Here is a 280,785-nt window from a genome sequence, read left to right on the forward strand (position 1 = left end):
CAGACGCAACATTTCGTTCCACTGAATGTCCACACACGTAGTGGAATAAAAAAGCTTGACTTGAGATATCAGATGGTTTGAAAAGATGTATGGCAATTATTATTAGTAGTACTACTACTTGCAAGGAATACTGGCAGGAATTTTACTGAACAACAATATGGTAAAAATGATGATATTGAAAGTATAACTGATCCCCGTTTTGCATTTTGTATATTTAAAAATGTCATTTATTCTCATAAAAACAAAACTAAAATTTTCACAGTCACTATTGGAGTCTTGTTTGGTGCTTAAGAAGCATTTATTATTATAACTGTAATATTACAGTATTTCAGGAATCAAGATTTGCTGTTAGGATTTTATAACATTACAAATGTATTTGGTGTCACTTAAAACAAGCAACAATGAGGCATTTTGTACATTTTAAAATAAAAAATAGGGCATTTCCTAAACATGTATAGCTTGATTTGTTTATAATGGTTATATAAAAAAATGATCTAGAGAAAATTTAAAACTTGGTACTTTTCTTTTGTAAAACATTTAATACACTCAATTATTCATTAAGCACATTAATATTATATATTATTATATAATATTATTTAATATATAAACATTTTTGAGTCCCAATAGCATGAGACGCAAAACGCACTCATCCAATAAAGAAGCTACTAAAAAAAATAGTTAGGATGCTGCATTTTTTAGAAATGAAAATTGTGACATAAGCAGATTTATACTACAGTAGTGTAGTGACTGACCTCTGTATTTTAAAAGCATTGGTCAATCATTAACATGTACTGTGTGAAACATTTTCAACAGCAATACGAGCAGCACATCTGGGTAAAAATCAATCAATTTATAGTTTAGACACATTGCATTGCATTGCAACAACACGTGTCATTCTGCAAAGCCATGCAGAGCCAGTAACACAAGAGAACCCATGGAAATGTGAAACCAGTTGCTGCGATCATATGGAATTACACCTCTTTTAAATATTTAATTCACACTTGAGTCCTAAAGGGCAATGATATACATTATGAAATAAGTATCTTGCTGCCATACGCCCGTCTTCACATAGGCAGACTTTATTATTGGACATACTTCATCTAAAATACATTTTATTAAAGTACTACAATATTTGTTACTAGCTTTATTGTAGCCAATGATAGACCATGGCAATATGCTACTAGTCAGACAAATATAATCATCAGACAAATACAAAAGTCGTTTGGAAGTCGAGGTTTTAAAACTGCCAAAAATTTCTGCTATTAAGGTATGTGTAAGATTTTTTTGTTTGTTTGTTTTTAATTTTTATTTTCTTTAGAATCTCCGGCAAAAAAGTTATCCAAAGATGTTATAAATTGTAAATAAATTTGTAGTTTTGGACCAAATGAAGACCGCAGAAGTCAGTGATTCATTTGAATTATTTAGCCTGACATGTTTACTGTTCCAAAATATTTGAATATTTCTCAAAATAAAATATATTGTGTTCAAAGGGGGAACGTTTTTGTTTATTTATAACATTTAAAAATATTTTTTTAGAGCAGTGATTACACTGTGAAACTGTGATATTTTTATCTAAGGTTATCATACTATCAGAATCTTATACCGACCCATGCCTAGTAGAATGTGGCATGTTTATGTTTAGACTGAGGTAAAGCTGGTTTTTTTATTCAAACATTCGTTCAGTGACATCCTGTGACATGCTCCCTATGCCATGTAAAAATACCATGGTATTTTGAATATTCGGTCTGAAATAACACGCAAGTATGACTTCACAACAACATTATCACTACATATTTGACTGTAAACATGGTTGTACTTTGATAGTTATTGGCTAAAAGTTGATTTAATATTCACACATTCTGACTTTCTCCTTAATAATATAATTTCAGAAAAGTATTGTTTACAATTTGTAAATAGGGATATCATATAAGCAGTCAATGGCTATCAAAGTACAACAATGTTCACAGTCAAATAAATAGTGATAATGCTGTTTTGAAGTCATACTTGCATACTTGTTATTTCAGACAGAATATTCAAAATACCATGGTAAACAATACACATGTCACGACTTTTTTAGCTTTTTATTGTCAAAACAAATCTAACTAATCAACAAAACTAGTTACGTTGGCTAACGTTGCCCATCTAGACACCATTCTTTATTAGAATATACTAAGATTTTTATTTCACAACATAACTTTACGTCAAAGAATCACGGGATGTGTCTCAAAACCTAACACGTCCCCTAAATAGGCGTCAATGCCACCCAAATATACTGCAATCGGAATGCACCAAAAAATCCCTGCTGGTTTGTAAATCTCTGACGCCCAAACATGCTGTCTGTGTAGGCATCTCACCAAGTTTTGAGACATAGGCATTTCGAGCTACGAGCTAACTCGCTAGCTGCATCGATTAAAGCATTTGTTGTAGACAGCATTGTCATTTGGCACTCATCTAAACCCCTCTAAAATGTTTACTCGGGTAATAATGTCAGTGTAGTGCAGTGACACTCACTCGCTGATGAAGAGGTCTTTCACAGGTCCATTCCTCTCCTTCGCTCAATCCTACTGCCCGTTACTCGCTGGTGAGGAGACACGGCATCGCAGAGCCTGACTGAGTCTGTTGCCGCCTGCTGGAGGGCTTTTAGAATGGCACCACACATGTACAACAGTAATACAGTCGATAAGGATAGGTGTGGGCTGTGGCTTATTACATTTCATTTGTTACACTTTGAAATTTCGGAAGGTGTAGTAAAGTCTGGATGTCAACTTTCCCCCAAAATCTGGTCAGATGTTACAAAATACATAATTCTTAAAATAATGTTTTTTTAAAAATATTACACAGATATTATCCAAGTGGGAAATATAAATTAATAATAAGTGTAACGACATGATTGACATTTATTTGTTGTTTAAGTTATAGGTCAAAGGTCATGTGAGTGTAATTGATAGATAGATAGATAGATAGATAGATAGATAGATAGATAGATAGATAGATAGATAGATAGATAGATAGATAGATAGATAGATAGATAGATAGATAGATATACAGCTTAAAGTGACATGTAAATCCAGGTTAATTAGGTTAACTAGGCAGGTCAGGGTAATTAGTCAAGTTATTGTATAACGATGGTTTGTTCTGTAGACCATTGAAAAAAAAATTGCTTATAGGAGATAATTAGTGACCTTAAAATTATTTTAAAAATATATATATTTATTTAAAACTGCTTTTATTACTGCCAAAATAAAACAATTAAGACTTTATCCAGAAGAAAAAAATATTATCAGAAATACTGTGAACATTTATTTACTCTGTTAAACATCATAGATGATAACACAGAGAAAACCGCAGTTTAGCGCCCCCTGTCATGTTCGAAACGGCTAACGTCATTGCACATTTTAGCCAGTTCGAACACCATTATCAACCTAGGTACACTAGAGGGCGCCTCTTCATCTACGTATCTACAGGTAGATGGCATCAATTTATTTCTTATAGGTGGGAAATAAAAAATTAATAATATGTGTAACGACATGATTGACATTTATTTGTTGTTTAGGTTATAGGTCAAAGGTCATGTGTGTGTGATAGATAGATAGATAGATAGATAAATAGATAGATAGATAGATAGATAGATAGATAGATAGATAGATAGATAGATAGATAGATAGATAGATAGATAGATAGATAGATAGATAGATAGATATACAGCTTAAAGTGACATGTAAATTCTTCACCAGGTTAATTAGGTTAACTAGGCAGGTCAGGGTAGTCAAGTTATTGTATAACGATGGTTTGTTCTGTAGACCATTGAAAAAATATATATTGCTTATAGGAGATAATTAGTGACCCTAAAATTATTAAAATATATATATATTTATTTAAAACTACTTTTATTACTGCCAAAATAAAACAAATAAGACTTTTCTAGAAGAAAAAAATATTATCAGACATACTGTGAACATTCATTTACTCCGTTAAACATCATAGATAATAACACAGAGAAAACCGCAGTTTAGCGCCCCCTGTCATGTTCGAAACGGCTAACGTCATTGCACATTTTAGCCAGTTCGAACACAGACCATTATCACCCTAGGTACACTAGAGCGCCTTTTCATCTACGTATCTACAGATAGAGGACATCAATTTATTTCTTATAGGTGGGAAATAAATTAATAATATGTGTAACGACATGATTGACATTTATTTGTTGTTTAGGTTATAGGTCAAAGGTCGTGTGTGTGTGATAGATAGATAGATAGATAGATAGATAGATAGATAGATAGATAGATAGATAGATAGATAGATAGATAGATAGATAGATAGATAGATAGATAGATAGATAGATAGATAGATAGATAGATAGATAGATAGATAGATAGATAGATAGATAGATATACAGCTTAAAGTGACATGTAAATTCTTCACCAGGTTAATTAGGTTAACTAGGCAGGTCAGGGTAGTCAAGTTATTGTATAACGATGGTTTGTTCTGTAGACCATTGAAAAAATATATATTGCTTATAGGAGATATTTAGTGACCTTAAAATTATTTTTAAAAATATATATTTATTTAAAACTGCTTTTATTACTGCCAAAATAAAACAAATAAGACTTTATCCAGAAGAAAAAAATTATCAGACATACTGTGAACATTCATTTACTCTGTTAAACATCATAGATAATAACACAGAGAAAACCGCAGTTTAGCGCCCCCTGTCATGTTTGAAACGGCTAACGTCATTGCACATTTTAGCCAGTTCGAACACAGACCATTATCACCCTAGGTACACTAGAGGGCGCCTCTTCATCTACGTATCTACAGGTAGATGGCATCAATTTATTTCTTATAGGTACGCAATGATTTTATTTGTAAGTTTAAGGAAGGATTTTCACCCTTGTTTTTGTAAAATGGAACCGGAAACAATTCTTCATTTATTTTTCAGTTGCAGTTACACAAAATTGCTTTGGTCCCAAGTTTTCTACTTTTTGAAGTGTTTAATAAATTTATCAATATGATAAAATGGTTTTATTGGTGGATTGTAACTCTGGATTATTGGAAATGGACAAAATAACAAAAATTCTTATTTTATTTGGAAAGTACCACATACACAAGACAAAATGTGCTGACTGTACCAAAGTGTAAACTATTCTTCACTGATTTAAAGATTTTTTATGATTCCCTCAATTCTATACAGAGTAATACCAAAGCTAGTGAGACATCCCATCTGCTGGAAAAAAAACTTAATGTATATGATTACCCGTAATTTTTGTTGTTAATTCCCTTGTATGCATATAATTCTGTACTCTACTCTCCTCGTACTTCATTCATTTTCTTGTCGGCTTAGTCCCTTTATTAATCCGGGATCGCCACAGCGGAATGCACCGCCAACTTAGCAAGTTTTTTACGCCGCGGATGCCCTTCCAGCTGCAACCCATCTCTGGGAAACATCCACACACACATTCACACACACACTCATACACTACAGACAATTTAGCCTACCCAATTCACCAGTACCACATGTCTTTGGACTGTGGGGGAAACCGGAGCACCCAGTAGAACGTGCAAACTTGCAAACTCCACACAGAAACGCCAACTGAGCAGAGGCTCAAACCAGAGACCCAGCGACCATCTTGCTGTGAGGCGACAGCACTACCTACTGCGCCACTGCCTCACCCAACACTCAGTTAATCACTTAATTATATCATTAACTTCATCAGTCTGTCTGTGTTTTTGAATCTGTTTCTCTCATTGGAAAAAAAAAACTATTTGAGGGTGCAAAGCTGATGAAAATTCAACTAAGAAAGTTTTAGCCGTTGATTAAATGTTAAGTCAATGAAGGTCTGCTATCTGGGGTTTAGTCTCAACCACAGGTAGCAAAGCTTATAGGTCAGATTTTTTTTGTCATGTGAGAGGTTTGTACATGTTAAGAGAGTAGCACATTAATTGTGCAATAAATTTGTTGATATTCACCAGCCCAGTGTCTACAGCAGTGCCCAAACCGCCTGGAGGGCTGGTGTCCTGCATAGTTTTGCTCCAACTTCCTTCGACACACTTGCCTGGAAGTTTTTAGGACAGGGGTGTCAAACTCAATTCCTGGAGGGCCGAAGCCCTGCACAGTTTAGTTCCATCCCTGCTCCAACACACTTACAAGTAGGTTTCAAACAAGCCTGAAGGACTGAATTAGTTTGATCAGGTGTGTTTAATTAGGGTTGGAACTAAACTGTGCAGAGCTGCGGCCCTTTTGGAACTGAGTTTGACACCTGTGTTTTAGGATACCTAGAACAGGCGTGTCCAAACTTGATCCAGGAGGGCCGGTGTCCTGGAGGGTTTAGCTCCAACCATAATTAAACACACCTGAACCAGCTAATCAAGCTCTTACTAGATATACTAGAAACTTCCTGGCAGGTGTGTTGGAGCTAATTTCAGCAGGACACCGGCCCTCTAGGACCGACTTTGGACAGCCCTGTAGAAAGAGCTTGATTAGCTGATTCAGGTGTGTCTAATTGGGATTGAAACTAAACTCTGCAGGACACCGGCCGCGGCCCTCCAAGACTAACTTGGGCAACCCTGGTCCACAAGTAACCATCAGTAGTGTCAAATGGTGACCTTCCTGTTTTATTTCTCTCACATCAACCAAGGCTTTTCCTTTCTCCATTTCCAGTCTCCATCCCTCAGAATTTCAGATCAGTGAATTAGGATATCCCGGTCATCTTTCTCTTCGCTGTTCTGAGGTGACATACTGTAGGAATAAATAAAAAAAGGAACACATAATAAAATTGATTTCATTTTTGAGCAACACCTCCATAATCTGCGGAGATGTGCAGTGCTCTTAATGTACTTTTTGATCTTAATCACACATCATAAATGCATAAAACAACACTTCATCAAAAATGTAATATACAATTAGACACCACCTTTTTTGAGTTCACTACATATTGTATAACTGCAGCTTAATATTTATGCTGTCCTTCCTATTCTCAGTACCATAACTTGTTCTGATTTTGACTGTAATGATGTAATATGAACCTTTTGTCATAATAAAATTATTATAAAACGACAAATCAATTAAATTTGTCAGTGTTTTGACAATGCATGGATGAAGTGGCATCCAGAAACTTTTAAGATATTTTCTCACTCGTCAAAGTCATACTATTTTATGAGCCTTCACATAGTTTGAGCTCTATAGGCTATATTAAGGATTTAGATTTGCTTTTAGTATAGAAAAATGTTAGACTTATAATTAAAATATAGTTAGATGTTCTTCCAGCACTTTCAGCATTAGCTACTTTGAGACATGTATATAGTAACTACCAAAAATTGGGCTTGACAAAAAAAACACCACGAGAAGCACTACCGTGACCATCCACCAGGGGGAGCTAGATGAATGGCAAATCGACATCAACTCTCATCAATTACGTTAAAAAACCTGTTGATAGGGGATTGAAAATTAGTGTAAAACATGGTCACGTTTCATGTTGCTTTAAATTTTAAATATATGAAAACTATCTATGACCATTCCACTTTTGATCATGAGAATACCCTCAAATATGATCTCTGAGGTTTATTTTACAACAAGTAGACATATTAAGTATAACACGTTTCATTTTAGTAGAAAAATTGTGCATCTCTGCAATATGTAAAATATTCACATATTGCAGAATTAAAGACTCACAACAGAGAGAAGCCTAAATGAAAAGTAAACGGTTCAGAGTATTTTCCATTTTCCATTCATGCTTGCCTCTCTTCCTCCCACTACACGAACAGGAAATTTGACACAAACATGAAGGAAGTCTGGAGCCACAAGAGCTGTAAAACCTGGTGCATTCATTAAGCTCCTCATTGTCTTACGGGGTGTTTGAATACCTTAAGAAACCAAGATGTTTCCATGTTATTTTTAGCTTTGGAGCTCTGCAGTGATTGACATATTTCAGTAGGCCAAACCCTGCTTCTTTCCATAAACAGTCAATCGAATTCTTCCATTGGATATTTGTAGGTACCGTAACCGTAACGACTGTGTGACAGACGACGACTTGATTTATAAGTTTCATTCTTTGTCGAAATAAACACAATTGTTTTGTTTTTTTCCCGTTACTGATAGCGAACCCCTTGGTGAACACGAAATAGTAGGCTAATCTACACTAGCTACATGACTACACTACACTACGTTTTGAATATATGAAAAGGACTTCTACTAAATATTAGCAAAGTGTTTTTGTACCATTTCCCAGAGATGGGTTGCGGCTCGAAGGGTATCCGCTGCGTAAAAACTTACTTGCTGGATAAGTTGGCGGTTCATTCCGCTGTGGCAACCCAGGATAAATAAAGGGACTAAGCCGACAAGAAAATTTTTGCCTCAGTTTCCTGTTCTTGGCTGCCAGGAGTGGCACCTGCTGTGGTCTTCTGCTGCTGTAGCCCATCCGTCTTAAGGTTGGATGTGTTGTGCGTTCTGAGATGCTGCATACCTTGGTTGTAATGAGTGGTTACTTGGGTCACTGTTGCCTTTCTATCTGCTGGAACCAGTCTGGCCATTCTCCTCTGTCATCAACAAGGCATTTGCACCCACAGAATTGCCGCTCACTGGATATTTTCTCTTTTTCAGACCATTCTCTGTAAAGCCTAGAGATGGTTGTGCATGAAAATCCCAGTAGATCAGCAGTTTCTGAAATACTCAGAGCCCAGGTGCCACCAACAACCATGCCACATTCAAAGTCCCTTAAATCACCTTTCTTCCTCATTCTGATGCTCGGTTTGATCTGCAGCAGATCGTCTTGACCATGTCTACATGCCTAAATGCATTAAGTTTGATTGTGCCATGTGATTGGCTGATTAGTAATTTTAAATTGGAAATTACTTAATTCTATTTTTTTTCTTTATGTAATCACACTTTAGAAACACTTTGATTTCCCCCCTTTCATTAGAGAGGGAAAAACCCACCCATTAGTGACTATTTCTCCCTCATTAGCATAGACAGTCCTTAGTGAAAGCAGTCTGCCATTAGAGCTTTAAGCAGACACATAGGCATGCATAGCTCCACCCTCTTTTGAAAAGATCTCATTTGAATTTAAAGCAACAGTCACCAAAACAGCACAATTTGAATCAAAGTCCAAAATGGGCAGATTTAAAGAGTGTTATTAAAATTATTTTTGTGGTATTTTGAGCTGAAACTTCACATACACAAAATTTTTATTGTTTACGTCATTTTACATCTTCTAAAAAGGGGCATTATAGGTCCCCTCTAACAAATGTCACAACACAAAATAGACCTTTATAACCAAAGATGAAATGTACAGTATATTTGATGAGAGCAAAGAGGTTTAGAAAGAAACACTGACACGACTTTACTGTCCTCTGATGTTTAATTGTCAGAATTTGGAGGAACTGGATTTCACAACAAACATCTTTGACTCTTCTGTCGGTCTCACTGAAATGTTCACTCATGCAAACACTCTTTTCTGCACGTAAAACACTTGCCACACCACAACACTGATAAACTCAGCAATAAATAAATAGATCAATTCAATATTTTCCTTTCATTTTCATGTTGATATGTTTTGCTTGCAGATCAAGACAGTCCAGCAGACACTGATCCCTGTACGCTTTTAGCTGCCTCATGATATTTAATGATATCTTTAACTCAATAGCATGATGGTATCTTTTGTAAAATGTTGCTATTTTGGGACTAGTTGTTTAACTCAACACTGAGTACATTTAACAAGATATTATTCCTGTAACCATCAACTGAATCTTTCCTTTCATAACAACATGAATACAATAGAATGACTTGTGGAGAAACACAAGAAAATCACAATGACATTATCAGGGAAATGATTTAGCCATCATGTAATACAGTGTTTCTTAACCACGTTGCTGGAGGACCACCAGCACTGCTTATTTTGGATGTCTCCAATGTCTGTTACACCCATTACAGGTCTTTCAGTCTCTGCTAATGAGCTGATGATCCGAATTAGATCTTTTGTTAAGAAGACATGGAAAATGTGCAACATTTTATCAACATCAACACTGATGTAATATGACCATATAGGCTAGTCTTGCTAACAGTTATAGATGAATCCAGTTTTTTTAGTTTGCTGTGAAACTTTCATGTAAATTCATGGATATTTGTTATAGCCAATCAGATTTTTTAATTTGACCTCACATTGCTCTGAAACATCTGTATATTTATATTTATCTATATAAGGCTTTTTTTGTGTGTGTAATATTAATATTGATTCTAAATAATTTGTTAAACTTTTCATTCTCAATTTTATGGTAGCTCGTTTCTCTCAGAATAATAAAAACTCAACTCACAATTCAGACTTTATAATACAATTATTATTAGTTCATATGATACAAATTGCAAGTTATAATTTGTAATTAATATGTTATATATTTTTTATAATTCTGATGTTTACTAACAACTGAAAAGCATGAAAGCTTTTTCCAATTCATTTTTCTGACGGAAAAATATTCAGAATTAAGATATAAACTCTGAACTGCAGGATATAACTTAGATTTACATTTGCAAGATGTCGACAAGGGTATTTTTAAAATAAATGTATTTTATATAAAGAGTTTTTTTTCCCCACATTTGTTTGAAGGGCACCAATGGTGAAAATCATCTTTTTTTAAGCTGTTTGGACAGAGCAGTGTGTATGTATAGTGTGTCCACTGTCATACTGGAGGGACAAACACAACAAGTCTCTTTTTTTAAATTTCCTGACCTTAAAATATGACCCAAATCACAGGGATTTTGAGGCTCACCGCAATGTGATGTAAGAGTGCGGTTTTCCCCGCCCACCAAAAAACGGCATTTGTGTGAGACTCATCCTTTCAGAAAGGCTTGAATAAACTCCACCACAAATACATGAAATAAACTTACTTGGTATTTCTGACTAATGAGCTGTATTGTAGTGTCTGTCTCTGTCACTGACTGCTGTTTATCTGATGCTTATGCAGCAGAAGCAGACATGCACATGGGAGTGGTGGGTGGGGAAAAGCCACTCATTTGCATTTAAAGCCACAGGCTAAAAAAACAGCTACACTGTACTCAGACACTAAAATTAGCATATTATAAATGATCTGAAGGGTATTTTAAGGTGAAACTATACATTCTGGGACACCAAAGGCTTACCTTACATCTTGTAAAAGAGGTCAAATAGGTGCCCTTTAAAAAAATCTGTGTGGACAAAGACAATAAGGATAAAATCGAAGTATTTAAAGTAGGTCACTATGAGGACACGCTTTTTTTTTTTTTACACACTGCTTGATTTTCACCCATCTGACATTATGTAACATCAATTATAGTTAATACGCTGCTTTGAGGGACTGTTACGTCAAGTGGGGCCATAAATCTAGAAAAAAGGCTCACAGAACACAACATATCTCAAATAAGCACTCTGGAAAAAGGTGCATTTAGAGGTCAGGGGTCACATTTTACAAACACTTCACCAGACAGCACTGCTTCTGCAGAGGACAGAGCGAGATGGGATCCATGCAGGAAAGGGAATTGGTCAGATTTCAGATGGTTAGTAGCTCTCATTCGTCAAATCGACCCTCTAGGATGCTCTCGAAGGAAAACGGGACAAACTTGAAGCCCTGTCCTGTGTAGAATTTGTTCTGGAACTCCACCCTGAATGACAGGAAAGGCAGGACAAAGGACCCAATGTCAGAGCAGAACATTTCATATCAAAAACAGCTGTGCATTCCTGTTGACGGCATTGTACTTGAATATTTATTCACACACAGTGTGTTACGCTCATTTCCTGAAAAGCAGAAGTGTGGTGAAGCGAAAGAGTGAGAATCGGGTTGGGCTGTCTGGATATATGAGGAATGCAACCCAGGCTCACTACTGATATGTACCCCAGTATACATTTCTGGACAGCGTAAAATACGTTCCAGGCAGTACGTTTTTGTGCATTTTTTGTTTTCACGAATCCACCAGAGGCCGCTGTGTACACTTTTTCAAATGCCTGCTGTTCTCACGTAAACTGATGTCAACTGACCCATGCTCCTCCTTCCCTAAACCCAACCCATAGTGTTTTCAAAAGCACTGACTGACCTGATCACCCACTTCCCATAACCCAACCGACAGTGTTTTCCAAAGCAATCCAGAAAATGAAAAGCACTCGCTGCAGTTCTTACCTTGTTTTCCGACTTACCACATTCTCACCCTGTTAATTAACCCTTTTTTTTTTCTTTTTTTTTTTGCTGTCTGGAACCATTCCTAGACGAACTCAAACCTTAGTTGCACGGTCAACTCTGCTCTAGGTCACAAGTCCACTAAAGTACGCTATGAGCCACCAGACAAACTGGTAACAGCGGAAAAGCCATCCACATGGCGGTAAGTGGTCAGCTAGTAAGCACAAAAAGGAACGGCGTCACACTGCCCCGTAGAGGAGGGTGGGTCGGCCGGCCGGCCAATCGATCGTTCAGTCATTCAGTCAGTCGAACAGACGGTCGCTCGACAGCGGCCTCTATCAGATTTTTACGCGAGAACAGTGCGGGTGCGAACGGATTTGCCAAAACAAGAACTGCACAAATACCTAACTCCCGGGACATATTTCGCGGTCTCCAGAAACGTCCGCGGGGCTACGTTTCCAGAATGAGCCTGGGTTGCATACGTAGCTTTGGCTACATAATTCCTGATCTCCAGAAATGTTTTTAGGGCTATATTTTCAGAATGAGCCTGTGTTGATGTTATGCAGTAATTCATTTATGGGTCAACTACTTCTTTAACCACTCAAACTCTAGTCTTAACATTTTATTCAGTTATTTTTTTATGTTTAATAGTTTATCATTGAACGATACTACAATGTTTGCCTAAAAATTGTAGGATGTGGTACAGCCCTACTAGCAAATATTCCACCAGCTGCCACTGTGATAAACACAACGGCTAAATTCCCTCAGTATCAGTTTTAAATACCGGAAAAATTATAAGTTACACATTAAAAAACAGACTGTAAAACAAAAACATAAGAGCTCTATTGATGTCCTTAGAATGGTCAGTGCAAAAAACATATACATTTATATACAAACAAGAATGCTGTATATGCTAACAGTTAAAAAGATAATAAGGTAATACTCTGCTTGTAAATAAATATAGTGTATCCCGTTCAACATATTTTACTGTATGTTAAAGGTTTAATTCAGAAACTTTCATACATTTAAGCTAAGTAAGTTAAACAGTTAAGGTATTTCCCTAAATCTGCCTTTCAGTTTCTCCAGGTTTACCCCAAAACATTATGTTGCAAGGAGCTCTAATCACACATTCCGTCACTATCAACAGACCTCAGATAAGAGTGTTTGGATTTGCAGTTGAAAGAGCATATTTCTAAACTGAAGGGTGAGGTTTTGAGCAAGGTAATGGTCAGATACAAACGTTTGGAATCAATCAGAAAGCGGCGAGTGAGTGATTATATGACATGGAATTGTTTAAAAACGAATTTTAAAAATATATGATAAAAAGTAAATGATGTTCCGTTTAAGCCTTCGACCCAGAAGCTTTCAATAAATGAAGGGAAAAGGGAAAAAAAGAGAAATTAACACAAAGAGGGAACATTTATTCCAGATGTACAGCTTGCTTTTGAGTTTAAAAATACATAAGATATGGAAATATTTAAGAGAGGAGGAATGTCTCGCTGCTGTGGTACATATTTGAGTCATGAGAGAAAAGACTCTTTCTGCTTTCCGCACACGGAACAAATAAAAACAACCTAATTTACCTCCAACCTATCTGTGTGTGCGGCATACGTGGAAAGCATTCGGAATGAGTCAGGCTGGGAATGACATTGAAATGCTAGAATTAGCGCCTCTTCCTCAAAGTCTTGTTCTTGCTGTGACTTTAGCATGCAGTAGCTGTGTTTCAGTTTATGACCTCTCCTGGCAATGAATGAATATATGAATTAAATAACAAGTAGTTGTCATAAGCTATTGGTTGGATTAGAAAGGAGAACTTGAAAGCATTTAAAGTTTCATGTTAAATATTCAACATAAATTGTAAAAAGCTGATGATGATCAATATGTGAGAGTTCACATGTAATGCTTTTTCACTGAACTGTGTGTTAACATGGTGTTTTGTACAGTATTTGTGCATATACCACCTTTTTTCTATAAATATTTACCTCAACTTTTGAGAAATACTGAACCAGTGAGATCCAGTAAGTTATTGCATGATAGAATGTGACTTCAAGTAAAACATCAAACTTATAACTACCATGTCAAAATGTAATATTTGTAATGTGTAGAGTCATGTAGTGCTACTTTTATTGTGCTATAGAGTATAGTGCATAATTATACATTTACCGTATATGATTATTTTGGACATTTTTGCCTATAGGACAGTAGGAAAAGAGAGAGGAGGACATGTTTGGGAAAGGTCCAAGAGGCGGGATTCGAACTCAGGACACCCAAAGCGATGTTATGCTATATCTCGTGGCACTAACTGCTGGGCTATCAGTTACTAGTTTCTTTTTCTGCAACATCCTGACATAAACAACAGCATAAACTACAGTGACAATGATCACCTCAGGTTCTAATTATGTCAACACAGGCTCATTGTACCCCTGTATACCTTTCTGGAGATCACGAAATATATTCCAAGAGGTACGTTTTTATGCAACTTTTTCCCCCCGAAAATCCACCAGAGGACACTGTGTACACTTTTTCAGATCTCAAATTTCTCTCAAAAGTGCCATTAGAGCATGCTATTGCGTAAAACCACCAGTCTGACTGACTGACCCAACCATTAGTGTTTTTAAATACCATCCAGAAAAAGAAAAATCTCTTGCAGCCCCTTTTTACCACATTTTCAGATTTTACCATGTTCTCTCCCTTTTATTTACTAGATTATTTATTTTTTGCCTTTTCTCTTTGTTTTACCTACTTACTGGAGCCGTTCTTCACCAGACTCGAACCCCATCATCGCAGTTAACTCCTCCCTACTTCTCAAGTTCACTGACATGCGCGGCGAACTACTGGGCAAACTAGTAACAGCGGGAAAAGTCGTCCAATCGGAGGTGAGCGGAAAGAAACAGAAGCTATTGGTGGCATCATACTGTCCCATAGCGTTTTAAAGATTAAATGCAGCCATACATAGCTCTGGCTACATAATTTGCATTCTCCAGAGATGTATATGGGGGTATGCTTTCACAATGAGCCTGTGTTGAATTATATGCTTTAATCAGTGTTAAATGCTACCAGTGTGAGTTTGAATACCATTTTATGTGACATTTATTGCGATACTAAAAGCAGCAACAGATAGTTTACCTCAAAAAACAAAACAAAACTTGCAAACATGAAGTTTGAAAATGAAATTTGGAACTGTGACCCACTCCAAATGTACTTTTAATAATGTTAAATAGGTTAAATATGCATTAATTTGATTGTAAACCTTACAATTTCGTTGGAGTGCATTATTCTGCAATGGCTCTGGTATTTAAATGTTTCTGTCGTGTTGCAACTGGTGCGAACAGACAAATAAGCTGCTGCAATGTTTACATTAGTAATATTTATATTGTTTGCAAATTGAAACCACCTTATGTGTATTTTTATACCTCTGATCTGTGTCTCATTTCAGAGGATGCTACCATCCTCTGGAGTTCACATTTTCAGCAACATACATTGAAGCAGCCTTCACGGCTGAAATTAAATACGCCGTTTCCACCAAGACAACACAGAGTGCTGAAATATAATTGGATGAAGGGGGAGTGGGCAGGGTTTTGGAGATCCAAACAAAGACATACATTCCACACGGAATGCACATTTTCAAAGGAGAATAACCGACTTTAGCATTGTTATTCGTTCGTTCGTTCATTAATTTATTCATGCATTCATTTTCTTTTCAGCTTAGTCCCTTTATTAATCTTCGGTCGCCACAGCAGAATGAACCGCCAGCATTGTTTTTCAGACAAACAAATATGGGTAACACTTTACAATAACAATAACAAAACATCACTTTATTATGATCTAATAATGAGTTAATGCTCGTGCTAACCAAGAACTAACTTTAACGCCTACCTTAATTACGTCTTAGTAATGTTTGTTTGTTAATCATTGTATAAATTACCACATTAGTTTATGCTTAATTTAACCATCATGAACTCACAATAATGTATAATTAATGTATAATTATGTCATGACTACTTGTAGGGGCACTTCATCATTAACCCATTCCTAACTACTCATGAACTCGTTATGGACACCACCCTAGTAGCAAAGAATTTTGGCCCAGATTTGGCAAAAAGCTGGCACAGCAGGCATTCATCCGCCACTGGCATACAGCATGTGGGCCAAACATGGCCCGGGTTTGGCAGAGGTGGCACCGTTTTGAAGGCGGCACACAAGATTTGGGCCAGATGAAAAACGTAGTATTTAAAAATTTGATAATTGGGCCATTTGAGTTTGGCCAGTCTTGACCCACATTTAAAATACACTAAAATCATTTTTGAGTAAAGAAAAAAAATTCTACCAATCAGGTCACTTTGAGAAAAAGCGTGTCCATAGTGTGCCTAAAGCGCATCACTCCATGGGTTTATCAATTTCATTGCAATCGTGACACACCAACCTATCTGGCCCAGTTATGAGTTATTAACTTGGCTGAGACTTGGCCCAGATATGGTCTGTGTTTGGCCCTTGTCTGGAAGCCAGATTTGGTCCAGTCATGTACTGTAATTCACTGCGGCATGTGGGCCAAGCAAAACCTGATTGTGTGGGCCAGAGCTGGGCCAGAGAAATTTTACTATGTGGGCAGTCAAGTGCGTTAACAATAAAAGTGCACTAACAATAGAAAAGTGTTCAGTGAACATCAACATAAACAGTTTAAACACAGGAGTTCATGAGTAGTTAAGGATGAGTTAATGGTGATGTGCCCCTCCAAGTAAAGTCATGACAAATATACATTAACAGCTCATTATGTTGGTTACATTAGGTTAAATTTAAATGTTAATTAATACATTAATTGACAGCATGTACTAACAAGTAATTAAGGTATCTGTTATTCACACATGAACTCATGTGACTCATATTGCAGATAAAGTCAATTCATGATTAGCACATGCATTAATCATGTTTAGTTGACATATTAATACATCATTATTCATGTACTGCTATTGTAAAGTGTTACCTAAATATGTTACCTCATCATTTTCCTAAATATCTGGAAACATATTAGGGTTTTTATGCCTTTGAAAGAGTCAACTTACATATAACAGCTTTACATGTTGAGCAAGCAAGCTCAATGGCTGCAGAATTGAATTAGCAAATAAGCTTTTATCGTGTGGTGTTTGATTGAAATTAGAGTAAAGGTTTCATAAAATCAGTGAAAGTGTTGCAGATAAATTGGTACGATTTGAAAATAGTTGATTTTGAGGTACGGTCACACTAAATCATAGCTTTCCAGGTGTGTTTGTGTCTTACCAATGCAAGCGCAGAGCATGCAAGAAGGCAGACAATCCCTCCATGATGAGTAAGATGCACACTGTTAGCGTTGCAAAGGCAGAGAAAATGATAGACAAGCCAAAGAATCCCCCACCACTTCTAGAGGACAGTCCAAGACGCATCACCATTCCCCAAAGCACCTCAGACAACTCTGATAGAGACAAAAAATCCAGTTACATTTCAATAAGCCAGTGGATGTGCTGTTGATATATGTGTGTTTTTGTGACATATAACGACACAATTTAGTATAACAACATGGGCAATGCATACTGTAGATATTACAAGGTGAAGGTGATATATGCGGACATATCCCCAGTTTTTTAAAAGGTTTATAAATCATACAGAATGATTTTACCAGAGAGTAAGGATGCACATAGTTTTCTGTGAGTGGCAGGGTGATAGAAAATACAGCTTGTACAGTATCAAAACAATAGAAACCTTCAATGTAAAAAAATACACTTGGAACTGACTTTAAAAAAAACGACAATTTTTTTTTCGCTGTAACAAATTACAGGATTTTTAAAGTATTGTAAGTACAATTGAATTCAGATCCAAAATATTTACATTCAACATACACTCACCGGCCACTTTATTAGGTACACCTCACTAGTACCAGGTTGGACCCCCTTTTGCCTTCAGAACTGTTTTAATCGTTCGTGGTATAAATTCAACAAGCTACTGAATATATTCCTCAGAGATTTTGGTCCATACTGACATGATAGCGTCACGCAGTTGCTGCAGATTTGTCAGCTGCACATTTGTTATGTGAATCTCCTGTTTCACCACATCCCAAAGGTGCTCTATTGGATTGAGATCTGGTAACTGTAGAGAACATTGAGTCCAGTGAACTCATTGTACTGTTCAATAAACCAGTCTGAGATGATTTGCGCTTTATGACATGGTGTGTTATCCTGCTGGAAGTAGCCATCAGAAGATGCGTACACTGTGGCCATATGGGATGGACATGGTCAGCAACAATACTCAGGTAGGCTGTGGAGTTGACACGATGCTCAATTGGTACAAATGGGCCCACAGTGTGCGAAGAAAATATCCTGCACATAATTACAACAGCAGCCTGAACTGTTGATACAGCAAGGATAGATCCATGCTTTCATGTTGTTGACGCCAATCTCTGAACCTAATATCCAAATGTCAAGGAAGAAATCGAGACTTATCAAACCAGGAAACATTGTTCCAATCTTCTATTGTCCAATTTTGTTGAACCTGTGCGATTGTAGCCTCACTGACCTGTTCTTAGCTGACAATAGTGGCACCCAGTGTGGTCTCCTGCTGCTGTAGCCTCAAGGTTGGATATGTTCAGAGATGCTCTTCTGCAGACCTCAGTTGTAACGAGTGCTTATTTGAGTTACTGTTGCTTTTCCATCAGCTCAAACTAGTCTGGCCATTCTCCTTTGACCTCTGGCATCAACAAGCCATTCGCACCTACAGAACTGCCACTCACTGGATATTTTTTTCTTTTTTGGAACATTCTCTGTAAACCCTAGAGACGGTTGTGCGTGAAAATCCCAGTAGATCAGCAGTTTCTGAAATACTCAGACCTTCCTGTCTGACACCAACAACCATGCCACATTTAAAGTCACTAAAATCACTTTTCTTCCCCATTCTGATGCTCGTTTCGAACTGCAGCACATCGTCTTGACCATGTCTACATGCCTAAAGGCATTCAACTGCTGGCTGATTAGAAATGTGCGTTAACAGAACAGTTGGACAGATGTACCTAATAAAGTGGCCTGTGAGTGCACAACGTAAATTTTTAATATGGAAATATTTTTTTACTCTTAGACCAATGTAGAATTTGTATTAAAATGGACTTGGCTGATCCTGAAAAATGTCATTTAATATTAATCAAAACATTCACTCTTGCCCAGGGGAAACCAAATTTACATTTACACTGAATGAACAACACAGTAGTTTTACTTTATTTAGTGTATGGAATGTCTCCACAATTCACAAAAACAAGCATGTATATGTGTGTGTGCGCACTTACGAGCGTGAGCCAAACTAAGGGCCCAGAGTCGCAGGTATGAGGCCGTGTTGGAGATGCAGCCCAGGCAATACTCTATAGTGTGAATGGCCTGATGAACAGCCATGTCTCCAAAGTTAAACTGCAGAAAAAAAAGGAAAGGGTAATGAATGTAGGATCCCGAAGTCAAAAGCACGGGGAGAGCATGTAAACTCCACACAGAAACGACAACTGGCCTGTTAAGCATGTAAACTCCACACAGAAACGATAACTGGCCTGTTAAGGTTTTGAACCAGTGATGTTCTTGCTGTGAGGCAGCAGTGCTAACCACTGTGCCACCATGCCGCTCTGTAAAGGGAAAGGTGGAAGAGTAGGGTGGAAGGGGGGATTCTTCAAGGCGAAGATAACTAAAGTACGAAACTCTGGTTATTTTTTAGAGTTAAAAACCATCTGATTGGTGAATCATGCATTAGTTAATGATCAATCATAAGCTCATGCTTCTCTCGAAATTAGTTTATAAATAAACTTCACTAAGTTAATTGGTTTTGGCAAATTTAAGTGGCCAACAATTAAGTTAAAATAACTTAAGAATTGTGTTGTTTCAGCTCATTTTAAATAAGTAGTTCAAACAAACAGAGTCTCCCAGTGTTTGTGGGGGTTTCTTCCAGGTGCTCTGGTCCAAAGACATGCCCTGTAGGCGAATTGGGTAAGCTAAATTATCCGTAGTGCATGTGTGTATGTCCTGGTCCGCTAGGTTGAAGGTTTAGTGTTAAGCTAACGACCCACCTCGTAAAAAATAACATATTACGAAACACCAACATGGTGCGCTAAATATCAACTTTGATAAAAACAGCCTTGGGAGTAAGTTTAAACAAGCAGCAAAATAATAATAATAATAATAATAATAATAATAATAATAATTATTATTATTATTATTATTTATTCAGGGGTCGCCACAGCAGAATAAACTGCCAACTTATTCAGCTTTTAACGCAGTGTATGCGTTGGGAATAATAATAATAATAATTTTTTGAGTGTATGCTCATTTGGAGCTCTAACATTAATTCTACATTGCATAATTCAAAAGATTGACACAAATTACTTGCATATTTAACCTTCGGATTATTTGCTTGAATTGTTACAAATGTTTAGTGATGTAAAAGCAAACATTATATGACCATTCATACTAAGGTAACTCACAAAAACTGCAGACAGAGTGAAATATTATTGTAAAGTACTAATATTTGATGTATAAATTATATATATATATATATATATATATATATATATATATATATATATATATATATATATATATATATATATATATTATACTGTACATAATTTATTTACAATATATAGGGAACATTTACATCAGTTGAGTTTCCTCTGAAAAGCACAGGACGTAATCTTCCCACTTGTAAAGTCTTGTAAAGTTATGTTTGGCAGGGGCTGGCTTCCCTTTTCCACTTTTGTTTCTTTCGTTGAGAGTGCTGAATGGCTCAATAGCCATCATGGAAAACTTGGCGCATTACTCTTATTGTTCTACCGCAGAAGTGTGTTAGAGGATATCAAAAGGCCAAGGCTACAGAGTGACTCAGAGTGCATAGTTTACATTCATGAGCGTTAATTCAGTAGCATGATGTGAAATGATATTTTTGTAACAGTAGAATTAATGACCTCACTTGCACAGTGAACTACTCACAACACATTGTGTGATGTGTTAAATGCTATCTTCATTCATTCATTCATTCATTCATTTTCCTTCGGCTTAGTCTTTTATTTATCAGGGGTTGCCACAGCAGAATGAATTGCCAACTATTCTGGCATATGTTTTAAGCAGCGGATGCCCTTCCAAAAACTTCGGCTTAGTCCCTTATTTATCAAGGGTTGACACAGCGGATTGAATGGCCAACTAATCTGGCATATGTTTTATGCAACGGATGCCCTTCCAATTGCTACACCGTAGTGGGAAACACCCATACATTCACACTCACACTCACACATACACTGCGGCCAATTTTGCTTACCCCATTCACCTATACTAAATGTCTTTGAACTGTGGGGGAAACCGGAGCACCCGGAGGAAACCCACATAAACACGGGCAGAACATGCAAACTTCATACAGAAATGCCAACTGGCTCAGCCTGGACTCGAACCAGTGACCTTCTTGCTGTGACGCAACAGTGCTAACAACTGAGCCACTGTGCTCCCACTAAATGCTATCTTTTCTATGTCAATTTAAGTTTTAGTCCTAACCATCCATCGCAGCTGAAACAAGATCAATAAGTGCTATCACAATGATAACCTCAGGTACTGATTATGTGCTTTCGTTTCCGAAGTGAGTTTTAAGTGAGAGTAACAGCTTTACTGAAAGGGCCAGCAGTTTATGTTCATTTATTACTGGTAGAATTAGATTTTATTATTATTATGAACATATTTGAAAACTATTAGAAGCTGTTAATTTGAATAAATCGTAACTTGTGCCTAAATAAAACATTTATAATAAATCATTTTCACTCATAAATGATATGTGAGAAAGATCGTGTGTTAACAAAAGTTAAAATACAGAAAAAGTTCTTACCGGTTCTTCCTCTGAATGCTTGAAAAGTGAAGAGCAGAGTTTTAGATAGACAATTCAAATACAATTAGAAATTCACAGCAAGATATATTATCAATAATAAGGCTAGGCAGGTCAAAGGTTATACAACAGACAAAGAAAGACAGCAATCTGTTAGAAAACAGGTGTGCGAAGTGTTTGTATTCTCTGGTATTTACACTATTTACATACGCTGCGGTATAATGTTCTGAAATGTGCATGCTGAATCCTGCCTTTGTTTTTGCACTCATATTAAATTTTTTCCATCTCAGCAGACGAGGATCTACGCAATCCTGTTTCACCACCGACAATTGCTGCCATGTGTGGATAATACCACAGATCTGCACCTCAGTTATAACTCATCATTTCAGTCATAATCATAAATTGTATAAAGATTCAATTCGGATGGTTATAAATTATTACTTCTTCAAACAAAGTTTCAAAACATATAGTGCTTTCCAGAATGATGGAATCATCATATGGCTAACTTTCTGCTTCATACAGACCACATGTTAACAATAGTGATGACACTACACTTTAAAAAATATCCCTAAATTAGCAATGTTCTGTATTTTGTGATTCATGTTCCTATTTTTTCCTGTTTATTTATGCTTTTGAATTGCTTTATGGGACCTGGATCTTTCTTCCAGCAACTTTTAACCTTGAAAAAAAAAAAAGACTTTTATTAACATTTTTAATAGTTGAAAGTGATATTTTGTCTGGGTTGGAGCTGTATTTTATGGTACAAAAACCTTGTAATAAACAGCTAGTATATTTTCCGTTATTTTACAGACTCAGTTCTCTATATATTATTTCTTATGCATTATATTATTATAAACTACTAAAACTAATAAAATAATAAAAGTCACTTAGGTCATTTGTAAACTGCAGAGATCAAGGTACCTTAATGCAATTCACAACCATAAATACACACAAAACTAAAACTGTTAATTAACAGATATTTTTTTTACAGTAAATTAATAGTACCAAATTAAACAACAAAGGCTCATTGTGGATACATACCCCTGTCTACATATATATATATATATATATATATATATATATATATATATATATATATATATATATATATATATATATATATATATATATATATATATATATAAAGAAACAACAGGCTAAAAACGTGATGAAGTGATGATTATAATTATTATTATTAAGTAGAATATTGTTTATTTTTTGTTATTTTAAAAGTCTACTTTTTTCAATTGGAAATATTCAAACCACTGCAGTAATGTTTTAACCAACAGACCCATGTCATTTACAGTACAGCTACTTGATAAATAGCTACTTTATAAATAGATACTTTATAAATACAATAAATTAAAAGCATTAACATATGCTGTGTTTTTTGTTTTCACTAGCTTGGAGACGTAACGTACATTCCGCTTTTAAATAATAGGTCACCCACAGCTTTCGTCATGAGCCACGGCTGTGTTCAAAATGTCATCAATGAGCAATTGTAAACATGAAGATCGCTAAAACTGAACTGTGAAAATACTTTGAAAGCAAATTACACCTAAGAGTGATGACTTTAATGCTTTAAAAAGAATTATTTAAAGTTTAAATGTTAGAATGTTCTAAATGAACAGGGCATAGGGGGATAACTGGGAATAGAACACAGCCAGGAGCTCTGCTTCTAACTACAGCAGTTTGCGAATGTTTTATGGAACGATAGATTAGGGAAACGCCAAATCAACGATCTATGTTTGTAACGACACAACTTGCGACTTTAGTTGGCTAACAATGGTTTTTGGGAATGCACCCTTAGTCGGCTGAAGTGTATATTGCGCCCCTATAGTGGATTTAAGTGAGAAGAGGATGCGTGAGATAAATTTGAGATTATCAAAAAGCGTACATAGCGCTTGACAGATATGCAAAAACAAAAACTGCGAGCAGACGTAGCTCCAGTTACGTATTTCACTGTCTACAGAAATGTAAACCTGAGTACGAATCTGCATTAAGCCTGGTTGCAATTAAAACAAATGTGTACAGGTATTGCCCACAATACACATCTAGCAGGCTAAATCTCAAAATACTACACTATATAACAAATTTTTTATAATATTTTTAAAGTAAGAAGGATTCTGGGACATATGACCTGGAAATATTCATGACACATTTCATAAGACTGACCCTGAATAAACACTGTGCTACCAAATTCATTCAAGTGTTTTTTTTTCCCTTTATTATTTGTATTTCTTTTTCTATTCGCTCAGCACACCATAGAACAGACGGTTCAGGGCAATGTCAAAAGTTGACAGGGGATGAAAATATTTTGCACATTCCAGCGGTGGGTATGTTTGGAGCGGGTGAGTCAGGCTCACAGGGTCTCGGTGAGGAGTTACTCCTCTGTTTACATTTCTCGAATCACTGTGGGATGACAAATTGCTTAAGTGTCATTTAATCGGTCTCTTTTGCCTAAGCAGTTACAAAATACACTAGCTTGAGTTGCAGCATTATACAGTATGAGATCTTTTCCATTAAAAATGATCTCACTGCACTAAAATTACAACACAGCAAATCGTCAGTCTAACAGAGTTTTTTTCTGTGTGCCACCAAACATCTACACTGTAACAAATATGTTGCTCACTTACATTTTTATGTTAAGCCAATTCAACTTTTAATTTACATCAATTAAGCTGACTTAAAGCATCAAGCTGAAACCTGATTAATTTTCTAAATGAAGTTAAAGTAAGATAAAAACATACGTTGTCATCACTTTTATAATATGATGTTTTATACTTTACCTTTTGTCCTAAAGTTCAGTCTTGACATTATATTTTTAAAATAAGTAAAACCAGTCTGATCTCACAAGGAATAATTTCTATAAACTCGTACTATTCATAATGTTTATAAAGGCATACTTTTACTCAAGAAAAAGCAAAGTAAGAGCTAAGTGATATGACACAATAGCCCCTTTCACACATACACACCATTCCGGAAAATTACCGGCAATTTCTGGAAAGTTGTGTATTTGTGAACAGGCTCTTTTTGAAAATACCGGTAAATTCGTTTTGGTTATTTTCCGGAAAGAGAAGTTGTAACATTACTGGTAATTTGCCGGAATGCTGCGCTGTGTGAACGCAAAAGGAAGATTGCCGTAATAAGCGCGTGCATGTCTAGAACGTGTTGACGTGAGACGTCTGCTTTAGCCAATCAGAACAGTCAGACGCATTAACGTTCGCGTGGTTTATGAGAATTAAAGCTTTTAATATTTTTCCAGACAAATTTAGCTGCTAGAAATTAGTCAGATAACGTTTATATGTTCATCTTAATGCCAACTGTGTAATTAATTATCGATAAGATGCTTATGATAAGCCGTTGTTTGTTTACCTTCAAGCTTTGCGTGTGCTTATAAACAGTCTATAAGCGCCAGCACACACACATATCATGAACATCTCGACATGCGAAAATGTTTCTCTATATGTTTTCATTGAAGTTGTCCACAATACTGATCCATCCACAGAGTTTGTGATGTAGTCAAATGTTTTACAAATACAAGCGCAGCCGTTTGAGCTCATTTCTGTTTAATGATGTCAGAATTACCGGTATTTTGGAATAGATGTGTGAATGCTCTTTTCGGGAAAAATTCCGTAACGTCCTCGCCTGTGTGAACAGCGCTTTTTTGAATTTACCGGTAAAGTCATTCCGGAAATTTTCCATATATTTACCGGTATCACTGTGTGAAAGGGGCTAATGTCTAAACGTGCACACTTTTGAACACAACACTGTTTGTTGCCTCATAACAAACATAAGCAGCAAATTACTAACAACAGATACATTTAAGCAGGCCTTACGCCACTTCGGGGTCGTAATGAACAATTTTATAATCCGTAAATCCAGCCTAATCTCATGAGGAAACGTAACTATTTTAGGTTTTGTCAGTTTAAAGTTCATTCGTACAAAAATATACGATTTTTAAACAGATTTTTTACGAATTGCTGTGAGATAGCGTTGAATAAAACACATTTTAAATTGTTGCAATATTTCACATTGCTACAGTTTTACCTTTATATTTCATCAAACACAGCAGCCTTAGTGACTTTCAAAGAGTAATTGTCATATAATTCACTGTGTTCTGTAAAACCGACACTCACCTCATCACCTTCCTCTGAGTGTTGTGAGAGCTGGTCATGGTCAATGATCTCTGCCTCGTCCTCCGTAGGCCCGTTTCCGACCCGGACGCCACCGAACTTCTGTGTGCCCTGTTGGGTGAGTCCGGGGGGTGAGCTGGTGCCTGTCTGCTCTAAAGTTTCTAGATTCTCTGCAGGTCTTGCATCCCTCATCTGGGACTAAATACAAACAAGGTCTGTGTGGCTATCAGCATGCCATGGGCGTTTGAGTATATGCTGTGTTTGGTATAACTGCTTGAGGCACCTACCAAAGACGGGACAGTGTACAATTTATCGATTTATTTATTTTTGATCTCATAGAACTGGTTTTAAGGGGAATTATGACCCTTTTTAGTGGATTTTCTTTGAAAAAAAAATCCTCTGTTGACTCCCTTAGTGTTTTTTGTTTCTACTATGGTTGTCAGTGCTATTTGGCAGCATTCTTCATTATTGACTTCTTGTTTCATGTTAAACAGAAGAAAGAAATTACAACACCTTGAGTTTGAGTAAATAGTGAAGAAATATCTTTCTTTTTTATCTATAAGTGCACTTTGGAAAGATGTTATATGAAATATCTGATGTTAAAGTCGCCATGAAATCAATGTTTTTTATTTATATATTAATTTAAACGCATATATTTATGCATTAAATATATTTATATTATATTTATTTGAATGGGTTGAAATCAGAATTATTAGTCTTTTATATTTCCCCCCAATTTCTGTTTAATGGAGAGCAGAAAGGGGCTAATAATTTTGACCTTAAATCTTAAGGTTGCTTTTATTCTAGCCAAAATAAAAAATAAGACTTTCTCTATAAAAAAAATATATATATTATTGGAAATACTGTGAAAACTTTTTTAATCCATTTAAGAAAAAAACTAAATAAATAAATCACACAGAACAGCTAATACATTGGCCCTCAACTTTATATGATAGTTCTTGTTATAAATGGTGTATCTGTGCACTTCATTATTTGTTAAAATTAATTTGCCCTCATAAACTTAAACCAAATACAGTACCATACATAACCTCCCTCAAACATGACTTTTCTTCACTTCCTTTTCACATGGAATTCCAGTAGGGCAATGATATTAGTGGGTGTCCCGTTTCTGCTCTAAATTCGACCATTCTTCCTTCATTTCAAAGTAGTCTATATAGTGTATACTATCCATACTATCAATATAGTCTTCATAGTCAACAATCCAATCAGTTTCCAAAGGTCAAAATCATGCACCACCCTACATTCTTCTCTAATTTCAGGATGGTTTCAAGTGGACGTATGTCACGATAGCAGAAAACGGATCTTAACTTCCATTTCATGGCGATTTTAAAATACTATTTAAATCACTGTTTTAACTATTTGCTTGTGCTTAAAAAATAAAAACATTTTGATTTGTTGACACACATGTAAACATATGCAGAGAAAATATTTGTAAAAATATACAATATACAGCCCCCCTTTGATTTTTTATTTTTATTTCTTTTTTAAATATTTCACAAATGATGTTTAACAGAGCAAGGAAATTTTCACAGTATGTCTAATAATATTTTTTCTTCTGGAGAAAGTCTTTGTAATTTTTTTTAAAAAGGTCAAAATTATTAGCCCCTTTAAGCTATATATATATTTTGATAGTCTACAGAACAAACCAACGTTATACAATAACTTGCCTAATTACTCTAACCTGCCTAGTTAACCTAATTAACCTAGTTAAGCCTTTAAATGTCACTGTAAGCTGTATAGAAGTGTCTTGAAAAATATCTAGTCAAATATTATTTACTGTCATCATGACAAAGATTAAATAAATCAGTGATTAGAAATGAGTTATTAAAACTATCATGTTTAGAAATGTGTTGCGGACATTTTCTCTCCGTTCAACAGAAATTGGGGGGAAAAAATAAACAGGGGGGCTAATTATTCTGACTTCATCTGTATGTACTAAATTGTAACTTAAATATCTTAAATATATTTTTATTTTACGATATTTTCATATTTTTATGATTATAGTCTATTTTAGTTGTTTACCTTTCGAAGTTGTTCAGTACTTCACCTTGTTGTCACATTACAGTTTATTTTTCAGACAATGAAAGTAACTAAAATGACATAAGAATGACTTTAAGTCCTACCTAGGAGGTTCATGAGAAACCTACAAAGTTTAGTTAGGTGCTGGCTAAAGAAACCCTATTGTAAAGTGTGACCAAAATGTCTAACAGAGGAGCTCTTAATCAAACCTGTTTCCTCAATTAAACGTCTACAGCTTTAAGCTGCGTTTAATGTAAATTTAAACTATAATACACTATATTGTCTGAGTCTCTTTACGTTCAGTTTCAGTTCACACTTTAAGTTCTATTCCTACTTTAGGCCTTCACATTAACGTTTATTAAAACTTGAACATGATTTTGGGCCCTAAAATGTTTTACTAAAAACTTCAGAGGTGTTTCAGAGTATTTTGGTAAAAAAAAAATACAACACATGTTTTTTATTTGAGTAATTTTATTACTATAGTATTATATTATATTATTATATTATATTATATTATATTATATTATATTATATTATATTATATTATATTATATTATATTATTATTTATTATTTATAATTTATATTATATATATATATATATATATATATATATATATATATATATATATATATATATATATATATATATATATATAATATTTATTTATATTATATTATTATATAATTATATATTTTATTATTATATTTTATTAACGTTTATTCTAAAGATAATACTATTTTGCGAAAACAAGTAATAAAATCAGCATTAATCATCAGGTATTTTGCTATTTTAAAAAGTGTCCTCTTTTTTTAACTATTCAAAATGATCTTTCATGGCATCTAGCATGGTAGGTGCCCCAATGGGAAGAGCCACATTTGTCTCTTTCAAACCAAGAAAGAGTATGCAAATTAGGGCTGCGCAATATATAGTTTCATCATCGATATTGCAATGTGCACATCCGCAATAGTCACAATATGCAATGTTGAATCTGAATTACTGTTACACTTAGTCACTGCTAAGCTTAACCATAATACAGCGATGGTTTATAATTTTCATGCATTTTTAATGCATTTCAAGAGAGTTTAGAACATTTAGGTACAAAAATGATGATGTTTGGAGATAGTATTTAATCATTTATACACAATTTTGTCTTGTTTCTAGTCCAAATATCCACATTTCAAAGTAAAAGCAAGATTATTTTACTTACCCAATTGGCGGATAATGTGTTGCTTGTTTAGAGGGAAAACTCTTGATTTTGACTTATTTCTAAAACTATATATTTTACTTGATCTAAGATTTTTTAGATATTTGGTCTAAAAAGGAAACAAAAAGTAAGAAAAGCATTTTTGCATTATGATGATTAACTTTTTTGTACATGAATACTATTAGATTTCCAAGAAAACTGTGAAATTGACTTATTCAACCATCTTGTGAAACTGTATTCATGTTGCAATATTTACTGTAAAAAATAAAATATCGCAGTATCAGATTTTTCCAATATCGTGCAGCCCTAAAGAAAACCATCAATTCTATGATTCTACCCTATCAATCTATATGGACACAGACATACATTTATAAAGAAAATGTGTACTTGGTTTTATCCCATGGCATGCTGTTAAAAATATCTGAGGAAACACAAAAGCTCACAGTCTGTAACAGTGCAAACCCTCTTTGTTCGTCATGTCTACTAACATTTGTGTAGCACTTTTTACTTTCATCAAACAAAACAAACTTTGCATTCAACATTACACTTAACCCTCTACATTGTGAGTAAATAACTTGCCAAAGCATTTAATTTTCTGGCTCGTAAAATATTCTCTTAAGCCACTGACCAGTGATGAAGTTCCCTGTAAAAGCAAAAATACTCGGGAAACATAAATTGTAAAGCCACAATTCTGAGTTGTCTCAACTTAAATTGTGTCAACTACACACACTGTAAACCCTAATGTTGTCTTTGTCTTAAACAATCAAGTAAAGTTGACTTAACATTACTCCTGTCACCAGAAAATATGAGTTATTTTAACTTGTATACAATGAAAATGCATAAACTTAAGATTTCAAGTATAGTAAGCTCAAAATCACAACTAATCCTTTGAAAAAAAGGGGTTGTTTTTAATGTAGTCTTGACTGTTTTTTAAAATGTTAATTTTATTAATAAGTTAATAATGTTAATTTTAATATGTGCAACCTTTTAGCAAAGTCTTTTTTGTAATAAAAGTATAATTATTCACCATAATGGGAATAAATGGCTACTTATTTTTCTTTTAAACAATTTTTTCATTGTATATAATTACATGAACAGACACACACACTGAACTGAACAATTTAAGTAATATCTACCACACCGGCAAGTTAAATAAACTTAAACATGCAAGTTTTGGGAGATTCCGTTCCTCAATTAAATTGAGGCAACGAGTTTACTCAATTAATTTCATTCAGTCAACTTATTAGGGTTTTCAGTGTACAGTACTAGGATTAAAAAGTTGAGTCAATTAAAAAAAAGCTGTGCAGCAAGTTGCCTTACAATTTTATTTAAAATGTAAAACATATTGGAGGCAAAAATAAGCACAGATATGTTTTGAGGGATGTAAACAAAAACAATAGACTCCTGATGTATTTCCTGTTTTACATTTTTAATTTCTATAACTTCCGAGAATCCAAAAAAAGCCTCATATTAATAAATAATGCTGTAATAGCTGTTTAAACATTAAGTTATGATTGAATTGCCTCTTGTTACAGTTATGAAATAGTTTGATAACAAGCAGGAAATGCCCATGGGCCAATGGCATGACCACATTGAAATGGTCTATTCTTGATTTGAGTATTTTAAAACACACCCAATATCAGAGAATAAGAGTTTAACATATCATTTTATAATGCTGTGTAAATTATGTCTTCTTTTAATTATTTAATTTTTTTGTTAAATATAGTTAAATCTTTGAGAACAAGCAGAAGCCATTGGCAACAGGTAGCGAAAATAATGCACATGCAACTGTATAATTGACTAAATAAAAAGTAGAAATGATGAAAATTGAATATTAATTCAGAAATGTCAAGATCAAAAATTAAATAATTTCGTCCACAAACCCCACCCCTAACCCAAGCCCTCACTGGAGGATGAGCAAATTGTAGGAATGAGAACACACAAACGAATACGAATTAGCTCAATCAATAAACTAAATCAAAACGTTATAAATTGCAGTGAGATTGTGTTGGTTACACATATTCAGTAGGCTTTCAAATAATCTCTGCAAAAACGGCAGCTTTGTGAATCACTCTCAATTGATATACTTTATATAGTAGATAAAGGTTGAGTAAATAAACATACCAGGTGCTTCTTCCACAAGTGCTGACGGCGCAGGATCATAGTCTTCACCACCAGCATAACTGGCACACAGGCTAAAGCTATCACCACCAACAGAGACTGAATCCCAGCCTATGCGCACACAGACAAACATTTTTTATTCATCCAGCCAGAAGTTATATACAGTGCGTACGAAAAGTATTCAGACCGCCTTAAATTTTTCGCTCTTTGTTATATTGCAGCCAGTTGCTAAACTCATTTAATCATTTAATTTTTCCCCCATTAATGTACACACAGCACCCCAAAAACACAGAATTGTTGACTTATTTCAGTTTTTCTTTATTAATAAATCTGCAAAATTACAAGTTCCTAAGTATTCAGACCCTATACTGGTTGGACTTGATTAGATAATATTAAATAAGACCCTACAGCTCACATTGCATGTCAGAGCAAATAAGAATCATGAGGTCAAAGGAACTACCTAAAGATCTCAGAGACAGAATTTTGGCAAGGCACCGATCTGGCTGAGGTTACAAAAAGAGCCCAGTGGCCTCCATAATCCTTAAATAAAAGACGTTAGGGACGACTAGAACCCTTAGAGCTGGCTGTCCAGCCAAACTAAGCAATTGGAAAGAACCTCCTTGGTGAGAGAGGTAAAAAGGATCCCAAAGATCACTGAGGCTGAGCTTTAGAGACCCAGTCGGGAGATGAGAGAAAGTTATAGAAAGTCAACCATCACTGCAGCCCTCCACCAGTCTGGGCTTTATAAAGCCTCTACTAAAAGGTCATCAGGTCTGATGAGACCAAGATAGAATGTTTTGACCTTAATTCCAAGAGGTATGTGTGGAGAAAACCAGGCACTGCTCATCACCTGTCCAATACACTCCCAACAGCGAAGCATGGTGGTGGCAGCATCATACTGTGGGGGTGTTTTTAGCTGCAGGGACAGGATGACTGGTTGCTATCGAGGGAAAGATGAATGCGGCCAAGTACAGGGATATCTTGGATGAAAACCTTCTCCGGAGTGCTAAGGACTGGGCCGAAGCTTTACCTTCTGATATGACAATGACCCTAAGCTCACAGCTAAAACAACTAAGGAGTGGCTTCACGACGACTCCATGACTGCTCTTGAATGGCCCAGCCAGAGCCCTGACTTAAACCCAATCGAGCATCTCTAGAGAGACCTAAAAATGGCTGTCCACCAACATTTACCATCCAACTTGAGAGAACTGGAGAGGATCTGCAAGAGGATGACAGAGGATCCCCAAATCCAGGTGTGAAAAACTCAAGCCTGTATTAGATCAAAAAGGTGCTTCTACTAAATACTGAGCAAAGGGTCTGAATACTTAAAACCATGTGACATTTCTGTTTTTCTTTTTTAATAAATCTGCAAAATGTCAACAATTCTGAGTTTTTCTGTCAATATGGGGTGCTGTGTGTACATTAATTAAGGAAAAAACGAACTTAAATTGTTTTAGCAAAAGGCTGCAATATAACAAGAGTGAAAAATTTTCTGAACTTCTGAACTTTCGTACAAACTGCATATAGCAAGAATGATCTATTAATACAACTTCTGTTTTGCGTTAATGGGTGTTACCTGTCCTCTGTACAGCGGTTTGTTGGTGGGGTCGTTGTAGTTGAACAGACACATGTTGATGAAGGCTATCAGAAGACTGGGAGCGTCTTTAGAGGTCACCGCATCATAAGCGATCCACTTGTAGAAGATGAGCAGGATCAGATAACCGAAAAGACTGCTCATGAACACAATCTCAGGGATGAAATTCAGGAAAATGTTCAGAGGCTTCTTAAAGTATCTGTGAGACACATGGAAAAAGCTGCAGTAATTGAAACACTAGTTACTCCACACACACACATATGAACACGCACTTACAGGTGATTGAAGAGGGACAGCGTGACTCCAAACAGCATGTGAATGACACCCAGAATCACAGACATCTTCATCTTAAAGGAGTTCAGGAACGTCAGCTTATTTGCGGCAATGTTCCAGATCTAATGGAGGAAAATTGGTAAAGCAGCATTACATGATGCTCACACACAGTTTCATTTTACTATTAAGTTTAAAACATGATTATAAGAAAACTGCATTACGGACATCTGTTACATTACCAATTAACTAGAGGACAAAAGTACACAAGGCTAGTCTTTTTTATGCTATTTTATATTTGTTGATGTTTGCTTATAGAAATGAAGTACTGAAGACGGCACCATTTTCCTCTGAAAATATATTTCTAAAGGACTTGAAATTTTCACCAGATGTCAAAGTACTTCATACATACAAAGAAAGCAAATTTACTTTGTATAGAAATTAAGTTATGTGTAATAAAAAGACACAGCAGAGGGACAAAAGTATTGAACACATGAAGAAAGGGAGGTGTAAAAAGGCAAGGATAGCCCAGACAGCAGCTCAAATCTCTCAGTAGTTAAAAAGCAGACCAGCCGCTCTTCAGTGTAAATGAATATAGGCTGCTTTAGTCCCAACATCTACATAAGCAGTATGATAATGATAAAACCAGGGTGTGTGTTTTATGTGAGTGTATTTGTATGATTCATACAGGGTCGATGCCGAGAGGATACGGGCCACCAAACACGCCAGAAACAGACGGGTTTAACTGAAGAACTGAATTACTCTCCAGAGTCTGGTCCCTACAAAACATACAAAACAGAAGAATATTCAATTCATAAACAGGTAAATGTGCATCAGTATTTCATCATTTATAAGCATTGTGTAACATTACACGTTAAAAAAAATCTCTAAGCTGTTTTGTCATTGTTTTTATTCTGAATAGTTAAATAAAGAATGACTACATGACTGGAGTTTTTTTCATTTTGTTCTGATGTTTTAATAATAGGGTATATGCCGAAGCATGCTAAAAGGACTTTTAATTTGCCAGTAACCTGGGTTAATTGTTTCCGGTGAACTGAATGCCAATGTAAAATCGGCGCGTTTAAGATCTGTTTTCTTTAAAAATCAGCGGCTGTGTAATATCCGATATAAAGTGGGTCTCAGATTGTCCAAGAAGCACTGCATTAAATTACATTTTCCCCACCATATTTCTATAATATGAGCATTTATTTTACCCTGGTAAATTCAATGGAGCTTCTGCTCTAGCCTGCCAATTCTGACGGGTGCGTGCGAGTAAACAGCTTTTTGCCTTGTTTTACGCTTGAGCAACTAAATAAATGCCAATGTCTATTTAACTGATTGTATTTGAATTACATTACAACATCGATGCTGTAAAAGGAACCGTATAAAAACTCACAATAACAGCACACCGGAAGTTTATCAGCATGGGAAAAACACTAGCTCGGCGTATACCCTATTTGTTGTTGAGAAGTTGTAAACTTACGTCCAGTTTCCATTAGGTGCAAACATGGGTCGAACACTCCAGCCAGAGCTGAACATGTTGAGGGACTTTGAGAAGCAGTCATTATAGATGAGCCCGGTGTAGACTGAGAACATCCCCATCAGTAGAATGATGTAACGTCCAGCAAAAATCATGTTAAACATCTACACACACACGCCAGATGAAAGAGATTTTAGAGTATGATTAGTACTCACACAGTGATACCGATATATCTGAAAAATTTCCAAAACGACTTTACCAGTAATTAAATTAAAAATGCAATGTTCACACAGACAAGGATGTTCTGTGAAGACGTTCTAGACGTCTTGTGCTGTGTTTTCAAAGCTATTATGCTAACGGTTCGCATTTTGGCAGATCACCTACTGCACCTTTATCTGCACTTGGGAAATATTTGAAAAAGTAGGGCTAATCATTTTCTGTCTATTTAAGTCAATGACTATATAAGTCATCAATGTTATGAGTGTAATCGCTTAAACCTGCAGTGTTAACATTTAGATATGTACTAACATCTTCAATGCAAATTTGGTGTTGTATATTTTTGTGTGTGTAATGTGTTAATCATTGATAAATGAAGACCTCATTGTCACTCTTCTGAGCAAGCAGACGGGTCTCTCTAAGGACAAGGTAAAGCGCAGCAGAGGTCATCAGCACGCCATGCCCCATGTCCCCAAACATGACAGCAAACAGGAACGGGAACGTGATGATTGTGTACGGGGCTGCAAGAAACAAAACAGAAACAATCCAATCATGCAAGTGTAAGAAATGATTTATCGTCTGAGTGAAAAATGAATAGCACTAGCATACACCTGGCGCATTAAGGCACAAGATATGTTTGGCACGATTTGTTGCTATTTTCAGACCAACACAACAGTAAGTATTACATTTTGCGCCACGTTGTTTAAATAGCAAATCCATTTGCGCAACTTTGTGGACTCATGGGTGTGCTGGTCTGAAAAGGAGGTGTGTTAAGGTGCATTGTTAGCAAGCTGCTATTTTGAAGAACTGAAATGCCTCCGTGCCTTCCAATCAGGGGGCTTTTTTCAGTTAATTTATGACAATTTGCATTTGTGTAATGTTGTTGTTATTAGCAGTATTATTTATTATATACATATTTATATTTGTTTTATTAAAAACAAGTTTAGATTTGTCCTCCTGCCGGGTTTTGAAAATGAATGCATCACCATATGAGGCATAAGAAGAGGATAGTATGTTTGGATATAACTCATTATTATTGTTCATTTATCCGTTCGCTGTAAATTAGAACTGAATTTAGAAATAGTTTTGAAACAAATCTTTGTGCTTAACAAACTAAATTAAATATGTAGGCTAATGGATATCTTCAGTGGCGTGCGTACAAACGGTTTCTTTACTCTTTAAGAGTAAAGTGTAAAGGTAAAGTAAAGAGAAAATAAAGAGGCCGAATGGAGGATGGTTGTTCTTTATCCTATATGCTAGTGAAGCGTTCAGTTTTTCCTCTTACAAAATCCGCCATGTAAATAGCAAATGCACCATGGCGTGACGCAACTGACTTAAAGGAATGGGAGATGAGACTATGATTGGTTTACTGCACAGTATGCTCAAAACACACCCATAACTCATTAAGAGAATAAGCACAACCCTGTTTGACCATGCTCCAGGGCGCAAAACGTATTAACTTTTTATTTTTATTAAAACGTCCTTAAAATAGAAAAATTTGGACATGCCATTAATGCTTTTGCGCCATGTCCTTTAGACTTTGCGTCTAGATCATTAAAATAAAGCCCTAAATGGTAAATGTATGGCTATTAAGCACAAACAATATGCACTTCTGTATTAATGCAGTTTAAATGTACAATGAATGTGAGCACAGAACCAATCTTACGTTGCTTGAGTATATTTTTGGCATAAGCAAGAATGCATTGAATGATTCAAAATAATGGATAATACTGTGGCTCAGTGCTTATCACTGTCAACTCATAGCAAGGTGGTCACTGTTTCGAGTACCAACTGGCCAACTGAGTACCAACGGTGTAGAGTTTGCATGTTCTCCCTGTGTTCGCTTGGGTTTCCTCCAGGTGCTCCGGTTTCCCCCACAGTCCAAAGACATGCGCTATAGGTGAATTGGATAATCTAAAATTGGCTGTAGTGTATTAGTGTGTGTGTGAATGTGAGAGTGTATGGATGTTTACCAGAACTGAGTAACGACTCGAAGGGCATCCGTTGCCCATAAACATATGCCGATTCATTCCACTGTGGTGACCTCTGATAAATAAGGGACTATGCAGAAGGAATAAGTTAAAATAATAGATTTTTTTATCCCAATAATCATTAAAATATAAGTATTAATTATGTTACTTGAATACATTTTGTTAATGTCCTACTGTTAATATATAAAACCTACTGTTAATATAGTTTTTGACTATTAATGTGCACTGCTAAGATCTTTAAAGGTTATTGTCTCAATATTTTGATTTTTTTTCAACCCCTTAGATTCCAGATATTCAAATAGTTGTATCTCAGCCAAATATTGTGCAATCATAACAAATCATACAATCAATGAAAAGCTATATTTGTATCTCATATCATATGAGGTTTAAATCTAAATTTCAAAACATTGACACTAATAACTGGTTTTGTGGTCCATCATCACAAGTGTACAGCTTCTGTATAAATGTACTTTATCCCTAAGGCATGTTGGTACCTGGGTTGATCTCTCGATAGGTTCCGATGCCGTAAGCATCCACAATATTTTGGAATCCAGAGGTGAACTTGTTGGTCTTGTTGTAAGTAGGTGGAGTCTGTTTGGTCTGCATTCGGTTTAAGATAGAGGGAACTGTAGACCCACTTCTTTCCTAAATTAAATTGTGGTAAAAAAAAGGCATTATTACCACTGTGGTACTACGTTTACAAAGTACATTGCTAAACGCTTCAGCTTATTTTTTATTAGTAAAGTTTACACATTTATAAATATAACTAAATAGATGAAAAATATAAAATAACATACTGTAAATGGAAAATCTATGACTCTAGGATAAATCTAAGATTACCAAAATTGTATTGAAGTAGTTTATTTTTACAGTGTGTTCTATGTGTAACTACATGCTCCAAACCATTTATTACCATTTTAGGCACAATTTATATAATCTACAAAAATATTTGTAAGCATTTTAGCATATCACTGGAGATCTACAGGTTTGTAGCATAACAAGAAACAAAAACTATTGACATGCTTTTGACTGGTGGTGTATATTTGCAGTAAATGTTGATTCTTTGCATTTATTTGATCATTAGATTGATGAAAATTACTTACTGTTCCCCTCCGCAGAGCAAACTGAATGGAATCAAGGTCAGAAACGGGGCACCAGACCTCAGCAATCAAACATTTCTGTGTAACGTCGATGTTGCAGAGGTTCAACGTGTGATAAATGGCCTTCATCTTCCTCACTTTGATGAACCACACGCGCATAGTTTTTGCAGCGGCCTGCAAAACCCTCTGCCGGTGGTCTTCAGTTTGATTCAATACCTATAACAACAAAATCACTCAATGATTAACATTTAAATTACTTTAGACCACTTTTTAGATTAAGATATTGTACAGTAAAAATGGATGAAATTAATTGGTAATCAAGATTAAGTTGAAAAGAGATAACTACAATTGGAGGAAAAGACCCTTTTGTCCACACACACACACACACACACACACACACACACACACACACACACACACACACACACACACACACACACACACACACACACACACACACACACACACAAAAAAGCACTACAATGATAACACTTTAAAATGACAGATTTAAAAAAAAATCATAGATTTATGAGTCCAAACCACCATTGTAATGATAAAAGAACGGAGGAACAACATTGTTTAAATCACTTTCAGAATAAATATACCGTATTGACATTGTTCTTCCGGTCTCATTGACTTCCATTCAATTTCAGCCATAAAAATTGATGCTGCTGAACTAATACTTAGTAATTATATTATTTATATTTGTATGTACAATCATAAACACACTTGACTTTAGAGCTAACAGTTTGATCGTTTTCTGCCGTTTGTTAATACAATCATTTCTCCAATATGTAACTGAATTGGACATTTTAAAGCAATCACAAAAACCAGAATTGCAGAATAAGATCAATAAAAGAAATGAATTATATATAATAAAAAAAACTTAAATTAACAATTTGAATAAAATTGAATAACAATAAAAGTAAATCGTAACCCATGTTGCTTTTACAGAGCTTAAAGATTTAAAGGGATATTTAAAGGCTCATTTTACAAGTCTCCTAGAGTTAAATCCATTTAGCTGATTTCTTCTTCTGGTGGGGTCACTTTTAGCATCTTAGCATAATGAATTGAATCAGATTTGCCCATTAGCATTGTTCAAAAAATTCAAAAAAGTGTTTTGATAAATTTACTATTTAAAACCGACAGAAAATGGAGTGGAGTGTTCCTTTAAATGCCTCTCGTATGGGACGTGTTTTCAGAAAGTGCATCAAAAGTGGGCGACCCCGGATTAATAAAGGGAGTAAGCGGAAAAGAAAATGAATGAATGAATCCAGTCATTGACATCCGTTCTGTTAGCCCAGCTTGGAGCGGGTTGGGTGGTGTAGGACTGGCGGGGTTACACTTGCTTATGATATATAGATATAATAGTATATCGAACTGGAGTGAATACTAATGTAGGTGCGGTCACGATTGTGTTTTCATTTATCATTAGAGCATACCATCTGGAGGTCATCAATGCGGGTGTTGACACCTGATGCCATTTCCTTCCTTTCTTGAGGGGTCTCAGGGCATGGGTACAGAGATGCACGGAACCTGCAAATAGGTTAAGTAAGTATAGTAAGTAAAATCATTGATTATTACAGGTCAAAATTCTGAGAATTATCATGGATCAGAAAGCACCATACCCTTCACAGATCTTTTTCACTCTGTTCTTCAGCTGGTCTCCTTGGAAGAAGATGATGAACACCGATTTGTGCACCTGATCGCCCTGTGTCAAACAAAGATCCATGACTTGTGTTGTCAATGTTATCTTGCTTGTAAACAAACTTTCTAGAACTTGGGAATGATTCTTTGTGATCTATATCAAATATTCAGCTTAAAGTGCAATCTAAAGTCTTAACTAGATTAATTAGGCAAGATAGGGTAATTAGGCGAGTCATTGTATAACAGTGGTTTGTTCTGTAGACAATCAAAAAAACAATATTACTTAAGGGGGCTAATGATATTGACCTTAAAATGCTTTTAGAAAAAATTAGAAACTGCTTTTATCCAAGTTGAAATAAAGCAAATAAGACGAAGAAGAAAAAACATTACAGGAAATACTGTGAAAAACTCCTTGCTCTGTTTTTATTTTTACATGTGATCAATCACAATTAATCATAGACCAGCACTAAACATTTCAAATGCAATTATTTTAATCGAAAAAATAATAGGCACTGACTGTTGTGGGGTCTTCAAGGGGATCCTCAATCTCTGTCTGACGTAAAAAGACATTTCCACGGCATACTCTCCAGAGCATCCTTTCAAACGTAGGGATTCTCTCGCGGTTGATGACACCTGCCACAAATCTAAAAGGTAAACAAATTTATTATAAACAAAGTATACAAACTCCACTAAAGCCAATGCAAACCTGATATTTACTCTCTTGTAATATTACACAATGATTTCGGTTTACAGTTTTAACACTCTTTACAGGTTTTGACTACAAGATGTGAGAGTTTGGATGAAAGTGACATTAGTGAAATAAATTAATATTTTAAAAACTTAATCTTAATGAACGAACGAACTTAAAACAACAATCAGAAATGCTATTGCATTTATTATATAAGAATTTCTTGGTATGTTATTTTTTCTTTAGAAAAACATTACGTGATAACTTTACTTCCAAACTGTGAAAGTAAAATCGAATTGCCTCTACAGTGAGCATTTTAAACAGTGACTTCAAGGTTCATATGATTGCTTTGCATGATGAACAAAATGTAAATAAAATCAATATTTACCTCAAATTCTGTTTTCATGCTTAAAATATTAATATAGTTAAATAATTAATACTATTAAACATTGATTTTTTTTTTAATTTGTTAAACAAATCTTTCTTATTAGTGCTTGATTAAAGTTAATTGCATAGGTAACATAATATATGTGTGTAAATAAATATTTATAAAATGTTATACACATAAATATATACACACATACACCACATCCCAAAAGTGCTCTTTTGGATTGAGATATGGTGACTGTAGAGGCCATATAAGTACAGTAATGTCATTGTTATTTTCAAGAAACCAGTCTGAAATGATTCACGCTTTATGACGTGGCACGTTATCCTGCTGGAAGTGAGACACATTGTGGTCATAAAGGCATGGACAGTCAGCAACAATACCCAGGTAGGCTGTGGCGGTGACATGATGCTCAATTGGTACTAATGGGCCCAAAGTGAGCCAATTATGTATCCCCCACACCAATACACCACCACCAGCCTGAGCCATTGATAAAAGGCAGGATGGATCCATGCTTTCAAGTTGTTGGCGCCAAATTCTGAACCTACCATCCAAATGCTGCAGCAGAAATCGAGACACATCAGACCAGGCAACGTTTTTCTAATCATTTACAATGCAATTTTGGTGAGCTTGTGTGTATTGTAGCCTCGGTTTCCTTTTCTTAGCCGATAAGAGTGGCACCCGGTGTGGTCTTCTGCTGCTGCAGCACATCTGCCTCAAGGTTCGATGTGTTGTGCATTCATAGATGTTTTTCTGCATACAGTACTTTGGTTGTAACGAGTGGTTTTTTGAGTTACTGTTGCCTTTCCATCTGCTCGAACCAGTCTGGCCATTCTCCTCTGACCTCTGGCATCAACAAGGCATTTGCGCCCACAGAACTGCCGCTCACTGGATACTTTCTCTTTTTTGGACCATTCTCTGTAAACCCTAAAGATGGTTGAGCATGAAAATCCCAGTCGATCAGCAATTTCTGAAATACTCAGATCAGCCCATCTGGCTCCAACAACCATGCCATGTTCAAAGTCACTTAAATTCTTCCCCATTCTGATTTTTGGTTTGAAGTGCAGCAGATCCACTTAATCATGTCTACATGCCTAAATGTATTGAGTTGCTGCCATGTGATTGGCTGATTAGAAATTTGTGTTAACAGTTGGACAGGTGTACCTAATAAAGTGGCCGGTGAGTGTATATCAAGTTTTATCTGGTTCACCACACTACTTATTATTAGTAATATGTAATAAAAATGGCTTTTTAATTGCATAAATTTATAGTGTAACATCAAATAGTTGTAATTATTTTAATTTAAGATTTGCTATGCTTTATATTAGTTTTATTTTACATTACATTTGCAGCTAGTTTTTAATTTTCTTGTTCATTACAACACTTAAATAAAGTAAACTGTACAGTAACAGATTTGTTACTATGCAATTTAAAAATAAATTATGTTGAAATACTTCTTTATTTACTATTAAAACTGGTATACAGAATTGTGAAGATTCACTGGAACTCACCCCAGCCTCAGTGGAGCCCCTCGGCCGGCCTCACTGGGGTCCAGCAGAGATGACGATTCTTCCAACAGGTTAGGATCCTCCATCTAAAGAGAATCCAGTAGAATTATAGCTACGAGTCATAGTGGTTTGGACAATACATCAGATTTGTATGGGTAAATGTGTCTTGTGGCGATATTTCAGCTGTAGCAGACATCACGCATTAACAAATCGTGGTTTGTTTTCATAGTGCAAGGGTTAGGCAGACCTCATCAAAGAACTGCTGAGTACGTCTGAGGATATGCTTGAGTTCTGTCAGCTCTAGAAAGTTCTTCTTCAGGGCCTCTTGATTAGTGTTGATCTCCTTCAGTTCATTCTCCAGCTTCTCAAAGGTTGCCTGGAGATCAAAGGCATGATTACTATATAAATTAAAGATGATGGCAAGAGATAAACATTTAAATATTCAATGTTTTCCATAAACAAGTCCGAAAAATGGTGTCTGGTTACTAAGTGAAGAAATCAAAAGGTTTACTAATAGGCTGAAAGATGGTTAATTGTACAAATATTGCCAAAAAACAGACTGTAATGACAACTATACTTTGACAAAACATGATAAACAAAATTAAAGATGAACTAAGTACTTCAAAATTTCTCCTTTTTATGTTCCACAAAATAAATAAATACATAATATAAAACCGCATATGGGTTTGCACGTACATATGGTGAGTAAAATACATTTTTTGCCCAAATTAGCAGCATGAGAGAAAAAAAATACCTCAAGGTCAATCATGTCTCGAGGAAACGGGACTTCAGGATTCTCGCCAGTGTCCATAGTTGGAATGTTGGCTTTCTTAATCTCCTTCTCTACAAACCCTGCAAAACATGACAACAGCAGAAATTTACAAACATCATTTAATCATCTGTTCTCTGAATTTTCGTGTTTAATTGGGATGGATCCAGACATAAGCGACATAGGTAGTCGCCAACCATTTGTTGTGTCCCATCATATTATAAATATTAATGTATTGCTTTGAAGTGCTGGCTCAAACAGTTGAAGACAGAATTATTCGCCCCCTGTTTATTTTTTCCCTAATTTCTGTTTAACGGAGAGAAGATTTTTTCAACACATTTCTAAACATAATAGTTTAATAACTCATTTCTAATAACTGATTTATTTTATCTTTGTCATGATGACAGTAAATAACATTTTACTAGATATTTTTCAAGACACTTCTATACAGCTTAAAGCGACATTTAAAGGCTTAATTATGTTAACTAGGCAGGTTAGGGTAATTAGGCAAGTTATTGTATAATGATGGTTTGTTCTATAGACTATTGAAAAAATATATAGCTTAAAGGGGCTAATATTTTTTTTTACCTTAAAATGGTGTTTAAAAATCAATACCTGCTTTTACTATAGCTGAAATATAACAAATAAGACTTTCTTTAGAAGAAAAAAATATATATATTATAAAAAATTAATATAAAAATATTATCAGACATACTGTGAATTTTTTTTGCTCTGTTAAACATAATTTGGGAAATAATTAAAAAAGAAAAAAGGGGGCTAATAATTCTGACTTGAACTGTTTTAAAGTCTGTGGAAGACACATCGCTTCACCACCACAAAATTATACATGTAAAAATATAGAATGAAACGGCACAAAATGTTGAGTAAAAAATTAAATTTGATTGTTTTTATTTTAATCTAATGCTCTGGGTGGAACAAAAAAAATGACTGTAGCACCTTCCTAAAAAGCCTATGTAGAAATATAGTGGATTCTAGATGCAATCACAGGTACAGTAGCAGTGCGTAGATGAATATGTTAATGTAGTATTTAATATTGTAAATGTCAATTATTAAAATAGACAAATATATTTTGAGGTAAAAATCTTAATAGTGGTTTTTCAATTTTTTCCGTAATTAAAAATAAAGTGGTATTTGGGAAAAACCCTTTGCTGCTGGGGCTAATGACAAAAAAATTTGACTAGACAAAACTGCAAATAGCTTGCTGAACTTGATGATTGTCATTGTGTGATCTGACCGGGGCTTTACGTAAATCACCGAATTTTACTAAAGAGAGCTGTTTCTGGTGTTAGTGTGGACATGTTGATCCACTCACTGAGCTTTCTGTCCATCTCTTCACAACGTCTAACTTCATTCACAAACTTCCTCTGAAACACGTTCACATCAGGGTTGAGCTGAAAGAAAGAAAGAAAGAAAGAAAGAAAGAAAGAAAAAAGAAAGATAGAAAGAAAATGAAAGAAAGAGGTTTCAATTCATAATTAACATTAATAACTTGGGAAGAGAAAGGGAAAACATTTTATATCTACGTACATCTCTGAACTGGACCATTCCCAGCTCCCCCAGTTCACTGACACAGCAGTAGGCCGCTTCAGACTGGAGGAAGAGCTGGGCCAGAGTCATCTCCTCACTGCGGAACAACTCCCCCATGATGCTGCCGGCCACAGGAACTCACCCACGGCTCAAAAAACAATGGATGCTCACTGGATGGTGAGTAGGGAAGAAAAAAGAAATTTTAGAAATATGTGTATTTAATTAAAAAAAAAAATAAATATTTTTTAAATTATTTCTATGATTGAATAGTATTACAATTGACTTCAGACCACAAACCAATCTTATGTTGCATGGGTATATTTATTTAAATAAGTAATATAATAGATTTCTCTTTTGTGCCAAAAATAATTTAATATTATGTAAAGATGACAATATTTTGTACATTTCCAACTGGAAATATATCAAAACTCAAATTATGATTAGTAATGTTTTGCTAAGCACTTCAATTTTAAAGGCAATTATCTGGGTATTAAGCTTTTTTGATCCCACTGTTTACAGATTTCAGCTTTCAGATTATTTTGATTCTAGATAAATAAAAATAGATACACTTATGACTGGTTTTGTTGTCAAGGGTCACATATTTCAATATATCCTTATGTTTAAAATGCAGCTTTTTCCCTGAGATGGTGGTGAACCTGTATAAATAAATGAATACAATGTATATTATATTTTCTATAAATAAATAAATATATATATTAGGGCTGCACAATATATTGTTTCAGCATTGATATTGCAATGTGATCATATGCAATAGTCCCATCGTAGGATATGCAATGTTGAGTCTGGATTATAATTAAACTTTTGCATGTGTTTTTGAAGCCTGTGAATGTATGAGGATTTGAAAAGCACTCAGGAATAAGAAATTGTACTGTTAACAACTTTAATAATGATATATTGTACTCATATTATTCATAAAGATAAAGAAGACTGTGCAGTATTATTCTACAACTGATTATTCAATTAATGTATACCTAAATACTGTTAGACTCCTCGGAAAACAATAAAACACTGTTTATTTCAGTTCTGCCTTTTTTTTTTATTGTATTTGTCTATGTGTGTACATTGTTTTATTTATTTTATGCATATGCACTCCCCTACAGAATCATCACAGTCAATCTTAAATTATAAATTATTTACAAATAAAGATATTCAAGTCACGTGCGGCAATTTGTATTCAACAACAATTTGTATTCAATAACAATTTGTATTCAATAACAATTTGTATTCAATAACAATCTGTAACAATAAACGTTATCACTGACATTTTCTCATACTTTCTGAAAAAAAGGTAAAAATATAAATCTTGTCTTTTAAGAATCTTTTAAATGGTAGTGTATAACACTTTATGCAAAACATATTATTTTATTAGGCCTATACTGTTCATAACATTGAAATTGTTTCTTTAATACTGAATTAGCATGTGTAAATTGTAACCAAACTTCACAAAACATCTGTTTTGTCCAATTAAAATGCATTACAGGCATTACAACTCATAAAGTATTCTAATCTGATCATTTTACAAGCAAACTAAACCAAACTTTATTAAAATTATCCAGAAACCGAGGCAGCCTCCTCTAATACAAAATCTCTGGGCTAGGCTCAGCATCCCTAGCATATCAACGAGCTGATTGGACAAGAGCTCAGCATCCCTTCTGAATGGATGATGTGCTCAACATCCCTTCTATCTCTATTCACTGATTGGCCGAGAGGCTCATCGTTCTTCACAGCTCTGAGAGCTGATTGGCTGATGACTCAACAACTCTCATCATCTCTGCCGCACTGTCCTTCAGCTCTTGAAGGGCGCCATTACAGGGTTCTCTATCTATCTTCCCAGCGAGAATGTTTTTTTTTATCGGCGTTTGATCACTATGCTTAATAAAACAAACATTTATATGGAACTAACATATAACGTTAATCATAATTGAATGTATGAAAAAAACAGTAAACGCCTTAACCCATCGTTTCTGATTAACGCAGATTTTCAATTCATTAATCAATAGCATGCTGTTAACTGTGGATTCTTCGACGCGAGCACAATATAATATTGAAGTCAGAATTACTACAAATATTAATGAATTTAACAGCACAAATGGTAGACATAGATAGCCCATAGACTAGCATCACCATCTCATTCTAGCGGTAACATATAAAACGAATTCCCGCTCGTATAAAACGTCATACTTTAAATATATATGTGTTGTATTTGTTATAAGTGTGAAGAAAAAAAAACGAAAAATAAAGATAAACGCTCTTACCGTCCTCGACGTCTTCACTAGATCAGTTCACCTCTGCGATGATGATGGTGAGACCTGCTGTGTGACGTCACTCTCGCAGCTGCTGCTACAGCGTCACGTGATTGTTTCTCTTTTCAAGACGACTGACCTTTCCACGGTAAATCCTAAAACCTTACGTGTCATGTATAAACAGTGTTTATATTATCATTTGGAAGGGTGAAAAACTTTTCCCATTCCATCAAAAAAGAAAAATGTAGACCAGGTAGGTTTAATATAGGTAAATTATCTTCAAATAGAGCGTTTTGAGTATAAACGTGACAATAATCCACACAGAAATTTACCAGAATTTGGCAGATTTTTTCATGTAATGTAATAGACTTGATTCATAATAGTTTTGTAATAATCCAGCAGCAAAAAAAGAGCAATTCCAGCGTTATGAATGTGATATTTGCAGTAAAATCTCAAAACATACATTCACATGGAGAGTATATGTTGACATTATAGTAAAACATCTGTTTATATTTTTCTCAACAACTCACCAGAGTTATGGGCTCAGAAAAATATCAATTTGTAAACTTTTTTATATTTTAAATGAGGAAAATAAACATGCGTTATAGATGTGACCAAATAAAGTTAGCAAGTTCACAGTATACAACATACTTTGTAGACATTTTGTGAAATTTCACAACCCCAAGGAAACAATGCTAATCAAAAGGACAAGAGTTGGGTCTCTCTATAGAACAAACATGATTGATTTTAATTTATTTGACATTTTTGCATTTATGAGGAAAAAGCTTACTTACAGATGTGAAATTAGCTCTTGTGTGACTTTGGTTGACAGAGACATTTTTGAGTATTTGTACAGTGCTATGAAATTATAGACTGTAAAAGTGTAAAATACAAACCTACACACTTGGAAAGGGTTTCTCTATTTCGGTGAAAGCATAATTTTTTTCATGGCAAGCTGAATGTTTGCATAAAAACTGCCTGGTTAAACTAGAACCCTCTACATTTTAATAGCTATTTTCAAGTATATTCTGTACAATTGGACTGGAGTATATTTCTAAAAGCTTACATGTACTGTTGGCGTTGAAATATGCACATGTCTTCCTATCTTTCTTTAAGGAATATTTTTTTAAACATTTCAATAATGTTCTCACATATATGTTTGAAAACTGTCCATCCTTAACCCATCTTTGCTCTTTAAACACTAAACCTTTTTCGGATGCTGCTTTTGTATCAAATCATAATTACAATCATCTGTTGACATCACCTTTTTCAAATCACGTCATTATTTAACCAATTTATCTGATTACTAGCCCTAAAGGACTCCTGTCCCAACTTTTTTTGGAATGTGTTACAGATCTGAATGACAGGAAGGGATGTTTATTTGAAAATGAAATTAAATTGATCAGACACAATATGAGATATTTTGTGTTCATGTTGTATGCAATGAAATGCAAGTCAAAATAAATTTGGAAGTCATACTTTCTTTTTTTATTTCCGTTTTCCATACTGTTTTCTGATTTGGAGTAATACTTAAAGTATACAGTTGAGTGACTATTGGACACAAATATTTAAAACATTAAATGACGCCTTTAATTTAGAGATAAAACCTAGTGTTGAGTTAGCTATCTTTGGGGTACCAGAACACAATATATTGTTGACAAACAAGAAAAAAAATGTATTCGCCTTCGCTACTTTGTTAGCAAGAATACTACTTGAGTGGAAATCAGCACCTTCACCCAAAGCTTCAATGTGGATGTGTGATCTGATTTTATATTTGAAATTAGAGAAAATTAAGTATTTAATGTAGGGATCTGTCCAAAAATTTTATGAGACATGGCAACCTATGATCACATATTTTGAAAGAAGGAAGACTCTCTCTTTTAACTGATTTATATAAATAAATCTGTGCAAATAGGTTTAACTGTGATCACCAATATAGTTTAGTTTGATATTTATGTAAAAGACCACTATAAATGTAACAGAGTATTGATTTGTATTATCATGTACTGTAGGTAATTATTTATTTGAATTATTTTTAAAGTTTATTATTTTTTTTTTAATTTACTATTATTATTATTTTATTCTTTTTATTTATTTATTTACTATTATTATTAATATTTTCAATTTTGCTGTGCTTTTGTCTATTTCTGTTGTAATTGTATTTTGATTTTATTTGTTTGCTAGTTCATTTCAGCGGAAATGTTCAAAATGGGGGGAAAATTGCATGCTTGAATGTGCAAAATGTTTTGTTGAAGCTTGAGAAAATAATCACAAATAAATGTAAAAAAAATACTGAAAGTATACTTAATTTTATGTTAAAATAATAACTTGAACTATACTTCTTTTTTTTGTGAAGGATATGATGCAGCTCTGTGTGTTGTGCAACGGTGAAAGGTGAGAGGGCAGACCTCTGAAGAATGTAGCACAGACTCTGTAATGAACCAGTGCATATTTAGAGCCGGGAACTACTGAAGAGCCAGAGGTGAGAAACATACATGCGTACCCCTGACCAATTCACACATAGGCACATCTGTAACTTGCTATAGTAACTCGTAAAGCCTGTTTTCAGAACTTACGATTGATAAAAGCACAAATTAATTGAGCATCTAGACAGGTAAAGCTTTGAAAGTGATGAATATCCTCTCTGATGTTTCAATTTATGTGTCTTACCTCATATTTTGGAGCCGTACCAAATCTACCCAAACCATTTTTCCATTCCAGTGGAAATCGTGCTATCATCAATCACTCCCAACTTAATATTACATTATTCTCTGTGAAATTGTAAATAACAGCAGTCTGTCACTAAGAGATGAGCTGGAAGAAAACACCCACTTGCACATGTGTACACATGCAAGGGCCACACGCATGAGAGTACAAGTTATTTTGGTAAACTCTTCCTTTAGCTTTATTTACGTGCTGTAATGGGAAAAAATTGGCCTTTAGGGAACTGAATAACCCTCCAGGTCTGGATCACATTCCAGCTCTCGCTGTGTCTGTGCCTGTCTAATACTGTTACACTCTCCAGAACCGTATGTTATCTCCACACATATACAGATGTGTCCCTGAGGAAAATGTTATTACTCATAGTTTGCTCAAAAGATATAATAGAGTTTGGAATTATGTTTCGTATAAATAAATTTCTTATTAATAAATTAGAAGGTATAAAAAGACACAAAGGAGACTGTTAATGTAATGCAGTATAAATTCACAGCTATAAATGTGATCACTGGACTTTACATTGAGATGTGTTAAGCTCAGCTATACAATTTACAATAATACATTTTAAAATAACATACCAAAGTACATTACTTTTATACTGTTCCTGAAAAAAGGCAGGGTATGAGAAGGCAATAGCAGTTCATTTATATAGCACAAGTGTGGAAGTGTATATTTATATATAGAGAGAAAATAGTTATTAAGGTGGTGCGGTGGCGCAGTGGATAGTGCTGTTGCCTCAAAGCAAAGGGGATTGTGGTATCGGTGTCAGTTGGCATTTCTGTGTGGAGTTTGCATGTTCTCCTCGTCTTGCCGTGGGTTTCCTCTGGGTGCTCTGGTTTCCCCCACAAGTCCAAACACATGTGCTATAGGTGAATTGGGTGAGCTGAATTGTCCGCAGTGTATATGTGTTTCCCAGTGATGGGCTGGAAGGGCATTCGCTGTGTAAAACATATGCAGGATAAGTTGGCGGTTCATTCTGCTGTGGCGATCCCAGATTAATAAAAGGACTAAGCCAAAAAAAAAGAAAATAAATGAAAAATACTTCTTTGTATCAATATATGTAACCCGGGAAAAAAAAAACTGTCATAAGAGTCATTTGTTTATTTGAAAGCTGAAAAAATGTAATATTTTTCTATTTACTAGTTTGTTCGGAAAGGACAATAATTAGCCAAAATGCAACTATTTTAAGGAATCTTTATTAGAATGTACGTAGATTGTGTCATTTGAAAACCTGCAAATCTGAGGGTTCAAAGAAATCTATATATTGAGAAAATTGACATTAAATTTGCCATGTATTAGCAATGTATATATTCATTCATTCATTTTCTTGCCAGCTTAGTCCCTTTATTAATCCGGGGTCGCCACAACAGACTGAACCGCCAACTTATCCAGCAAGTTTTTATGCAGCGGATGCCCTTCCAGCCGCAACCCATCTCTGGGAAACATCCACACACACATTCACACACACACTCATACACTACGGACAATTTAGCCTACCCAATTCACCTGTACCACATGTCTTTGGACTGTGGGGGAAACCGGAGCACCCGGAGGAAACTCACGAGAACGCAGGGAGAACATGCAAACTCAACACAGAAACGCCAACTGAGCTGAAGTTCGAACCAGCGACCTTTTTGCTGTGAGGCGACAGCACTACCTACTGCGCCACTGCCTCGCCCGCAATGTATATAACTAAAAATATCTACAAAATATCTTCATGGAACATGATCTTCTAATGAATGAGCATCCTAATGATTTTGCCATAAAGCTGCGGTCACACTTGACTTTTCTCCTCATAGACTTCCATTCATGCGCACGCAAATGCGTCAGACAGGAAACGCGGTAATAAAATATCTTACAATAATGGTTCAAAATTAAATTAGCATTAGAAAAATATTAAATAAAAATTTCAAAAATAGCAAAAATCAAGAGAGGAGAAAAATATATAAAATTTAGTTGAAGTTTTGTAGGTTGTAATTTTTTTTACAATATTTTACATGAATTTAATTGTATCATCTTTGCATATCTAAATATGTTTGATGACTAAAATATTATTTTAATAAACATATCTGTTTAAAACATAAATCTGTTTTGTTCAAATGCACCAAAATAAATCACCCATATTCACTGAGATATAGATAAAAATATACATTTTCAAAATGGAGTGTACTCATCTATGCTGAGCACTGTACATAAACACAAGTATTCTTTTAACATTTACTCAAATGTATCCACCTTGGGCTGTATAACTTGTCATGTGAGTACAGACCGCAACAAAGTAGAATAAACCATTTTTTTTCTACTGCACTGATATGACTGGAGTCTTCATCTTGAAATGTAAACTGTTCTGACAGTGGAAAAATGTTTATCACCGTAGAGATCTCATTTGGGATTTTTTTTCCTGTAGGGTCTCATTGGAAGCCACAGGGTGGAGCATTGCTCTCCAGCGCAGCCCGAGCCTCACAGCGTGCGTGCAGGGGGAGTGTCAGCGGGCAAGAGGAAGGCAGCTGGCACGCAGCTGATTTGTCTGAAGGCTTTCACAGGAAAGTGTGGCATTGACGACCCAGCTCTCATGCAGTACAGACCGTCCACAGCTTGCTTGCCAGCCTCCGCTGCTCTGGCCAGATCCCAAACACACACAGAGTGAGAAACAGAGAGAAGGAGGGAGAGCAGATGTGGTGAGTGTGACAGAGGAGGGAACAGTTAGGTGAACTCTACAGAGGGGAATCCTGAGAGCAGAAAGAAAGGCGAGTGAGGACACAGAACTTCCCACAGCTTGCATCCTTCTCACATTCCACTTTTATTTTGCAAGCACGTTCAAGTTTCAAACATGGAGGTGATTGAAGACAGCCGTCTGCATCTGGAGGTGCCCGAGCTGCGCAAGTCTCTTACTGAGATCTCAGAAGATGAAATCAACCTCCCGGTCTCTGATGATGAAGACGAAGCCACCGCCGAGAACAAAGCTAAAGATGCTGCCGAGAAAGAAGAGGCTGGGGAGGGTGGCGAGATGAATGGGGTCATGGTCCTCACGCTGCTTGACAAAATCATTGGAGCCGTTGACCAGATCCAGCAGACGCAGGCTGGGTTGGAAGCCCGTCAGCGGGACATGGAGAGATCTGTGACGGGAATCCAGGGGGAGCTCACCAAACTGTCCAAGAGCCACACCACCACAGCCAACACGGTCAATAAGATGCTGGAGAAGGTGCGTAAGGTGAGCGTGAACGTCAAGTCGGTGCGGGGGAACCTGGAGAAACAGGCTGGCCAGATCAAACGTCTGGAGAGCAACGAGAACGAGCTCCTGAAGAGAAGAAACTTTAAAGTCATGATCTATCAGGTGAGACTTGCACAGTTTAAACACAGTTAAAGTATAAAAATGTACTTGATATTACATTATCATTTCAAAAAAGAAAGACACGAAAGAGACATACAGTACTATATGAAATGAATGCAGACAGACAGCTGATAGCTCAAGTGTTTGGAGGAAATTGATAAAGCATGCTCTTATTAAAACATTAGAACGATGTTACTTTTAACTGCAGATTTCGGTTTTCTAGCAGATCATTGCACATTTAAAGACATTGTTGAGATCTCTCTTTAGATTTTAGATTAAACAGGAGAAACCAGGAGAAAACAATGATATATGCCTTTGTGCTCAATTTAAAGTTATGAGTGTTTTGAAAAGAAGATCTTTCTTACTGAGTATAATGGAAAATGCAGGGGGCATCGTGTCATAGACGTAATTGGTTGGGTGTGGTCTTGGGTAAATGTCTTACCGCTAACAAATATAGCTATATACTGTTGCCCAAAAAGCATTTGCATACTTAAAATGCACGACTTTCTAAACATTATATGTAAAAAAAATAAATAAAAAAATCCCAGCCTAAAAACACCTTTATTTTCTTTAAAAAATAATACACCGTAGCTGTTAAGGAAAAAAAATTCTATATAATTCCTGGCCCCAAAATAATTGTTTGCAGTTATATCCTTCAATTCATATGTTTTGTTTTGTTTGCTTTTGTGTGTGAAAATATACTACCTGACAAAAGTCTTGTCGCTTATCCAGGTTTTAGGAACAACAAATAATAACTCGACCTCTAGTTGATCATTTAGATAAGAAGTGTCTTATACAAAAGGCAAAGGGCTCTAGATTACGCTTATTTTACCAAAATCGAATATGATCATGCCTTGATTTTGAATTATTTAATTAGGACAGAAGTCTTGTCACAGAAGTAATGTAATAATGTAAGAAAAGATAAGAAATAAGAAATAATGTACAGTATAGAATATACAATATAGAGTATAAAAATACAATCAATATTGTGTATGACTCCCATGAGCTTAAAGGACTGCATCCATACATCGCTGCAGTGACTCAAATAACTTATTAGTAAAGTCATCTGGAATGCCAAAGAAAGAGTTCTTGCAGGACTCCCAGAGCTCATCATGATACTTTGGATTCATCCTTAATGCCTCCTTCATCTTACCCCAGACATGCTCAATAATGCTCATGTCTGGTGACTGGGCTGGCCAACCCTGGAGCACTTTGATCTTCTTTGCTTTCAGGAACTTTGATGTGGAGGCTGAAGTACGAAGAGCGCTATCCTGATAAAGAATTTGTCCTCTCCTGTGGTTTTGTAAGATAATGGGCAGCACAAATGTCTTGATACCTCAGGCTGTTGATGTTGCCATCCACTCTGCAGATCTCTCACCCACCCCCATGCTGAATGTAACCCCAAACCATGATTTTTCCTTCAACAAACGTGACTGATTGACTGTGAGAATCTTGGGTCTATGCAGTATTTGTGATGATTGGGATGCAGTTCAACAGATGATTCATCGGTAAAAATCTACCTTCTGCCAATTTTCCAACTGATCAATAAGAAGTCAAGTTATTATTTGTTGCTTTTACAACAGGGATCGATGACAAGACTTTTGTCAGGTAGTATGTTAATACTGATAATAATAATGCATAAAGATACACCTGCTATGGTGTCTGTTAACTTTATAATCTACTAAATCTCCTGATGATTGAAAGCTATCGCAGCATCTTATTCACATGACATTGCAGGAGCATTCAGGCACTCCAAGGTGTGTCTTCTTAAGGTAAATGTTTTTTTTTTGTAAAATAATATACAAAAAATATATGGTATATATTTATATATATACCATTTATACTGATATATGGTATAACGTCCACACATACTCTGTGATGCTTAGCTGGGCTGCCTGCTGCCTTATAAAAGCACAGTTCTGTTTGATGGTCGCAGAATAAACGAACGCTGACATGTTTTTACTTGCATTCTCTCTCCAACACGGCAGTCATGTTGGATTAATGTTGAGAGGGTTTCTTTCTTTTCCTCAGAGATGGAAAATACCACAAGCAAAATCCAGAGACTATTTTAAAAAGGGTGGGAGTGGTTTTTTAGGGGGAAAGAGGGAATGGAAGAACATGAACAGAGGGTAAGGACAGAGATGTGGGGAGTGGGAAAAGCGAGGAAAAGGGTAGCTTCATGCAAAAATAGTCAGAGGGATTTACTGAGACAGTCTGTCTGTAGTTAGAGGGTTTTTTCTTTGGCTGTATAATGCAATGTGTAATAGCTTGCAGCTTTGCACAGTGGCGCAAGAACATTCAGAGTTTCCACAAAGTGAGTCAGAAGAGGCTGGAGCTGCCTGCCCCACACACACACACACACACACACGCACACTTCACTAATTACTCTTCCCAATATCCTTCCTTTAATCATCAGAGAGGGAGGGTCTGTAACAATCGCACACTGTTATTTTGCAAGTTTAGGAACATCGATTTACCCTCTTCATTTATTTGTTTCTTCATTTATTCACTCGTCTCCTCTCATTTTCCTTCTGTATAGTGGGTAATTTGCCAGGATAAGATCAGAAATATATCATGTATGCAAATAGTTTTAGAACTTTGCAACGTACTACTTGATTTCTTTCACTTTTTTTCTCTGGGGTAATCAGACTTTTGGATTTGTGGTCTATATAGCAGCTTATTTTGACTAAGAACCCATTTAAAGAGTAAGAGAATGATATGTAAATAACTAGCTAAGTACTTCTGAGTAGGTTGGCTTGCCTGAATTGGACCGTACCACAAATACACTCACCGGCCACTTTATTAGGTACACCTTACTAGAACCTAGTTTTGCCTTTAGAACTGCCTTAATCCTTTGTGGCGTAGATTCAACAAGGTACTGGAAGTATTTTAGAGACTTTGGTCCATATTGACAGGATAGCATCACACAGTTGCTGCAGATTTGCCGGCTGCACGTCCATGTTGTGAATCTCCTGTTACACCACCTCCCAAAGGTGCTCTGTTGGATTGAGATCTGGTGACTGTGGAGGCCATTTGAGTACAGTGAACTCATGGTCATGTTCAAGAAAACGGTCTGAGATGATTCAATTGGTTCTAATGGGCCCAAAGTGTGTCGAGAAAATATCCCCCACACCATTACACCACCAGCAGCAGCCTGAACCATTGATACAAGGCAGGATGATTCCATGCTTTCATGTTGTTGATGCCAAATTCTGACCCTACCATCCTATTTTTGCAGCAGAAATTGAGACTCATCAGACCAGGCAACGTTTTTTTATTATTTTTATTTTCTATTGTCCAATTTTGGTGAGTCTGTGTGAATTGTAGCCTCAGTTGCCTGTTCTAAGCTGACAGGAGTGGCACCTGGTGTGGTCTTCTGCTGCTGTAGTTTCTAAAATTCTCAGACCAGCCCGTCTGGCACCAACAGCCATGCCACGTTCACAGTCACTTAAGTCACTTAAAGTTACCTTTACAGTTATTTTTGTCGTGAAAAAAGCCTTTAGTGAGCTCAAAAAATGCTGTTTCAACACACATTTCAAGAGTTCACACTTAGCTGATGATTGATTATAAGCAAGTTTGGCATGCTGTCCCGGGAGAGAGCCCTGAGCCCCAAAGGTCCTTGAGCCCTGGGCTCCTTCCCGTTTGCAGGGCGAAAGGTTAGCTTTGAGCTCAGGTAGATCAAATCTCTAGAGACTGACTGTAGTGCAAAATTTAGATTAATCAATTCACTTGTTGTGCATGATTTTGTAATGTGGGAGGAAACCGGAGGACCCGGGGAAAACCCACGCGAGCACGGGTAGAACATGCAAACTACGCACAGAAATGACCACCGGCCTGTTAAAGGACGACAACCGGTGACGTTCCTGCTGTGAGGGGGTGGAAGGGGGAATCCTTTAAATCGAAGATGAGTGTAGTAAAAACCCTGGCTCTTTATAGTGGGTTAGGAATCATCTGATTGGTGGATCATGCATGCTAATGCAGAACCAGCCGTGTTCAATCATAATCATGTGATCCTCTCGAAATTAGTTTATGAATAAACTTATGGATAAACCCTACCATTGGGTTGAAATGTAGTAAAATATTTAACCCAGCATTTGGGTTTGTAAATATGTCAACACAATTTGTGTTAACTAATAATCATCCATGATTGTTTTAGATTGTTGAGAGGAGTTTATATTTATGCACTGTAGTGTATTGAGGCATACTGCAAGTCAAATGCACAGTGCTGAACTCACAAGAGCCAAGACATTCCATCAAAGGCATGCAAATCTAACCATTAGATAATTACATACATGTCTGATTTGCATGCTTCATGGGCGTGTTGAAATGTTTTGTAGGACAAAGAGCAATCTAATCATTTGTCTCCTTCAGCACAGTAGGCCAACTTTCCATATTTCATAATTTGTGAAATGTGTGTCTGACAGACACTGCAGGGTCATGAGTTAGAGGCTGTTTTTGTATGCCAAAGGAGACGCCCCAGTGATTACCCCACTGAGCTACTCTTTTCCACTTTTTATACAGCAGGGACTGTCAGAAACAGGGTTACAGAAGCTACTTGCCAAGCAACTGGAAAACAGAGCCGAGACCTTATGAGGAGGAGACATTTAACACAATCACAGGGATCAATACTGTACTATTCCACTATTACTTACATTAAAAAAAAATCCATAGATTATCAGTTTTCCCTATTTATTTATGCTTTTGAATTGCATTATGGGACCTTGATCTTTTTTTACAACAACTTTTTAACCTTGAAAAGTTGGAAAAAGTGACTTTTATTAACATTTTTAATAGTTTAAAGCGATGTATTCTCTGGGTTGGTGTTGTATATTATGATACGAAAACCTTTTAATAAGCTGCAGTACATTTTCTGTTATTTTACAGACTTTCTCTATACACCATTTATTGCACATTATATTATTTTAAACTGTCAATAAAAGTCACTTTGTTTGTATTTTCAGCATCAAAAGTCGGCAGAGCAGAGATTAAGATCCCATAATCAATTCACAATCGTAAATAAATAAAAAACACTTATTTAATAGATTTTTTTACAGTTTTATACAGATATCTTTAGCTAGAGAGACTTGAGAGTTATGAAATGGGCATCTTGATTAAGATGTTTTGAATTTATGTCCTTTTGTAAGACAAAGTTCATTTTTTTAGGAGATTTTGGTTGGGATTTTTCTTCTTCAAGCAGATATAGCAGCTGATTACCTTAAAACTAGCTGCCCGGAGGTGTTACCAGTTCTTACCTTTTGACTCCACTGCATCATCCCAAATATGTATCCTGTCATCTCCAGCTACTGCAACTGTCTCTCTCACTGCAACTCCCTGACGTGCTTTTAAAATAAATAATCCCGCATTTCCTTATATGTTTTATATTCATGTTGTGTGGAACAACATGTGTTTAGGTACCAACTAGACATTATAGTTGTGTGTGTTTATTTCGGTTAGTTGTCAAAATGCAAACATCTTGTATCTTTATATTCAATATCTTTATTTATAGAACACCTATATTTAATTTCAACATGGGTGGCATGGTAGCTCAGTGGTTAGCACTGTCTGCTCACAGCAAAAAAGTCGCTGGTTCAAGTCCCAGCACGACCAGGTGGTATTTCTGTGTGGAGTTTGCATGTTCTCTATGTGTTCATGTGGCTTTCGTCCGGGTGGTCCGGTTTCTCCCACAGTCCTGTGGTACAGGTGAACTGGATGAACTAAATTGGCCATAGTGTATGAGTGTTTGTGTGTGTGAATGAAAGTGTATGAATGTTTCCCAGTACTGGGTTGCGGCCGGAAGGGCAAATGTTGTGTAAAACATATGCTGTTTTACACATCTTCATATTGAATGAATTTCTATATGAAGCCATGTTTGCAACCCATTTCACATCGATAGAATTCTGACCTGTAGTTTTTTTAATCAATTACGAATAACAGTATAGGTTATTATGAAAAAGGGTGTAATTTTTGGGATCTCAGATATCAGGTTTCATGACTTTAATGCTGAATAACGTTGCTTCATAGTCTGCTAATATGACAATAATCTACATTTAAAAAATATTCATTGGATTTACTCATTTTTTAGGGTAAGTTGTTGCAAATAATTTCTATGGGCTGAATTTAAACGAACAAATTAGCTGAACATTACACAATTTAATTTGTTTGTTTAATTTCATCCCTATATATATGATTGTTTTGCAACCAATTACCTTAAAATACAGTCAATCCAATGAATAATACTTTTTCAGAGATGCTTAATGTACTATATTTACCTTTATGGGGAAAAGATTTTTATGTGGAAAATATTTGTGATACAATTATGGATTCAAGAGGCATAGAATCATGATATTAACAAAGTGGATGGGTAAATAATCTTATTTTTTTTCGTTTAAATATTTTTTTAATTGATTTTCAGTTTTTCAAATGGGAAAGAACAACAATACAAACCCCAAACCCATACCAATCCAACAGCGGGATAGCGCTCACATTAGCCAAAAAGTAATGTAGGTTTAAATACAAATACAGAGAAATAATAATTATTATAACAATAATAACAATAAATAAAAATTACAAAACATAAAAAAATAATAATAATAAAGAAAAAAGAAAGAAAAAGCATTTATTCAACTAACATATATCCATAAACACCATATGTACAGCAAAATCAAATTATTTGAGATTTTCCACAAAATCAATAAAAGGTTGCCACACCTTAAAAAATTTCCCCTCCAACCCTCTTAATGAGAACCTGATTTTTTCTAAATAAACGCAAGACATAATTTCTCAAATCCACTGAACATTAGTGGGAGGATGAGAATCCTTCCATTTTACCAAAATAGCCCTGCGTGCCAAATAAGTCGTAAAAGTAATGATTTTACACTTTGAAGAAGGCAACTGTATATCCTCTGAAGTAACCCCAAATAGTGCCACCTGTGGATCTGGATCTAGCTTGTGCTGTTGAATCACAGATAACGTGTCAAATATTAACCTCCAGAAATGCTCTAAATAATCTTATTTTTTAATCACCATTACTAAAACTGAATGTTTAAGAATTGGAATAGAAATATACAGAAATACCCTTGATACAGATTTAAAATGCTCACTTATAACACTAATCAAAATCCCTCAATTCCTCTGTGTATGAATGTGTCTTTATGGATCCTCTGGGCATGGATATAGAGTTATTATTAATCATCTCTTCAGTGGAAGCAGGAGTGGGAATGAGAGAGGAGGGTTGTGTGGTTGGGTGTGGTGCCTTAACAAAGTGGAGCTCATTTTTACCGTGCTGATTCATGCTTCAGGCATCCCGACTCCTTCAACTCTCATATCTCCATCCAGCTCTTTTGCTTCTCATCCCATTTTGCAACCACTCCGTTCCACCCTCCCAGTACATCACGCATTAATAAACCTGCCAGTACCTTTCACACCCTGATACTCCCTGCCTCCGAAATCCTGAAGGGTCGGTGGCCTGAACTTTACCTCAGACTCTTAAATGCATCAGCCATGGCTGCATCTGATAGCTGTTTTCTATGAAGTTTGTTTTACTTCCAAAGAAATGTCTAAATTATAATGCAAGATAATTAATTTCACATTGAATTTAAGAATAATGCTAAAAAGTACCATTGTGGACAATCCTTGAGCTGTTTGAGGTTCAAGGTCTTTTCCCAGTCTATTTTAAAATGTCTAAAAATATAACAAGGAATAAATAAACTATTACAATAAAATCATTTTCAAATAAAAAGAAATGTGAGAGATCTGCAGAGTGGATGGCAACATCAACAGCCTGAGGTATCAAGACATTTGTGCTGCCCATTAACCACAGGAGAGGGCAAATTCTTCAGCATGATAGCACTCCTTCTCATACTTCAGCCTCCACATCAAAGTTCCTGAAAGCAAAAAAGGTCAAAGTGTTCCGGGATTGGTCAGCCCAGTCACCAGACATGAACATTATTGAGATGAAGGAGGCATTGAAGATGAATCCAAAGAGTCTTGATGAACTGGAAGTCCTGTAGTAGTGCTTTCATTGGCATTCCAGATGACTTTATTAAAACGTTATTTGAGTCATTGCAGAGATGTATGGATGCAGTCCTCCAAACTCATGGGAGTCTTACACAATATTAATTATTTTTCCACTGCACCATGACTTTATATTCTATACGGTACATTATTTCTGTTAAGTGATAAGAGTTTTCACTGTCCTAATTAAATAATTAAAAATCAAGGCATGATCATATTTTATTTTGGTAAAATAAGCGTAATCTAAAGGCCTTTGTCTTTCATATAAGCCACTTCTTATACCAAGTTATTAACTAGAAGTCAAGTTATTATTTGTTATTCCTAAAACTTTGATTGGTGACAAGTCTTGTGTCAGGTAGTGTAATGTTAGAAGAGTCTTATTTCAGATAAAATGATTGATGAAAAGAAATCAATTATTAGAAATTAGATATTAAAACTATTATGTTCAGACATGGGATACTGATCTTTCCTCCAACAACTTTTGATGTTAAAAAGTGATTTTTATTGACATTTTTAATAGTTTGAAGTGATATATTGTCTGCTTTGGTGTTGTAAATTACGATACAGAGACCTAATAATAAGCTGCCAGTTCTTTTTCTGCTATTTTACTGACTTAATTCTCTCTATATTATTTATCATAAAAATATTTGGTTTGAAACCGTTGAAACTTTAGTTATAGGCACTTTTGCCAAATGCACACAGTTAAATTTTCATCTTCAAAGTCGACAGAGCAGAGATTAATATAATACAATTCACACTTAAAGAAATAAACTGTTTATCATGAAATAAGGAACCTGTTAATTAACGGATATATTTTACAGTGTGCAGAAGGAATTGCTCATAGCTGAACAGGGTAAATATCTGTCATTAAAAGGGAATTTAGACTTAAAGCCATTTCTGCAATCATCAAACCTCATGTTAATATTGCCTGATATTGGCATTAATTCATAAAATAGGCCGTTCAGCAGGATTAGATTCACAGGGATCGGAAATGTGGACAAGTTTCCTTCTAAAAAAACAGCTGGTTACAGTAAGTTAGGTAGGTTTTGACACATAGCTACTGGTTTAAGTAGATTCTTGCTGGTTCTTCCTGGTTATGAGATGCATTACCAGCAAAGAACCAGCTTAAAACTCTCATAACAAGGAAGAACCAGCCAGAACCAGTTTAAACAAGCAGACAAGTGTCAAAACTAACCAGCATCTGCTGATTTTTTCCCCAGCATGATTATTAAGCCGATAGTCAAAAATATTTGGCAAATATATAGAAAATATTATATTCAGAAATTCTTGTTCTGTATGTAATTGAGATGGAGATTTCAGTATCATAATTGCTATATATTTCGTCAATCAGACATGTGTGAGAAATAGGCTCCAACGTTTTTAATTAGAAGGTAAAACTTGGATCTTGTCCATCTTATAAAGACTGAAATGCTTAACTTTATTATGTAACTTGCGTAATGAAAACTGATCACATAGGGGTTGAAAGTGCATGTATTTTATCTGCAAGTTACACTGGTAGACCATATATGGCAAAGGCACAAAAATACTCCAGCGGCCGACGTCATGTAGAAAAGCTCATTTGTCTTTTGTTGCTTTAGAAGTAGTTTTTAGCGGGCCAGTGGCTTCCTTCACTGACTGAAGTTAGAGAGATAGAGAAAGAAGCAACATGCGAGACCAGGAAAGCAAGAGAATTAGAGGAAAAGTGTGTAAAACAGACAGTAAGAAGCGTGTAAAGTTATAAGAATAGAAAGACATCTGTGTTCTTGAAACACACATCTGCGAGAAGGGAAGGAAAGGCACTAGTGGCTGCTATAAATAGGATCCGCTGCATAGTTGTTTGATTATGAGGGGGAGAGGGCTCGTGAACGAGTTTGGGTTATTCTCTGCCATTGATCTGGAGCAGACTCTCATGTAAAGCTGAAGTGGATGGCTATATCCGCTGCTGGCATGGCCTGGTGCTGTGTGTCTTTGTGAGTTGTTTCTGTGCAGTTAATCTTCAGGCGGGCATGAGGCGTAGCAGCAAGACTTTGGCTTTTTGCCCATGTTTCTCCGTCTGGCAGAGGCTTTATCTTGCTTGCTCTCTGTCTCCTACGTCTCCTACCCTCCATGTTTTCTTTTCGGCTACTTCCCAGAGTACTGTTGGTACTACTTTGAAATTGTATAAGCTTGAAGTTACACACACAATGAAACTGGACAATGAAGCTGAAACGCCTGGTTTTAGACCACAATAATTCATTAGTATGGTATATGGCCTCTTTTTGCAGCCAATACAGCATCAATTCATCTTGGGATTGATAGATACAAGTCTTGCACAGTGGCCAGAGGGATTTTGAGCCATTCTTCTTGCAGAATAGTGGCGGGGTCACTATGTGATGCACTATGTGAAAACATTTCTTGCCTCCTTCCTCCAAAACACGCCAAAGTGGCTCAATAATATTTAGATTTGGTGACTGTGCCGGCCATGGGAGATGTTCAACTTCACTTTCAAGTTTATCAAACCACTCTGTCAGCTGGCTTGCTGTGTGTATTGGTATCATCCTGATACACGACACTGCCTTCAGGATACAATGTTTGAACCATTGAGTGCACATGGTCCTCTAGAATTGTTTGGTATAGTTCTTGGCAATGACATGTCTATCTAGCACAAGTATTGGACTATAGGGAATGTCATGATATTGCAGTCCTAAAAATCACTGATCCATCTTCATGCCTCACTCTGGGCATGCAACAGTCTGGGTGGTACGCTTTTTTGGGGCTTCTCCACACCGTAACTCTCCCGGATGTAGGAAAGACAGTAAATGTGGACACATTAGAGAACAATACATCTTTCACATTGTCCACAGGCCAAGATTTTGCCTGCTGGCACCATTGAAACCAACATTTAGCATTGTCACAAGTGACAAAAGGTTTGGCTTTAGGAGCCCGTCATGTACAGTATATTGATCCTGTGGAGCTCCTGATGAACAGTTTTGGTGGAAACAGGAAAGTTGAGGTGTTAATTCTGCAGTGAGTTGGACAGCTGGGGATTTATGTTTCTCGGATACAATCCGGGTTATCACTCGAACATCCCTTTTAGACAGTTTCCTCTTGAGTCTAAAGTTACTCCTGTTGGATGTCGTTTGCCTTTCTTGGTGGTATGCTGACATTACCCTGGATACCGTGGCTCTATATATATTATAAAGACTAGCTGTCTTGGTCACAGATGCACCAGCAAGATGCACACCAACAATTTGTCCTCTTTTGAAATCTGATATGTCACCCACAATGTTGTATGCATTGCAATATTTTAAGCAATACTGTGCTATTACTCTGCTAACTAATCCAAGAACTATCTGACATTACTGCATTGGTTCAGAGACATTCACAGTCCAGAAAAGGAAACAAAAACATTGTAACAACATTCTTTTTTTCATGAACTAATCTATCCATAAATACACTGTAAAACCCAACAGTCAACTTTAGAAAATTAAATGAATGTAGGTAACTTAAAATTTACTGGAAGTTAATTCTACTCATTTGAAAAGACTTTTGAACACAGTGTTGAAGGTAATGAGTTAATTAAATACCTCATTATTTTTAACTTAAATGGAGTAAGTTCACAGTACTCATATAGATTAGTTTTTACCTTAAATAGTAGCACTCAGTTAAACGGTTTAAGTTGCCTTAACTTATTGGGTTTTTACAGTACTCATTTGGTTGAGTTCTCCTCATTTATTAAGTTTTACTTTGCTCAAATTTCTTCATTTACTCAATTAAAATTTGCAGTACTTATTAGAATTAGTTTTTGAACTTAAATGGTTTGTTGCAATCGGTTTCCTCAAATGGTGGGGTTACCGTAGCTTATTGGGTTTTACAGTATGTTCCATAAAAAAAAAATCTCCATATAGTGTAATTTACATTTGAAGCTGTTACAAAACTGTTTTGACTAGCTTTATATTAACCTTCGTTTAGAATAAACACAACATTTAAAATTCTAATCAGGTTTTTTTTTATGTTAAACACTAGCATTTACTTTTGTCAAAACAGAATGAGAACTTAAAAGTGAAATCTTTTAATTTGGCATTACTACAAAAAGCAGTAGTGTTTGAAAACAAATCGAAATTGAAAAAAATATTTATGTAAAGCTACATTATTAATAAAATAAATACATTTAAATTACTAAAACAAGAAAGCACCTTAGCTGAGCTGCATCGGCGGTAGATAGTCGAATACATATTTTGATAGATGTAAAAGGATGTAAAAATGCTCCACAGAATGAATCTACTTTACAATTGCTGCTTGAGAATATTCTCAGAGAACATAAAGATGAGCTGTTCTGAAAAAGGGAGATACTTTAGTAGCATTGCCTGCTTGATCATCAACGATACGAAGAGAAACGTATTTTTAATTTTCATTATAAGCTGTTCAATGAAAAATATAAACTGTTAATAATAATAATAATATAATAATATAGACCATTTTAATGTAGTTATGTCATTGGCCCATTAACATTTCCTGCTTGTTTTAAAACTGTTTAGTAACTGTAACAAGAGGCAGTTTAATCATATCTTAATGCTCAAACAGCTGTTATCATATTATTTATCGATATGTGAATCTTTTTGGATTTTTGAAAGCTATAGAAATCAATAATGTAATACAGGAAATAGGTTAGGTCCAAGTTTTTGTTTTCAAATTTCAAAATGGCCTATATGACCCTTTGAAAACATCAAAGCATCTGTATTCTTTTTCAGAGTTTGTGTGGCAATTCAGAATTTGGTACAGAGTAAAAAAAGTTGTAAAAAATGAGAAGCAAATGTCTAAATCAGTTATTTCTTTGCTGCTGGGAGCATTTGGTACATTACTACGGCTGTGCAGAGAGGATGTGCTGATGTTCCACACAGTCATAAATCTCTGTGTAAACACAAACCTCTCTTCCCCATTGTTATTGGAAAGAGTAACTCAGCTGCACCATGGCAACCATGATCGTGGTGCCGGGCGCCCTCTAAATCAGCGGGCAGTATGAACCAAAGGTGATTACATGTTCTGAATACCAAAAAAAGTTTTCTTTACTGTCCTGCAAGCTAAACATTCCTATGGGCAAAGAATGTCAAAAAGGATAGTTCAATGGAATCAGTCTAGGGCTGTATATACTTGCAAAATAAAAGAGTTTTGCAAACAAAAAAAAATAAGGTATTGAGCAAACAAATAAATAAATAAATGCAACTCTACAAAAATCGCAAAGCAAAAATTAATATTTTGATTAATTAATTGAAAGTAATTAATCAAAAATAAAATCAAGCAGTGCACAAAAAAAAAAGTAAAATGTATGTATATATATATATATATATATATTTTACTTTTTTTTGTGCACTGCTTGATTTTATTTATATATATATATATATATATATATATATATATATATATATATATATATATATATATATATATATATATATATATATATATATATATATATATATATATATATATATATATATATATATATTTGCAATTAAGAAAAAAATTCTTGAAAAAAATGAATTTTTGCTTTGTGATTTTTGGAGATTAGCATTTTTTTTTCTCTCTGGGCCATTGGCCGGCCTTTTTTTGGTCCGCCAAATACCTTGGGCCAAAGAGGGCCAGCTGGGGCTTCAGGGTGGAGTGAAAGGAGAGGAGGAGTTTGCCTGAGTCTGGTAAAGATGGCGTGCCGCCATTATACTAGTTTTCCTTTCGTGCAGAAGTACATGCGCCCAAAAAATCAATAAATATTGAAAAGAAAAACATATAGCTGGGCAATTTAAGGCTATTCCATAAAACATCCTATAGGCTAGGGATCTTTTGGCTTATAATTGCCCTTATGTTATCCTTTTAAATGTATGGCTGTTGTTTAAAATAATAAAGTTGTATTTTTTAGTGAAATATCTTTGCTGCATCCTCTATGCTTCAATAACGTATAATATACGTAAATCTTTAAACCAAATTAAAGACGCAGCAGCCAGTAACTTTCAGTTGTCAAGAGTTTTTGTAAAGTTTAAAAGGTGTGTTTGTGCATGAAACATGCGCGTTTATATGCATGTGAGTGAAAGATCGAGTGAAAGAGCGCTCGTTTCACTGCTTCACAAACGAATTGGGAAAAACTGCTCATAAAAAATGTGTTCTATGTCCTCAAACCAATGTTTATTACCAGAAGACATTTGATTCGGGGTGGTTTTACTCGGGGGACGTTCTGGGGTTTGCGTGACGCGCTGTGAGCTGCTAGCCGGACAGTGGAAACGCGACATGATTTTGGCCTCACTGCTCAAGCTCCCAAGCTATTGGCCCGGCCCTATAAACGCCCTGGGTCGCACTGGCCCGACAGTGGAAATGCAGCTATTCACACACATACACTACGGACAATTTAGCTTACCCAATTCACCTATAGTGCATGTTTTTGGACTTGTGGTGGAAACCGGAGCACCCAGAGAAAACCCATGTGAACATGGGGAGAACATGCAAACTCCACGCAGAAATGCCAACTGACCAAGTAGAGGCTTAAACCAGCAACCTTCTTGCTGTGAGGCGATCGTGCTACCCACTCCGCCACTGTGACACCCTTAATTACTCATTACTTGTTTCAAATTCTAAAGAGTTTCTTTCTTCTGTTAATCACAAAAAGAAGATATTTTAAAGAAAGCTGTAAACCTGTAGTCGAAGGGAACGTTTTTTAACTTCCTTCAACATCTTCTTTAGTGTTCAAAAGAAGAAAGAAACTCGTAAAGGAACCACTTGAGAGTAAGTACTCTAAATAGTGAGTGAATTTTCATTTTTGGGTGAACTGTCACTTTAAATAGCTCACCACATACTGGAAACTGCCTGCTTTGCTTATAAAGCTCAACATGGCAACGGATGCATGAGTTTCTCCATGCCCCAAACCTTGAGGAAACATTTTTGAACAGTCTGTTGTTGATGAACATAGAAATAAAGAATTGCTTTGTGAGCTCCAGATGCCAGTGTTGGGGTTTTCAGAGCAGTGTGTTCCAGCAATTTTACAGCGTGAGTGATTTCCTAAAGTGTACTCAGAGCTCCACACGCATGCGGATCTTCAAGGACACCAGCGATTGTTAAACACGACAGTCGCCATGAGGATAATGTTGTGCGGTTGCCACGGAAACGCAGTGTTTATGACATCAAACGGTTTAATTTGGTGTTGTAACAGTTGAACAGCCTTGCAGCTCTCTCTATCTTAACAACAGCCTCTGATTCATCAAACAATATTCCCTGCAGGGAAAGCCAGCATACCATCACTTTATATAGTCAAATATCACTCTCTCCCTCTCTCTCCCTCTCTTTATAACATTAAAGGAGAGAAAATAACTCAGCTAAAGAACAGCTGAAAAGAAAAGACTGTTCTTTTCCCTGGAGTTTGTCCACACAGTATTTTCCCATTCCTTGTCCTCCTGTTCGTCCATTTATGTAATAAATGAGGATTAGAAATGATTCAGATTTTGAATTTCATCCACACTGCTACTGTTCTATTGTCTAGTTTTTATTCTATACTACTGTACACTCACCGGCCACTTAATTAGGTACACCTATTTCACTGCTCGTTAACGCAATCATCTCAGACTGGTTTTTTGAACATGACAATGAGTTTACTGCACTTTAATGGCCTCCACAGTCACTAGATCTCAATGCAATAGAGCACTTTTGAGATGTGGTGAAACGGGAGATTCACATAATGCAGGGGTGTCAAACTCGGTTCCAAAAGGGCTGAAGCCCTGCAAAGTTTAGTTCCAACCCTGCTCCAACACACTTTCCTGTAGGTTTCAAACAAGCCTGAAGGACTCAATTAGTTTGATCAGGTGTGTTTAATTAGGGTTGGAACTAAACTGTGCAGAGCTGCGGCTCTTTTGGAACTGAGTTTGACACCTGTGACATAATGGATGTGCAGCCGACAAATCTGCAGCAACTGCGTGATGTGATCATGTCAATATGGACCAAAATCTCGGAGGAATATTTCCAGAATCTCGTTGAATCTATGCCATGAAGGATTAAGGCAGTTCTGAAAGCAAAAGGGGGTCCAACCTGGTACTAGTATTGTGTACAAGTAAACTTTCCAGTAAACCTACAATGTAACTTGCTCACCTAATATTTACATACATAATATTTATATTATTTGCTAATTAATAACCACCTTATGTGGAACTCTGAATCTGCTGCTCATTTCGGAGTCAGCTACCGGAGGTCACATTTCGGTCTACATTCCGGTACTTAACATTTTTAAAGCAGAATATCAGACTTCAGCATTGTTTTTCAGATAAACAAGAAAGTTCACTTGGCATGTTTCCTTAAAATCTGCAAACATATTATGGTATTTTTATGCTTTAGAGGTGTGGAAAATGTAGCACCTTTAATTGTTATATAATCAATTCACTTTATTTGTAAAATGATTAAGTTAACTTATTCGATTTTTGTTGGGACAACATGAAGAAATTATGTGTGGAATCCAGCATTTTTTAAAGTATGTAATGACGTAATGCACTGTAAACAATGCTGGGTTCCACACAATCGATTTGTGTTGGGACAACATGAAGGAATTAAGTTAACTGATTAGTTTTTACTAATTTAATTGGATTGAACATAAAACAATTAAGTTGTCACAAAAAAATCTATATTTATATTAATTGTTAATTAATAACCACCTTATGTGGAACTCTGAATCTGCGTCTCATTTCGGAGTCTGCTACCGGAGGTCGAATTTCGGTCTGCATTCTGGCACGTAACATTTTTAAAGCAAAATATCTGACTTGAGCATTGTTTTTCAGATAAACAAGAATGCTCACTTGGCAGGTTTCCTTAAAGTCTGCAAACATAGTATGGTATTTTTATGCCTTAGAAGTGAGTAAAATGTACATTCAGCATCTTTAATTGTTATATAATCAATCCATTTAAATTTGTAAAATGATTAAGTTAACTTATTCGATTAGTGTTGGGACAACATGAAGAAATTGTGTGGAATCCAGCATTTTTTAAAGTATGTAATGAGGTAATGCACTGTAAACAATGCTGGGTTCCACACAATCGATTTGTGTTGGGACAACATGAAGGAATTAAGTTAATTTATTGTTTTTTTTACTAATTTAATTTGATTGAACATAAAACAATTAAGCTGTCACAAAAAAAAAATCAATAATCGTGTTGTTTCACCTCCTTTTAATCAATTTTTTTGAGTGTATGGAGATAAAAAAATCTGTACAAAGATGGCCGTCTAGGAGCAGAATTTGAAGATGACTTATATTTATGAGCTCCAATAGGAAGGGAAACTGTTTTTATGTCCTTCTGCTATAATAATCACAGTAAAACTGTTGTTTGTGCTTCTGCTTTTTTAATGCTATCTTTTTTCTAAAGCCATTCGTCCTCCTCAAAACACATTCACATTCCACACATCCTAGTGTTCCACGTTTCCATTTCCTGCATGACGAGGTTATGCAACATGTCCGGAGGATTCCCTTGCTCTCATCCAGCGCTATAATCTTGGGAAACCCCCACACCCACTCTTTTTCCCTCTGCTTCTGGAGTTTGTGGGTGTGGTGGCTGCTCCGAATGGAAAGGTGGGGTGGCGGGTGTTGTGGGAGGGAATCCCTCGTCGCCATGGAGAGACGGCAGGCTGGAGGCAGGCAGATGTGAAAGAGCTCTTCACATGTGACTGAAAAGAGACGCTTCTGTGAGGCAGTGGAAATATTCCACCATCCACACACAGGCTTTTCATTTATCAGTCTGCAACATGTGGCAGACATTTTCAGCTTGGCTACTCTCTCTAATGAAGATTATTTAACACAAATTTAAGATTTTGTTTCACTAAAGTTATGTTATTTCAGATTATTTTGGCTTTCTTTTTTCTATTTAACAACAGCGTAAAGACATATCTTTGTCATGCAGTGTAAAGTGATTTGACTAACTGAGTAAACCCATTGCTTTTTTAAATGACTAGTTGCATTTACGTTAAAAATGTGAGTACTCCCATTGACTTAAATTCTGGAGGTCTCCTTACATTTTCCTATGTTTTGAACATTTTAAATCAGTCTAATATGATTTGTTTGATTCATTTGAAGATTTCTTATTTCTAAACTCCTCCCCTTCCAAAAGCTTACTCTATTCTGATTGGCCAGATGATCATTTAGTCAGAATTGGATCACTTCATATTACATTATTATGGTGTTGTATAATTATTATATAATATGTGGCATAATATGATCTCAAAATTACGTTAATGTGGCTTATCGCAAACAATATATCACACAACAAAAATCCTTTATCATCACAGGCCTTCTTTTGTCTGCTAAACCAATGTCATGCGGTGCGACCAATTGTGTTTTTAAGTTCGTTTATGTGAAATGACTCCTGAAAATGAATTAACAGTGTATTTATACATTTATTTCAACATTAAAAGTAGAAACTATTTGTTTATTAATCGTAATATGAGTATCTTTTCAGATATCTCTACTACTTTTCAAAACTACTTAACTAAAATGAGCTGAAACTTGAGATTTTGTTGGGAAAACCTTATTGTTTTATGTGAAACCCACTTAAGTTTGTAAAAACTAATAAGTTAACCTAATTTCTTTATGTTGTTCCAACACAAATCGATTGTGTTGTTGAACCCAGTATTTTTTTAAAGTTAATTTGTGCTTGCATTGTTTTAATATATGCAGTTGTGTGTATAAATGTAAGCCTATGAAAAGGATAGACTGGCATTATGCAGATGTGCTATAGACTTACATAGATTTGTTTAGGAAGATAAACTAGAATCTCTGATTATTCATTTCAGCAGTTCAGAATCATTGTGTTTTAAATGAAAATAACATTATTTATCACACACTTTGATCTGTAAAACAGCTACATTACCCACTGCATAGAAGGTAATATTTAAGAGCACTTTACGAAAAATAAGCCTTAAAGATTTAGTTCACACTCAAGAAAATGAAAATTTACAGTTTACCATATATACCTCACGTGGTTTCATACCTTAATAAGTTGCACATATGAAGATATTTTAAAGAATGTTAGAATATTGCAACCATTGACTTCCACAATTACAAAAACAAATAGAAGTCAGTAATTATAGGATTCCAACACTCCAACCTCAACAGAAAAAAAGAAAGTCAAACAGTGATGCGTTCCTGAAAACCATCGTTAGCCTACAATGGTTGCAATTTCCATCATTACAAACATAGTTTGTTGATTTGGCATTTCCCAAATCCTTTGTTCCAAAGAACATTCGCAAACTGCGTCACAAACTTGTACATTTTCATCTACACCTGTAGAGCTGTAGTTAGAAACACAGTTCCTGGTTGTGTTCTATTCACAGTTATCCCCCCTAAGCCCTATTCATTTAGAACGTTTCAACATTTAAACTTGGAATATTTTTTTAAAAAGCATTAAAGTCATCTGTCTTAGGTGTAGTTTGCTTTCAAAGTATTTTTTACAGTTCAGTTTTAGCAATCTTTATATTGACAACTGCGTTGCCTTCATAGTGCACTTTGAATACATTTATACCATTTTGAATGCAGCCGTGGCCCATGGCGAAAGCTATAGGTGACCTATTATTTAAAAACCGAATGTACGTTACGTATTCCAAAGCTTGTTAAGACAAAAATATATAGCATACGGTAATGGTTTTATTTTATAGTAGGTTATTTATTCTGTACTATTTTATAACATGGGCCTGTTGGTTAGAACATTTCTACAGTGGTTTGAATGTGTCAAATGGTAAAAGTAGGCTTTTGAACAAATAAATAAACAATATCCTACTTAACAATAATAATCATTATTATTATTTTTATTAAAAAGGATTTTTTATTCATTTCTTAATAAATAGCCTGCTGTAAATTACAACCATTAGCGATTTATATGGTTTATATGTGAGATTAGAATACGTGTTAGCTAGGTGGTTTTCTGTTTTAAAATAGAATATGGCTTATTCTCAATAACATTTGTAAAGGAAACATTGGCCCTATATGTGCTGTTTACATACATTTTAATTAATATGAAAAACGAGGGGATGTTTTTACCAAAACTACTGTTAGCTTTAAATGCGTGTGCACAAAAAGTATGTATTTTTTTTCTAAAGAACTTGTTACTCCACCCCATAGCTCGTCATTATGGACGTTTAACGTTCTAACTAACATGGTTAACTAACATGGTTCAAACGTGCGTAACGTCTGTCTTTGTTTTGATCATTTAACCTGCCCAATGCCAGTTTAGCCAATTATATTTCAGCACCCCGAGTTGCCTTGTTGGAAAACAGCATATTTCATTCTTTTAGTCATGTGACAAAGCAACTACTCGTCACTATATTGTTCTTTTCCCAAACAATACATCGTACTGTAATAGTTCAGTCGCGAGCTATGTCATTGTTTGGGAAACGCACCCCAGGTTTGTAAATGTTTGATGGTAAGTAATGATGACAGAATCTTGGGTGAGCTATCACTGTAAATCTCCTAAATTAGTGTAATAAATCACATATGAGTTTAGAAAGGTATGAAATAATGTTCATTCTTGGCTGAATTACGGGTGTAGCACAATGACATTTCCATATTTTTAACCAATTTGTGGAGATATAATGTTGTGGTATGTCTGAAAAAAAAAGATTTTAACTATAAAAATGACAGATAGAGGCTGTAAGAGAGAACAACAGATGAATGAAAGTATAAAAGAACAATTCTGCTGACTAGCTGCTGCTGAAGCCCGCTGATATCAGCATATGCTGAACCTACCTGCAAACACACCAGAGAGACGAACAGATATATGGATGGATTAATGGATGGATGGATGGATGGATGGATGGATGGATGGATGCATGGACAGACAGACAGGCGGATAGATGGACAGACAGACAGGCGGATAGATGGACAGACAGACAGACAGACAGACAGACAGACAGACAGACAGACAGACAGACAGACAGATAGATAGATAGATAGATAGATAGATAGATAGATAGACAGATAGACAGATAGATAGATAGATAGATAGATAGATAGATAGATAGATAGATAGATAGATAGATAGATAGATAGATAGATAGATAGATAGATAGATAGATAGACAGAGAGAGAGAGAGAGAGAGAGAGAGAGAAACAGTTTACCAAACCTCTCACCATGTGACACATACAGAGTCAAAAGAGCTTTTGTTGTTTGATTTTGTGTTTATACACTGTGACAAACACACATGCGCACATTAACTGTCTCGGAGACACACAAACAGCTTCTCTGTGCTCCGCGCTCATATATTATGTCAATCTCTGTAGCCCACGGCCTTCCATGCTTCTGTGGTTGGCTCATGGAAAAGTCAAGCAGTCTCTGTAAGAAACTCATTTGTGTGTGTTGCGTGCGTGCGTGTGTGTGTGTGTACGTGCAGAGCACCTTGTGTTTAAGAGGGAAAAAATGGGAGAGAGCCGCAGAATGACACAATATTTCTTCCCAGATGAGACAGTGACAGAACGAGAAAGTATATTAAACTGGTTTCTGGACTGACTCACAAACCCTGTATGTTACTTATTACCAAGGCAACTGCTATAACTGTAGGGAAGTAGATGCAATTAGATGATGGGATTACTTTTTTTTTTCTCTTCTAACAGAGGTAGTTTTTAGGACATGCTTAAACAATGATTGTTTATTGTGTTTAGTAGGAACCACTGATCTATTTATGAAAGGGGAGCTCTGTGTCTTCATATTTCATGATTTCACACCATTAGGCACAAAGAACAAGTCTTATAAAAAAAGTAGTTAGCACTTTATATTACAGTACTTGTTCCACATGTGTACATACTATGTACTTATACATAAACTGAGTAATAACTAGGTACTATCCCTAAACCTGCTTCTGAACCTAACTATCATTTAGTACATTCTTATATTGTGAATACATTATAAAGGGATAGTTCAACCCCAAACTTTTAATCTAGCAATCATTTACTCAACCTTCACTTGTTCAAAACCTGTTTGGCTTCCTTTCTTTGTTAAACAAAAATGAAGATACTTTAAACAATGCTGGTCACTGGCACCCATTGTCTTCCATAGGAAGAAATACTATGCATTATAGTATATAGTTCAGTTCTGGTTTCCCAGAGATGGATTGCGGCTGGAAGGGCATCCGCTGCGTAAAAACTTGCTGTATAAGTTGCCGGTTCATTCCGCTGTGGTGACCCTAGATTAATAAAGGGACTAAGCCGACAAGAAAATGAATGAACGAATGAGTTCAGTTCTGCATAAACTGAATATAACATATAACGCTCTGTATACTCTTGTGCATGACCGTTGTGTGTCAATACCTCAACTTGAATGGATTTGAAAAATGTATTAAGCTCTAAATAATTCAGTATATTAATTTCACATAATGCATAAAAAGTATGCTAAAATATCTTCCCCGAATCATGCATTTTTACATAGAATAGACTAAATATGACCTGTTCAGTGCACAATAATGAACAAAGTGATTTCTGTTTCATGGTTTGAGAGGATCTCGCCTTTCAAAAGGGAACAAGTTCAAAGGGAATGTTTTCTGGGGAATGTGAAATGTAACTCCCCAGCTCTTATCATTCCTCTCATACACGCATTTGCTCAAATTTTCCAATAGTTTCTAACGATGGAGTGCGTGTTTCCCTTCCTCTCTGCTCGGCAGAACAATGCAACATTAACTTGAGAGAGGCACTGTGGGATATGGGCTCACCAAGGTGACTGCCTGACTTCCTTTAACATGTTTTCCATCTTACCTTTCTTCCATTGCATATGCTTTTGCAGAAGTTTGTTTACAGATTATCAGTGACCTTCTGACCTTTGTATCTTTAGCGCTTAGATTAGGTGCCCTTCTTATATTCTGAACCTCATTATGATCTGACCTCTTATATGAAATAACGTGACCCAATAGCTGGGTATTTTAATGGATGCAGTAGAAATGTTAGTGTTAATAGGTGGTTGTTGTCCGAAACATTTCAAGAGGCTGAGAGTCTCTTCAATAGTCTCTTCATGAGAGATCTCTTCATCAATCAAAAGATTAAGTTGTCTAAATGTATTAATATATTCAACATACCTTTCATACTTTGTGCTTTTTGAAGCACCGCATAAGAAATGAGTGTTTTTAGCACTCGCTTGCAGTGGGTTTGGACTTGTGTGGAAAAGGAAATGACGATGGAAATGAATAAACTCTGATGTCGTGGACATTACACCACTGTGACTCCATTATGATTGCTTTGATTACTGCTGGTTACTAGGTTACCAATACTACAGTGAGCCCCTCTAACAGCCTGATGGAAACACCCCTAATTTACATTTTGGATTATATATATTGTAAACGTTGAAATCATACTCAAGTAAAAATACTATTACTTGCCAAAAAAAATTGTGCAAGCAGAGTAAATGTATCTGTTCTAAATTGTACTAAAAATATGAGTAAAATTGGTCTTTCTAAAAGAATTTTAAAGGTGCTGTATGTAAGTTTTTGACTCTTCTAAAGCATAAAATACCATAATATATTTGCAGATATTTAGGAAACATGCTCAGTGAACATTTTTGTTTATCTGATAAACATTGCTAAAGACAGATGTTCTGCTTTGAAAATTTACTTTACCGGAACCCGCCCAATGCCAGTTTAGCCAATTATATTTCAGCACCCCGAGTTGCCTGGTAGGAAAACAGCATATTTCATTCTTTTAGTCATGAAGGCTCTCAAACCATGTGCCCGTGACCGAAATGTGACCTCCAGTGGACAGAAACAGACTCTGAAATGAGAAGCAGATTTAGAGTTCCACTTGAGGTTATTAATTAGCAAATAATATAAATATTTTGATTGTAAACATTAAGTGAGCAGGTTACATTGTAACCTCAGACAAGACGCTATGTGGCTAGATTTGCAGTGATTTGGCGGTTTGCACCAGCAGACGAAACCTGACAGAAATTTAAGTTAAGCCATATAGAAGCACAGAATAGTGCACTCCAACGAAATGGTTTATAATCTAATTAATACATATTAAACCTCTTTAACATTATTAAATGTACATGCTGATCCACTGATATGTGTTGCTTGCACTGACTCACAGTTATAAAGTTACATTTCAAACGGTTTATTTTATTTTCAAGATCTGAGGTGAACTATCTGCTGCTGCTTTCAGTAGTATGGCAATAAATGTCATGTAAAAGGGCATTTAAACTCACATTATTAGCATTTAACGCTAAATAAAGCCCATGAGGTTTACCTGAGGAGATCAGTGTCAGTTTTCTGTTCAGCTGCAAGAAACAGAAGCCATTTCTAAAATATACATTTCAGGAGTTGGTTAGAACAAAAACTCTTTTTAATATGGAAAATATTCCTTCTATTGCTTGTCGTTGCTTTTATTTAGAGCATGACTGAAATCAGCCTTTAGGCTCGATATTCAGGCTCCTGTTGGTCCTCAATCTGGCAACCTGCGTTTTTGTATGTTTTGATCCAGGAATGCAATACCTTGTTTAACCACTGGTGCCAAACTAACATACTGATGATTGATTATAAAGCTTGTTTGGCATGCTGTCCTAGGAGAGAGCCCTGAGCTTAAAAGATCCTCGAGCCAGAGGCTCCCTCTTGTTTGCAAGGCGAGAGGGGAGTTTGATCTCAGGTAGAATTCCAGAACTCCCCTTCTGTAGTAGCTAATGAACAGATAGTGATTGCTCTTAAGAGATAACTACTTACTTGGAGCATATCTGTGATGCTGATTTGGATTAGCCAATCAACTTAAGTAGAAAACCGGGGAACCCGGGGCAAACCCACATGAGTCCTGGGAGAACGTGTAAACTCCGCACAGAAATGATGACTGGCTTGGTAAGGACTAGAACTAGTGACGTTCTTGTTGTGAGACAACAGTGCTAACTACTGGGCCATCGTGCCACCCATCTCGGTAAGGAGGAGGAGGGGTGGAAGGGAGGATTCTTCAAAACGAAGATGGCTGTCATATGGAACTTAGGGTGTTTATAGTGGCTTAGGAATTGTCTGATTGGTGAATCATAAATTGAATAATGCGGGGCTGGCTGCAAGCAATCATAAGCACTTGATCCTCTCGAAATTAGTATATAGATAAACTTCACTTAGTGAAAGGAGAGACAAAATACATATATATAGGGTTAAAAAAAATCCAGTATTGGCATTGACAAACTGTACTCATTTTAGCCTAATGCATCTTTCTCTATTTGACATAAATGAACCATTAGATAAAATCAGAAATACATCATCCGTAGTAAACAACCCAAATATTATGACACCACTGTATTAATTTGTCATTCATCCATTCCCATGGCTAGTATAGTAGCCAGTAGCATAATTAAATAATAAGAGGGTGTACAGTTAATCACAATGCAAACATCTTTCACAACACTTTGCTTGCGTGTTTGTTGTTTTCCCTGCGCAAATCTTTTATCTAAGATGCAGACGGAGATAAATCAACTCAAACAACAAGACATCCTTATATCAGTTAATTTGGCCTGGGAATGTTGGCAGAGGCATTAGCGGAGAGGAACGGGATGACTCAGTGTATCACACTGATGGAAAATATGTCTCCTTTACAAACAAGTCGGAGCATTGTGCTGTAGAAAAAGAGTGTGCTTGGGAACGAGGGGCTTTGCAGGATGGAATGCTGGGAATTAGGGTCGGGCAGGAGGGTGGGTGGGAGACAGGTCGGAAGGGAAGGGAAGGGCGATGAAAGAATGGAAGAACAACAGAAGAAAGAAAACATCAACTCTGTTGAGGAACATAGGAGAAACAGCTCTGGCTGTGCATTGTGAGTTGTGTATGATTTCCATGTGCAGACCTGTTACAGTTCATTTGCTAAATGTATTAAAATAGCTCCTTAGCATCATCTGCTCATGCTTGTTTGAGATGGCAAAAGTAAACTCATCCTTTACTCAAGGAGAAGATACTCAAGTACTCAAAACAACTCTGGTAAAAGTACTGACTACACTTTTGTACTCAAGTAAAAGTAAAGAAGTGCAGCCTGAAATATGTACTTAAGTGAAAAGTATATCCATTACTACTTACCGTTTTAGTTTCACGCCAGCAACTAGACCTCACATTATATCAATACATTTATACAAAATAACTTGCATTACTGATTTTGATGTAAAAATTGTTGCTAATTTTCAATAGGAAAGTAGCCAAGCAACATCTGCAATAATGCAAAATAACACTGCTCAAAAATCTGTGATATTTAAATGTGATATAAAATATAAAACAAACTTTTTGGATATCTTAATTGTTTTAAGTGTAATTCCACTTCAGTTTGTAAACACTAACAAGTTACAGTAACTTAATTCCTTCATATTGTCCCAACACAAATCGTTTGTGTGGAGCCCAGCTTTTTTTTACAGTGTAATGTATGCTTTTAGGCTACAGTAATCATTTCAGGCTTGCTTTCAATAGGCTTCGGTCTTGAACACTTTGATAAGTTCACTTTAAAACCCAATAAGTTAAGGTCACTCAAACCGTTTGAGGAAACCGATTGCAACAAACCATTTAAAAACTAATCCTTATGAATACTGTGAACTTAATCCATTTGAGTAAACGAAGCAATTTGAGCACAGCAAAACCCAATAAATGAAGAGAACTTTTTACGGCCTGAAATATGTTCTTAAGTAAAAAGTATCCACTACTACTTACAATTTTAGTTTCACACTGGCAACTATACCTCACATTATATATATATACAAAATAACTTACATTACTGAAATTGTTGCTAACTTTCAATTAGAAAGTAGCTAAGCAGCATCACACTCTGCAATATTGCAAAACAACACTGCTAAAAAATCTGTGTATCATCACCCTGACACAAACTCACAGCGTTCAGCATGTAGTTTAGCTGTTTTTAAATTAAGAACAGTAACCGTAATTAGTCCATTCATATATTAAAAAAAAAATGGAGGCTTATATCTTTTCAAATAATAAACGTCTTTAAATAACACTTAATTTTGTCCAAAACATTAGTTTTTTGACTATAATAATTACTTAATTTGACTATTTTGGCCGTTCGGCTAGAGCTGCTTCTGTGTCTTCAAAACTAAAATCAAAATATCCCATGTTTTCAGCGTTCAGTGTTTCACACCAGCTCAGATTGCTGACTAATTTCATTGGCTGACGCTGCTATGACGATCGCGTCAGCCCCAAGCCCTCTGTCAAGCATTAATGCTGAAGCCCTGTGTGAATCAGGCGTAAGGGTGCATGTTAGAACTTAAATGCACTAATATTAAGGGTTGCAAAAGTTATCTCTGTAAATGACCTTTTAATTCCTATCTACTTGTTAGTAAAGTGTTTACTGACCCTACGAACATAATTAAATCATTCCAGTAGCCCGAGTGAAATAAAATTCTCTCTCTAATAATGTTCTTGTTATGTTTCAGCGTGTGGGTGGGTGTGCTTTTGTGAATGTGTGTAAGGTCACCATCAATGTTAGTACGGATGCTGAACAATAGGGCCATTAAACGGGATAAATAAAGACAGGACATTGATTGTTTGGCAGTACATGGTTTGGGGATCCATTACGCAGTTTTGGCTAAGGCAGCTTATTAATTTCTCATTTCCTTAGAGAGATGTGCAAACATGGGCAAAATAGATTGCGCTCTCAACAGAAAGACTTTGAAAACTCTCCACCACAATGCAACTGCTAATATATAGGGGAGGGTGTAGCTAAGATGTAGTTAGAGTGTTTTCATTCATTCATTTTCTTTTCGGCTTGGTCCCTTTATTAATCCGGGGTCGCCACAGCTAAATGAACCATCTAGAGTGTTTTGGGTTATGACCCAATCAAAAGATGAACAAACTCGAATACTCTTTAATTCATTCATTAATTTTCCTTCAGCTTAGTCCCTTTATTCCTCAGGGGTCGCCACAACTTGTCCAGCATATGTTTTACACAACGAATACTCTTCCAGTTGCAACCCTGTACTGGGAAACATCCATACACACTCATTCACACACACGTCTTTGGACTGTGGGGGAAACTGGAGCATGCGGAGGAAACCCATGCCTACACGGGGACAGCATGCAAACTTCACACAGAAATATCAACTGACCCAGCCGGGAGTCGAAATTGTGACCTTCTTGCTAGCACTTGACAGTGCTAACTGTGTCATCTACTTTTTAATTTTTAATGTAATATATATATATATATATATATATATATATATATATATATTTGCCTTTATTAGACAGGAAGCAAAGTTGGAGAGAGAGAAGGGGGTAGGGTAGGGAAATGTCCTCAAGCTGGGATTCAAACATGTGACGCCCTGACGTGCTATTGCACCATATGTCGACGCGCTAACCACTAGGCTATTTCGCAGACTTAATGTAATATTTTAAGAAAGAACTAAAGTTGGGTTTCCCAGTGCTAGGTTGCAGCTGGAATGGCGTCCGCTGCGTAAAACATGTGCTGGATAAGTCGGCGGTTCATTCCGCTGAGGAAACCCCTGATTAATAAACCCTGCAGTCACTGGATGTCAACATGACATCATATCGATGTTGTACCCCAAAGTACCCAAAAAACGTAGGGACGTTGGATTTTGGTTTGAAATGGAAATCGAGTTGACGTCAGAACCCGACGTCAGGTTGACGTCAATGTCCAACATCCAACCTAAAATAAAACCAAATATTAACGTTTAATCATGTTACACATTGACATTGTGTGGAAGTTACCACTATGGCATCTATCAGGCGTTGGATTTTGGTTACTTTCCAACACAGCCTAAAATCCACCAAATATCAACGTCATTTGACGGCGTTATTGGATGCCAAAATATCGTTGTTTTTAGACGCAATTTTAGAACAATAGATCCATTTTTTTGCGACCCCTGGGGTGATTGTTATATTAAAGACACAGCAACAGTGTCAGATGCCGCAGATAGATTTAATGACACCAGGTTAAACTTTCTGACACCTTTACGGCACTCATGTACATTAAAAATAAATACAGGCCACAACTAAACATGAAGGATGGTCTCCGAGTGGCGCTCTCCAAAATTAAACGATGAATAGTCTTGGACCTATTGGTATGTGTGTGTACATTGTGTGCAAGGATTAGATATCTATAACCACCTCAGTGAATATTGGGGGTCGTGAGTGACTTGAAAAGTTTGGCAACCCCTGAGTTAGAAGACTCTTGGCAACCCATGATAAATAAATGACTAAGATGAGGGGAAAGTGAGTGATGACCATCTGAGGTATCAATATGGATCTTTTATCTACAAATGTGTGCATTTTGAAAATAACGTCAACTTGCTCTACTAACCCTACAACTAAATAATCTATCAATAATCTAGTTGGAATTTGTTACATGTAGTGAGAAAGTTTCTTACGAAAGAAGTTAGTACAGTGGACTTTAAAAATAAAGTGTAAACTCTAGCGAAGTTACTGTTGTGTTGTGTACCTTGCTTTATCGCAGGGGTGCTCAATCCTGTTCCTGGAGATCTACCTGCCTGTGTTTAGCTCCTACCCTGATCAAACCCACCTGAACCAATTAATTAGGACCTGAAATCCACTTGATAATTACAGACAGGTGTGTTTGATAAGGGTTGCAACTGAAATCTGCCGGAAGGTAGATCTCCAGGAACAGGATTGGCCACCCCTGCTTTATCGCAATAACTTACATGACTATTTTGATTTTCGTTTGCAGGATGAAGTGAAAGTGGGTTCGAAAGTGAATGTGGCCAAGTCTATGAAGTATCCAGAGCCTGTGGAAGGGGAAGCTGAGGGTGAACTCAAAGCTGCAGCAGAAGAAGGAGGAGAGGACAAAGAGAAAGTTAATCTGGACCTGTCCTCTGATGAAGAGGAGGTGGAGATTGAGGAGACAATTGAGGAGTCTCGAGCAGAACGCATCAAGCGGAGCAGCCTGCAACGTGTCCAGAACATCAAAACCGTTTTCTCCAAGGGGAATATGGAGAAAACCAAACAGAAGACCAAGGAGAACTTGGAGAAGACCAAACAGAAGACCAAAGAGAACCTGGAGAAAACTCGCATGAGGACCAAAGAGAACTTGGAAAAAACAAGACAGAAGACTAAGGAAAACCTTGAAAAGACCAAACAGAAGACCCGAGAGAACCTGGAGAAAACACGTCACAACATAGAAAAGAAAATGGGTAAACTTGGCACCCGCATGTCCGTGAACCCCGAGCGCAAAGAGAAGATGAAGACTTCACAGAAGAAGGTGATGAAGTCTTTTACTCCTGACCACACCATCTACGCCCGCTCCAAAACGGCCGTCTACAAGGTTCCACCGTTCACCTTCCATGTGAAGAAGATCCGTGAGGGAGAAGTGGAGATTCAGGGAACTGAGATGGTGGAAGTTGTCGGCGACACAGAGGAGGTGGAGAACGCAGTGATGGAGGGAGAGGAAGATGCAGAGATGGAGATGGAAGCTGGAGAGATGGTGGAGGAAGACGAGGACGAGACAGAAGACAGCCCTGAGATGAGAGCGCTGCTGGAGAAAGGAGACGAGCTGGTGCTGGTGGAAGATCATGACAGAGACAGCGATTAGTGTTAGTGTGCGTGTTTGTATGTGTGTGTTCAGGGGCACTTACACATTAGAGAAGCTGTAACAGAATATTTGGTGGCTAGGAATTATTCTGACCATGCAAAAGGAGCAAAACTTATTGCTGAAATCTCTGAACTGATGCCTGAAGAACTTTTGGTTCCTCAAAATAACATCAGCTTCTCCAAACCCTATTTGTTTGCTCTAGGTTTCCACAGAGTCCCATCCCCATTACAGTATTTGCAGTGTTCTTTGACAGAGTTTAATCTCTAGTGTGTAGGTGCCCTGGGCAGGTATGCTGTAATGCTAGTCCAGATGTCGAGATCATGAATGTGTCTGTTTGCATGTGTGTATTTGCATCTTTTCTAGCAGCAATTTGTTTCAAAATGAGTGTGTGTGAGTGAGAGATTTACTGTACTAGTCCAAGTAACATAGTTCCTTGAATTCACCTTCTTTGGTAAGGGTATGGGGACTAGGCGTGCTGACCAATAAGAATACCATGTGTATTTGGGAATATTTTTATGCTAGTTAGGCATAATGAACAGACAATAGCAATATTACGAAACCGATTACAAACACATGGCTTGATCAAATGAACAACAGACTTGTTGGACATGTAGTTTCCTTGTACTAGAAGAATACGTGGTCACACTTTATTTTAGTCCAACTGTGGATTTACGATGTAACCAGTTTTGGTTGTTCCGGAAAGTTCCCATATTTACTAATTATGGTTATGCAACCCACCAGTCCTACTGCACTCAGCCCACGCTGAGCTGGGATTGAACCGGAGATTCTTTGGATGGGAGTCGGTTGCTCTAACAAGGAGGCTAAAGACCATGGCCTCTTGCGTCTCTCACTAGAGCACCTCATGAGGTCAAAGAAGTGAGGTTTACCTGCATAGCACTGCGCTAGCTGGACTCCACTAAAGTTATGCTTAAAATCATAGTTCATCCAAAAATTAAAATGTACTCACTATTTACTTGAGTGTTTTCTGAACCATTATGAGTTTCTTCTGTTGATCTCAAAAGAATATATTTAGATGAAATTTGGAAACCATCGACATCCATAATACGTCAATGGTTGCCTTTTCAGAACATATCATGAGAATATCTTCTTTTGTGTTCACCCATAGATATATACACTAGATATCGCATACGGACCTTGAGCATACGTCAATAGCGCCACCACATTTGTACAGCGCTCCCAGGACCAATGTCATTCCACAGCACTAGTGAAGACTTAAGCCAATGTGAAGATGCTGGACTTTAGCGCTGCCTACGGGTGTAGTTATGAGCAAAAAAAGAAAACAAAGCACAAAGGCAGAACATTTCATAGATAAGATTTAGTTTTTTTATGATTTTATGTGTTACAAACTATTGTGCTAAACAAGTATTGATGATACTATATTCTCTGTAACGCCCGATTCACACAAGGCTTCACCGTCAATGCTTGATAGAGGGCGTGTCTGATGTTGGGGCTGACAGGATCGTCATAGCAGCGTCAGCCAATGAAATTAGTCAGCAATAGGCCACTGTCTGAGCTGGTGTATTTGCATACAGCAATCTGATTGGCTGATGCTTCCGTTGGCGGTTAAAAAAGTTGAGAAAGTCCCAGCTTCTGCAGCCAGAAACGCCACTGAAGCGGTGCTGACGGATCCACAATGCAGTTTGACAATGCCTGGCATCACCCATTTAAAGTGAATGGGAAGAGTTAATGCTGATACCTCATGTGAATGGGGCGTAAGGCAAAATAGCACCAACTTGCACTACATACTAGGCTTAGGCTAGTTTGCTTGAATAAAATAAGCAAACAATGTTAATGAAATATAATAACAAGATGCTGCGGTGCTAGAAACTTGTTTTGTTTTTGGCTAAGTGAATGAGTCGTTCATAACAGAGATTCTTCACAAACAAATCGCTCCCTCCCTTAGATTTAGATGTGAAAGTAAGAGAGGGGCTGTGTTTCAGTACATGGATTAGATCAAATTGACAGGGAGGGAGGATAATACATTTGCATAAACAAAAACACACGCTCTTTGTCGGCAATGCGCGATTATAGATACATGTATATATATCCCTGGCTCTGGATGACCAGTCTTCCGCTACACCTTGGTCCCACAATCATTTCAAAGGTGCGCTACCATGTACTAAAATGGCGACTTTATTGACGCATTCCTTCCAATAGGCAACAAATAGCACAGGTGACATCTAATGTAAATATCTATGGTGTTCACCAAATGGGTTTGTGACAATTAAAGGGCGAGTGAATGTTTTGGTGAAATGTCCCTTAAAGATTATTGGGTTGGGACTGAAGTTAACAATGAAATGACCATGTTAATGAAATTCATGCCTAAATGTAATTATTACATGTAGAGACATGTATGTACATGATATGTACGCTGTATCAGTTGATTAAGTACATGCAAGGCCACCTAAATTAAAGTGTGACTGATTGTTTCCTTCCTGTATTAGCTAATGATAATGTAAAGTTGCTGTTCTTCACTTTTCATCTTCTGAGGAACAAACCAAAAAACCTGAAGTATTGCTTCTAAGTGCTCGTTTTTATATATATTTTATATATCTTGGAGTTTAATGTTACATTTCCTTAAAACAGGCTGTCGTAATCAAACTGTTACACTGATTGTTTTGCTCTCAATGTGATGAATTGTTCTGCATGAGGTTTACAGAAAAATGTCGAAATATACAGATTATAGAAGAAGTATAATGCTCTACATGAAATCATTTGCAGAATAGCGCTCCAGGCTTGCTCAACAACGGCAGCAGTGCTCTTTTTACCCATTTAAAACTACTGTTTGTGTAAGATTTGTACGTCCCCTGGTGGACATGTGTTGTAATGTTGTAAAAAGGCCACCGAGGCATCTGACGTCATCAGCACTCGCTCATATGATTTTGAATCACTGCTATTACTGAGAGCACAATCCTGTCTCTGTTGTGTTACTTTTATCCTTCTCGTTGTTTAGGTTGTATCATTGTCAGTAGTTGCGTAATTTTGCAAAACTTTTTTTTTTGCTTGTTTAGCTGATGATGCTTATCTTGTAATGTCACGTCTTAACCACTAATGTGTTAATAAAAACATTCATGCTTCACACTTTGAGTAAATGTCCAAAAACATAGAGCTGTTATATATTTTCACATTTTTGAAGAAGCTTCAAATACACACACACACACACACGCACGCACGCACACACACACACACACACACATATATATATCAAAAGTCAAAAGTTTTGGGCTCAGTTTTTTTTCTCACGTTTTCTTTTTTTTTTTTTTTAACTGTATGTACTTTTAAATTGATATATTACTTAATAATAATATATCATTATTACCATTGATAATGATAATAACAATAATTATTCATTCATTCATTTTCTTGTCTGCTTAGTCCCTTTATTAATCTGGGGTTGCCACAGCGGAATGAACCACCAACTTATCCAGCAAGTTTTTACGCAGTGGATGCCCTTCCAACCGCAACCCATCTCTGGGTAAATCAAATCAGTAGGTATAGAAATATAATATAAATTGATAACTTAAAGCATTAATTCTTACAGTTTAAAACACCAAATATTATGTTCATACAGTAAAAAATATATATGTATAACTTTGGCATGATGTCTAGCTCATATTTTCTATTATCAAGGCAATATATAAGTACTAAAAAAAATGCAAAAAAAATGTATGTTTGTGCGATCACTTAAAATTGGTATTACATGTAATTGGCATGTTATGCAATTTAACTATGGCAAATATACATATATGTTTCAATATTGGTTTTCAATATATGTGACAAATATAAAACTGGCCGTTTCCATATTATATGTACATAAATGTTTATATGTTTCTGGTTGTAATAAACAGAATGAGCAAGTGCCATTCGTGCCTTTAATAAATCTAGTTAAAATGTTTAGCAACTATGGTTACATTAGTCTGAATGAGCATGGCTGTTGCACCATGAGGGCTTGTACGGCTGGGCTGAAACAGGAAAGGCAGCTGTGGGTACATTCAGGAAGAGTATTATTTTTTTTTACTCTGTTCCTCAAATATATCACTCTTTTCTTTTATTTTACAGAAAAATTCATTTTCTTCTTATTTTACATCATCACAAAATAACTCCTTATGTACTTTCTGTCAAACTGAAACAATAAACCACACAAATACCTCCAGAAACACGGTTTATTGCCTTACCTCAGATATGACACGTGTAATAACAATGAGGAAAAAAATAAATATAGAAACAAACAGAAAAACAGATCAAATAAAGTTGCTATCTAAAATCCAGCATATAATACAAATATTTTAAACAAAGATTATTATAAACAAACTGATATATAATATTTTTACTACCACAAATTTTATAAAAACCTAAAAAAAATCTTAATAAAACTTTTTATTCCAAAAACTCAAAACATGACACACATCCATTTAAACATTGTAACAGCATTATGTGTGGCTCATTCATTGTTGCATAAAGGCTGAATAAATTCCACAACAACTAGATCAAATAATTATTCGGAAACTTTGTGGTTCAGTCTTAACTTTGGTATTTGTGACTGTGGGTCTCTGCTTCATCATATCTGGGTTGCTGTCAACCATTGTGCTGTATTTATCTGACGTCCGACCCTAATCATTCTCTGATGTGACATGTTCACAGAGTGGGTGGGGAGAACCAGCTCATTTGCATTTAAAGGCACAGGTGCAAAACAGTTACAATTCCATCTGAGCCAAAAACTGAAATATTCAACAGGGTAAATTGAATGATCTGATGGGTAATTAGATATGAACTTTAAAAGACACATTCTGTAGACACAAAAACGTATTTTTCTTGTAAAAATATATCTTGTAAAAATACCAAAATAGGAGCCCTTTAAATGCACATATTAGGACTGTTTAGGTCAGGCATGTCCAAACTCAGTCCTTGAGGGCCAGTGTCCTGCAAAGTTTAGTTCCAACCAAAATCAGACACACCTGGGCTAGCTATTCAAGCTCTTACTAGGTTTTCTAGAAACATCCTTACAGTTGTGTTGAGGCAAGTTGGAGCTAAAATCTGCAGGAAACTGGCCCTCCAGGACTGAGTTTGGACACCACTGGTTTAGGTACTATTAAATATCTTTGAGGTATCAATATGACCTTGTTTAGGTACAAATGTGTGCCTTTTAAAAGAGTTACAGCTCCACCCCAGTTACAGCTTTGGGTACATATAAAAGTACTATTTATATTTTCACCTGAGCATAAATGCTCTCACATTGAACATTGATGGATTGTGTGTTTTTGAGTAGCACATTCACTTGCGTATACACTACATCTGAACCCTTTTCCTGGTTATCTTCTGCTGAATCTTCCTCTGTGTTGTGGTCATTCTTACTAAAACTTTGAACATCAGAGATTGTATTGTCCTGCTTGGTCACAGTGAGAACTTCAGCATATGTGCAGTCAACAGTACCATTTTGAGCCTAAAAAGATGACAAACAAACAAAATATTTGGTGTAAGCTACCAGGATTAAAACAGGATCTTTCCCTTTTATAGGTTTGAACATTAATGGTATGAGAGTGAGGTGCCAGAAAAAAAATGTATCTTGGTTTGTCTACATGTTGGTAGTATTAAAAAAAAGTGTGCTGGCGGCACAGTGGCTCACAGCAAGAAGCTTGCTATGTGCTATAGGTGAATTGGGTAAGCAAAACTGGCCGAAGTGTATGAGTGCATATGTGTGTGTGTGAATGTGAGAGTGTATCCCAGTAAAAAAGTAATTTTGGGACTTGTAAATAAAGATAGCATAATTCAAGTAAATTTTACAAATTAATCATATTTTGTCTTTTTACTTCAAAATTTCATGTTTAATTCAATAAGCTACTCAATATGTATTTTTAACTTATTGTGCTATTGTGCCCAAGTAATATTTACTTTAACACTAAATTGTTTCATAATATATTAAACTACTGCAATGTATATTGTAAAATGTGATATTTACAAGGTAAATTACATAATTTGTTTATTAATCAATTTTGTTTCATTTGCGGAAAGGTCTAGAGCTCCTGTCTGTAAGTTTGTGTTAAAAAGTTTTATTTGAGTGAGTTTGCTAAAGATTTGATCAGCATGAGCATATTAGCAAACGACATCTGTGTCTAAAACTACAGAGACACGAAGGGAATGTAATGATGGAGGAAAAAATGGGTGGGAGCAAACAATAAAAAACAATGATTGGAAAAAAAATATCTATATCTATATATATATATATATATATATATATATATATATATATATATATATATCCCCCGCAAAACTGTTGTTCCACAAACACTTCCTGTTCACTTCATACATGTCAACCCTTTCGTTTTTGCCAGGATTCTCCCGTAGACTATTTTACCATTTTATCCCGCTATCAGCCTATCAATAAATATTTTCCCATATTGAAATTAATATAAAAGTGTCTGCAGTCACTTTCTTTCCCTTAAAGCTGTGCGTCCATCTTTGCCCTTCAAATTAAAGTACTCAATGACAATGTCCTGCAGTGTTTTTAATTTAAAAAACGGTTGCAATGTATCACCATATTTTATTTAACATTTTGAAGTAAAAAGTTTACTCAGGATAACTAAAATAGATCACTTGGATTTAAAAAAAAAATCTTAAAATAGTAAAATACTTAAATGTAAGACTTAAATAAATTTTTTAAATAAATTTTACAAACAAAAAGTCAATAAAATTTCCTTTGAATTTTCTAAGTACTTAAACATTTCTAATCACATGTACTAATAATTTTGGTTAATCTTTTACTTGGCAAAGCTTCGAAGATTTACTAGCCTTTCTGAGTGAAAAACATTTCCAAGCTTTCTTCAAGTAAACCCTACTCCTCATTTTTATTTCAAATTTCTTTTATTAGGTTTTTACATGGAATATCAACCATAACAGTCATTTTATAATTATCCATCCATGTTAGTGTTTACCCTACCCCAACCCCAGTTGAACATTTCCCTCCCTCAACAGCCTCTGTTGAAAAAAAAAAAAAAAAAAAAAAAAAAAAAAAAAAAACATAAAAATAAAATAATAATAATAATAATAATAATAAATAAAATTAATAATTAACCATGATAAAAAAAATTAAATAAATAAATAACTAAATAAGATGAAAATAAATATGTTTTTATTCCTATGTTATTGCTCAGTTTCAGAATCAAGAGAGTTTGCTAGTAGATAATCTAAAAAGGGGCGCCACAACTTGTCAAAGGTCTTTAAAGAACCAGTAAGTGATAGTCTAATCTTTTCCAATTTAATACAAGTAAACACTTCTTTTATCCATGCATCAAAAGATGGTGGAGTGACATGTTTCCACTTTAAAAGAATGAGACGTCTCGCTATTAAAGTAGTAAAAGCTAAAGCCTTTTGGACCATTACTGAAAGGTTGGCATCTACTGCAAACCCAAAAATGGCCAAAAGTGGATTTGTATCCAGATCTATGCCGAATGCATCTTTTAAAGTTTTAAATATTTTAGTCCAATAAACAAATAATTTGGGGCATTCCCACAACATATGGATGAGATCCGCTGGTGATTGTTTGCACCTATTACATGCATCGCTGACAGAAGGGTATATTTTAGCAAGTCTAGCATTAGTGTAGTAAACCCTGTGTAGGATCTTACATTGTATTAGCCCATGTCTTGCACATATAGAAGAGGTATGTGTGAGCTCAAGAATATGCTCCCAGTGTTCATCAGAGAACTGAAAACCTAAGTTCTCTTCCCAAGCACCTCTGGCTTGATTTGCAGAGCTTGGGTTAATATTGTGATTCAGGTTATAAATGGTAGAAATGCAATGTTTTGAGTGTGGTTCAAGCTTTAATAAGTTATCTAATGGAGATTCAGGAGGTCGATTTGGAAAATGAGGAAAGAGTTTTTGCACAAAGTGCCTGATTTGAAAAAAACGAAATAAGTGTGAATTAGGTAGGTCAAATCTTTTAGAAAGGTTATTAAAGGATGAGAAAATGCCACTCTCATAGAGGTCATCGATTGTTTTTATGCCCTTATTAAACCATACTCTGAAAGCTGCGTCTGTATTAGATGGTGCAAAACAGTGGTTTTTAAATATTGGAGAAAGGATGGAGGACCTATGTAAACCTGTGTGTTTCCTAAATTGAGTCCATATCTTAATTGATTGGGATACTACTAAATTTGAGCTGACCTTTGCAGGTAACGGTAATTGAGAGGATAAAACAGAGCTCAGAGAAAGGCGAGTTGAAGACAGTTCCAGATAAACCCAACACGGAAGTTCAGAACTTATATTGTTCCTCCAATATAAAATCTTTTGAATATTGCAAGCCCAATAATAATGTAAGAAATCTGGAAGTGCAAAACCCCCTCTGTTTTTAGGAAGCTGCAAAATAGATTTCTTAATTCGAACTGGTTTATTTCCCCATAAAAAGGAGGTGATACATTTATCCAAATCTATAAAAAACTTTTTCTTAAGGTAAATTGGAATGTGTTGGAATAAGTACAAAAACTTGGGAAGAACAATCATCTTGATTAGGCTTATGCGCCCAGCAAGAGAAAAGGGAAGTTTGGACCAGCGTTCCATGTCAGATTCACAATTTTTAAGTAACGGGATAAAATTAGAGACATACATTCCACTTAAAGATTTGGTCACAATGATACCTAAATACTTAAATCCATCAACTGCCCATCTAAAAGGAAAAAGTGAGTGTGTAAGGTTTTTTGCCAGAGGATTTAAAGGGAACAGCTCACTCTTATGAAAGTTAATTTTGTACCCTGAAATTTTACTAAACTGGTTTAGAATGTTCAAAATAATAGGGATAGCAACCACTGGGTCAGAAATAAAAAGTAAAAGATCGTCCGCATATAAGGATAATTTATACTCTCTATCTAGTCGTTTGATACCTTTAAATTTAACATCCTCACGAAGCCAGATTGCTAAGGGCTCAATGGCAATGGCAAAAAGTAAAGGCGACAAAGGGCAGCCCTGTCTAGTGCCCCTCTGGAGCAAAAAAGGAGTTGAAAACACACCATTTGTTAACACAGATGCTTGCGGAGAGACGTACAACAATTTGACCCAGGAAATGTACCCATCATCAAAACCAAATTTCTCCATTACACGAAATAAATATCCCCATTCCACTCTATCGAACGCCTTCTCCGCATCAAGGGCCAAAACCACCTCTGGTATATCTGAATCGGGCATATTGAGAATATTTATGAGTTTCCTTGTGTTAAAGAAAGAGTGTCTTCCATTCATAAAACCTGTCTGGTCACCTAGAATTATTTGGGGTAGCACTTGTTGTAACCGCAAGGATAAAATCTTAGTTAGAATTTTGTAATCCACGTTTAATAGTGAAATGGGCCTATAACTGCTACACAAGAGGGGATCTTTATCTTTCTTGGCAATCAAAGTAATTGTTGCTAATGATAAGGTGGGAGGTAAGTAGCCCTTAGAAAAGGCTTCGTTAAACATGTTCTGTAATGCAGGGGCTACTGATGTAGTAAATGCCTTATAGAACTCTATGGTGAACCCATCAGGGCCTGGTGACTTGCCGCTTTGTAAAAGTTTGATAGCTTCTACCACCTCAGAGATTGATATTGGATCACCAAGGGTCTTACTGTCAATCTTAGGGAATGTGATCTTATCCAAGGGCCACTCCCCACAGTTACTATCTGATGGAAGCTCCGAAGTATAAAGATCTGAATAAAACTCAGAGAAAATGCTATTAATTTTATTTGTGTCATGGAAAATTTCTCCTTGTGGTGACTTTATTCCTGTAATCAGCCTTGATGTTGCTGATGCTCTAGCTTGATGCGCTAGTAATTTACCTGCCTTATCACCCATTTCAAAAATTTTTTGTTTAGATTTAAGCAGTTGAACTTCTGCATTATTTGTGGTTAAAAGATCAAATTCCATTTGAAGACGAAGCCGTTCCTTATACAGATCTTTGTTCGGTTTAGCAGCATACTGATCATCTAAGTTTTTTAAATCCTTCAAAACTGCATCTAATTTCAGCTTATTGGCTATATTTGTACCAGATATATAGGAAATTATCATGCCTCTTAAGTATGCCTTAAGCGTTTCCCAAAGGGTCCCTCTGCTAATGCCTGGTGTGTCATTAATTTCAAAAAATAGGGTAATTTGTTCTGACAAAAATTGTTTAAATTCCTCTCTAGTCAAAAACAGAGAGGGAAAGCGCCACGGTTTGTAAAAAAATTTAAACTGAGAAAAATTTATATCAACGGAAGTAGGAGCGTGATCTGATATTACGATGCTATGATATTCACAGCTCGATATATTGGAAAGAAGTCTGTTGTCTACTAAGAAAAAATCTATTCGTGAGTATGAATGATGAACGTTGGAGAAGAAAGAATAGGCCTTACTAGTGGTCTGTTTTGATTTCCAAGGATCAGATAGCCCTAATCGTTGTGCAAATGTGTTTAAAATTTTGGCTGAGTTGGTTAATGAACTCGGTTTGTTTGAGGATCTATCTAAAACTGTGTCCTGAACAAAGTTAAAATCACCCCCTAAAATAATATATCTATTTTCAATATCAGGAATAGCTGAAAAAAAATTTGATATGAACATGTCGTTATCCCAATTAGGAGCATAAATACTTGCCATAATGACAGACACATCTCGAAGTTTGCCGGTAATTATGACATAACGCCCATTAGGATCGGATACAACATCTGTTAACTCAAAAGGGACACTTCTATGAATAAGAATAGCGGCACCTCTTGCACGCGCACTAAACTTTGAGTGATACAGATGGCCCACCCATGATCTTTTAAGCCGTTGTATATCAGTTGTTTTAAGGTGGGTCTCTTGAAGAAAAAAAATGTCACCTTTAAGGTGTTGAAGATGAGATAGAATGCGGCTTATTTTGACATTGTTGTTCACCCCTTTAACGTTCCATGAAATGAATCGTGTGCTGAAACTCTCTTTAGTCTTAGCCATTGTCAATCTGCCATGAGACAGTTTCATGTCTGAGCAAAGTAGAGAAATATAAAAGAAAAATTAAGTACTTCAAAAAGGAAAGGATAAAACACAAAAACAAAAAACAAAACAAAAAAGATAAATACAGAACCAAAGCCTGATTCCTAAACCCCATTCCTAACTTATCAATATAAACCCTAGCAGAGAACCTGCTACACATCAATCTCTTAATGAGATTGCATACTGGGCCCCAGCTCCACAGAACTATACAAATTAGCCCATAAATGAAAAGAAACAACTGGTCAGAACAAACGGTCATTAACAAAAGCAGTAAGTATAAAAATTGACGGTCGACATAGCGCTTCTCTTAAGCAGTGATAGGTATACAAACCTACATTGTTGGAAGTCCTAAAATCACACAAATGCAAAATGATCCATGCCAAGTGAGCTTTAGTGAGTCCCAGTAGTCATAAAACGTCCAGTGAACATCACTTGGCTCATAGAATTACAGGAGCATACAAACGAGGTATATAGGTAGAAATAAGCACCTTGAAACATTCGTATAGAACTTTACACACATGACGCATCAACAATAGTTCACCAACCTCAAATAGTATAATTGACTATTATCTGAAATGCCCAGATTGCCGCATGTCAGATTAGTACGTCAGATCCAGAAAAAAAAGAAAAAAAAAAACCGCATCGGGTTAGTAAATTTCCAGAGGTTAAAATAAGTACTGCTCACACAGCATCTGTCGTCTCGCGCCGATAAGCTTTAAGAAACTCGGTGGCCTCCTGAACTGACGGCAGCCGCTTCTTCTTACCGTCCGATGTAGTAATGAAAAGTTTGGATGGATAATGAAGAGACGGTCTCATACCCAGCGTGTATAGTTCCTTCATTACAGCTCGGTATTCGGTGCGCATTTCCAGTACTTCGGGACTATAGTCCTCGTTGATGAATATTGGAGTACCACGATATTGAAGCTTTCCTCTCAGCTTACGGGCTTCGCGAATAACCAATTCCTTGGTCTGGAATTTATGAAAGCGGATTATCACGGATCTGGGTCTCTCCCCTGGTTTTGGTTTCGCTGTAAGAGCCCGATGAGCACGATCCAACTCGGGAGGAGAGGTAAAGAGGCTCGCGCTAAAAACTTCCATAAGCAACTCTGTGAAGAAAGTGGAAGGTTGAGGACCTTCAATCATCTCAGGTAGGCCGAAGATTCGTATATTATTCCTCCTACTTCTCCCTTCTAGATCCAGAACTTTAGCTTTGAGTTTAGCATGCTGGTCAGCCAAGGTTGTGTACTCCGACTCCAGTGTTCTGACAGTCAAGCTGCTGGCATCAGCATTTGCTTCAAGTGAAAGAAGCCGCTGTTCGTGGTCATTCACAGTGGTGTGTAATGTATCCATCTTTGCCTCCAAACTGGAAAACGCTGATTTAAATTCGGAAGACAGTTCCGCTCTGTGCTCTTCCAGTAGCATTTTTAAAGAAGTAATGTTGGCTAAGTTCCCGCTAGCCTGTGCTTCATCCTTTCTAACGTCGTCTTTCTTAGTGTTGTGTCTTGCTTTCGAAGCCATTATCTCACAGAACGTTTCACAATAGTAGACCGACTAATATACTGATAAGTTTATATCTTTTGGGCTCGAAAAAGGAAGTTTTATAAAGAAACTGTGGGAGCGTGAGCGAGACGCAGCTACTCCACACGCATGCCAACCGGAAGCCGTCTACTCCTCATTTTTTTACTGCGTTGCAGCTGGAAGAGCATTCGCTTCGTAAAACATGCTAGAATAATATGTTAAATGTGCTTCATTGAGCCATGTGCTCTTTCATCTGTTTAATGACTCCATTCAACTTGGCGGGTGTGATTCTGCCAAGTACAATCCTAGATTAACATTGACGTTGATCCTGGAACATAAATTTTGTCCAAAAATTTGATCCATAATTTATTCATACCCCTAAACCCAAATCTAACTGTAAATTATTCCCAAAATCAAAGAGAAATAATAGTTGGACAGCAGTCATGTAGAAGTACATAACCCTAACTGCAAGCCAAACTTAACATAAACGGTAAACGTCTTCATACCCATTTATTAGTTAACATCAAAAACATTCCAGTAAACATGTTTCTGCAGGGTTTGTTCTGGCTCTCAGTGTATAGTTCTAATCTCTGAGATATGAATTTTCGTAGTCATGTCAAAGCACTAACTAAATCCGCATACTACCATCTTAAAAACATTCCAAATGTTAGATGTTCTGTTTATAGTGAAGACTTTGAGAAACTTGTTCATGCTTTCATCAGCATCCGGGTGGATTACTGTAACGGCCTCCTCACAGGCCTTCTCAAAAAGACAGTCAGCCAGTTGCAGCTCATTCAGAATGCTGCTGCCACAATTCTGACCAAAACCAGAAAATCAGAGTACATCACATCTGTCCTCAGGTCTTTACACTGGCTCACAGTTACATTCAGAATAGATTTTAAACTAATATTACTTGTCTATAAATCACTAAATGGCCACACTACATTACAGATATGCTCACTGAATACAAACCCAACAGATCACTCAGATCTTTAGGATAATACAAACTAGAAATTCCAAGAGTTCAGTCAAAGCTAGGTGAATCGGTCTTCAGCTGCTACGCCCCCTGCTGCTGGAATCAGCTTCCAGAATTGATCTGATGTGCTCCAACATTAGGCACATTCAAATCAAGACTGAAAACACGTCTGTTTAGCTGTGCCTTTACTGAATGAGCACTATGTCCGACAGTACATATCACACTATTGTGTCTTTTTTTTTCTTTTCCCTTCTTTTCTAATCTGTTTTAACACATTTAATCTGTTTTTTATTATTTGTTTTACGCCTGTTTCTTTTATTGCTGTTTATGTAAAGCACTTTGAAATGCCACTGTGTATAAAATGTGCCATATAAATAAACTTGCCTTGCCTAATTTAGCAAACATTAAATATGCCCAGTGGTATTTTTTAAATAGGAAGACTAAAAATATGGGAAACAATAGTGAACAATATGTAAATTGGGGTTATAGAATGGGAAAAATAGAATAATCAAGCAAAAAAATGTGAGGGTTGACAGGTATGATCCACATATAGCAGGTCTTTAAATTTAGAGAGCCAAGAATAGTGCACAAACCTGATTAAAGGAATCGTTTTCTACAGCACCATCTTCCCTGTTTGTCCTTTTCATGATCCTGTGAGAGGAAATAAAGAAACTTGACTTGACAAACTAGACAGGTATGTAACAAAAGCACAAATCTGAATACATGTTAAAAATGACTTGAACTGTAAAAGGCAACTAAAATTACCTGGTATAAAGACAAATAGCAGAGAGCATCAGCACTGCTACAATTCCTCCAACACAAGCTATAATCATAGGTATAGATCCTACGACATAAGAAAAGCTTTTAATTATTGTAAGTTGTAACTGATTTTTGTTTATTTGATTCTGTAAATGACCCTGATCTTTATTAGACTATGTTAAACCCACCTCCAACTGTGAGCTGGATCTCTTCTGATGACTGATTGCCATGTTTATTCTGTATGGTGCAGGAATACCACCCTGTATTATTCTGAGTAACAATGAAAGTAAAGTGTTTTCTGTGAGCAACAGGTCTGTTCTCTCCACGTTTATACCAGGTGTAGATCATATTTTTTGATGGACTGCCTTTGCCTTTGCAGGTCAAAGTCACATTAGTGCCAGCAGAGACTGAAGCGGATGGACTGATGGTGATGCAAGCTTCTTTTGGAGGAACTTTAACAGAAATACAAGCACAAGTTAAACTTAACATTAAAACTCAATCATAAATAATGACATCATCTGTTCATTTCAGGCCAATGATTGTAAAAAACACAAAGTATTTATATCTCTTACACATGACTTGTAGCGTCACGTTGGTCTCCACAGTTGAGTCATTTGAAGTATTTCTTGTATAAGTAACAATGCAGTAGATAATCTTATTGTGATCTATGTATGAAGCTTTGAAGGTCACATGTGAAATCACTGACTGGATTGTATTAGATTTTTCCAGTAAGTGTGTGGTAATGTTGGCAGAATTAGGGATGTTGGACCAGAATATTGTAGGGGGTTGTTTTGGGCAGGGGGCTTCAGCAGAGCAGTTCAGACTGACTGTATTTTCCTCCATCACACGCGGTTTCTTGGGTTTAATTTCAGGTTGTTGTGGTGAATCTACAAATAAAAAAAAGTGTAGTTCATCATTAAGAAAACTCATATTTTCTACACATCTTTAGATCAAATATGTATTACAGTTTTTTTTTACAATGGCTATGACAGTTTTTTCAATACATCTAACAAGTTTCTTAAACTCTTAACACACCTAAAACACACAACTGGCAAAACAGTTAATTTCATGCTCAAAATCACACATTGTAAACTAAACCTCTAAACTAATGTTCAAAATACAATAATAAACAAACACAATACACCATGTCTAACAAAACACTGCAAACATGCTTCAAAATGACAATTGTTCAAAACACAAACACATGTTCTCTTCTATCAGAAACATTCAGTTAATCAGAACACACTGACAATAAAAACACCATCATCAGCTGACATTACAGAAACTGCATTACTTACAGTTGAAGTCAGAATTATTAGCCCCCCATTATTAGCGCCCCTGTCCCCCCCCAATTTCTGTTTAATGGAGGGAAGATTGTTTCAGCACATTTCTGAGCATAATAGTTTTAAAAGCTTATTTCTAATAACTTATTTATTTTATCTTTGTAATGATGACAGTAAATAATATTTGACTAGATATTTTTCAAGACAGTTCTATACAGCTTAAAGTGACATTTAAAGGCTTAACTAGGTTAATTAGGTGAACTAGGCAGGTTAGGGTAATTAGGCAAGTTATTGTATGATGATGGTTTGTTCTGTAGACTATCGAAAAAAAAAATAGCTTAAAGGGGCTAATAATTTTGTCCCAAAAATGTTTTTTTTTAAATTAATAACTACTTTTATTCTAGCCGAAATAAAACAAATAAGACTTTCTCCAGAAGAAAAAATATTATCAGACATACTGTAAAAATGCCATTGTTCTGTTAAACATCATTTGGGAAATATTTTAAAAAAGAAAATAAAAATCAAAAGGGGGCTAATAATTCTGACTTCAACTGTATGTGTCAGCTCTGCCCTTATATTTGAAGCCTCTCTACAGTTTTGTTGGGTTTAGTCAATGCAGGCATTTTCTTTCTGTTACTGCAAAAATTCTATACAAAAATGACAAAAAATAGATAGATAGATAGAACCGCAATAAGCTGTTTCTCATTGGCAACAGAATAAAATACAGGGAATATATTTGTGTTTCAATTCACAACATGAGCAGCTGTTCACTTTTAGTTTATCCTATATAATTTCTGTTTAGAACATGCTGTTATCTGTTCTGACATACTGTGTTAAAGCATTTGTAAATTTGAATGTAAAATGACGTTGTTTTGGTCTTGGTTGAGCTTGTGTGTAAAAGAAGTTCATGCATATTAAATTGGTGTTAACTGGATGCATTTTGTATCAAAGCAACAAGAAATGTGTTTATTCAATTGTAAAGCCCACGAAGACGGATGTTGTGCTAACTGTGTTAAGAGTTTAGGAAACTTGTTAAATGTATTGAAAGAAGTGTCATAGCTGTATCATTTAAACTTAGTTATGATACATTGCTCATATTATATAAAAAAATAGCATATTTTTACATTATTCTTATATTTAAAAGTATCTGTTTTGTACTACCAATTAACCACATCTCATGTTAGCATATATAGTTAAAGGCAGCTCATATGAATTGGGGCTTTAGTTGTTTAGTTGTTTACAAGTCTGTATGTCTTGTACATGTGGCTGAATTGACAATAAAGCTGACTTTGACTTTGACTTTGACTTATAACATGTTTTGTCTACCTCTCTTGTGAAGGCATTAAAAAGTGTTTAGCGGAGACAGTGGAGATTGTATTTACCTTTGACACTGTGACAGAGTGGATCATCATCTGAAACACAAAAACACATCAGTAGTTTAAACTCGACGAGTAAAGGTTTGAAATGGACAGTTCACTGAAAAGTTACCATACTGCACTTCCGGTTATGGCTAGGTGCTGAGAGGTCGCGATTTTTTGGCTCTGCTGCTAGTTTACGATCAATCTTACCAACCAGAAATGTATCTAAAGTCAAGCAACACAAATATAAAAGTATAGGGAAGTAAGATGTCACGCAAAGTGCCAAAAAAGACAAGAAAAAGACCAGAAACGAAGATTCTGAGAGTGAAAAAACTAACAACGCCATGGCAGCTGGTGAAGGTCCTGACGAAGATGATGATGAAGCAGTAACTTCGGATGGAAGTAACGAAGATGTTAGGAAAGCTATAATGTCCTTGAAATAGTGTCCTTAATTGTATAGCCCACAAAGACGGATGTTGTGCTAACCGTGCCAAGAGTTTAGAAATCTTTTTAAATGTATTGAAAAAACTGTCATAGTCATTGTAAAAAACTGTAAATACACACTCCCCTGGTTTCTAAGACAAGGCTAAAGGCCCTTATGAACAAGAAGTTTAAGAGTACTATACTTCTTGTGAATAAATAAATTAGGCTTGCTTACAGGAGAGTGTGGACCCAAGCATATATATATATATATATATATATATATATATATATATATATATATATATATGCCTCATTTTAAAAGAATGTTTTAGACAGAAATAAATATTTACTGTTATAGTAACTCACACATGTGGTCTAATAAAATTATTTTGTACAAATGTGGAGCCACTTAGATAAATTGCACATTGCTACTGACCACATCAGAAGGAATAAAGGAACATTAATTTATTCACTGATTTTCCTTAGTTTAGTCGCTTATATATCAGGGGTCGCCAAGCCGAATGTTGAAGTGAAAAATAAGGTGTAGCTAAGCAGTGGGCTAAATATAACAGTGTTACTTTCGCTCCTTTTTTTAACTCTTGCCATTAATACCTGATTTTAAAAAAAAAAAAAAAAAAAAAAAAGTCTGGTCCAGGGGTGTCCAAACTCTGTCCTGAAGGGCTGGTGTCCTGCTGAGTTTAGCTCCAACTTGCTTTAACACACCTGCCATGAAGTTTTTTTGTATATCTAGTAAGAACTTAATTATCTGGTTCAGGTTTGTTTGTATAGGGTTGGAGATAAGCTCTTCAGGACACCGGCCCTCCAGGACCGAGTGTGGACAACCGTGGTCTAGACCAGGATGGGCAAACTTGATCCTCGAGGACCGGTGTCCCTGCAGAGTTTTGTTCCAACACTAGTCAAACACACCTGAACATGCTAATCAGTGTCTTTAAGATCACAAGAAATCTATAAGCAGGTGTGTTTGATTAGGGTTGGAGCTAAAATGTGCAGGACACTGGCTATATTGTGTTTGGGAACAGGGATGAGGTTCTCAAGGTAAATGCGTACCTTGTTACTAAAGGTCAAACAACAAAAAATAAGGTCAAGAATCTTGGTGTGACTCTTGAGTCAGATCTGAGTTTCAACAGTCATGTCAAAGCAGTCAGTAAATCAGCATACTATCATCTCAAAAACATTGCAAGAATCAGATGCTTTGTTAGTCAATCTAGTGAAGATTTAGAAAAACGTGTTCATGCTTTTATCAGCAGCAGGGTGGATTACTGTAATGGACTCCTCACTGGTCTTCCTAAAAAGACAGCCAGACAGTTGCAGCTCATCCAGAATGCTGCAGCCAGAATTCTAACCAGAACCAGAAAATCAGAGCACATCACACCTGTCCTCAGGTCTTTACACTGGCTGCCAGTTACATTCAGAATAGATTTTAAAGTATTATTACTGGTCTATAAATCACTAAATGGCCTAGGACCTAAATACATCACAGATATGCTCACTGAATACAAACCTAACAGATCACTCAGATCATTAGGATCATATAAACTAGAAGTTCCAAGAGTTCAGTCAAAGCAGGGTGAATCAGCTTTCAGCCACTATGCCCCTCGCTGCTGGAATCAGCTTCCAGAAATGATCAGATGTGCTCCAACATTAGGCACATTCAAATCAAGACTGAAAACACATCTGTTTAGCTGTGCCTTTACTGAATGAGCACTGTGCTGCGTCCGACAAATTGCACTATCATGTTTTTCTCTTCCTCTTCATTCTTTTATATCACATTTTACCTGTTTTTATGTTTTGTTTTGTTTTTACGCATTTTTATTATTTGTTTTTATTTTTATTTGACTTGTTTCTTGTATTCTTGTTTATGTAAAGCACTTTGAATTGCCATTGTGTATGAAATGTGCTATATAAATAAACTTGCCTAGCCTTGCCTTGCCTATATATGAATGTGATATATATATGACAGCTGATTCCCATCTAGAAAGCACACTCATGATCATATGTATGTTCAAAAAGAGGACTTTTTGAAAGGTTTTTGAAAGGAACAGTGAGCACATTACAGAACTCTGTGTGTGTGTGTATATATATATATATATATATATATATATATATATATATATATATATATATATATATATATATATATATATATATATATATATATAGGGAATATATTTGTGTTTCAATTGACAGCATGAACAGCTGGCTTTAGCCTATATAGGTTCTGTTTAGAACATGCTGTTATCTGTTCTGACATACTGTGTAAAAGCATTGGTAAATTGCACTGTAAAATTACATTGTTTTGGTCTTGGTTGTGCTTGTGTGTAAAAGAAGTTCAAGCATTTTAAATTTGTGTTAACTGGATGCCTTTTGTGTCAAAGCAACAGGAAATGTGTTAATTGTATAGCCCACGAAGACGGATGCTGTGCTAACCATGTTAAGAGATGAGGAAACTTGTTAAATGTATTGGAAAAAAGTGTCATAGCCATTGTAAAAAAAACTGTAAATAAAGAAACATGCAGCATAACATCAGTGTTTTCCTGTTTATCTTTGACTCAAACACTGAGAAACCATCAAAGTGACGTCACCAGCTCCAATGAGTGCATTATGTCTGACATTGCATCTCTGAGAGATGCAATCTCAGCTTGCATCATAAAAGCTGTATCCAGATACTATTGGAAATGTTATAATTCGCTGATGTTAACTCTATAATTGTCTATGGTTTAATCCATTATTTAACGCAAAGCAATAACATGCTTGCATGTGCCACAGAATTATGAAGGTTTATAAGATACAAAAATATTGCTCTATGGTTTGGTTTGGTTTGGTTTGGTTTATGCTCACAGAGACATCAATAATCGGCAAATGAATCTCAACAACGGTGACAAATAACACAACTCACACGCATCACAAACAGGATACAAAAAGGGACAACATCAACAAAATGAACATAAACAGCGGAATCAACAGCAAATAATGCAAACTGGAGCATCATAAGCCATAATTTATTCATACTGCAATGCTGGGAATTTTGTACTCTGCCACAACATTTTTAATTGTTACCATTGTTGAAGGGCTGATTCATGAGGTCAGAGAGTGTCTTTATAACAACTGAACTGTTTTTATTATTATTATCTCTTAGCTGGAACATGAACTGGCTACTTTTCACATTGACATTAAAAATGTAAAGGTATAAAACATAGTAGAACATAGCAAAATATTTCATATAATCAATCAAACCATAGGCTTTGAGTAAAGACTGAATTACTTACATATTCACAAAGGTGTTTAACTCGGAGTTTTAGCATCCAGAGAAAAACTAAAGTTAATAAGTCAAGGGTAAAGAGCCAAACTAAAGCAGTCACTGACCTCCTTTATGGTGACACCAAAATAAATAATACTCCTAAACCTCTGTCAATTCTCAATAGGAACTGTCTGCAAGTCAGCGGTCAGTAATCAGTGAATCTGCTGAAGCTTTGTGGAGTTATTTAATGATCTTGAAGCTGTTTTATTTTACTTGATTGTATTTATGCTGTAACTGAAGTCACTGTTTGTGTTTATTGTTTCTCTTTCCTTCAGTGATTGTTTATTAACAGCAGGTGTTCATCAGTGTCTGAGTTCACTCATTAGTGTTCATAAACTCTGTCAAGTGAACTATATTAGTGAACTAGAGTACATGATATTGAACACTGCACAAAGTGTGATGCCAAACACTGAATCTAAGTGTCGACGCTGAGCTCTGTGAATTAACAGTTTGCTACTTTCTCAGAAACAACAAGATTACCCAGAATGCACAGTGTTTTTACAGAAAATCACAGTTTTAGTTAAAATACAGATTTTTACTGTAGAATGTCGCTGTTTTTTTACACCAAAGTTTTAGCTGATTTGTTTTGTAATTAACTTCATCTGCAGTCATATAGCATTTTCATTTCCTTTGCCATTAAAAACCTGTAAACTACTTAATCAAATGTCATTCTACTAGTAAATGCTGTAATATTTTTCTGTGAAAATATATATTATAATATGAACCAACCTGAGTGAGTGGGTAGAAACACAGAGCTGATGATGATTATAAATGTGATCTGGAACACAGACATCGCCGGAGCTGACACAAACACAGGACACTTAAATATTAACGACAGTCTTTAACTACAAATTAAGCTTGACAGCTCATCTTTGTGTTGTCAGAAATTTAGTAATTAATAACATTTTTGCAAATACATTTTTGGGAGGTTTCAAAGTTTAAGCCTTACCTTGAGAAGTGCAGTCAACGAAAAAAGCAGAAGTTTCTTGAAGATCTTCCTGTTTATTAAACCTCATAGAGATGTGACGCAACACTGACGCCCCAACAGCACTAAAAATGACAGCTCTACATTTGTTAATTCTATCGTAACCTAAAACACAAGAATATTACCAGAAACAATGTTTTTTTTTTTTGGATAAAGTAAGCACAGCGCTAAAGTATGGATAAATATATAAGATGCAAATGTGAAGAGGGTCAGAAGGCTATTCTGTATCTTTTCTTTCCGGTCTCTGGCTAAGATGAATGAATGTAACATTAAAGTAACTAATTTAAGTGATTTTGTGCAATTTATACATTAGATGTATTTTTCTATAAGCTACTGGAACATTTTATTGCGTGTTTTTAAAAGCCTACTAATAATGTAAGATTAAATATAATACTAACCATGTACTGATTACAGAGCCTTTGTCCTTTGAAAGAGATGGTGAAAACCTTAGAGGACTACTGCCAACCCTGTTCCTGGAGAGCCACCTTCCTGCAGATTTCAGTTGCTACCCATATCAAACACACCTGAACCAATTAATTAGGACCTGAACACAGGCAGGTGTGTTTGATATGGGTAGCAACTGAAATCTGCAGGATGGTGGCTCTCCAGGAACAGGGTTGGCCACCCCTTTTCCAGAGGTCTCTATAATCCTGCACCAGGTTGTATCCAGAAAAGATAACCATTGAACAATGAGGATGGTGGTGCTCACAGCAGCCAGAAAACAAACACAAACACTTCAGTAAGATTCAGCAACTGGCCAAAGAGCGCTTCGAATACAATTTCTCCCCTCTCAAATGCTTAATTTGGAATAATAGATCTATTAAACACTGTAATAAATCTCTATTTTTTATCAATAATTAATTGGTTTAGAAAAAATATTTAGCTGGTTTCACAATTTTCTGTAGTGTTGGTCATGTGCTTACCTATTTAGAGTTTCTAGAAAAATGTTTCCTTAAAATACCTGTCAAAGAGTATATGATGGTAATTAATGGGTTCCCCTCATAGGTTAATTCCCCTCAAATGATTAGAGAATGATATAGTTCAAGATACAAATGTAAATTTTAGTCTTAAATTGGAGGATATAAATATAAAAAGAAAAAATGTAATAGGTATTATCTTAGAATGATTTGCCGGATTGTCAGTGTTCCTGGCTTTTGAATTTCAAGACGTCAATTGGAACGCGACTTTTAAGATCTCCGGACGTTTTTGTATGACAAATAAAATTAGAGAGGTATCATTTAAAAATTGTTCATCATATTTATCCTGTAAAACAGTTCATTGTATAATTTTGTACAGATGTTTATTTAAAATGTGTTTTCTGTAATGATAAAGAAGAGAGTATTGTTCATTTCTTTTATGATTGTAAACAAATTTATTTTGCTGTGATCTTTGCTTTTTTTGTTAAGCAGAGTATAAATACTGAATTGGAATTCAAAGAAAAAGATGTTTTATTTTCTATGAGAATATACATCAAGATTTGGTATATTATTAATTTGCTCTTAATGGAAATGTTTTTATTCATGAATGTAAATGGGCATTGAAAACATAACTTTTTACTCACTTTAAAATAAAAATAGGTCATTAACTGTGTATGACAAAACAAACAAAAAATACCAAAGAAAAAATAACTGTTATTATCTTAAAGCTTTAATCTTCTCTTTAAATAATTTTAAGATTTATTTTTATTTTTATGTTGTATTTATTTTGATGTCAATTTAATGTTATGTCATTGCTCTTGCTCTGTCTTGTAAAATTGCAATAAATAAATAAATGAATTCATTCATTTATTTATTTTCTTTTTGACTTAGTCCCTTTATTAATCCAGGGTCACCACAGCGGAATGAACCGCCAACTTATCTAGCACATGTTTTACGCAGCCGATATCCTTGCAGCTGCAACCCATCTCTAGGAAACAACACACTTATTCACACTACGGACAATTTAGCCTACCCAGTTAACCTGTACCACATGCCTTTGGACTGTGGGGGAAACCGAAGCACCCGGAGGAAACCCACGCGAACACAGGGAGAACATGCAAACTCCACACAGAAATGCCAACTGACCCTGCTGAGGCTTGAACCAGCAACCTTCTAAGTTCTCTGCTATAGAAATCAACATGAATTGAACTGAAACATGAACACAGAGTTTGTAGGGGTTAAAGAGAAAACACACGAGAAAGAAATTATTCATCTGTTTAATCTGATTCGTACTTGCAAACACAAAGTGACTTTAGCCTCGGGAATACAAAAGTGGAACAAAATAATTTCAGTTATATGACAATAGCGATCAGTTTATATAAATATAACCGTTGTCATTTGCATAGCTACACATTAAATGCAGATTTTAATCTCGTTTTATATTTGCCAGTACTCATAGACACACCACCAACCTGTACCGATTCAGCTCTCGCCAAAATTAACAACACATCATCACGTCTTCAACACAGAAATAACCTACAGAACCATGCAGAGTGATCATAAAGAAAACACGTCTACTCTGAACAAAACACATGCATTTAGAAATACAACTCATGACGATCTTCACATAACACAAAATAACCCTGGGAGAGAAAACATCAAGCATGAAACTATAACTCTATGCAATGCTAAGCTTGCATGTAACATCACTGGTCATGCTAGTAAAGCGGATGCATGCAGTATCAGCGCCGTTTACTAAGTTGCTCAGTAGGTGGATGATTCACTGTTGCCCTGGTTGTGACTGTTTACTCTAAGGTATATTACCCGCTTGTTACCATGGCGATGGTTAGCGGTGTGGCGCCTTCAGAGCAGCTTCCACCTCCTCTTCTGGTTGAAGTGTGTGCCACTGGGCCACTGGACGTCGGGGATTAGCAAGCATGTCCGACCAGTGGCGTAAACCGACACCGGTGGCTCCGTATCCAATAAAGGTTTTGCCAATAGGATCATTGCTGCCCAACTTGTCGTAATCATACACAGTGATGAGGAGCTGGACTTTCTGCAATAGAATAGAGTTGGTTTGAATGTTAGATTATTGTGTTTGGACATCAGTGATTTTAAAGAGGTTTAAGATCACATCACCTGAATCTGTTCGAATGGGACCTCAAAGCTAAAGCTCTCATTGAAGTATGGGTTCAGGGTGTTCTTTTTAACGGTCGTCTTCTTCTTTTTAAGACGCTTTCCATTATGCTGCAACACAATCTTCACATACGGATCTGACGCAGGAAGCAAGACCATTATCAGTGTGGCTCAGATAAAATAACACAAGTGGAAAAAACCTTATTGTGTTAAAGGGTCGTTCACCCCCAAAAGAACATTTTGTTAATAATTAATTACATTATTGCTTTTTTTAACACCCCTAAGATATTTTTGATGTAATCTAAGAGCTCTGTGACCATCCATGGGCACCAAGATGTTCAAAGTCCAGAAGAGGAACTAGTGATGTGACTCTGTGCGCCGAGGCTTCGAAGCATGTATCAAAAAAAATCATACATCTCGCAGTGAAGCAGTGTACCGGAGCTTGATTCGTTTTGCTATCATCACGTGATCAGTGACGTCAGAGCTTAATTTTCTATACGCACGTGACTGCTTTGAATTTTGATTCAAAGGTTTAAACACCCTCAAAGTGTATAGCGAGAGATTAGGCGTCGATTACATACATTTCTACTGTTTCAAAGCACTGCACCGGTGCCACACACCAGTAATTAAACTAAAATACAATATTCATTTATAGTAAAAAGGTTTTGAACCATACAAAAGTGTATTAGCGTATTTTTTTACAACTATTTTTTAAAGAAAACCACCGCATATCGTAGTATAGTGCTTAACAGAGACGAGCTGGCGAGTGCAGCCCGAAATCATCTCTCAACTTCCTCCTAGAGCATCCACCTCCCATACAGGAATCGCTGGTTCGATCCCCGTTTGGAATGGGACTAGTTGTAATATGTCAAATGTAAATACTGTACTTTTGAATAGCTTGGATTTTACTAGTTATTAGTGGTGTAATGTAACATACCCTATGTGTAAAAAATAAAGGGTTGAAGTTCATTTTTACAACAATACCACAGTATAGCCAACCGTGTGCTGTGTTTGTTCCTGTCATTTTTCTGATGGTTGATACAATGACCTATGCTGCAACACAGGATTTGCCGGCCGTTTGGTATTGAAGGAGCAGCAGAGACTATGGGACTTCGTCAGACTTTGACAGGGACTTTGTCAGTAACTTTTACAGTTCAAATGGACCAGTTTCTTCTTCCTCCGGATCATAGCATGTAAGTGTCATTCAAATTGTAGCTTCGTTTTGTGTAGTTTGCATCTGCGTGACCCACGGTGCATGCAACGCGCGTAGCTGTGCATTTATACTTCTGCGCGCTGTCTCTGTTGATCTGCGTTAACACTTCCGAAACACTAGTGGTAGTGGGCAGTGAGGTGTTAATGTTACCTGTGTCGAGTTTCTTCGCTGCTGTTTTGTTTTTTCTGAACGCTTCCTGAATGTACAAGTGGCTCAAACTCGCTCATTTTGAGGCAGGAACCGGCGGACATACAACAACTTTAACCATAAGGTAAACACAAAACAAAACTTTCCATCCGGAGCTCCTTCACAGGACTCCACACTTGTAAAGAATCACTCCATCGGGCTCGCGTGGCTCTTGGTCCTGCCCAGACTCGTCAGCACTACCAAGCCGACCAATCACAGAGCTTGCGCTATGCATCGTTGCGATGTGTAGTTAATTTTTGAGAGGTGCGCGTCAGCGACGCAGACGGCCACGGTATATCTATTCGTCAACGCGTAGGCTGCGTCGTAGCATTGCCGTGCGTTTGATGCAGAAGTATAAATCAGCCTTAATTGTGTGCTGTAAGTTGTAATCATCCCGAGCGGCTTTTAATCACATATGGATTATAGATCAATGCTTGTACTGTATCTCTGAGGTTAAACCTTTTTGGGGCTGTTCACATATCACATCCAAAAAAAGTGACGTTCTTTCCCCTCACAGGGTAGTATTAGATATATTCATCAAAATTGTTTTTGTACCAGGCTGTAAACATCTTTTTTTTTGCTGTAAAGTTGGCCATTTTAACAGTGGGCTCAATAGAAATGTGAACTGTTATGGAGCCAGGCTTAGCACAATTTTGATGAATTGCAGTTTCTGTTACTTCCATGTTAGCTTCACAAGGGAGAGCGGGATGTTGCCGCTTAATCTTAATTTGTATTCCAAAGATATATGAAGGACTCAGGCAATGGGAAGGGCATGAGGGTCAGGAATTAACATTTAACATTTTAATTTATTGTTGTTGTTTTATTTATTTTATTTATTTTTATTTATATTTGATTTATTTTGTTTAAAAAAAATAAATCACCTGATAAACCACCCACATCCATCTTCTTAAGATTTTTGGCTTCCATTATGTTGACTGTGAGTTTACCAGCAGTTGGCACATAACGCAAAGAAATACAAACGTCTCCGAGTTTCTCCTGTTGAAGACAAAAAGGAAGACGATGGTAATCTAAAAAAGACCGGGATCTTATAATCAGAAATCAAGCCAGTAAAGCAAAATATTGAGAGGGAGTATATACTACAACATACCTCCTCCTTCTCTCCATTTTCGAGTTCCCTCCATTCATGCAGCGGCTGAGCAAGATCCACGCAGTTCATGGGAATCTTTATCTGGCCAATCACATCGTGTTTACCGAACCGATCGAAATCAAACACCTGAAGCACCAAAGTTTTACCACCCAACTCAGCATAGGGAATCTATAATGAGTAAGGAGAGAAACCAATAGTTTTTTGAGTGTTTATATGACTTAAAGCGTCAAGATATCTTTTCTTAACTGCTTACAAACCTAGAAATAAATACAGCAACATCAAAAAAATCTTTTTAAATATATATTCAGATGCAGCTAATTAAAGGAATAATTCAAATGAAAATTTTGTTTTCCATTATATAGCCACCTTGGCGTGGAGCAGAAAACGTAAATTGTTTACTTATAGAAAAATCTGATATAAAAAATACATATAGGGCATACAAGTTCATGTTTAGAGTTTATTTATTCATTCATTTTCCTTTAGCTTAGTCCCTTTATTCATCAGGGGTCCCCACAGTAGAATGAGCCTCCAACTTATCCAGCATATATTTTATACAGCGGATGCCCTCCTTGCTGCAACTAAGTACTGGGAAACATCTAAATACACTTATAAAGACACATAAAGTAAGGCCTATTTAGTTTATTTTCTATATCTATAGCGCAAATATGTATATTTGTAATTTCAATGTGCTATAATTTCAGATCTCCATATGGTTTAGCAGCCTCTCATGAGGAAACGTAAAGATTTTACGTTTTGTCAGTTTAGTGGCTAATTTGTACAAATTTGTACGAGTTCAGTCATATGAAAATGTACATTTTTAAAAGGAGGTGTGGTTAACCCCTCCCCCCAACCCATCTGTCATTGGGGGATGAGCAAATTGTAACACATTGTACACATGAGATTGTACGAATTCATTCGGATTAGCCACTAAATCAAACTTACGAAGTGCCGTGAGATATTGTTGAGCTACTTTTGACAATGTTGCCCAATTATAACCATGTGTAAACATTCTTGAAAATACTTATTTTATTGAAAGTACCTTTGAATAGTTTGTTACAACAAGAGGCTAAATATATGATATCTTCTGGTAATAAAGAAATATTATTTCATTTTTAGGTGAATTATTCCTTCAAAACATAGATAATCTCAGTGATACCTGGATAGATGTCAATCAAACAATGAATGACAAAACCAGTGTGGGGACGCAGGGATTTCTGGGAACTTAGGAAGCCACACAAGGAGACAAAAGCCTGACAACAAACCTGAGAGAGAGAGAAAAATGGAAAGACAAACTACAGGTGGAACTAAACAGATGCCAGAACACACAGAAAGACAAAACTACACAATTAAAATGTCACAACCCAGCAGGCACATAATGTCATAAGACGTTAATAATAGATTTGATTTAGGTCATTATGTTGGGTGATCAAAAATGTACATTATTTTGATGTCCAATGAGGACATCAAATGATATTGCATTGGTAAAAGTGACCAAAATCCACCAACATCTGAAGCCAACGTCATATTCACATCAAATACTGACATTTATTCATCAGGTATGGCAACCAAAATCCAACATCTGATAGACGTTATAGTGTTACCATCCACACAACATCAAGCTGTAACATTATTAGATGTTGAAAGTTGGTTGTTTTTACATTGCGCTGGAAAGTGACCAAAACATAACATCTGTCCAATGTTGGACATTGAAATCGGTCTGACGTTAAGTTCTGACGTTAAGTTCTGACATCAACACAATTTTCATTTGCACCCAACATGCAACATCTCACGACGTTGGGGTACAACATCAATCTGACATTATGTTGACGTCTTGTGCCTGCTGGGAAGCCATAATGGACAACCACATGTTCACGGTAACACATGTATATATTTAATTGTAAGCATAAATCTGGCCATGTGCAACATGAAGTTTAATAGTAAACTAATTTTGAGAGGACCCACATAACCTAATCACGATCCTCCAATTAAAGGATCCCAATTCACTATATATATATATCCTCATTTCCTTTCTACAACTATCTTCGTCAGGAAGAATCCCCCCTCATCCCCTTCTTCCACCTTTATCCAGAATGATGGCCCAGTGACTAGCACTGTTGCCTCACAGCAATAATACCAATGGCGCCGAGTCCTCGCTGGGCCATCTGATATTTCTGTGCGGAGTTTGCATGTCTCCCCATGTCTGCATGGGTTTCCCTTGGGTTCCCCGGTTGCCTCCCGCTGTCCAAATATGCTCTATATTATAGACAAAATAAGCCTAAATCTTTTTTCTAAATGTCTTAGGGTGCTTTCACAACTAGACTTTTGTTTCAGAACCTGTCTCGTTTACCCAGTTAGCGCGGTTCGTTTGGCATATGTGAATCCAGCAATCGCGCTCGGATCCGCGTCAAAACAATCAGTCTGAGATCGCCTGAATGAGGAGGTCTCAGCTCGATTGAAATGAACTCTGGAGCGGATTGATTGTAGTAAAAAAGTGATACAACCCGAGCCAGGCTATTTCACAGTGTTTTATGGATAAGTAATAGTCATACGGCTATGAAGAGAGAATTCCAGACATCCCAAGTCTCCCGGAAGTTCCAAATGCACAGACACTCCCGGATGCCCGCAAACAAGTAATAATCTCTCGATAATCGCGCTTTTCCCTCCTGGTCTTCAAATACGTTGCGTACCCTTCTCACACCTCCCCACTGCATCCCTCCTCGCTCTTCAGACACGTCGCGCACATCCTGTGAAACCACCATCCCCCTGACAGCTGACCGCGACTTTGCAAAATAAACCGTGAAACTCTAACCAATGTGAGGAAGTTTACTCACACATGTTTTAGCTATTTTAGTCCATTTAGAACCTTTGTCGTGTGAAAGTGAACCGCACCAGGAACAAAGAACGACAATGTAACAATTTTAATCCCTGTTTCGGAACAAATGAATCGATTCACAGGAAAATGAATCGATTCACAGGTGTGAAAGCACCCTTACTTTCAGGAAGATCACCTTAGCCTCAGCAGCAGGGGCGTTTTGAGATCGACCTTAGCTCAATCTCCCCTCACCCTGCGAAAGGGAAGGAGCCCTAGCCCTGAGGATCTCTTGAGCTCAGGGTTCTCTCGCTGGACAGCACGCCAAACAAACTATGTATAGATCATGAGCTAAGTGTGAACTCTTGAAAAAAAAACATTTAAGAAAAACCTTGAAAATAAAGGTCTCGTTGAACACAGGGCAGAGGTTTTTGCGTTGGACTTTGGTTTCAAACTTCTTCTTCTTGTCTGGAAGCAGGTAAACTTTTACATATGGATCAGACGTGCCACCGATATCCATTGCAGCCAGATCCTGAGCTTGAAGAATCCCAACTATCAGCTGTTGACCAAAAGAAAGAGGAGAAATATTTGAAAAAGAGAAAAACTACATTAAAAATAGGCCAAAAATATTCCAGAAATGCACCTGGGCATCTGTAAAGTTATAATCCAAAGAGAATTCCAGCTTTCCCAGATTTTCATGCTCCTCCTTTTGCTCCTCTCCCTCCTTTTTTTCCCCTTCATCCTGCAAAGGACAATCAACAGGCTGTCTCTGCTTTAAATATCTCTAACAAAAGATACTTTCTTGCTTTTTTAAGCATCTTAAATCTAGATGAAGTTGTTTTATTTTGTCCAGTAAAATGAATGTTTGTAACAAACTCAATAAATAATACATTAATCGAGGTTGGCACCTTTTGCTCTCCTTGACCTTCTCCTTCAGTTCCTTCGACTTTTTTCCGTGCTGCTCGCTTCCTCTCTCGAGCTTTCTTGGATTTCTTTTTCTTGCCAAAGCATTTCTTGAACATGCAATATGTAAAACAAGCCACAAGGGCGAGAACCACCACCACGATGGCACCTACAGCCCACATCGGCACTAGAGAGAGCAGAGAGCTGGTCAGTCTCCATGGAAACAGGTACAGGACATCACAAAGGACAATACTCGCTTTTGTCTCGTCACATCAACTCAGTGTGCTGCGATTTTTTTTCTGAACTATCATTGTCTGTAAAGGTGAACAAATACACACAAATCGAAGTGCTCCATTTGTGTAAATGAAACACTCATCGAAGGCAGTAGTTACACAAAAAGCTGTTTGTTTAGAAAGACTCATGGATAAGAAGACAATAATGTGCAACAACTTCAATCTCTAAATCTCTGATAGTCTGTGTGATTTTCTATGGCTGTGGAGCTTGTTTTGTTTATTGAAAGAAAATTGTAAAGATGCTGTGACCACTCACATGTAATATCAATAAAAACTTAATCACAAAAAAAAAAAAAAAAAGCTGCGTGTTTGATTTTTAAGTGACATTAAGAGCAGTGAGTTGTAGAACTGATCAGAATTATCTATAAACAATAATAAATAAATTGTTTGGTTTAGGGGCGTAGATTTAGCATGGACCCCACCAATATCTACCAGCTACTAAAATGTCCCCACCAAAAATTTTAACACGCAGAAAGGGTTTAATCACATTCTATGTTTATTAATACCTATATATATATATATATATATATATATATATATATATATATATATATAGATATATATATATATATATATATATATATCTATATATATATATATATATATATATATATATATATATATATATATATATATATATATATATATATATATATTATTATTATTATTATTAATAATTAATAATAATTATTAGCCCCCCTGTTTATTTTTTTCCCAATTTCTGTTTAGCGGTAAGATTTTTTTAAACACATTTCTAAACATAATATTTTTAATAACTCATTTCTAATAACTGATTTATTTTATCTTTGCCATAATGACAATAAATAATATTTGACTAGATATTTTTCAAGACACTTCTATACAGCTTAAAGTGACATTTAAAGATTTAACTAGGTTAATTAGGTTAACTAGGCATGTTAGGGTAATTAGGCAAGTTATTGTATAATAGTGGTTTGATCTGTAGATAATGAAAAAATGTATAGCTTTAAGGGGCTAATAATTTTGACCTTTAAAATGATTCATGAAAAATTAAAAACTGCTTTTATTCTAGTCGAAATAAAACAAATGCTCTATCCAGAAGAAAAAATATTGTCAGTCATACTGTGAATTTTTTTTTGGCTCTGTTAAACATAATTTAAGAACTATTTAAAAAAGAAAAACAAAAACAAAAGAGCGCTAATAATCCTGACTTCAACTGTGGATGAGACATGTTTCATTTGCACTATAGCTAAAATAAACAGAAGTCTTTATTAAACTCTCTTTTTATCAGTTAATAAACATTCCTTTAACATTACACTATTTAATTTAATAAATTGTATGAAGAGATGATTCATTATTAATATATTTTACTAGCATTATTATTATATAATTTAGAGGGTATTATTATATAATTTGGGGGTTGAATTCAACAGTCCCCACCAATGTTAAGAATAAACCTACGCTCGGTTTGGTTTATGTTTAGTCTTTGCATTGTGCTGCTTTTGCGCTATTTCCACAAAAAATTAGATCAACATGGTTTAGGTCAGGGGTCACCAACATGGTGCCCGTGGGCACAAGGTAGCCCGCCAGGTTCACATGAGTTGCCCGCGGACCTGTTCTAAAAATAGCTCACCATAGCACCACATACGAGTAAGCTGCTTCTAATATTTTTATAGGTATTCTTTTTAAATTACACTTGCATTGGTGCAAATTTGAAAATTACTTTAAGTTATATAATAAAAAAACTTTAAAAACAATGTTAGACAAATGAAGTGTTGCATATTGATATTTATCTAGCTTGTTAAATCATTGTTGACAACTACTGTGAGAAATCATTAACATGATCAATGTCTTCACACAGATGAATATTATTAATTATTATTAATAACATGTAATTAAAAGTAAATTAAGAAAAATGTGTTATTTAATAACTGGTAGCCCTTCACACTAATCGGTACCCAAGAAGTAGCTCTCAGTTTCCAAAAGGTTGGTGAACCCTGGTTTAGGTCAACATGATTAAATAGATTCCTTTAAACTGGCTTTAAACAGTTGGTATAACGTTAAGAAAGAAAGTTGAAACATGGTCAACTTCAGGGTTCTGCCTTTAGGTATGTCTGTATTAGCGTTCTAAGCACAAAGTCTAAAGTGAATGGCTAAAAAAAATCAAGGGCGTGTCCGAATCCACTTTTGCTATTTTAAGAATGGGAAAAAATGTCTGTGCACCAGGCTCATGGTCTGAAAGCGTTGTGCTTATTCTCTAATAGGTGCAGTAGGTGATTGTCTTCAGAAACATTTATTTATTTATTTTTTGTGCTGATTGAAAGTCTGCACAATCCACTAGTAAGGATTAAATTAAATTATCTATAAATATTTTAACATTTTGGGTAAGTCATAAGACTAAAAATGTTCGTTCAATTAAAAAGTGCAGCACCGATTAATAACTCAATTATGACAGCTATCTCAAACTGCCTGTCAACAAATTTGAATTTCTGCGCAGATACGTCATGCCACCTTCAGCTGACGGAGAGAGACGTCAGGAAAACTCTGCATCAACCTGAACTTCTTTTTTAAAAAACAACTTGGCCTTGTATCCATGAAAAGAAAGTTTGTTTTTGAAAGGGGTATTGCCAAAAATGCAGAATCAGAACTTTTCTAAACCCTGAGTGAAAGTATAACTCAGGCTTTAGGGTGCCATGCTAGACTGGATCTCTTAGACAGCATTGGCAGCAAATCAGAAGCTTTACGTTTCTGTTGGAATTTGAGCATTTACAAGTCCAGACTATTCTATACAGTTAACATTATCCAGATTATTTACTTGTAAACTGAGTTTGTCTAGCTGCTGGTGCTTTTTTAGCATCTGCTTTGTGTTATTTCACCAGTAAAAAATATTTAACTGCTTGGAAGTACAAAGTGTCATTATATCATTTTTTTTAAATATAGGTTATAAACACAAAGGGTTTTACTTTTACTTTACTGCATTGTGTTAGTGTTCTCATTGTTTCCCCACAGCAGCTAATACATTTGTCACAATCAAAAACAGCTTGAGTGAGACTTTATGTTTATTAAAGTGTTAATATACTTACATGGAAGATGTTCCAGCTCATTCATGAACTTGCTCTTCATGTTGTCGTAGTCATGATGAGTTGGAGGAGCAGGATGTGGCCTGTGTTCTGGTTTAGAATGAGGTTCAGGTTCAGGTTCTGGTTCTGGTTCTGCTGGTTCAGCAGTGCGCCGAACACGGAAACCCATTTTTTCAAACCTAAGTGTCACAAAATAACATTTAATTAATGAGAAAGATGAATCTGTTTAAAGCTGCAGACTTAAATTTTTGTAATTTTTTGAAATATTTTACCCATACTTCTATAGGGTTTTCTTTTTCTGTTTTTATATTAAAGATCTTTTCAAATTAGAACTTTTTTCCTAAAGAAAGGTTAATAATAGTGCTGGGCAAAGATTAATAAGTTAATTTTGACAGTTTGTTTACTGTACATATTTATTTTTACATATAAATACACTCACCCATGCAAATATCTGGGAATTTGTATTATATTTATATATTAAAAATGATATTTTAGATTATATTTATATTATATTTTGAAAAAGAATATTTTCATTCATTTCTCAGTAAATATATTCAATGTATTTTAGTGCATTTAAAAAATAGATTTATTAAGCAGATATATTTATTAAATTAATAGTTTAGTCACCAAACATATTTAGAAATTTAAAGATAATACAATTAAATTCAAGCTAAATATTAGAAAAATAAATTGCAACCTACAAGATTTCAACTAAATGTTTCATTTTTTGCTTCTCTTAATTTTTCCTCCTTTTTTAATTTGTAATATTTTTCTTTAACATCAATTTAGCTGTACTCGTTTTTGGACTATTATTGTAAGTTATGTGTTAGCTAAGCTCCAGATTTTGCTTTAGTACTGACTAATCTAATGTATATACACACATATTGTATAGCTTCCTGTTAAAAATATTCATTTTAAAAGGAGATTTGTGAGATGTGTACTTGTGAGATGTGCACTGTATGTTTATAATATATAACAACTATTTTATATTTAAAAAACTTATTTTGCATGTGATTAATCATGATTATGCCCATCAGCACTAGTTAATATCTAAACTGACCGTGAACTAAACTATCCTAAGAACCATCTTCATTCCTAGCGAATATGACTCTGATGACTTTTTTCTCATATTGCCAATGAGAAACTGAGTTTCCTTGGAAACATGACAGCACAAGAGTCAGTGCTAAAACCAGCTCAAACGATCAGTCTTAAACAGTTACAGTATGCCAAATTGTGTGTTGTACACCGAATACACATTCTGTTCACAGATTCAAAGCTGAATGCTTCGCAAAACACTCAAAAATTATATATGCATAAATTAGAAATGTCAGAAGACAAACATGGCTGATTCTAATCCATGATGTATTTACCCTCCTCTACCATACATCCACCCCCATCCTTACTGGTCTCTCTCTCTCACACACACTCTCTCTCTCTCTCCTGTGTGTAACGAGATTATGGGGAAACCAACCAAAGCTTAGAAAACTCTGATAAACAAGTCCCCTCTTAGAGAATTGTAGCTACAGGATTCATTCATTAAAATTGTGTTCAGTTTCCCCCCTCTCAAAATAATAATTGACAGACTACCATAAAAAAAAAAACATATAATTATGCAAATGCACCCCTGCTCATGATTTCAGTTGAATATTTGTACATATTATATAATATTTATAATATTTTCAGATATTATTGTGACTAACCCAATACATTTAGGCTACTCCTGTAGCAATTTTTTTTAAAATCTGATGTTGTTTAGCAAGTTATAACTAGGCATTTCTTTTATTATTATTATTATCATTCTTTTTTTTATGTGACATGGGCTGACTGCTTCGATCACGATTCATTTGTTTTTACTAAAATGCCTTTACTTGCTTTTAATGAGTATCAGTACAGACCAAGATTATATCTGACACTTTATTTAACCAAAAATGTAACTCATGTATGTAAATAGAAACGTTTCATATTTCTTTCTTTCATTCCACTGTATTCAACACGGTCTATTTTGTGAGCTGTCGCATTTCTCGTTGCAGCACCACTGACATATCGCTTCTAAGAGTTATTATATTAATTTGTTATTAATTATAATTGTGTGATAAGTGTGAACGCGCGTCTCTACACGCGCTGCATGCAGCATTCGCAGGAACGCGCTTCTCGCTCGCGCAACAGGTTACGATGGTAACACACAAATGTGCAGTCAATTACATTAACAGTCTTAATTTACACATTTCTCAAAACTGAAGTTATTTGTTCGGATAATGCCCAACGTGTTTGTCCTGTCAGGTATGCTAAAATTAAATTCAATAATGGCTGGGTATAGAAAAAAAGAGAGCCGATCCTACCTGATGAAGGAATTCCTCTGGATACCGTTGACGGGAAACACCTTCATATATGAAGACAATCCGAGGTTTGTTTTCCCAGCAGTCCTCATGCAGACATGCCGAAGTGTGGTTCTGGTGGTTTAACCCCCTCCCCATCAGCTTTAAGCTCAAGTGCTTTCAAATCATTAAAGCACCACTAATCTCTCTCCCCCTCCCCATCACATCTGTTCATGCAGTTATAGAATGTTTCTCCATAAATTCACCAGTGATTTACACCACGCCCCCTGTCTTTATTTTAGCTAAGTTACTGAAAAAAAAATAAAAAGTGATGAATGTGTGTTAATCTTGTGCTCATTTCCTTTGAGAGCTCTTATTTACTGTACTCGACCGCAGAACATCAACCGCCCCTCTAATCCACATAAAACATCATGCTCGACATCATTGTTCCCATCTGGGACACGTTGTGGATGAAAATAGCCTTTCTGGCTTGATAATCTGTTTGATCAGGGATTACACTGGTGATTTTTTTTTTCAATCAATAAATCAGAAAGTATTCTTACTAAGCATATTTACTCTTACAGTCATAAACCTAAAATCTATCCTCTCTGATCATCTCTACACTGCTATTGATGTAAATTTGCTGGTTTATATCGGAGATTTAAAAGGTTGTAAAATTCAGTTTGGACGTTCCTATTGATGATTATCCCTATATATCCATTCAAGAGTTCACACTTAGCTCATGATTTATATGTAGCTTGTTTGGCGTGCTGTCCCAGGAGAGAGCCCAGAGCTCCCCCCTTTCACAGGCTGAGGGGAGATTGAGCTCAGGTCGATCTCAAACTCCCCCACTAGTGAGGCCAAGGCAAACTTCCTGAGAGTAAGACGTTAGATATAAGATTTAGGCTTATTTGTCTAAAATATAGAGCACATTTGGATGGTGGGAGGAAACCGGAGAACCCGGGGGAAACCCACGCAGACACGGGGTTAACATGCCCAACGTCCAACCTAAAATCAACCAAATATCAACATCTAATGATGTTCCGGCTTGACTTTGTGTGGATGTTACCACTATGTCTATCAGACGTTGGATTTTGGTTGCAATTCCTGAGGAATAAATGTCAGTATTTGATGTCAGTATGACGTTGTTTTAAGATGTTGACTCGTTGTTGGATTTTGGTCACTTTCCAACACAACCTAAAATCAACCAAATATCAACGTCATTTGATGTCGTTACTGGACATCAAAATAACGTAGTCCTTAGATGCTGACTAGACAATGAATTTTGGTCACCGGACGTCACAACCTATATCTAACCTAATATTAGCGTCTTATGACGTTGTGTGCTTGCTGGGCGATAACTAAACACACTACACAATGTTGCGTTTACACACATCCACAAATTACATGTAAACACATCAGCTTTACAGTATAATACTCACTACTCTTGAGTACTTTTGAAAGGGCTACCTTTAACTTATACTTTGGGTAATGTTTACAACAGATACTTGTACTCTACTTGCACTACATTTTTGGGCAAGCAATGGTTAATTTCACTTAAGTATGACTTTTTAGTACTCTTTCCATACGAGACACAAGAAAGGAAACTTTAAAGGGCTGTTGTCATGCTCACTTTGGCCAATCTCACATTAATCTTGTGTACCTATAGAGTAGTAACACATTCATCTACTATACTTACCTAGCTTCAGATTCTCTCTAGAGCATCTGGAGGTGAGGGGTGGGTAGATCTACTAAATAAACAGCATGCTAGTAAAGCAGAGCTTCCGCTTAGTAATCTGCTACAACCTGCAGTGTAAATAAAACAGGGGGAAAACTTTGTAATCTTAACCCTTCGACACTTACAATCACACTGGTGTGATCCATCTGTGATTAGCTGCTTTGATTTAATCATTCAAATCTGCTTTCCTGTCTGGCGCTGAGCCAGAAAAAGACTTGATTTTTGACAAAGAAATATTGTCATACATGCAAATAATTCTTTAGCACTTGGTTGATGATTTGCATGAAACTCCAACTCTCTACTATTAAACAGAAGCTCCCCCAGCCCCAACAACAACCTCTCATATGTGCTTGTGTGCACATGCAGTGGCTTTCAGTATACATTACACTATTTTTGAAAAACTTGGAGGATTTGGCTTTTAGGGTGAACCTATTTTTTAGTACTGACATGTTAAACATGACTAACAGAAAGGTAAATGCAGATTTCTCAAGCAAAATATGATTTTAATATGAAACATTTCTTTAAAAAAATAAAAGTGAATGTTTTGATGGTGGAAGGCAACCTGTCTCTACCTTTACAACAGCCTTTACGTCTATTGTTATTGAAAGGGTTAACTCACCAGTCAATGGAAAAAAGATTCCATCCTAGTCAAAAGGGGCAGGGCTTGGGCTTAAGCTCACAATCACTTACAATTGACATTCAGCTTCTGGTGAAAGCAGTGCTATCCTGCTTCCTGACAGAAACATCATTACATTTTCACAGGTAAGAGTTCTGTTATGATTATATTAAGCATGGGAATTTGAAAAGTCTTCATTTTTCATGTAATTTTCCCCACTGGAACTATTAAATAAGCAAGTGTAAAGATTTTTTAGCCAGTATACACAAGCGTGAGAATAGTTATCACCTGACGTTACTGGACTTTGACCTCTTAGTGAATGTTTAGTGGTGAGTGAGATGAAACGGAGCATGAAACTCTAATAAAAGTTGAATATAAGGTCATTTTAAAGAGACACACGTCTTCTCTTTATTTTTTAACAAGAGGAGAAATGAACAAAAGACAGAACACACACACGCCCACATCATGAGCCAGTCACAAAGTGCTTTTTGATGTGGTTTGTTTAGTGTATTCATACAGTACGTTATTGCTTTATGGACTGAAAGTGATTTATATTTTGTATTATAACTTGTTCATCTTTATATCAACATTATCATTACTTCTGTTTTACACCATTTTTTTTTGGTGTGATGGAGAGCAGATTTTTTCAACACATTTATAAACATAATAGTTTTAATAACTCATCTCTAATAACTGATTTATTTCATCTTTGCCATGATGACAGTAAATAATATTTGACTAGATATTTTTCAAGACACTTCTATACAGCTTAAAGTGACATTTAAAGGCTTAATTAGGTTAATTAGGTTAACTAGGCAGGTTGGGGTAATTAGGCAAGTTATTGTATAATGATGGTTTGTTCTGTAGACTATTGAAAAATATATAGCTTAAAGGGGCTAATAATATAGACCTTAAAATAGAATTAAAAAATTTAAAAACTGCTTATATTCTAGCCGAAATAAAACAAATACGACTTTCTCCAGAAGAAAAAACATTATCAGACATACTGTAAAAAATTCCTTGTTCTATTAAATATAATTTGGGAAATATTTAAAAAAAGAAAACAAAAATCAAAGGGGGGCTAATAGTCTGACTTTAACTGTACATGAGTTAATAGTTAAGATTATTGCCCTGAAAGTTCTGGTTCAGTCTGGTCACAAACATGACGTTTTCTATCCTCTGCTTGATTTCTTATAGCATTTGGCAGTCTCTAAATATGTTTCTTCAATCCAACCAGCTCAAGACAGGACAACAATTAATCCTTTTCAGCAGCAATAATTAGCAAAATATGTTCATTTTAATGATGTTCGTAAAAAAAAAAAAAAAAAGATGGCTTTGAAGTGTCACACAGCGGCATCAGAGGCATTTAAATCTGGATGACTAGGTACTCTTTTCATTCATTTTCTTGTCAGCTTAGTCCCTTTAATAATCCGGGGTTGCCACAACGGAATGAACCGCCAACTTATCCAGCAAGTTTTTACGCAGCGGATGCCCTTCAAGCTGCAACCCATCTCTGGGAAAGTACTCTTTTCAAATGTACCTAATTAGTTCACTGTGGCACAAATTGTCTGTTTTATGGGTCTGTCCTCTTTTGTGTTGTCTTCATTCTGTTTCCGGCCACTCATAATCAGATCATTACTTGTGTACCCTTTCAGTTCATTATTGTGTATTGAAGCAGGCCTAGTTTTCCAGGTATTGGTGTGGGCTCTTTTTCTTTGGTGTGTGTTTGTTCTGTTACCTCGTGTTTCAATTGTTAATCCCTTATATTACATCACTTTTCCTCATCAAAAAAGTGAATGTCAAGCCCTGGTTGTAATTATGATTAGTTTTATCAGTGTATGCATTCAAAACAGCTATGTAGTTTCTGTACAAATGTTTGAACTCAATTATCATTGCTGGAATTGGCAAGTGACTTCAGGTAAATTCTTACATGGGGCTGCAAATACCTACTCTGATTTACCAATAACTAGTCAGACAAATGGGTGATGCGGTGGCGCAGTAGGTAGTGCTGTCGCCTCACAGAAAGAAGCTGGTTCGAGCCTTGGCTGGGTAAGTTGGCTTTTTTGTGTGGTATTTGCATGTTCTCCCCCTGTTGGCGTGGGTTTCCTCCGGGTGCATGTCCCCACAAGTCAAAAGACATGTGATAGAGGCGAATTAGGTAAGCTAAAATTGTGCGCATGTATTTGTGTGAGTGAGTGTGTTTCCCAGTGATGGGTTGCAGCGGGAAGGGCATCCGCTGCGTAAAAAACACGTGCTGGATAAGTTGGCGGTTCATTCCGCTGTGGCGACCTCGGATTAGTGAAGAGACTAAGCCGAAAAGGAATGAATGAATGGTCAGACAAATAAAAATGTGTCACAAAACCCACATTTTGTGTATGGTCTGTATTTATGGGTCTGTTATAATTATATGGATCTATATAGGTTGTTATAAGGTCTATTATTGATGCTTTACAGATTACATTTTCAAGAAGATTCACATTTATTATCAGTTTATCAACCTATGCATGCATTTTTGACATTATAAGGCCCTACTATTTCACCAAAATACAATAGAGCAGAGTTTTCTCAACCACGCTCCTGTCAGACCACCAGCTCTGCACATTTCCCATGTCTCCTAAACCAAACACACCTGATTCATATTATCAGCTCATTAGCAGAGACTGAAAGAACTGTAGTGGGTGTAACAAACAAAGGAGTCATTCAAAATATGCAGTGTTGGTGGTCCTTTAGGTACGTGGTTGAGAAACACTGCACTTTTTGGCTTTCCCTTGTCTGTCACTCATTTATTTTTGACTTTTCTATGTTTTTAGTGATGTCATCCTCTACCCCGTTCCTGTCCGAGGAGCTGTTCCAGTGCTCAGTGTGTCTGGATGTCTTCACCCATCCCGTGTCTCTCCCGTGTGGTCACACATTTTGCCAGTCATGCGTCCTTGCCCAGTGGACAGCATCTGGCTCCTCCCATTGCCCCAAATGCTCCGCAGTTTTCCAGGAAACACCAGATCTCTGTGAAAACTCTTTCGCTCGTGAGATGGCAGATCAAATCCGTAAGCAGAGGGGTCAGACTCAGAAGTCGTCTCGTCAAGTCAAAGCAAACGTTGTTTTTTGTGACATGTGTCCACTGGAGAAGGCGTCTCATGCTGTGAAATCATGCCTGGTGTGTGTGGCGTCATACTGCGAGGCGCATGTGACGTCCCACACCTCCAGGTTCACCAAACACACACTGGTGCAGCCGCAGAGCATGGACAAACGGATCTGTAAGATACACGAAAGACCGCTGGAGCTTTATTGTAGATACGACCAATCCGCAATTTGCGTGTTGTGTATGAATGCAGAACACAACACACACCACACCGTACCCGTGGAGAGAGAATGGATGGAAAGAAAGGTGTATTTGCTACTTAATGATTGTATTGGTTGATTAATGAAGTACAAACAAAATATTGCCAGTGTTTTCAGTGACAAAATTCATTCATTCATTCATTCTCCTTCGACACAGCAGAATGAACCACCAACTATTCAAGCATATGTTTTATGCAGCGGATGCCCTTCCAGCTGAGGATGAAACCAGAGCACCTGGAGGAAACCCATGCCAACACAAGAAGAACATGCAAACTCCACACAAAAATGCCAACTGATCCAGCCGGGACTTAAACCAGCAACCTTCTTGCTGTGAGGTGACAGTGCTAACCACTGGACCACCGTGCTACCCTTAGTGACAAAATTAATATTATATATATATTTATAACTATATTATATATAGTATATAATAGTATATATTTCTTTTTATTATTATTATGACTGTTATACATGTTTAAAGGGATAGTTCACCCCAAAAAACTATGTTGAAATAAATAATATATTGATATTTGAAGTATGCAAACTTAAATTAAACTTTACGGTACACTTAATTTTTGGGGGGTTGAACTATCCCATCACAATATCACATCATATTTCTTTTAATTGAGATTATGTTTAATATTTGGTTAAGCACTGTCGCCTCACAACCAGAAGGTCGCTGGTTCGAGTCCCTACAAGACAGGTTGGCATTTCTGTGTGGAGTTTGCATGTTCTTCCCGTGTTCATGTGGGTTTCCGCTGGGTGCTCCGGTTTCCCCCACAGCCCAAAGACATGCGTTATAAGTGAAATGGGTAAACAAATTTGGCCGTAGTGTGTGAGTGTGTCTGTGAATGTGAGAGTGTATGGGTGTTTCCCAGTTCTGTGTTGCGGCTGGAAGGGCATTAGCTGCATGAAACATATGCCAGAATAGTTGGTTGTTCATTCCGCTGTGGCAACCCAACAATGGTTCTAAGCCAAAGGAAAAATGAATGAATGTTTCACCGGCCACTTTATTAGGTACACCTTACTAGTATCGGGTTGGACCCTCTTTTGACTTCAGAACCATCTTAATCCTTCGTAGCTAAGATTCAAAAAGGTACTGGAAATATACCTTAGAGATTTGGGTCCATATTGACATGATAGCATTAAGCAGTTGCTGAAGATTTGTGGCTGCACATCCATGCTCCATTGGATTGAGATATGGTGACTGTGGAGGTCATTTGAGTACAGTGAACTCATTTTAGCCTCAGTTTCCTGTTCTTAGCTGACAGTAAAGGCCTGGTGTGATCTGCTGCTGTAGCGGATCTGCCTCAAGGTGTGATGTTTTGTGCATCTTCTGCATACCTCGGTTAAAATGACTGTTGGTTTGAGTGACTGTTGCATTCCTATCAGCTGAAACTAGTCTGGAAGATTCTCGTCTGACCTCTGACATCAACAAGGCATTTGCACCCACAGAACTGCAGCTCACTGGATATTTTTCAGACCATTCTCTGTAACCTAGAGATGGTTGTGCGTGAAAATTTCATTAGATCAGCAGTTTCTGAAATACTCAGACTAGCCCGTATGGTACCAACAACAATGCCACATTCAAAGTCACTTAAATCATCTTTCTTCCCCATTCTGATGCTCAGTTTGAACTGCAGCAGATCATCTTGACCATTTCTACATACCTAAATGCACTGAGTGGCTGTTGTGTGATTGGCTTATTAGAAACTTGTGTTAACAAGTAGTTGGACAGGTGTACCTAATAAAGTGGCCGGTGAGTGTATTAAAAAAGTTATTTCATCACTACCATGTTCTCTATGTTCTTGTCATAGACTCAGCTATCAAAGACACAGACTGATCTGAAGCGGATGATTATGGCGAGATGGAGTAAAGTGGAGGAACTCAGACACTCTATAAAACTAAGCAAAGTAAGAACCTGCAAGCTACAAATAATGTCTATGCATTTGACATTGTGTTGAATGTAGACATTTCAAGACCATTGAAATGCCCCGTTGCATTTGTCTTTCAGGAGAACACAGAAAGAGAGATGGCACACAGTGTTGAGGTGTTCACCACACTGCAGCAGATCATTGAAAAGAGTCAGAAGGAGCTGCTCAGAAAGATGAAACACAAGCAGAAAAGTGCTGGGAAACATGTAGAGCGCCTCATTAAAGAGCTGGAGGTGGAGATCGCTAAACTGAACACCAGAAACTTTGAGCTGGAGAAGCTTTCTAGTTCTGAAGACCACCTCTGCCTTATACAGGTGACTCTTTTCAGCCAGAAGAGCAAGTTGATTACCTCTAGTTTCAAACACCCTATCAAATAATAAATGATATTACAAATAAATAATAACTAATAATTAGTGGATCTTACAAGAAATTATATGTTTGAAGACATACATTTTTTAACAAAACACATTTTTTTTGGACCTTTCCAGGCTTTCCCTACCCTAAGTGAGATGCCACACTGTAAAAGCTGGTCTCAGATCAGTGCTCACACCTGTGAGGGTCTGGAATTGCTGAGAGAAACCCTGAATGCAGCAGAAGAACTTCTGAAAACACAAATACACTCAGCCACAAAGAGAGGTTACTAATGTTTCATTTAACAACTGAACTTAATGACCAAACATTCTAAGTGTTTTATTTTTTATTTTTTTATTTTCCCACAGAACTTGAGGCCATATCTCAGTATGCAGGTAATATAATATTTTTAAAAGACAGAATCTTTCATAAACTTACTATAACACACCTACTGACAAGTTACATTTTCGTTTGTTGTGTATTACTCTGTGTGTTTAATGTATGTTTAACTTTATTTACTTTAATATTACCTTTATTGTGTAAAAATATTCTTTACTTGATTTTTTCAAACAGTTATATTCCATATTTACTTGGATCACTAATATTCCTCAGTTTCTATTTAATTATGAGATTTAAATACTCACTATCACATTTTAAGCACTATATTTCAGCTGAGTTAGCTTGTCGGGTGGTCCTCATAATCACACTTTTTGATGTACTAAAAATATTTCCTAAAAATTCAAGATAAAGAAATTTTAAAAGAAAAACACTTATTTTTAAAATAAGAATTTATTATATCACATATCATTAGAAAAAAATTGAAATCTGTTAAAGTTTTTAAATTAAACTGTAGCCTATTGTCGTTTATTAGATAAATAACAAACTGGCCAGCACATTCAACTTTCATTTTTTCAGCTTAGTTCCATTATTAATGCGGGGTTGCCACAGCCGAATGAACCGGCAACTTATCCAGCACGTTTTATGCAGTAGATGCCCTTCCAGCTGCAACCCATCTGTGGGAAACATCCATACACATTCACACACATACACTACGAACAATTTTATGTAATAATATGTATCATTAAGATAGTAGTGTGGACACCTTATGTACATTTTCAATATATTTGGAAAAGTTACCGCCAAAGTGACAGGTTTTATATCTTTATTTCTGAGTGTGTAATTGAGTTGTAGTTTTCATCGCTTTTAAAGTAATTAAATACACACAGACAATAACTCTGGTTTAACCACATCAGTTTAAAGGTTTAGTTGACCAAAAAGTTTTAAGCTAATTCCCTGAAATCTTTGTTTATCTTTAGAACACAAATCAAGATATTTAGATCAAATCTGAGAGCTCCCTCATCCTCCATAGATAGCAACAATCCTGAGGTGTTCAAAATCTAGAAAATGAACCAAAAACATTGTCAAAGCTTCAGGTATTCAACTGTAATCATAGAAAGCTTCAAAAACACTGTCTGCAAAAAAGAAACTGCAAAAATTACTTAGTTCGTCTTTGTATGTAAACTCTAATCTGACACAGAAGACACAAGTGAACAAAGAAGCCTTGCTTTCCATCATTGTTTATACTCATACTTACAATAAAATTTCATCTTGTAAAAAATTGGACTGTACAAATCCTGGAAAAAAGAACTGGTATAAATCCTAGCACTGATTTTGTGTGTGAGTGTGTTAAAAGACATCTAATAGACATCTAAAAATAGATGCCTTGACTAAACCATGGTTAAATTTGCGATGTCATTAAAAATCTAGATTTTTGTCATCATATAGACAGATTAGATATGTTTTACATGTGTAGTCATTCATTCATGTCCATTTAACAACAAGTCAATTTTTGGACTATTGTTGGATGTCTATTAGATGTCTTCTTAACATCTAATAGACACATGTTTTATGCTGGGTCAGCTTTGTGAGCCTTATACACACTCTAATATACACATTAGACACTAAATACAAAGGAAAATATTACAATGCACCTTATGGCCTATTTAATTTTGAAAATGTAATTAAATTAAAAAAATTAAGTCTGAACCAAGTTAATTTGAACCAAACTAAACATTTACTTGAATTTTACAACTATCTTTTTTCTTTTTCGTGGATGCACCGTTTATTCAGACACATTTTGGAAACCTTTGTGGTGGGGGCTTTATTATACCTTAATTCAGTATTTCTCAACCACATTCATGGAGAACCACCAACATTGCATGCCTCCTTTGTCTGTCACACCCATTGCAGGTCTTTCGGTTTCTGCTTATGAGCTGATGATCTGAATCAGGTGTGTTTGGTTAAGGAGACATGGAAAATGTGCAGAGCTGGTGGTTCTCCAGGAACGTGGTTGAGAAACACTGCCTTCATTTATCAAAACACTTACTTGGGTCTTTCTTGATATAATTCTTGCAGTGGATTTGACCCTTGACCACGACACAGCAAACTCCTGGTTGGCGGTGTCTGAGGACAGGAAAAGTGTCAGTGATGGCAACGTAGAACGCAACTTTCAGAACAACACTCAACGTTTTGACACGGCACCATGCATCCTATCCAAAGAGCCTATCTCAAGGGGTAGGAGTTACTGGGAAGTAGGAGTCTCAGGCAAAACAGCATGGGATTTGGGGGTGGCCAGGAAATCAGTCAACAGAAAGGGTTTGGTGACTCTGAGTCCTGAGGATGGTTACTGGGCGGTTTGTCTGAGAAACGGCTGCGAGTACAGGGCCTGTAACCGTGAATCAGAGCTTCTGTCACTAAAGTCTCTTCCACAGACAATTGGGTTATATGTGGACTTTGAAAATGGACGAGTTTCTTTTTATGATACAAGTGCATGTGGACATATCTACTCATTCACTGGGCAGCGCTTTACTGAAAGCTTACTGGCCTACTTCAACCCAGACATGAATGACACAGGAAATAACAATGCCCCGCTGGTTATACAACCTGTCAGGGTTGACAGTGGGGCAAAGATATATGATACTGTGACAATATGAAGGATGAAAATCAACATAAATACAGCAATGTAACAGCAAATATTGCGCAACATAAAAGAATTGATATGGAGTAATGATGACTGTTAATCTGTACATATATATTTAACTGTACATCCATGTGCATCCAATGAAAACGCAACAGAAATTATTTCACATAAATGTTTTATTCCTAGGAAAATTAATTTCCAAATCACTTATAATTCAATACCGATTTCACGTAAATGTCTTCTATTTACAGATGCAAACAAACAAGCAAACAAACAAAAAAACATCTTTGTGGGGACCTGCCATAGTGTTGCTTTTTTATACTAACATAGCAATATTTGTTTAGGTGCCTAGCAAATGACTCCTAAACTTACTCAACTATCAACCCTCAGAGAAATGTCTTTATTTATTGATGAGTATTGATAAATAAATGGCCCCACAATGCCACAATTTTCCTCCTTAATGTGAATGTTTTGTTCTAAGATTGTAGGTTTATCAGTTCTGCATTTGACACTTGTTGATTGCAGCATACTTCTGCATAGGTTGGGCTGTCTAACACAGTTCACAAATGGTTCAGATCTTACCTTGAAGCAGGGCCGAAGTGGGACTCTTTTTCAGCCCTGGAGTTTCAAGCATAAGACCGGCCCACCTCAGTTCACGACTGATCTTAAAATAAGGTCATTTCCAATTCAGTTTCTAATTACACTATCACGACTTTTTTTAAGAAATCAGCTGCTTTACAACTTCAAATGTTCAACAACCTACAGTTTTACATGTCTTAACAATAAAAATGAAAAAAAAAAGAGAAGTACTCAGGTGAGGATCGAACACATCGAAGCGCAATGTGCTGACCACTGGACCACAATGGCGCTGTTACTCTTGTGTGGCCGGAATGATAGTTACATCATCATTACCCTGCAGGCTGCATTTTGCTCATGGGGCTGCGAGACAATAAATAAGAAGAGCGGAGCTGCGGCAAAAATAGCAACTCACCCACAATGCGCCTGCACAGAAATAAATAAATAAATGAAAAAAAAAAGTGTGACTGCCGAGAGTGCAAACAGCTAGAAACACCGGCCCTCTCGGCCAAAAAATGGACCAGCCCACCGGGAACTTTCCCGGTCCTCCCGATTGGCCAATCCGGGCCTGCCTTGAAGAGAGATGTTACTATGTCAGTGTAGGTGAGGTGACCATAGGTCAAGGTGGACATCCATGACATGTGGAGTACCACAAGGTTTAATTCTGGCACCTCTCCTGTTCAACCTTTATATGCTCACAATGAGCCAAATAATGAGAAAAAAACAAATCTCCTACCACAGCTTTGCTGACGACACTCAGATCTAGCCTTACTGCCTAATGACTACAGCCCAGTTGACACCCTCGGCCAATGCATTGATGAAATGAACAGTTGGATGTGCCAGAACTTTCTTCAGTTAAACAAAGAGAAAACTGAAGTCATTGCGTTTGGGAACAGAGATGAGGTTCTCAAGGTGAATTCATAACCTTGAGTCAAAACCACAAACCACAAAAAATAAGGTAAAAAAAAAACCTGAGTCAAACCACAAAAAATAAGGTCAAGAATCTTGGTGTGACTCTGGAGTCAGATCTGATTTTCAATAGTCAAGTCAAAGCAGTTAGTAAATCAGCATACTATCATCTCAAAAATGTTGCAATCAGATGGCTTGCTTCCAGTGAGGACCAGTAAATGCTTCCATCATCCAGGTATAGTTTCTGGAGGAGTTTATGAAATCTGAAAGGATTTGGTGGACACTGTTGTTCAGCCTTGCTAAAGCACAGCTCTCTCAATAAAATAAATGTTAGCCATTTAGCAACAAAAGTTAACAGGCAGACAGGAGCCCCCACTATGACGCGAATCTGCTGTTCACGCGTCTATTTACACAAACATAGCGAGATTTATTTGCGCAAGAGGCATCTTGTGTGAACAGCGTATAATCTAAAAAAAAAACAACAACAAAAACAACAATAAAAATAATATCTAAATAAATATATACATACAGTCATACACACACACACACACACACACACACACACACACACACACATACACACATATATATATATATATATATATATATATATATATATATATATATATATATATATATATATATATATATATAATTTTCTTCACTGGAAACAAACTTTTACACAGTTTAGCAGAGTTTAAATAGACGTCTCTTTTTTTATTCTTGGCAAAACATCGTCATTGTTAAAATGCTCTGTGGAAAATAAGCAGCATTAAATGCAGCTCAATGAAATAATCCATAAACCTTAACAAGCTAAAATATTATATCAAAATATAGTACACATATAACGACTGGAAATGTGGAAATAGTTCAGGGTCAACATACTATTTTTTTCATTGATAATAAAATCAGCATTAAAGTATATGTAATGTTTGCATCGTCCATGTTTTCAATGTTTATTTTTGGAAAGGAACCACTGGATAACAAATTGGGAAATATTATATATAAGTGTAACATACGTATAAGTAAGCATGCTGAAAATATAGGACTGTGGCTTGAAGATTATCTGAACTTGATATTTCTGCGTTATATTGACAGATTTTTTTATTTTATTTAAAAAAGATTTTATTAGTATATGGTTTTGCGAAATGTTTTATTTTTTAATGTTACATGAATTGTTTTCATGTGTGAATTGCACCTTTAAATACTTTTCAAAGCCATTTCATTGACATAGATGGAGTCCGTGTTTTCATAAATGGGTTCTGACTGTGGAGGCAAAGAGTCCAGGATGCACTGGTGCAGGAACACATACTGAGACTGTAAGAAAAGATGAGAAGCATAATAAAGTTAAAAAGAGTAAAACATATCTGTAGTGTGTTCATTTTTCATAATGCCCATAATAATCATCATCACTAAAATACCAAATATCCTGACCAGTACTAAACAGATATTTGAAAACCAAGGAAGTATACTTAAAGCATCTGCAGCTCTAGTTGTTTTGTATTTTAATAAATTCTGGATCCGGCTCCAGTCAATCTTCAAAACTTAGTTGTAGAAATTACAGTAACATTGCTGAATGTGCTGAAGGACTGGATACAGGATGGATAAAAGGATGAATAAAAGTTGCCAACTAAATGTGGCAGTTATTTCAAATGAAAGCAGTTACTCTTAATATAAATGTTGGAAATGAGTTTTAACAAGCTCTCTCATAATTCACTTTATTTCTCTTAAAGTCAGAATTTATAATTCACATTTTTACTTTACGATTGTGATTTGAGTGCTGAAAAAAGAACTTTAAAATTCTTACAAACATTATAAGCTTTTAAAAGTATTAGTATTCTGTAGTAATATTTACTGATCTTTGTGACAAAAAAGCCCAGTAGTATCTGGATGCAGCCTTTATGATGCATGCTGAGATTGCATCACTCAGCCATGCAGTGTCAGACACAATACACTCAATGGAGTGAGTGACGTCACGGTGACGGGTAGGGTTAGGGGTGGGGTCAGATGAGCCCATTAAAAAGCATTGGATGCAGCTCAGATTGCACTGCACCAGGTCTGCATCCAGACCCCTCTCAAAAAGCCAGTCAGCAAAACAAGCCACCCTGACATTTTTTCACCTGCTTTTTCCCTTGATTGAGATTTTTCTATTGATGTATGGTTAATTAGGACAGGACATATTAGACTGAAATTCAACTATTTGAATATCTGGAATCTGATGGTTTCAAAAAGTCTAAATATTGTGAAAATCACCTTAAAAGGTGTTCAGATGAAGTTGTCAGCAATGCATTCATTCATTCATTTTCCTTCAGCTTAGTCTATATTTCAGAGGTCGCCACAAAGGAATGAACCGCCAACTATTCCGGCATACGTTTTACAGGGTGGATGCCTTTCCAGCCAACAATCTTTTACTGGAAAACACCCATACACGCTCATTCACACTCACACTCATACACTACGGCCAATTTAGTTTATTCAATTCACCTATTAAAGCATGTCTTTGGACTGTGGGCGAAACTCGGGGAGAACATGCAAACTCAACAGCAAATGCCTCCCGGGACTCGAACCAGCGACCTTTTTGCTGTGAGCTGACAGTGCAAACCACTGAGCCATAGTGTCACCCAGCAATGCATATTACTAATCTAAAATTCAGTTTTTATATGTTTACGAGGGGAAATTTACAAAACAAATCATTTTTGACCCATACAGTGTATTTTCTGGCTATTCCCACAATTTTACCTGTGTCATTTAAGACTGTAACCAGGGTCACAAATGGTTTTTATCATCTTACCTCAGTTTCTACCATAAGTGGCCGGCTGAGTCTCATTTCCTTAACAAACGCTGCAACACCCACTGCCTTCTCTCTGTTCAGCTGCTGCAGCAGGACGTCCAGTGCGATCAGTGTTCCTGTCTGGCCCACTCCAGCACTACATTATAGAGAATATAACCAAAGGAATAAATATTTCACTTCACCTCTATGGGTTGATTGTAATGCTCTTTCTGTTGATTTCTGTGAATCAGTGTAAGTGTCATTATTAGCAATGTGTTTTAGGATCACCTGCAGTGTACAACTGTTGGTCCTGCAGAGAAAGGGCTCTCTATGTGCTGTCGGACAAGTTCTCTGAACTGGATTAAATCTTCAGTGCCACAAGGGACACCATGATCTGGCCATGCTGTGAAGTGGAAGTGATGCACTGTTCGTGTATCAGAGGTCATTTTCTGTTAAGCACAACAAAAAAAGATTGATTCCATTAAGGTTACCTGGCAGTTATGTAAAAAATGTTATGAGTTATGTATAAAAAAGAATTAAATAAACAAATATTAGTAAATAAATTGATCTAAATTTGTAGGAACCTTTTTGTGAACAAAAACCCAATCGTAGTCAAGGTCAGAGATAATGAAAATGTTTAATATTTAAAATATTTTCCCAGGACACTAGATAATAAGTGTATAGCAGTCAAAGGTTGTGCTATTTTTTACAGTGTTTAAGCCCTACAGCTCTGCAGATCCAATAGCGAGGGCTTATTTTATTTCCTTTTTCTTTTAATTAAAGCTGTGTTCTAATGCTATTTCATGAATACAGAGTTAGTTACACTGTTGGACTCTCATGTTGAAGCATTGGTCAAGTTTCAAAAAATTGCTTGAAAGTAACACTGACTATTCATATTTCAAAAATCTTACTTCCGGGTGCCAACCAAATTATTATTTTTTCCTTAAAGGGCCATGACACCCCCCACTTTCGGTTCAGCTATACCCTAGAATTTGTTCAAAAGATGCATCATAATGGAGCTCTGCGAGAATGGGTAGGAGTGGGCGTGGTCAGCTGGGGAGAAGAAGGGGAGCGAACAACTGTTGTCAGTCGGCTCACAAAATGAGACACAAACCGTGAGGAGACGCATGATTTTATAGTTTACAAAGTTAAAATGCAAAGAAATAAACAGCAATTTAATGCCCTGCTACATTTGTTATTCGTAATTTCATAGATAACCACAATTTATATCATTATAAAGATTACCGTGTTCATATAAACACTATTATTGAGGACTTTTCCGTCAGTCTCCAAGTCTGAGTCATAGGTCTGAATGCAGACTCAGTGCAGCAGGTCTCTTGCCCTGTCTATTTTAACCATTAGCCCTGTTGGTAATTTGGAGGATTTAGGCGAACACAGCAGCACGACAATGTGTCTAAATGTGAATAAACTCCTGATAAAAGACAACGTCCGCCATTCTCCAATTCTTGTACTGCTCTACTGACAAAAATGGTTGCAGCACACAAACAACTTTGCTGTATCGACCATGACAGAATCACGGGGTAAAAACATGCAACAAACCCTGTGGATCATGGAAACAAACAAATAAGACCCTTCATGAACAGCTAAATACTGTGTGCCATGGGTCCGTGTCTCACAGCTTGGCACTGGCAGGTCTGTCTTGCCTTCGGAAAGCACGTGCAGTCATGAATGATTAAGAAGCCAGCTCTTCTCATAGGATAAGAAAACTCAGCTATGAATAATAATAAGAAACCGATGCGTCACCACTCCACTAGCAGATTCGTGCTACGTAACTGATTTTGATCCCGCCCCAAAAATTATATTAAACCTGGAAGCTAAAATTAGCTGACAAAAGCCCCAAATTATCCAGTTTTCTCCACAATTAAAGCTAACAGGTGCTAACATAGTCTTAGCTGATGCTCAACACACACAAATCTGTTAACATCTCAAAAATAGTACTCGAGGTTTTCTAGAAGCTTTAAGATTCAAAAGTTTTAAAAGTTATATTTTCGTGCGTGGATATTCCAGTTGGACAAAACGCGAAGTGTAATAAACAGTGTTTTCAAAAGTATTCAAAACCTATTATCATGGTAATATGATGCAGATTAAAGATGAAAGCTGTCGAAGTGAAACAAAAGCGTTGAAGCAATAAGAAATGAGACTGATGTAGAAACCAGAAGAGCTTTTATAATGACACAGAAAAGCTTACTGTTGTTCCACTTGTCGACACATAGAGAAAGCAGCGCTGTTTGATATAATTAAATACATTTTAGAGTTATCTGCTTGTTAAGTGTGACGTCACGCGAAGCGGCTTCCGGGTCCAAGCGTGCACAACATATTAAACATAAAGAAAATTACAATTGGATAGCTTACATTTTTCACATGAAATTCCCGCAAAGTCCAACTTTCAGATTTATTCTCTGATTTCACAGCGACAAGCAGATTTCCGTAGAGACACGGTGTGTTCTCCAGCGGCCAGTACTGTTCACACTTAACCTGGAGAAGTTAATTAAAAAAAAGAAAACGAAAAAGCTGAAAATAACTGTCAGGTACAAATGACAAATATGATTATGATCAATTATAATAAATATCATAAACTGTGTTATTACACAAAATTAGATTTAAAAAACTAAACACACATCTTTAGTTCTGATAATTGAAAATTACATAAAGAAAAAAAAATAGCATAATAGTGCTTCTAGCATGTGGAAATGTCCAGTTTTCTGTTTCTAGATTTAACAAAAAAAAAGTGCTTTTTTTAAGGTTAAAAAACAGGTTTATCTTAAATTTTATCTTAAACTATCAAACATACCACGTAATTGACACAGACCAATATTGAAACAAACATTATAAAAATATAGTTAGTATTTATAAAAAAATAACTAGTAGTCCCCTGGAGTTGTGTCATTAGTGTACCCTGTAAAAAATATTTTATTTTGAAATACAAATCATACTGATGACAGAGATTTTTTATTTTTTTATTTCCTAAATATAAATGAAAAAGGCCCAGCGTAAGTCTCTCATTTAGGTTATCTGAAATTTAAAACTTTTAGTTAAACTCACTGGTATGACAAACTGTGAAAGTACAAATGAATTAAACAGCTTAATTTACTGAATATACCATAATTGACAACAGTTTGGTACCTTGCGGCAGACATCGTAAAACCATTGCACAAATGATCTAACTTAATTAAAACACATTTTTAACAAACCTGATTAAATCAAATAAAGCTTAAGCTTCTTATTTGTTGCATTTTCATTAATATATATATATATATATATATATATATATATATATATATATATATATATATATATATATATATATATATATATATATATATATATATATATATATATATATATATATATATACGTTTAAAGATTTGAGTGGGAAATACTAATACTTATATACAGTTGAAGTCAGAATTATTAGCCCCCCTGTTTATTTTTTTCCCCCAATTTCTGTTTAATGGAGGGAAGATTGTTTCAGCACATTTCTAAGCATAATAGTTTTAAACACATATTTCTAATATCAGATTTATTTTAACTTTGTCATGATGACAGTAAATAATATTTGACTAGATATTTTTAAGACACTTCTATACAGCTTAAAGTGACATTTAAAGACTTAACTAGGTTAATTAGGTTAACTAGGCAGGTCAGGGTAATTAGGCAAGTTATTGTATAATGATGGTTTGTTCTGTAGACTATCGAACAAAAATTAGCTTAAAAGGGCTAATCATTTTGTCCCAAAAATGTTTTTTTTTTAATTAATAACTGCTTTCATTCTAGCCGAAATAAAACAAATATGACTTTCTCCAGAAGAAAAAATATTATCAGACATACTGTGAAAAATTCCTTTCCTTAAAACTAATTTGGGAAACTTTTAAAAGAGAAAAAAAAATCAAATGGGGGCTAATAATTCTGACTTCAACTGTACATATCTTTGGACTAGATTTTTTAATAAATGAAAAACTACACAGTGTATCACAGCAATATACAAGCAGTTTAATACTCATAACATTGCCTTACCATTCCATCCTCAGTACAGTTGGTTACCATGACAATAGCTGATGACTTTTGCTCCCAGACCATTCTCCAGAATTCATTGACAGTGGACGGCAGTGGACCTTGTGCCGCTATATACTGTCTGCTTACATTTCCATATCCCTGACACACACATAAACATCATAAACAAAGATTAAAGTTACCAAAGATGGATAGAGATTGGTCAGTTGATTCAGATAGGAAAATAATTGACAGCATAAAATAACATGGAAATAAATAAATATATATCAAATGATAAAATCAAAGGATATTATGTAGTGAATATTTTACAACTTACAGGGATGTAGTTGGCATTGATGTAATCAGAATCACCCGCTTTATTTATGGTTAGATGCACTCTGGAGCTGTCATCTGAAAAGAGAGAGAGAAGGATAAATGATCTATTAAGACACAATTGTATTACTGTTAATGAATATTTTGTTTGTAAAAAAAAAAACAGATTCGCTCATGCTACAGTAAAATCTAAAGTTTTCAGTCGCCCTCTGGTGGAAAAATGTGTGTGTGTATATATATATATATATATATATATATATATATATATATATATATATATATATATATATATATATATATATATATATATATATATATATATATATATCTATATATACAGTGAAATTTGGTACAGTGAAATTTGTGAAATTCATAAGTGTTCATTAGTTATTTAGTTGTTGAAGCTATAAAAATGGGATGAGGCATAAAGATTAGGGAGAGTTTGGACTTTGATATCACAGCTTCAACTCATTATTCATACAGCATGACTTCAAATTGCATTATTGCATGAAATGACAATGGCCAAATCTGGATGTGTTGGCTTCACTTTACTCTAGTGGATAGAAATGAAAAGTCATTTGTTTTTTGTCTGTATATGAAGTGAATACTCACATGGCAATACATAGGAGATTCGATTTTTATCCTTGTTTTCAGGGAGACGAGCCGCAACACTTGACTGTTTTACACCCACTGAACCCAAGTCCTGTTAAAAACATATTCAGGAAAATCATAATCTGTAAACAGTTGAAATGTAAAAAAGTACAATTCTATTTCATGTTGAGTCGACTTTACCTTATATTCAACGCTGAAATTTCTCTTGTCATCACAACTCATGTTATGAAAATGTTCAGGAAATTTATCTGAGGCAATTGTTCTGAAAAATTCCAGAATTTCACAGTTATTTTTATTATTAAGTATCAGCTTCCCTCCTGGTTCCTCCCTCCAGTTCCTCCTCCCTGGCCACCCACCCTGCCCTCATTTCTGTATATGTTTTTTTTGTAGGTGCTAGGATGCGCCTTCCTGGTAATATCACAATTAGATATTTCACATGTCTTGTGTTCCATGTGCTTGTGTTTTGTAATGTGATTCTTTTGTTGTTTTTCCTGCTGTTTGTTAGTGTCTATTAGATTCACCTGTGTTTTACCCCTGAATATATGTTTGGAATGCAATGATTAAGAGTAAATAAAGCTGCGGTCACACTAAAGTTTGAGCTTGCGTAACTGTGTAGTACAGTGCTGAGAAAAGGGGTGGGATTAAACATGAATAGACATTTAAAAAAGCAAGCGATTGGTCCATATTTTAAATTTCTGTCTAGAGAGGTCATGTTTTGATCCTCGATTGGTCTCAGTAATGCGATTTTGCAGGTCAGAGTTCGCCAAGCTTGACCTGTACAACACAGTGAACTGCGATAATTTCCGGTCTGATGCATTCGTGTGTGAAAGTCTATGGGGATAAAAGTCTACTGTGACCTCAGCTTAATGATAAAATTTACAATTTGGAATGAATAATGTATTTTACAACATTTACAGTGGAATAGAGTCATACTGTACATACTTGTTGTGTGTTATAGACACTTTTGACTCCACAGGTGGGTGTGATCTTCTAAAGATGAGACATTATGAGAAAAATACTTTAAATAAAACAAATAATATAGTTTTTAAAATATATTTAATTCAATAAACATAATCCTATACATTAAAACTAGTAAATAAATAGCTTACTTATTATGAAACTTGGCTGAACCATAGCGGATCCATACAAAGACTCCAGCACATATAATGATGACCAACAAGAAAAACACCAGTACACCAGCTATAACACCTGCAGAACAAACGAACAAATCTATTAATACATTCATTTTCTTTTCAACTTAGTCTCTTTATTATTCAGGGGTTGCCACAGCGGAATGAACCACCAACTTATCCAGCAAATGTTTTACACAGTGGATGCCCTTGCAGCCATAACCAAACACTGGGAAACACCTATACACACTATTTAACACACACACTCATACACTACAGCCATTTTAGCGCATCTATACCACGTCTTTGGACTGTGGGGGAAACCGGAGCACCCGCAGGAAACACACGCCAAGACGGGGAGAACAAGCAAACTCCACACAGAAATGCCAACTGACCCAGCTGGGGCTTGAACCAGCGACTTTCCTGCTGTGAGGCAATGGTGCTATACCCATTGCGCCACTGTGACGCCCACAAAGTTATTCATAAATTGTTATTGTTTTATATTGTGATATAGAACTGTGTGGCAGATTAAAGTGTTATTTCACGCTAAAATAAGATTTGCTATTTATTTTTACCCTCATGTCTTTCCAATCATATGAGACCTTTGTTCAGTTTCAAAACACAAATTAAGGTATTTTTGATCAGGGGTCACCAAACTTGTTCCTGGAGGTCCGGTATCCAGCAGATTTTAGCTTCTAATCATAGATTCAATTCAATTCAGTTCAGCTTTATTTGTATAGCGCTTTTACAATGTAGATTGTGTCAAAGCAGCTTCACATAAATGGTCATAGTAACTGGAACAGTGTGGTTCAGGTTTTAGTGTTTAAGTTCAGTTCAGTTCAGTTTAGCTCAGTTCAGTGTGATTTAATCATTACTGAGAGTTCAAACACTGAAGAGCCAATTCATCGATGCGTAGCTCTACCAATCCTGAACCATGCGAGGCAGTGGCGACAGCGGAGAGGGAAAAAAAACTTCACCTGATGGGAGTGAAGAAAAAAAACCTTGAGGGAACCAGACTCAGTTGGGCACGACCATTTAAATTTCTCCGCTGGCCAAAAGTCTTGTGCAGAGCTTCATTCGCCGTGAAAGACACCTGAACAAAATAATCAAGCTCTTACTAAGTATACTTGAAACACCCAGACAGGTGTGTTGAGGCAAGTTGGAGCTAAACCCTGCAGGGCACTGAACCTCCAGGAAAAAGATTGATGACCCCTGTTTTAAATGAAATCTGAGAGCTCCCTCATCCTCCATAGACAGCAACGAAAATTCAGAAAAGGAGGTCTCAGGGGATTAGAATGACATGAGGGGGAGTAATTAAATACAAATCTTAGATGTTTGTGTGAACTAACCCTTTAACATATTGTGGCTTAAATAACAAATGTTTGAAGGAATATTGAAGGACAATTACAACATTAAGATATGTATTGAACTGGTTTATTCAGTTAGGAGTTTTAAAATTAAGGAATCTTACCTGCCGGATCAGTTTGGCAGTTGATCGATATAGTTTCACTCCTCCTGGCTCCAGAAAATGATGTTGCTGTGACTTTGTACCACTGAGCAGCTTGCAGGTCTGTTACCAGCTGCTGAGTTGGTTCGTCTGAACCATGCGAATGGTTGAAGCTTTTTTTGTTAACATCCACCTCCACCACATCCACAACTCCATCTGGATATTCCCACATGACAGCCAGACCATATCCTCCAGAATGATATTTGCAGCGAAGATGAGAGACACTATTTGGAACTACAGAAGTTTGAAAGAAAATCAGAATTCAGGTGTCAAGTGCCATGGTCCAAAACAGAGAGTTTAAGCTCACCTAATGTCAGGCGTTGTGAGCACTGTGTGAACATCTCAGACTCCAAGTTATAAAACAGTGAAACAGTGTAGCTTTCTCCAGGATACAGGTCTCGCAGATTCACCCTGTCTCCCTCAATAGAAGCATTTTTACCACTCCCGCTGCTGCTTTGAGCCGTGACATATGTGCAACCGTACACATCAGCAACTATTGATGTGTTGGTGACTTCCCAGCTAAAGGATGCACAATCCAGAGCTGCAGAAAAAAAACAAGAATAAATAAACACTAATTTAAATGTTAGAGTTTAGTGGTAAATAAAGATCTCACGATTTAAGTTTTAATCCTGATCTGTGTGTAGTCGTGGTGTTAGCTTTGATTGTATGGTTTTACCCTGGATTTCTTATTTTCACTAATGCTTACAGAATATCTGCTAAATATGCTAAAAATACATTAAAAAAAATGTGCTTGTCTGTTTCCCAAATGGCGGTCAAATATGTACAAATGCAAAAAAGCTAAATATTCTAAATTACATTTTTAAAGCTGGGTTTATCCATATTTGTCCCAAATTAGGGTTCAGCTAACAGAGTTATTAAATTAAAGAGTAAAAAATTGGTAATAGATTAAAGTAAGCATTAACTGGCAATATGTTTTTAAAGAGGGTGGCACGGTGGCTCAGTAGTCAGCACTGTTGCCTCACAGCAAGAAGGTCACTGGTTCGAGTCCAAGCTGGTCTAGTTGGCATGTCTGTGTGCATTTTGCATGTTCTCCCTGTTTGCGTGGGTTTTCTTCTGGTGCTTCGGTTTGCCCCACAGTCCAAAGACATGCAGTATAGGTCAATTGGGTAAACAAAATTGGTTGTAGTGTATGAATGCAGGAGTGTATGGATGTTTCTCAGTGCTGGTTGCGCTGGAAGGGCATCTGCTGTGTAAAACGTATGGCGGAAAAGTTGGCGGTTCATTCCGCTTTAGCGACCCCTAATAAATAAAGCACTAAGCCGAAGTAAAATAATGAATGAATGTTTTTAAAGCAAGTTTATTAATATAACTGTTCAATGTTGTCAGCTAAAGTCAATTAAATTATATTAACAGAAACAGCTTCTGGATTTGAATAATGTAGCAAATGCTGAAACATTTTGGTTACCCATAATTCAGAAGCACTCTTGTGGTCTTTCCGGTCAAAAGTTATAGAAGACCTGTAACATAATTTTTTTTCCAGAAAAATAGTAGTAATTTATTTTTTATTCAAGACGATTTTTTTCTTTTGTATTTTGCATTTAAAAAAGATTTTGTGGTAAAAATAAATAAATAAATAAATAAAAAATCCATCTATACGTGTGTTTATATGTTCATTCATTCATTTTCTTGTCGGCTTAGTCATTTATTAATCCGGGGTCGCCACAGCGGAATAAACTGCCAACTTATCCAGCAAGTTTTTACGCAGCGGATGCCCTTCCAGCTGCAACCCATCTCTGGGAAACATCCACACACATTCACACACACACTCATACACTACGGACAATTTAGCCTACCCAATTCACCTGTACCACATGTCTTTGGACTGTGGGGGAAAACGGAGCACCCGGAGGAAACCCACACGAAGGCAGGGAGAATATGCAAACTCCACACAGAAACGCCAATTGAGCTGATGTAGTAATATAAACACACATCAGTAATTAATTTATTAATTTTTATTAATGCAGAATTTCTAGTTGGAATACTCATTCATATTCACTTTGGTCAGGCAGATTAGTGACATTTGCTTGTAAAGAAAAGAAAAACATGTTTAATAACATAGCAGACATACTGTAGCATGCTGTCAAAACTTAATTTCAACTATTTAGCTTTTCAAATCAGTGTAGTGTCATAAAACTTACTGGTGATGCTCTTGAATCTGTGTCCAGGATCTCTGACATTATTTGACACAGTGAAGAGAGTAAAACTGTATACAGTGCCTGGTTCGAGTGATGAGTATTTATGTGCAATCACATCCCCCACAACAGCAGATCCAGTGAAGTGTTGCTCTACCCCATCACTTCTGAGCAGAATGTAGTTGTAGACGTTGTTTTGGTTCAATTTATTCCATTCGACAGTCAACTCTGTGAGTGATCGAGTGACTCTGACTTCAGTTACACAAGATAAAGCTGTCAAGAAAGATTCAACAAGAATTAGTCATTTTAATAAAGGGACAAAGCTAAAAAAGAAAATGAATGAAGGAATAGTATAAATAGTGAATACTGCAGAATGAATTTTTATATTGAGAGATAATGTGTAGCAGGGCTAAACTGCTGTCAGATCAGATCTTGTATTCATATTTATATATTTAAATCATGAATCTGAATGAATAACCTAAAATGTAATATAATCTAAACTAAAATATAACATATAATCTGTTTTTTTTCCAGTTCAACTCTGTTTATTAGCAATTTAAAATGCATGATAACTGTTACATTCTGACTTTTTTCTTCTTTTGCTCAACACTGTCATTTGGCCCGTTATTTTTATATTGCAAAAAAGAGAAAGAAGAGAATATGAAAATTTAGAGCCACTCACATGTGGTATGATAGAAGTTGTATCCAGTGCTTCTCTGAGAATAAAACTCTGTGTGCAAAGTGAAGCTGTAATTTGTTGCAGGATTCAAGCCTGATACATGATGCTTTATCAAATTCTCAGCTGTACGATCAACAGTTTCCTCAACATCATTGTATTTAAGAACATAGTTGTATTTGTTGTTTTGTTCATTAGGCACAGGATTCCACTGTAAGTTCATGTCAGTGTCACTAGCCTCCACCACAGACACACTTTCAATATTAGATGGCACTGAAACAGACACGCAAAACACAGAGTCTGTCATCTACATTTATATTTACAGTAAGTCATTTAGGAAATGCTTTTGTGGGACTTACAAATGATTAGGGCATTGAGAGGCATAATAATACTCTGTAGCAAAATTAGCTCAGTTTATGAATATTAATGATCAATAATACATTATTATTAATTATGACTATTCAGAATTAACTTAAGTTAATTTAACAAAATAAATATAACAATGACTTCACCCGCTCATCTGAGCAAACTCTATTTATTAATTTATTTATAAAGGAAATTATAACTACTTCTTGTGAAGTAGATGAGTAGTTTACAAGTTTTAGTAAAATTGATTTGTTTTTTTTTTTTTAAAAGATTTGTTTCATTTGGATGTATCTAGAAACCTTCATGATTATGTTGATATACATTTGTGTACAAAAAAAAATCATTTTTATTATCATGAAAATTGCCTTTATTTGGGAGGGTTTGCATCCATTTTGGGATGCAAGGAAGTTGAAAGCCTGATGTGAGAGGAAGTAAATCAATTTCTTATTTATCTCTTGAAATCTTTTATTTGGTTGTTCGCTTGTATGTCATTGAGAAACTAAACATGGATAACATGTAGAAAATTACTTATAAAAGGAAAATGGCAACTATGAACTTCGGTGGGCTTACAGTTTTTCTCAGTCGCTTTGGTGCATTTCTCACGACACTTTTTACATTTGCACAACAGTTAATGAATTTCTCAAAACAATTAGTCATTTGTGCACATCCTAGTAGCAGTTTCTCATTCCTTTCAACAAATTGCGAATGCTTTTGGACATGCATCAGTTGCTTTCATACAACTCTCTGCTATTTATAACATTATCTTTTGCTTTTGTCATGTCAGTCAAAATTAACTAAACTTGTAAATGCTGAATAGTCATTCCATATAAAACTAATAGTCCTCATTTCATTACTTGAGTCATTACATACAAAAATGTTGAACTAGGTGTCAAAATCTGTCTAGAAAATTTTATAAAAAAAAATAAATCTTAAAAATTGAACAATTTTATGAAGGATTTACAAATCTGTTTATGTTGTAGATTTAGTTGCAATGTGTACTGCAATATTGTTTACAGTTGTGCACAGCTCTACCTAAAGGGAGTTTATGCTTGTTGTAAATAAGGGTGTGTTTTTTCTTTTGCACAATGCTGTGAATAAATTAGGATTGCAAAGAGCAAATACAGTAAACATGTGAAACATACATATTCAGTGTTTTGTACTCAGATACCTCACTAAATGCAGTGATGTCTAACTTTACTGCAGTTCTCAAATGGCTGTGCAAATAGAATATAGTACTGTCTTGAGCATTTTCAGGAAGTTTCACCAAAATCTGACTGTTTTGGATTAAAAAAAAATGTAGAGAGTAAACTGCCATAATGAAAACATGACAAAGCCATTTGACTTTCTTGTTCCTAAACAATGGTGTCAGGACTTTTCATTTTGATGATACTGACACTTTGATTGACATCAATACTTGCTTCTGAGGAATGAACTATCCATTTTGAGCAAGTGACGCGCTTTTGCAGGTTATCAGGTTTTGCAGTTTGTACCAATTGTTTTAAATATGCATTAACTGTTGTGCAGAAATACACAAGTGTTGTGAGAAATGCACCAACGCGAAACTGTAAGCATGGCCAAATCTGTTTTTGTAACAGTGTAATGAATGTTGTAACATTGTATTATGTTTATTAAAACATAAATGATAATGCAGTTTTTTCTCAGTCACTTTGGTACTTTTCTTCAGGTCAGAATTGTATTTTAAATAAAATACGGCAATTCGTAACTTTTTGATTAAGTGGCTAATTCGTATGAATTCGTACAATCTAATTCATACAAATTAGTATGATTTGCTCATACCACGTTGGGTACTACGCCTCCTTTTTAAAATCGTACATTTTCGTACGACTGAACTCGTACGAATTCGTACGAATTAGCCACTAAACTGACAAAACGTAAAATACTTACGTTTCCTTGTGAGATTAGGCTGGAATATTGTAAACACATTCATTCATTCATTTTCTTTTTGCCTTAGTCCTTTTATTAATCAGGAGTTGCCACAGCGGAATGAACCGCCAACCAGCACAACCCAGTACTGGGAAAAACCCTTACACTCTCATATTCACACACACACACACCCATACGCTACGGCCAGTTTAGTTCATCCAATTCACTAATAGCGCATGTCTTTGGAATATGGGGGAAACCGAAGCACCCGGAGGAAACCCATGCAAACACGGAGAGAATGTGCAAACTCCACACAGAAATGCCAGATCTAATTTCCTAAACACAAAGAATCACATTAGCCTGACATTACTTATGTACTGACTCACCAGTTACTTCAGAGAATCTGTATCCATGACTTTTAACTCCTTCAAACACAGTATAGAGTGTAAATAAGTATTCAGTCCCAGGAGACAAAGATGTGATGAGACACACCACTGTAGTATCAGTAAATGATATTTGAGTTTCAACATCACTTTTGTCCAGCTCATAAGTGTATTCATGGTTGTCTTTTGTCCATTGTAATGTTAGAGCAGACTCATTTCGACCAATGAACCTAAAACCTGTAATATCAGGGGGAACTGAAGAAGAAAGAGACAGAAATTATATACTTTCCAAAATTATTTTACTATCCACTGGTATAACAATTCAGCCATTCAGCTTTATTAACAATTTTACAACATTTGTATTAGCATCAGAAGTCTATAATATTTTTAAATCTATGTAATAGAGAAAATATGACATGCATGTATATTTGAGATCATGTTCATGCTTATTTGCAGAATAGAACAGCAGATTTACAAAAGCAGATAGATAAATACCTTATTTGCCCTATGTTTTAATAACATATTTCGTTGTATTGTTTACTCTGTCTTTTGAATAAAATCCAAAACCACCATGTTTATAAAAATAGAATTTTGGAGTAGGAAAACAAGCCTTTGTGCTACACTGAATATAACAATACTTTACAATAACTGTCCATTAAAAAGTAACTATGCAAAAAGTAATGCATGATTAGTGAATAGTATTACAATAATGCTATATCTATTAGTACTATAGTAAGAAAAAAATACACAAATATATATATATATATATATATATATATATATATATATATATATATATATATATATATATATATATATATATATATATATACAGCTATAGTATAACTATACTATATAGTATAGACAAAAATAATAGTCTAACACTGAAAATCACTGAAGAGCATTTAGGTAACAGTTAGTTTTAACAAATAATTATTTAGTTTTTATTGTTATTATTTTATGTTTCAGAATTTCGGTCTGAAATACAGTAAAGCCTATTTATCTAGTACATTTATTTATCGTGGTTTGACTTTTACATTGGACATAATAAATACTGAAGTTCTTAATGGTTAAGCTCATTCATTAATTGTCAATTACCTATGTTATAAGAAACTCAACCAAAATTTGATATTACATTCTGACTAGTTTATGTTTCTTTATTAGTTAATAGGTGAAGTGTTACTGCTGTTTATCACACTGCTCACTCCTGTATTAATTCTCACATACAGTGCATCCTGGAAAGTATTCATGGTGCTTCACTTTGTCCACATTTTTTATGCTACAGCCTTATTCCACACTGAACTAAATGAATTTATTTCCTCAAAATTGTACACACAATAGCCCATAATGACAATGTGAAAAAAGATTTTTTGAAATTGTTGAAAATGTATAAAAAAATAAAAAATAAAAATAAAAAAAACTCACATGTACAGAAATATTCACAGCCTTTGCTCAATACTTTGTAGATGTACCTTTGGCAGCAATTACAGCCTCAAGTCTTTTTGAATATGATGCCACAAGTTTGGCATGCCTGTCTTTTGAAATTTTTGCCCATTCAACTTTGCGGTACCTCTCAAGCTCTATCAGGTTGGATGGGAAGCGACGCTGTACAGCCATTTTTAGATCTCTCCAGGGATGTTGAATAGGATTTAGGTTTGGGCTCTGGCTGGGCCAATCAATGATATTTACTGAGTTGTTGTGAAGCCACTCCATTGATATTTTGGCGGTGTGCTTTGGGTCATTGTCCTGCTGGAAGATGAACCGTCGTCCCAGTCTGAGGTCAAGAGCACTCTGAAGCAGGTTTTCATTCAGGATGTCTCTGTACATTGTTGCATTTATTTTTCCCTCTATCCTGACTAGTCTTCCAGTTCCTGCTGCTGAAAAAACATCCACACAGCATGATGCTGCCACCACCATGCTTCACTGTAGGGATGGTATTAGCCTGGTGAGTGGTGTCTGGTTTCCTCCAAACATAACGCCTGGCATTCACTCCAAAGAGTTCAATTTTAGTCTCATCAGACCAGAGAATTTTGTTTCTTATGGTCTGAGAGTTCTTCAGATGCCTTTTGGCAAATTCCAGGCATTCTGCTATATGCCCTTTACTACGGAGTGGCTTCCGTCTGAATGAAATGTGAAATCTTTTTTCACATTGACATTATGGGGTATTGTGTGTAGAATTTTGAGGAAATAAATACATTTAATATATTTTGGAATAACAATTTACAACATGTGATGAAATCATAATTAAAAATGATTGATCTACATTTTTTTCCATTTAGTTTCTAAAAATGAAGTTGAGATGAAGAAAAAAGAAGAGCAATGATTTATTAAGACTCACCAGTAACATTGGAGAAGCTGAATCCACTGCTCTTTAAACCTTCAAACACAGTGTAGAGTGTAAATGTATATGTAGTCCCAGGAGACAGAGATGTGACCGTATATTCCACTGTAGATTGAGTAGATGGAGGAGTTTCCACTTTATCCTCATATCTCAGCTCATAAGAATATTCAGCTTTGTCTTTTTTCCACTGTAATGTTATCGTAGTCTCACTCTGATCAATGACTGAAACACTTTCAACATTTAGTGGAACTGAAGAGCAAAAACACAGAAAGAGACATTCAGTTTCTGTTTCATATACTCAGAAAGAGAGAGAGAAAAAAAGAGAGGGAGAGAGAGAGAGAGACCGAGAGAGATATCTTAAGAATAAGTGGAAGCAGAATGTACTTGAGCTCAATTTTGAGCTTCACGGCAAACGCTGTAAATTCTTATGTACATGTGATTTTTCAGTTTTTTTATTTTAATAAATTTGCAACAATTTCCAAAAATATTTTTTACATTGTCATTATGGCGTATTGTGTGTAGAATTTTGAGAAAAAATAAATTAATTTAATAAATTTTGGAAAAAGGCTGTAATATAAAAAATGGGGAAAAAAGTCTAGCGCTTTGAATACTTTCAGGATGCACTGTAAATAGTTACCTAGTATAAATGTACCATTAAATTAACTAAAGCACTACCTGAAGAACATTTTAACATTTACCAAAGATATATCCCATAACATTTTACAACAATTTACTCACCAGTAACAGCAGAGAAGCTGAATCCACTGCTATTCAGACCTTCAAACACAGTGTAGAGTGTAAATGTATATTTAGTCCCAGGAGACAGAGATGTGACAGTATATTCCACTGTGGATTGAGGAGATGGAGGAGTTTCCACTTTATCCTCATATATCAGCTCATAAGAATATTCAGCTTTGTCTTTTTTCCACTGTAATGTTATCGTATTCTCACTCTGAGCAATGACTGAAACACTTTCAACATTTGGTGGAACTGAAGAGCAAAAACACAGAAAGAGACATTCAGTTTATACTCAGAGAGAGAGAGAGAGAGAAAAAAAGAGAGGGAGAGAGAAGTTTTTTGAATTTTGAATACACTTTTAATTAATACAAAAATTTTAAACTACAACATGTTTCATTGCTTTAAACAAACACATTTCAAAATCACACTATATTTTCTTCAAAAATCAATACATTATTTTCAACCCAACACAACATATTTTTTACACTCCACATGTCTTTTATACTCAGAGAGAGAGAGAGAGAGAGGGGGGGGGACAAGTGGACCAGATAGTATCCTTAATTAAAAGATTAAAAACATAAATCACAAATTCCAACTGGCTATAATGAAACTGTTCAATTGGGTTCTGGGAGTTTGTCATTTCCCGATGTTACATTCCATGGTGTTTTGAATGTATTGTTGCGTTTGGTTTATTTTCTCCCTCTCTTCTGCTCTCTTTCTGTTACCTGTTTCTCAAAGTATAGATGAGAGGAAGTTGATTAATTGCCTGCCAGTTGCAAGCTATATTGAAGCTTGCTTCCAGAGTGTGGTTTCTTTCCTGCATAGTTGTTTTGTTGAAAGATAATTTTCACTGTTATGCTTACCTTATTAAAGTTAAAATCTGTTGTAAAAGCTTTTGAATTTGTTTAAACTCTGCAATTGAAACTAACTTTGTGTTTGGAAGCTGTAGCGAGGTGGGTGCCATTTTATTTCTAAAACCCTTTTACTCTTGTTTATGTTTAGTTAGGGAGTTAGTGTACTTTTTAGTTGATGTTAATTTTATTTTACTTCGTCAGATTAGACAGTTTTACTCGCTGTACTTTTGTTTTTTTGTTTTAGCTTTTCCCCCTCCTGAAGTCTATTTTTTGCTGCCCAGTTTTGTTATCATCGTACATTTCTGTTAATAAATTCTTGAATTTGGTGTGTTGTCATGAAGGCAGGGGACTGATCCACACTCACCCCAACCAACATTAAAACTTTTCACTGTTGCTCAAACTCCTAGATATTTAACGGCACAGTCGTAACACCAAACATATGAAATAAAACACTAATAAAGCTTATATATAAAAAAGGTCAAACAATTTAGACACTAATAATTCTGTGTGAGCAGTAATCTGGGGAAGCTGTTCTGGAACATCATCAACAACAGACTCAGGTTTCCTTACAATAAACTATGTCCTCTACAATGAACTATGTCCTCCACAAAAGTCAAATTGGCTTTCTGCCAAATTACAGAACATCAGACCATACTTTCCCCCTTCAGGCTCTGATTGACAAATACATTAACCAAAACCAAATTTTTGCTTGCTTTGTAGATTTTCAGAAAGCATTATATTCAATTTGGCATGAAGGTCTGCTTCTAGAATCAGGTAATGGTGGTAAAATATACAACATTATTAAAACAATGTATTCAAACAATCAATTATAATTGGAAATAAACGAAAGGGCATAGTGTAAGACTATGCTGTCCACTGTCACTTTTCAATATTTACATTAATGAATTGGAAAAACGTCTAGAACAAGCAAAAACACCTGGTCTCACAGAAAAGTACATGACTCCAGCATAAAAAGGCCTCTGATTCAGATGGTCCTGAAGCTACAAAGACATCTACAGAATCCAATCAAATTATAAAAACACAAACTATTAAAGTCTCTCTTTAAGGTGCAGTAGGTGAGACGTTAAACCGAGGTTTAGACTCTCTGTATTTGTTAAAAATCCCAGGATGTCCTTCGAAAAAGAGTAGGGGTTTCACCCCGGCACCCTGGCCAAATTTGCCCACTGGTCTCTGTCTATCATGGCCTCTTAACCATCCCCATATCATAATGGGCCTCATCACTCTGTCTCCTCTCTACCAATAAGCTGGTGTGTGTGTGTGGTGTGGTGTATGTGGCTGCCGTCGCGTCATCCAGGTGGATGCTGCACACTGGTAGTGAATGAGGAGATTCCCCCCCCATTGTGTAAAGCGCTTTGAGTGCCCAGAATATTGCTATATAAATGTAAGGTATTATTAATTATTATTATTTTCCAAGTGCTCTATAAAGGATATTTTAAGGATTTTTTCAACATATTTTAAAACAATAGTTTTTAATTTATTAATTTCTTATAGCATATTTTTGCCTTTCTAATTTAATAACTCTTATGTCTTTGTCACGATGACAGTACATAATTTATAAATTATACATAAATATATATGTATTTCTTAACAGGGCTAATAATAGTGGCCTTAAAACTGTTTAAATGTAATTTAAACTGCTTTTAACACGGTGCCAAATACAAATTGCCTTGGTCTGTTAAACACCACTTAGGACATATTTGAAAAAGAATTAACATTTCACAGAAGGACTCATAATTATAACTATATATATATATCTTTTTTTTTTTGACTGTAATGTAATGATTGTAACTTGAATGACTTACCAGTTGCGGCAGAGAACAGAAATCCTGAGCTCTTTTGCCCCTCAAACACGGTGAAGAGTATAAAGTTGTAGTTAGTCCCAGAAGACAGACCTGAGATTGTATAAGTTACTTGATTGCCAGAGCCAGCAGTGATTACTTCACTGTCAATCCCATCTCTATGCAGTATATAATTGTTACTACTACTGCCGCCAGCTTTATCCCACAGAAATGTTAATTCAGTCTCTGTTTGATAAGTTATCCTAACATCGTTAACATTAGGGAGAGTTTGTCCCTGAGGAAAGAAATAGCATTCATTAAATAAAGAAATATTGTATGATTGACTCCAAAACAATAAATGTATTTATTCACACATTATTTTTAATATTATTATTATTATTATTATTACTGTTTTAATATATATTATACAGCAAACAACATGCATAAAACATAGCTTATATATTAAGACAATAATAATAATAATTAATAAGTGAATAAAATAAAAAATAAGAAATATACACCATACTCAAAAGTATATGCTTGCGTAAAAAAAAAAAAAATCATTATAACATCCTTCAAGGTACAGTTCTTAGAAAATCATAACTTATTTATGAAGAGAACAATTAAATATTGAATTTTATATTCAGTCATGAATTTATAAAACAATTCTCAAGTAAAGAAAATAGCATGATGTCCTATTTGCTTAATAATGCAATATATAATAAGCAAAACATATTTTGAATATTATGAGTACTTGGCTATCATGTGATAATGGTCTTTTTTCATGATGAAAATATGTCATAATAACTGATCAAAAGTATCGAAGTAACCTCATATGAATATATCATAAATAGCAACAATAATTACAACTGGCTTAATGTTTTCCTTTTCATTCTCCCTCTACCATTAAAAAATAATGGAGCAAACTACAATACAACTTAACTTGCAAATGTTGAAATGAACAATAACAACAAATATAAATAAATCAGCAATTCCATGCAAAGTCAACCTTACTATGAAAAAAATTAGGTTTTCACCAAAATAGTGAAACCTTTTCTAGGTTTTTTTGTGTAGGCTTGTATTTTATAGTACTCTAAAAATACTCAAAAATGTCTCTGTCAACCTTTTTAAGCTATTTTATTTGATTTACCAAAGTCACACAAGTGGTAATTTCCCATCTGTCACACCCATAACATAGAGATGTCACATACATAACAAAGCTTTTTCCTTATGAATGCAAAAATGTAAAGTAAAATAAAATCAATCATGTTTGTTCTATAGTGAGCCAACTCTTATCCTTTTGATTCGCATTGTTTCTTTTGGGCTGTGCAATTTCATTCCCAGAATGTCTACAAAGTATGTTATTTACTGTAAACTCGCAGACGTTTTGGTCACATCCATAACGCATGTTTATTTTCCTCATTTAAAATCTAAAACATGTTTACACATTAATATTTTTCTGACTGCATAACTATGTGGTTAGTTCTTTTAGAAAATATAAACAAATGTTTCAATATAATGGTAACAAATACTTTCTCTGTGAACATTTGTTTTTCAATTTTACTGCAAATTTTGAATCCATAACGCTGGAATTGCTCAAATGTTTTTGTTTTTTCTTTGTTAGTTAGTGTAATACTGTTAGCTATTGAGACTTTGGAAAGTGTCAAAATAATACTTACACTACTACAATAATAACAATAATACAGCTGGATGTTTTTATTTTTAAATTTTTGATTGCAGTAGTCGCAATCTGAAATAGTGAGGACATGTGAACTCATATAGAAAAGCCACCTATATGGTGGTGAGCTTTATAATGCACAAACTCAAACAGTGGCATAACAGTGAAATAGTCAAATATAATTTAGAATAAAACGTTTTTTTTAAAGAAATTTGTCCTGCATTAACAAACATCCATCTATTTTCCACTGAAACAATTTATGATTGTTGGTCTAGTAAATGATTATCTCTGTAAGTAATTCTGAAAACAGTACAGAATTGATAAGAAAGCTATTCAAAGCTAACAAACAAGGAAATACTGCGTGATCAAAATCTGACAACATGTGTAAAACACAAAGTTCAAAACTACTCTAACATTTAGCCAGCTATTTTCATTTAATTATTACATTGTGTTGGCGGTTCACTCCACTGTGGTGACCCCTGATTAATGAAGGGACTAAGCTGAAAGGAAAATGAATGAATGAATATTTTATATTTTAGATAATAATATCAGGTGACAGCAGTAAGAAACTGCAGATTTAACAAATATATGAAAACACTTTAATTAAATACCAAGTAAAATATTAGTACATGATATGTTCTGTCATCATGGCAAACACAAAATAATTAGTTAATAAAAATGTGTTATTTTAAAACTTTCATTTTTAAATGTGTTGATTTAAAACACTTAGGAAAGATTGTAAAGGGCTGATACTTTTAGTTTCGACTGTTTAAAAATTCATTTACAATCCATAACACTTAACTTGGCATGCACACAAATTGAAGGAATATCATTAAAACTGATGACTAAACATTAAATAGCAGACCCAAACTAGCTTTTGTTGATACAATAAATTTAGTGTGATGATTTGAGCCACCACAATTGCTTAAAAATAAGTTGCCTGCTGGTCATTTTTAAAAATCTTTTCAGTGAAGTGTTGTAAAAGTATATTTTTCTGGTGTGACATTTTATTTTGTAGCAAATAATACAAATGTGTTAATCTACTTTTAATTTTTTTCTTTAAAAAAAATCCATAACTTTCATGTTAACCTGTATTTTACACCCAGTATGTATTTGTGTTTTACACAAAACACTGACTCAGATTTTTGTATGCCCAGAAGTGAAACATTCATGAAAGGTGCAGTACTTTATGTCCACGACAGCACTGTATTCCCACCGTGTCCTCACCACCAGTGAAACATTCCTATTTTATTAGTTACTGCATTTCTCTGATTGAAAATGAGCTTGACCCTCAAATCCTGCAAATGTACAAACTGCTGCGTACCATCTGAAAAGACCTTTAGGAGACCTTCAGTTTCAGTTTAACCTACAGTTATTCATACGATCTCCACAAGAAAAAGAAATATGAAGTCAATTTCTTAACTTAAAAGAAAACGAAAGCATAAAAAAAAGAAGAAAAAAAACATAAGACAGAAACCGAGCGGTTGACCAGCACACATTGCACGTCCCTAAATGAACTGTGTCTGACAAAAACGTAAAAAGCTTTCACAAATGCCATGGCCTATAAAATTACATTTGTCCATCACAAAAACTCTCCCCGTCCCAATCAAGATGCTTCTGCAACCCACTTTTGTAAAATTACAGTTATAGAGTAAAACTTACCGATGCAGAAAGCACACACAGCAGAGCAAAAGCCAAAACCTGTTCCATGATCAACACACGTCACACTGCAATGTCCTATTTAACACCTGCATTCAAAAACTGTCTTTAATCAGAGTAACTTGATCTTTAATCAGAGTAACTTGTCATTAAAGTTGAGCTCTGACAAACATCCGCTTCGCTCTTCCCTTTATTGTGGTAATAACAGATAATAGTTCAGACATTTTATAAATGGTGGAGTTGGGAGTGTCTTGATATCTCTAAAACCTGTGTAGGGATTGATTTTATTCAGACTTTAAATATGCCCTGCAATAAAACAATAAAAACTCTGGAATCTGAAGAAGAGGACATGTGAAAAAATCAAGAGCTTAACAACTACAGTCCCCCTGTTTATTTTTTCCCCCAATTTCTGTTTAACGGAGAGAAGATTATTTCGACACATTTAAAAAAATAATAGTTTTAATACCTCATTTCTAATAACTGATTTATTTTATCTTTGTCATGATGACAGTAAAAAAATATTTGACTAAATATTTTTTAAAGACACTTCTATACAGCTTAAAGTGACATTTAAAGGCTTAACTAGGGTAATTAGGTTAACTAGGCAGGTCGAAAAAATATATAGCTTAAATGTGCTAACAATTTTTACCTTAAAATGGTGTTTAAAAAATTAAAACCTGCTTTTACTCTAGCTGAAATAAAACAAATACGACTTTCTCCAGAAGAAAAAATATTATCAGACATACTGTGAAAATTTCCTTGCTCTGTTAAACATCATTTGGGAAATATTTACAAAAGAAAAAAAAATCAAAGGGGGGCTAATAATTCTGACGTCAACTGTATATACTGTATAATTTAGACTTGAATATCCATGTATACTCTTAGATTTATCTTTGAGTAATTGATGTTGCACATTTATTTCTGAACTAGGTTTTATTTTTTGATTTTGTAATTGGCATTATACATTTTTTATCTGAAAAATTAAGAGTTAAGTTTTTATGCATTCTTAATTCTCTTGAAATCTTTATATTCAGAAGATTATGTGGAGTTTGCAGTACATCAACAGCCACTTTAGTAGGAACACCTGTCCAACTGCTTGTAAACATAAAATGCCTTATCAGCCAAACACATGGCAGCAACTCAATGCATTTAGGCATGTAGACATGGTCAAGATGATCTGCTGCAGTTCAAACCGAGCATCAGAATGGAGAAGAAAGGTGATTTAAGTGGCTTTGAACGTAGCATGGTTGTTGGTGCCAGATGGGCTGGTCTGAGTATTTTAGAAACTGCTGATCTACTGAGATTTTCATGCACAACCATCTCTAGGGTTTACAGAGAATAGTTAGAAAAAGAGCAAATATTCAGTGAGCGGCAGTTCTGTGGGTGCAAATGCCTTGTTGATGCCAGAGGTCAGAGGAGAATGGCTGGACTGGTTCCAGCTGATAGAAAGACAACAGTAACTATAAAAATAACCACTTGTTACAACCTATATGCAGAAGGGCATCTCTGAACGGACAACACACTGAACCTTGAGGCGGATGGGCTACAGCAGTAGTAGACCACACAGGGTGCCACTACTGGCAGCTAAGAACAGGAAACTGAGGCTTCAATTCGCACAGGTTCACCAAAATTGGACAATCGAAGATTGGAGAAACGTTGCCTGGTCTGATGAGTCTCAATTTCTGCTGCGACATTCAGATGGTAGGGTCAGAATTTGACGTCATCCATGGATCCATCGTGCCTTATATCAATGGTTCAGGCTGGTGGTGGTGGTGTAATGGACTGAAAGTGGACCCCACCTTGGAGGCCATAAGTACCAATTAAGCATCATGTCAACCCTGCAGCCTACCTGAGCAATGTTTCTGGCCATGTCCATCCCTTTATGACCACAGTGTACCCATCTTCTGATGGCGACTTCTAGCAGTATAATGTGTCATGTCATAAAGCCTGAATCATCTCAGACTGGTTTTTAGAACATGACAATGAGTTTGATGTAATCAAATGGCCTCCACAGTCACCAGATCAATTCAATAGACATTGGGTAAACTAAATTGTCCATAGTGTATGAGTGTGTATGGATGTTTCCTAGAGATAGGTTGCAGTTGGAACGGCATCCGCTTGGTAAAACATATGCTGGATAAGATGGCGGTTCATTCCACTGTGGCGACCCCAGATTAATAAAGGGACTAATAAGCCGAAAAGAAAATGAATGAATGAATAATAGTAAGTAAAATATCTTACCAGGACAGGCATTCTCATGCTACCTAAAGACAGACAACTTGTCTAAAGCTAAAATTGATGTGGTTAAATTTTAATGTGGTTAGCTAAAAGTGGTTAGCGAAAATTGAGACAAGCTAAAAACATTGCCGTTGGTTTGTCTCTGCATGTGTATTGTATAATGTGCTTACATACATTTCGACCTTAATTTAATAAAAAAGTTTCACATTTGCTAATCAATATTTTTCTAGTATTTATCATACCTCTTCATCGTGTCGCGTTTGTTTTGGTGTAATGATTTTGATAAAGTTCTGGAGGCTCAGAATAATACTGTGCAGCCTCCCCCTCCTCATCTCGCTAGAGTGGCTCTGTGTGTTTAACTCCTCAACTGTGGGTGTCGCTGTGTGTAAGCAATAGAGTAGACGCCGTGCCGAGATAACAATACGGTAATATAAACAGGATAACTCAAAGCGTTTAGGTTTTTCCCCTCGTTTCCAGCAGAAGTCTGTCGACTATCGTTGTTGAAAAGGTGAGCTGACGATTTTCATGTACTGGTAAAGAGAATCTATATTGTGAATCTAAATGGCGTTATAAACATCCATCTAACGTTATCGTTTTCTGTCTTTGTGTTTGATATAAAATTAAGTAACTAACGTTATAGATCAATTATTAGGCTGATTTCAACGGGGTTTATCATGGGATTTAATATCAACTAGTAATTTAAGCATCAAGTATAACCTTAGACTTTAAGGATTACTTTCAATTATTACGTTGTGCTTCTTTGTAAGGTTTTGGACTTTGCTGTAGCTGCACGCCTATAACTTAAAAGATTTAAACGCTTTTGATCATTTTAAAATTGCAATTGAATCACAAAGCACAAACCATGCAACATTTTGTATGTGTTCATGAGCGATTGTATTTTGCACATTGTGTAAGTTCTTGTAGTATAGTGGATTCATGTAATAGAGACGATTTCCTCTATTCGACCAATCGACATACTCATAAATGCAAGTTTTTAAATGATTTGCCTGTTTTTAAGTAAGAGAAATGCTTTAAAGCAGAACTGGATGTGTTTAGTACTTCCACTGCCTTTGTGGCACAGTTGATAAATGTAGTTATACTGCAGGAGTTCACTATCAGTCTTGTTCTGTTATCAGCACTGAACAGTGAACTCTGTTAGAGAGAGTCGTGCATTATGTATATAACCATTTATGTTTGCATATTGTAACAACATTGAATGTTTCTATATAAAAAAAACTGTCTGAGTATTTGTCTAATTTAATTTTATAAACTGTTTTGTGTATTTCTTTTCAGAAATGTCTCTCATCAAGCAGAATCTGCACTCAAATAATGAGGCGAACATCAACAAGCTGATCAACCTGAAGCTGACGGCCTCTTATGTGTATCTCTCTCTGGTCTGTTTAGAAATATAGTCACAACTTTTTAAATGTATATAAAAATGGATATTAATTTCTTAATGTAAAATGTTTAATGTTGTGGTGCTCTTGATAGGTTGTGGAATATTTTAAGAATACAGAATTCTATTAAATAGTTTTAATATTACATCAGTGACTCTCCTGTCTGCTTTGTCAGTAACACTCATTGTTTCTCTTTCTGTCTCATAGGGAATGTATTTTGATAGGGATGATGTGGCTCTACCTAACTTCTCCAAGTTTTTCCTGGAGCGTTCACATAAGGAGAGAGATCATGCGGAGGACCTGCTGGAGTATCAAAACACAAGAGGAGGACGAATCCTTCTTCAGACTGTTGCGGTCAGTGAGTTTAAGAATATATTTATGAATTGCAGAAAGATGTTTACTTTATTAAATGTGCATTATTGTGGAAAATTAAATTGAATTAAACAGTCTGAAGTTCTGATTGCTTTTCTAAGCATTTGCAGTTAGTTTAAATATACCTTACTTTTAAAACTTGTCTCTGATGCTAAATTTTAAAAAATGTCTTTTGAAATTGTCTTGAAATTAAGAATTGTTTTTTATTCACTTGCATCTCAATCATTTTTTTTTTCTAAAGTGCGTAATACAAAGTCTCATTAATAGTTAAGACCGACTTTTTTTTTCCTTCCAATTAAATTTCCTCAGTTTTTGCCTTAAAGTGAAATAACAAGAACAGAATTGCATTAACCTACAATTGTGCTTCTAAGAACTGGAAGGGCATCTGTTGTGTAAAAGGTGCTGGATAAGTTAGCCGTTTATTCTGCTGTGGTGACCCCTGATTAATAAAGGGACTAAGCTGAAGAAAAAACATGAATGAATAGGTGCATTCGACATGAAGCACGGCTGGAGCCGGTGATCAACGAGATTAGCTGAGCGTAGGCGGGGCAATGTAAAAAACGGAGCCGTCAGGCCGGACACTTCGGGGCTCAAAGTTGTGATCGCTCATCATGACTGCCGCATGGTGTGATCATGTATGTATTTATTACAATAACAGCAAAAGATTTACAGTACAGATAAAACAGAATACAGTCTCTAAAAATTTAATTCATTTTTAAACAACACAAGATTTATAAATTAAATTTAAGTAGCCTATATAACAAACGCATGAGAAATAAGGGGGAAACGACAGGACATATAAAAAGGAAATAAATATCCACAAATAGGATTAGTTTGAATAATAAAAGCATTTTCAAAACAAGCACTTTAATCTAAAAAGATTGAACAAAAGGAATAATGAGCTACATTAAGTAGAAATTTCCTAGAAATAGCAGGTACATCAATGTCACTTTTAACATTTCTGCATAAATGGCTTAACAGAAAATAAAATATTTTAATATCATCTGTTTTTATATTTAATAAAATAATTTTTTAACTTAATTTGTTAGTAAATCTTTTTATGGGTGTTGGGATCAACAATGATAATTATTTTATTGCAAGTCTGTAGGACTTTTTTTGAGTTAATACTTGGGTTATTTACTAAAGTTTGTCATTTTAAATTGTTTATGGAGCTGAATACAGTAGTCTGTGTAAAAAAAGGTTAAATATACCTGTGCAAACAATCTAGCCTTTATAACCAGATTATTTAACAAAACATGATTACAGCAGTAAAATATTTGTAGTATTTTAATAAGCATGTGTACAAGGTAGAGATGGTATGAAAAGTTAATTGTTTATGAAATTTGTGAGACTGAATTTGTTCAATAATAAAATCGAAACGCACGTGGTTGTCATGTGGTGAACTCAATTGTGTAATATCAGTGTTGTCATCTCAGCTCCAGCAGTCGCTCTTCAGATGCTGCAATGAGCGAGCTGATGCAGCTGCTAAAGATGCTTTGAAGCAAGTTGTGAACAAATGCCAAATTCCTCCGTCAGAGATGAAACCTTTTATCAACGCTTACATTTTAAACAAGTGGCAAAAGGAATGGGATGCATTAGAAAACAATAAATTACATGAAATCCAACCTGACGTTTCACACAGAATTTTAAGACATTTTAAGAATCGATTTGATCAAGTAGTTTTTACCAGATGTCGTATTGGGCATACGAGAATAACACATGGTTTTTTGCTCCAAGGTGAAAACCCTACTCAGTGTTTGTGCTGCAAAACTCATCTTACTGTTAAACATATTTTACTGGACTGTCCTGCTTTTACTGATTCCAGAAGGACTTTTTATGAAATTAACTCTTTTAAGGACATTTTTGACAAAGTAACACCTGAAAAGATTTTAGAATTGTTATCATGTATTAACACAAAAAATCTTATTTAATTTATGTTTTATTTTGTTTGTTGATTTTTAAATTGTATATTTATTGTTGAAAGATTCCTGCCATGAAGATAGCCTTGGTTGCTGACATGGCACTAAATAAAAAATACATTACATTATTGATGCCACATGTGACAATCACGTGGCGTCGGCGCAGCATCAATCCGGACTAAATTTCTAACCGGCGTGCACCACTTTAAGACAGATTTTAATCGGTCTGCGCAGCGCTGCATTCGGATGTCATTTCAGCTGATCCTCGCATCTCTACTAGGTATAGTTTCTGAAGGAGTTGAACTCCCAGAGCTAGGTGCACCTCTGAAAGCATCTAGTGGACTCAGACACGGTGCCAAACGAGTCTACACTGTTTTTCAGCCTTCCTAAAGCACATAAAGCACAGCTACTATCTCAGTAAAATCCTTGTTTGGCATTAAGGCAAAGAAACTCAAGTCACTGGGCAGATAGAAGCCCTGCGCATGATGCAAATCCTCATCTATTGTGAAATGAATTTGACGCACAAATGAAGCGAGTAAACTCAATGTTCACACGTCTATATACATGCGAATAGCTCAATTTATTTGTGTGAACGCAGCATTAGAATGCATTTGACCACAATAGTGTTTACCCTGGAAAAACGGTCTGTTTGAATGTGCAACAAGCTCAACATTTTGGACCTCTTTTGCAGATGTGTCATGCACTTGTTATCAGATTGATAAATGCATCTTAATACAAGTTGCAAACCGGGGTCTTATCTGTGGAATATCCTATATGTTTCTGTCAACAAACTTCTGATCCATTATTTTCATCTATTTTCTTTCTGTCGTTTATCAGAAGCCCAGTCGTGATGACTGGAAAGGAGGTATTGATGCACTCGCTTTTTCTCTGGAACATCAAAAGTCTATTAACCGATCCTTGCTGGAGGTCCATCGAGTGGCAGGAGAGCACTCTGACCCTCATGTGAGTATGCAGTATTTACATTACGGTTTTGAAGTCTGAATTGACAACACATTTTTTTTCTTAATATTTGTTCAATGTATTCAAATATTGTTCAGTGTTTTTTATATTAAGTGTAAATATTTTTCTGTCACACTTTTCCAGCTCTCTGACTTCCTAGAAGGTAAATTCTTCACTGACAGCCATGAAACCATCAAGACATTGGGTGACTACTTGGGCAGTCTGAGTCGCATCACGTCTTCGGACCCACACGGCAAGATGGCGGAGTATCTGTTTGACAAGCACACACTCTCATCCACTCAGATCTCATAAGTTTGCTGCAACAAATTCACGTTACCGATACGCAAATGTGGTCAACTTTTCTATTTCATTTTCACCTTTCAAGATGCATTCCAGTATGAACCACATTTGACAAGTTGAATGAACGATAATCAATGCAAAAGTTAGAAAATGCTGTGAAATGTGCTTTTATCCAAACATGGTGCCCTCGTGTTAAAGCCTTAACTATCCCTTGACTGTTTACAGAATAGTTTAGGTGCCGTGTAAAACTATCTTGTCCAAAACCAGCCTGTAGGATTTTCAAATGGGGTTAAGTACAGTGCAAAAATGAAAGAGTATTTTTAGAACGCCAAAAGCTGAATTGTTTTACCTCCAAAATGGTGCTCTGTGTCAATAATGCAATAAATAAAGCAAGCATTCCAAACAAATATTGCTGATTTTTATTTATTTTTTTTCTTGAAAGTAAATACATTTTGCTTCTATACAGTATTTATGTATTTTTTTTTTTCGTTTACAATATTTTATTACGCCTTTTTTCATGTTTGTTTTTAAGTTGGGCGATGCAGTGGCGCAGTAGGTAGTGCTGTCGCCTCACAGCAAGATGTTTGCTGGGTCGAGCCTCGGCTCAGTTGGCGTTTCTGTGTGGAGTTTGCATGTTCTCCCTGCGTTCGCGTGAGTTTCCTCCGGGTGCTCCGGTTTCCCCTAACAGTCCAAAGACATGTGGTACAGGTGAATTAGGTAGGTTAAATTGTCCGTAGTGTATGAGTGTGTGTGTGGATGTTTCCCAGAGATGGGTTGCAGCTGGAAGGGCATCCGCTGCGTAAAAACGTGCTGGATAAGTTGGGGGTTGTTTCCGCTGTGGCCACTAAGCCGACAAGAAAATGAATGTTTTCAAGTTTCTATATTAAGAGCAGTTTAACAGATTTAGAGTAACTTGACACTTTGAACTTGGCGTTGTACTCATAAATCAATTGTGAAACACTGTCAAATGATTGTGTTTGTGTAAGGGTTAATGGCTAATTTATTCAAATCAAACCCAGGAGCAAATTTAACATAAGAAAATGTATAGTCAATTGTTAGTTTTAGTCAAGTACAACAGAAGTCTTTGGTATCAGTTTGCCTTATAATTTAGAGCAAATTTCTCTTTAATACAAAATACCTATGCAACTTGGTTAGCTTGTACAGTTATTAGTCTTTTCAAGTTTAATTAAATTGACTATAAACAATTTAGTTGCCCTTCACCACCAGTAGTTTTGAACAAACAGCAAATGTCATCTGAGTGTATGAGGAAAAGTAAGTATTATTTCTGTTGGTTTGCTTTCACAGAGGCAGCTTAATTATATTAAATTAAGTTCTGATCTCCCAAAAACATGAAGTAACTTCACATTATACAGATCATGCAGAACTTCCTAATGACATGACCAGATAAACCAGTTTTAAAAGTGCTGATCTGCTGGTGTCTTCTCTTTTTTTCCACACATAGGCAGACACTGAAACTACCAGCTGTTTTAACCCATGTTGCAGGCAGTTATGAGTTTGACTGCTGTAATGTGTTACCCACAGAGATAAGGACTTTGAAACCGCTGACTCATTATGTGGCGTGTTTGGATATGTAGATTGTCCTGAGGATTTTATGCTTGCATGTTATTTTGTTGTGGATCACACTTAACCGCTCTGAATGCCTTAAAAATAACTTCTTATATCAGTAGTAAATATATGGATCAAGCTGACTACACCATTTAGCCACTTTGGATTTGCAAATGTTTCTTTGAAGTGTGATCTCTTAAACAAACCTTGGGGGAAACATTTCCATGTTTTTTTTTTTTTTTTTTATGTGAAAAGTCAATGTGTATGACATGTAGATGACAAATAGACTATTAAACTCATTGTGTGAAGAGGCAGACACTGCAATTAAATAAGAATATGCAGTTGCTTACATTTATATGGCACTTATATTAAATTCTCATTTGTTATGCTTAGCTTGTAAAAATCATGAAAGATTTCACAACAGAAAGACAGATTCCTCAACACGGTGGAATTATTCACATTTTTTAAATAAAAGGTCTATAATTATAAAAGGGCAGAGGGATTTAGAGCCCTTCCTGCTGAATAGGGATCCGGTCACTATGTTACATTTGTTGAGAACATTTTCTGAATTACTGCTCCAAAAGTGGCTCTATAATATTTGGATCTGGTGCTTGTGCAGGCCATGGAAGAGGTTTAAGTTAATTTTCATGTTCATTAAACCGCTCTGTCACCAGTCTTGCAGCGTGTATTGGTGCATTCTCATCCAAATACATGGTACCGCTTCCAGGATACAATGTTTGAACCACTGGGTGCACATGGTCCTCCAGAGTAGTTTGGTAGTCCTTAGCAGTGACATGTCCATCTAGCACAAGTATTGGAACTAGGAAATCCCATGATATTGAAGCCCAAACCATCACAATCACACAAACAAGTTGGCTTACCTGAGTTGTTTATTCAAGATTCATAACTGAACAGCTGCTTTCAGTAATGGAATGGAAAACATCAGTGGCTGGTTGCATTAACCACTCTGACTAGTCACACAACTTAGTTATGTTGTTTGTTCTGTAGCCAATTCAAAAAAAAAAAAAAAAAAATCTTAAGGTGGCTAATAATTTTGATTTTAAAAATGGTTAAAACTGCTTTTGTTCCAAACCAAATAAATGAATAAATAAAATAAACTATTGTGTTTCTAAACCCACTTCCTCCTTTTGCATTTTACATTGATTTTGCATTTCAGCACGACGACATCAAATAATTTGATGAGTATTGAATGTGGTTACAATGTAACAAAAGCATTTTTTTTTTCTATAAAAAATCAATTGATGTTCTTTTTGAGACTAGCCTGGTTTGACGAGGAGAGTTTCAATAAAAATCACTATCTTCATCAACTTCAAAATCGAGCACATGCAACTCCTCCTTTTTCTTTGTCACTTCTTCCTCGTCCTCTGTGCTGCTTGGGGGATCTCTTCTGTTCCTCTTTACAGTCTGATGATATTCCTGATAGATTCCAGTCAGAGCCTGAGCAGCTTCTACGGAGACTTTCAGCTTTCCCACCACTTCCTGCTCTTCATCCGGACTGACAACTGACATGGAGAAAGACAAACACTAAATGATGCGTGTAGATGCCAAGTACATTTTCATCTCTTTCTAAAATGACTTCATTCTCCTACCATTGATTTGTTTTTCAATAACATCATTTCCAGTCAGCAGAAGTTCTCGTAAATCCAAGTAGGCATAGCCGACATCTTCACATTCTTCTTGCTCCTTCATGGGCTCACTGACCACTGTGAACTTTAGCCTGGATAAAGGAAGCTTAGAAATCTGAATATCTTTTTGTATACAAGTATTTATTTTAATTTTAACATGGAATTCTTTTCATTACATCAATATCTCTGTTTACCTGCCCTGGTTGGGGTCAGTGCCTTCCAGCATGGTGTAGAGGTAGTGTCTCAGTGGAGCTGCTCCAACTGAATCCACATGGATAACTGATAAGGGGACATCAGTTGTTAATTATGTGTCTCTTTATCAATATTCATACCAAATTGAAGGGTTTGTTCACACAAAAAAGTATATTCAGTTTGTTCAATTTGTCAATTACTTATCTTAATAATATTCCAATTCCTAAAGACCTTTATTTATCTTCAGAACAAAAAAGAATACATTTTAGATGAATTCAGAGAGCTCCCTCATCCTCCATAGACCACAACAGTCTCGAGACCAGTATTTCCAACTGTAACATTCCTTCTGTCAGATGTGCAGTTACTATTAGCAATTAAATGCTTGCATATTATGCTATTAATGCACACATTAACCTGATGCAGAAGGAAAAAGTAAATTTTTCTGTGCACAAAAGTGTTCTTGGAGCTTCCTGTAGTTACAGTTGCAATGTTTGACTGTTTTTGGTTCCTTTTCTTTGAACTGCAGCTCTGCACAAGAAGTTTGGCCAGAAGAGAAACGGTCGTGCCCAACTGAGCCTGATTTCAGGTTTTTTTCTTCAATTTCATCAATTTGTGAAATTTTGTGATCAACATTGTAAAAATTGCTATAGAAAAAAAAAGATAAACTGAATAGAATTGAAACCTTTATAGACCTTTGCTGTTTATGGAGGATAAAAGACCTCTCAGATTTTGTCTAAAACTTATTTTGTGTTCTGAAGATGAAAGGTTATGAGGGTTAGAGATGACATTAGAGTGAGCAATTAATAACAGAATTTTCATTTTTTTTTGGGTGACTTAATTTAATATAAACAAATATAAAACAAAGGTGTACATAAGATGTACATGTCCTAGTTAAAAATCACTGTAGAGTTAAAAAATAAGCTAAAGTTAAATTTTAATATAACTTCATGTAATTGTAATTACCAAATAATTAAATGTGGAAAAGCTCTATTTATTTAAATTGCACCTCACAACAACATTATTCTTATTCATTCCTTCATTAATTTTCCCTAGGCTTAGTCTCTATTCCAGCTTGTGTTTTATACAGTGGATGCCCAGCTGCTGTCAGAAACAATGCACTTAATGGAGCTACTGATGCCACTGTGAAGGATATGGTGAGGGGTGGGGAAATGTCACCTGGTCCCCCCGGGACTTAAACCAGCAACCTTCTTGCTGTAAGGTAACCGTGCCGCTCCAAAATTCTTATAAAGTGTATTATTTTACTAAAGTACAGTATACTGTACGTCTTTTTCAGAAGGCTTGGTGAACAGCATTTCACTTGGTAAGTGTGTTTTTACTGATGCTAATCAAAACCCACTAACTCACATCTCCTAATCAAGGTGTACAATACATTTCAATTGAGAGGTTATTTTATTCTTAAAAACACTGACAATCATTTCTGATTTTTTAAATACACTGCTGCATGTTGAACGCAGGCTTTGGACAACTCTTGACTCGTGACAAGAGTAAGTCGGGCTTGAGTTTGTTTTTTTTAACACAAAAGAAGAATGAAGAATACTGGAAACTAGTAACCACTGACTTCAATAGTATGTTTTTTTCCTACTATAGATGCCAAAGGCTTCCAGCATTCTTCAATATACCTTCTTTTGTGTTCAACGGAACAATAAAGCTTAAACTGGTTTGGAACAAGGGTAAGTAAATGACAGAATATACCTTTTTTGGTGAACTGCCCCTTTAAATTTTGTAGCTGAAGATCACCATTGAAGATCATCTCGTCAAGACACAAAGGAAAATTACCTCGTGTAAAATTATAGTGTATTTCCTCCCCGTCTGTTGGTTTACGAAGTGACATGGGGGTTTCTGTTGTCTCCATGGGAACACCTAGAAGGCGGTACTCTACGTAGACCTGATGCACTGACTGGTCAAGTGCAATACTGGATGAAGGGTTAAAAGACAGTGAAAGGATTTCCACTCTGAGTCGGTCTCCCTGTGAAAAGCAAAGACTAATTATTTAGCTGCTTGTTCAAACTACTTAATACAAATGAGGTGAATAACAAAATTCTTGAGATTTCTTTGGGGTAAAACTTAATTGTTTTATGTTCAAACCACTTAAACATGTTAAGTATTGATTTTTTTGGGACAACATGCATGAATTGATTGTAACCATGCATTTTTGACAATGTACTGACATTTAGAAAATTAAATATACAAGTATTTGAGTTGACACAAGTGTCACAACAGTAAATTTATAGTGGAAATATATACCATATATAAATATATACAATATCCTAAGTAGTGAGATTTGTTAAAACATTTGTACATTTGTAAATTAAATATTATTAATTTGAATACTGTGTTCTACATTAAACAATTTCAAAGCACCTTTACAGAAAGCCATATATTTATGTCTGCAATGCTTTAGTATTTTACAAATGTGCAATTATTACAGATGAGATGGTAAAAAAAATATATATATATATATATATATATATATATATATATATATATATATATATATGTGTGTGTGTGTGTGTGTGTGTGTGTGTGTGTGTGTGTGTGTGCGCGTGTGTGTGTGTAAACTTATTTAGATTAAGCTGTATTTATAATGTTGACAAGCACATATACGGTAACAGTGCACAGTAACTCAGCACATCTGATATTCAAGGCAAGTAGCAAATGTAAGTATTGGTTGTGGTTAATATAAGTGTTTTAAATATTGGTTTAGTTTTGTTCAAAGCAATATAAAATAAGTTAAGTAAAAGTGAAAAATATGCAAAAAGCATCATTGATGATAACTGGTTGTATAAAAAGTCTGATTTTAGATGTAATTAGAAGTCATTTAAATAAGGATGTTAAGAAATGTAGGGTATATTACTTTAACACTCTGAGGTCACCAGGTCACGCTGGAGTAACCAGCATCTTTTTTTCTGATCATTGTAAAAGGCACTAGGAGTGTCCCTTGATGGGTGAACATTAGCCAGTGGGGGAGTGTCTTTTGTCTCTCAAGATGTGAATTATTCACGCCCATTGTCACTCCCATGAATACAACAGTTCTGACCGAAAAACTGAATTTACAAGATGTAAATCATTGTAATGTTTTCTTTGATTGATAGAATAATTTTCAGATAATTGTGAAGTAAATCTTTTAGCCTGCAAGACTATTTACTCAAAAGTCTTATTCAGACCCATTCAGTGTGTTATTTGCACCTTATTTCAGCTATATTTTGTTTCTCTGAAACTTACAAACCACATCTTTTTTTTTGTAAAAACCCACAAACATTTACATCAATATCTCTCACATATTATTGTAGCATAGTTTGTGCTGAATAAAAAATGCATGCTGACCAATACTATGTAATACGTAGCTTAAATAAGCACACATGTCAGGGCATATCAAAATGTCTTAGGGGCCTCAAAAACACCTCAGACACCAGAGAGTTAATTCTGAATCTGATTTCAGGGACAACTCTTAAATTGTTAGGTCATTCAGTCATTCTGTGGTCAAAAATTACTTATCTTGATTTTTGTTGAGTTGTACTTGATTAAATTGTAGTTGACTGGCTGTCTTGGTAATGCTTTTGGTCCAAAATTACTTACACTGTTCTAAGGATTTTTAACCTTTTTTTTAACCTAAGATTTTTTTAATCTTACCAGTTTAAAATAACTTATATTGTGCTAAAACTAAAATTTGGGTAACATTAACAGATTTGTTTAATGCAATTGACTTGTGTGACCTTCACCTTTTTTTGTGGCTTTGGAGGGTGAGGAATTATGACGACATCACTTCCATTTGATTCTCTCGATTCTTCAGAGTGAAGGACGTCTACGTCACTTTGAGCTATTTTGAATATAAGAGGTAAAAAGCAGCTTGAACTCAATTTGTTTAACTTGTGTAATAAACAGGAGACTTATATATAACTCACTTTTGTCTTCTGTTTCATCATCCTGTTCTTCAACTTCCTGTTTCTAGATTGATTTAAGAAGAAAACAATGATGACACTTTTGAACTGGGTTAGCTGACATAACATCTTCCTGTTCTATTATCTTACCTGTTCAGAGTCGCTTCTGCAGCTTCTTTGACTCCGTGGAGTGCTCGGCTCTGACACCGATTCTCTGAAGTCAGTAACAGCATTAGCATCAGGTGATTGAGTAGACATGGCAGAACTCCGGTAAGGTGGAGTTGTGGGTTTCTGGTTGGACAGTGTTGCAGGACGGTGCTTCCTTCTAACTGACCTCGATGGCTGAGCTGGAGGTTTCTGCCGATCTGAACTGGCTTCAGACACCTGAATGGATGGGGACTGATGGGATTTGATCAAATGTCGTTCAGATTTTTGAATGGGTGTGGATTGGTGAGTGTCAGTGGCTTCACGACCAGACGGAGGCCGAAGCTGTGACTGAAATAAATGAAAATATTACATTTAGATATTTCAGGAACACTGCAAAAATGCAGTTTCCATAACTATGTAACTAAATGTAAAAGAAGAGCAGATTTGCCCCTTAGTTTTTTACAAGCCAGTCTCAAGCGCCAGCGGTTTCGCTTTCTTGCTTGTGCTCGTCCTGCGTCTATTTCTGAAATAACAAACTTCTTGAGCACATGATAATAACCTGTGCTTGATTATTGACAAGCTTTTGTAACCCGATCCTGTCAAAAACTGACAAACACAAGAGTGACACACTGAAAAGAAAGGAGAATCTGGAAAAAAAAGAGCACATAATTTTGTCAGCAAACATGAACAAACTGCCATGTTTACTATTATCTTCACCTAGTCTACATGTGCTGCTGAAAACTACAGACAAAGATGAGAGGTTTGCATTGACTGTGGGCTATATTTTGTGTATATTTTTATCCTAAATAAAGACTAAATGTATGCTGTGTGTAGTTTATAACATATCGGAGGCTGTAAAGGTTGGTATGTGTTCATATATGATGTATTTATTTATTATGTTATATAATTACAGACGTTACAGTAGGCTATTTCGTCATTGATCTGCAGTTATAATGAAATCCTATTCATAGAAAAGTTAGTAATAAACATTTAAACACAAGTATTTATGTATGTAAAGAGTCTGTTTTGTGAGAAGTGCTGCTCATATGATATGTGGGCGACCCGTACAGCTTTCTCGAGCGAAAATGACGTCTACTGAAACTCTCTGTCATACACCACGCCCACCAAGAGGGTACCCTTGTAAGTGGAAACACAAGCCTGATAAAGGTGACCCGCACCGACCCGAACCGTACCGTACTGTACCAGTCAGTGGAAACACGCCATTAGTACACCACTATTATAAATAAGTATGGTATTAATTTGGTTTAACTACTAGGTAAATTGCTGTAAGACATATTGACATACATATAGTTTGTAGTGTATATAATAATCATCAAAATGAAAATGTCAATGTTTGCTTGAACCATTACTTTTTTCCTGGAACACAGTTGGAAATGTTTAGAACCATGAGCTTTACTCTATAAGAAATAAATTGATGCCATCTACCTGTAGATACGTAGATGAAGAGGCGCCCTCTAGTGTACCTAGGGTGATAATGGTCTGTGTTCGAACTGGCTAAAATGTGCAATGACGTTAGCCGTTTCAAACATTACAGGGGGCGCTAAACTGCGGTTTTCTCTGTGTTATTATCTATGATGTTTAACTGAGTAAATGAATGTTCACAGTATGTCTGATAATATTTTTTTTCTTCTGGAAAAAGTCTTAATTATTTCATTTTGGCAGTAATTTAATTAAAAAGCAGTTTTAAATAAATATATATTTTTAAAAATAATTTTAAGGTCACTAATTATCTCCTATAAGCAATATATTTTTTCAATGGTCTACAGAACAAACCATCGTTATACAATAACTTGACTAATTACCCTGACCTGCCTAGTTAACCTAATTAACCTGGTGAAGAATTTACATGTCACTTTAAGCTGTATATCTATCTATCTATCTATCTATCTATCTATCTATCTATCTATCTATCTATCTATCTATCTATCTATCTATCTATCTATCTATCTATCTATCTATCTATCTATCTATCTATCACACACATATGACCTTTGACCTATAACCTAAACAACAAATAAATGTCAATCATGTCGTTACACATATTATTAATTTTTTATTTCCCACCTATAAGAAATGAATTGATGCCATCTACCTGTAGATACGTAGATGAAGAGGCGCCCTCTAGTGTAACTAGGGTGATAATGGTCTGTGTTCGAACTGGCTAAAATGTGCAATGACGTTAGCCGTTTCAAACATTACAGGGGGCGCTAAACTGCGGTTTTCTCTGTGTTATTATCTATGATGTTGAACTGAGTAAATGAATGTTCACAGTATGTCTGATAATATTTTTTTCTTCTGGAAAAAGTCTTAATTGTTTCATTTTGGCAGTAATAAAAGCAGTTTTAAATAAATATATATTTTTTAAAAATAATTTTAAGGTCACTAATTATCTCCTATAAGCAATATTTTTTTTTTCAATGGTCTACAGAACAAACCATCGTTATACAATAACTTGACTAATTACCCTGACCTGCCTAGTTAACCTAATTAACCTGGTGAAGAATTTACATGTCACTTTAAGCACTTTAAGCTGTATATCTATCTATCTATCTATCTATCTATCTATCTATCTATCTATCTATCTATCTATCTATCTATCTATCTATCTATCTATCTATCTATCTATCTATCTATCTATCTATCTATCTATCTATCTATCTATCTATATTGCCGGTCTTCTTTATTGAATCATGTCTGTGCAGTTATTCCTGATAATGTACATGAGTTAGTGTTAGGTTAAGGGTTTGGTTGGGGTTAAGGTCAGGGGTTGGTTGGGGCTAGGTTGGGTCAGGGTATAGGGTTAGAATGAAGGTTTGAGGGTTTATGCATATAGGTTAGTGTGTTAATACGAGTTTCACCCTCATTATGTTTCACCCTGATTAGAATATTGGATCTGATTGGTCCAGACTCAAAGGGTTGTATCTTTTAAACAGTAGGTCCAATTTGCATAAATGAGATGTCATTTGATTCCTTATTTATCCGTCCGTCCGTCCGTCCATCCGTCCGTCCGTCCGTCCGTCCGTCCGTCCGTCCGTCCGTCCGTCTGTCTGTCTGTCTGTCTGTCTATCTATCTATCTATCTATCTATCTATCTATCTATCTATCTATCTATCTATATTCGTTATTTATCCGTCTGTCCGTCTGTCCGTCTGTCTGTCTGTCTGTCTGTCTGTCTGTCTGTCTGTCTGTCTGTCTGTCTGTCTGTCTGTCTATCTATCTATCTATCTATCTATCTATCTATCTATCTATCTATCTATCACACACACATGACCTTTGACCTATAACCTAAACAACAAATAAATGTCAATCATGTCGTTACACATATTATTAATTTTTTATTTCCCACCTATAAGAAATGAATTGATGCCATCTACCTGTAGATACGTAGATGAAGAGGCGCCCTCTAGTGTACCTAGGGTGATAATGGTCTGTGTTCGAACTGGCTAAAATGTGCAATGACGTTAGCCGCTTCAAACATTACAGGGGGCGCTAAACTGCGGTTTTCTCTGTGTTATTATCTATGATGTTGAACTGAGTAAATGAATGTTCACAGTATGTCTGATAATATTTTTTCTTCTGGAAAAAGTCTTAATTGTTTCATTTTGGCAGTAATAAAAGCAGTTTTAAATAAATATATATTTTTTAAAAATAATTTTAAGGTCACCAATTATCTCCTATAAGCAATATTTTTTTTTTCAATGGTCTACAGAACAAACCATCGTTATACAATAACTTGACTAATTACCCTGACCCGCCTAGTTAACCTAATTAACCTGGTGAAGAATTTACATGTCACTTTAATCTATCTATCTATCTATCTATCTATCTATCTATCTATCTATCTATCTATCTATCTATCTATCTATCTATCTATCTATCTATCTATCTATCTATCTATCTATCTATCTATCTATCTATCTATCTATCTATCTATCTATCTATCTATCTATCTATCTATCTATCTATCACACACACATGACCTTTGACCTATAACCTAAACAACAAATAAATTTTGTTGTACACTGTTTGTGTAGAGTGAATATGCATAAAGATCTAAACTAAAACATAAATAAAGAAGCAGAAAGTACTGAACTACTTTGAACTACTGAACAATTGAAACCTTTCATTCCATTATACTTCTACATACTGTATTAGAAAAATATGCTACACATTCAGTTGACCTATTATGCACTTTTTCACTTAATGTAACATGAAATGTGTATGAATAGTAGATAGATTATAGTTGATAAGTTTCTGTAGGCAGATGTTGTCAATCACAGACACTCACCCTGGGCTTTGCAATAGGTCTCTGTGACACTTCAGCACTCGGCATCATCCTTTCCTTCTGTGCTCCTTCTCTTTGTCTTGAGGGCACTTCAGGTGACTGGAAGGGGTACTTCCACCTGAGAGAGACCCTCACCATTCCCCTTGGACTTCCAGCAGGGTCTCTAAGCACATAATCACCTGGCAGCAGAGAATATCACTATAAATAATTTTTTTCTCTTATACTTATAGCAGGATTTATGTGATAGACCAAAAAGGAAAAGTGGAAATACTGACAAATTTCAAATAAATGTTTTAATATAATTGTATTATGGTATGTACACACTGATCTATATAATAATAATAATAATAATAATAATAATAATAATTCCTTACATTTATATAGTGCTTTTCTGGACACTCAAAGTGCTTTACACATTTTTGAGGAGAATATCCTCATCTCAACCACCAGTGTGCAGTATCCACTTAAATGACACGACGGCAACCATATTGTGCCAGACCATACACCAGCTGATTGGTGGCGAGGAGATATGGGGATGGTTAGGAGGCCATGATGGACAGAGGCCAGTGGGCAAATTTGGCCAAGATTTATTACTGTGATGTCAAAGCTGTATTTTCAGCATCATATAATGCTTTAGAAATCAGTTAAATCTGTTGATTCTCAGTGTTGAAAGTATGGCCTACAATCGAAATCTTAATTAATTGAATCTTTTAACTCGATTACAATTAATGGATGACTATTTTTATTTATTATCACTGACAAGTTTTATATGCTATCTAAAGGCATCTCTGGCTTCCAATCATCGTCAATGTAGTGCAAAGTAAGGCTCAAGAATGAGTCCATTATCCTACTTGACCAGAGATCAGATGTGGCTACAAAGTGGCTGCAGAAGTAGAAATCAGCCGTAGCGTTTAACAGAGCAGGGTCAAGTGACACGTAAGGAAAGTAATTGAAAAAAACATCCTGGAAAAATTAGATCGATTACAGGTTCTGAAGGTCGATTTTGATCACTTTTCGATTAAATTGCCCAGCCCTAGTTGAAAACATTTATTTTTACTAGATTCTCTAGTAAATATAAATAACCACATGTAATTTACATGGTAATGTTCTGGGACATAATAAGCATTGTTCTCAATTAAATGCATACCCACTTAATAAAAAATAAATAAAAATTATTAAGCAGCAGAAATGTTCAAATGAAATGTTCTTGAGCACCAAATAAGCATGTTAAAATTATTTCTAAAAGTTCAGATTACTATTAGAGGATTACCTTACGTTTATATATCAAAAATAGTCATTTTGAACTGCCATATTTCAAAATATGTTGATTTAACTTCATTATTAGTGGGATTTGCCATTAGCATCCAGTCAGAACACTCAATTGCCTAGCAATGTGCATTACAGTAATCCAACCTAGAAGTCATAAAAGCATGAACTAGCTTTTCTACATCTAATACGTTTACATGGAGACCAATAATTCATTAAGACTACTTTAATTAAGAGTCTACAATGTTATAAACAGTGATTTTTGATTAATTTAATCAGATTAAGTTTTGTTTAATTGCAATACCTCTGATTGGTCTGCCTGCTGCAAGGGATCGTAGTGGAATGGGTGTCTTTGCCAAATAAGTGTGAGACGTCTGACTGTCGCCGTCATCAAACACATAGACCCACAGACTTCCCACATTCAGGTATTCTAGTACATCTGTGGTTACAGCTAACGGATAGCTTGCAGAGTCTTCAAAGACAGGATCCACACAGCATTGGATTATGGGTGTAGAATGAGGTGGTAGGTCATAAAGGCGATACGTCAGGTAGGCATCAGGGAGAAGGCCTGGCCAGCGGGTACTGAGACCTACACAGCGCTCCAAAACCACCTCAAGCTCGTTGGGTATGCCTACACCGAAATCATACATCTCCTGAAACACAAAGAACACAATCCTCTGGGGTCTGAGGTGCCAGCATGACCTGGTGACCTCAGAGTGTTAAAGTAATGTACTCTACATTTCTTAACATCCTAAATTAAATGACTAATTACACCTAAAATCAGACTTTTGATACAACCACCCAAATTTTGCTGAGTGGTTCTTTTAACAGTCAAACAAACAGCAAATTTATATTATAGGACACAGAAATTACTATGACATATAGTTTTTAGTCCACATGATGAATTCACTTTTTTCTTAAAATAAAACTATTGAATGCTTATTTCTGTTACTCCTTGAATACAGCTGGGAAAGCACTACTAAATGATTTTTCTGAAAGTTTTTGATGTTTCTTTTTTGTTTGCTACATTATTGGATGCCCCTAGTCACTGAAAATCATCTTTGTATGCAAATGAGCAGCCTGGAAAGTTTTCTACATATTCCATATCCATTTGTGCTTATTTGTTACAGCTGCTTTCCTCTCTTAAACACAAACTTTGGAAGAATTGTTGTCATTATTGATGGTAACAATCAATCTTAATTTCAAAAATAAGTTAACTTAATTCCTTCATGTTGTCCCAACACAAAATGATTGTGTGGAACCTGACATTATTTTTACAGTGTGTACCAGCTCTGCTACTCGAATCTCCAGTGTATTAATGTGACTAGTGTTGTAGTTTTGAATGTTGTTCTCCTCAATTATGTACATCACAACGAATCATTGGTAGCTCAAAGTTTTTAGGACTCCTCATTTGCAGAATTGGTAATTTTTGGGATAACTATACACTACCTTACAATATAATAGTCGTCTATCCAAATTATAGGAACTATAAATAAAAAATCGATTTCTAGTTGATCATTTGGTATCTGAAGTGGCTTATATGAAAGGCAAAGCCCTCTAGATTACGCTTATTTTACCAAAATACAATGTGATCATGCTTTGATTTTTAATTATTTAATTAGGACAGTAAGGTCTGACTTTGCTTAAACAAAAGTCTTGTCACTTAACAGAAATAATGTCCAGTATAGAATATAAAGTCATGCTGCAGTGGAAAAATAATTAATTTTGTGTATGACTCCTATGAGCTTGGACGGCTGCATCCATACATCTCTGCAATGACTCAAATAACTTTTTATTAAGTCATCTGGAATGACAAACAAGGCCAGGAGCACCTTGACCTTCTTTGCTTTCAGGAACTTTGATGTGGAGGCTGAAGTATGAGGAGGAGGATGTCCTCTCCTGTGGTTTGTAATGTAATGGGCAGCACAAATGTCTTGATACCTCAGGCTGTTGATGTGACCGTTCACTCTGCAGATCTCTCGCACGCCCCCATACTGAATGTAACCCCAAACCATGATTTTTCCTTCACCAGACTTGACTGATTTCTATGAGAATCTTGGGTTCATGCAGGTTCCAATAAGTCTTCTACAGTATTTGTGATGATTATGATACAGTTCAACATAATTCCTCAAAAAAATCTACCTTCTGCCACTTTTCCAAACGATCAACTAGAAGTCAAGTTATTTTTTGTTGCTCTTACAACCGAGATCAATGACACGACTTTTGTCAGGTAGAGTATGTACCTTTAAAGCTACCCAAAACACTGCATATGTGATGTGATATTTGGAAGCATTTACCTCTGGTTCCCCATGAGCCCATTCTGAGCCTCTGGTGTGTCTTACAGGAGTTCTACTTGTTACTCTTTCCATCTGAGGTTCAGTGCGTTCCACCTGAGGATGTAAACACACCCAAAACTCAAGGATTCCTATGACTTCCCCATCTACTCCTGCAGAATAAAGGATAACATATGTTAAAAATCCTGTGGCAAATATAATTAGAATAAACAGCTACTGAAATAAAAATTTGGCAAAGGTAAAACCTACATGAGAATGATTTAAATCAAGCTGTATCTCAAGATTGCTCTGTCCCCTTATAGATCTCAACTCAGGAACAGGAATGGGCACCCTTAAATTTTTCGGAATTATCATCAATATTTAACCTGCTCCCCTCCCACCTATTTCGTTATTTTCAGATTAGACATTGTGCTTCCTCTCTGTTCTCTGAGTTTCCCTCCCTGCCTACAAAGTCTCCATGGGAAGAGGTATTTAAACTGAATGTTCATACCAGTGGGATTATTTCTAAAATATATGCAATTATTTTGTCAAAGGATAATTCTCATAACATTAAAGCTATCAGGGCCTGGGAAGAGGAACTTGACTTAGAGTTTGAAGTTGACTACTGGAGTGCAGTATTGGACAATGTGCGCACCTCCACTTTATGCGCTAGACTTAGTTTTATACAATTTAAAACGATACACAGAGCTCATCTCTCAAAGGCCAAACTTTCTAAAATGTATCCCAATGTTTCTGATATGTGCGATAAGTGTAAACTATCACCTTGTAACCTTAGTCATATGTTTGTATTTTGTCCCAAATTGCAAAATTACTGGATTACTTTCTTTAAAATTGTTTCAGATATTCTGGGGGTCAAGTTAGCTGTTTGCCCTTTAATCGCGATCTTTGGTGTTCCCTCTCAGTGTCAACCTTTAAACCGGAGACACGCTGACATTGTGGCTTTTGCATCTCTTCACGCTAGACGCAGAATACTTTTGTCTTGGACCTCCCCACAACCCCCCTCTATTTCATTATGGCTCAAAGATTTGGTCTTCTTTTTAAAACTTGAGAAAATTAAATACATCATCAGAGGTAAGGGAGATTTTTTGAAAAATGGCAACAATTTATTGCATTCTTTAATTACTTAAAAACCTTAGATGGGGATTGAGTGAAGGTACATGTGTATGTATGTATGTATATGGCTTGTTATTGTAATTTTTTTTATATAATTTTTTTTTCTGTATTTGTATTTTATTTTATTTATTATTATTTTGTTTATTTTATTTATTTATTCATTTGTAAATGTTGATTGTTTTAATTGGGGATTGTTTTGTGGATCATTATAAAATGTAAAATGCTATTTGCAAGAATAAAAATTCCATAACAAAAAAAAAAAGGAATGGGCACCCTTGATTTAAATGCATATTAATTGTAAAATAAAAAAAATAAAAAAAATGTACAAAAACTAAGGCCTACCTATGAGGTTGGTTCTGTTTTTCACTCGTTCACCTCTGCGCTGTAGTGCTTCCATCAACGAGATCCTCGCTCTTCCTCGTGTCAGAAATTTTACCCCTCCGAGCGCCTGATGCAGTTCAACAGCGATGAACCCACCCTGAACCATGAGCTTCTCCAGGTCAAAAGCAGAGAGAGCATATTGCGACGTGAAGCCATAATTTGGCTGACCACCTGACATTAACGAAGTTGAGAGGACTTCAAAATCTAGAAAGCCATAGGTGCAAAAAGTCGCAACCCCCTGGTGCTCTCCTGTGTCTTGTGCCATGAGTCTCAGTCCAAGTGGTGTGAATGTGGCTCCTGTGAGATGGACCTCCAGAAGGGATTCTCCTCCATGCAGATGTGTGATTATGGCATTCTCCACAGTGGGCCGCACTGAGTCTTGTTCTAGCCCTGTCCAGGTGTACTGCAGGGGTATGGCCCGCTTATTGTTTCTAGGGCTATATGCTAACTCTTTGAGCTGAGCTAAATGGAAGCAAAATAAGATGTCAACAAACTTGTGTTGTTAACCGAACAAATATCCATAGGGGCAAATAAGGCTAGCAATCACATTTTTCACTTTTAAGTATTTACTATTGTACTGATTTGTACTGATATATTCATTGTATATTTTCTATAGAGAAACCAATAGCAATATCCAAAATGTGTACCACTTGTGTGTGATTTACTGTATTGTATAGGCAGTTTTAGTGTAGCTCTATCTGAAAAGTACAACTCCAAATCAGAAAAGTTAGGACAGTATGGAAACGCAAATAAAAAAAGGAAAGTAGAGATTTTAAAAATGTACTTTGACTTGTATTTCATTGCCGACAATATGAACACAAAATATTTCATGTTTTGTCCGGTCAACTTTATTTAATTAGTAAATATACATAATTTCCTGTCATTTAGACCTGCAACACATTGCAAAAAAAAGTTGAGCTGGAGCAATTAAGAGCTAGTAATCAGGTAAATTGGATCAATAATGATGTGATTCAAAACAGGTGAGGTCAACAGGTGATTAATTATGATATTGTACAAAAGCAGCAGTCTTTTAAGAGCAAAGATTGACAGAGGATCGCCAGTTTGACATTAAAAATGTTAGAAAGTTATTGAAATGTTCCTCAAAGAAATATAGGAAGACATTTGTTTCAATTTCTACAGTGCATAACGGAGTTAAAAGTTTCAAGAAATCTGGAGGAATTTCTTTGTGTAAAGGACAAGGGTGCAAGCCTCAGCTAAACAACTGTGATCTCCAGTCCCTCAGTCACTGAGCACTGCATCAAGAATCATGATTCATCTATAAGTAGTCATGGGCAAAGCAAGGCTTCATGAAACACTCAAACAGTGAAAACAAGATATTGATGCATCGAAACCTTTCAAAACCCATCTCTCAGCAACACTTATTGCTCATTTTGTGAAATGCTCTGAAACAGCTTCAGCAAAGAAAGTTGCACAAATTGAAGTATTAAACCCCACACTTTAGATTTGAGGCTTCAAGTGATTTAGGCCCCTTTTACACTAGTGCGTTTTAATTTTAAAACGGCGTTTTGGATCAAAAACGATCCGCGTCCACACTAGCGTTTCACCTAGCGTTTCTAAACATATCTCCGTCCACACTACGCCACCAAAAACGTATATAACGTGATCATTCGCACACTCTGGGCATGCGCGTTCTAGTATAAACAGGAAGCATGTGTCTCGCTTGGCATTTGGTTATTGTTGGTCAACAAACGCCAGTTGAACAATGAACGCGATGGCAAAGAAAGCAAGAGAGGTATTTTTGTGGACAGACTAAACGTAACAAATAAATAACTGCACAATGGCGCCTGAAACAGACAACAGTGTAAACAACGCTCCCATTTCTGTGTGTATGTTGTTGTTTACATTACTGTCTTCCGCTAGCGTTAAAGCCATGTGTTATAGTCATGTGATAGGGACTTGACGAATAAGGGAAGGATACGCAATGACACAAAAGCCCCAATCAGGTAGCGAATCTCAGCAGTCCCACCTCCGTTTTCACATGTCTCCGTTTTTCCTTATCCACACTGAAACGGAGCAGCAGCGTTTAAGAATGAAAATGGCCTCTCCAGCGTTTTCAAAACGCTCTGTTTTCGGCGTTCAAGAACTCTGGCGTAGTGTGGACGGATGGAGTAACCGTAGCAAAACTTATGCGTTTTAAAACGAAAACGCATTAGTGTAAACGGGGCCTTAGTGAGAGTTGCAGGCTAGCAAGCAGAGATAATGGGTTTGAATCCAGAGTGATTCAAACAGTCATTCGTCAGTCATCCCTATCAATAAGCAAGATCACCACATGGGCTCAGGACTACCACAATACGTAGTTGCATCCATGAATGCCAGTAAAAGCTGTAAAAGATGTTCTGTGCAAAAAGAAAGCCCTATGTTAACAGTGTTCAGGAGCTTCTTTGACTGCTCTGGGCTCAGAGGTATCTGGGTTCCATCACACAGTGGAAACGTGTAACGCCACAAAAGAGTCTGTCATGGTATGGGGTTGTGTCAGTGTCCTTGACAAAGGTAACTTGCACTTCTGTGAAGGCACCAATGCTGAAAAGTACATATTAAAAGTAGAGGTTTTGGAGCAGAATATGCTGCATTCTTTTTTAGGAACGACCATGTATATTTCAACAAGACAATGCAAAACCACATTCTGCACACATTACAAAGTCCGGGCTGCGGAGGAAGAGGATACAGGTACTCGACTTGCCTGCCTGAAGTCCCGACCTGTCTCCAATGGAGAATGTGTGATACATTTTGAATAGCAAAATGTGACAACAAAGTACCCGTACTGTTGCCCAACTTATGACTTGTTTGCAGGAAGAATGGGACAAAATTACACCCGTAACACGCATTACTTGGTGCGTTCAGTCTTTAAAAGTCTTTTAAACATTGTGAAAACAAATAGAAACATTACAAAGTGGTAAACAATTTAATGTTCCAACTTTTTTTGAAATGTGTTGCAGGAATTGATGTTTATTTATGCGTTTTCCATACTGTCCCAACTTTTTCCTGATATGGGTTGCAGTAAAACACGCATACTGATCCTGCATCCCAGTGTATTGGTGTCATAGTCATTTATCAATCATTAAAACTACAAACATATTCAAAAAAAAAAAATTTTTTTTTAAGTATAATTCAGGATAAATCATTAAAATCTATTACTGTAATTTTATTATAAAATTTAAAAATAAAATATGTATTTAATGACTGTTTTAGTATTTTACTATTTTATTAATTGTTATTTTTAAACATAAAATACTGATTAAAAATGATTTTGAATCCAACATGCAAAGTAACAGCTATAAAAATCAGACTTTAAACTGTGAATTTATGTCAACTTTCCCTGGTCTCCTGTACTTTGTACATGCTGCAACAGCAGTTTTTTCTAACCTTGCAAATTGCTGATCTGAAGGCCTCTGCTTTTTAACAACTTGTCTTTTTCTTCTGCCCTCCTCCTGTTCTCCTCTCTCTCGCTTTCAGATTTTTCAAGAACTGTCGTCATCTCATTCTATAAAAGAGAACACTGTAATGGTTGGAACACAACACACCCAATATTCTCACTGCAAGCACACAAACCTGGAGATCAGCGTTAAGGCGATGCTGTAGTAATAATAAGTCTCTGGTTTTCTGGAGTTCTAAAACTGTTTCTGCATACGAGGCCTGTACTGCGGTCAAATCCCTTGATGGGTCTTCAAACTTTACATCTGTTTTCAGAAAGCGCATCACACCTTGAGTCTCCTGCTGCATTCTGAAGGCCTAAGAAACAGAAGAATGGAATGAAACATACACTCTTTTTGTTTGGATATAAATACCCACAGCATTTAAAAACTACCTTAATCTGCAGCAAAGTCTCACTTAGATCCTCCACACTCATATCAAACTCCTGATGGACAATGAAAAGCAAAATATGGAACAAATACAAAACACTTTTCTATCGAATTGAATATACGAGTATCCATATCCATCCGTAAGAGTACCCATTCTCTTTTTCTTTGTGATGTCATTTTATCTTACTTTTGTAACTGAGTCTAATTTCTCTTGCAACAATGTGACTTCCTGTCTGTGTTGCAGCACTTCTCGCTCCAAGCAGTCGTGTTTTTCTCTGAGGAACATAACCATATCTGAAAACAGAAAGTGAGGAGATGTGTGTGCATCAACAGTGAAGAAAATAAACATCAGGTGTGTTTTGTATTGTGACAGTCCAATCTGACTGCGCAACTAATACAGAAATTTGATACTGTATATGGCCATATCCTATATGAACGTGTGCATATTATTATAGTTGATATACATATTTAAACATATACACTTACTGGCCACTTTATTAGGTACACCTGTCCAACTGCTGGCGAATTTCAAAATCAGCCCATCACAAGGCAGCAACTCAATGCATTTAGGCATGTAGACATGGTCAAGATGATCTGCTGCAGTTTCAAGTGAGCATCAGAATGCGGAAGAAAGGCGATTTAAGTGACTTTGAATGTGGCATGGTTGTTAGTGCCAGACGGGCTGCTTGAGTATTTCAGAAACTGCTGATCTACTAGGATTTTCACGCACAACTATATCTAGGGTTTACAAAAAAAGTGTGAATCACCTCAGACTGATTTCTTGAACATGAAAATGAGTTCACTGTACTAAAAAGGCCTCCACAGTCCTCCACCAGATCTCAATCCAATAGAGCAACTTTGGGATGTGGTGAAACGGGAGATTGGATCTTGGATGTGCAGCCGACAAATCTATCATGCTATAGATGCTATAGATGCTATAAATGCTACGATGTCAATATGGACCAAAATCTTTGAGGAATATTTCCAGTACCTTGTTGAATCTATGCCACGGAGGATTAAGGTGGATCTGAAGGCAAAAGTGGGTCCAACCCGGTACTGGTCAAGTGTACCTAATAAAGTGGCCGGTGAGTGTAAGTATAGTTCATTGGTTGAAAAAAATAATAACGAACTCAAGAACTTTTTACGCACTGAGGAAGGCATTGAGCTGACAAGTTTGTGGTTAGATTATGCTCCCTGGTGGAATTGACACAAACTGCTATTACACCTAAACAGTTTACTAATCACTTTGTCCCATGGCGGTGTCCCACGGGGAGGTAGTAGTCATTTTGAACTGTCACTACTGTATGTGAAATCCAAACATGATCTTTTTTAACAGATTTGTGGTCCAGAACTGATGTTGCTATTTAATGTTCTGGCGTTGCAAGACATCACTACAGGTTGGACTACAGTACCTTTATCTCGCTCCTTCTCCTTCTGAACTTGATCAATCTCATGCCTCATCTGTTCTTTCTCCTGCTCCAGTGTTTTCTTTTCACTCCTTGCTTCCTCCAGTCTTTCTTTAAGCCTCTGAAGTTCCTCTCTCCATCCTTCCTCTCTTAACTCTTCCTTTCTTTCCTCTTTTTCTTCATGTTTATCTCTTTGATGGTTCTGGATGGACATAGTGCTGTGGTGGAAACCATTGATATAAATTATTACAAAGCATATAGCTTTTACTCTAGATTTTTTCCAGTTTCAGGTTCACACATTGTTTATTAGTTACTTAATTCATCCAAATCTGGCTCAAGAAGACTGCTATCCTCTGTTTAGCTGTTTATAGATTATAGAATTGTTAAGAATGTAGAATAGCTTATAGAATAGCTGCTGCTATTTCCAAATCTGCTACATTTGCAGAGGATTTATATGAAACTTTATTAACAAAGAACTGGTTTAGTGCTGCTTTATAGCAGAATTTGAACTTATCTTATATTTGATAAACTCTGCATTATTCATTATATTATTTGCCTTGTTATTGCAGTGGATTTGCGTTGAAATAATCAGTATTATGCAGAGTATTATGCAAATAAGAATGACTTGTTTTACAGGATGGGTTTAGGGTAAAAAGACAAAGATTAAAAGCCAGTTTTATAGGTTAAATACAAGGAGGATGGGATAAAACTATATAAATAAGCACAATTTAAAAGTGCAGAAAAAGCTGGCTATTTCTCAAAGCAATGATTCCCCAAAATTATAATTTGCTGTTAATTTATTCACCCTCCAGCTATCCAAGACGTAGGTCATTTTCTTCTAGTAGACTGTAGATACAGTACATTAAACGATTATTTTTATTTTAGATAAAACCCTTCATTTAAAACCCATTAATAAAAAAAATCAAGACAAACAAAAATTAAACTCCTAAATGACACATTAAGATTCTATGAAGCAAAATGAACAGGCTGTGCAAGAAATGGTGCATTATTTAAAACAGGGGTGCTCAACCCCGTTCCTGGAGATCTACCTTCCGGCAGATTTCAGCTCCAACCCACACCTGAACTAATTAATTAGGACCTGAACATTATTAGAAAATTACAGGCAGGTGTGTTTGATCTAGGTTGGAGCTGAAATCTGCAGGCACAGGGTTGGTCATGACATGGGACACATGATCAGGGTCAGGCATTTCTGTGTGGAGCTTGGATGTTCTCTGCATGTTTCTTCTGGGTGATCTGGTTTCCCCCACAGTCCAAAGCAATGTGCCATAGGTGAATTTAATAAACTAAATTGGCCATATTGTATGTGTGTGAATGTGAGTGTGTATGGATGTTTCCCAGTACTGGGTCGCAGCTGGAAAGGCATCCACTGTGTGAAACAAATGCTGGATAAGTTGGTGGTTTATTCCGCTAACTGGTTCTAACTGGACCACTTTGTTTCTGGTTCAAAAAACTGGTTCAATGGTTCATTATTGCAATTTAAGCAATAATAAAGTAAAGTGATTATTGTCAAGTATGGTTAAATATCAAACCCGGAGCCGTGGGCAGCTATTGCAGGGTCCCAGGAGTAATAGGTGCCTTGCTCAAGGCCAATTTAGCTGGGAATCAAAGATGGGCGAGAGTGAAAATAACTCCAGTAATGCTGTCCCATCAGACCCATATCCCATAATTTATGCAAATATTTTCTGACTGGATAATAAGTTTATCTGTGATATTCTAAAATGCACACAAAAATAGTTGGAAGGAAACACATTTGTCAGTGGCTAGTAGTCATTGATTTGAGTTTTCTAATTTAAATATTTAACAAATGTTTGTCACAAAAACACATTGATCCATTTTATAAGACATGTGCTATCCCCCTGGTGGTGTATGGCTTAGTTTTGTGGCAGATTTATGCACTTTTGGAAGCTGCAAAAACGAGCCACTACCCAAGACCATTATACAGGAAGAGCCAGAATAAAATGTAAAACTACTCTATGTTCGTTTGAAAGAAGAAAGTCATATACACTGAGGATGGCTTGAAGGTGATTAAAATATGGGTACTTTTCATTTTGGGGGTGACCTATTCCTTTATAAAGTCCCTTTTGCCTATGTCTGTAAAAAGTATTCCAATCCCAAAGTCTCTGCTTAGACCCTATGAAATACTGACCTCTCCAGAAGGGAGTCATAGCTCTTCTTTAAGAGGTTTCTCTCCCCATCCAGGTCTAAAACCCTCTCCTGAAGCTGTAAAACAGATGATGATAATATAAGACGGCAAACAGGAAAGCCTTCAATAAAAGTCCAAAGGTAAAACTGAATCAGTACCTCCCCCAGAGCCTGCAGTGAAAAAGTGGCAGCACTGAGCTGACCTTCGAGAGTTAGCACTCTTTGCTTCTCCTGTTTCAGCTGCTCACTCAGTTCTTCCACCTTCCCCAGCAGTGCTTCCTGGCTCTCTTTTAAAGACTTCTGGCCCTTCGGTATATTTAAAAATACACACACACACACACACACACACACACACACACACACACACCAATATTCAACGCCATTTATTAATGTTATCAGTGTAATTCTTCTAAACTTCGTGTGCTTGTGTTGAGGTTTTACTGGAACAAGAGTCTATGTAATAATTTGTATGCAGAATAAGATATGTAGCTTAAATTTATGTGAAAAAATAATAATAAATAAATGAAAATGTGGTGTATCTGATGCTTAAATCAATGTACCCTAGTTAAATTAGCATATAGCATGGGTTTTGAAGATTAGAGTGATGTCTATTTAGCGGAGACACATTTATGTGTAAAGGGATCTTCTTCACAAATAATATTACAAAATTTGAAATAGAAAAGTTTAACAAGGCCCTAAAAGAATATAAGATTTTATAGTTAAACTCACCTCCTCCAGCTGATTCTCGTAAGCCTTAAAAAAGTGAAAGAGTAATGAGAATTATATACATCTTTTAATCCAGAAATATGTCACCAACACTTTCCTAGTAAACATTTCTTTTTTTTTATTTCTTTTTTAGGGGTTTTCACCTTTATTGATAGGACAGTGGAGATATAGAGACAGGAAAGCGTGGGGAGCAGAGATAGGGGAAGGATCAGCAAAGGACCTCGAGATGGGAATCGAACTTGGGTCACTGCGAGCACCTCAGTGTCATGTGTCGACGCACTAACCACTAGGCTATTGGTGCTGACCTAGTAAACATATTTCTAAATGGATATATGTAGCATATTTTCTGCCATTAACTTTTTCATAAGTATTTAAAAAGTTAGTCAGCACATATGCTGTAAAGCAATGCTTAATGGTATTTTATACTATTTTTACTTTATACAGTGTACCGAAGTCATTTGAAATAACTTTATTGTTATTATTGGTAGCTTTCTGACATTCATTTCTTTACAAAATGTATAGGAATGCTCTGCCGCCTGCATGATTTAAGATCCTCTGCAGTGAATGTGTGCTGAATGTCCTCCATTTTGATGACCAAAAACTATTACTTCAATTCACTATTATCACTATCCATATCACTATTACACCAAGACTGAGAATGACTCTATGGGTTTTAGTGTCTATGCACACTACAGTGATTTTATCACTAAACCAGTGAAGTCTAAAGCACAAGTCAAACAATAGTTATGTCATTTAAAACTGATCATTTTTACCAATGTTTTTGGTCAGTTTGGGTTTTATAGCTCACCTCCTGAAGACCACCAAACTTTTCCTGAATAACAAGAAGGGCGGCACTCTTTTCAGAGAGCTGCTTCTGCAGTCTGATCACATCTACATTATCTTTTATAATAAGTCTGTAAAGAAAAACAAAAACAAATGTCACATACACACTGTGTTGACGCCATTGAGCAGTATTTGTTGGCGGAATTAAATAAAATCGTGAAGGCAGGTGCTTGATCAAGCCAAACAAAATAGAGACAGAAGTAATGTTTCAACCTGACGTTTTAAACGTTAACACGTTGTGTGATCAAATTGTTTTTTTTTTGTGTGTGTGTGCTAAAGTGGCAGTGTGCTGATTCTGTTTACTTCTGAATTAAAATCATGAGCACAAATGTTAAATGTGACTGAATCAGCAATTTTACAAGTACTGTTCATTCGACTGTAATTAATAAACCTACCTGTGTCCATCCACTTGTTGTTTGCGCAGGTCTTTAACGATACCTTCGATTTCTCTCTCTTTGTCTCTGAGTGTTTCTCTTAGTGACTGAGCAGTCAACTCCAGCTCTGCCACTCTGCCCTGCTGGCTTTCTATGACTGTGGATCTGCTGAGAGAGAAAACATGCAAGAAGACGGTAAAAGCCAGATTCAGATAACGAGCAAGCAAGGTAATACATTGGTTTGGTGATTAATAGGTGTTTTAAACAGCAAATTAATAACATGGAAGCTGACCTACCATATGGATATGGATCATCAAAATGGATTTGAATCATCAAGATGGAGTTGGATCAAATAAGTATATAGTAAAGAAAATAAATAAAATACTGGCTAAGTCTTTTGTGGCTAAAAGCATATGAACATGGCTGAAGTATCTATGAGTATCAGATTGCCATGAGCAGATATAATTCAAATAAGATATCATGATAAATCATAAGAAATGATATAAAATGGTTTCAGTGTTTACACTGTTTTTATTTAATGTAACACTACACGGCTATTTTTCAATCGTTCTTTCTTTCTTCACATCTATGAAGCGTAGCACTACACTGTGTTTTGCAATTATGCAAACATATAAAACAACCAACAAACCTGAGTAATGCAAGTCTGCTCATATGAAGGAGAAAGAAACAGAAAGATCGAGGGCAATGAATAGAAATATTCTTTGCTTTTTTTTATTTAAGCATGACTATATAATGATGATGCTCCATTTTTACTAATATCCTTAGCATTAGTTTAAAGAACTGACATTTAACCACAAAAACAAAAATGCACTTCTTTGAGTATTTTTATAAGATTAGCATTATCACATTCATATCACATCAAGAACATGTTGTGTATTTTTTCAATACAGTATATATATCCATAGTATCTTAAAGCACACATCCACAGGTCAACTTACAATCGGTCCATCTCTCCTCTGGTGTCGTCCAGGGAACTGATGCCACAGCGGGCAGGAGCAGTTTGGGCAGCTCGTCTGACCCCTCCATCACCATCTACACCTCGCCCTAAAAGATAAAAAAAATAAATAAATGTCCAAGGTGCATGTCTAAAAATACACCAGTATTACAAATCTATCAAGTGTAGGCCTATTGCAATAATCAACAAATCAACTTATCACACAATAGATGAAAATAACTGCTATACTTTTTGGTGGACAAATCTGTGGATATATGTGGAATGATTTGGAAAGCATAGTAACAAAAAAACTTAAACATGAAAGTTTTATTTAAGATTTACTTAAACTTTACAACTCAAATCCAATTTGAAAAAACATACAGTAACATATTACTTTACAAAATGTATTGTAAATAAATTATATGAACATTTGAACATTATTCAATAATATTCTTTACACACTTAATAATGTATATTTGCACACATTTACATAAGTAAATAAACAGACACAATGGAGAACTAAATAATCAGTGAATTTTTGTGCACACTGCTATTTTTGTGAGCTCAGAATCGCTCATTGTTTTTACATAAAAATGAATTACAAATCTAATAATGATACTACTACTAATACTAATAATTTAAACATGACATATTAGTTGAGTGAGCGACCTCTGTCAACTTCTGTTGAAAATGTCAGCGAGCTCAGGGAACTAGATTAGAAACAATGCTTACTGACAGCTGAAGAGAAAATACATTTTCACATTTTCCTTAAATCTGCTGACTGTTTGGAACAAGTTATCCAAATTTGACACTGGACCAGAGTTAAAAGTGTTCGTTTTTGGGCAGTAAAATAAATAAGCTTTCAATTGATGTTTGGTTTATTATAGGGCAATATTTGTCAAAAATGTCTGAAAGTCTGGAATAAAAAAATAAAAAAAAAAAAAAAAAAAATATATATATATATATATATATATATATATATATATATATATATATATATATATATATATATATATATATATATATATATATATATATATATATATATAGTAAATAAATAAAAAGAGGGGGAAAAAATCATCTCTAAAGTTGTGTAAATGGTGTATATGCAAACAGACTTTTCATTTTCAGCCTACCAGCCCAAGGGCTTATGGTGAACTGTCTTTCCATTACAAAATTGCTACGTTTAAGATGTGATTTCTTTAAATATCTGTGATCTTCACTGCCTGACAGATATGAAGTGGGTCTCAGACCCATGTTGTTTTGATATATTCACAGCAGGTAATTTACAAAATATCTTCTCGAAACATGATCTTTTCATTTAACACTCTATTGATTTTGTATTATGTAAAAGAAAAATCCATCATTTTGAAAATCTAAGGGTCACAAATCATCCCTGTTTCAAAGCTGCAGCACACCTCCATAAAAGTCACAGTCCAAAATGGCACATTCTCATGTTACAGAATCTTAATAACCTCAACAATCAAAATAATGTGTCCCTTGAAAGTCTTTATCCCTACTTGCATTATTATGCTGTTCAGTGATATAAATGGTCTTACAATGACAATAATATCACTTTCCATAACATATGAATAATAATATAAATAATATGAAATAAAAATGTTTATTGTAACAAGCCTACCATACCTAAAACAATACACAGTGATTTCATAGTAAATCTGTCTTTTTTTGGTAAGTGACTCCTCACCTGTTCGTGGCCTGATATGTGTTCTGACTCCCAGATCTAAGATGTGTTGCTTGGCTAAATTAAGTTTACTCTGCAGAAGCCCCTTCTGACTCTCTAGGGTCGCTACACGAGCCTCTAGCTCTTCAATGGTGTCCTCCAGCTCTCCGTCCCGACCAGAAGCCGATGATCCATGCTTTAACCGCAGCAGTTTAGTTGACAACCTAAACAGCCAAGACAAAAGTTCTTGAGGATTTGTCACACAAACCAATAATAATAATAATAATAATAACAATAATAAAAGTGGCAATTAGGTTTAAACATGACAACATCCAGGTTACATGAATCCACAGGATTGTTTGCTCACGCTGAGGAACTGTCATTAAAATTAGTGACAAAATATATTTTTAAGTTGGTTTGTGTTACCTGCGTAGTTTTTGCTCTTGTGTGCGGCTGTGTTGTTTGAGAAGTGTGTTTTCCTCCTGTAGTCGGTGACACTGGTCCTCCAGCTGCTCGCGTGGTACTCTGAATAATCGCTGACGATCTGTATAAATACAGAGAGACTTATAAAACAGTAATATTGTATAAGTTTTCTAAAAATTGGGCAGAAAAAATGACATTTGTGATATACAGTATAAGAATATATACACTGTAAAAATCTATTAGTTACTTTTTTAATAAAAAGTGAGTAAACATGTTGCCTTAAATGTAGGGTTGGGTACCGAAACCCGGTGCCATTATAGCACTGGTACCTTTGTAACCAGTATGTACCAGATCAAATTAGTCGCCTTTGCAGATCACTAAAGAACACTCTGGCTATTTCTCAATTTCTCAATACAAAACAAATTTTAGTACGAATTTCAGCAAATAAACACCCTTAATGTGTCTATGTATTTATCAAGATTTCATGGTGAATGTTTACTTTCACCATTTCATTTAGGGAAACCGCTTTATTTTTAGAATAAATAAGTTATAACTCTAAACTTTAATATTTAACTGGTTTAAAACTGTGCTTCCCACCTGCTCTTTTTAAAATCAGCCACAAGGACTTCTTAAGCAAGTTTTGCACTTAAGTCTGTATTGACGCATCTTCAATATCAAGAACACATCCGGGAACTTTCACGAGTCCTCCATTCTTGCGGACGTGAGTTTTACAACTGAACTTTGGCAGTCAATGATGATGTTACACAAGGACGCGAGATCTCTGAAGAAAGTGTATTGAGAAACAGCCTATATCATTCACCCAACTACACATCTGCCACCGCATTGAACTATATATCCCGTTATGCACCTCACTTACACACCAGTTCCAGATCAACCCCCCGATTACACACAGCTGAAGCTCATAAAGACTAATTACATAGACTATACAAACACTTACCACACACACACCTCTGGGCTAAGTCTTGTTACCCTGTAGTGAGCATTCTAAGCATCATACTTGTTTTCCCTTCTGTGTTGTTGACTCTTGTTTCTTTGTTTACATTGTTTCACTACGTGCCTTATAGTCGCCTGTGATATTGACCATTATCTGGATTTCCTGGATGCTCCCATGCTGACCTTGCCTGTCTGAAGATTCTTAAATAATCCTGCAACTTTGTATCCAACCCATGTTGTTACCACCAACTTCTAACAATTTATTTTAGTTTGGCTACAGAACAAACCAATAATGTCCATTGACTTGCATAATTAACCTAGTTAATCATTTTTAATCACATTTTAGGGTGAATATTACTATCTTACAAAATTACTTGTGATTGCTGAAATTATGAAAAAAAAAATTATCAATTAATTTCACACAAGGACTAATAAATTTGCATTGGACTGCTTATTTATAATAAGAAATTATCTGGCTTATTAATTGTTTACAATCAGGACATCTTTACCTTTTATTTTGAGCACCTGTGGTTGTCTTCTCCAGCTTCTGGTGTCATGATCTGTGTCTGAAATAAAGCATATCTTCAACTGATCCCTTCATTCAACAACGTATTTGAATAAAACTAACCCTGTCAGTTCTACACACACACCTGCGAGAAGAGTTATCAGTCCAGCTCTCAAGCCCACATCCCTCACCGGGAGATCACCTGCTGTCTCATCCACTGCAAGTGACATTATGACAACAGCTCCACCTAATCACTGCCTGTATAAAGCAAGGGATTCTGAAAGTAATGTCAATAGAGTCAGACAATTTTATGGGATTTTTCATCACACAGATAATGAATAAAAAATTTATTTTCTAAATAAATTAAGAGTATCTTTAAGAGTAAATAAAAAAAATAAAATGTAAAATATAATAATTCAAATTTGAAGCCAACCCATGATCCTCCAATACTTTTTTTAGCCCTCCTGTTAATTTTTTATTCTTCTTCAAATAATTCTCAAGTGCCATTTAATGAAGAGAGTTTGATATGAATTTTAAACATTGCAGTTCTAAAAACTGATTTGTAATTACTTAATAATACATAAAAATACACAAAATAATGTCATAATATTTTACTAGTTAATTTGCAAAATACTAATATTCAGCTTAAAGTGTGTTTTAAAGGCTTAACTAGATTAAAATAATTTTGTTAACAAATATTTATTATGCAAAGATTAATAATAATATATATATATATATATATATATATATATATATATATATATATATATATATATATATATATATATATATATATATGTGTGTGTATATATATATATACATATATATGTGTGTGTGTATATATATATATATATATATATGTGTGTGTATATATGTAAATGTGTGTGTGTGTGTGTGTGTGTGTATATGTATATATATGTATGTATGTATATATATGTATATATATATATATGTATGTATATATATGTGTATGTATATATATATATATATATATATATATATATATATATATATATATATATATATATATATATATATATGTATGTATATATATATATATATATATATATATATATATGTATGTATATATATGTATGTATATATATATATATATATATATATATATATATATATATATATATATATATATATATATATGTATGTATATATATGTATGTATATATATATATATATATATATATATATATATATATATATATATATATATATATATATATATATATATATATATATATATATATAATTGAAGTCAGAATTATTAGCTCGCCAATTTTTTTTTTCTTTTTCAAATATTTTTCAAATGATGTTTAACAGAGCGAGGAAATTTTCACAGTATGTCTAATAATATTTTTTTCTTCTGGAGAATCTCTTTTTTTAAAAGCCATTTTAACATTTTAACAAAAACAAAAAAAAAGTTTCAAATAGATTTATTTAAGGAAAATGAGAGTAAACAATTAAAATTACAATAAAAATACACTAACCTATCCAGTTACCATTAAAAAAAGGCAGAAACAACAACAATAAGGTCACATAAGGGTTAAATATATCATCATCTATTCATATTTAATTAATGTAAGTTAATGGTAATTAAGTTGTTTATTGTTTTGTTCATGTTAACTGCATTAATTGGTGTTAACAAGAAAGAATAATGCATTAGTAAATATTGAACTATAATAAATGCTGTAAAAGTACTGTGCATTATTAGTTCATATTTGTAAATACATTAACAAAAGAAACCTTGTAGTAAAGTGTGACAGAATAAACTATAAAGTCACATACCTGTGCAACAGTGTGTCTTGTGCAAAGCATTGAGCTTTAGCATTGAGTGTTAATCCATCTCTGTGTTTCTCTGTCATTTCTGTTCAGCAGGTCTGTTCAGCCATCATGCCTTTCTTATACACTGCTGTCTTTCTAATATTCAGCTCGTCATCAGCAACATGAACATTTGTTTATGATTCGATGATTAGTTTCTCTCGTTCTTGGAAAGACGCTGCTTCATCAATCCAGCTTTAATCTGCTTAATCTCTTTCTGCTCCTCCTCCACTCTTGTGTTCCTGCCTGTATCAGTTACAAATCCATATGCAAGTATTGAAATTTTCTCCAAGAACAAAAAAATCAAGCAAAAAGTTTAAAATGACTGATATGAGCAGCATATGGCTGGAAAAATTACGTCTGAGGTGATTGGCTGTAGTTATAGTAACAAATAATCTGATTGGCTGTTGTGCTTGTAGTAAAGACATCAACAGGAGGTCAATGGAGAAAATCAGATTAGGATGAAAGGACTTTAGTGTGTGTGTGTGTGTGTGTGTGTGTGTGTGTGTGTGTGTGTGTGTGTGTGTGTGTGTGTGTGTGTATATGCGCGTGTGTGTGCGTTTATGCATGCATACAGTGCATCTGAAAAGTATTCATAGAGCTACATTTTTTTATGTGGAACAATCATAGGGAAAAGCTGATTTGACAGTTGTCCAAAAGACGACCACTTACACCTTGCACAAATTGGGCAAGACCCAAAAGGTCTTTGCAAAAGTGGCTGGCTGTTCAGCATAGGCTATTAATAGTTTGTTAAGGGTAAGAAAAGATGTACAAGTGTACAAGCAAAAGGCATAACCACACCTTGGAGAGAATTGTGAAAAACCCATTGAAAAAATGTGAGTGAGATTCACAAAGAGTGGACTGCAGCTGGAGTCAGTGCTACAAAAACCAATATGCGCAGACGTATGCAAGACATTGGTTTCAGCTGCCACATTCCTTGTGTCAAGCCACTCTTGAACAACAGACAGCATCAGAAGCATGAGACTGGACTGTTGCTGAGTGCTTCAAAGTTCTGTTCTCTGATAAAAGTAAATTTTGCAATTTCTTTTGGAAATCAGTCTGGGAAAGAAAGAAAAGGCACACAATCTACTTTTCTTAATGTCTAGTGTAAAGTTTCCACAGTCTGTGATGATTCAGGGTGCCATGTCATCTGCTGGTGTTGCTCCTCATTGTTGTCTGAGTTCTAAGGTCAATGCAGCCGTGTACAGGGATGTTGTACTTCATGTTTCCTAATGCTGACCAACTTTTTGGAGATGCAGATTTCATTTTCCAACAGGACTTGGCACCAGCACACAGTGTCAAAGCTACCAGTACTGATTTAAGGTCAACGGTATCCCTGATCTTACTTGGCCAACAAACTCGCCTGACCTTAACCCCATAGATAATCTATAGGGTATTGTACACAGGAAGATGTGATATGACATCCCTATCAATAAAGAAGAACTGAAGGCCACTATCAGAGAAACCTGAGCTCTCATAACACCTGTGCCGTGCCACAGACTGATCAACTCCATCCCACGCCACATTGTTGGAGTAATTCAAGCAAAAGTATTGAGTGCTGCGCTGTGTCATACTTTTCAGTTGGCCAAGATTTCTGTGTGTGCATAAATGGGTTTCTGATGAGGCATGGCTTTGGACTGTGATTATCTAAAGGAACAACTGCTAGCCCTGAAATTTACTTTACCTCTAATATTTTTATGTTTTTCAGTGGTGCTCTTGTTGTTTTGTTTCTCCATTTTGTTTCTGACTGTAAAACTAACAACAACCTGGTTCAGCACTGACATCTTGTGGACAAGCTAAGTAGTGCAAAAACTATTCACAGACACATGTGAGGTGCTTGTACGTTATTAGCTATTTAAAAAAATTAGGTTGTACATGTACAATTAGCAGGTTTAGCAATAACTACAAGTCACATTTATACAATTTATACAATTATACAATACGATTTATACAATAACCAGTTTGACTTTTCACTTAAAAAATAGCAAAAGAAAATAAGCACCAAAATTTAATAGATAATAATATATACTGACTCCATATCGGCAACAGGATTTTGGTTTCCAACAAGTCATTAATCGACTGAATTTCGGTGGCCAGGGTCTATAGTGTAACGATGTAAACATATCCGTCAATGTCTTACTTTGGAGGCTGTTTATATGTAAATATACAAAAACTTGTGACGCCACATTTCGTTTCCAAACAAAAATATTTTGTTTGTTGGTTTTTTTAGGCCTATATTGAGCAGTGTTTACTTATGTGTGTTCGCTTACACTATTAAATTCACAGGATACCTTAATACGTTATAAGTCAAAAGATAAAGGCACATGTTTTTAATATCTAAAAAAATGTATTATAGTAATATTAATAATAATAGCATTGTAATCAATATCAACAATATTAATAATAGTATTAATAATTCTAGTGCATGTTTTAAAAAAAATGTAATTTTTTTTAAGCGTGGATAATTGTTTTGTTTTTAATATCTCTTCAAAGAAAAAGTGATTTGTGTACTCCTTTATTTTTGTAAACAAAGAAACGAGACACCAATTTGTACTCCATATTCGTGGAAAGTTCTGGTTGACAAAACAAATGCAGTGCTGATGATGATAGCAGCTCAGATGAAGCGGACAAGACAGGTTTGGATTGTAAGTGGAAGAACCCGTTTAGAAAAATGCAATATTTGAAAAATAAATGTGTCTGAATTCATGCAAAATGCTTGGGGTTATATTAATAGCAGAAACATATAGAGCATATATATGTCACATTTGAAAATAAGGTTTACTAACAAGGTTAATAATAACAATACTTTGATTAATTCGACTTAGTCTCTATTTCAGAGGTCGCCTTTTTAAAATAAATCGCTAACTATATAAACTAATCCGGCATATGTTTTACACAGCGGTTCTAGCTGCAACCCAGTACTGGGAAACACCCATGCACTCTCTCATTCACACATGCACTCATATAAGGCCAGTTTATTCAATTCACCTATAGCACATGTCTGCATGAACCTTGAGAACCCGAAGGAAACCCCCATAAACACAAGGAGACCATGCAAACTCCACACAGAAATGCCAACTGACCCAGCCGGGACTCGAACCAGTGACCTTCATGCATGTGAGGCCACCGTGCCGCACTGAACAGGACAGCATTTATGAATCACTTTAACAATACATTATCCAAATTCATGCTTATCAACATTAGTTAATGAACTTTGAGTGAACTAACAAGGAACAACTTTATTTTTGATGAACTAACATTAACAAACATGAATAAATACTGTAATGAATGTATTGTTTATTGTTGGTTCATTTTTTAGTAAATACATTAACTAACATTAGCTAATTTAACTTTATTGTGAAGTGTTACTGAAATATAAGAAATCATTGTTAAAATGTCTTATCAGTGTCAGGGTTTTGTTTATGACTGTAATTGTATAATTATAAAGATTATAATATAACTTGCATCCAGCCACGTATCACTTTATACAGTTACCTATTACTTTCACATTCACAGTTTAGGAAACAAAATTCAGTGGCATCTAAAACAACTAAAACATGACAGAAAAAAAGAGAGTGTAAACAGTTTAAGTGCTGATGGTGCTACTTGTGCCTTGGCAGATAATTAAAAGTAAACTAAACCCTCCACAGTTCATTTCCTCCTGTACACTCACCGGCCACTTTATTAGGTACACATTACTAGTACTGGGTTGGACTCCCTTTTGACTTCAGAACTGCCTTAATTCTTTGTGGCATAGATTCAACAAGGTACTGGAAATGTTCCTCAGAGGTTTTGTTTTGTATTGACATGATAGCATCACACTGTTGCTGCAGATTTGTTGGATTTTATACATGATGTGAATCTCCTGTTCCACTACATCCCAAACATGCTCTATTGGATTGAAATGGTGACTGTGGAGGCCATTTGAGTACAGTGAACTGATGACATGGTCAGCAACAATACTCAGGTAGGCTGTGGTTTTGACACAATGCTCAATTGGTACTAATGGGCTCAGTTTGTGCCAAGAAAATATCTCCCACACCATTACACCACCACTACAAGCAGCCAGAACTGTTGATAGAAGGCAGGATGGATTAAAGCTTATATGTTGTTGATGCCAAATTCTGACCCTTCAGAAATCGAGACTCATTAGTCTAGGCAACCAATCTTCTGTTGTCCACTTTTGGTGAACCTGTGGGAATTGTAGCCCACAGAACTGCTGCTCACTGAATTTTTTCTCTATTTTGGAGCATTCTCTGTAAACCCAAGAAATGGCTGTTTGTGAAAATCCCAGTAGATCAGCAGTTTCTGTAATACTCAGACCAGCCCGTCTGGCACCAACAACCATGTCACGTTTAAAATCACCTCTCTTGCCCATTGTGATGCTCGGTTTGAACTACAGCAGATCGCCTTCTCCAGTGGTTCTCAAAGTGGGGGTCGGGACCCCCCGAGGAGTCACGGGACAATGAAGGGGGGTCGCCTGGTGATTTCCAAAAATCGTTTCATTTTTAATAAACTATTAGAATTACCATATTTTATTCATAACCTACTGAAAAGAAAAAAATATGTTTATGGTTACTTTATATGGTAACACTTAACAATAAGGTTCATTAGTTAATGCATTTACTAACATGAACTAATCATGAACAACACATGTACAGCATTTATTAATCATTATTGAACATTTACTAATGAATTATTAACATCCAAGTCCATGCTTGTTAACATTAGTTAATGCACCATGAGTTAACATGAACTAACAATGAACAACTGTATTTTCATTAACTAACGTTTATTAACATGAATAAATACTGTAGTAAATGTATTGTTCATTGTTTGTTCATGTAAGTAAATGCATTAATTAACATTAACTAATGAACCTTACTGTAAAGTGTGACCCTTTATACTATATAGTTACTAAAGTAGCGTATAGTTACTAGTTCTATTGGATTGCGACCTCTGAAGTTACTACATAATATTAAAGACTGCAGCAGATTGGTTTTATGGCACCAGGTTAAACTTTCTGGCCCATTTACAGCACTCACATACATAATTTTTTTTTTTTTTTTTTTACGAAGAATAGAATTGGGTCTATTGGAGTGTGCGCCCCAATACATGCAAGGTTTCTGTATTTATAACTACCTCAGAGAATACTGGGGGTCGCGAGTCACTGCCATTTTGGGGGTTGTGGGCTAAAAGTTTGGGAACCCCTGGCCTTGACCATGTCTACATGCCTAAATGCATTAAGTTGCTGCCATGTGATTGGCTGAATAGAAATTAGCGTTAACAAGCAGTTGGACAGGTGTACCTAATAAAGTGGCCGGTAAGAGCATTTACATTCATTGTCATTCATATAAAAGACTGAAAAAGAAAACAACACATTTTTATTCTTGCTGAGAAACGATCTTTGTGCTCTTCCCAAAACTTCCATAACATGATGACCACAATCAGGTATTAGAGATATCGAGACACACCCAACTCGGCTATTTATATAAAGTCTGTATTATTATCTGTTATAACCACAATAAAGGCACTAATAAAAGAGTTGTTTGTCAGAGTTCAATCTTTGAAAAGGACTCTTGATGCTTTTGTTAATTCGTAGACCCATTAGTTGTACACCATTAAAGCAAAAAAATAAAACATTCAGACAAAATGATCACAAGTCAGCTTTTAAAATGCATTTATTTTGGGTCACTTCTGCAAGTAAGGACGTCCCAAAACAAGAGAGATAATATGAAAGAGGCTGTCCTGAATAAAGTATTGAGGGATGAGAGGGGCATTTAAAACAAGAAAAAGAAGCAAGGTATGGTTATAGGAAACAATAAAAGGGAGGAGTTTGAAAATAAGGAAGAACTTTGCTTCAAGGCAGGACAAAGGTTGATGTACATTGCCTTCCCGTCATGGGAGAAAGGAGAATTGGCAATAAAGCAGGTCATCATCAGTCAGAGGAAAGGGAACAGAGACTGATAAACACCAGAAACTGAGAGTTTAAACAGGTTAAAAATATCAGCTGGGAACACTGTAATGCCAACATGACAGGTTGTTTCGATTAAAGGCAGTTTTTTGAATGCGGGTGTTAAATAGGACATTGCAGTGTGACAAAAGTGCTGTTTACTCTGGACACATACTGGCTTGATCATGGAACTGGTTTTGGCTTTTGCATTGCTGTGTGTGCTTTCTGTATCGGTAAGTCACTCTTACTCTATACAGCTGTTATTTGTGGTTGGTGTTAACTGAGAGTGTCCTGATTTGGGGTTCAGGTTGTAAACCTTTAGACAGGCATCACAAAGAGGTCTCATTTTCAGGACAAAAACACCTGTGACCGATACTAGTGAATGAAGCTTGACAAAGCCAATGTAAAGAATAGCTCTGTTTATAAAGACTGAATACAAAGAGAAACCAAAGAGTCAAGTGTAACTCTTCTTGTAAAGCAAGTAAATTATATATACTGTATATAAAGTGCTCAGCATATATAAGTGCACCCCTCACAAATCTATCTTTTAAATTAATTATTTAATAGGAAGCTATACAATATTATATTTGTGCTTATACATTAGATAGTCAGAACTGAAGCCAAATCTGGAGCTTATCTTACAAAATAATCAGTGTTAGGGAGTAACTAGTTACATGTAACGGCATTTCATAATTACAAAATAAAAGTAACAGCAATTTGTTACAGTTACTGAGGAAAAAATGTTTAATTAAATTGCAGTTACTTGTGAAATGTTAATGATTACGAATAGGGTTACATGTACACATTTTCTTTAAAAATTTGGCATATGCTGAATAATATTAATCTGTTACTTTGCCGGTTTTTGATATGCATGATGCCTTCTGCTAAGGCCGTTTATTACAGTGGTGCTATTCTGAGGCTTTTGATTTGTGGCACACCCACGGGTGTAAATCCCGGGGGGAATATGTCCTCGGTATAAATGCTTGAAAATGATTTAGCTGAAAATGTCCATTAGAAACTTTAAAATAATCAAAAAGTAATCAAATGTTATGAGTTACTTAACTTTAATTAAGTACTTGAAAAGTAGTGTAACTTATTACATTTTAAAGAGGGTAATTTGTATTACATTTTCAAAGTAACCTTCCCAACACTGAAAATAACTAAAGATAACGGTCCAAAAACCAGTACACCCACATTTATTTGTTATAGAAAAAATTAAACACAAATAAAAAAAAGAAGCAAAAGAAGCAAAAAAAAAAAAGTGAAAAAGAAATTTTGCAGGTTGTAATTTATTTTTGCAATATTTTGCTATATTTCTTTTTTTTTTTACATGTTTGGTGACTAAAATATTATTTTAATAAATATATCTGTTTAATAAATCTGTTTTTTTTAATTAAACCAAAAACACATTGTCTATATTCACTGATAATTGGATAAAAATATTCATTTTCAAAATGTGGTGTACTCAATTATTTTATATACATATAAAATGTATTTTGATGTTGTTGTTGTTGTTGTATATGCAAATTATTGGAGCTTTAAAGATTTGGATATCTTATCAATAACATGAAACGCAATAAACATTATACAAGGGCTTAACAATCTGAGGTCAATGAAAAAACAACAGAGGATTTATGAGATCAATTTTGCTTTAATGTTGTTTTTCTTTTGTGGTGTGTAAACATATAAGTGTATGAAACTGCTTAAAATGCAAAAGAGCCAGAAATAAAAACTAACAGCATTAGGAAAATCTTAAACTTGATGTTTTTGATAATTACAAGGGAAATAGGCTAAAACCAGACTCATACATGATATTAGTATAAAAGGTTCTTGTGTCCCAATTAAGCAGCATTCATAGTCTGCTACATCCATTATGCTACTGTATATAATAAATCAGCATTAAGGTGCCACAAATTTGGACTGTTGTGTGTTTGAAGCATCCTCGTATACAGTTGTACTGACATTATGTGGCTTTTGTGATTTAATTGGTTATGAACATGGCAATGTTTCTGTCTTTTGTTTATTACAAACATGCCCTGTTTTAAAATGTTTTAAACTTGTAAAACTCTTAAGGTGCAGCTGATCACAGAGAGTTGGAACAGATCTTTTAATCCTAGTTTCTTTGCAAATCCTGTTTTGTGGACATGTTTATAAGTGTGGTCACATTTTAATTTGATGGTCTGTTTGAAAAGTTACATTGCATCTACTGTACATGCCAACTAATTCTCATTAGATTATAACTGTTAGGTTGGGGTTAGGGTTAGTGTAAGTTGACATGTACTTGCAAAGTTTTCTATAAAATTAGTTAGATGTCTGTTGAAGGAGCAGTATCAACAGATATTAAGCAGACAGTCTACTAATACTCAAATGGACCATCAAAATAAAGTGTTACCAAACATGTTACTATGAAGCCATGCTAATAAACACCTGTCAGTCAATATTGGTGGGCGGGGAAAACCACACTCCTACGCTACGTCACTTAAATTATAATTTTAACATCAGGACATTTTTTTAATTAGAATTATTGTCTTTATATCACTCCAATATGACTGTGGACACTCTATACCTAAACACAGTTCTGTGTAAACAGCTTTATAAAAGTTGATTTTCGAAAAGTTTTGATGTTAAGTGGTTTTAACAATTTTGAAATGAATTGAAAATTTGGGAGAACCTGCTTTATTTCTGAAATTGACAGAACCCTGATGCAGTATGTGTCGTTAAAATAATCTCAATAGGGGATGAGAGGGGCAATTAAAAAGACAGAAGTGAATTATATTAGTTAGATAAGAAAAAAATGGAGGCGTTGCAAAATAAGGAAGTACTTTGCTCAAAGGTGGGGCAAAGGCTGGTGTAGTTACATTTTTCTCTTTAATTCTATTTAAATCCTTTTTACATCTAACCACACTTGAACAGATAAACACACAGATCTTTTTGAAAAGGCCCATTTTTTAGCAAACCTCAAAAACCTAAGAGTTGTTTTACTTGGGATCTCTGCCGTTTAATGGTAGCTTGTCTTAGATTGTCCTAACTGTGTGCAATGGCAAGAAACTAGAATCCATTAGATTTTATGTCTTTGTCAACTAAAACATTCACTGATCTAGTGAGTGATTTTTGATGTCATATAAAAATAGTTGTTGATTACAATGTAGCAGAATGAGAGCCAGTAGAACATTGGTCAGGTTTTAAAAATTCATTCAACATCTGAATCACTTAAAACCCACAGACAACATGTGGATTCAGTGTATCAGTCTCAAAGATAGTAAGAACATTTCTTGCCACTGTGTGTGCTGGGAGATGAGTACTGTATGATTCTCACTGTAAAAATACATTAGAAACTCAACATTTACAATTACAATGTATTAAAGTCAAAAATATGTGCCAGTCGATTAAGACCAATATGCAAATAACTGTGTACACATATACAACACAAGCCTGAGGAAAACTGCTGGTATGGTGAATTCAAATGCAGATGTGTGGGAGAGCAGGGCTGAATCAGCCCACAAGATTAATGAAGTAAACAAGAGAACACCATCCTTTAAGTTTCAAGACAGTCAGTGCAATCACATGGACACTAATACTTAATTTTACATACTTGATTTTAATAGGACAGTCACACTTTACAATAAGGTTTTACTAATTAATATTAGTCAGTGTGTTTACTCATTTGCTAATGCATTATTAAAATCATGGGCGTCACGGTGGAGCAGTGGGCAGCACGATCGCCTCACAGCAAGAAGGTTGCTGGTTCGAGCCTTGGCTGGGTCAGTTGGCATTTCTGTGTGGAGTTTGCATGTTCTCCCCATGTTCACGTGGGTTTCCTCCGGGTGCTCCGGTTTCCTCCAAAGTCCAAAGGCATGCGCTATAGGTAAATTGAATAAACTAAATTGGGCGTAGCTTATATGTGTGAATGCAAGAGTGTTTCCCAGTGTTGTGTTGCGGCTGGAAGGACATCCGCTGCGTAAAACATGCTGGATAAGTTGGAGGTTCATCCCCTGATTAATAAAGGGATTAAGCTGAAAAGAAAATGAATGAATGAATCATTCAAATTAAAATTCATGCTTGTTAACATTAGTTAATGCACTGTGAGTGAACTAACAATAACCTACTGCATGTCCATTAACTATCTTGAACAAATAGTGTAATAAATGTACTGTTCATTGTTTGTTTATGTTAGTAAATGCATTAACTAACATTAACTAATTCAATTTTATTGTTTAGTCATAATCGTAGTACACAAAATGAATCAAGACATGTTGAGTTATTTCTATTTTAGTCGCAATATTGAAGTACAGTACACACATGTAAACACCTTAACCAACTATTACCATAGTGTAGGACATTTGTTACGCACCGTCTAGGAATGGTGCACGACATAAAAGACAAGACATCGAAGATGAAGTCAAAGTTTTATTGGGGTTTGAATTCGGGAGCTGACAAGGCCAAAATAACAAACAAAAATTCCTTTATGTTAGATCTCTAACTAACTTACCTGATCAAAAAGAAAAGAAAGTAGAATTCACTACCCTAACTGCCTAACCCAAAAACAGAGGTCAAAAGGTTTTACAAAGAAAATGGCGTCAAACTCGTTACTATCCCTATACTATCACCACATTTTGAAACAAGATAGGCCATACACACAAGGCTGTATGACAATGTATTCTCTACACCTAGCAACTCAGTACAGGACAACAGTCACACATGGTTTCCATTCAAAGATTTCTTTCCATTCATTTGGGGTGTTGAAATTAATTGCTACTTCAAAGTACAATGATGCAGAGCCAGACAATTCAGCATCAGTTATTATGTTATTATTTTATTGTGACATTATCATATGCACTGAGTTGCGTTGGCTTATTAGAGAGAGGGAGGCAGTTGTTAGTAATTAAAGCTACTTAGAAAAGAAGATAACTGTGCATAATTTGTTGCTAAGTTGCTAAGAGGTATGTTTCCTTTCCTCTCCTAGCAGTGATCCTTGTGGATCCAGACATGTGCATGTCTGCAGAGCGAGCTTTCTCCACCGTGTCTATCATGGATCAGCTGTGATAGCTGAAGCTGTTCTTCAGTGTCAGCGTCACTGCTCTGTGAACAATGCTGAACATTAAAGCCAATCACAGCCCTTTCTGTTGAGCGCGTGAACAATGACCAAATATAGACGTTTAAGAACTTGATCGACAATGCTCAAAAAGCAAGCTGGATTAATATTTACATTTGTTTGTTTGCTTAAAATGCTTGCATGTGCATGTGCTTGAGTTTAATACATACAAAATGAGTGTTTTCTTTGAGAAGGTAAAATTAAAGGTACCGTGATGCATTGAGATGTTGAAATGAACTGAAATGATGACTTGATATTGATAACTGAACCGAATCATGTAGGTTTACAACTGTAACATTCGGTGTGTGGGATCAAACTCCATTAAGCAACACTCTCCCACCAGTACTTCATTTATACTCTCATCCAGTACACCATGAGTCATGGGGGCATGAATGAAATGCTTATGAATGAAAGTCAAAAGTTATGTTTTAAAGGAAATTAATTCACAAATTATATGGAACTTCAGAGGAAGTTTTGGATAGAGTGGTGATGTATTGATGTTAATCAATCTATGTACTATTACATGTAAAAGGGGAACATGAAAGAAAAATTATAAAAGCTGCTCATATAAACATTCAAGTTTTATTATTTCCTTATTCAGATTAGGGTATACAATATGATTATTTATGTACATGCAAACGTAGTCAGTGTAGATATTGAGTTCTAAAACTAATCTCTAAAATCTGGAGGAAATGCACCATGTTACTGAACAGTGTTTTTATATGACAGTTTTAACTTGAAAATTTGTGAAGATGGATTATTGTGAATCTGTCTTTTTCCAGGAATAATGTTTGTTTTGATCTTGGGCATTAGCTGATTTACTTCTCATATGTTTTGTGCATCTGTGTTTGAATTCCCACACCAGCAGTTTTCCTCAGGCTCATGTTGCACATGTTTATGTGGATGTGAGACTAGTTCAGCCAACAAACAGTTTCACTTTGTATTGGTTAAGCACCACTGAACATGTTGAGTAAATTTACATTCTGTTTAGGATTCATAATTATTAATTAATCTATTGAGATAATATGTAAAAATCAGTTTCACAAATTTTCAATTGACTTTTTTGCAGTGCAGAATGCACAAATAGAGTAACATTACAATACATGTTGCAAGACAGGTAACATTTCAGAGAAACTAAAATACAAACAAACAAAAACCGTATAGGGGCACTTTATTGTTAACCCTTATGTGCTATTTGGGGATGTTTTCATCCACTTTGATTTTGAATTTGGCCATAACATTCTCTGTGTTTCAGCAAATGGAATGATTTTTAGCGACAAATCTTATTTTAAATCATATTTTGGGAACATAAAAAAGAAAAGAAAAATGTTACTACCTTTTTGTTAGGTTCGGGGCTGTTTTTGCCCAATACAAATTATGTTTTTGCCCCATTAACTTCCATTATAAGCCATGACAGCATATAACCATGCATTCTTCATGTTTCTGGTTTTCCCTGTTAGGAAGAGGTACAATTTGTGATTTTTTTTATGTTGATCATCAGTTGCAGTGCAAAAAAGCTTAGTTTCTGGCTTAACACTAGAAGCGCCGCAGGTCGATACCTAAAATCGCCAGTGCAGGTAAATTTTACCCAGCACAAATTTTGTTTAGAAATTGCTAAAAAAATAAATAAATAAGAAACGATTTCACTGTTTTTCGCTACTGTTAACAATGACTGTTAGACTCATGAAATGATTATTTCAGGATAGCAAGATTACTTTAGGAGTAGGTTATGAGTAGGTTAAAATATCTAAATATTTGATGCATAACTTATTTCTTAATTATTCATTGCATTTTGTGTTTTTAATAGCTACAAATCGCCTTCTTTTAGTCATTGTGACTTTATTAATTTATTATAACCACTAATTCAGCTAGTGAACTTGAAAGTAAAATCATAGTAATTTCAAACAAAAGCAGTGCATAAATACAAGCTTTTTTATAGTGGGTAAATTTGACTCACGCTGGCGCTTATAGGTATAAATATCCCACATTTTAATCTATTTTTATCTAAACAATTTTTAATATCTGGGAATTTTAGTAAAATTCAATGACTGGGAGGCTTGAATTTTTTGTTGAAGTGCTGTTATGTACATTTGATTACCCCATAGTGATTACCCCTAGATTACCCCTATGATACCCCATAGTTGTTTTAGTATTAAAATAACATGGTTATAATATAGTGTGTTTGAGAAAATTAAAAAACAAGCAGATCAGCTCTCAGAACATAGTACTTAGTAAGGGTGTAAGTGTAAAAGTTTGAAAGCACCCTTACATTTTCAAGTGAACCATAGTTCACGTGAATCTATACCCCAGACCTTCTCTTTCAGGCAGACTCAGGTACAGTTCATGGGTGTGCACCCAAGTTCAGAAGACAACGTAAATCTGCACAGTTTTGCTCCAACCCTAATTAAATACAGCTGATGCCACTAATTAAGGTGTCCATGACTCTTTTGAACACCTTGATTACTTGGATTAGCTGTATTTGATCAGGGTGTGATTAAAACTGTGCAGAGCTGCAGCCCTCCAGGAATCCAGTTTGAGAGCTATGATCTAAAGGGTTAATGGTGCCTGCTGATGATCAACAATAAAATTAAAAGTTTTATCTCTTCCCAACAGTAAAACCAGCAACAATCAAGAAAGAATGATTATATGAGGTCATGGCTTTGCAATTAAAAAATGTGGTTATATTGGAAGTCTATTGGGCAAAATTAGCCCCGAACATAATAAAAGGGTAGTCAATTTGAACAATACACAAGGGTCAATCACCCTTGATGAATAATGTTTTAGCTTTAACATACAATATTCTATTAGACTTATCACTGAGTGCTGCTATAGCATCAGGTAAATAAGACATTTATTATAATGATCAAATGACTCTGTGGAATGCTTGAATAAAAATTTTCTATTTTATATTAACAATGATTAATTACATAAAAATGTGAGTTTATATACATAATTATTGTGACTTAACTTTTAAAGGCATTTAAACAAACATAAATATATATTAAATATAAAATAATATATTCTGTTTCTCTGGATTTACAATTTATAGTTTTGTTCTACAAACTACTGATGGCATTTACACCTAAATTTAATAACTATATTAATAACTTCTTGTCAAAATAAGAAAAAGGTGCAATGTTTTCTCACACGCACCTTTATAATTATGGCTCTAATGTTTCACTTCAGTAAGCCATTCCAGTCCAAGGTCCTGAAGACAAGTGATAGTCATGAATACTGAATGTTTTATCGTTCACTTATAATAAGATCTTAATATAATGTTTATGACAGTGTTTTTACTGCCCATTTTTACTCTTAGGTGCAGAAGGCAAAAGTTTCAAAGCTAGTTCACTAAATTATAATAAATTATCAATTGTTTATATGCATTTATACACAATCAATCTAGGGACTCATTGTAATTACCTTTTAAATACTTATTTGAATATGAACTAAGTAAATTATTTAATGCATGTCAGACATTGTGCAGCATCCTAAGACACACCTCATGGCAGTCAAATATGAACAGCTTGCAAAAGGGCGGCTGCTTTGAAGAAGCTACAAAACAAAGAATTTTAATTATAGTTTGTGTGTGTGTTTAAATATAGTTTTACCGGGATATTGTTATTATAAATAAATACTACTTTTAATACTAACTAACTACATGAAAAATTGAATGTCTGATATTGTGCAGCAATAAGCTACAAAACAAATAATTTTAATCATAGTGTATGTTTTAATATACATAATTTTACCGCCACATGATATTATTGTACAAAATATACTAGTACTACAATGTAAATGAAAAGAGGGTGCTAAACTTTAGACTGGTAGTTTTATACAAGATGTCAGATTTAGATCACGCAGTATTTCCTTGTTTGTTGTGTCAACAGCTTTCTTATCAATCCATGTGCAGTTTTCAGAATTACTTATGGGAACCTGTTAAAGAGAATCAGTTACTAAATTGAAATGTCAAATGCGAGGAGCGAAAGAAGTGTTTAGCGGTAAGCTGCAATTAATAATGTATGGAAATTTATTTTACTGTTTTACTGTCATGCCACTGTGTGGCTCGGTGTCATAAAGTTTATCATTCACAAAGTGGCTTTTGTATTTAAAAGGATGATTCACCCAAAAATTATAATATACTCAATATTTAATCGCCCTGAAGTAGTTACAAACCTTAATGACTTTTTTTTTTTTAATTCTGATTAAATTTTCGTTTACTTCCGGTCGCAACCATATCTGATCCAGCAAAAACCGATGCAGACCTGGTGCAGTTGCAAGCTGAGCTGCAATACTTTTTAATGCGCATGCCTAACCTAACCCCACCCCTAACCCTACCCTTCACAGTGACGTCACTAGCTCCATTGAGTGCATTGTGTCTGATATTGCAAGACCGAGACTTGCAGTTTCAGCTTGCATAATCAAGGCTGCATCTAGGTACTATTGGAGGATACGTTCATATGAAATCTCCAAAACAAATCAATGTAGTTTATGGGAAACTCACTGAGAACATGTTAATGAGTGATTTGTTAGCTTAGATGGTAATTCCAGTAAAACTTAGTATTATTATCTAACATAATAACATAAATTTAACAAATGATTAATTTACAATTATTGTTAATTTTAGATTTTTAAGTAGTTCTAGTGATTTTTGTAATTATGATGAAAACAACACCATATCTTTTTAAATACAAGTCCTTCATCAGATGTTAGTCAAATGCCCATGATATTCATCGAAAATATTGAATTGCTTAACATATATTGCCTAATCAAGCAATTAGGACATCATGCATTTGATGTTAATTGATCAACTTTTTTAAATGATGGTGATCATTATTAATTACTTAATAAATTGCAGATTAAATTGTTCTAAAAAGTGAAATATGACTAAAGAAAACTGCACTTGCATAAAACTAGCCTGGAATATTAATACTTGTATCGTTTTGATTTACTTATTAATAATGTATTGAATTATTATTATTATTATTATTATTATTATTATTAGTGGGGTTTGCCTTTAGGCAAATCCACTATTGTTATTCTTCTTTCTTCTTCTTCTTATTTTGTGCGTTTTTCTGGATGCGCAACTAGTCCCACAGACCTTTGAAAGTGTCGTCAAATCGTCTGGTTTTTATCAGGGATATGTAGCTATTACTTTTATAAGATTTTTTTTTTTTTTTGGCCCTGCAGGGGTAATGTTATGACATAACATGGGGACAAAATTTAACACAACATACACCCAAGTATGAATTTAGTGGAAATATGAGATTTACAACATCTTAAAAGGGTTGTGGCCTGAGTAAGGATACACCCCTTAAGAGGGTTAAAGTTGTACTCCTGAGGCGCTTGGATGTCCCAAAGTTTATCATTGACTAAACATGTGCAAATTTAATCTATTTATTACAAAAACTTTCATTATAAAAGCCACGCATCAATAACATAGGAGAGTCAGACATGGGGTGGAGTTATTTGACTCAGACAACCAATCAGCTACTGAATATGAAAATAAAGCTCTTAAGCCACGCCTCTAAACTGATTCCATAGACTGATATTATAAAAGGCCTGCATGCATATCTTTGCATAGCAGTTTCCTATAGACAAGGGGGTGGGCTCATATGACTTTTACAACCAATAAGCGTCTCTACAAGATAATGAAGCTCACAAGCGACGCCCCAAAAACGGATACCATAGACTGCCATTATACTAGGCATAGATGCATATCTTTGCCTAGCAGTGTCATTCAGACATGGGGGTTGGCTCATTTGACTTAAACAACCAACCACTTTCAACTTCACTCTGTAACCACACCCAACAAAACAGAGTACCCTAGTATAATCTTAACCAATGTACACAGTCTGAGTCGATAGGAGCCATGATAATTAGTCCACCTTTCAATTCAGTTCTTTTTCCGGCTCTAAACGCATTTGATTGGCCCATGAGGAAGGAATGACTCAGACCCGATAGAGGACTCGAGAGATGAACGGTTTAGTTCTTTTTTTGGCTCTAAACGCATATGATTGGCTTCTGCCTTTCCACAATGAATGACTCAAAAGACTTGAAATGAACAACATCACCTGCACAAATGTGCGCACGCGCATGGTTCATGAGCGACCCATCACTAGAGACATGGGGATTGGCTTGTTTAACTCATACTAGCAAACAGAACTTCCTATATGCTACACATTCTAGCAATGACTAGCTACATGCTAATATTAATTTGCCAAGTGCTATAACTTGTTAGAAATGCTTACTAAGATTGTATCAAACCTGTATGTGAGGCTTGCATGGTAACAACCCAGTGTTTCCTAGCAAATGCCTACCAACTACCTAGCAACGACCTAGTTATGCCTCCGCAAGTGCCTAGTGACTAATCAAGACACCCTAGCAAATGCCCAGCAACACCTTAGCAATCACTCTAAATAATCTAGCAACCACCTAGCAACACCTTAGCAACAGCTTAAAACCATACAACAAGTGCCTAGAAACACCTTTGCAACTGCCTTGCAACCACTCAGAACACCCTAGCAACCACCTAGCAACGTATTAGCAACTACTCAGAACACCCTAGAAACTGCCTAGCAACACCTTAGCTACAATTTTAGTTGTTGTTGTTCTTGTTTTTGTTGTTGTTGTTGTTGTTGTTGTCGTTATTATTACTATTTTATTGTCGTCTGCTGTATGCTACTTTTAATTGTTTTTATTCAAAATTATTGTTTTGGAGTCCAGCACTTTGTATAATATTTGATTGTTTAATGAATGAATCTTTCCCCAGGGACAAGCAACTCTACCTGATGTTAACGATGTTAGGATAACTCATCGAACAGAGACTGAATTAACATTTCAGTGGGATAAAGCTGGCGGCAGTAACAGTTACAGTTATATACTGCGTAGAGATGGGATTGACAGCGACATAATCACTGCTGGCACTGTCAATCAAGTAACTTATAAAGTCTCAGATCTGTCTTCTGGGACTAACTACAACTGGACACTCTTCACTGTGTTTGGAGACCAAAGGAGTGAGGGCAAAAATTTCTCTGCGGCAACTGGTGAGTTTATTCGTCCATAAGCTAAACAATATAACATTATATTTTCTCTCATGTTAAAATCAATGTTCATTTATAGATTTTTAGAGTTTAAATATTAAAGAAGTTTAATAGATTTAGGCTAATAATTTGGCCCAATGGAATTGATTTCTCTAAAGGTAGCACATTCTTCACGATATCAGTGAATTAACCAAATAACTCCAATTCACTTCTGAATTTTAGTTTAAAAACAGTAAAGAGAACAAATATTTCTACACTTTTGAATGTAAAAAAAATCTTTTGATTGGGTTAAATTGACACTGTAAGAAAAAAATCCAGATAGTAGATGGAAAATGAATAATCAATGTTCCTCAGCAGGATCCTTTTCACATGCAGACATCTACACTACAATAAGTCATTAAACCTTAATTGAACACCACTGGATGCAACATAAAATAATGATGTCTGTTGTGAAAATAACGTTAACTTTAATATAGCTTTATAAAGTGTATCTATTTCAGAAATAATGTATAGTTAATAGAACACACATATGTGATAGTTAATTTTAATGTTTTACCTCTCAAGTCCATTTTATTTTTAATTACAGTTGAAGTTGGAATTATTACCCCCCAGTTTGTTTTTTCTCCCAATTTCTGTTTAACGGAGAATTTTTTTCCAGCACATTTGTGAACATAATAGTTTTAGTAACTCTAATAACTGATTTATTTTATCTTTGCCATGATGACAGTAAATAATATTTGACTAGATATTTTTCAAGACACTTCTATACAGCTTAAAGTAACATCTAAAGGCTTAACTAGGTTAATTAGGTTAACTAGGAAGGTTAGGGTAATTAGGCAAGTTATTGTATAATGATGGTTTGTTCTGTAGACAAAAATAGCTTAAAGGGGCTAATAATTTTGTCCTTAAAATTGTGTTTAAAAAAATAAAAACTGCTTTTAATTTAGCCAAAATAAAAAAAAAATAAGACTTTCACCAGAAGAAAAAATATAATCAGACATACTGTGAACATTTCCTTGCTCTGTTAAACATTATTTGGGAAATATTTAAAAAAGAAAAATAAATTTGTGGGGGGCTAATAATTCTGACTTCAACTGTATATTCAAATGTATGACAGTTTAAATTTATATTACATTTAATAAGCTGAACCTTGAGTGATTTTTTTAAACTACTATTCATAGGTACTAGTGGCTTTAAATCACAGTTTATGAGCACTGACAAGCAATTGATTTGATTGAACTTCTACTTAATTGTCAGTATAACAACACTTAAAAAATATGTTTGCTCTTTTTTTCAACCTACTCACTTAAAATGACCTCAAACAACATAACTCTTGAGCTTTTTCTTTACTTTTTTATCTACTTAAATTTGTAAACATTAATAAGTTAGCTTAATTCCTTCATGTCTTCATGTTTTACCAGTAAATCAACTTAAGTGTGAATCTAATGTTTTATCTAAATGGGTTTTATATGCTATAGATTTCATTCTTACAGATTAAATGTGACTTTAATAAACTCTAAATATACTTTAATAATTTATTGCACCAATTAATGCACTTCAAGCAGTTAACTAGAACTAAAATATACTTTAAAGTCAGTTTAACCAAATGTGAATTTAATCTAAAATATGAGTGATAACTTAAATGCACATATTATTATTGGTCATCAAATATATAATAAAACTTAATTTGGTATTATTCCAACAATTTCATTACAAAAGTAAAATTAAATGCTTTTATATGTCCAAATAATAATAATAATAATAATAATAATAATAATAATAATAATAGGGCGATGCAGTGGCACAGTAGGTAGTGCTGTCGCCTCACAGCAAGAAGGTCGCTGGGTCGATGGTTTGAGCCTCGGCTCAGTTGGTGTTTCTGTGTGGAGTTTGCATGTTCTCTCTGCGTTCGCGTGGGTTTCCTCTGGGTGCTCCGGTTTCCCCCACAGTCCAAAGACATGCGGTACAGGTGAATTGGGTAGGCTAAATTGTCCATAGTGTAGTGTGTGTTTTTGTGAATGAGTGTTTGTGTGTGTGTTTTTGTGAATGAGTGTTTGTGTGGGTGTTTTCCAGAGATGGGTTGCAGCTGGAAGGGCATCTGCTGCGTAAAAATGTGCTGGATAAGTTGGTGGATCATTCCGCTGTGGCAACCCTGGATTAATAAAGGGACTAGGCCGACAAGAAAATGAATGAATGAATGAATAATAATAATAATAATAATAATAATAATAATAATATTAATATTAATAATAATAATAATAATAATAATAATAATAATAATAATAATAATAATGAGAAAAATGTAATTACAATTTTTTTTTTTTTTTTTTTGAAGGAGACACTCAAGTTAAATTCAAAGTCAGTTATTGGACAATACATGTGCTTCTGTATATTCTATGATGAAAAACATCAAGTGGAATCCTTTAAAACACTACAGAAACTAAATTATTTTAAATCTGTAAGTAGATCTCAATTAGAATTGATTACAGAGTGTATTTTATAAGTGCTCAAGTATGTAGAGAAATATTATATATAATAATAATAATAATAATAATAATTCCTTACATTTATATAGTGCTTTTCTGGGCACTCAAAGCGCTTTACACAATGAGGGGGGGGGGGTCTCCTCATCCACCACCAGTGTGCAGCATCCACCTGGATGACGCGACGGCAGCCATTTTGCGCCAGACCGCACACCACACACACCAGCTGATTGGTGGAGAGGAGACAGAGATGAAGCCAATTGGAATATGGGGATGGTTAGGAGGCCATGATGGACAGAGGCCAGTGGGCAGATTTGGCCAGGATGCCGGGGTTAAACCCCTACTCTTTTTCGAAGGACATCCTGGGATTTTTAACGACCACAGAGAGTCGCGACCTCGGTTTAACGTCTCATCCGAAAGACGGAATATATCTATCATTAATATATTGGAATATATCTATTGGATATATCTATCATTATACCGTATTCTACTAAAATACAGTTATTTGGCCTTAAACTTTAATAGCAATATTTAATGTGCAAGTGCACTTGTTAAAAGCGATTACTTTTAAGCACACACACACGCACGCACACACGCATGCACGCGAGCACACACACACACACACAAAATCTTTCTTTTCACAAGAGATACTTCACAAGCAATTTTTATTTACATTTTTTTTAAATATAAAGTGTATCACAATGAATTATAGAAACACCACTTTAGGGTTTTACTGTAGCTCTGCACTAAATGAGTTGCATAAAATAAGCACTTTATTGTATCCCTGCTACAATTATACAATTTTATTTGTATGTTTTTTTACTGAAGTATTACATTCATAAAATTGTAAACATCTCTCTCTCTCTCTCTCTCTCTCTCTCTCTCTGAGTATAAAACAGAAACTAAATGTTTCTTTTTTTGTTTTTCCTCTTCAGTTCCTCCTAATGTTGAAAGTGTTTCAGTCATTGATCAGAGTGAGACTACGATAACATTACAGTGGAAAAAAGACAAAGCTGAATATTCTTATAATCTGACATATGGGGATAAAGTGGATACTCCTCCATCTCCTCAATCTACAGTGGAATATACTGTCACATCTCTGTCTCCTGGGACTAATTATTCATTTACACTCTACACTGTGTTTGAAGGTCTGAAGAGCAGTGGATTCAGCTTCTTTGCTGTTACTGGTGAGTCTCAATAAATCATTGCTGTTCTTTTTTCTCATATTTTTGTTGGTGATCAAATAAATAATTTTGTTTTAAAGTAAATTTATATTGAGTGCAATTAGCTTTCTTAACCTTCGTACTTTCTTGATGTCTAGTGTATCTAAAATATATATAATAATAATACTAATAATAATAACAATAACAATAACAATAATGGAAGATAATGTAAATACATCGAAACAAACAAAAGATTAAAATTATATACGATTCAATTACAACAAGTCTCACAAACTTGAATAAACTCAAAAACAGAAAAAGACGTACAGTATAAACTGTATATTTTAACATCAGACAATAATAATAATAATATTAATAAAATACAGCAACTAAAGAACTGTGTGAATTTAAAAGGAATATTCAAACACAAATTTTTCAAATTATTTTATTTTTGAATTGTTTTAAATATGTTACAATTACAAACTAAAATACATCATGAGATGTATTTTTTTTTTTTTTAATAACTGATTTAATTTTGGACGAGACACTCAAGTTAAATTCAAAGTCAGTTATTGGACAATACATGTGCTTCTGTATGTTCTATGCTGAAAAACATCAAGTGGAATCCTTTAAAACACTACAGAAACTAAATTATTTTAAATCTGTAAGTAGATCTCAATTAGAATTGATTACAGAATGTATTTTATAAGTGCTCAAGTATGTAGAGAAATATTATATATCTATCATTATACCGTATTCTACTAAAATACAGTTGTTTGGCCTTAAACTTTAATAGCAATATTTAATGTGCAAGTGCACTTTTTAAAAGCGATTACTTTAAAGCACACACACACGCACGCACACACGCATGCACTCTCACACGCGAGCACACACACACACACACAAAATCTTTCTTTTCACAAGAGATACTTCACAAGCAATTTTTATTTACATTTTTTTTTAAATATAAAGTGTATCACAATAAATTATAGAAACACCACTTTAGGGTTTTACTGTAGCCGCTCATAGAATGACTTGTATAAAATAAGCACTTTACTGTATCCCTGCTTTAATTATATGATTTTATTTGTATGTTTTTTTTACTTTACATTCATAAAATTGTAAACATCTCTCTCTCTCTCTCTCTCTCTCTCTCTCTCTCTCTCTCTCTCTCTCTGAGTATATAAAACAGAAACTAAATGTTTTTTTTGTTTTTGTTTTTCCTCTTCAGTTCCTCCTAATGTTGAAAGTGTTTCAGTCATTGATCAGAGTGAGACTACGATAACATTACAGTGGAAAAAAGACAAAGCTGAATATTCTTATAATCTGACATATGAGGATAAAGTGCAAACTCCTTCATCTCCTCAATCTCCAGTGGAATATACTGTCACATCTCTGTCTCCTGGGACTAAATATACATTTACACTCTACACTGTGTTTGAAGGTCTGAAGAGCAGTGGATTCAGCTTCTCTGCTGTTACTGGTGAGTCTCAATAAATCCTTACTTTTTTTTTCTTCATTTCAAACCTATTTTAAGACAATAAATGCAAACAAATGCAGATCATTTTTAATTATGGTTTTATCACATTATAAATTGTTATGGGATATATATTTGGGATATTTTAAAACATTCTTCAGATAACGCTTTAGTTAAATGAACAGTACATCAATAATAAGTAACTATGTATGAGAATTAATGCAGGAGGGAGCAGCGTTGTGAATAACCTGCATCACTTTATCAGTTTCTTATTAGGCAAGAAAGTAAACCTATTAATTATGCCACATTAGCAGTTGCCCTTAACATTAAAAAGCTGTTTAATAATATAATACATTATTGTACTCACTAATCACAGCTAACATTTTGCATATAGTTACTTTTAATAAAGAGTTATTTTAAAGTGTCACCATATTCAGTATACTGTAGCACCAAGGCTTATTTTCTTACTTCAAATTTGTATTTTTTAAAATTCCTATGGGGGAAAGCTCTGTCTTAAAAAAGGAGAGAATCTAACAAACATGTTAATTAATAATCTGATGTTTCTATTCCGCAAATAAGCATGGAAATGATCTCGAAAATATAAATGATTGTCATATATATTTTTCTCTTTACATAGTTTTGCTATCATATACAATTAGATGCTAACAAAAAGATTGAATTTTTTTTTGTTTTTTGTTTGCAAAATAAAAATGAATGGCTTAATTGATGAACTGATGAATAGTATAAGACTTTTTTGGAAACTTTTCTGTCTTTTTCTTTTTCAGTTCCTTCTAAAATTACAGGATTTTCGGTCATTGGTCGAAGTGAGACTGCTCTAACATTTCAATGGACAAAAGAAAAAGACGAATACACTTATGAGCTGGACAAAAGTGATGCTAATACTCAAATATCATTTACTGATACTACAGTGGTGTGTCTCATCACATCTTTGTCTCCTGGGACTGAATACTCATATAACCTCTATGCTGTGTTTGAAGGAGTTAAAAGCCAAGCAAAAGGAATCTCTGAAGTAACTGGTGAGTCATTACATAAGTAATGCCAGGCTAATGTGATTCTTTGTGTTCAGGGTATTAGATCTGCTGTAATCATGCCCTCTTATCAATGAAAAGAAAATATGAAGACAACACAACAGCAATTGATATAAGTTTATTAAGATGCAGATCTTTTCTGCTACCTTGCTGGATTTTTACCTGCCCAGTCAACATTTTCGCTCACTTCACCACAAAACACAGTGATCAGTTTTTACTCTTACTGTAGTTAAAATTGCCACACACTGTTGTCACCGGGACAGTATTTTTTCAAACAATACATTTTTGTATCTAAAGCATCAAACTCAATTCCTGGAGGGCTGCAGCTCTGCACAGTTTTGCTCCAACCCTAATCAAACACAGCTCATCCAAATAATCAAGGTGTTTAAGACTGTTAAGCAGATGTAAGTTGAAAGGTTAGAGCTAAAATCTGCAGAGCTGTCGCCCTCCAGGAATTGAGTTTAAGACCAATGATCTTAAGTGTCCATATTAGTACTTAAGAATTTCACAAGGTACACTGCTGTACTTTTAGGTACTAATGTGTACTTTTAAATGTTAAATTATTATAAGAAAAAAACTGACAAGGACATATACTACCTCAATAGCCACATTTCCACTGTCAGGCCAGTGCGAGCCAGGCCTTTTATCGAGCTGGGCCAGGCCAATCGTCCGGGAGGTTAAGCAGCGAGGCCGAAATCATGTCATGTTTCCACTGTTGGGCTAGTAGCTTGCAGCGGGTCACGCAAAATCCGTCCCCAGAACATCCCCTGAATCAAACATCACACATCCCGCTCAGTTCAGCAGGAATCAGGCAGGCAGATAATGCACACCATTGCATCATCATAAAACAATTAAAATGAAGAAAACCATAACAAACAAATGACACGTTACTGTACAGCAGCACATTATATGTCTATACGTACAAGCCTATGTATTTTCATTCATTATATTTGTTTAGGCTACTCATAGACCGACTGTTGTCATCGTGCATTGAGTGGTCTCGCCACTAAGGGAGAGACCCAGTGCACAACTCATAATATAAAACCACAAAAATTCTCCAGTAATTACTCAGTTTAAAAAAAAAAAAAAAACACAAAATAAAGAGTACAAATATTTTTAAATAATTAAAAAATATATATTCTAGAGCACATTTGCCAAAGAGTTTTTAAAGAATGTATTTCTTTAAAGAATGTATTTCTTTAAGCAATGTATTTGTGAATTATTCTGTTCCTTTTTAAAAATGTGGAGGTACTGTTTGTTTTATGCCTCATCAGTATTTTGAAGGCATACAATGTTTTATTTAACAGAGAGGACCGCAATGGAAACAAGCCCAGGGCTTTATTGTGTTTTTATCCTCGACAGTTTTTATTTCAAAATGTATGGGATACTTGTATTTTTGTACAGCTGTTCTAAAGTCTGTCAAATAAAATTCAATTAAAAAATTATTTTATAACATCCTCATTTAGATAGATGTTATAAACATAGATGTTATAAAGATAGTCAAACATTCAGCCCAAATGCTCCGGAGAGACATGAAACATATAAATTTTTCCCTAGGCTATATGACGCTTAATAGGTAATTCCCGTGTATTTAAGAGAATAATTTAAGTATGTTGCATATTTTTTGGTTATCTTAAATAAAGTGTTAAGTGTTTCAGCACACAAGAGCAAGTAATAAAATATAGGCTATATTCTGTTGCCCTAAGCAGCTATCCACTAATAAAGCTCTACGTTTAACATTTCATTTTTATCTTTACCACGTCATATATAAAACATAAACACTTGTTTAAGGACACAGAACACATTTTTTCATGTGTAGTATTTCCCAATCTATTTGTAAAGCAGCACTGTGCAGGACAGAAAAGAATGCTCTGTTTGCACGATTTGATTAATATTATCATATCCAAATACTTTATAAATAATATTTTAAACCTCCTCCGGTGTTTATTGTTTTTAGAAAATATCTAAAATCTTTTTTTTCAGATAGGCCTTTGTAAAGTATAAAATGGCTAGAAACGGTTTAATTAATGTGTATATATACCTAAATTGTTATAGCTTTTGTTTGTTTTATATAGGTTTATTTCATGTGATTTTATTACATCCGATATTTGTAATTCTATAAATAATTTCAATAGGCTATTTTATCAAGATATGAAACCCAAAAACACATCTACATTGTAGCCATGTCTGCACAACTTTGTATTTTTTCAAAGGCAACGTTTCCGCTTACGTGCTCGCTACATTGTCACAACGAAGAAATGTAAGACATGAGAAGCTTGTAGCAACGTTGTTATGTGACATTCAGCAACCGCGGGACGGCATTCTTACTACTTTTATTAATATATTTTGTGGCAGTTTATCAATACTGCCTAGAATACAGGATAAGCAGTAATTCTTAGTTTAATTCCACTGAAGTGAAGTCAACATATTTTTTTTAATAAATATAACATTGACATGACATGTCGATTTGTATTGTTACAGATATTGAAAAGTAATTAAAGGTATAAGTTCAAACATGAAATACACATCAACACTCACGAGTTGTTGTCACAAATAATACTCCTAATCATTAATTAAGTAATTGACAGACTTGGTTTCTTGTGTTTTGCGTGTCTGTTTCAGTGCCATCTAATGTTGAAAATGTGTCTGTGGTGGAGGCCAATGACACTGATGTGATCTTACAGTGGAATGCTGTGCCTAATGAACAAAACAAATACAACTATATTCTTAAATACAATGATGTTGAGGAATCTGTTGATTTTACAACAGAGAATGAGATTAAGCATCATGTATCAGGCTTGATTCCTGCAACAAATTACAACTTCACGTTGCACACAGAGTTTTATTCTCAGAACAGCACTGGATACAACTTCAATCATACCACATGTGAGTCTCGCTCTCTCAATTTATATTGTCTTATTCTTTGGAATACAGTACATAAATAATGGGCCAAAAAGCATGGTTTGGCAAAATTCAGAATAAAAATGATGTAAATTGGAAACACAGGAAGTAGTTAAAAATGTTTAGGGGCATTGTAAAATGTTCATTACAGTTTACAGATAACATATCCAGCAAATATATTAGTCCAACACAAGATTTTAAAATAATTTCTACAAGAGCTGATCTGACAGGAGTTTGACCCTGCTACACACCATATGTCAGTCAGAAATTTGTTCTACTGTATTTCTATAAGTTACTAATAATTCTTGTTGAATCTTTCTTGACAGTTTTATCTAGTGTAACTGAGGTCAGAGTCAATCGATCACTCACAGAGTTGACTGTCGAATGGAATAAATTGAATCAAAACAACGTCTACAACTACACTTTACTCAGAAGTGATGGGGCAGAGATAGACTTCACTGGATCTGCTGTTGTGGGGGATGTGATTAAACATAAATACTCATCACTCAAACCAGGCACTGTATACAGTTTTACTCTCTTCACTGTGTCAAATAATGTCAGAAGTTCTGAACACAGCTTCAAGAGCATCACCGGTAAGTTTTTATAAAACGACTATGATTTAGCTAAAAAGCAGATAAAGAGTTGCGTTTTGACATCTTGCCACAGTTTTAAATTCATTAATACATTTCTTTCTTTTATTTTACAGTTATTTTATTTAAAATTTATTTTAATTCATCAAATTATTTTTTGTTTTTATGATAATAAGATAATAATAAACAAGATAAGTTGAAATAATTAGTTAATTTAAATACGTTTAAATTAGTTAACATGAACAGCGAAAAAATTCTAAAATCATTAATTACAGATTAATAAATTAATTAATTTAGATTTAAATTATATTTAGAAAGTTATCGTATAGTCATTTTAAATATAAGAATTACTGTATGTAAAATGTGTACTGTACACAACATCAAACCATTAATTTAAATGATAATATCACTTTTTTAAAGTCACTTACTATAAAGTGGTCCAATATTTGTAATGAATTTATTAGTTTATTATATAAATTTCAGAATTTCCAGACACAATTAAAGTGCTTGCAAACACAAACTAATAATGATCAGTTGAATTTTTTATTTACCATAATGTTAATCCAAAGGAAAATAGGTATACTGCTTATTCATTGTAAGTTAATGTATTAATTAACTAATGTCCACTAATCTGACCTAATTTTAGTATAACTGTTTTAATTATTTATTTATTTATTGAGGATATGCGGTGGCGCAGTGGGTAGCATGTTCGTCTTACAGCAGGTTGCTGGTTCAAGCCTCGGTTGGTTCAGTTGCTTCGGTTTTCCTCACAAGTCCAAGGACATGTGGTTTAGGTGAATTTGGTAGGCTAAAATTGATCATATTGTGTGGGAATTAGTGGGTATGGATGTTTCCCAGTGATGGGTTGCCGCTGAAAAGGCATAAAACATATGCTGGGTAAGCTGGCGGTTCATTTATTCTGCTGTCTGACCCCAGATTAATAAAGAGACTAAGCCGAAAAGAAAATGAATGAATTTATTTGTTTGTAAAATTTGGGTCAGATATGAACTGTTGGGTTAAAAATGTAACTTTAAATATTAAAATATGTAACTCTATGTTTGTGCATATTTGGGAAACAATCCATCATTTTTTAAAATTATTTTTAGCACATTTAACAAAATATATTATTTAAGGATATCTGAAAATAAGGAATGTAAGAGTAAAATCATCAAACTCATGCTTTTAATTAAAGACAGAGACCCAGACCATGAATAAAACTTAAACTGGGATTTAAAAAAAATTAATACAGTTGAAGACGAATTATTAGCCCCCCTTTGAATTAAAAAATTATAATAATAATTCCCAAAGGATGTTTGACAGAACAAGGAAATTTTCACAGTATGTCTGATAATATTTTTTCTTCTAAAGAAAATCTTATTTGTTTTTTTTTTTCGGCTAGAATAAAAAGCAGTTTTTATTTTTTTATAAAACATTTTAAGGTCAAAAAATTATTTGCCCCTTTAAACATTTTTTTTTTATGATAGATAGTCTACAGTCTGTTAACCTAGTTAAGCCTTTAAATGTCACTTTAAGCTGTATAGAAGTGTCTTGAAAAATATCTAGTCAAATATTATTTACTGTCATCATGGCAAAGATAAAATTATCTTTATTATTATTAGAGATGAGGTATTAAAACTATTATCTTTAGAAATGTGTTGAAAAAATCTGCTCTCCGTTAAACAGAAATTGAAAAAAATTATAAATAAACAGGGGGCTAATAACTGTATATACCTTACTTCAAATTTATCTCATTTTTAAATTATTTAAATAATTATATTATGATTAAATAAACTTTTTTCCTGTGTTTTCTGCAGCTCTGGATTGTGCATCCTTTAACTGGAAAGTCACCAACACATCAATAGTTGCTGATGTGTACGGTTGCACATATGTCACGGCTCAAAACAGCAGCGGGAGTGGTAAAAACGCTTCTATAGAGGGAGACAAGGTGAATCTGCGAGACCTGTATCCTGGAGAAAGCTACACTGTTTCACTGTTTTATAACTTGGAGTCGAAGATGCTCACACAGTGCTCACAACGCCTGACATTAGGTGAGCTTAAACTCTCTGTTTTGGGCCCTGCTGCTTATTAGCTGATATTTATAATCGTTTCTTTCTCCCTTTCAAACTACTCTAGTTCCATATGTTGTATCTAATCTTAAGTGCGAATATCATTCTGGAGGATATGGTCTGGCTGTCATGTGGGATTATCCAGATGGAGTTGTGGATGTGGTGGAGGTGGATGTTAACAAAAAAAGCTTCAACCATTCGCATGGTTCAGATGAGCCAACTCAGCAGCTGGTAACAGGCCTGCAAGCTGCTCAGTGGTACAAAGTCAAAGCAACATCATTTTCTGGAGCCAGGAGGAGTGAAACTATATTGATCAACTGCCAGACTGATCCAGCAGGTAAAATCTGTCTTGTACTGTATTGTTGTATTACACAGAAAAGCCTAATAGGTTGACAAAACTAAATTAATTGAGTAAACTCATTGCCTTAATATGATTGAGTACTTAGAGAACTTATAGTCTAGTATAGTCTACAAAACCGGCAAGTTAAATAAACTTAAATACGCAAGTTTTGGGAGACTCTATTACTCAATTAAATTAAGGCAACGAGTTTGCTCAATTAATTTAGTTCAGTCAACTATTATACACTGAAAACCCTAATATTTCAGTGTATAAAAAGTTGTATACTGAAGTGTTGTATTATAAAAGTGTCTTAAATCTACATTAAAATTCTTGTTAACTGTAAATAAAACTGAATGGAAAAGTTCATCCACAAATTAAAGTTCCAAATTCATATAATTTGACTTTACAGACATCGGGAAGAACTTGAGTATTAGATACAGTTAAAATATTCAGCTTCTTCCTTTCACAACTGCAATCTGTGTCTTCAGAAAAAAAATGGCATAGCAAATCAAATGAGCTAGTCTTGTAGCTTTCTTTTTATAGAAAAGTGGCCAAGAATTTCAAGCATTAACTTTATTCACACTTTATGGTAAAATTATTGCTATTAAACTATTATCATGACTATTAGTTCTTATAATTTGCTACTTATTAATATTAATTAAGGTAGTAGTCAGGTTTAAGATGTATAATAGATCATGCAGAATATGTACTTCATAAGCAATAATAATGGGTAACAATTTATTTTGATGGTCCATTTGAGTATTAGTAGACTGTTTGCTTATTATCAGTTGATACTACTGTTACACAGACATTTAACTGACCATAAGAAACTTTGCAAGTACATGTTGACTTAAACTAAACCTAACCTACCCGTCTACTTATAATCTTATGAGAATTAGTTGGCATGTAGATGCAATAAAACTTAATTCAACAAACAGACCATCAAAATAAAGTGTGACCTAATAATATCTTAGTAATAGGCAGGTAATAAGCCTTAAAAGGTAATAGTTGTAATGAGGGGTTAAAAGGATAGATGGTGGATCCATTAGCAGCATTTATTAAACTAAGTTAACGAAAACACTAGAGGTCAGAATGGCAGGCAGTTTATAATCAAAGTAGGACAATCGATTGGGAGTAAGGGTGCTTTCACATCTGTAGTTTGCTTCATTTGGTCTGGATGAAGGGCAATAAAAAAATACATTGAAGCATTTCTCTGCCGTTTTTGGATCATTTTCACACCACACTGATTGCTTTGTTCTTTGTTCTGAACCAGTTTAAATTAACCAAAATGCAGTCATCTGACAAAATCCACATCACTTATTGGCCAGGTGTTGTTGATCATATTTCCTAAACTGCTTATCGATTGGTCAGAATTAATGTGCGGGCGAATGCCAATGGAACTCCTGCAAGTAAACAAACCTGCAGACACGAAATGTCGCTTTTGACTATGGAGCTACGACTGAGCTGGCTGATTGAATCCCTGCTCATAGTATACTATATAGTTTGTATACATCACTTTAGACAAACAAGTGCATGGCAAACGGCAAAGGGGCATCGCACGTCCCTTCAGGAGGAGGCTTGAATTAATTTAGCTAAACTGCGACATGGTCATCTTCCAGAAATATTACCAACAATCCATCAGGTAATGTTGGTAAAATGGGTCTGTTTTAGTTCGGATCATGTTCTCACCACAAAGGAACCACTCCAGGGTTCATTTGAAAGCGTACCGAGACCACCTCTTCAAGGAGGTTTCATCAGCTTTTACGGTCCGTGATTGCTACATTCACACCAGCCTAAAGAACTGCAGCAAGAGGGAAAACAAACTAGTGCGATTCAATTGAGTTAAATAAGGCAGGTGTGAAAGCACCCCAACAAAAGCAGGAGTAACAAACTTGAGGAGAGAACAGGCAGGACTGGGCAGGCAGCAAACAGTCAAAGTAAAAAAAAAGCAGGCAGCGGAATCAACAAAAGATGCTCAGAAATGTTCACCAATGTAGAACATGACTGAAAGGCCTCATTCAGACTAGCAGCAACTTTGTAGCTGCTTGTCGCTCTGGGTGGTGACGTGCTTCAAACGCAGGTCTGTGTAGGTACTGTATATACAGCATGAATATAACCGGCCTCCAAAACAAAGACAGACATTCTGGCACAAAAAGCACATTTTTAAAGTAGACAAGAATGTTCACTTGACATGTTACTTAAATATCTGCAAACATATTGTGTTTTTTTATGCTTACACACAGCACCTTTAATATTAATAAATATAAATAAACACTAAAGTCAAGCTTCTTGTTATATTTAGCGGCAACCCTGATGAAGAGTTTGAGCTTCTCTTTGTCAGTATTTATATAAAGAAAGATAATGGATTCGTTATCTCTTTTCTTACTGATCTTGAATACTTGACTTCATGACAGGATATAAATCGGTTGAAAACTCTCTCTAGCTTCTTCACCACTTCTTCAAAGAGGATGTAATTGAGGAGATAAGTTTGCAATAGTGCACAGATTACCAGTTTTTTTTTTCTTTATTAGTTTCTCTTCCTCTTAGTTTGTATTGTATGTGTGTGTGGTTAGAAAGTCTAACTATAGTCTCCTTGGTAACATATTTAACTTTGGTTTCATAAACTTTATTGTGCGTGATAATAAATGACTCAAACAGCCTCATAAAGTAATATGAGGTTAAACATATCTAACATTACTGTAAGAGTTGACTACAATATGACATTCATGTATGCTGAATTATTGGGTAATGCATAGTATTAGAAATCATTCTTTGGTGTAATCATAACATGCTGTACATTATTGTATTTATTCTGCAAAATTCCATCAAATCAAAAGTCACATTATATTAAAGGGTTAGTTCACCAAAAAATAATTATGGACTCTGATATTGTTAAAGTCCCCTGAGAAATTCATTTATTTTTCAAACAAGAGATGAATTCTGAAGGGCTCACTGAGGACAGCAAGGCTCATGAAATGTTCAAAGTCCAGAAAACGAACCAAAATCTTTAGTAATCACTTCAATGATTACATTGAAATTATACAAAAGCTCTAAGAAAATGTTTGAACATCAAAATATCTGGAAAAAATTATTTTGTACACCCAGTCTTCTCTTCAACATCAGGTCAGGGTGCACTTTATTAAAGGCAATTAGCTGTAATAGGGCCATAAAAGTTAGGCCTGATAGGGCCCAAGCCCGACAAGTTTATTTTGATTGACAGCTTTTTAAAAGCCTGAACCCGTTTATAGCCTGACATTATTCAGATGTGCACATGCACACAGCTCTTTTGCCTTTTTCAAGAATGGGTTGTTTATAGGTGTTTTAACATCATTTACTCATAACAAACGTAGGCTATAGAGTACTTGGAAGTTGGAATAAAGAAGTAAAATAAGATCCAACAGACCAATAAAAAATATGTCTTTCCTAACTAATTAAATGAAAATTCAAAATTATGATGGGGATTTAGAAATAACGAAATTAAGTTAAAGGCTCTGCGGGATTTGTTTAACCACTTTTCACAATCTGGTTTTACTGCGGCGGTGAAGGTGAATAAAAACATAATAATGCCAACATTAGGTTTTATACTCTAATTACATAATGAATTTATGATTTAATTAATATTCAGTTATAAATTGAAAATCCTTTACTCACCAAGATTAGGCTACATGTTTTTTGTGGAGGAACATTATTGAATCCACTGTAAATGGCTTAAGCGGAGTCCTGCGCTCACTGATGGTGCATCCAGCAGCACTGAACACCCTTTCACTGCTGCTGCTACTGGCTGGGATACTGATCTGGCTAATTTTGCAAGTTTTGGGTAGGATTGTTTCTTCATCTTCCAAAATTCGCTTTTTTCGCTCGGTCATCATTTGTTTGCCCTTTGCAGGGATGGATTTTAATGTTGTAACAAGCGGTTTGATTACTTACTTACGTAATATGGCTGTAATCGTGTCATCCAGTTGGATGCTGCACACTGGTGGTGCATGAGGAGATACCCCAAAATATATATATATGTAAGACAATAATGACCTCTGAAGTCACATGGAATGATTTGACAAGGTTTTTGGTTCCTGTTTGGTTCCATAGTCACCTTTGCATACAGTGAAGGATGAGAGAGCTCTCTGGTTTCATTTAAAATATTTTAATTTGTGTTCAGAGGATGACGCAAGGTCTCATGAGACTAGAACAACATGAAAGAGAATAATTAATAACAGAATTAAACATTTTGGGTGAAGCAAATAATTAACCACATAGCAGAGCAATTCATGGATATGTTTGTTCATGTGTCCTGCAGGTGTTATAGCTGGTGTGCTGGTGTTTTTCTTGTTGGTCATCATTATTTGTGCTGGAGTCTTTGTATGGTTCCGCTATAAATCTGCACGTAATAAGTATGATATTTATTTACGTTTTTAAATCTATAGGTTAATGTATTTACAGTGCTCAGCATAATTGAGTACACCCCATTTTGAAAATGCATATTTTTATTTCTCAGTGAATATAGGCAATGTATTAAGTGCTTTTAAACAAAACGAATTTATTAAACAGATATATTTATATATCACCAAACAGATTTAGAAATTAAAAAATAATACAATTAAATTTAAGCAAAATATTGCAAAAATTAATTACAACCAACAAAATTTCAACTAAATTTTTGATTATTTTTATTTATTGCTTTTGCTTCTCTTGATTTTTCCTCTTTTTTAAAAAAATTGTACTTAATATTTTTCTATAACATAAATTTGGGTGTACTAGTTTTAAAACTGTTATTGTAAGTTAATCATTTGTCAGATTTGGCTTCAGTACTGTCTAATCTAATGTATATGCACAAATATTGTAGAGCTTCCTATTAAAAACATGAATTTAAAAGATATATTTGTGAGGGCTGTACTTATGCTGAGCACTGTATATATAAAATGTAACAGAAATTCTATTATTTCTATTATTATATCCCTTATATCTTTTTCCCCTCATATTTCATCTTTAGTGGACCAGATGCATCTGCTGATTTAAAAGTGTCTAAAAAGAACTACAAGTATGTATGACTCACTTTCACTTTTTTTAAGTGTGCTACGTGTTGTTGTTTGGTGATTTAATAATAAAAACACTTGTGAAATGTTTCTTTCAGAACAATCGCCTGCGATAAATTTCCTGAACATTTCCGAAACATGAGTCGTGATGATAACAGAGCTTTCAGTGCTGAATATGATGTAAAGCTGACTCAATACAAAACAGTTTTATTTATCTTGAACAATTCAAGTGTTTATAAAGAATGATTTTCCTGAATATGTTTTAACAGGACTTGAGTTCAGTGGGTGTAGAACAGTCAAAGGTTGCGGCTCTTCTCCCTGAAAACAAGGATAAAAATCGATTCTCCAATGTTTTACCATGTGAGTATTTACTTTATATACTAGAAACTTCAAGAAAAGTAAAGGTATGGATACTGTCATTTGGCGATGGTGCAATATGAAGCCATAAGCCTGAGCAATAGTGATCTCAAGGACTCAAAGTCCAAATTCCAGCAGACCCAAGCTCACAATCTTTACTCCTCACCCCATTTTTATAGCTTCAAACAAATAAATTACACTGTTGTAAAAAAATGTCACTGTTATAAAAAAAATGACTGAAAAGCTTTGGTTTTACTCTTTAATTAGGATTAAAGATCCCCTATTATGCATTAAAAAGGTCATATTTTTGTTTTGGGGGTCGCCAACAACAGTCTGATATGCATACAAGGTTAAAAAACACCTTCATTGTATTATAATACGCATTTATTTTTACCCAATTATCCCAACGACTCTTATATGAATACTTCAGGGATTCATTCCAAACCCTTCCTTAGCGCATTGCTAGTCTGCTCTGATTGGTCTAATGACCCAGTCTGTTGTGATCGGCGGACTGCGTTCAGCGCGATACCGAGAGATCCCACCATGGCTCATCATCAATTTTGAACTAGTCAAAGTGCAGAGAGTATGTGTGAGCCCAACGCAGGAGTGCATTAAAGCAATGCAGTTTAACACCAGCATATTGCTCTATTCTTTACCATGACACACATTTAGTATTAATCCACACATTGGCAAAAGCTAGACTACTTTGAACCTTGACCGACTTATGTGTGTAGGAACAGCTGACAGTGGCCATAGCAATGACAAATAGCAGTGGATTGTGAGCTCCACAACGCATTTAAATTTGTAAACAAAGCAGCACACAACACGTTTTCAATGAGGTTTTGAAGCGATATGAGAAAATAAATAGTTAACCAGATACAGTACAAGTGGTTACAAGTAACAAAACAATATCAAATACATAATTTGCAAGCTAGAGAAAACAAGGAGGCAACCATTTTAATTAGACTTGTGAAATGGAGGAAGAAACTGATCCATGAACTGTGTACTGTAAAGTTCCTGTTAATTTGTCTCATAAAAGGTCATTTATCCTTCTCTCTCTCTTTTTAGATGACACCTCTAGAGTGCATCTTACCATAAATAAAGCGGGTGATTCTGATTACATCAATGCTAACTACATGCCTGTAAGTTGTAAAATCTACACTACATAATATAAATTGATTATCAATGAATTTGTGAATTGTAGTGGAGTACTAACGTCTAAAATTAGAAGAAAACTTCATTATTTTCTTAATTTTTTTTTTCCCGAATAACTGACAAGACACTATCCATCTCTTGTATCTTCAATGTTTGATGTTTATGTGTGTATCAGGGATATGGAAATGCAAGCAGAGAGTACATAGCTGCTCAAGGTCCACTGCCATCCACTGTCAATGACTTCTGGAGAATGATCTGGGAGAAAAAGTCATCGACTATTGTCATGGTTACCAACTGTACTGAGGGTGGAAGGGTAAGGCAATGTTTTGAGTTGGCTTGTATATTGCGTCTGTTTACATTTTATACCATTGTATTCATCACACCATTTTAGAACTCCATTATTTTCATTATTTATATATTATGTAATATTTACTCAGCATTTAGTTGTATCCAACACAATCTCACTGCAATTCGTAACTTTTAGATTTAGTGGCTGGTTCGTATGAATTCATACGATCTAATTCGTACAATTTGTTACGATTTGCTCATCCCCAATAACGGTTGAGTTAGGTGCCACGCCTCCTTTTTAAAATCGTAAAATTTCGTCTGACTGAACTTGTACGAATTCGTACGAATTAGCCACTAAACTGGCAAAACGTTAAATACTTACTTTTTCTCGTGAGATCAGGCTGGTTGTATCATACATTTGATTGTTATGAATACAATATTGTGTTTAAAATGTAGGAATAACCTGTTTTTGTCCTCAAAAATAAAGCACGAACTCTCAGTACATTGCTGTGGGGATGAGCAGTTTTGTGGTGCTTGGATTTCTATATAACTAATGATAATAAAACACATAGTCACATCCAAGACTCAAAAAGGTGTAATTGTTTAAATAACATATTGTTTCATTTTGATGTAAAGAAATTTGAATCCTAAACAGATCAAGTGTACTATTTCTGTTAAGGTAAATAATAATTGCCATATGTACCTGATGGAGTTTTTTTCTCTTTGTGATTTAACTCCTCCAGGTCAAGTGTGAACAGTACTGGCCACTGGACTACACACCGTGTCTTTATGAAAACCTGCTTGTCACAGTGAAATCAGAGAACAAATCCCAAAGTTGGACTTTGCGAGAATTTAATGTCAAAAATGTAAGCCATTTCCACCCAGTTATAATTGCTTATTATGTTCTTTTAGTTACTCATTTACCTATTTTACCCCATTTACAAGATGTAAAATAAGCCTGGTGGGAATGTAACATAAGTGGGCGGGGAGAAGCAGCTCATTTGCATTTAAAGCCACAGGCTACAAAAACAGCTACAATGTATTCAGACAGCAAAATGGGCAGATTCTGAAGGCTATAATAAAACATCTGATCTGGTATGTTGAACTAAAACTTTACAGACACATTCTTGAGACACTAAAGGCTTATTTTACATCTTGTAAATGAGGTAAAATAGGTGCCCTTTAAAATGAAAACAGAGAGCTACCTCATCAAAGACAGCAAAAATCCTGAGACAATCAAAGTGTGTAAAACAAAATGTAAAAACAACATTGTTCACCTATGCCACATCCGGTCTCGGTATGTGTTTACTATGGGCAATATGATACTTGCATATTGCATTGCTGACTCTAATGGCAAAATGTAGTATTGCCTATTGTAAACACACAGCGTTACGATGAAAGAGATAATTATAGTCGTTTCAGAATGTTTTGACAATGTCTAAGCTACCTTTTCTGGACTTTGAATGTCTCATTGCTGACTATGAGGGTCAGAGAACTCTCTGATTTCATCTAAAATATATTAATTTGTGCTCTAAAGATGGTCTCAGGTGATTGGAACAACATGAGAGTAATTCATAATGTTTTGCGTGAACTAACCCTTGTAAGTCGCTTTGGATAAAAGCGTCTGCTAAATGACTAAATGTAAATGTAAACAGTACAGTTTTTATGTGCCCCATTAACATTAGAACAGTCAACTTCTGTTTAAATATGAATGCGTGTGATTTCATAATACAAATTTCAGTTCAGTTTAATTTTTTTGAGAGTATATATATTGTAAATATACTGAAACTCTAAGCATCACTTGTCAGGTAACCCTAATACAATCTGTTTAACTCTTTGTGCATAATAGAAAATGACCTCTGAGACGCGAACAGTGCGTCACTTCCACTTCACAGCATGGCCGGATCATGGTGTTCCCCGGGGCACAGAAGAGCTGATCCAATTCAGAGACCTTATCCGTCAGCACATAGAGAGCCACTTCTCTACAGGACCAACAGTAGTGCACTGCAGGTGATCATAAAACATGATTAATGACACTGATGATGAGCAACAGAAAGAGTGGAGGATTAAGAACAAACCATATTAACCAAGTAATGTGAAATATTTCTTTCTTTTGTTGTCTTCTCTAGTGCTGGAGTGGGCCGGACAGGGACGCTGATCGCGCTGGACGTCCTGCTGCAGCAGCTGAACAGAGAGAAGGCAGTGGGTGTAGCAGCATTCGTCCAGGAAATGAGACTCAACCGGCCACTTATGGTGCAAACGGAGGTACAGAGTTTGAGTCCATACCGATAAAAGCCACTTATTAATGTAGGAGGAATTCAAAAATGTCAGGGTGGAATTTTTGATGACTCAATCTTTATTTATTTTTGTTAGTTGCAAAGATCCTTAAATAATGCTAGAATACCACTAAAATAATTTTATAATCCTTTTTTCTTCTTCAAAAGTTTATTTGTCAGCACTCAGTTAATAGCTGCATAACATAAAGTTGATATTCTGAAGAAAAATATAAAAATGTTAAATTTCAAAAGGTTTTTGTAGAATTTTTGGTAACATTATCGAATGTGAAGGACTTACAGGTTGAATAAAAGTACAACATTCATAGCAAAATATAATCTAAGCTAAGCATGCTTCCAAGGTATGGCTCCTTGGTCAACAAATCTTTTTAGTATTCTTTGGTCAGGATGTATTTTTGTAATGATGATTATAATAGGCATTATAAAATATTAAGACACTGCATGCATGTTATACTCTATTTAACTGTGTTATGCTTCTTATCTTTTCTTACAGTCTCAGTATGTGTTCCTGCACCAGTGCATCCTGGACTCTTTGCAAACCAAGTTTGTGCAGCAGTCCGAACCCATTTATCAAAACACTGACACGATCTATGTCAACGCAATGGCTTTAAAAGATTTTGAAAATTCAAGCCACACATGAATTATGCACTTTTTTTTTTCTTTGTTTAGCAAAGCCATGCATGAATAATGTCTGTTGGTATAATGCAGAAAGAAATACCAAGTTCAGATAATCTTCAAGCCAAATTTCAATATTTTCAGCAAGTCTTTTAACACCTAGAATGAAATATCTCCCACTTTCTTGTCAAGTGGTCTCATTCCATAAACACTGAATGAATAGACGATCCAGACATTCCTTTTTCTTAAATGCTGATTACTAATGAAAGACATAGCATTTTAACCCTGAGCTATTAAATAATATGAGTTTACCATTTGAACTGAACTGCCAGTCTTTATTAATATATCTATGTATATGGCCTTGTTTCTTGATATATTTTTTAGCTTGATAATGTTTATGGATTATTTCATTGAGCTGTACTTAATGCTGCTTATTTTGCACAAAGCTTTTTAACAATGAGAACATTTAGTTAGGATTTAAACAAGAGTCTATTTAAAATCAACTTAACTGTGAATCTATATGAAAAGAGCTGTATATTGATTCTTTTAAACATTGTGTATTATTTTGTATTACTAATCAGATTTTAGGATTAAATTATGGTCATATCATATTGGTCAACCACTGTGACCAAGTTAAACCATACCAAAAATGTCAACCGTAAAGCATACGATGCTTAAAGTGCTGGCTATTACTATTGTGAATGACTCATGATATATTACTGTAGTGAATTATGTTGAATAGTGTACTGTTAATGCTAAGAACTGTATGAGGAACCTGAAACCACTGCAAAATGTACACGGGAATTCACAAAATTGTCCTCACAAATACTAATAGCATTAATTTATATTGAAATGACTACATTTTGTGTGCTAATGACAATGTGTGGACAAAAAAAAAAGGTTAAAGCCAAACGTTTAAGTACATTTTTACTTTTACAGGGTTTCTGCAGGTTTCACAGTGTCAAATTTAAGACTTTTAAGACCATTAAAAATTCAATTTTAGACTGATATAGGACTAAACACTGAGAATTTTTTGAATGGCCAAGCAAAAAAAACAAAAACAAAAAAAAGAAGTACTTGCCCCATCACAAAAATTATTCTAATTAGTTATTTCTTAGCCACATATTTTAAATAATGTGTCAAAACAAGCAGACCCTAGTTTTATACATACAATTGTTTTAAGATAACAAGTGTGTATGGGTGTTTCCCAGAACTGGGTTGCAGATGAAAGGGCATCCGCTGCATAAAACATATGCTGGATAAGTTGGCGGTTTATTCCGCTATGACGACCCCTGATTATTAATAATTGACTTAAGCTGACAAGAAAAGAAATGAATGAATGAATGCACGACAGACTGTTAAAATATAAGTTATGAATGGAGTTTTGGAGAGATGTTGGTGATTGGACAGCTTTCCATAAACAAAGGAACATTAAGACCAATTTGAAATAATTTAATATCTACAAGACATTTCAGTGAATTTAAGACTTTTTAAAGTTTAAAATTTATCATATGAAATTTAAGACACTTTAAGACCCTGCAGATACGCTGTTTCTGGAAAAAAAGTTTTTTGTTGAACAACTCAGGAAATTTATGCAGCTTGATCCTGTTGTAAAATAGGATCAAAGTTTGTTGTCATATTTTTATTTGTTCGCTGTCATATTCTTATTTGCTTGTATTAAAACGTCTAGAATTTGTGTGAAAATAATCTAAACTATGGTATAAACCGCTGTCACAATTTCAGCTACATTACATCAATTACATTGATTATTGTCAATTCTAAATTAAGAAGCATAACTGATTCCTATTCATAAACTAACCAAATTGAACCCATTTTGAAATATATGTCAGAAAATGCTTCACAAAGAAACTTTTGGGGATCTATTTTAATAATCTAAGTGCAAAGTCTAAAGCGTGTGGTGCAAAAGCATTAGGGCGTGTCCGAATCTTCTTGCTATTTTAAGGACAGAAACCCACGCTCTGTGCCCTGCTGCATGGTCTAACAGGATTGTGCTTATTCTCTTAATGAGTTCTGGGTGTGTTTTGAGCATAATGCATTAAACCAATCAGAGTCTCATCTCCTATTCCCTTTAAGAGTTAGGTGTGTCACGCCATGACACATTTGCTATTTACATGGCGGACTTTGTAAGTGAAAAAACTGAACATTTCTTTAGTGAGAAAACAGTTAAACAGACCATCTGCAGCGTGAGAATAAAGAATGAGCCTCCTTCATTGGACCTCTTTACTTTCTCTTTACTTTTTACTCTTTACTCTTTTACATTTGAGGAGTAAGTGGTGGAAACTTACTCCCCTGAAGACATACATTCGCCTGCATATTTCATTTCATTTGTTAAGCACAAAGATTTGTTTCAAAACTATTTCTAAATTCAGTTCTAATTTCTAGCAAATTAATAAATGAACAATGATAACAAAGTGTGGTAAAAAACTTACACACATCCTTTTTAAAAATGTAAATCCAAACACACATCTTATTCTTACGCCTCACATATGGTGATGCAAACGTCTCCAAAACCCAAATATGAAGTTAAAGCAAATATAATATAAATAAATAATACTACTAATAATAAAATTATACAAATGCAAATTATTATTAATAAACTGAAAAAAGCCCCCCGAGATGAAGTCATGGGGGTTTTGTTTTTTATATTTATGTATATTAGGATTTTAATCCTTTAATTTTTTTCTATGTGTAAAGATATTTGTGTATTGCTGAACATCCTGTGTGTATTAAGTAATGTGTACACTTTTGGACCTGCATAGGCGCATAACTAATGCGCTTTGCGCTGGACTTTAGACCAGCTTTCAGTTGGTCAAGGCGCCATCTATTTCAGTTCCTTAAAATAGCAACACACCAACAATGCGCCTTAACACACCTCCTTTTCAGGCCAGCACACCCATCTGTCCACAAAGGGGTGCAAATGGATTTACTATTTAACCAACGTGAAGCAAAACCTGAAAATTACTGTTGCGCTGGTCTGAAAATAGCTAAAAAATCACACCAAACACGTCTTGCGCCAGATGTACGCTCAATCCCTTGATCTTTAAATCTCTAGTGAAATGACTGAATTTAAACCACTTCTTTTAAAGTAAATGTGACCACATATTTGAGTATTTTTATATTGTATGCTAATGAACATACCTATTTTACGTTGTTTTTACCAGTAATGAGTAGGGCCAGACGGAATTTGCGGACGTTTTTTGCTATTTCTGTGGAGAATTTTTGTAAAAATCTGCGGATTTCTGCAGAATTATTTTGGGAGTATCATTACTAAAACCTTAATTAGTGAAATAAAAAGTAACACCTTTTTAACTTTTGTTTAATGCTTAAATTGGAAATCTAATTAGATTCACTTTATTTGGTAAACAAAGCAAGTCTCTCATATAATATATCTACTAAAAAACTGCATTGTACATAAATCAGATGAACATTTTCATATTAGTCAATAATATTACTGTAATTAATTAAAAAAAAAACTAAATAAATTTAGATTTACACACATTTACTCAAGTAAATAAACAGAATTAATGCGCGCGCAGATTCCGTGTGGGCCTAGTTATGAGATTCTTTTTTGCACTGAAAGTCACTTTAGTAAGAGCTGAAATGTAAACCGCCATCTTGAATGAAAAACCACACCATTTATGGTTATGCCGCTCAAAGCAAAAGCAACAAACTACGAAATACATATGTATTACTGTATTGCACAAACATGTTATGTCTTCAAAGCAAGTAATCAACATAAATGTGTAAAAGAAAAAGTGAACAACATGTGGTAAGAACAACATTATGGATGCATCCATCACAGTTCTTTGAAATTGGTATACACAAGTTGGGTGAAAAATAACTTTGCATTACATATGGGGTAATAAACTCTATATTTCTAATACTGCCTTTCATGGCTGACAACTGTACTATTGACACAGGAAATGTACTATCTTCAGCCGTTCCATTTCGCCTAGTCAAAACTCACCCAATCTGTATTTAAATCCAAAGCAGCACCTATTGTTAGCATCACTGAACCCATGGTACTACTGGAGTACTTCTTCTTGTAACAAACTTGTAGTATTGAATGAGCTAATTTTATAGCCTTCCATACGTTTTTTTATTCATATTACTTGTTGATGAATGTTAGCGAATTAGCATTAACTTATTTGAATCAACTGTGTAATTAATAAAGCTTGTGTATATAACCAATCGGCTGGCATCAGCATGCATATGTCTGTTTATTTCACTCAGCATAGTTGAAATACTAACGGTTTCAGACTTTTCTTTTGCGATCATAAGTATTCTCTCATAGATCTGGTCGCCTCGGAGTCATCCTCGTTTTCTGTAGTGTTAAAAAACATTTCTATCATTTCATCTTTAGTGTCTTCCATGTAGTCAAACTGCTGCTCTGCCATGATGTTGAGCACTTCTGACGGCGGATGGAGCGGCTCCAAGCTAAAATCGGCAGGTAACGGCACGGAGAACTTCTTGCTGATGTTGTGCAGGACGCAGCAGGCTCTGATCATGCATGCCACAGACTCGGGTGACTGGATGGAGCCGAAGTCTTGCAGGCATTGGAAACGGCTTTTCAAACTACCAAAGACATGCTGCGAACTGTTGTATAGCAGAGCGTGTGCTTTGTTAAATTGCACAGCCGCGTTGCTTTTTATACGAATGGTCTCCACTGGGGTCAAAACATGTCCACATCCTAGAAGAGATGGGCTACCTGTGGGGGGAAAAGAGAGAGTCGATGAGGCATCTGATCATTCGCATGACCCCCACTTTCAATGTTTAGGCTTGGTATTGACAAAAACAGATCCATTTATTTCATTTTTTTTTAAATCTCAAGAATAAAAAAATGCTTGTATTCGTACCCTGCTGTCCTTCACAGTGGCTGAAAAATTGATTAAGAGTTTTATTTTCTCTCGCATCGACTACTGCAATGCTTTACTTGCAGGCTTTTCAGAATCCACCACTAAATAGACTGCAGCATGTCCAAAAATTCAACATTTAATAAATATTTAGATAGAATAACATAAAATAAGATCAAAATCTAAACAGTTTAAGATTTACTTTTGATCAAAAGATCTTGGAATTTTTAACAATTAAAAAGATATTTGCTTTAAAGTCTCTCAGGTAAAAATCGTTGTCTGGCATTCCAAAGGTATAAGCTTCACAGTTGTTTCCTATTGCGATACTGACATTTTGGAGGAACTTCAGCTTAAAATAAATGTCCATAAGCGAGTGGTTCTTGCTGGTCATGAGCTGTTTTAAGCAACCTGATTAATTAATTTGTATTAATTTGTATGAGTTCAATCGTATGTAAATTAACGATTTTAAAAAGGAGGCATGGCACCAAACCCCAACCGTCATTAAGGAATAAGCAACTCATACTAAATTGTACAAATTCAATTCAATTCACCTTTATTTGTATAGCGCTTTTACTATGTAGATTGTGTCAAAGCAGCTTCACATAAAAGATCATAGTAAATAGAAAGTGTCAGTTCATTTTTCAGAGTTTAAGTTCAGTTCAGTTTAGCTAAGTTCAGTGTGGTTTAATAATCACTACTGAGAGTCCAAAAACTGAAGAGCAAATCCATTGATGCGCAGCTCTACAGATCCCGAACCATGCAAGCCAGAGGCGACAGCGGCGAGGAAAAAAAACTTTACCAATTGACAAAAGTGAAGAACAAAAAAAAAAAAAACCTTGAGAGAAACAAGACACGGTTGAGCACAACCATTTCCATTTCTCCGCTGGCCAAAAAACATCTTGAGATTATACGATGAGATTATACGAATTCAAACAAATCAGCCACTAAATAAAGATTTACGAATTGTTGCTAGAAAGCGTTGGTTTAAGCTGTTTTTTCTTAGTAGACAGTTCTGAGTTTATTGCTATATCAGCTAAAAGTGTCTACAGATAAAAATCGATGTCTGGCATTGCAAAAGTATATGCATGACAGTTTGTTTCCTATCTGCTTGTTAAGTCGTGATGTATCGGTGAAGTATGAAATACTGTTTTTGGGTCCAAGCCGAAACCGCTACTCATTTGAATTGAGAAAATAATCATTTATGATCACTTTTAGTCACATCACACATTAAAATAAATCTGATATAAAATCATGGTGTACACAACACGAATATTGCATCATAGACATTAATTTTCTAACAATTTATGAAGAAATGCTTAACAGTTTGTTTCCTATTGCAATACTGACATTTTGGAGGAACTTCAGCTTTGAGTAAATGTCCATGAGCGAGTGGTTCTTGCTGGCCATGATCTAATTTTAAGCAGACTGGTCTGACGAGGAAACGTGACTATTTTACATTTTTCCAATTTAGTGGTTAATTCATATAATTCTTAGGAGTTAAGTGGTATAAAAATGTACAATTTTAAAAAGGAGGCTTGGCACCAAACCCCACCCATAAAGCCAACCGTGATTGGGTGATGAGCAAATCATACTAAATTGTAGAAATTAGATGGTACAAATTCAAACGAATTAGCCACTAAATCGAAAAGTTACGAATTGTCATGAGATAGCGTTGGTTTAAGCTGTTTTTTGTTGTTTAAGTTCTACCAGTTTTGATGGACTCCGCATTTAAACTTATTTTCTTTCTCTACATTTATTTTCTCTACAGATAAAAATCGTTTTCTGGGTTATGATTAAAAGCAGCTTTTGACCAGAACTATCTTAAACCAGAAGCCATGAGTCAAAACCAACTTAACTATCATGTGCTGTTTTTTTTTTTTTAAACAGTGTATGTTGCATTTTATTAATTACTATCAACATTATTATTTTTTCTTAAAATGAACTACATATCTTATTCTGCATAAAAATAATTTGGTTATAAATAATTTTTCAGGTGTTCTTCTTACAGTCTAAATTATGAGTTAATTACATGTACTAATAAATAGTTGGGGATAGAATGTGGGTTTAGTAACATATAATTAAGCATAGTTTATTGTAATTACTATAGTAAGTGCATAGAACCTGTGTAAAGACACCTTAAATAAAAGCGTTACCAATGATTCCACATGTAGGCACTTCACTTGAGTTCCAGTTTAAAAAAAGCATTACACAAGGTGGGCTCTGCATGTGATTGCTGTCATTACAGTCTAAATGAAACATCAATTTCTGTTATAAAAAAAAATGTTCAAGACATCATTCAAAACTGTATAGAGTTTATACTCATTTGTGTAAAAACCTACTCTCAAAAACAAAACACTGTGCCTTTATAAACAAAAAAAAATCTATTTGATATTATTTTAATATTCTAGTTTTATTACTTAACCATTAGTGACCGGTCAAAAATAAAATGAAATGAAAAAAAATAAAAATAATCATCCCAAACTGATTTGTGACATTGTGGTTTTGTGTTGTATTATATCTATGTAATATGCTCTCAAATGTTTATTTTTGTAAATGTTGGGAGCAGTTAATTTTGCATTTTTGGTTTCAACAACCAAATCCATCTAGAACTGTCAAAACTTCATCTGCAATGCATTTAGTGGTTTTATCCGATCAGATTTTCCTGTTGGGTAGTTTAAATTTGTCATTTTTACTGTTGATCATCAGTTGGCAGCAATAACACTTTAGATAGGCCTCTGCAAAAAAAGTTTCTGGCTTTTAAATTGAGTTCTATTGAAATTAGCATAGTGTGCGTGCATTTATATAGACCTATTTGAGGGATGTAAACAAAAACAATGGTCCCAACGTATTTCTTGTTTTACATTTTTAATTTCTATAGCTTCCAACAATCCAAAAAGAGCCACATAAGGATAAATAATGTTATGAAAGCTGTTTTAACATTAAGTTTTAATTGAATTGCTTTGTTTTTACAGTCATGAAATAGTTTGATAACAAGCAGGAACTGTTCATGGACCAATGACATCACCACATTGAAATGGTCCACTCTATATGATTATGGAAGTCAATGGGGCAAAAGTAGTAAAGTAGAAGCACTAAGGAGAGTATATTGTAGACTCTTTGAAAATTTTCTACAGTATTTTCACAAAATATGTGTCAAAATAAGAAACAGAGAAAGTTGTGGCCAAATTAAGACTCAAAATCACCCCAAAATGGATTATATTCACACATTTGTTCAGTGCCAACTTGTGACATGCACCCTATAATGTTTACCATGGTACTTTGAATATTTGGCCTGAAACAACATGAAAGTATGACTTCAAAACAACATTATCACTACTTGACAGTGAACATTGTTGTACTTTGATAGTCATTGACTAATACTACGATGTCACAATATGAAATTTGCAAAGAATACTTTTCTGTTATTATGTTAAGTAGAAAGTATAAATGTGTGATTATAAAACCAACTTCATCTCAATTTGTTACCATTACATATGGTTCCCAAAGTGGAGGATGGGGTCCCTGAGCAGCCGCAGGGTGATTTTCAAAAATCAAATCAATTTTAATAAGCCATTAAAAGTACTATTTAGCCATAACTGACAGAATTAAAAAAAGAGTATATTAAAATGCAAATTAATAGCCACCAATTTCATTTTTTTTCCTCATTGGATGGCCATTCCTTGGGTTTTTACATTAGATTATCCCCACAGCAGTAGCATCATTTGCAGCAAATTGATTTTACAGCACCAGTCTTAACTTTCAACACCTTTATGTCACTCAAACACATTAAAGATGAATACAGGAGACTAAACATTGAGAATGACCTCCGAGTGATGGGCTCCATAATTAAAACAGACTCCTGGTGTAAACATTGTGTTGACCAGTCTTATTAAGCGAAGATTATATTAAATTAAATCAATAAATGACTATAAAATATATATATAGACCATTTCAATGTGGTGATCAAGCTATTTCATAACTGTAACAAGAAGCAATTCATTCATAACTTAACGTAAAAACAGCTATCATGACATTATTTATCAATATGTAGCTCTTTATAGATTCTAAGAAAATATAGAAATTAAAAATGTAAAACAGGAAGTATGTTAGGACCATTGTTTTGATTACATCCCTTAAATGGTTTATAGATGTTAAGACTGTTGCACTTTTTAGTGCTGTCAATATGCTTATGTTTATATAGGCTTATTGGTGTGTGTGTGTGTGTGTGTGTGTGTGTGTGTGTGTGTGCCGTTGCATTGAACATTTGTGTTTACAACCACCTTTGAAATTAGTGGGGGTCGTGAGTCACTGACGTTGTTATTTTGGGGGTCGTGGGCTGAAAACTTTGGGAACCCCTGACCTATAGGATTTAAGGTAAAATAAGAAAACTAAAGGTTTATTAGTTGTTCCCAATGGTTCTTACCAATGATCCACGTGTGCCCGTGTTGAAATATGCTGAACTGTCTGCCAATGTCCGAGTTTTCCCAAACAGAGTGTTCAGGAGTTCCCCCAGGACAGCACTGCTCCACACTAAAGAGATTCCCGTCCGCGTCGAATATGACCTGCACCATGATTGAATGATAACCCAGAGTATTCACATACATGCGTTCCTCCAAGACGGGAGGTCTCACCCTTATGTGCAAATACCCCAACACTCCCACCACATGCGGGATGCCGCTCAGGTTCTTGAAGGCTTGTGCGGCACCCATGCGGTCGTTATAACTGTTCGGGAATGTGATGAATTCGGGGGTTAAGTCTGATAAGAGTTTGGTGGTGGCCTTCACCGCCTCGCATGCTGTTTTCTGATCGATTCTCAGACGGTCTGTGACTTTATTTGGCAGAGACCCCTGTGCGTAGTAGGCAAGTGCGGCCAGAATGTTGGCCTCGGACAAGTTCGGCTTGTGGCTGGACGCAAATATGTCTTTTTTAAAACGGGCCTGGATGAAATCGATGATGAACCGCAGACACTGTCGGTTGAGATGTAACCAGCGTGAAAGGAAGTGATCGTCCAGTCCGCCCAGCACAGAGTGGATCTCGGGAGCAGAGATGGGCTCGCTGGTGCTGGGCTGTTTGTCTGGTTTTTTGTTGCTGATGTTGGATGATGTTGTGTTGTTACATACACCATTTGTTAATAAATCATCCTGAACTGCAAACCACAGCGCACCAGCTAAAGACATTATGAGCAGCAGGGGGGGAAACTGTTGAAGTCCTCCTCTGGGTTGTGTTTCAGTTGACTAACGTTATCTCGATTACTGTCTACAAGAAAACTTCGCGTGAACTGGACCATAAAGCGTCAGTATCTTCAAACATCAGATTAGTCCATGAAAATAAAGTATTAACTGAATGGAATGACGACCGGGTAGTACTTAAAACATCTCATCTGCGTTTGGTTTACGTAATTTGGAAAGAAAAGCCAACACTTTACCTTCAAAACAAACGAAAAAACACGAAATGAATGAGAGGCATGTTGAGGATGGATCGCGTTTACACATCCGGGTCAGGGGAAAATGTCTTTGAATTTCAAAATACAGGTCCCGCTATATATCAGGAGAAAATAGTAACTAATATTATTAATTCATTAATTTTCTTGTTGGCTTAGTCCCTTTATCAATCTGGGGTCGCCACAGCGGAATGAACCGCCAACTTATCTAGCACATGTTTTATGCAGCGGATGCCCTTCCAGCTGCAACCCATCTCTGGGAAACATACACACTCATACACTACAGACAATTTAACCTACTCAACTCACCTGTACCGCATGTCTTTGGACATTGGGAAAACCGGAGCACCCTGAGGAAACTCACGCGAACGCAGGGAGAACATGCAAACTCCACACAGAAACGCCAACTGAATCAGCTCGAACCAGCGACCTTCTTGCTGTAAGGCGACAGCACTTCTGCTCCACTGCGTCGCCTAACTAATATTAAACATAAATAAATAAACTATAACTTTATCTAGAAGATACAAACAAATTACTTTTCTAAAGAATTAACTCATTTATTGCAGTTAATATTACGTTAAAAGTGTTTATTCATTAGGCGACACAATGGCTCAGTGGTTAGAACTGTTGCCTCACAGCAAGAAGGTCACTGGTTCCAGTCAGTTGGCATTTCTGTGTGGAGTTTCTCCCAGTATGTTCCCCCAGTGTTTGTGTGGGTTTCCTACGGGTGCTCCGGTTTCCCCCACAAGTCTAAAGACATGTGGTACAGGTGAATTGAATAAACTAAATTGGTCGTAGTGTACGAGTATGAATGAGGGTGTTTGGATGTTTCCCAGTGTTGGGTTGCGGCTGAAAGGGCATCCGCTGCGTAAAACATATGCTAGACAAGTTGTCGGTTTGTTCTGCTGCGGCGACCCCAGATTAATAAAGGGACTGAGAATGAATGAATAAAAGTTTTGTGATTGAAAGTGCATTCTATACGTAGGCTACATTAATGCAGTGTTTCTCAACCATGTTCCTGGAGGACCATCAGCTCTGTACATGTTGCATGATCTTAACCAAACACACCTGATTTAGATAATCAGCTCATTAGCAGAGACTGAAGGAACTGTAATGGGTGTAACAGACAAAGGAGACATCCAAAACATGCAGTGTTGTTAGTCCTCCAGGAATGTGGTTTAGAAACACTGCATTAATGTAATTTATACATGCATTACTTAGTATTGACGCAACATAACCTTAATTTTTTTCCAATGTCATTTTAATGTATAAATGGGCTTTTGTAAACAATAATTATAGTGAAATAACATATAAACTTGAATTTAATTGAACTGAATTAATGCCGTTATCTGAGTGACTTTTAATTTGGCATTCTGAATTCTGAAGTGTCGTTTATTATTATTATTTCTTGTCGTAAAAAAAGTGAAGTTTGACGCAATATACCACTTTAAACTACGCAAAACACAGATGAGACACACGTTAACAGTTTCTCCTTAATTATGGCTCTAACTTTAGGGAGAATGTCAGTTAATAGTGCCTTTAGGAGGGCGATCCTGAGTTTAAACTACGTGAAAGGACAAAGATTTAACAGCAGCACTTCAAACAAGGAAAGAAAAACTACGAGCTCAGGTAAAGTAAAAACAAAGTTTCCCCCTTTGTCGGTAGAGGTCAGCAAAAACTTAAAGTTTGGACTTTGGAGGAACTCACTACAGGTCTGTATGAAAGTAACTTAGTGGGAGTAACCTGACCGGTAGGCGAGGCCAAAATGGAGAGGCGTTCTGACAACATGTCACCTGATTGGGTTTAGGTTGGGTTAGGCGGGGGTTCATTAAGGGAGATCATTTTCATTGCATGGTTTAGAAAAAAAAAAATCACCAGTTTGGAAACACCCACACATTCAGAAACGCCCGTGAACGTAGGAGGGGACTGTAATGTTCACAACTGACCAATCAAATAACTTTTACCTGAGACTCTTGTAAGCTGAGTTGGACTTCAGCAATAGTGCAATGGGTGAATAGCTTTCAATCTTCCTCTAAGTTCCAGTTAAAGACGACATATCGTTAATGTTACCCAGTGTTTAAGTAGCAAGAAAGGAAAGATTATTTAGAAATACCTAACGCTACGGTTGACCTTATTAACTTATTTAGGGCATACAGAAACGAAAGCAGAGTTGTGACGCAATGCACAGAACTAGTCGAGCCTCGTAACTTACTATTTATATTACACGAGAATCTGCACATAAAGCTAAAGAATATATATTTTACTTTTTTTAAACGCATGGCTTCAATCCCTAATTTTCTGATTGAAGTTGACGCTGCTCAAATCTTTGTTTAACAACAAAAAATGTGTCCGATTTATGGTACTATATGAAGAACTGTTGTGTATTGACTCTGCTTTGATTTAGCTTTCCTGTAATGCTCCTAATTTATTTATTTTGATACACTTTTATACAATTGTAATTTACTCACCCCTTTCTTTGTTAGTATTTTTTCTGTCTGCAGTTAATGTAGCTTGTATTTTCCCTCTTTTGTATCTCTCTTATATTGATCTCCTGATTGTGGTTTCATATTTTCATCATCAAAAAAAAAAAAAAAAAAAAAAAAAAATATATATATATATATATATATATATATATATATATATATATATATATATATATATATATATGTATGTATATGTATGTATGTATGTGTGTGTTACACAGAAAGTGATATTGAAACCATCAAGCATATTTTATACAATTGCATATACTCAGAGTTATTTTGGATTTATGTACACGACGTGTACATGTCTCATGTCAATATCCATGTAAACCATTTTTGCTGAAAACAAGTCAAATTTGGTGTAACTAAAGAAAATTATTATAATTAAATTATTAATATTACACAGTGTTTTGGAATTACATGCAGACGCAAATATGGGTTGTTTTAATAAACACCTAATTTTAATAAAAACCTCATTATTAATAATAATCTCAAATGAAAATGAGAGTAAAAAAAATATTAAAATTGTTGTAATGTTCAGACACTAAAGGTCTTAGGATATTCAGTGTATAGGAGATGAAAAATTATTACTAAAAAAAAAAAAACGTCAGCACTTTTAAGGTTTACAATGTAAATCCAACTAGAAACATTTGTTTGGTAAACAAAACTACAGTAGCGCTATAGTACATCTGCTACAATACATTGAAAATATAATGTTACAAATTGTGTTGTACGTTTTTAAACTTAGGTTGTGTTGTAATTTTTTGCTGTGAAATTACATTTTAATATTTATTTTAAATGACCTATAGTCTAATTTAAATTTAAATCAAAAAGCAATTTATTAAATCATTTTAGTAGCGCTATAATACATCCCCTAATATACATAGAAAATATATTGTTAAAAATGTTGTTGTACCTAAATAGACTAAAATGATTATTCAATAATATCACTTAAATTAACATAAAACGTTGAATAAATATGAATTTATACACATTTACAAATAAGTAAATAAATAGGCTGAATAGATGGCCTCAAAAATTCACCTGTATAAGGTGTCTGTCCATCTATCTTTCCATCTATCTTTCCATCTATCTTTCCATCTATCTTTCCATCTATCTATCTATCTATCTATCTATCTATCTATCTATCTATCTATCTATCTATCTATCTATCTATCTATCTATCTATCTATCTATCTATCTATCTATCTATCTATCTATCTATCTATCTATCTATCTATCTTTCCATCCATCTATCTATCTATCTATCTATCTATCTATCTATCTATCTATCTATCTATCTATCTATCTATCTATCTATCTATCTATCTATCTATCTATCTATCTATCTATCTATCTATCTATCTATCTATCTATCTATCTATCCATCCATCCATCCATCCATCCATCCATCCATCCATCCATCCATCCATCCATCCATCCATCCATCCATCCATCCATCCATCCATCCATCCATCCATCCATCCATCCATCCATCTATCTATCTATCATTTTTAAATTGCCCTCTATTGTATGTACAGCACATTTCAACAGATTAATTTAGCATGAATATAAATGTTCAGTCCTATGATTGTGACAGGTTCTAATGGCCCAGTAGTTTCTGAGAGAAGGGGTGCAGTGATGCTTATTGGGATAAACCGTCCTGAGGCACGTAATGCAGTGAATCGAGAGACTGCTCAGAGACTGACCGAGGAGCTGTCAGCCTTCGACCAGGACGACAGCCTTAATGTGGCAGTGCTGTATGGAGTGGGTAAGTTACACATGATTTACACATTAATAATCAGGTGGATAAAGCTGATGTAAAGTGATGATCAAATTCAAGTTTGATGGTTGTTGTCTGACTTGCTGTAAAAATTCATGAGTTCAAGAGTTCATTATGGATGCTAAAGTTAACTAACATTAGAAGTGAACGTGCAATACATTAATTAATTAATTCATTCATTCATTCATTTTCCTTTGGCTTACTCCCTTATTTATGAGGGGTCCCATAGTGGAATGAACCACCAACTATTCCAGCATATGTTTTACACAGCGGATATCCTTCCAGCCACAACCTAGCACTGTCGCCAAGTATTTTCAACGAAATGACGCTAAGGTCTGCCTGAAAAGTCACTAAAAGTCGCTAGATTACATCATATGTTAATTTGCATACTACTGACGTCATCACGTTCTACCGTTTTTGTTTGTTTAACAGCCTATGGTCAATAAAGGGGTATTTACATTTGCACTACACTTTACGTATGCATGTCAATTTAACAAAATTGATTACAGTTTAAAAACATATCATTATAGATGTGTTGTGAATTTGCAATCTCTCAGACGTAATAAACTCAGACAAGTACTGAAAGTCTCACTTAAAAATTCTGTGATTGTGAACAAGAAAAGAATAAATGGTCAAATTAAATTGTTAAAGTAAAGGAGAAGCAGATCAGTTTGACTACACAAGGGAAATACCTTCACACTGCCGGTGCTAAGTCCTTTGCCGTCGGTACGCAGAGAGGGGATCTGAGTCAGGCTGCAGGTGGGAGAGGCTGCTGTGCGAGGACTGGGCCGCCTGTCAGTGCTCTGAGGCGGAGGGGGGGCCGGCTGCATCACCCCCAGCTTGTTGAGAAGAGTAGGGACGGTACAGTATGGACAAATGGCAGTCTATAAAAATCTCCAGTAACACAAAGAAAAAGTCGCTAGATTTGTCGCTAGTCACTTTTTTGAAAATTTCTCACTAGGGGGGTCTGAAAAGTCATTAAATCTAGTGACAAAGTCGCCAAGTTGGCAGAGCAACAGGATCGGTAAAATGAGGTGCCGGATCCGGCACAAATTAAGCCCTGCCCACACCATTACCCCACCAGCCTGAACCATTGATACAAGGCAGGATGGATCCTTGGTTTCATGTTGTTGATGCCAAATTCTATCCGGATGTTGCAGCAGAAATTGAGACTCATCAGACCGGGCAACGTTTTTCTAATCTTACATTGTCATATTTTGGTGAACCTGTGCAAATTGTAGACTCAGTTTCCTGTTATTAGCTGACAGGAGTGACACCCTGTGTGGTCTTCTGCTGCTGTAGCCCATTCACCTCAAAGTTTGAAGTGTTGCATGGTTTCCTCTACATTCATTTTTCCATGGCGAGGCGCCACACCAAAATTCATCCCGCTACAGCTACATTACAGCTTCTCATTCAAAACATTTAGTCGTTGTTTTTTTTTTTTAATTGAGGGTTATAATCACACCAAAACACATTAAAAGGTACGTGAATTATAACAGCGCAAACTTTTCTGCAACCGTAGTAGTGCTGTGTGTTATTTGTTTAACCTGACAGGTGCGTGATGCGTGAGGCCAGCAAACACGACATAGCTTTTGTTAAGATAAACACAGTCCCCATAATTATACTTTATGTATTAATAAAGACTTTATCTTGCTGGAGTTTATTGCCGTTTCACTTTACTTCAGGACGCATTGTATATTGCCGCTCTGTAGGTCTATTGGAGACATTCATAAATATTCCTAGCAAATCTAATAAATGTTGGAGACATGCTTGTTACATAAACACATTAAATCGCACTTCAGCAGTGTTTATTTGAGAGCGCACAAGAAGATCTGCACTTAAGCAGCATATATTTGAAGGTGTGCAAGAAGTTTTGTGCACAAACAGAGGAAATCGGCGCGCAAGCAAAGAGATTCGCATGCTCGTATTACATAAATGTGATTTCGACTTGTAATACTGCGCTCACGACATTTCTCCATTTGTCATTGAAATAAGGTCAAAGGTAGTTGGTACATTTGTGTGAAAGACCTGCCTCCACAGCTGGAAAAAATCCTAGAGGAAACATTGTTTTGTGCTTTCAGAGATGCTTTTCTGTGTACCACGATTGTAACGAGTGCTTATTTGAGTTACTGTTGCCTTTCCATCAGTCTGAAGCAGTCTACCCATTCTCCTCTGACTTAAACAAGGCATTTGCACCCACAGAACTGCCACTCACTGGAGATTTGATCTTTTTCACACCATTCTCTATAAACTTTAGAGATGGTTGTGCGTGAAAATCCCAGTCGCTCAGCAGTTTCTAAAATACTCAGACCAGCTTGTCTGGCAATAACAACCATGCCACATTCAAAGTCACTTAAATCATCTTTCTTCCCCATTCTGATGCTCGGTTTGAACTGCAGCAGATCGTCTTGATCATAACTACATGCCTAAATTCATTGAGTTGCTCCCATGTGATTGGCTGATTATAAATTTGCACTAATGAGCAGTTGGACAGGTGTACCTAATAAAGTGGCCGGTGACTGTGTATTACCTATATTCACTGAGAAATGGATTAAAAACATTAATTTTCAAAATGGGGTGTACTCATTTATGTTGAACACTATATTTAATAAATGTTAAAAATTTACTGGGTTATGTGTAAAACTGTGAAGGTTTAAGGCTATAAATGTCTTTGCCTGAGTAGGCAGCACATGGCTGCAAGAGTCCTGTGTTGTGTCAAAGCCTCTGATGACAATTTTACTACATTGAAAACAGTTATGGCCGACCATCAAATTGCACACCCTCAATAGAAATAATTTGTTCAACATGGACCAACCGTCTCTGCTCAAATTTCCTAAATCACCTTTTACACCAGTCAAATGAGTGGTTTTACTCTTTCTCGCACTCTAAACCTGGACCCCAGCCAGAGAAGCCGAACACAGCAGATAGCGTTACATAGTCAACAACACGGAGAATGACAGTAATTGCTTAAATTTTGAAGAAACGAACAAGTGTCAGAGGTGATAACGGCCACACAAGAACTCCCTTATTTCAGAGGTTCAGGTCTGTTTTAACATCTACTGTATCTCAGACATTTAAATGGACATTAAAATGCAATTGAGAACATTACACAATCTCACTTACTGGTCTACATTTTACAAGTCCATTAGGAAGCCATTAAGTAAATTGTGTCCATGGCATGTTTGCCTTTGAGCTAAATTATAAATAATTGCTGTTTTACTGCTGCGTTCAAGCAGTGGTGTGTGCAAGTACACCGAAAGACCGTTTTTAACTGGCAATTTTTCACTGAAGAAGGTTTGAAATGACTTGGTATTTTGTTAGATTGCTTTATGAAAAAGAAAAGTGCACAATTGTTTTTATTGTAATGTAATTGTTTATATTGTAAGTTTATTGTCTTCCACATAAAATAAAAGGACACTTAAGTCTACGCTGTAAAAAATATTCGTAAATTGAAAGTTTTCTGTATTTTTTCATTATTTTTTTATTTACACTATCAGCCAAAAGTTTTATTTAAAAGAAAATTATTCTGTTCATCAAGGTTGCTTTTATTAAATGTTATACATTTTTTAAATATTTATAAAAAATTGAAATAACTGCTTTCTTATTGTATTGTAATAAAATTATTACTCCAGTCATTATTGCTTTTATTACTATGACCATAAATAATAGTAAATAATTAATACATGAATTATAAACTACTAAATTATTAACAGTTATTTTATAGTGGAATGACATTTCACAATTTTACAATTTGTACTGTATTTTAAACTGTAATTTGTACTGTATGATGAAATAAATGCAACTTTGTTGAGCAGGATAAATTTATTTTAAAACATTTAAAAATCACACTGACCCCAAACTTTTGCCCTGTAGTGTATGTTTTTATTTTTCATTTATTTATGCTTTTGGATGACATTATGGGATCTTGATCTTTCTTCCAACATCTTTTATCCTTGAAAAGTTAAAAAAAAAAAAAGTGACTTTTATTAACATTATTAATAGATTAATGTGACTACTGTCTGGGTTGGTATTGCATATTATTGTATAAAAAACGTTTAATAAACTGCCAGGACATTTTCTGTTATTTTACAGACTAATTTCTCTATATATTGTTTATTTACTTAAATTTACTGGCTGCAATTAATGAGTAGGAAATGGCTGAAAATGAAAGGAAGAAAATTCAAATGAGATTGCCCAAAAGGTTTGCTTAAAAAATATTTACAATATCAGCAAATGTATTTTGAAAAAATTCACTGGCAAAAATCTGCATTAATAAGCATAGGAGACTCCATAGGTCTTAAACTCAATTAATTGAGGACTGCAGCTCTGCACAGTTTTGCTTCAACCCTAATCAAACACAGCTGATCCTAATCAAGGTGTTCAAGACTACTAGGGACCATTAAGCAGGTGTGAGTTGGAGGTTGAAGATATGCAGAGCTGTTGCCCTCTAGGAATTTGAGTTTGAGACCCCTGCTGAAAACAAACGGTTATTTTTAGCTGTAGCCTTAGTTCATCACACAAAAGATTAATAACAGTAACCACTTGTTGCTGGTAGAATATGAATATATAACAACATTATTAGAATAATTGAGTAACATGGCGCTGAAGCTGCACACATACAAATATTTTTAACATTTAGCTATGATATCCTTTCTGACTTTCATGGTTTAATCCATGTTGTGTAATTGAGTTGTTTGTTTCAGGAGGCAATTTCTGCGCTGGATTTGATCTGAAGGAGTTGGCCCATGGTTCTGATTCTCTTGAACTTGAGCAAGATGTCAGCAGTGGTCCTGGTCCCATGGTAAGGTCCTTTTCAGATGCAGATTAACATGGTTATAATACAGGACACCTGTTTGGATAGAACTGTGTGTGGGTATAGTACTGTCATATTGGAGCAATATAAGCACAAGTCTCTTTTTTTTAATATACTGGCATTAAAATAGGATCCAAATCCCAGTGATTTTGAGGCCCACTACAACGTTACATAGAAATGCCCTCCCACCAAATTGATTTAAAGGCGTAAATTAACTTGTCTCCATAGTAACATGTAAAAACATGTCTACAGAACAGGATTTGCAAAGAAACTGGGATTAACCAACTCTATAAGCGAGGAGAACCAGCTACTACACATGACGCTCAAAATGAACATATTCTTCACTGTATATTAAATAATTGGATGTGTATTTTGAGCTTAAACTTTTTTTATATGTTAAAATAGGAGCTCTTTAAGTCATGTAATGCTTCCTCTTAATTCATCTATGATATTACAGCCAATATATGTATGTTTTGCTTCAAATATATATATATTTTTTTGTGATCATGGATTCTTCCTCTCTTCAGACCCCTGTTAGGCATTAAAACTAGCTTCTTTTTGCACATTTGCATTTGCCATGCCATTTATTAAACAACCCCAAATACAAAAGTATAAAGACAAGAGAGCTGTTTCTGGATTATCTTTGAGAAGCTGAGTAGGACATTAGGGAAGACTATTAGCTGAAACTGTCGTAATTGGTAATTAAAATTCGACATAATATGCCAAAGTCAATAACTACTGCCACTTTAAGAATCACAACTGAAGAAAAGTAAATTAACAGAAAATTGTATTCTTGGGTGAAATACTATTCCTTTAAGGCCACATAGTTACATCTCAAGAATGCCTGATCTACTCTGACCAGGAATAGAAGTCTGTTTATTGCCAAATAGTAGTTTCATGTAACATTAGTTCCTAATATTTGCTCATAACGTTAGCACCAAAATCACAAATATTTTTTTGGGTGGATAGGAACATCTCTCTGTGGTCTGACGACATTACACAGAGGAATCAGCGGCAGTTATTTATTCAAATAGCATTATCACACTGAAAATTTCTCTTCATACCCATATTACGCTCCTTTACTGCACAAGTTATTTTATTTTTGGTGGGGTCTGCTGAAATAAAGTTTCATATAATATGATTTAAACAATAATATATAAAAATATATATTCTAGTTTCCTTGTTTACTACTCTCTTGTTCTGAAATGCCTGGAGTTTTCAGCTCCTGAGCAGCTATAAACAGAAAATCATGAAAATCTATTGGGTATACAGGCTGATAAGTCCTTCTTATCTGCTTCCAACTACGTAGTGCATGTGATTGGTTGCTGGCACCTCAGCGGCCAATGAGCTTGCTCCTCAGCTTTTAAAAACTTTAGTATTGTTTATGTTAGCACTCTGCACTGCGTATTTGAACCCTCCTCCACCCCAGCTCCACCTGTAATACATTTTTTCAGAGATTTGTTATGACAGAAATAGCAATATGTTTGTATCTACTGATTTTACTAGTCTGAGCCTTGTCTAATAATGAGAAGGTTTCATTGACATCGCTTAACTAGCTTTCATTTCAGTGCGTGCAAAATCAATTATGTAATCATGTAAACATGTACTGTGAAATAAGAAAGACATAAGTCATTCAATTGGAGAGATTAAGATTTTGTCATGGAGTTCATGCTTTGCAAATTAGTTTACATGCAAATACACATTAAACAGCATAATCATTCAAATAAGCTGTATTCTTTAAAGTATTTTCACTGAAACCTGCTTTGTTGTGATTGAGCTTGTTCTTCATAATGTGTGAAATGATAAGCATGTTCCACTCAGGCCTCAAACACTAAATCTGCAACTACAAAAGGTTAAGCATTCTGTGAAGTAGTTGAAGTTGTTGGAAACTGCGGTTAAACAGCAATTAACTGCTTTGCTTCATTTGTTAGGGTCCGTCTCGTATGAGGCTCTCAAAGCCCTTGATTGCAGCAGTCAGTGGGTATGCTGTGGCTGGAGGCCTGGAGCTGGCACTGCTGGCTGACATGAGGGTGGCCGAGGAGAGTTCTATCATGGGAGTTTTCTGCCGCAGATTTGGTAGGTATTGTTGTTTATGTTATTTTATTTCAAATTATGCTTAAAGTTGAGTTGTGCAGTTCTCTGTTTAAATATCTGCATTGATAATCATTTATTTAATTGCTTATTAAAATTAAAAAGGGTTACATTTTAGTTTAAGTTCCAACTCCTGCTTATTACCTGCTTATTATTAAGATTACAAAAGAGTACTTTATATTAGTACTTCTAAAGTATAATCTTATTTTACATCCCTAATCTTACCCAAACCCAACTTCTACCCTACTAACTATTAATAAGCACCAAATTAGTAGTTTATTGAGCTAAATGTCTTAGTCAATGGTTGGTTATTAGCAGGAATTGTACTCTAAAATAAAGTGTGACTCACAAAAGGTAAACAAACCATAATAAAACAATTTTTTGGACCTATAGTGGCTCTATTCTGACATATAATGGTATTTCAGTTTTTCCCAAAGAGATTACAAATGAGAAAACAACATGCATCATGCATCAACATGCCATGAGTTAGCTGACATTCATTAAATGTTATAAAGATCAAGTCTTTTTTTATTTTAGCATTCCAAAAACAAAATAATAATAAATAAATCTAACAAACATTAGAAAGCCATGTGTTCTCACAAAATATGACACAAGTATTTACTCAATTTACTCATTCACATGAACCATGCAGTTTTGTCCAACACCAAACAAGACAAGAAAACACACAACTGAAAACAAACAACCATTTTCTACAGGAAATATGACGATATAGGAATACTGGACAAAACAAATAGCAGAAGCACACATGGAGTAAATGACCATGTACGTACTGCAATGAAAGTAAAGACATGCAGCATAAATGTCTCCTTCTTGACACTCCACCATAACCGAACTAAACAGACATGCCGGAATCTAAGTGCTTCATATATACACTATCTGACAAAAGTCGATCCCAGTTGTAAGAGCAAGAAATAATAACTTGATGTCTAGTTGATCATTTGGAAAAGTGGCAGAAGGTAGATTTTTCAGATGTATCACCTTGTTGAATTGCATTCCAATCATCATAAATACTGCAGAAGACCTATTGGAACCCTCATGGACACAAGATTGTCTTATAAATAAGTCAAGCTTGGTGAAGGAAAAATCATGGTTTGGGGTTACATTCAGTATGGCGTCTATAAAGTGGATGGAATTAAGACATTTGTGCTGCCCACTACTCACAAACCACAGGAGAGGTGGTAAATTCTTGAGCAGGATAGCACTCCCTCTCATACTTCAGCCTCCACATCAAAGATCCTAAAAGCAAAGAGGGTCAAGGTGCTCCAGGATTGGCCAGCCCAGTCACCAGATCTGAACATTATTGAGCATGTCTGGGGTAAGATGAAGGAGGAGGCGTTGAAGATAAATCCAAAGAATCTTGATGAACTCTGGGAGGCCTAAAAGAAGGCTTTCTTTGCCATTCCTTTGCCTTTTTGTGTAAACAAAGTTAGACCTTACTGTCCTAATTAAATAACAAAAAATGAAGGCATGATTATATTTTATTTAGCTAAATTAAGTTTTATCAACTAGAAGTCAAGTTATTATTTGTTGTTCCTAAAACTTGGATAGGCAACAAGACTTTTGTCAGGTAGTGTACAGCATATTATGAAAGGTTGAAAGTGTAAGGTTGATCACTTGAAGACGTATGGTCTTGTAAGACAACAGGAGTGTCAGGGATGTCACCAAACTAAAACTGAAAATTGCAAATTGATAAACGCAATCTATATATATATATATATATATATATATATATATATATATATATATATATATATATATATATATATATATATATATTTCCATCTGATAGCATTACTGAACTAATGTGAGTGCTGTAATTTTGTCCAATGATTGTCATTCTTAATCCAGACATTGTTAGTGAGTTAAATCCTGGACTGCTAAAATATTGTGGATAGGCTTTGCAGTACAAATTTGATGAAGTTCCATTCTGCATGTACCAGTTTCTTAATGCTACATATATGACCACAGTGTGTATAAATATGCCAGCAGTGCTATAATTTACTGCCAGGAACTGATTTTTCCAGCTGCTCATTTAAAACATAGAGCCATCATCATGACCCTCTCTCTTTCATTAAACCAAGCATCCGGGCATTGCCCGCATGTGCCTGTGAACGCGTTCCTCAGACAGTCTGCCTCTGCTGCATTCACGCCACCCAGGAAGCCAGAATGCACGTCGTCTAGAAGTCTTACCCTAAAGTAATGTCTAGTGATTTTTCTGTGGGTTTTTTAGTTATGCAATTTATTTCATGTTTTTCTAAAACAGTTATCGGTGTTAGTGCTGTTCTTATTTAAAGATTTGATAAAACAAAACTTGTAGGAATTTTCGTCTGGTACAAATAGCAGCACTATGTGAGATAGACAGGAGAGTACTTCTTCAAATGGAACAGCAGTGTACTTTATAACATCACTTACCTCACCATGAATTCCTCATTTTCCCGGTATATTAACAGTAACAATAATAATATCTGACCAGGCTCAGAGTCCATGTAACCTGAGGCACATCGCTAAATAATCTTTATAAATAAACTGCTGATTCGAGTTTAAAACAGCTACATTCCAGCCTGAAAGAACTTTTAATACTTTATTTTGTAACACAACAGAGGAGTATTTTTAAAATCGTACAAGTTTTCTCCTCCACTGTTAGTTTTCGCTGGTTACGCTGCAATGCATTCTGGGATACCTGCGCTTTTTAAGTTTGCACAAGTCACCTCTCGATGCATCCTTGGCAAAAGAAGCAGAGCAAGTACACATTTGAGAATTTTATCTGTACTTGGCAAGATGTGAACTTTGAATTGAAACAGTACTTTAGTGACGGTTGATGACGTGTTACGAGAACACAAGAATGCAAGTACAGGCAAGAATGATATTGAGAAACAGCCCTAAGCTGCGTCCGAAACCACATACTTCCATACTATATTGTACGCTAAATATGGTATGTGAGCCGAGTAGTATGTCCGAATTCATAGAATTCGAAAATCAGTTTGCGAGTACCCGGATGACCTACTACTTTCGGCAAGATCCTGAAGTGCGCATGTCATGCACGCTGCGCTATCTCATGATGCCCCCCAAGAGAATTTATGAAAGGGAGTGAAGCCACAGACGCAGGCAGGTCACGTGACCATGACAAAATGGCAGCTGTAGTATATCCAAATTCCATTCATACTGCTCACATTAGAACTGAACGTTCTTTTCTAACGGTCGAGTTGTATGTTTAAATTCAAAAGCAGTACCTACTGAGTAGTAGCAAAGTCCCTTTAAGACAAGTCATTTTACTCAGTGGCCATCTTTGAAACCCCTCTCGGGCAGTATGCTCGGGCATTTTGTTTAAAATAGGAAACATCAAATTCTCAAAAACTGCTTGCCAAGCTTATACATGAACTTCATGTTAGGAATCACCAATAAAATGAAACAAAACTGTGTCTTAGTTTAACTTCTAAATGTCCGAATTACACAAAATATGCAGAAACTCATGTCTGGTCTGAGCCCTTCTCCCAGAGTATCGTCAGTCTATAGCGATCGCTGATTGGTTCCTGTACTCGAAGGCGGGCTTTATTCACCATTTTAACCGTTACACTAGTCTCCATTCAAAACAATACGAGTGACATGTCTTGTGTATTCTAGTCTTTGGTAGTAGGCAGTTTCGGACGCAGCCTTAGTCTCTCTTCCATCTTTAAAAGTCTCACAAACACTGATGTCACCTTAATTGAAACCCCTTCCTGCTTTTACTTCATTGGAAAATAAAAAAGACCTGACTGACGGAACACTTTTTTCGCGTAGAGTTGACTTTTTTCAGCTGTGAGCGTACAGTGCTCAACGACAAAAATGCGAGGCGCAGCAGGCGGTTAAAATGTGAGGCATGCAGGGCGCATAAGCAGCGCACAAAATGATTGCGGCCGTTAGTAAACCATTTAAAAGATGCGCCTCTCAATGCTAAAAGCATGTTTGGTGTGATCAGCCCCTTAATATACACTGTCCTCAGAACAGCAAGTTTCCAATTTTGGTCTGAAAAGGGTGTGTTTGAAACAGCCTCTTGCATGTCTTTAATAACAATAGTAGGTTTTGTGCTTGCATAAGCTGTTAGTAAATCTGTCCTATAATAACCATTGTCACATTACATACATGTATCTATTTGATGTGCATAACATATGACTATTCACTCAGCTTAATGAAATGTTTTGTCAACTAATTTTATTTGATGTTTTTGCCACACATTGGTTCCTGTGGCCATTCCGCTGTGATTGAGTTTAAATGAGAACTATCATTTGGAGACTATTTCTCCCAGAACAAGACTAAGCACTCTGACACTACCCACTTATTTCCTCTGAATGTTCCTCACTCACTCCTGTACTTACCCCACAGTGCACAGCAGGCCCTTAAACACCATTCATCTCACATAATAGATGTCTTGGCCACCGTCAGTGGAAAGGGTTTATTTTAACATCCTGCTTGTCGGTTTTATTTTACCTAATCTTGTTTTGGCAAGTTTTAGAGCTTTATTTTAGGGTTGTATTTGGACGACTGAGATGGGAACAGCCTAGGGGAATCCCTCGCGGTGGCAGACAAAAAGAAAGGAATAGGAAAGAGGCATGGATGAGGGAGACAACACTGGAAAAGGAAAATATGCTATCAGAAGTCACTGAAATCTCTCTGATGTGGCCAAATACTTCCTGTTGTGTCTTCAGATAGTACATTGAAAACCCAAACTGATGGCTCTGGAAAGCATGAGAGCATGCCATTTAAGGCATTCAGATATACTCTTAGTTACCAATGTACACTTATATTTACACTGTACTCAAGTCAAACAATCTTTTCCTTAAGATTTTCTAAGTTATCTTTAAACTTTTTGTTTATTAAGTCTAAGCTTAGATCACTTTCTTGTAAAATTTCATGTAAATGTAGTCATGTCCTTGCAGGATACTAGCTGTGTCCCAAGTGGCAAACTATACACTGTTAGGGGTCACCAATCTTGTTCCTGGACGTCCGGTGCCCTTCAAGGTTTAGCTCAAACTTGCTTCAACACACCTGCCTGGGTGTTTCAAGTATACCTAGTAAGAGCTTGATTAGCTTGTTCTGGTGTGTTTGATTATGGTTAGGGCTTAAATCTGCAGGACACCAGAACTCCAGGAACAAGTTTGGTGATCCCTGCACTATGTACTTTGTACTATGTACTTATCCACTATGCACTTATGCACTTACACACTCAACAGTGAAGTATATGTATGTTGTGCCGTCCCAAATGGAACACTACTTTTTTTTTTTTCAAACCATTTCCCTGATTACTTTTGACAGTTGCCGAATTAGTGGAATAAATGACCAAACTACCAAATAATACCTGCCATGAGTAACCACAATCACATTTAGGAGGCGCTATAATCACTCTTGTAGGAGAAGCATCATCACAGGTTTTTACCTGGTGCCATGAACTGGACACTTAAACGTATTTGTCAGGGTTCTGCCACTCTGGTCATGTAAATTCTTGTTTTGGTGGCAGAGTCCGGACACTAGCCATGTCTAGTCTTGTCCTGTTGTGCTCGGCTCGAGTTTTCTTGGGTCGAGCACTTGTTTCTGTCATTGTGTCTGTCTCTGTTTGCGCGTGCCGTCATGGGTGTGCGCAGAGCGTGCGCGCTCCCGCTTAATGCGGCCGTGTGGGATCTGCGTGCCTCAGACGCACGCTCTTGTACTCGTGTTTGTGTTTTGTTCTATTTCATTCTCAGCGTCTTCGTCTAGTTGGTAGACTAGCTGAGATGAAGCATGTGCGTTGCATTTGTGTGAGCGCACGGTAAGGTGTTCTATCGTGTGCTCGTGTCTTGCGTCTGTTGTCAAAGCACGCTGCTCTGTGTTTACATTGTGGTCACGTGCTTTTGTTGTGTGCTTCAGTGTTGTGCTTGTGTTGTCATGAACCATTATTTCCCTGCACTTTAGTCCTCGCCCCTTTTCCTCTCACCGATCGTGACAGTATTACTCCTAAAGAGATTGTGATTTTGTTTGATGCCTAATATGCTTGTAATTGTTTAAATTAAACTGAAATGAATGATGTTAAATTGATGTTTACCCCATATTTGCACTTTGAAATTGCTGCAACAGCTGGAGGTTTGTAGTTCATAGCATGTTTTTTGTTTCCATCGCAGCCTCGCTTTCATTTTTTAAAATGGCGGCCATGTGAAATAAGCATATGGAACGTGTAACAGACACAAAAATAAATAAATAAACTTTTCTCTCTTGACATGAAATATAATAGTTAACATTTGGATCAAAATTGTCCCTAGACAAGAATAAGTGTTGTTCAATAGTTTTAGGACAACTTTGATGAAAGGTTTTGATCCACTTTAATATACAGCAATTAGAAACTGAAGCTACCTGACAACTGTTGCAGCTACTGTTGCTATTGGAATACATTAAAAGATCATGACCTGACCTTCAACCTTCATAAGGGGGTGTCTGGACGGGATCTTTATGGTTCTGCAAGATGGAACGCCCACTTTTCAATATCCTTCCTTTTTTTCTTATTGAATATTTAGTTTCACTTGGACAGTTTGTTCTCAGCCCAGATGAAATGTAGATCAATGATCGAGGACCAGCAAATCTGTGAAATCCGAGTTTATCATTTTAAAGAGGCCCAAACTGCACATATTGTATCGTATCCAGCATCCCAGGTGGTCAAAGCCGTTTGTTCTGAATGCAGTTTCCATTTGTCCACCTCAGCCACCAGAGCAGCTGCCAACAACTGAAATAACTCGACCTTTCTCAGATTTTACAGACATTCTCTGTCAACCTTTAGATCCTTCTTTGACTTATAATGCTTGGTTGCAGACTACATCAAGTACATTGATGAATTTGACTGCTCTTGTGAATGAAAAAAAGAATGCTTATTTTCTGAGCTTCCTCAATTCAATTAACTGAACTCACATGCCACTTTTAGGAAATATGAATAGTAAGAAAGAGTATCGTTGTCATGTTTGTTTAAAGATATACAGTTGAAGTCAGAATTATTAGCCCTTCTATATTATAGGTACCCCTGTATATTTCTGTTTAACAGAAAGAATATTTTTTCAACACATTTATAATAATTTGTAATAATAAAAAAAAATCTGGTGACTCGATTATTTTATCTTTGCCATGATTACAGTACATAATGGGCCCTTTCATACACCCAGTGCAATAAGGCGCAAGGCATGTATGGTGCAATTTGTAGCTATTTTCAGACCAGTGCAACAGTAATTTTCATGTTTTGCACCACGTTATTTAAATAGCAAATCCATTGGTGCCACTTTGTGGACCCATGGGTGTGCTGGTCTTTAAAGGAGGTGTGTTAAGGCACATTGTTGGTGCGTTGCTACTTTAAGAAACTGAATTAGACTGCGCCATTGACCAACTAAAACTTGGTCTAAAGTCCAGCGCAGAGTGCGTTAGTTATGCGCCTATGCAGGTCCAAAACGCTTACACATTGCTTAATACACACAGGATGTACACCAATACACAGATATCTAGTTAACTAGGTTTAAAATGTCACAAAATTATTATTTTCTACATAAATTTTTAAACCTCTACCTCTAGTTTTCAGTTTATTCAGGCCTTTTCAGTGTATTCATGACAATTTGCAATTTAATAATGTTATTATTATTAGCAGTGTTATTTATCATATGCATATTTATATTTGTTTAAATAAAAACAAGCTTAGATTTGTCCACCTGTCGGGTTCTAGAGATTTTTACATCACCATATGGAGCATAAGAACAGGATTTGTGTTTGGATATAACTCAGTTTTTGACCACACTTTGTTTTTATTGTTTATTCATTTGTTTGCTGGAAATTAGAACTGAATTTAGAAATAGTTTGAAACAAATCTTTGTGCTTAACAAACTAAATTAAATACTGTATGTAGGCTAATATATGTCTTTAGTGGAGAGCGTACAACACTGTTTCCTTATCCACAAAAGTAAAGGAGTAAAGTAAAGAGTTAAAGTAAAGTGAAAGTAAAGTGTGGAGGAGGCTCATTCTTTATCCTTGCGCTGCAGATGATCTGTTTCTTGCTAGTGAAGCGTTCCACTTACAAAGTCCATCATGTAAACAGTGAATGCGCCATGGTGCAACCCTTAAAGGTGGTTTAATGCACCCCATAACTCATTAAGAGAATAAGCACACCCCTGTTAGACCATGCGCCAGGGCGCACACTCTATTTTCCGTCCTTAAAATAGCCAAAGTGGATTCAGACGTCCCCTTAATGCTGTTGTGCTATGCATGTCAGACTTTGCACCTAGATCGTTAAAATAGAGCTCTATATATTTACTAGTTCTTGTCAAGATACTAGTATTCAGCTCAAAGTGCAATTTAAAGGCTTAACTAGGTTAATTAGGCAAGTTAGGGTAATTAGACAAAACATTGTATAACAATGCTTTGTTCTGTAGACAATCTAAAAATATATATTGTTTAAGGGGGCTAATTTTATTGACCTTAAAATGTTAAAATTTTGTCTAGCCAAAATAAAAATGTTACATGTGGCACATGTGAGGTTTTACATGAATATTGGAAAGTATTAAGTTATTCAAACAAGAAGTATTAGCCTGGAGTGATGTTTAAACTCCTAGAATTTGTGCTTATTGCTTTGTATTTAATAGGCCTGTTCGTTTTTATGTTTACATTACCCTCTCATTTCCCCTTATTTCTCTCATGCATTTGTTATATATTTAATTCATAATTCGCTCATTGTTTAAAAATTAACTATAGTTTGTAGAGATTGTATTCGGTTTTATTTGTAAATCTTTTGTTGTTATAAATAAATAAATGATAATTGCGCCAAGTGATCTGTCATCATGACTGCAGCAACTTTGAACCCTGAAGTGTCTAGCTGTCCGGCTTGACAGGTCCGTTTTCAACTCCACCCCCGTCTGCGATCGGCTGATCTCGTTAATCACCGGCAGCAGCCGAGCTTCATGTCGAACGCACCTTTATACTTCTGCATTAAACACATGGGTATGGTCTGGTGCAGCCTTGCCAAGGTCGCATACCTGTAATGTAACTACATGTCACATGTTTGCACTGCATTGATGATGATTGGAAGCTGTGCCTTGAGACGGTTTTCCAATACATTAAAATTATTATTTACATTAAAATATTTGTTTACGGAAGATGCAAGAGTTATTTTATTTAGAAGAGATACTGCTTATTTTCTACTTTTAACATGAAAAACAATGAAAATAACTGATTTTGTTTTCAAGGTATTTATTTTCACTTTTTTATAGGAAAAATAATATATATAATTTTATACTAATATTAATGAATAAAATTAATAATACTTTTGACTTAACTGTATATCTGAAGTCAAGTGTCCTCGTTAAGCTGGTGTTTTGTGTATTTGTGTACGTATAAAAGTTTTGCCAATATTATACGGGCATTACCCTAACACTATTGTGTGTGCAAGCTTGTATTGTAGACTTTGATGTTCTGTGGATACCAGTATCGCCAGCATGAACTCACACAGGAAGACATAAAAGTTCAACCACAGGCTCATGCTTACACAGACAGATCCATTCATTCAGTCAAACACCTGAGGTGAACTGAAATCACACAGGTGCTAATGCTGGACCACTGACATGGCGACTCCATCTGTGGTTTCTGTGAAACCATTGTACCACTTCAATGTCTCCTGTGTGCGAGCAAGAGGGGTTTGTTCAACAGTAAAGGTTTGGCCATGAAGGTATTGGATTTGCATGAGAGATGCATGGATTATGCATCAGAGGGAAGAGTTAAAGTAAATTAAATAATAAATTCATTTTTTTCTTGGGATATCGGATAAGAGTTTGTGACATATTGACTAATTAATGTGCCTGCATAGTGCCTATAAACTACATTTAGATCAATTCTGTTTGTGTATTATCAGATTAAAGAGGGTTAGTTCACCTAATAATATAGGGCTGTGCAATTAATCGAAAATCCGATTTCGATTTTGATTATGGCTTCTAACGATTATGAAAAACCATTAATCGAGACAAACGATTATTGCATCATATACCAAAAGCGCGAAAGACCGCATGCTTATGTGTGTGTGCAACACACGCACAAACTTAAGCACACGGTCAGCATTCGGTCTCATTCGCACACTGAGGCGAGCAGAGGAGCGCAGAAATCTAAAGTAATCCTAACGTGAGCGCTTTTATGGTCAAATAGGTGTCAAAACGCGGTGATTATTCATATTAACCCTCATTTGCGTAATAAAAAAACGAGTTGAGAATCAAAAGACACGTAAAAGAGAAACCATTAAAGTGACAGTGCGAAATGCTGGCGCCTGTTTTATCATTAATCAAACGACGAGAAAATTCCTCTCTGCTCTTAACTGAAGGATTTTTGTAGCTAAAGTGTTTTTCTTAGGGTGAAGATGCTTAAATCACAGTTTGTTTCATATTTTTATTCTATTGCATTTATTTCTCTTTCCTTTGCAGGGTGGAAAATAACTGTATATATATATATATATATATATATATATATATAAAGTTGTAGTCAGAATTAGTAGCCCTCCTGAATATTAGCAACCCTTTTCCTCCAATTTCTGTTTTTTTTGGAAAGAAGTTTTTTTTTTTTATGTATTTCTGAACATAATAGTTTGATGTTTTTTTTTAAATACAAGCATTCAAATTAAAGTACAATTCAAAGTCTTAATTAGAGTAATTAGGCAAGTCATTTTTATAACAGTAGATTCTTCTGCAGACAATCAAAAATATATTGCTTAAGAGGGCTAATAGTATTGACCTTAAAATTGTTTTCAAAATATTTAAACCTGCTTTTATTCTAGCTAAAATAAAACAAATAAGACTTTCTCTAGAAGAAAAAAATATATAAGAGGAAATACTGTTAAAATTCCTTGCTCTGTTTGATATAATTTTGGAAATAGCTATTTAAAAAAACTAAATTCTCAGGAGCGCTAATAATTTTGACTTAAACTGATAATCATTTTGAATAATCGTGATTACAATTATGACCAAAATAATCGTGATTACGATTTTTTCCAAAATCAAGCAGCGCTACTAAAAATGTATATTTTGTTTTTAATTACTCACCTTTATTCTGTTTTAATCCCCTGTGACATTCGTTCATCAAAACACAAATTAGAATATTTTAGAGGAATTCCGAGAGCTCCCTCTTCCTACCTAGACGGTAGTGATGAGAAGTTCAAAGTCTAAAAAATGGAACTAAAACCTTGTCAGAGTCATTTTGCCCTTAGCAAACACAAAGCCATATTTACACTTTTTTTATTGGTGCACAAAACCGTTCATGGAGCTTCGCTTGATTATACAGGGTGGGCCATTTATATGGATGCACCTTAATAAAATCTGAATGGTTGGTGATATTAACGTCCTGTTTGTGGCACAATAGTATATGTGAGGGGGCAGACCTTTCAAGATGGGCGGTGACCTTTTTGAAGTCGGCCATCTAGGGTCCAACTTTAGTTTTTTTCGATAGGACATTTAAATTTACATTTAGTCATTTAGCCGATGCTTTTATCCAAAGCGACTTACAAATGAGGACAAGGAAGCAATTTACACAACTATAAGAGCAACAATGAATAAGTGCTGTAGGCAAGTTTCAGGTGTGTAAAGTCTAAGGAAAGCATTAGTAATATATATATATATATATATATATATATATATATATATATATATATATATATATATATATATATATATATATATATATATATATATATATATATGATCTTTTTTTGTAGTTAGTGGAGGAGACAGAGAGGGAGTTGCATATTAGTAAGGAAAGTGGAGACTAATTAGTTGAGTTTTTAGTCACTTTTTGAAGACAGTGAGTGACTCTGCCGTTCTGATGCAGTTAGGGAGTTAATTCCACGAGACTGGGATGATTGAGCGCGAGCGTTTGGGAAAGCATTTTCTTTCCCTTTGGGATGGAACCACGAGGCGACGTTCATTCACAGAAGGCAAGTTTCTGGAGGGCCTATAAATCTGCAGAAGTGAGAGCAGATAAGAAAGGGCGCAGTCAGAAATCGCTTTGTAAGCAAACATCAGTGCTTTGAATTTGATCCGAGCAGCAACTGGCAGCCAGTGCAAACGAATGAGTAGCGGAGTGACATGTGCTCTTTTAGGTTCATTAAAGACCACTCGTGCTGCTGCGTTCTGAAGCATCTGAAGAGGTTTGATAGCGTTAGCTGGGAGCCTGGCTAGTAGAGAGTTGCAATAGTCCAGCCTGGAAAGAACAAGAGCTTGAACAAGGAGTTGAGCTGCATGTTCAGATAGAAAGGGTCGGATCTTTCTGATGTTGTAGAGTGCGAATCTGCACGATCGAGCAGTTCTAGAGATGTGGTCAGAGAAGTTTAGTTGGTCATCAATCGTTACTCCAAGGCTTATCACCACCAATAGGAAGAGGGTCATTTGACGCATCAAACTTATTGGGAATTACACAAGAAAAACAATAACAACAACTTTATTCTTTCATGAGTTATTTACAAGTTTCTGACCACTTATAAAATGTGTTCAATGTTCTGCCCATTGTGTTGGATTGTCAATGCAACCCTCTTCTCTCACTCGTCACACTCTGATAGCGACACCGCAGGAGAAATGCCAGCACAGGCTTCCAGTATCCGTAGTTTCAGGTGCTGCACATCTACATGCCTAAATGCATTGAGTTGCTGCCATGTGATTGGCTAATTAGAAAACTGCATTATCTAACAGTTTGACAGGTGTACCTAATAAAGTGTATTTAACAATACCTTTGGCCTAGCCCCTTTATTCATCAGGGGTCACCAAAGCGGAATGAATCGCCAACATATCCAGCATATATTTTACACAGCGAATGCCCTTCCAGCTGCAACCTAGTACTGGGAATTATTTGTTTATATATGTTAATATAACAATGAATGTACTTTCATCCATCTTTTAGCTTATTCAGTTTATGGATTCTCTTCTTCTGCTTTTCCGGCATTATATACTCATCTTCTGCAACATATCACCTCATTGTGTCAGCTGCATCTTTGCAGATGTTTAATATAGATGGAGTTCTGACTATCTAAATGACAGCCTTGAGTAATGGGGTTAAGAAGCGGAGGAAATGTTGAAGGATGTGCTCACTGACAGAAACTCCTTTCCTCCTCGGTTCAGGCTGCCAGATGTGTAGCATATTGGACTGGAGGACAGACACGTGATTGGTAGCAGATGTATCCACTCATTATCTCTCACCCTTTCAGTCCACTCACAGCTGCATTCTTTTCCATTACTAGCGACAACAGGACTTATACTTTCTAGAATGTGATATTATTGGTATTATTTTGAATGGGCAGAGATGGAGAGTTCTTAGCATTGATGGATTGGATCATTCACATTTTAATGCACTCTTTGTATCCATCTGCTAATTTCATCAGTGCATGTAGTCATTGACTGGACTAAATAGATTGAGTGTCATCCGTATAGCTGTTTCTCATCATTTGGCTCAGTGGGAACAAGTAAAGGTTGAACAGCAGAGGTCCCTGAAGTGAGCCTTGTGGGACTCCACATGTCATACGTGTCCACCTTGACCTATGGTCAACTTTACTAACAACCATATTTGCCTTACCTTATTTAAGGTGGGGGAAATAAGCATTGAACATGTCCTTTTTTTCTGTAAATAGTAAATAAGAAGCTGTTTACATGAAATTGAACCAGATTTTGCTCAAGTGTTATTATTTTCAGACTTCAACAGTGTCAAAATCTTGATGGTTCTGTGGGTCTCGTCTATCAATTCTGACCTTTATTTCGTATTTTCTATTGGATTCAAGTCAGATGGTTGGCTGGGCCATTATACACCTTGATTTTCTTTCTCTGAAAGCATTTGAGAGTTTCCTTAGCTGTGTGACTTGCTGAAATGTCCGCCCTGGTTTCATCTTCATCATCCTGCTAATGTTGAACAAAAGCAACTAATATTCATTAAAATGAGGAAGGGCAGAGGGTTGCTGAAGAACTACTGAATGATTTCAGCTGCTGTCTGGGCTTTCACTGCCTTTCAACACCTACCTTTCTTCATGTGTTCAATACTTTTTTTCCCTGTGTCATTTTATTTTATTACACATAACTTAATTTTTAAATTACATAGTCTTGTGTTCATTGTTTTGGATTCATTGTTCCATCAGTTAATCCTCAGAACATAAGCCTCTTTCTGTTTCTCACGCAGGTGTGCCATTGATTGATGGAGGTACAGTGAGACTCCCGCAGCTGATTGGTCTCTCTCGAGCACTAGATCTCATCCTCACAGGCCGACCAGTGAAGGCACATGAGGCTTTAGCATTTGGACTGGCAAACAGAGTAGTCCCTGATGGCCAAGGTACACATACAGTATTCTCTCCAATAGGGTGTTTATTGTGGATTTGTGTATTTATGAATTGTGTTTTGAATTTAAGTATTGGGTTAGTCTATTTACAAATCGTATTTTGAATTTACGAGCTAGATTTTGTGTATTTACTAATCGTATTTTGAATTCACGAATTGGATTTGTGTATTTACGAATCATGTTTTGAATTTACGAATTGGATTTGTGCATTTACAGATCTTGTTTGGAATTTACGAATTGGATTTATTTGTTTACGAATCGTGTTTTGTCTTCACAAAGTGTATTATGATCTGGATTTTTGTATTTTTGAAACATGCTTCAAATTTATTAATTGGATTTGTGTATTTATAAATCATGTTTTGAATTTACGAATTGGATTTGTGTATTGACAAATCATATTTTGAATTTACAAGTTGGATTTGTTTATTTACGAATCGTGTTTTGTCTTTAGAAAACGTATTTTGAATTTACGAACTGGATTTGTGCATTTACGAATCGTATTTTGAATTTACGAATTGGATTTGTACATTTACGAATCATATTTTGGATTAACGAATTGGATTTGTTTATTTACGTATCGTGTTTTGTCTTTACACAACGTATTTTGAATTTACGAACTGGATTTGTGTATTTTTGAAACGTGCTTCAAATTTATTAATTGGATTTGTGTATTTATAAATCATGTTTTGAATTTATGAATTTGATTTTTTGTATTTACGAATCATATTTTGAATTTACGAGTTGGATTTGTGTATTTACAAATCGTGTTTTGTTTTTACAAATTAGATTTGTGTATTTACATATCGTATTTTGAATTTACGAACTAGATTTTGTGTATTTTTGAATCGTGTTTTGAATTTACTAATTGGATTTGTGTATTTACGAATAGTGTTTCAAATTTATTAATTGGATTTGTGTATTTATAAATCATGTTTTGAATTTATGAATTGGATTTGTGTATTTACAAATCGTATTTTGAATTTACAAATTGGATTTGTGTATTTTTGAAACGTGTTTTGAATTAATGAACTGGATGTGTGTATTTATAAATCATGTTTTGAATTTACGAATTAGGCTTTGTAAACGTAAATTGTCAAGGATGTATGAATTATTATTTGAAAAATTTTCATTTTTGAGACTGACATGGCTTATAAATATAGATTTGAATTAATGAGATATTTTCAAACTATCCTCACACTCCAGTGCATGTCAGTGCATTTTTGTCATGCTGTGCTGCTATGCGTTTGTGTGAGCGATTCCTTTTGTTATATTTATCCACAGTAAAGTTCCCTTGAGGATGTGAGCTAATTAAACTAATGGCAGCAGAGGCACAAGTTCACACACAGTCATGTTAGATGAGAAAAGCTCAAAGCTGATTACAGATACCGTTAAAATAAGCACTTCAGTTTCAAAGTGACGATCATCTTTCCATGGGAGATCTGGACAGAGGCCAGAGCTTTCAAGAGTCCATATCAGATGTGTGTGTGTGTATGTGATGATATGAAAGTCACTTGAGGTCACAGATTACGATTAGCTGAGAAAAAAGAAAATCTATCCTCCTCTGTAGTAGGTTGGCTAGAATAACCCAATTTTGGCATCTTCACATCTAACAGTCAGCCTGTGTTTGTTGATTTTAGCACTTCAAGAGGCTCTTGAACTCGCAGAACAGGTCAGCGCATTTCCACAGCTCTGTCTCCGTGCTGACCGTAACTCCGCCTACCATGCCCTGTTTGACTCCACCTCCTTCAACCAGGCCATGCAGTATGAGACGGATAATGGCATACCAGTCGTTATAGCTGAAGCTGTTGCTGGAGCAGCAAAATTCAGCTCGGGTGTCGGGAGAGGTGGGACGTTCTCCAAGAGTAAACTGTAAACAGACAGGTATTCAGAAATGAAATGTGTGTGTGACTAATTAATACTAGTATTGATCATTGTATAAGCTTTATGGCTATGTGCAGTAGTTCCAATACATTGAATAATTGTGCTTAATCCACTTCAAAGTGCATCTTCAAATCGCTCAGCTTTTTTTAACCGCTGTAAACAGAATATGCATTTGTAAATCACTGTCGCTGTTTAAACAGTATATACTGCTGCTGTATTAAACGTCATATTCTGAAAAGGCTGCTTTTGATTGGTGGAATTTGTTTCAAATCTGCTGCAAAAGTAGCCCTGCCAAGGTGGACTCTACAAGCCCGCTGAAGGTGTCCTGTGGTATCTGGCACCAAGACGTTACCAGCAGATTCTTCAGGAGCTGTGGGTTGGAGATGGAACCACCTTGGATTGAATTTGTTAGTCCAGCACACATGCGCAGTTAGATTGGGATCTAGAGAATTAGGAGGCCAGGACAACACTCTTCATCAAATTCTTCATTCCTGAACAGTGTGTGCAGTGTGCAGGGTCAATATATGCACAGCAACTGTTGTTCAGCCAATGATAAACTTCTGAGGCATACCTGTCAACCCTCCCATTTTTCCCGGGATTCTCCTGTATTTTACTGTTCTATCCCGCTACCATCCCGTAAAATTATTTTCCCGTATTTCTCCCATATTTTCAGTCTTTCTTTGAACAGACGAGCCTCCCTATACGCAACCCATAACGCCCAACCACCAGGGGTCACCCCTTGCTCTAAAACGTGAGTCTTCTGTGCTTTCCCTTTGTTTATGAATGAAAACACTTATGAATAAATGTTAAAAACCCCGTGATTCCTTTTAATAACAGGTGGCGTCACCCATCCTATACAATCCTCAAAACAGTCATAAAATGAAACATAAACAGACACTGTTTCCCAAACGGATTCTGTACACGCGATTTGAAGCGGAGAGAAAGTCTGGATTTTGCGTGCATGTTTAAACAGACATACACACATAATTAATAATGATAACATATAAGGATGTCGATATTGGTGGGGTTTTTTCCCAAACACAACTACTTTCGTCTAAAAAGTTAGGAAAGCAGTCGAATGCTTTCATTATAACTTTAGATGTGTGCATTTTTAAAGTGACACCTCTCATTTAATGTAATAAAAAAAATCTTAATAAATGAGAGATTCATTCGTTGCTCTTTAATCAGAATGTGTAAGTTATACAATGGAGAAACGGCTAATGTGATTGATAGCTTGATCCCTTATTATGGTGGGCATATCCCTTATTTTCACATCCCAATGTTGACAGTATGTTCTGAGGGAGTGCTCACATTATTGCGAGCACGCCCTAATAGTGTGAGCATGCCCTCAGAAGTTTATCGTTGTCCGGTCTGAGACCCACTTTATAACGTATGTTATAAAGCACTATGAGTCGACTCTTTTATAGATGAATCAATAGTTTTAAACACTGTGCACTTTCAGATTAGCTGGATATTTCACTTAACTTAGAGCTGTGTTACACACTACATGGAAGGTCATTCTCAAAAACCCCTAAATAGGGGCTCTTTAAGAGTGCATGCGTATTAACTGACGTTGCTTTGAAAAAAGTTATTTAAAAGATTTTTCTTCCAAAAACTATATTTGTAACGTACAGCAAGTAACGCAATTTTATTGACCTTAGTAACTGTAATCAAATACACAAATTTAAAATGTAGTTTACTGCGTTCCCCAAAAATGTAACACATAACTGTGGAACACATCACACCCAACTTAGCTGTAGATACACTATAAGGTAAAATTAAGAGACTACTTGAAAGTGTTAACTGGATTAATTAGGCATAGGTTTGATTAAGATGTTAATATTTCTTTATAAAGATCTAAAAACTAAAATTCAAAATTTAAAGCAATTTGTTGTCTTTTAAGAGCATTATATAATCGGTAGTTTATAACAAAAAAATAAATAAAAATTTGGTCCCACTTTATATTAAGTGGCCTTAACTAATATGTACTTACACAGGAATTAATAGTTTGTTACAATGTACTTATTGTGTAAATGTATGTATTTACTGTGTACTTATGCGTGATTAAATACATGTATGTAATCATATCTGTAATTAACTTTTTGTAATTACATTTGTAAATACACTGTTGACCATCCCTTACACCTTAACCCACCCTTAAACCTACCCATACCACCAAACCTGTTCATAACCCAACCTCTTTCCCAACTCAAAAGCACCACAAGTGTTCTCAAATACATCAGTAAGTACATTGCATTTATTTTTTTGATGCAAGTACATAGTAGTTAAGGACACTTAATATAAAGTGGGACCAAATGTTTTACTTAAATATTACTCTAAAACCCTGAAGTTCTGTGCTTTGATCAAGGGAATGGTCATTTTCTATATGTGTTTTTAAAGTGAACCATTGTCTAGACAGTATGATGACAGGAGGGTTAGTCTGTTAACTGACCCCTCACAGAATCACGCACAGGTCGTTTATCACACTTCTGGCAGCCGATTAGCAACTGACCCTTGAAGAATGGATGAGTTTAAACATGAATGCTGACTTTTTGCATTCCTTGTTGTCTTTGCCTGTCATCCTATTCGCGATAAGGCTCCTTAAAATAAATTTGCCCCTTTCTAATGTCAAGTTGCCTTTTTTTTTATAGCAGATTACCATGAAAACAAAACAAGCATCTTACTTTTGCAGATCTTGTAATGGAATGGCATATTAAGTGACATGCTATACACGCACTTTGTCTAATGGCTGTGCGCAAGTGTGTGTTTAACACTTTCAGCAACTGATTGAAATCCATTTGCAGAGGAATGTCCAGCTTTTATCTCGCTTAGCCTGCTTATCTTGTCGCTGCTGTCTCCTGTCTGTTTCATTTCACTGCTTAAAATATTTTCTTTTGTAACCCAAGGTTGGGTCAAAAATGGACAAACCCAATGCGAGTGTTTTTTTTTAAATTAAATTTAAATTACACTTTGTAACCCAGCAGTTGGGTTTATCCGACACAATCTCACGGCAATTCGTAACTTTGTCATTTAGTGGCTATTTCGTACGAATTCGTATGATCTAATTCGTACATTTTAGTACGATTTGCTCATCCCCCAATGACGGTTGGATTTAGGGGTGGGGTTAGGTGCCACGCCTACTTTTTAAAATCGTACAATTTCGTACGACTGAACTTATACGAATTCGTACGAATTAGCCACTAAACTGCCAAAACGTAAAATACCTACGTTTTCTCGTGAGATCAGGCTGGTTTATCTATATGTGATCCAACTTTGGGTTACAACAACTCAATTTTTTTGAGGATACATTAATTAAATAAAAAGAACTACAGTTATTTTTCCAATCAACCCCAGTTAATAGTGATTAAATCGTTAAAGAAAAATAAGAGTTTGATACAATCCAGTACATTAACACCATTGGCATGCATTCCATCAAAATATCCACATGGGAAATTTTAACCCAATTAACAGAATACAAAATGTGTTTTCTGTGTGTGTGTTTTATTTGAATGATGGGTTATCAGTGACTGGGCTGATGAAGGGAAGTGAAGGGGATGGGGTGACTGGGATTGGATTGTGCTGCTGGTCTTTGATGCATGCATCTCTGCCCAGCTAGATAAGATTAGCCACTCGGAGATAACAACACACAGGCATCTTATCAATCTGAATCTCCCCAGACACAACATAGTGTGTGAAATCAGTCTCCATAACATAAACATGTAAGCTCTAACTGGTATTGTAGTAAGTTCAGTGAGTGTCTCATCTTTAAAGCATTGCACCTGACCCTGACCACAATCTCCAGATTGCTGTCTATCTGTGTGATGTCTGCAATCACAAACATCAGAGAACTTTAAAAAAAAAATACCTTAGAAAGACAGAAGATCAAGAATATAGAGAGGATAAAGAGTTCTGTGCATTGTCAAAAATTAATTTGTACCTCAAAAAAAAGAAGTCAGAAGTATTAGCCCCCTTGAATTATTAGCCCCCCTAAACTATTAGCCCCCTTGAATTATTAGTCCCCCGGTTTATCGGTTTTTAATGAAGAGAAGAATTTTCAACACATTTCTAAACATAATAGTTTTAAATAACTCATTTCTAATAACTGATTTATTTTATCTTTGCCATGATGACAGTAAATAAAAGACTTAGGTTTACTAGGCAGGTTAGGGTAATTAGGTAAGCTATTATATAACGATGGTTTGTTTTGTAGACTCAAAGGTTTGTTCTGTAGACTAGAATCGAAAAGAAATACAGCTTAAAATGGCTAATAATTTTGACTTTAAAATGTTTTTTAAAAAATTAAAAACTGCTTTTTTTCTAGCCAAAATAACACAAATAAGGCTTTATCCAGAAGAAAAAATATTATCAGATATAGTGTGTAAATTTCCTTGCTCTGTTAAACATCATTTGGGAAATTTTTGAAAAAGGAAAAAAAAAATAAAGGGGGCTAATAATTTTGACTTCAGCAATGGGACATTCTACCAAAAACATACATTTTCACTTATAAAGGAATGTGACAGGGCCTGACTTTTAAGCTTGTTGTCCTCCAAAAACTTATTAAAGAATATGACATATCAATGATAGAACACATCCTTGATCACTTTTTTTATTGCTTGAACTGACTATACAAGAACAACAGAACAAAGTTCAGGGGATCACAAACAGATCTTAAAAAAGTCAATAATAGTCATAGGAGAAAATATACAAATACAAATAAAACACCATTAGACAGAAAGGGAAAATATATAGTGTTATTAATAATACAATAATAATACTAAAAAGATTAAATTAAACAAACAAAATTTAAACAAATTAATGAAATGACAATGACACTTAAACAAATATCCATGAGGAAAGCAGCTGAAATCGAGGATATTCTTTAAATACATCTGTATATTTCAGGAATCTTAGGGTTTTTTTATTCTTAATAAGATGATTTGATTTAAAATGGGGGTTAAATTCTATTCTAAATTAAGCAAATAATGGGTAATTATTAGCGAATTTCTGTTTGTGAATGAAAAATTTGCTATATAAGTAAAAAAAAATTAATGTGTTCCAGGGGTTTATCTTTTGGGTTATTATAATAAAAAATAAATGTATTTTAGACTAAAGCAATTCACATCATTGGTGAAAACAAATACTGTATATGAGAACTTAGGAGTGACATAAATTGCTTGGAATTTGGACATCAACATATGTACTAATGTCTCCAGTGTTTGTTTGCAGAAAAAAACAGGAGCTGTCAATGTTCCAAAATTTTGAAATACTTAAATAAAATTTATGTTAAATTTGAAAATGTATTTCTTTTGCCTTCTTTGAAATGCAACATTTCCCAGGTAAAAACCAGGTTGTATTCCAGTCTATATCCTAAACCATGGACCTCCAGTAAAACTTTCGTCTAGAAGACATTTTCCTTTTAAATTGAAAAATCTGATGCTCAAACCTATTGTTACATTTCTTATCTAACAGACTAACACCTTCTGAAAGCTAAGGAGAATGAATATACACTGAGCTCCTTAAGGGTTAAATCTACAGTGACTTTTAACAAGGTGAACTAACCCATCCTTGATCACTGTCAGCTTCTCCTCCATCAAATGATGTCACTTCCGAGTTATATCCTTAAAGATATATTGTGGTCATTCCATGTTAAATTTAATGCAAACGTGAAAGGACAGACAGAAACATGACGACAATTGTATATTTATTTTTATTATATATTTGCAGTATTTACTGGTATCATTTATTTATAATTTCATGTTTTAGTCAATTAATGTGAATTTTAACAACTCAAACTTGGCTATTTTTTTAAATAACTGTTTTTAGCATAACTAAAATTCAATCGGGCTGAAGACAAGGACAATGACAGGGTTCGTACATTTGTAAAATGTTTTTTTTTTTATATATATAAAAATATATGTGACACATCACAGTGAAGAAGTGATGGAGGTTTCTTGAACAGAAAAACTTCCTGCAAAACTGCATTTGTTTTTCACAGAATAGCAACACATACAGTTTACAGAGTCAGGTAACTTTTTGATATGTTTCACAACCTGATTCCATAAGATAACTTTCCATTTATCAACTTTATTATTCTTA

At 35.4% G+C, this 280,785-nt stretch overlaps 12 protein-coding genes and 3 long non-coding RNA genes across 42 annotated transcripts in view; 7 read left to right on the forward strand and 8 right to left on the reverse strand.

Annotated features, from left to right (window-relative positions):
• The window catches only part of galnt11 (UDP-N-acetyl-alpha-D-galactosamine:polypeptide N-acetylgalactosaminyltransferase 11 (GalNAc-T11)), a 28,858-nt gene extending 26,257 nt beyond the window's left edge, over window positions 1-2,601 (reverse strand). Inside the window, exons 1-2 of one of the 3 annotated variants that reach the window (XM_087308727.1) lie at window positions 2,060-2,566; window positions 1-1,724 (exon numbers count right to left, since the gene is read on the reverse strand). The exon at window positions 1-1,724 is cut by the window's left edge and continues 1,624 nt beyond it. The gene's annotated coding sequence lies outside the window, so the exon portion shown is untranslated. 3 annotated transcript variants of the gene reach the window in all.
• A 6,268-nt stretch (window positions 2,602-8,869) lies between these two features.
• Window positions 8,870-17,581, forward strand: LOC147830995 (uncharacterized). The gene is made up of 4 exons (XR_015524740.1): window positions 8,870-12,031; window positions 12,089-12,386; window positions 12,572-14,493; window positions 14,546-17,581. It is a non-coding gene; the product is annotated as an uncharacterized LOC147830995 (long non-coding RNA).
• atp6v0a1b (ATPase H+ transporting V0 subunit a1b) lies at window positions 9,335-47,037 on the reverse strand. Of its 4 annotated transcripts, none has more exons than XM_087308671.1 (22): window positions 46,975-47,037; window positions 44,699-44,868; window positions 44,484-44,562; window positions 43,136-43,233; window positions 42,629-42,757; window positions 42,385-42,467; window positions 40,315-40,441; window positions 39,779-39,861; window positions 39,593-39,686; window positions 38,154-38,366; window positions 37,545-37,695; window positions 35,441-35,580; window positions 34,847-35,007; window positions 34,052-34,142; window positions 33,370-33,488; window positions 33,076-33,292; window positions 31,503-31,610; window positions 26,136-26,330; window positions 22,000-22,017; window positions 19,439-19,556; window positions 17,410-17,581; window positions 9,335-11,626 (listed from the first exon to the last, which is right to left on the reverse strand). In XM_087308671.1, exons 2-22 carry the CDS (start codon window positions 44,813-44,815, stop codon window positions 11,533-11,535), a joined length of 2,607 nt encoding a protein of 868 aa, XP_087164797.1. In that variant the 5' UTR covers window positions 44,816-44,868; window positions 46,975-47,037; the 3' UTR covers window positions 9,335-11,532.
• Window positions 47,038-52,231: 5,194 nt separating this feature from the next.
• cavin1b (caveolae associated protein 1b) lies at window positions 52,232-83,737 on the forward strand. Its single transcript, NM_001114549.2, is given in 2 exon segments — window positions 52,232-53,014; window positions 82,666-83,737. Coding segments are annotated over 2 exon segments (1,365 nt in total). The 5' UTR covers window positions 52,232-52,510; the 3' UTR covers window positions 83,527-83,737.
• Window positions 83,738-87,692: 3,955 nt separating this feature from the next.
• On the reverse strand, window positions 87,693-105,590 carry LOC110438348 (B-cell receptor CD22). The gene is made up of 9 exons (XM_087309185.1): window positions 105,538-105,590; window positions 105,104-105,152; window positions 104,884-104,955; window positions 100,437-100,466; window positions 98,344-98,658; window positions 97,960-98,223; window positions 97,778-97,856; window positions 97,606-97,663; window positions 87,693-88,987 (listed from the first exon to the last, which is right to left on the reverse strand). The coding sequence occupies exons 1-9, from the start codon at window positions 105,538-105,540 to the stop codon at window positions 88,748-88,750; spliced, it is 1,110 nt and encodes a 369-aa protein (XP_087165311.1). The 5' UTR covers window positions 105,541-105,590; the 3' UTR covers window positions 87,693-88,747.
• Window positions 105,591-107,317: 1,727 nt separating this feature from the next.
• On the reverse strand, window positions 107,318-120,276 carry syt5b (synaptotagmin Vb). Of its 2 annotated transcripts, none has more exons than XM_087308642.1 (9): window positions 120,098-120,276; window positions 117,767-117,948; window positions 114,417-114,598; window positions 114,152-114,250; window positions 113,900-114,067; window positions 110,700-110,867; window positions 110,473-110,587; window positions 108,196-108,329; window positions 107,318-108,112 (listed from the first exon to the last, which is right to left on the reverse strand). In XM_087308642.1, the coding sequence occupies exons 1-9, from the start codon at window positions 120,235-120,237 to the stop codon at window positions 107,903-107,905; spliced, it is 1,398 nt and encodes a 465-aa protein (XP_087164768.1). In that variant the 5' UTR covers window positions 120,238-120,276; the 3' UTR covers window positions 107,318-107,902.
• Window positions 120,277-122,504: 2,228 nt separating this feature from the next.
• btr33 (bloodthirsty-related gene family, member 33) lies at window positions 122,505-131,489 on the forward strand. 3 transcript variants are annotated; one of them, XM_087309182.1, is made up of 7 exons: window positions 122,505-122,578; window positions 125,243-125,858; window positions 127,522-127,681; window positions 127,783-128,016; window positions 128,191-128,338; window positions 128,422-128,448; window positions 130,469-131,489. In XM_087309182.1, exons 3-7 carry the CDS (start codon window positions 127,622-127,624, stop codon window positions 131,044-131,046), a joined length of 1,047 nt encoding a protein of 348 aa, XP_087165308.1. In that variant the 5' UTR covers window positions 122,505-122,578; window positions 125,243-125,858; window positions 127,522-127,621; the 3' UTR covers window positions 131,047-131,489. The 3 variants fall into 3 exon arrangements, with proteins under 3 accessions (XP_087165308.1, XP_087165307.1, XP_087165309.1); XM_087309181.1 differs by having other exon boundaries at window positions 125,243-125,817; window positions 127,586-127,681; XM_087309183.1 differs by lacking the exon at window positions 122,505-122,578 and having other exon boundaries at window positions 125,681-125,952; window positions 126,675-127,681.
• Window positions 131,490-133,214: 1,725 nt separating this feature from the next.
• LOC569071 (receptor-type tyrosine-protein phosphatase H) lies at window positions 133,215-160,021 on the reverse strand. Of its 4 annotated transcripts, XM_087309127.1 has the most exons (20): window positions 159,893-160,021; window positions 157,416-157,501; window positions 154,100-154,370; window positions 151,423-151,674; window positions 150,682-150,933; window positions 148,347-148,598; window positions 145,717-145,983; window positions 145,041-145,307; window positions 143,189-143,422; window positions 142,846-143,115; window positions 141,354-141,453; window positions 141,187-141,234; window positions 140,425-140,506; window positions 140,245-140,335; window positions 139,637-139,710; window positions 139,324-139,461; window positions 137,662-137,784; window positions 135,577-135,737; window positions 135,310-135,445; window positions 133,215-133,835 (listed from the first exon to the last, which is right to left on the reverse strand). In XM_087309127.1, the coding sequence occupies exons 2-20, from the start codon at window positions 157,461-157,463 to the stop codon at window positions 133,719-133,721; spliced, it is 3,183 nt and encodes a 1,060-aa protein (XP_087165253.1). In that variant the 5' UTR covers window positions 157,464-157,501; window positions 159,893-160,021; the 3' UTR covers window positions 133,215-133,718. The 4 variants fall into 4 exon arrangements, with proteins under 4 accessions (XP_087165253.1, XP_087165256.1, XP_087165254.1 ...); XM_087309130.1 differs by lacking the exon at window positions 159,893-160,021 and having other exon boundaries at window positions 143,189-144,635; window positions 144,832-145,307; window positions 157,416-157,615; XM_087309128.1 differs by lacking the exons at window positions 150,682-150,933; window positions 159,893-160,021 and having other exon boundaries at window positions 157,416-157,612.
• Window positions 160,022-160,106: 85 nt separating this feature from the next.
• Window positions 160,107-165,005, forward strand: zgc:56095. 3 transcript variants are annotated; one of them, XM_087308369.1, is made up of 5 exons: window positions 160,107-160,183; window positions 160,944-161,044; window positions 161,255-161,401; window positions 164,176-164,301; window positions 164,443-165,005. In XM_087308369.1, the coding sequence occupies exons 2-5, from the start codon at window positions 160,946-160,948 to the stop codon at window positions 164,608-164,610; spliced, it is 540 nt and encodes a 179-aa protein (XP_087164495.1). In that variant the 5' UTR covers window positions 160,107-160,183; window positions 160,944-160,945; the 3' UTR covers window positions 164,611-165,005.
• A 2,031-nt stretch (window positions 165,006-167,036) lies between these two features.
• On the reverse strand, window positions 167,037-197,617 carry rpgrip1 (RPGR interacting protein 1). Of its 11 annotated transcripts, none has more exons than XM_087309118.1 (27): window positions 197,062-197,617; window positions 195,407-195,538; window positions 195,266-195,322; window positions 193,806-193,923; window positions 193,404-193,603; window positions 191,700-191,805; window positions 190,762-190,908; window positions 190,332-190,437; window positions 189,527-189,550; window positions 188,957-189,103; window positions 188,802-188,875; window positions 186,641-186,852; window positions 185,416-185,522; window positions 185,234-185,284; window positions 184,978-185,157; window positions 184,792-184,909; window positions 181,369-181,869; window positions 179,917-180,065; window positions 177,924-178,272; window positions 176,357-176,532; window positions 172,052-172,396; window positions 171,926-171,962; window positions 171,743-171,840; window positions 169,800-169,989; window positions 168,005-168,089; window positions 167,775-167,902; window positions 167,037-167,687 (listed from the first exon to the last, which is right to left on the reverse strand). In XM_087309118.1, exons 2-27 carry the CDS (start codon window positions 195,489-195,491, stop codon window positions 167,467-167,469), a joined length of 4,011 nt encoding a protein of 1,336 aa, XP_087165244.1. In that variant the 5' UTR covers window positions 195,492-195,538; window positions 197,062-197,617; the 3' UTR covers window positions 167,037-167,466. The 11 variants fall into 11 exon arrangements, with proteins under 11 accessions (XP_087165244.1, XP_087165245.1, XP_087165241.1 ...); XM_087309119.1 differs by having other exon boundaries at window positions 195,407-195,519; window positions 197,062-197,557; XM_087309115.1 differs by having other exon boundaries at window positions 171,926-171,968; window positions 195,407-195,519; window positions 197,062-197,557.
• Window positions 197,618-202,774: 5,157 nt separating this feature from the next.
• Window positions 202,775-241,199, forward strand: ptprh (protein tyrosine phosphatase receptor type H). Of its 2 annotated transcripts, XM_087309125.1 has the most exons (19): window positions 202,775-203,280; window positions 214,909-215,182; window positions 218,598-218,849; window positions 220,057-220,308; window positions 221,088-221,339; window positions 223,974-224,237; window positions 224,579-224,845; window positions 226,657-226,890; window positions 226,976-227,245; window positions 231,543-231,636; window positions 232,236-232,283; window positions 232,377-232,458; window positions 232,548-232,638; window positions 233,704-233,777; window positions 233,966-234,103; window positions 234,822-234,944; window positions 235,928-236,088; window positions 236,208-236,343; window positions 236,866-239,218. In XM_087309125.1, the coding sequence occupies exons 1-19, from the start codon at window positions 203,233-203,235 to the stop codon at window positions 237,010-237,012; spliced, it is 3,207 nt and encodes a 1,068-aa protein (XP_087165251.1). In that variant the 5' UTR covers window positions 202,775-203,232; the 3' UTR covers window positions 237,013-239,218. The 2 variants fall into 2 exon arrangements, with proteins under 2 accessions (XP_087165251.1, XP_087165252.1); XM_087309126.1 differs by lacking the exon at window positions 220,057-220,308 and having other exon boundaries at window positions 202,939-203,280; window positions 236,866-241,199.
• si:dkey-197c15.6 lies at window positions 240,683-247,349 on the reverse strand. Its single transcript, XM_087309184.1, has 2 exons — window positions 246,285-247,349; window positions 240,683-241,716 (listed from the first exon to the last, which is right to left on the reverse strand). The coding sequence occupies exons 1-2, from the start codon at window positions 247,036-247,038 to the stop codon at window positions 241,283-241,285; spliced, it is 1,188 nt and encodes a 395-aa protein (XP_087165310.1). The 5' UTR covers window positions 247,039-247,349; the 3' UTR covers window positions 240,683-241,282.
• LOC147830997 (uncharacterized) lies at window positions 243,626-247,287 on the forward strand. The gene is made up of 2 exons (XR_015524743.1): window positions 243,626-244,706; window positions 246,010-247,287. It is a non-coding gene; the product is annotated as an uncharacterized LOC147830997 (long non-coding RNA).
• A 1,385-nt stretch (window positions 247,350-248,734) lies between the features above and the next one.
• Window positions 248,735-274,929, forward strand: zgc:101569. 4 transcript variants are annotated; one of them, XM_087308518.1, is made up of 7 exons: window positions 248,743-248,930; window positions 251,385-251,555; window positions 256,271-256,368; window positions 258,312-258,456; window positions 272,653-272,802; window positions 274,446-274,477; window positions 274,562-274,927. In XM_087308518.1, the coding sequence occupies exons 1-7, from the start codon at window positions 248,801-248,803 to the stop codon at window positions 274,679-274,681; spliced, it is 846 nt and encodes a 281-aa protein (XP_087164644.1). In that variant the 5' UTR covers window positions 248,743-248,800; the 3' UTR covers window positions 274,682-274,927.
• LOC141380818 (uncharacterized) lies at window positions 273,092-277,312 on the reverse strand. Its single transcript, XR_015524739.1, has 2 exons — window positions 276,390-277,312; window positions 273,092-276,304 (listed from the first exon to the last, which is right to left on the reverse strand). It is a non-coding gene; the product is annotated as an uncharacterized LOC141380818 (long non-coding RNA).
• Between the last annotated feature and the right edge of the window lie 3,473 nt (window positions 277,313-280,785).

Source organism: Danio rerio, chromosome 24 (genome assembly GCF_052040795.2).
Source record: "Danio rerio strain M-AB ecotype USA chromosome 24, GRCz13ab, whole genome shotgun sequence".
Classification (NCBI taxonomy): domain Eukaryota; kingdom Metazoa; phylum Chordata; class Actinopteri; order Cypriniformes; family Danionidae; genus Danio; species Danio rerio.

Excerpts from the sequence above, each read along its gene's own strand:
- atp6v0a1b (XM_087308671.1), bottom strand. The coding sequence starts at position 44,815 with ATGGGGGAGTTGTTCCGCAGTGAGGAGATGACTCTGGCCCAGCTCTTC. Across the intron at positions 44,563-44,698 it reads GAATGGTCCAGTTCAGAGAT|CTCAACCCTGATGTGAACGT; the intron begins GTACGTAGATAT and ends TCTTTCTTTCAG. Across the intron at positions 42,468-42,628 it reads CTCAGCAGTTCTTTGATGAG|ATGGAGGATCCTAACCTGTT; the intron begins GTCTGCCTAACC and ends GATTCTCTTTAG.
- LOC569071 (XM_087309127.1), bottom strand. The coding sequence starts at position 157,463 with ATGGAACAGGTTTTGGCTTTTGCTCTGCTGTGTGTGCTTTCTGCATCG. Across the intron at positions 143,423-145,040 it reads CAGATTCAAGAGCATCACCA|CTCTGGATTGTGCATCCTTT; the intron begins GTAAGTTTTATG and ends TTTTTTCTGCAG. Across the intron at positions 133,836-135,309 it reads CACTTATGGTAGAAACTGAG|TCTCAGTATGTGTTCCTGCA; the intron begins GTAAGATGATAA and ends CTTTTCTTACAG.
- si:dkey-197c15.6 (XM_087309184.1), bottom strand. The coding sequence starts at position 247,038 with ATGTCTTTAGCTGGTGCGCTGTGGTTTGCAGTTCAGGATGATTTATTA. Across the intron at positions 241,717-246,284 it reads CGGGCACACGTGGATCATTG|GTAGCCCATCTCTTCTAGGA; the intron begins GTAAGAACCATT and ends TTCCCCCCACAG.
- rpgrip1 (XM_087309115.1), bottom strand. The coding sequence starts at position 195,491 with ATGTCACTTGCAGTGGATGAGACAGCAGGTGATCTCCCGGTGAGGGAT. Across the intron at positions 185,523-186,640 it reads GGAGAAGGAGCGAGATAAAG|ATATGGTTATGTTCCTCAGA; the intron begins GTACTGTAGTCC and ends TTCTGTTTTCAG. Across the intron at positions 180,066-181,368 it reads AAACAGAACCAACCTCATAG|GAGTAGATGGGGAAGTCATA; the intron begins GTAGGCCTTAGT and ends TTTATTCTGCAG.
- btr33 (XM_087309181.1), top strand. The coding sequence starts at position 125,245 with ATGTCATCCTCTACCCCGTTCCTGTCCGAGGAGCTGTTCCAGTGCTCA. Across the intron at positions 125,818-127,585 it reads GAGAATGGATGGAAAGAAAG|ACTCAGCTATCAAAGACACA; the intron begins GTGTATTTGCTA and ends TTCTTGTCATAG. Across the intron at positions 128,017-128,190 it reads ACCACCTCTGCCTTATACAG|GCTTTCCCTACCCTAAGTGA; the intron begins GTGACTCTTTTC and ends GGACCTTTCCAG.
- zgc:101569 (XM_087308518.1), top strand. The coding sequence starts at position 248,801 with ATGGCTCTAACTTTAGGGAGAATGTCAGTTAATAGTGCCTTTAGGAGG. Across the intron at positions 256,369-258,311 it reads GCAGTGGTCCTGGTCCCATG|GGTCCGTCTCGTATGAGGCT; the intron begins GTAAGGTCCTTT and ends TTCATTTGTTAG. Across the intron at positions 272,803-274,445 it reads AGTAGTCCCTGATGGCCAAG|CACTTCAAGAGGCTCTTGAA; the intron begins GTACACATACAG and ends TGTTGATTTTAG.
- LOC110438348 (XM_087309185.1), bottom strand. Across the intron at positions 97,857-97,959 it reads GATCCAGCTCACAGTTGGAG|GATCTATACCTATGATTATA; the intron begins GTGGGTTTAACA and ends CTTATGTCGTAG. Across the intron at positions 88,988-97,605 it reads AAAACGATTCCTTTAATCAG|GCTCAAAATGGTACTGTTGA; the intron begins GTTTGTGCACTA and ends TCATCTTTTTAG.
- syt5b (XM_087308642.1), bottom strand. The coding sequence starts at position 120,237 with ATGGGGAGGGGGTTAAACCACCAGAACCACACTTCGGCATGTCTGCAT. Across the intron at positions 117,949-120,097 it reads GAATTCCTTCATCAGGTAGG|ACTTAGGTTTGAAAAAATGG; the intron begins ATCGGCTCTCTT and ends TTATTTTGTGAC. Across the intron at positions 114,251-114,416 it reads AAGGTCAAGGAGAGCAAAAG|GATGAAGGGGAAAAAAAGGA; the intron begins GTGCCAACCTCG and ends TGTCCTTTGCAG.
- ptprh (XM_087309125.1), top strand. The coding sequence starts at position 203,233 with ATGGAACTGGTTTTGGCTTTTGCATTGCTGTGTGTGCTTTCTGTATCG. Across the intron at positions 218,850-220,056 it reads CAGCTTCTTTGCTGTTACTG|TTCCTCCTAATGTTGAAAGT; the intron begins GTGAGTCTCAAT and ends TTTCCTCTTCAG. Across the intron at positions 232,459-232,547 it reads CTTTCAGTGCTGAATATGAT|GACTTGAGTTCAGTGGGTGT; the intron begins GTAAAGCTGACT and ends ATGTTTTAACAG.
- zgc:56095 (XM_087308369.1), top strand. The coding sequence starts at position 160,946 with ATGTCTCTCATCAAGCAGAATCTGCACTCAAATAATGAGGCGAACATC. Across the intron at positions 161,045-161,254 it reads CTTATGTGTATCTCTCTCTG|GGAATGTATTTTGATAGGGA; the intron begins GTCTGTTTAGAA and ends TCTGTCTCATAG. Across the intron at positions 161,402-164,175 it reads TCCTTCTTCAGACTGTTGCG|AAGCCCAGTCGTGATGACTG; the intron begins GTCAGTGAGTTT and ends GTCGTTTATCAG.